At 39.3% G+C, this 226,066-nt stretch overlaps 1 protein-coding gene and 2 long non-coding RNA genes across 4 annotated transcripts; 1 reads left to right on the top strand and 2 right to left on the bottom strand.

Annotated features, from left to right (window-relative positions):
* Positions 1 to 3,087: 3,087 nt before the first annotated feature.
* On the bottom strand, positions 3,088 to 38,851 carry JAG1 (jagged canonical Notch ligand 1). 2 transcript variants are annotated; one of them, XM_015857069.2, is made up of 26 exons: positions 38,307 to 38,851; positions 37,408 to 37,713; positions 26,587 to 26,638; positions 21,063 to 21,317; positions 20,039 to 20,099; positions 16,057 to 16,187; positions 15,636 to 15,755; positions 15,096 to 15,209; positions 14,481 to 14,594; positions 13,564 to 13,677; positions 13,120 to 13,166; positions 12,403 to 12,576; positions 11,723 to 11,873; positions 11,143 to 11,307; positions 10,495 to 10,608; positions 9,774 to 9,887; positions 9,549 to 9,662; positions 9,308 to 9,424; positions 8,770 to 8,797; positions 8,578 to 8,663; positions 7,715 to 7,828; positions 7,414 to 7,523; positions 7,090 to 7,326; positions 6,428 to 6,559; positions 5,786 to 5,936; positions 3,088 to 5,075 (listed from the first exon to the last, which is right to left on the bottom strand). In XM_015857069.2, exons 1-26 carry the CDS (start codon positions 38,376 to 38,378, stop codon positions 4,618 to 4,620), a joined length of 3,651 nt encoding a protein of 1,216 aa, XP_015712555.1. In that variant the 5' UTR covers positions 38,379 to 38,851; the 3' UTR covers positions 3,088 to 4,617. The 2 variants fall into 2 exon arrangements, with proteins under 2 accessions (XP_015712555.1, XP_085397187.1); XM_085541061.1 differs by lacking the exon at positions 9,549 to 9,662.
* Positions 38,852 to 75,220: 36,369 nt separating this feature from the next.
* On the top strand, positions 75,221 to 225,844 carry LOC146761287 (uncharacterized). The gene is made up of 3 exons (XR_014944991.1): positions 75,221 to 75,520; positions 123,460 to 123,531; positions 225,710 to 225,844. It is a non-coding gene; the product is annotated as an uncharacterized LOC146761287 (long non-coding RNA).
* On the bottom strand, positions 90,037 to 105,505 carry LOC116653244 (uncharacterized). The gene is made up of 2 exons (XR_004306790.2): positions 105,344 to 105,505; positions 90,037 to 90,347 (listed from the first exon to the last, which is right to left on the bottom strand). It is a non-coding gene; the product is annotated as an uncharacterized LOC116653244 (long non-coding RNA).
* Positions 225,845 to 226,066: the final 222 nt, after the last annotated feature.

The following is a 226,066-nucleotide window of genomic DNA, read 5'->3' as shown; positions in this document are numbered from 1 at the left end:
TCGCTGGAAGCTGTGGGCTGGAGCTCTGGTCTGACGCCTGTCTGATACCGCAGCACTCCATGGCTGCCCCAGCACTTGGTAAGTCAGCCGCCAACCATCCGGTGGCCAACAGATTGCTCACAACCTTCAAGTCTTTTCTCCTCCACATTCAAAAACTGGAATTAATCACATTCAGCACAGCTCTTTTTCTGTTTGGTTTTGTTTTCCCCTTGGTTTGGGAATAATAGCTAGCCTTTAAAAACAGACTTCATAAACAGTAATCATGATGACTACTGGTGTCAATATTGTAAAAGGAGAAGCTGAAAAATTCTTGAATATCAAGCATCTGTTAGTATCTTGCTTCTTTTAGAAAGGGAGGAGGAGCTTATGCAATCACTTCCATCTTCTGGGGAGGAAAAGGCTGAATTTGGTACTTCCCTTGTCAGAACTTCTCGTCTTCTTTGCAGACACGAATATAAAAATTGCCTTTGCCTTGTGACTTGTTCCGGGGGAACTCTGCAAAGCCCAAGGGCTGCAATCCAAGCTAGAGGGTAAGGGCTGGAGCAGACACACTGCGGATAGCAGATGACAAGCTGCATCATGCAGTCTTCAAGGAACAAAGGAGAAAATAACCATGTACATTTTCCAGCTTGCCAGAGAGCTGATTAATAATATTAACTCTTGCCATGGAGAAATGTCCATTGGTGCAAGAACAAGCATCGCTACTGTAAAGAGAAAAATATTTTCATCTGTGAAAATAGCTTGAGGATTGCTAGTCTCATACTTATGCCCTGAGCTGGTTTATGTTACTTAAATGCTGGGCTTCAAATATACAAGAGCTCTCTGGCTGTCATTTGCTTGTATTAACAACACAGAAATAGCCCTTCCCAAGGCTATCTTTCACCCAGTGACATGCATTTATCGTCAGGCTGGTGTAATATGCGTGGTCAGCAGCTTTTTGCTAGTCACCTCCATGTAAGGTGGGCCCTTTCCGTGCGGAGGTGCAGTGACTTTGATGTGGCTGTGTTCAGTTCACGTTGAACCAAGCCCAGATTTGATGGGCTCAGTTAACCATAGGAATAGCAAAGCTGAAGGAGCAAAGAGGAGTAATGTATGAACTTTAAAAATAGGTTTAAATGGCAGCTCAGGAAGCACACAATTTTCATTCTTAGACAAATAGGAATCCAAAGAACAAAACACACTAACAGCAGGAGGCTTCTTGTGACTAAACATCTTCTCAGAGTAGTAAACCATGAACGGACAAGTTCCATAAATGTAAACATGTCTTGATGTTCTAATGGGAAAGCCTTAAATGTCCATGTTTCCATGTGTTTTCATCCCAATAGAAAGCACTCTGTATATCAACCCTCCACTGGGGGTAGTTCTGGGCTTTGGAAAACTGTTTTTGTTGTAAATTCTCCTGTGTGAAGTGAGTTTGAAGCTACCACTGAGATTTGAGGATGTAACATAACTTTTACCACTCTGATTTTGTAAGGCTTTATCAGATTATGATGAGTTACACAGGAAAACAATGCCATAACAAAACCTCTGCATGGGCAACAGAGTGCTTTGTTGCTCTGGAAAAAAAAAAATAAAAAAAAAATCAAAATAAATGAATGCTGTGCTCAAAGTTTTGCTCTACACTGTTTTTGAGATCTAAATAGCACTGGCACAGTGCTAGGTGATTAAGTCTAATTAGAATTTGCCTCAGCAAGCTTTGAAGTAGCATGTCACAAACACGCTCCCATGACTAGCAGAAGTCCCAGTGTTTGGGTTTCTTTAATTTTGCCTAATAGAAGGCTGTCTCAGGTTGATTCCTTCCAATTCCAGTGTGTTAAGGTGATTTAGAAGCAGTAGCTGGTTTTGTGCTATTGAAGTTGAGATCTGTGTGAAGAGTAGACTAGAGGAAGATTGTTAATTCAGTTTTATAGCACAGAAAATTCAGTTGACAGCCTCGCTGCGCCTCTAAGTCAGGTGGAGGATTCCATTAAGCTGCTTTTTTAAGATGTAAGTTCTTTGCTTTATTGCAGATTGTAAAAATTCAGGAACAGGGGAAACAAATACTTAGGAGATTTGTTTGATTCACTACTATTGAAGTGGAGAGATGAAAGTAATCCTGTCAGTTTCTCCTTTAGCAAGCAGTAAACTGATGATTCCCTGCTACTTCAGCTACATGGCAAACAACTGTCAACAGTAAGAGCAGTAGCCCTTTCAAGTTAGAAATCTCATCTTGAAATATACTTGAAAAACAAACAAACAAACAAAAAAATTACCACTGAAGAAAGAGATTTCACCTTATTTTTTTGTTTCCAAATACCGATAAAAACAGTACAGAACAGTATGTCTTGTGCTCAGGTTAATTTCAAGTGTTTATAACAATATTTGTATAAGCTATCTGCATTTATTACAAACAAATATGGAAGAAAAAGCCTTTTTCTAACTCTTGCTTTAAGATGAAGTACAAGAAGGAATCTGAACCTCCTTCATGTTATTTGTCAGCTGAGTTTGTTACTTACTTAATGTTTCCGTCAGCTTTAGCAAAGCTAAGTTACAGCTTCACTGGGAAATGAGCTAAAATAAAGAGTGAGGGCATCATTCAGCTGACCAGCACTTCCACACCCAGCTCCTCAAAGCCAGGGGGGGCTGCATTAGTTAAGCACTGAGCCATTTCAGAATATTCCAAGAGTTTACTTTATGCTTTACAAAGCATTTTGTTGCCCATTAGGCATCAGTATAATCTATGGCTCCTTTCCCATCCAGGTCAGCAGTTTGCATCTTGCCTAGCTACTTGGATTTGGTTACCATCTGTTGGTAGCTCATTGGCCCATGCAAAGTAAACTAGTTGCACAATTCCAGTCACATTATCGTTCCCTTTTCAAAAGGACGCAGAGGTACATTAGCCAGAAGACATCAAGAACAAGGGACGGGTTGCTTTTGAACCCCTTCAATTTGAATGAAAGCCAGACAGAAACGTGTAATCATCTAAGAAAAAGCTAGACTTCACCAAAACCTGTGTCAGGTCTTAGAAATATAAGCTATCACCTGCCACTCGTTTTAGCACAACTTAACCAGTTGGGAGTGCTTCCAAGCTCAATAATCTCCACGCTGTTTTATGTTTTCATACAAAAAATTTAATAAATATTACTTTTCAAGATTTATTGCCAGGAACAACACATCAAAGATGCATTTTCATATAACACTAATATCACAATACAAGGTATCTTCGTGATCTCAATGGTTAACCACCGAGATTAGTATGTTTATAAGCCTTTTGATCTTAAACATTGTAATAGCACTTTGATTTCCTCACTTGTTAAGGCGGGCAGTGTAATCTATGGCAAACCTACACAGTGATCTTACTGGACATTCTACTGTTCAAGTATTCAACGACTAGCTTATTAGAATACTCCCTAAATGCAGTAGATTACAAAAAAATTCAAATCTACAAGTGGTTCAGTATTACATATTCATGGTGAGAAAAAAAATAATCAGAATTTACAAAATAAGATTGCTGTGTTTCCAACTTCACACGCTAATTTGATATTTTAATTACATGCAACCACTCACATTTCATCTACATAAAGTAATAGCTCAGTTTTGTTCCCTTAAACTGCTTCTTAGCAGATTATCTGCCTGTCACTCGTTTTCAAGTCTAAAGCAGCAAAAAAAATTTCTAGTCTAATTATCTAAACTGCCTCAGTCAGTACTTACAAATAGTCTTAAAGTGATACTATGGGAGGTGTTTCAAACGTTTGACATTGTACAAAAACCAGCATCAAGGCATGAAAGCCCGTCCTATTAAAAATAAACTATTTTAGAACACCTTAGTTTTGGCATATAGGCAACATGTAACAAGAAAATAAATTCAAAATGAAGAAGCCACAAGCTTACAATGCTATCAAAAACCTTCAACTCTAAACACATACATATAAATAAAAAGGAATGATATTTTAAGGCTCTTGATTATTAAGTTAATAAATCAAATATACACAGTGATTAATAAAAAAGAATTATTTACATATCTATACAAACTTCTATTTTTGACACATTTTCCTCTTTAAATTCTTCATTTACCAGCAACTGCTGACAAGTTTCCCCCCGCCCTCCCCCAACAAAAATACAATAAAAAAATAAATAATAAACTTATTTGTGATAGTTGCTGTGGTTCCGAGCTGCAAAGGCACTTTCAAATACAGAACTAGTTGTACGTCACCATAAAACCAATATACAAAAAACTCAGATTCAATAAATATAAATAAAATGTATCATTCTAAAGAAACTGCATAAATTGGGGCATCTGGCAGAAACAAAAAAAGAAATTAACACTAAGGAAGAGTAATAAGGCTACATAATACCTTATGAAACGTCTCCATGATGTATCAGCTACAGCTGAATTTACATTAGGGCACTTTTGACTAGTTTTGCATAGATGTGAAATGCAGCACTTGGTATTCCAGCCAACCACAGCAACTATCATTGCCAGTGTAAGCCAGCTTGTCAAAACTTAAATTAACAGAGGGACTCTAAGTAAATAATAGCCTTAGACTCAAATATTACACAACAGTTTAAGAACTACAAGCTCTTGAGTGCCTTTATAATGATATTTAAAGGCCCTGCATGGCAGCACCCAACTGTCTGCTATACAATGTACTCCATTCTATTTAGACTTTGTGCACTTTCCAAGTCTCTGTTGTCCTGTTTATTTGTCCAGTTTGGGTGTTTTGTGGGTGTGCTGTTGGGTGGCTTTTCATCTCTGTCTACCAAAGTGTACGCTGGCTGCTTGGCAAACCGGGCCTTTTGCTGGTGTTTGTCCATGTCATCTTCCTCCACTTCTGAATTGTGCGTCCTTATTTTGGCGATTTTAGAGTTTTTGTTTTCATAGTCTTTGATTGGAACAGTATTTGCTCCGTGTTTCTCTATGGGGTTTTTTATCTGATTCAGCTGCTCCCTTACGTTGTTGGTGGTGTTGTCATCAGATGCTGTGTGAGTATGGCTGCTCTGCTTTCTGCGCTTTTGAATGCACCAATAGAAAACAGTTACCAGGCAACAGATCCAGGCTACTGTTAAGACTGAGCTCAGTAATGGCACCAAGAAATCTGGAAGAGAGATGAGACCAGTTAACCCTGCTACAGACAAAGTGATCCATCCAGTGCTTTCCACAAAGGATAATCTCAGTTTTTAAGCCTTGTTTATGCACTGGGGTCTGGACAGTAACGTGAGGAGAATCATAGCTCTTTTGGAATACGGGATGTTTTACGTGAGCTTAGTATTCTAACTACTAGCTAACAGCCCCCTCATAGAAGAGGTCATCCTCGTCATCACAGGCACCACTACTGCAGGCTGCATTACACTGCTCTGCCAGGACTCTCTTGGCCTGGAGGCAATTCCCACCAAAGTCATTTCCCTCTCCATTTGTGGCTGGCCATAAGATGTCAGTGAGTTCCTGGTGCTGTGGACACTTTTGACCTTAATATTTAATTCATCACATCTGGACAATGGAGTCACCACCCACATCAACTACACAGGAGCTCTCAGAACTAGCTAGTTATCTTCCTTGCTTCTACATGGAAGGGAGCAGCCCTTTTAAGAGGGTAAGTCCCTTGCCTAGAGCATTTTCTAAACACTTTATGTTATTATTCCAAACAGCAAGATCCTGGTGCAAAACTTTGTTGTTCCCAGTTACAGGGCCAACAGGCAGAGATTCTCATAGTTGCTATACATTCAAAAGAAAAGCTTAACCTGCTTTGAAAGTCTTCAGTAGTCATAAAAATGGATGTAAGTCATTTGGAGGCAGGGAAAAACTTACCTGTTCTGTTTTTGGCTGGTCGCCTTTGTACTCTGACTTCTGCAACTGCAGCAATTAGAGTGTTGTTTCCATCACGCTTACTGACAAGGTCAATAATCTTATCTGTGATTTCTTTGATTGGGTTTTCATCTTCCCCTATATCTTCAGCAGACTAAAGAAGATGCACAATTAATACCAGATGCCAGATCAGATGTACGGGTAATTTGCTATCTATAAACTTTCACAATAAGCTAAGGCTCTTAGTTCTTTTCATACTTCAAAAAACAACCAAACAACAAATGTAAACCAAACTAACCGACCAACCAGGAATAAAACAAAAATCCCAGTTACAGGAAGAAAGTAGCATTACAGAACTTTAGCTCCCCTTATCTTTAACATGAACCAAACAAAACAACAGCGCTCAAGAGAGTATAATAGAAAACAGTTTACTGCCCTATTACTGTTGCTGCCAGATGGTAGCTTTCAGATATGCACATGTAACCAAGATTTCTTCCCTGTCCTTAAAAGAGAACTGGGATGGAAACTGAACCATGAGAAGTGCTGACAAAGCCAGGAATTAGGATTTTTATGAAATCCACATGTTACACACATATCCAGACAATTAACTACTAAGACATTTAGAAATATTCCAGGAATACTTACAATAGCAACATGTATTTCATTATTTGCCAAGTGTGAAGGCTCACAGGTAATATAGATGGAATATTCAACAGAAACATTCTTCAGGATATTCAGATTCCTCAGTTCACTGCAAATGTGCTCCGTGGTAAGGCCCTGGAGGAGATAAAGAAAAGCTTTTTGTTTTTTAAATATATATATGCACATGAATACACACAAAAATACCTTATTTATATATGTATTATGTTTATGATCTATATATACACATCAAATACATATGCATATCTATAATTTACATATGTTATATGTATTTTCTTATATAAATTTTAGGCATAGGTTTTTATTTTACATATACATATGTTATATGCATTTATAGAATATAATTATATAGAATAAAATACACATATATGCAACTCTTACATCCAGGCAGGAGGGAGGTTTTGACCTTAAATAAAAGTTCTAAAAGGGAAGGGTGTAAAATTCCTTCCAAACCAGCTTTTATTCCCTCTGGACACAAAAACATGGAGGGTAGAAATCTGCATCAACCTTCCATATTTTCTGTTCTTTTTTGGTAATGAAGAAGCATCAGCTTTTACTGTACTTCTATCAGTTAAGTATGTCGTTTCATGCTCAGAGAGACAAATGTGTGTGTACCACAGCATATTGAGTTACGTTCTGCTACTTACTGGTGCCATCATTTCTTTATTAAAGGTGAAGGTGATGTTGGCACAGTTATCTTGGTAGTAAGAATCAGAATTGCATTTGGTCTTCACAGGTTGCTGATTAGAAGGCCAGCATTCACCCACTGCACTACAAGGGTGAGTGAAACAATGGTCTTCTTTAATGGGAACACAAGTATGTCCAGCTGGGCATTCATTATGACCTTTGGCATGTATTACACAAGGTCGAGGACCACACCAAACCTAGAAGAGAACAAATACCACTATAAGGTAACCATTGGCTACAGAAAATATGACAGTACAACAACCAAGAACACAACCAAGCTGTACCTTAGAACAGGTGACTTTTCCATTCAAACACTGACAAGTATTACAGTCATCATCCCACTTAGCACCATCTGGCATTACTCGAATACTGGTAAAGCAAGGCCTCCCTGTAACTGAAGACAGATTTAATAGAATTAAAAATTAAAGAAAAAAAAAGTTTGAAAAACATATAAGTTCCTAAACTCAGTGATAAGATACTCAATAACTTGCTTTAAAATAACTATTGCTCCCCACACATACAGCTGCCAACCCAGTAACATGCAGTTACAAGTAGTAAGACCAGCTATGATATCCCACACAATACCTTCCTGGCATCCTGGACCACTGCGACCCGGTGGACAAATGCAACGGTATCCATTAATTTCATCTACGCAAGTAGCCCCAAAGGCACAGGGTGAAGACTGACATTCGTTGATGTCTACGACAGGGGAAAACAAACAAACAAAGCATATGAGGCATTTGCCTGCTGGAGTTTTGTTTACTTTCTAGTGTCTACCCAAGGATAGATTCTTGGATCAAGTTCTTTGAAGTCTCTGCTGTGTGGCACTAACAAAGACCAAAACCTGACCCCTACAGCTACTTATGCTTTTCAAGGGCAAGGACACATTCCTTCTCACACAAGGATGCTTTGACATAACTTAGTTTTGTCCACCTACTCAATTCTTCAACCTATAACAATGTTAAACCCCTTTACAGTTGTATTGCTACTATGAAACATCTATTTCCATGGTTATTTATAAGGGTAAAAGGTGTCAGCATCCTCCTACCTGTAATTATTATTAAATTACAGGGAAGTACATACATCACCTGAGGGCATGTAGGTGGATTATTCATTGATAACATTTTTGGCTGGCACCCTTTCACGTCAAACAAACTCACGGCATGTAAACATATTCTAACTGGGAAGACCATATTGAAGGGCATTTTGCCCACTGAGCCGAACCAAGAGGTTTCGGCTTCAGCTTAATAGGCTTTAACATTTCTTTCATTTTCAGTGTAATCTCTGTCCTTCCCCTCATCTACTACTAATCTGGATATAGGTACAGGAGACACAGGAGCTCTATCAGAAATCTAATCTACCACTTAACTCAGCTGGTTGTCATGCTACAAGATTCAAGCAAGACAAAAAAAAAAATAAATCAAGCTGAATGCCATTGAAACACTTACTGATCCTACAGTCAGGACCTGCGAAGCCTGGAGCACACTCACAGCGATACCAGTTGTCTCCATCCACACAAGTACCACTGTTGTAACTGTGGAGAAAGTCAACAAGCACATTATGAATCTAGAATTTTAAGACAACAATAACAACAACAAAAAAACAAAAACAATGGATGAAAGACAAACATTAAAACTTACCAAGGATGAGGACTGCAGTCATTTGTGTCTGTAAAGTGAAGAAAGACGATGTTAAACATGCAGACTGGCTAATACAACTCTGCAGTTAGTAAAGAATAATTGAACTTCCCCTACTGCCCAAATTACATGTAGCTCAACTTTAACAAAAATATGCTGAAATTCTCTACTAAATTGATTCCAGGCTTCCACCAGAAAATTTGTTAACTACATTGTGGAACACATGTACACAGGAAGAGATTGTTGTAAAAGAATCTAATGGGGAAAAAAAAAAAGTGGAAGCAGACAGAGCTGCTGGTAGAAAAAGAATGCAGGAGAAAACAAGACAACATCTGTCTCCACTTAGCTCATTTGCAACTTTCTCATGCCCAGGTCAAGGCTCTATCACATAAAGTCATTAAAAACAAAGATTCAGGTGATGCTAAAACCTACATCAAACAAGCTTTCCCTTCTGGTTTCAATCTCAACTCCAAGAGCGACAGGATGAGCTAATATTCTCGTCATGCAACACTCTGGAAAAGTTCAAGCAGAGATGACTTACTCTGAGTACATGTGGATCCTTCCCAGCCCTCCTTGCAGACACAAGTGAAAGAATCCCCACTAACTACGCAGGTACCACCATTGTGACAGGGGTTTGGCAGGCAGCTGCTGTTCCTTGCTGTAATAGAAACAAGATTTACCACTAAGTTGTTAAAAAGCCATCAAAACTGAGCTCAGAGGAAAAACTGAGGTTGCAGACTCAGTGCTGCATCTGCTTCCTGATGATTATGCAGGGTATTTACCTATATTACAAGTGGCTCCTTCCCATCCTGCAGAACACATGCACTTGAAAGTGTCCCCCTCATCATAACATGTTCCTCCATTATTGCATGTTGCCTCATCACACTGGCTGTCACCTACAAAGAACACAAACTATTCTTAATGCCTGTGTTTTCTTAGTGCTACACGAGAAGCTGAAGCAGCCAAACAGAGCATGCCTATCACAGTTTTGGAACTGCTGAACTTACGAGAGTGGCAAGTTTTTCCTTTCCACCCATTTTTACATTCACAGAAGAAGTCGTTGACCAAGTCTCGGCAAGTTCCTCCATTGTGGCAAGGGTTTTTACTGCAGTCATTAATATCTGGATATATTAAGAAGAAGAAAAACAAGCTAAGCAATGTTTGCAGATTTGACAAACACTTAATGCCTGAAAGGTGCCCGTTCCATCTTTAGTTTTGGCCTGAGTTTCAATCATGGATTAAATGCTTAAGTCAGTATTTTAAAGATTTAAGCACTGACACGGATAGGAAGAATATTCCACCCTGTTCCACCAGTTTGTTTTCTTTTTGTTTCAGTAAACAAGAAGTGAAAACGTGTGTTATGTAAACTACCCTATCGGTCAGAGGATAGAAGGAGTGCTCACCCCTCCTCTGTTCCCAAGGCTGACAAAACAAACGTGACACAGACATGCCCTTCCTAAAACAGTATAAGCAAATGCTAAGGTCTTCCTTCAGGAAGTTGTCCAAAGCATGGAGTGAAAAACTAAACAGTAGGAGAATGTGGTGTGGTAATTTGGGTTTAGATTCAAAAGCCTGGGAATCAGCAAGGGGAAAAAAGAAGATACCTTGTCTTCTGCAGTCATTGCAGCAATGTTTATGTTAAATAGGCACTGGACACTGTCATCTTAGAGACAGTACCAGTCATGCCTCCAAGAGATCTTACTGCATGCCAAAGAACAGTTAACTTACTTGTTTCACAATATGTTCCTTCCCATCCGTCACTACAAATACATTTGTAGGAGTTTACGCCGTCAATACAAGTGCCACCATTTTTACAAGGGTTGCTCTCGCAGTCATTGATATCTGCAATAGTTTGGAAGAGGGAGAGAGAGGGAGAAGGAACAAAAAAAATAAGAGTCAAATGAAATCAAACCAGAAGTACACCCATGGGAAATTATCTGAAGGCCATTTGGTGCTACTTCCCTTTCTAAGCTCCTTATGAAAAAAAGTGTTATAAGCAAGATGAGAAATAGCTCAAAAGCAGTGCAGAGAAAACTGAACGAACCCACTGCTCTGCAATTCAGCATTAAAAAGTAAAAATAAGAAATCAGGAGTCTTTAAGATCCATGTTAAACCCCACTATTAAATACCTAAGACCTTGTATACATAAGTTTTTTTAAAAATATACAATTCAAGGCCAGAAGGTTCATTACTGTGAACTTTCCCCAAGGCCTAACAAATTCCAATCTGCCTCACCCAACCAGGATATGAAAACTTAACACAGTTCCAAGGTTCACTGTGTTAGGAAAAAGAAGCCTTCCAGCCATCCGGGAGGAAAGGATGGAACAGTTAACCCAAAGCAGAAGGGAACAGCAAAGACATCTTTTTAGTTCTTACTCTCATGACAGTAGGTGCCAGTGAATCCTTTGTTGCATTCACAGGTGAATTTTCCACCTGCTTGGCTCTTGCATTTCCCATGAGGGCCACAGACATTTGAAGAAATATAACGAACTCCTTCTGGTGTGCTGTTAGAAGCCACTGCCACTGTACAGCTATCAATTACTGCAGAAAAACAGGAGACTTGAGTGAGGGCTGCCCACTCCATCTGATTTCTTAAGCTAATTGCAACATTTTTCTTTCCAGAGATGGAAATTTAAAAGACATACATAAGCTTACAGCTTTAAAATAAAAGCCCTATTCCTAGTATTTATGCATAAAAGTCATCACAGCATCTTATCTGAAAGTTGCCAGACCTATTTCCACAGTTTGTAACATATTCAACCAAAGTGGCTTATTTAAAACATGTTTTATATTTTGCTATTTTCTAAATAGCTACTATTTATAAATATTACCCAACTTCTCATTGAAATAGAGGCTATTTATATAAAAATGATTCTGCTTGTTCTACTGTTGCAGCTATATTACTATGGCTTTGGTAGGGGACAGGAAGAAACAGTTGTCAGTCATTTCTGCTCACCTTCACAAGGAGTTGTGCGGCAGTGATCTTTCAGGTGGGAGCAGTTCTTGCCTTCGTAATCTTCAGGGCAGTTACAGAAATAGTCCATAGCAAGATTGAAGCAATGGGCACCGTTCTGGCAAGGATTTGGCTCACAGTAGTCTATATCCAGCTGTAAGCAGTGTAGAGAAAGAAAAGAGGAAGGAAAAAAAGGGGGGAGGGGGGGACATTGAGAGAAGGGAAAGACTGAGTGACACTGAAGTTTTATCATAGTTTTCCTTCAGTATGACAGGCAGACATTGTGGAATCTGACCTTTTTATCTACTGCCTCAATGACTTGTTCATAACACACAGAGACTTGCAGCTATTTCAACAGACAGCACTCTTGATATTAAACAGCCACTGAAAGTTAATAGTTAGCATGCAACAAAACCTGACGTGCAAACACTTGCGGTCTGTTTAACAAAAAAGAAGTTCAGCAGCCCATGAGGGCTTTTCTGTTGCTTTCTCCTTCCCTGCTCTTCTCCCCTCCCCCCGTCCCCAAGATATATACTAATCAGTCACTTTCCTGGCAGACTGACAATGATATCAAGTACAACTTATATTATGGTTCACTGCATGCAAGGTATTCAGTGTACAGAACCACAGCGCTGGTAGAAACACCACTGGCTGAGGGCCTGCTTTTCACCCATGCTTCTTACCTGACAGAGGTTTCCTGAGAAACCAGCAGGACACAGACATTGGAATCCATTGATTTCATCCTGGCAGTGACCCCCATTCATGCAAGGGTTACTTGCACATTCATTGATGTCTTTCTCACAGTGATCTCCTGCATAGCCAGGTGAACAGATGCACCGATAACCATTAACCAAGTCCTGGGAAGAAACAAGAAAATTTAAAGTTACGTTGCTTCCCTCTACCTTTAAATAATTTATTAAAAGGAAAAAGAATTAAAAAAAAATATATATCCTCTATGCCTTCTAATACCAACATAAGACAGTAGCTCAAATTACAACTAGGTAGTAATAATTGGAAGGGAGGGGAAGGAGAAGAGAGAGGAATTAAAACAAAGCATCTACACACAGCCCCTAAAGGCTTGTGTTTGTACTTTTGAGTCAAACACTGACCCACATTTTGCAGTGAAATTCCTACATTTTACAATAGTTAGTTTGCACAAGCATCTCATTCACTGGTGACACTGGTTGTGAAAGAGTCCTTTTACACAGTCATTTTCTGCCCTCATTGTTCTACATATATACCCCTACATGCTGTAACATGACAACCCCTCCTCCCAACTCAAAGAAACAACAATTTATGCCAGTTAATTGCTATTTTCTACACAACTTGTGTCGAGACTCAAATGTTTCAGTCACTGTTGCAAGTCTCTGGGAAACCAAAGTAAAACAAGAATGGCTTACCCGACAGGATCCTCCATTCTGACATTGTCCACGACAATCATTAATATCTGTAATAAAATTAGCATGTTAGCAAGCTAAAACCTATTCACTGTAGAAACAGAGTTCAATTCTCTTTAAAACTGCAGCTAGATAAACCTTCTGTCAAGTTTCCTGCACGCCTTCCTTAAGATAAGGTTATTATAATGGGTGGGAACCTCTTGCGATACTTCTACTAGAAGTAGGAAAACTTCACATCATTGTTTTACTCATTTTTATCACAGTATAGCTAGGTTATGGACTAATGAGCCTGATAAAATTGTGTATTTTCATTCCATACTAACTACTCCCTTTCTAAAAACATCAGCTGCTGGGACTCAGCCTGATGCTTAAGTCAGAGCTTAGAATTCAGTGGAATATATACATTTACACAGACAATTTCAGAAACCCAAGGATAGAGGCACCTACTTATATCACAGTTGTGGCCAGACCAGCCAGTAATGCAGTCACAATAGTAGCTGCCAATCAGGTTCCTGCAGGAGTTGGCATTGACACAGGGTTTGCCCTCACATTCATTCGCATCTGAAAAACAAGTGAATGGCCAAATGCAGGGCTTGTAGAGTAGGAAGAAGAAAAAAAAAAGTCTATGCTCTGTTTTCACAGCAATAATCAGCAGCTCATTCAGATCTAAGGAACTTATACAGTGTGGATTAGCGTGACTTGAACGAACAAAAGTTAATCAAACATCAGGCTTTGAAGCCTCTTTCATTTTCTCTGTAATTAGAATATACAGGCTATGCTAATTATTTGATAATTACCCAGCTACTCATTAAATGCAACTTCCCCTCCCCCCCCCTTCCCCCCATCTCAGTCCAGAATTTCGAAGGAGTGCTGCAGCCTGGTCACTGGAGTTAGTGTGTTGTGTAAAGAATGCAGACAGCTCAATCTTCGTGAGATCATCCGCATTTTGGAACCCAGCTGTGAACTTCTTGGCCTGGAGGAGTTGACATGGCTGAAGAGATAAAGCAACTTTCTCACAGGCTGAAGGAAGAAATACATGTGGGGGTGGGATTGGAATACACCCTCCCCACTTCATTTATTGTTTAAAGTACGTCTGTTTGACTTAGTCAATGATTTCCTTCAGCTGCTAGCATGCATCAGGAGCACTTACTCTATGCCCTGAATGTGTCCTGAGCCAGTCCTGCCAACATTGCAGCGTAGTTTTCTGAATATGCCAGAGTATGTCCACAGGCATCAGTGCTGTAAACATGCCTGAAGTAAAGGGCATGACTGCCCTTGCCTGCTGGACTATGATCCTTCCTGCATTTCCCTGCCACTCCCAACACCTGGAGCAATGTAAGGATAAAGAGAAAATGAGTTCTTACCTAGCTGGCATGTTTTGCCAGTCCACTGAGGTGGGCAAATACACTTAAATCCATCAACTAGATCTTGGCAAGTTCCTCCATGACCACAGGGATTTGGAGAACAATCATCAATATCTGTAACACAGAATAACAACAAGCTCAGCTCCGCTACCAAGCAGGTAATGTCAGTAAATGATAAACATGACAAATGGTTGTTGCTATGAGGATTTGCCCTGAGGAATAGAGAGACAAGAGGGTTTCTGCTTGGTATTTCTAGCTCTACTCCAATTTTGGAAAAAGCATTTTAATAATAAAATGATAATAATAAGAAAGGGGCATTCAGAACACAGGGGAAGAAATTCACACCCCTAACCACGCACAAGTAGAAATCAGAGTTTGATACAAGCCTGTATTTTACCAACCTCGCAGCATGCTACCAAAATACTGTGTATTCTGCTTCTCTCTAGAAACTGCTTTTAACAAAAACCTCAGCATCGCAATATTAAATAGCTGGTAAAGACCAATGCTAAAGCTGAGAAACATTAAGTAAGCTGTCTTATTTGTTCGTTAGGTATTAGAACAACAAACATAGACGAGGAAGCTAGCACATTTTAATACAATTTTGAAGGGACTTACTATCAGTGCAAGTTGGTCCAGCCCAGCCAGGTGCACACACACACTCAAATCCTGTAGACGTTTCTAGGCAGCTTCCTCCATTGTGGCATGGATCAGAGAGGCAGGCGTGCTCCGCTGCACCAGGGCAGGAGTACATTATGATACAGACTACGGCAGCATCACAAGAAGTCACCCCCTGTTCCTGCTACACACTTCTACATCTGGACACCCATCAGCATTTGATGTATTGTTCTACTGGGCCAACTGTGAATCAAAGCTACTGCCTACTAGGAAGTCATCTTCCACGATGCTTATCAACACCTTGACTTGCACCTGTTTGAGTCAGAGCCAAACTAGGCAACTTGTAGTGATCTCTGGTGAGCAGAAGGCTGATTTGCAGAGATACAAGCTGATGGAGCACAAACATGCAAGTCTGATCTTTATAGCCAGCCCTGACATTAAGACTAACATCAGAAATTGACTTCCCCAACCTCATAAAATCCCCAAACAGCAAAACAATTCGCCATCAGTGGCAGCTCAAGGGCTGCATCACACACTTACCAATCTCACAGTTCTGTCCTGAGTAACCCTCAGGGCAGGAACATTGGTATTTATCGGGGCCAGTGTTGCTGCAGGTACCACCATTCAGACAAGGTGGGTGGGTTCCACAGTAGTTCAGATCTGCAAAAAGGTGATGAGAGTTGGAAAGCTATGGTTTGAAAAGACAAACATCACCAACACTTATGCTTTGCTCTAGAGACTTTATAGAACACATCCACACACAGAACTAGGACTTGACAAAGAAAGCACATATGCTAACAGTGCAGTAACAGCGGAGAATGCACAGCTAAGGTGATGAAGGACAAAAACTCCCACATTTCAGGAGGCTTACTGTGGAGAGAACACACGCATGACTGAGTGAGTAAGTCTGCCAGTGTTAAAATTCAAGAGTTACCCTTGGCTATCCGTAAGATTAGCATACCTTTGTCACAGAGCTGACCACCCCAGTTGGTTTCACAGAGGCATTGCCATGGTTCAATGCAAGTGCCATGGACACATCCTGGGTGTGGAATGCACTTATCACAGTACTGGCCTTGCCATCCATACTGACACCTTCATTTAAGAATAAAAAAAATAGAATTAAAAAAAATATAAACATATACTAGAACAAAGAAACAAACTGAAATACATTAATAGCCCTCCCTTTCCCCCAGTCCTTTAGAATTACATAGATAGGACTGCAGAACTCCAAAGCATTAAGAAAGACTGGGGAGGTGCAGGAGGAGAAGGAGAAGCTATTCAACATTTGTTTGATGGTTTCTTGTAAACAAACATTTTAGTAGTTTTGCCAAGGTCTCTGTAGCTGGCCTCCTGACAAAAGAATAACTGTTCAGAGAGAATCAGCATGAGGCCATTCAGCACAATAATACTCTTTTGGAGCCTCATACAAATGTGGCAGAGAGGGTGGGTGTGCACTACAAATCAATCTCTGGGCTTTGACAGGGTGCATTATAAATTGGAAAAGGAGGGGGGGAGTCAGTGGAAACAACAGTTATCCAGAGATCCTCATAAATACAAAGTTCCAGGCATCGTAGCCATGCTGAGTTTGCAGGATGATGAACTGAACCATAAACAGCGACTCTGAGCTTTGGCAAGGCAGCAGCACAGCATTAGGAATTCTCTCCTCCATCGGAACCTAACCTTATTCTGAACTAGAACTCATACATGGAAAATATAGATTGGGCCACAGTAGGAGATTAAAGAAAACAGCACACGGCAGGATTCTACCAATGCGTTTCAGAGCTTGATTTATGCCTATTTTCAGGTAACAACTAAAATGAATCCAATTCTAAAAAGTTTGAATCTTCATGTTGTGAGAAGAATGCATTATTAAGTATTTATTGCCACTATCAGCGAGTTACTTGAATTATGTTCTTAAAAGGAAGATGCTCTTTTAAAGTAAAGCTCCCATAAAAGAAAGTTCATTTAGGCTTTTACTCAGTTCTCATTACAAGGTATACCAAGGATTCTTCACATTAAAGAATTTGATCTATAGATAGAAGCGAGGAAAACAAGTTAAAAATTAAAAGCAAAGGTTGGTTGAAGTACTGCATTTCATTAACAAGTCCTGAGAGTAATTGATCAGCAGCAATTATGCACTAAGCTGTCACTAAATTATGAAAATAAACCTCTTCTGTACAGAAGTCAGCTAATCTTTCTATTTATAATACCCCCCACCATTCTTCTACAGGCAGTTTCTTCTCATGGGAAAAAGCCAGAGGAATCTGTCTAATGGGTAATCACACGCAGCCAGTGGCGAGTCTGACTTCCCTTCTAAAAATCTCAGGTGACAAACTACATCCTAATTAAACTTTTTTTTTTTTAATAGCCATTTCAATTGCAGCCTATTCAGGGTCAGTGAGAAAATCTTAATAGCTTGTATATAAGAAAATAGCTAGTCCAACTGATGTTTCTTTGTGCACAGAGAACTTGAAAGAAAGTCAGACCAGGCAAAACAACCTCTTTCAAGTATCTCCTGGAAAATCCTTCTTGTAGAGGGAAGATTGTAATAGTGCAGAATGATAAAAGAAATTATAAACATTCCCTTTTATTGTGTATTGCTTCAAAAGCAGCTTGCCTACGAGTTTGTATGGCAGCAAAACTAATGGATCTCGCCTGCAAAAACAAGCACTCAAATCTCAAATTTGACTCCTTCATGCCAAAGTAAAAGGTTTTTTTTCCCTTATATCTCATTTCCTTTAAAGCAGATCTAAACAGAAGTTATTAAGAAAAAAAAAACAACAAAAACACACAAAAGAGCATAAGCCATGGAGCCAAAGATATGGCTTCCTTCAGTCAGATCTTCCACATCTAACAAACAAAATGGGACAAACTATGGGCATGAAAAGAAAAACGTTGGGCATCAATTCCAGAATAAGATTAATGGTAATAATTCCTGATCAATAATATGTAAGCAACACTTTGTCATGAGAAATAGAAAGCTAACTTGCTCTGCAAAACAATTCATGAGTAAATTTGGGTTTGTTGGCAGGCCTGCATTGAAGAAAGAGACTTGCACTAAATGGGAAAAGGATATTTTAAGAATGCTTGCAAGTTGTCCATCGTACCAGAACCCAGAGAAGCTTCTGCTAGGATGTTATTTTTAAACCGTGTTGCATTTGTAACATACAGCCTATATGACTCATCAAAACTTAAAAGAAAATAAAATCTTGCTTCTGCGTTCACTTTAAAGATATTGGTCTAACTTGGCAAGCAGAAGTTATCTGAAAGCACCAGAAGGACAGCATTGTTTCAAGACTATGCAAATCAAGTGTGGGAAAGTTGCACCTTAAGTAAATAAGAGCACTAGTGCATGTCTGGGCAGTGAGTGGGAGGTGACTTAGAAAGAGAAAGGGAAAAAAAAAAGATCTGGAAACAAAGCCTGTTGTTCTGACTAGGAGACAGCAACCCTACAAGGCATGTTTATTCTGATGACAGAGGCACAAAATCGCTGGTAGCCTTGACTGACGCACTCCTCTCCCCATCTGGACCCCCAGCACTTCCTGCCACTTGCTTGGCTTTTTTGTTTTTAATTGAAATATATCTATGTGGTGTTCTGGAGGTTTACCAGCCTATATCAGCACTGCTAAACATTTAAATCCCTTAGCATAACCCAGAATAAGCCTGTCCTGTGGCTTGACTTTCGCTTTGTCACATTGCTTGCAGAAGTTGAGAAGTTACTTCCTACCTTGCATTCAGAATGCTTCTCGATAAAATTGTTTTGTTTTAAAATGCAGAGTACAGAGTCGGTGCACCGTGATTATTTAGGCTGACCTTTCATATAACATAGACCGTCAGACATCTCAGATTTAATTCCTGTTTGAACTACAGCTTATCTAGAAAGAAAAGCAGCTCACTTCATGCAAACGTCTCCGGCAACGGAGAATGCATCAGTATGTTTGTCAAGCAGAAAAAAAAGACTTCTGTTCCTTCAGATGTCGGTGCTTTACTCATGAATACCCAAGCTTCACTTTTAACTTTCCCTACACAGGATCAATGTCACCGCTTTGTAGCCTCAAAAGTGCTGAGCTCCTTATTCCTTAGAAACAGGCATGAGAAAGGGTTACGTGAAAACACAACCAGTCTGCTCATAAAGAATGAGGACAGTTTAATATTTGTTAACCCCGTATTAATAATTGAGAAAGCCTTCCTGTGCCATAAATATACGCTGTATATTTTGAAGCATTCAAAATATTTAGTTGTTGGGTTATGGATAAACTCTGCTTCTCATTGTCTTCTTGCCAGGACAGAACAGACTTCAAAGCGCAGCAGCAAAACTCCACATTCATCAGAGCCTACTGACAAGATTTCATCCCAGCTATTAACCTCTCAGCACTCTGAGCCTGGCTCACAATGGTAAAGGAACAGAAAGATTTAACTAATCCTATTCTAAAGAATGCTTGACTTTTGCCTACTGATCGAAGAAAGCAGGGGTGGGAGGGAGAAAGGGGGAAATGTGAGTGAAAGAGAGAAAAGAGAAGAGAGAAAAGCCACACTGTACTTCAAGCTTGTAGTTGAAACAGCCTATTAATCAGGATAGTGGAGGGGAAAAAAACAACAACAACCAAAAATAAAAACAAACAAACAAAAAAACAAGCCACAAAACATTTGCACTATTTATGCAGCAGCAATTAGTTAGTGCTCATTAGGCAGTATTCACATGATTTATCCCACTCTGGCCCCCAGCCCTCAAAATGCCACCATTTCACAAACCAAAATTCAAATTATCAGTGCATTAAAAGCCTGCTGCACCCTTATTCTGGGCAAGTCCACATGAATAATGTGCCTTGCTCCAAAACACAGCTCCAAAAATACCCTCCCTCCACAATCCTACTGTATTTAGAGTCACTCATTTAATTGCTTGGTGGAGACAAGGAGAGAGAGAGAGATGGGGGAGCATTTACCTGCACTCTCCTGGAATTGTGCAAGAACCATGCTTGGGGCTACATCCCTGACGACAAATAGCTGTTAAAAAAAAAACAAAACGAAAGAATATCAGTGTGCAGCCTGCTCCCTGCATCCTCACACTGGTGGGAAGGTTTTAATCTCTAACCACCACTGTAATCCTACTAAATCCAAGGTTTTGACAAGTCCCCCCACATCAAGTCTATTAGAAAATAAAGTAGGTGACTCCCTGTGATATGAAATCTATCTGCTAGATTTACAGAGCACTGTTCAAAGAGTTGCTGCTATGTAAAAGCAACCATTTCACCTCTGAGCTGCAAGTCACTGAGTCTACAAGTTTATTTTCCTCTGTGGTGAACTGGCGCACTCTCCCTATCTTTACATCTAATTCAAAGCAACTTTTTAACTAGTCTTTATGTTTAGACCTATCTCTGAACAGACAGGATATTAAGATGAGCGTCTATTCAAATTGCAGTTAAACTCAGTCAGCAAGACATGCTGATACTGTTCCTATTCACAGCCCTGCTTTCTCCTCCTGAAATTACTTAGGAAGTTGCCATTCCCTAATAAACACGCTGAACACCAGCTCAGGTAGAGCAAACACCCGGGGACTTTTCAAAGACCAAAGCTTCACACTTGCCAGGTCAGCTCTAAAACAAGTCTCCCTTTCCTGCTTGTCTTGAAGTTCTGCACCAAAGGGGAAATCCTGCCATTGAAGTCAGCAGCAGAACTCCCATTGAAGTCAGTGGGCTGGGTTTTCTTCCCAAGGGCAAAGATGTGGATGCTCAGAGAAAGAACACATCTGCTAAGTAACCCAGTACTAGTGAGATCTCTCCTCAAGATTTTAAAAACAAAGCAGAAACTAGTCTTGTCCTGCCCCTGTGTAACAAGTTACTCACTGTCCCATCAGTCCTCAGCCCTACTGTCAACAGAAACTGATCACTGAATTGCAACGTGGGTACAAAGAACTCAAGTCCTGTCCAAGACTACCGGTAATCCAGGGTTCAGGCATTTGTCACAAACCTTTGTTGCATTCTGGTCCCGTCCAGCCTTCCAAGCAGGTTTTGTTGCCATTCTGGTCACAGGTATGGTGAGTGAAGAAGTCATCCCTCGGTCGACAAAATTTGTTGCATCCAAAGCCATAGTAATGTTCTGCACAAGTAACACGGATTTGATACTCAAAGTGGGCAGCTCCTGTGTTATGTTTCAATGTCTGCCACTGACGGCTTGGATTGATCATGCCAGAGTGGGATGCCTTCTCAATTATGCGATCGGGATCTAAAAGTTAGAAAAGACACCAGAGTTAAACCTTTGTTCAGGTATCATTGCCTACCATGTTTCGTATCTCTAGCTTATCAGACTAGACTCTCCAAGATAGCCAGCTGGTTTTATTAATTTTGTGTTTTAGAGAGTAAGATAAGGCTGCCTTGAAGCTACCAACAGGTCACTGAAATGCACATACAGCCTATAAAGCCAGATACAGCTGAAAGTCAGAAGGAACAGATATCTTACTGTCCATTGCTTATCCCTTTCTCATTGTGCAGACATCCCATAAGAATTAGTGATTAAAGACAATTCAGCTCCCTTTTCGCCAAGCTCCAACAGGCTGGTACATAACGCAGCTAAAAGTTGGCTCTCCCTGCTTCTCCATTACCATTACTGGTATTGGTTTCATTTTAACTGGAATGTTTACAAAGAAGAAGTCATACTACAAAACCCTAATAAAGCGATGTCCACAAACTGAACATAAGCACTACAAAATGTTTGCTGCCTTCTGGGACATTGGTGTAAACACTACTTTGAAAACTAGCAACTTTGGCATTTGGTCAACATCCATGAGTTCTGGCTGAAAAACACCACAAAGTTCTCCCTTCAGATATTAGCTGACACTAAAAACTCAAGATGGCGAGAGCTCCAAGAAGAGAACTCAAATTACGGGATGTATTTGCTACACAATCCCCTTCTCTCAATAGAGCTTTTCAAAGTTTAGACTTTGTTCTCGACATTTAGTTCCAGCAAAGGTTTTCTGGCCTTCTGAGCCCTACAACTGTCTAAATTATGGCTTGAAATAATAATATTTCACATTAGCTTGGAACATTGTATACATCTGTGGTATTTCACTTTGTAGTTCAGGTTTTGTGACTTGAATGATCTGACACTGTCTAACAACCTGCTGCTAGCAAGCACTTGACTGCCGAATGAAAGTTTATCATAAAACAGCCAAAATATCCTTGCACACATAGTTTAAAAAAAAAAAAAAACACAAAAAAACAAAATAAGTACCAGGCTACATTGTTCTGTGTATGGGACCATAATCCCAAACACAGGAAAAGTTTAGGTATAAGGGCAGTTTGCCAACACTATGTTACAAAGCAGTGCGGGAAGCACTAGCACATTCAAGTGTGAAGAATTCAAGTGTATTCACGTTCAGTTTGCTCTTCTGACAACTCCAAAAGAAAGCCTGGAGATTTTATGGAAGCGCTGAAGACTAATGAACCTGCTACAAGACGCGACATAACACATGGGCAGTGTCTGATGTAAAATACTTCTAGATTACTGCTAAAGTCTTTTGATTTTTAGCTTTAAAAAGAACATCCAAACAGGCTTTGCAGGAGTGCTACCTATTGTCAGTTCATCACAAGATCCTGCCTACTTGTCTATAGTTTTAAGAATAGTTAAGTCAAAGCACTTGCTCCACAACCTCAGAAGGGTGCCTATATATGTAAGTAAGCATTTACTGATTTTTATGAGTATTCTTGGCTCAAGTGTGCAGCACTCATTAGCTGTTTACAGTGTGAAATTTAGGGCAACAACTTCTAATGCATCTTCTGGTATTTCTCGTTTTATATTTTCCAATTAAATGCTTTTCTGTTATTTATTATTCATTGGCACTAAGTCCCCAACCTCACATCTTTGTATAAGACTTTCAAAAGCATACAGGCTTTTATTAATTTAGATACCTCAGGACTTTCCATACTGGTATATCCAGAGCAATATCATACCCTGTACTGTGCAGGTGTAAGGCTCTTAGATCTCATCAACAAGATTACTAATTCTAAGAGGTACTTAAGCAGATGCATATCTGTTTGCCTTGAATGGGGCTAGTCAAGCGATTATAGCTCTACTCATGCGTGCTGGAGATGGCTTTGCTGCACTTGCCAAGATTACACCCTGATCTACAGCATAGCTGGAAATGGAATACATTTCCCAAAATACTGAGTGTGGGCATAAAGACATCCTGTTTCTTGTGAGTAAATCAGCTCTATTCCTTTTCTCCTCTAAGTAGTAGAAGGGAATTGACGCTCAACTTAGTATTGCACACCCTCCCACTTGCTTCTCTGGTCTTTTCCTGTTCTCTGTGAGGAACCTCACACAGACAACTGTTTTAGTCCTTGGCACCAGAAAAACAATCACCTTGGAAAAGAGATCTTGCCTCTGTTCTATCATTCTTCCCCTATCTGTCAGCTCATTAGGAAGTATGTCCTTGTTGTACATCTGTGACACCAATTCCTTTGAGTTCAGTCTGTGGATAAGAGCTCAAATGGAAACACCCTTTTTAGTCCACTGGACTTCGTTTTGCTAAGGGCCCAGATGAAAGCCAGCTGCAATCTCACTTTGAATCACAGCTAAAATGCCTTTGATTTGATACATGTTATAAAGCTACTACCGCACATTTAAATTCATAGGCTGACAGACTTAAGATCCGTTTCCATTAGCCATCACCCACAGTTTTCACAATGAAGTATTGGCATGTTCCTTCTTGTATAAGAATTTCTCCACCCTTCCTTATTCCCACCTGTCAGTATGCACTTACACAAGTGTGCTGACCCAGACATCGGGGAAGGCATTGCAACAACTCTTCCATTCTTAGCCTGCACTGACAATGTTTTGAAGTTTTGAAGTGTGCAACCCCAAAGCAGTAGATTGGCTAACAAAACAAGAATTCAACAGGGCTTGAAAGAAGGGGATCTTCATAATTCCCTTGACATCATCAGAGTAAAAATCCCATGCTTTGATAGAAAGATTAGAGGAAACATTATTCAATTAGAAATTGATGAAGCAGAAGAGAGTGGCTTTCTGTACATCTTTAGCTTCCTCTCAGCACTTTGCTGTCACAGTTGCTTCCCTTAGCTTTCTGTGGCTAAACTTTAAAGCTATTAATCTGTCTGTTTATTTAGTGAACAACTGTACCCAAGCTTCAAGGCACAGCAAAATTAGCTACTTTTACTGCCTGCCTTTGCCTTTCAGTGGTCTACCTTCTGGAAATTACAGCTATCAAGCATCAAGAAACAAAATGAACTAAAGAACCAAAGAAATCCAGACTCTATCTAAGCAGTTTGGGTGGCTAAGGACAGTATAATTGATACCAGTCATTTATGATAGCTCTTTAACATAGCTTGAGAGGCAATGGCAACCCCATTGGCATTGTGTATGAAGCAACAGTACCAAGATGGAATCTAGAGAAGAGTAAGGAAACTATTTACATTGAATCTTGGCTCCAGCAAAGCATGATTCTCATCAGCTTCAACAGGGTCAGAATTTAACTGCAAGACACTCTTGGAAGTAAGACAAGAGAGAGTATGTGATTAAAGGAACGTAGGAGGAGTGGAATGTAGAGAGGGGAAGGAAGCATCCATTCCAGGATCACCTAATGACTGCATTGATCAGAAGGGTGTTGAAACTATTGCAAAATACACAAAGCCTACTATACTCAGTTTTTTGAGAGCTATCAGAGAGTACAGAAATGTAGGGTTGGAAGGGACCTCCAGAGATCGAGTTCAACCCCCCTGACAAAGCAGGTTCCCTACACCAGGTCTCACAGTACTTAGAATTCAATAGTAATTAGGGTGAAAGAAAATCCTGGGTATTAAAAAACAAAACAAAAAAAACCCACCCCTCATCACGTTATATGATGACAATTGTTTAGTTCTAATTATTTCCTTAGCTGTTCTTAAAGACATTCCTTAGCTATGGGAAAGCTGACTGTAAGTAAAGTGACTTTACAAAGAAATGGCTTTGTGCAGTACTGTGACTGAAGTGACCTACAGATGGATGCGCGACAACAAAGCCAGTGCAGAAATGCAAATCAGGAACATACATAAGAACTTGTCTGCACTTGGTCAAATGTACTGCTGAGAAATGAGGCAATTTTGTCTGAAGACATTTGTACTTCCAGAACATGAAAGCAAAGAAAGGGTTCATTGTGTAGCTTTGGAAATGCAGTTGTTTCATGAAAAAAGATGAGCTCTAATAATAGCAAAAGTGGCAGAGACCCAGTCTGAAAAAAATCTTCAGATCCTACTGTAAACAAGACCTTCATTTTGAATTCAGGCATCTTCCATTTTTAATACAACTCTGCTGCTGAAGCAATCCATTTTCTACTCCTCCATAAAACATATTTAATCAAGAGCCAAGAGGTTTCCCAGACTGCGCTGGAGTAGAACTTGAGATCACAGGTACTGCAGAAGTGTTGAACGTGGCAGGTTGTAAAGCAAATCACGGACACCACTAAGCAGATCTGTGTAGAAAGGTTCTTGGACTCAAAAAGCTGTTCCCAAACTGTCTATTCTTCACCAATTAAAATGTAAACAGAAAACCACAGCACTGTGTACATTTCTATAAGGCCTTTCTTCTGTGAAGTCCATTTCAGTCAAAGGGGTCTACAAGTGCCGTAAGATTTATGGAATATGGACCGCAATGCTGACATCTCCTTGCTGAAGGAAAAGGCTTGTCATGTCAAAGGCTTACAAGTTCATAGTTCCTCCTGTGGCCTTTACCACACATTATTAAAACCCTACATTGAAAAAAAGAGCTAATTTTGCATACCTGCTTCAGTACCAGTAGGCAGTATACAGAACAGCTCATAATGCCAGGAGACTATATAGCTTCTTCTAGCCAATGGTAAAAGCTCAGCAGAAAACAACTTCAACCAGCCAAAAGACATTCCAGGGGAAAGATTCCCACCCTTGATTTCCAGCCAGCTCTACCAGGTGTTATCAGGTAAACATTTTTTATAGTCCCTGAATACAAGTCTGTAGACATCCAACCCCCAAGGAAGAACTGATAATCATTTGCTTCTCTTCCTCTTCTACAGTCATTAAATGCATCACCTGGCCATTTATTTCTTTTTTTTTTAATGCAGTGTTCAGTTTTGAGAAGCAAACAGTTTGCAGGGAGAGGTCCCTCGTCAGCAACTAAATACCTAAACATCAATCTTAAAAAAAGCAAACAATGCACAAAAAAGAAAAACCAAACAAAATGAGAAAAACTCCTGAACCTTTATTCTCCCTGAGGAGGTGGTGAGAATTAACAGCATCTATTTTTAGGCATGAAACTGCTGGTGCCTAAGTGAGCAAGCTACTCACCCTCTACAGGAAATAAGGAGACAGGCTACTGCAGAGCCCGGAGCAGTTGCTCTGAATTGATTGTGGGAGAGCTTATCACTCTCCTCACTGTTCACAGTAAGCTGGGTAGGCTGCCAAATACCTTTCAGTAGACAGGAAATCAAGGAGCCCGAACAAATTAAACCAAGGGAACAAATACTTACTAGTAGAGTTATCATTGTAATCCCATGCCTCAACGAGCAACGTGTAGGATCTCTGCAAAAGAGAAACAAGAGTTAATTTCAAAGCCACCTGAAGGAAAAACAGTAATACAATTCAGATTCAAAAAATACCTGGTCTGCGCCCAGGAAAACATAAATAGGTAATAGGTTATACTTGAGACAAATGTGATCTCCTTGAAACCCTGTAAGCTACCTTATCCAGTCTGACTTAGGAGACCTTTCACCTTGGATACCTCATCTTTGTCATCATTAATGCATCTTATGTACTTAACCAGGAAGTCCAGCCTTTGACACTATGCTGTAGCCTCAGCTGAGCACATGTGGAATTGCATACTGCACACTGAAGAGAGAAGACACTGAACTAGCATAGCAGCAACAACAACAAAAAAAAACACCACAAAACATCACAAAAAAAAAAGCCAAAACCAAAAACCCAACCAAAAAGGAGCCACCACTCAACAACTGCTTCAAAAGAATTTTACTTTGAGAAAAGCAGTCTTAATTTCCCTGCCCCCAATCATCCTGAAAGCAAGAAGTGTTGCTAAGATTACTGTGCTCTGCCTTGACATCACAATCTCTAGGGACTTTGCTTTTCAGCACCCCCTTTGAAAGCTTTGTCTGCATGAGGGCCATCGCAGCTCCCACAAGTATCAGGTAACTGAGGGAAGAACTGATGGATGTGGGAAGGGGGTGGGCTAAGAGAGAAGCATTGTAAAACAAAGGCTAAAATCGAGCTATTTGGAAGAGCAGGGGAAAGGGAAGACGCGCTATCCACCCCGTGTCACATTTACAGACAAACTAACCTGCCAATGAGCTCCCTAGCACTCCAGTAATAATAATCATCAGCATAAACTAATCAAGAGTGACTCCATGGGTTGGACAGATGCCAGCTATTTCATCTGAGCCACCTTATCTTCAATCCTAACTTGAGAACAAGAGCCATTAAGATGTATTCCCCACCCCCTCCCTTCTCTGGGATATTATTAACTTAGCTGTATCTCTCAAAATTGCCATGTAGCCAGACACAGCCAAACTTAGAGAAGGATTCAAAAAAAAAAACCCTCAAAAATGAGAAAAAGCCAAAGAAGAATAAGACAAAAAACCCAACGCCCTCTGATTTGATAAGTATATTAAGAACTACAAATGAAGTAATAAACGCAACATCTTTCTGGTGGGAACAATAACAGAACAAATATAAACTCTCTCCACGAAGAGCTTTGATGCTTTGCCATAGAAGCTGCGTACTGTAAGGTTTATTTCTTCTTAATTACATATGCACTCAGTAGTGGCCTGCAGCCCTTAACACCTTTTCTCTACCAGAAAGCAAAATGCAGTTGCCAAAATAAACCAAAATAAAGCTGCTACAAGGTGCAGCTTTAAGGCAGACCTCAAATTCCTTAAGAGGACGAGGGGGGGGGGGAAAGAAAAAGAAGAAAGAAAAAGGGGCTGAGGCAGACTGTTTTCTCACGACTGGACACAGCATGCAGCCTCTGAATGAAAACCTAGTTTGTGATGGACACCAGCTTGGAATATAGCCTAAATATGTTTCATATTCAAAGCAGACTGGGATTCCATTTTGTTCACTGATAACTGTGGGAAAATGCTTCAAAAAGTAAGCAAAGCTGGGCAAGCCGAGACATGCATTCTGACTTTTACAGGAAGGCTGCATTGGCCACACCATTTTTGGTTAATATTTCATGAAAGTGACATATTTATTATTAGTCCAGAACAAGTCTCTCAACTTGGAAGAAGCTTCTGAAACAAAACACAAAAAGCACAATGTGATCATTTAACAGTATTGAAAGCAGACTGAAGTTCTTGCATGAATCAATCAAACAAAACTCAAATAGCGCTCCTGAGCCGTTTCAGAGATACACATTGCACTATCATGAATGCCTTCTTACTGGTTTAATTGGAAACAAAGCACAACGTGTTACTGCAGGCTTGAAGAAAAAAAGTGTTATGATATAGAGAATGAATTATGACAACTAGCGCTATTTCCAATAAAGTTAAGGATGTTTTCCTTTCGGCCTTGCATAATTGTTTTGGAAGATATTTTGTCTAAACTCATAGCAACAGTTACCGGTTGGTTCTCAGGACTGTTTACCAACACACCTAGCCCTTAAGGAAAGGAAAGGCTGAATCCTGGCTTTAAGTACTGATGTTGCTAGATACCTGCGTGACCACTTTCCAACAGGAGTTTGTTTACAGAGTAAAGAGCTTCTGCTTAACTGGATAGAAATAAAACACAGGGAGGAAAGACCTCCCCTAGCAACTCCCTTGTTTCTATGTGCCCCCTCTCACCTCATCTGACATATTTTAAATAAGGAATCCCTATCCTGAAAAGGGAAGGTATCAAGAATGGCAGTTTAATCTCTAGGCTCAGTTCCTCTCAGCACGGGGCAGAGAAAGGACAAGACTTTGCGCTCAATACAAAAAGCACAGACCCCCACGTTCCCACAACAGCAGTAAGTTGCCCCTCAGCAATACAGCCATCACATAACTCTAACCAATGCCTCCCCACCACTGCCCCAAAAAAGGGCCCTGTGCAAAGACTGAACCATTGTTATATTTTAAAAGTGCATATCATCCCCACTCTATAGATCAACAATTAAGATATCTCAGGAATGACTACTTACAGTGAGGAGGTTTAAGTTTTCCCATGCCCACAGCTGACCTCTGCCCATCTTTGAATAAATATATATATATCCAGACACAAGAATTCCACATCGTGCACCTTATTCCATCAAAGCGATGTCCTAAGCAAAGAAGCAGCGGTGAACTTTCTGGAGTCACACCCAATTAGCCACTGTAAGACTGAGCTTGACCAGAAGGCAGAGACTCTGACTTGAGAGGAAAGGCAGTTTGAAAGGAACAGCAAGCTGACACAGCATCCACAGACTGATCCACCCAGAGGGCTGAAAGGCAGCACAGTCAAATTTAAGCGTAAGTCCTATGAGTTAAGCTATGAGAGGATGGAAATGATTGAGATCACTCTCCAAATAAAATAAAGCGAGCAGCCATATGCAAGGGTTGTTTTCCTGAGTGACAAGCTACCATTTCTTAGCCTCAGCCCACTGATAATACAACTCACTGAAATCCATCAAAGAAAGTCCCTTTTAAGGGCCTGAAAGAGTAATACAGCATATTTTCTAGTTACTTAAATATCTGCAGCTCTAACTAAACAACAGGCGTTCAAAGCTCTTTTATCTGCTATTTCTTCTTCTCTTCATCCAGATATCTGTCCAATAAAGGTGTCTTTATACTCTGGCTTCTACAGACATTCTGTGTGACAGAGGAAGACCAAAACATCAGGCTTATTAGCAAAAGGACAGCCTCCTTTTGAAAGAGGCTGCAACTTGTCAAACTTCTTTCCCTTCTATCCTTGTGGTTAAACCATGCAAGAGCTTTGCTGAGCATGTGAAACCATGACTAGACAAATGCAGTGGGAAGTTTGCATTCTTAATGTTGTGCCTGCTCCTCCCTCTGCTGAACAAGGAGAGCAGGTTAAGCTCAGCCATGTTCTTCTCCTCATGCACTCCCAGCCAGGCACAGCTGCAAAGACTCATCTCAGAACAGTCCTCAGTCTCTGCCTGCCCACTAGGAAGAAGGCTAGGAGCTGGGCACACTATCATGGGGGCACAGCACATTGAGGGAGCTGCTGCAGTCTCTCTGCCCTTCAGCTAGAAGGGGCTGAGACAAAGAATGGATAAACAGTAGTAGTTCAGAGCTCCCAAAAGGCAGGAAGGAGGGCAGCTCTGAGCACATTTAAGGCTAGGCACAAAACCACTTCCCCTAAAAGTCAGCAGGGCTCTCCCTTGAATGCTCCTGCTGCCACATGGCAAGTCACAATGACGCCATGCAGTTGCATCACCACGTCATGCCACAGTCAGCCAGTGAACCCTGACAATAGAGTGCTCCTCCACAGGAGCTGAAGACAACTGGTTCCTCATCCAGAGAAATTACATTACAAAAGAGAAACGATTTCCTTGGTTCTTTCTTGAACACAGTCGGGAAGCAGTTCTATGGCCCAGTTGACACAAGGCTAAGGCAACAACTCATAAGTTGTTAGTCTCTTAATTCTGCATACATTGGCGTAGCAAGCTGTAGTGATTTTATGCATCTGAGTTCCTGACCAAGTGCTAGGCTGAGCCTCAAACAGGCATGTCTCATCAGAACATGCCCAGGTGAAAATGCAAGCACAATGTTCTTTCACTCTTCATTTTGAGCACTACCACCATCGCTGTTAGTGCTGGTAAACACTTCAGTGCCATTGAAAGAATATACAAAAACAAATTTAATTCATTGGCAACTTACAGGAATGACTTTCACCCACCATACCAGCTTGGCATAAGCCAAGCCAGTAACTGAAGATCATCACGATGCAACTCCTTCCTGCCAGATGATGAACACAAAGTACCACTATCCAAACTATGCATGTGCTTAAGCATCCAGTAAATCAGCCTGATCTCTGATCTGTCAAACTTGCTGGAATAATGAGTGTCCTGTGAATACATAATGTGCTGAAGTTGCCATTGTGCGAAGTAAGTCCATGGTTTGTCTGGGAGCCGAGCAATGCTGAGTCTACTGCTGCTTCCTGTTGCTTGTCCTGTATTAGCATTATTTTTGGATAGGCCCCATTATGTTCTGTAATCCTCCCTGCAGTCAGTATGGCCACGCTATTGTTCTGGGTTAATATTAGCAGTCAGTGTCGCTGTCTGGGTGGCCAGGCTACAATGTATTCCAATCATAAAACTAGCGTGCATTAATGAAACAATGAACTGGGTTAGAGGGGGGTGACTTTGGATCCATCCCTCCCACTGCTCTTCTTAGAACGTACGTATATTTATACTGTGTGATGTTATATGTAAAAATCTTTCCTTTTAAACTAAAGATTTTAGGTGACTGCAGCTACTGAGGTGCATCACACAATAACAGCATTTTAATCAGCACCTTATCTGGTTACAGGGTGATTTTCTCACGGAGCCCCGCTTGTTAAAGGCTGGTAGATAGGCCAAGATGTCAACAGTTGCTTTTGACCTCCCCCAACAAGCAGATTACCTGCTTTTATCAGTCCCCCTACCTGTTTAAAGCATCCCACTGATAATTAAATGCACCAGTTACAAAAGGGTGGCAAGGTTAATAGAGAGAATACCTAGTAGCCAGCCAAGCAAAACAGTCAGGTTCACATAGAGCAAGCCTGAACAAGAAGCCTTTCTACTTATTTACCTAAGTGCATAAGAACTGGGTCGAGCTGGTAAAGGACTCGGGATGTTTGACTACTTACAAACCACTTTAACCACTTCTATCCACATTTTACAGCTTTTTCTGAATACTACAACAATAATGAGTATAATTTAAGCTGTAGAAGAGTGACCACAGAGCCATGAGCACCAGAGAAACAAGAAAAGATTGTAACAACTTCTAATTTTCACATCTCTTCCCATTTAAGATGCATATGGCTCACATTTAAAATTATTATTAGAACTGAATTAAGTAACATATAAAACTTCTGTCCCTCAGCAGAAATGCTAACTTTAGTCTGATTGTTCAATGGTGATCCTGTCTTTAGTTTTATCTATATAGAAATGCTTTTAAGAAACTTAAGCTTGAGGTTATTGCAGGGCACTGGAGGTACTGAAGCTGGAATAAATGCCATAAATGCAAGCCTCTCAAACTGCACATCTCACACCATGAACTGAGGCCCAACTTTACCAGCTTCCCAACTCATTTACTTCTACTGAGGCCTTCATTCCACAACCAAGCAGTAAGTTTCCCCAGCTAGAAATTTACGCATAAAGCATCAATTTTATGCAATTCATTTTTAGACATGCAGAATTCCAGCTGCATAAACAAGCCGACAGCACTGGATATATGCAGTCTGAGAAAGTTTCAGAATAAGCTTCAACATGAGGCCCAATCCAGCTGCCACTGAAGCTAAACTGGAGCGGGCCTTCATTATGTAGCACAAGAACAAAAGTTCTGGAAGCAGGCAGGATTTATTTTTAGGCATATTATGGTAATATAATCAAATGGATTTACCAGGAAAATGAAGTCCTGAACTGACTGGAACATAAATATCTCTTTAGAACATGTAACAAGTCCAAAACCCCCAAGTAGCTGCATTGCTTCTCTGCAGTCCTGGGGAAAAAAACACAGCTTCACAGATGGTAATTACACTCCAGAGGTCAGTTAATACTCTCAGCTCCATCTTGGCTAGTCATCCCAGGCAAAACACTGCACTTTAAGTGCTGAAGATTTATTCTTATTAGTGAACAACAAATGACGGGGTGCGAGTATTACTTGATTGATATGCATTTTGTTATAGCATTTTCTTCTGATCTGCCCCTGCTCCAAGATGATTTAGCAGACATTCCTTAAGAAGAGCTTAAACAAACTGACCATGTGCTACTGCAAGTTCTCAAAAGCTCACTGCAGAGAGGGGAAAAAAACCCACAACACAGAATAAAATCAAGCTTTAGTTGTATGATTGTTACCTAATGGTTTGAAATTATATAAAAGAAATAGAACAACAACACATGCAACAAAACAAACAAAGATGAAAATAAAACAACAATAACAAGAGCAGCTGAATGATGTGATGCTTTTCTCTCAAAAGGCCACTGCATTAATTAATGAGGCACAGATAAATATTTTGGAAGCCTCTTTGTCAAGGCAAGGGGGAAAAAAGGAAATAATGAATCTTAAAAACTAGAACACAACACTAAAGCTCTTTTGTTTCCTTCTTTCTAGCCAGAAAAAGCAGTGCCTACACAGAGGACATCTTTTACATCACCAGGAACCAGAAACAGTAAGATTTGTCATTAAAAGAAGGGAAAGGCCAAATATTTTATCTTTTAAAGATGGAATTAAAACATTCAAAACACTTTTTCCATCATATTTTACACTAAAGCTATCTAGATGCTGGAGGGTTTTTTCCACCCTCAGTAGTTTCCTGGTGGGTTGGTGCAATTGGCCCCAATATTAAATAATTACAAGGATCATAATTTCAGGATAAACAAGCTGTTTCAAATTAGAGCTGTGCATACCAGAGGAACTGCCAACTTTGACCTGCTTCTTACTCACAGCCTCATCAAATCTGCAAAAAAACCCTCTCTTCACATAAAAGCAGAGTTTACTGCTAAGCTTTGCTTTGTTAATGCATGTGTGGCTCCCTCAAGGTACAGCACACATCAGACTATGAATGTCGCTTGATTCCTTAAGAAAGGCAAGAGATTTGATTTATGCCAGAGAAGAGCATGTGTCTACCCAAAAAAACTTGTTGGGACCAACTTTGACAAGTGGAACATGGAAATTCTTTTGTTCCATACTTTTTCTGCGTGGCTTCATAAGCCAAGCCTGCCCAGCAAGAAAAATCAATCAAGTCTCTAAAAGAACATATGAGTAAGGCCTAGCTGTGTGTATATATTTTAAAACTATTATTATCATTGCAAATTAGTGTAGAACTGCAAGCTACTGCAGGGGTGGCTTTCCGGATGCACTCTAGTGTGTTTTTATGTGCTGGTCTGCTGCCCTGTTCCCTAGCAACTTTGTCAAACCTCCAATCACTTAAATGAATTTACGGCCCACCATCTCCCCAGCCATTACTCACAAGGATTCATATCAAAACTGACAACAGCTAACTGCGTGAGTCTGTAATAAGTCTCCAGAGCTTCAAATCTACCTTACAACTAACAGCACATTTACATTACACATCATTTTCTTTGTTCAGAAACTCTAAAACAACGTACCTATTTTTGACAAAAGACCAGAGGGGCAGCTTGACTGGGAAGAAGTGCTTTGAGTTTCCCACCCCAACCCCCATTTTCTTGTTGCTTTTTTAAAGTCACAAAGGCAACAAGAGTTTGGAATGTTACATCCCAGACAAACCTCCCTTGAACAACAGAACACAAACAACTCATACACAGAGATGGGCATGAATTTTCAAGCACAACACCATTAACGTTTCAGTTTAGCTCCAGTTTCTTCAAATATACCAACTGAAAACTAATGGTAAACTTCCATGATTACCCACATTTGTAAATCTCAAGCTGATCTCACGCTTTGACTAATCAGTGTTAACCCATCTAAAGAAATTGTTTTAAGTGCTGAAATTTCAGCATCAGATTTGAGTTGGCTCATTAAGTTTACCAGTTTATCTTGAGAGCTTTCAGAACTACTTAAAAATGATTTCTGTACACAGTTTTAGTACAAACAAGTGCCTCGTCACATTAGATATTCTTTTGTTCCAGTGCTATTTAGAAGTCACAGTGGCTAAGCAAAAAGCCGTGTCCTGTGAAGTTAAAGCTGGGATGCAGGCTTAAGGATTAATTAAGGACAGTCATCACAAGCTCAAAAACAATATTTTTGCATGGAAAAAAAAAACAAACAAAAACATTTAGTCCAAAAATTTCCAGTTGCAGGAAACAGTTGTCAGAAGTTGATGAGCTTTACTCATTTTGCAGGCTGCACTGGAGTTACTCTGCTGCTCTGCAATCCCAATCATTCAGCAGGACAACAGACACATTTCTTCCACTAAAGAAGCAGGGGAAAAAAAAAACCTTCTTCCATGGTTCCCAGAACCTCCAAGTCCTTCTACTACACTGAAGATTTCCCTTCCTAGTGATCCTAAGGACAGAAGAGTGTTAGCAGGCCAAACTTTGCTTTTCACATCTTTCCTATATACACGTATCTTCAGATCCAAGGCATTTAAATGACTGGGAGCTGACTGGTGCAGGGGGGAGATGTCCCTAACTTTTCTGAACAAAAAACCAACCAAGAAAAAAAAGCCCTGCAGTACAAGCATTACAGCCACTGGCAGAGCTTCAAATACCTCAGATTTTTACAAAACCCTTTTCTCCCTTTGATGGCATATTTGATAACAGTTTTATCTCATTCATGTTGGAGGAGAAAAAAAAAAGAAAAAAAGAGGAAGAAAGGACAGACTTGTACTTCCAACAGAGAATACTTTTGTTAACTCTGCTATTGTACTCTGTAATATTATCTCCATAAAAACGCAGGCTTGATTTCACCCTTCTGCCTCTTCAGCCTTTGCTGCTCCAGAAGTCACAACTGACAGAGAAGGCAGGTAGGAGGCAGCACAGGACGCTTCAAGAACTCGTAGCTGCCTACAGCACTTGGCCACAGGACTGACAAAGTGGGTGTCTGCACTACAACTGGAGGAAGGAATGCTTTCGGGGCGGGCTTTCCCCCCCCCCAAAAAAAAAAAAACAACTCCACGCCCTCACAGCAACCAGACCTTATCTGACTATAGGAAGGGCCAAGCTCTGAAGAGTGCCGAAAATCTACAAATGCTTCCACCTCTCCAGCAATGATATAGTGACACAGGATAGGAAACAGGATTCACTCCTCCCCTGCTTGCACGCAAGAGCCCTCCACCCCTTGCAAAAATGACTGTAGGCATCTAGGTTAGGATGACTGGATATTCAAAACTGCTGAGCATCAACATATCCCAAGGCAGTCACTGGGAAAGTGTGTGCTCAGCACCTTTGGAGAAGGGGAGGGGGAAAAACAGTTTCGTTTCCTAGGTGATCTTTAAATACAAGTTTTAGGAACATAAATTTGGGAGTTTTCTGCTAATATACCAAAGCATCTGAGAGAGCCACCCCAAAAGGCAGACTGCCATGTGTGCACAAAAGCCCCCCCACATTGGCCATCCTCAGCTTTCACTTGTGCATTGGCAGCACTGCTGGGCACAGAGCAGTGACCCTGTAGTACTGAGACCATGGCAGTGGCAGTCTTACATACCCCCAAACCCTACTGCATGAATGGGTCACTGTCCCATGTGATGGTTGTTTTGGAAGGGTGGTCCTTAGGGTCTGTGCAACAAGTACAGGACTCCTCTGTAGGTCTAACCATATTAAGGCTCGAGCTCTCCAGAAGCAACAAGAAACTCTGAAGGGCAAGCCAGCATTCTGCACGTGACCACCAATGAGGCAGATCTCAACTAATGAAGAGGTCACCCCCACTGTTGTCCCACAAGGCTGACCGCTGTTTACTGAAATGGACAACAGTGGGAAAGTGGCTGGCAAAAGGCCTCACAAAGTTTTGCAAACTGGGAAGCCAGAATCTATGGATCACAGAGGCAGCGTGCCAGAAAAGGCGCACTGTGGGTAAGAGAGGGTGAGATGGACCAAAGCTATGGCCAGGCTCCTGCCTTAGCCTCCAGAGTCTGCACATACCTCAAGACACAGCAAGCTTCCCAGGGAAGCTGGCAACCAGCTCACCCAGAGCAGCAGCAACTCCCATCAACACCAAGCAGCACAGCGAGATTTCCCCTGGGGGAAGCAGGAAGCTCTTCCCAAACACGCTCCAGGGAAGGAGGCCAGCTATGACACACACTTTTCACACGGGATCCCTCCACAGCCCCCAACCCACCGCTCCTTTGGCTTAAGCCCAAGGCTTCACTGCTTTGGAAAAAAAAACAAAATAAAAAACAAAAAATAAATAAATGAACTCCTGACCTTCTAATTCTCAAGAGGCTTATTCATGCCGTAAAGTGCAGAGATACAGGGTTTGCTTCCCTGACCCATTTAGATCCCCCTCGCTGCACATCTGACTTTCAAATCGAACAGGCTGAGCATTGTGAGCCCCAGGGAACACAAACAAAAACAACCACCGCGTTTCACTCGTTCCTGCCGCTCTGTGCCGGCTCCCCTCGCCGAGGCGCCCGCCGCCTCCCCAGCCCAGCGCCTCCATCCCCGCACCAGGAGCCGGAGCTGACCGCAGCGAGCCGAGCTCCGGCAGCACCATCCGGCAGCGCGGAGCGGGCCGCGCACTCACCGGCCAGGCGAAGCTGAAAGGGATAACAATCCGGTTCTTCTCATTATTCCGGCCGTACTTTAAATTGAAGGTATTCCCGCCGATGACAGGGGTGGATTTGGATCCGAAGCTGCAAGGGCCGCCAGCAGTGACCCGCGATTGGTACTCCTTGAGGCAAACTTTAAAGTAGGTGTCACACTCATCTTTGGTGCACTTTTTATCTCCGGGGTTTCGAGTGCCGTCGCAGCAGTTCCCATTCTGCAGCACGCCGTTCACATTCTGCACGGATAAGATCTCCAGCTCGAACTGTCCCGATGCTGACACCACCTGCTCGTCCCGAGAAAGAACCGCAGGAAAAAACAAAAAAAAGAAAAAGAAAGAAAAAGAAAAAAAACAAGAAACGAAAAACACGGTTACCTCACCTTCCACCCCAAACAACCCTACGGCAGCTCTGCAGGCAGGGGAAAGTCATCTTAAAGGCAGCTCGCTTTAGAGAGGCACGCACAGAGCATTAAGGGGGGTAAAAAAAAAACACCAAAATCCAGCTTTTTCCCAGCAAATACCCATGAGAAAGGCTCGTCAATGATCCCAGCAGCTCGGATGCTGGAAAAGAACCCGAAGCCCCGAGTTCTCAAAGGCTCCGCGGGGCTTCGCAGCCCGTCAGGAGCGGCACGGAACCTCTCGGAGGGCGGCGGACGGGACGAGCAGCACCGCGCTCAGCCACGGTGTAAAAAGCTAAAAGTCAACAAACCAACCCAAAAACCTCACACACTGCACATAAAAACAGGAGGGAGAGGAAATAAGCCCGAAAACAAGCGATACGCGCTGACGGCACTCGGAGCCTCGCCTCGCCGCACGGACCGCTGCCCTCCCCGCCCCGCGGCTCTCGGAACCCCCGAGCAGAACCGCCCCGCACGTACCTGAGCCCGCAGCCCCAGCAGGGCCAGGAGGAGAACGAGGGAGCGCGCCGCCGCCCGCCGGGCCGCACGCATGCCGCCGCCGCGCTGCCCGCCCGCAGGCCAACGCCGCTCGCTCCGGGACGCGCCGGGGAGGGACGGAGGGAGAAGAAGAAGGAGGAGGAGACGCCGCTGCCGCCGCCGCCGCCCGCTCTATATACCGCGCCGAACAACGCCGCTTTTCAGGCGCTTTCAATAGCGCCCCGGTCTTCAATGCAAAGCAGCCCGGCCTCCTTTTATTCTCCTTATTCTCTCGCCTCCCTCTTTTTTTTTTCTTTTCTTTTTTTTTTTCCCCTCTCCTTTCTTTTCGTCGTCCGCCCTTTTTTTTTTTTTTCTTTTCCTCTTTTATTTGATTCTGGCGATTATTATCCCGATCCTTTTATTGCTTTCAGGTCGCCGGGCAGCGCGCGGCGGAGGCGCCCCCCGGGACACACACATACACACACACCCCCCCCCACGCACACATACACACACGCACATGCAGCGCACGCACCGCCCGCCGCCCGTCTGGCAGCGCCGCCGCCGCTCGCCTTCATCTACCCCACGGCGGCAGGCGGGGAGCCCGCCCGCGCGCGCATGCGTCCATCCATATGCATGAGGGGCAGGAGGAGGGAAGGCAGGTACCGACGGCACCGGGAGGCGGGGAGCGGAGTGAAGCTCCTAAGGACGGAGGCGGGCGGTGGGCTCCTCCCGCCCCGAGTCCCGGCTGGCTCGGGGTGAGCCGTCCGTTCATCCATCCGTCCATCCATCCATCCATCCCGCCCCACCTGGCGGAGCTGCGATCCCCGCTGCAGGTGGTGGCAGCTCGCGGCAGCTCGCGGCACCTGACGCCAAACGGCTCGGCACGAGCCCCTCGGGGGAGCCGGAACGCAGATCGCTCCCTCCCGGTGCCGCATGGTCCCTCCCGCTCAGCCCGGCTCGCCAGCCGGTATTTTCCGTCCATCCCGAGTGGGAAAACGGCCCCGCAGCCCCGCATGCTCCACAGTGAGTGCCGGGTTTCGCCACCGCTCGCTGCCGGCAGCGGGCTCTGCAGGACTCCGTGCCGCAATGGTTTGGTTTGCACCGTAGCAAAAAAGCGTTCGGGAGCGCTACCCGAAGAGCCGCTCGTTAAAAGGCACGGAGCAAACGAACGGGAACTTCGGTGTATCTCTGGGTCGGGCAGTTCCCCGAGCCCCGTCCAGAGCCGGTGAGTGCTGGGGGCTGCCCCGGGCCCTGCAGACACCGACCCGGTCCTGTGTCCTCTGATCCCGTCCTGATGTAACACGGCAGCGTGTGTCTGTGTTACACACCTGAGACTGTGAGAGAGGAAATAAGATTTTGGACCTCATTGTACCTCCTTTGTTTTCATGTCCTATGACAAAAGGGCTGTGCATGCCTGTCCTTAATTGGGTGAGATCTGTGCTGGCAGTGCCCGCAGCCCTGACCCCAGAGCCATGCTCACACCTCAGCCATGCACCTGTGAGCTCAAGCATAGGTTCCATACCAGCACCTGGGAAATGCAGCATTGCTTAGCACTCCTCACTCCTTTTTCAACCCAGAAGCTGTAACAGCATCAGTTGTTCCTTACTCAGAGCTGTTACCTTTCCTCAGGCTGATAAACCCTTGTATCTTCTCCACAACATGGCTGCAGTTTGGTGAGACGAGAACCAGCATCTCTCCTGTGTTTCGAATGGCTTCTCCTAAGCTTCCACAGCCAATCTGAATGTTACTCATTTACAAGTGCCACACAGCTGCTCCTCTGGGCCTTTAAATACTCTGCTGCCTGCTAGTAGGCTGTGTACCTCTAGGGCAGGTCTGGAGTTGGCCTTTCTGTGAAAGGTTACTCCACCTGTTTGACTCCAGTGCTTAGGAAACCCAAAGCGCTGGTTCCCACAGTGCTTGTGACTCAGCAGTGAAGCTGTCCTTAAACAGAATTACTTGTCCAACAACTTTAAATGCTTTGCAAGCACTTACAAATTAAGCCTCCCAGTGTCTTGAGATGCTAAGTATTACTGATAGGTAAACCAAGGCAGAGTGAGTAGTGTAGAAGTGTATTGCGAGCCCTCTGACTTGCGGCTCTAGAAGACACGGTGACCTCACAGAAGTCGAAAGCAAAATCTCAACTTATTGAGGCCCAGATTTCACCTTTGAAGTCCCATCTCCTGCTTTTCTTCACTGAACTCTCCGGGCCATTAGCCTCTGCAAAGCAGCACTGAAGATCAACTGACTGTGCAGCGTTATGCCACTTGAGGATCTTTTTGCAGATGCCCATTCCACCACGTATACAGCAAGGTACGAATCACTACATGTGTGAGTGGGACCTGAATTGTGGTTGCTTTGAGTAGCCTGAGACTGATGCATTTGAGATTCCTGGTGTAATGCCATTCTTGCACATATTCATGTCACACGAGGTGCAGAGCCAACATATCTTCCTTTGAGGCCAGTGAAGAACTGTTCAATTTCTGGCTCTCAGCTTTTTGCATTGCGTAAAGTTACTTCCTGTTAATCTTCCTATTCTGACATAATGATATTACATCCACATTAGAAGCTGTTACAAGCATCTTGTGTGCCAAGGTCCAGTCTTACAGAGAGTGCTTTGCTTTAGGCCTGAATCAGTTTCCTAATGCAGTTAGATCCTGCTTCATCAGAGCCACTGGGAGAGTGCCCAGCACTTCAATGGGACAAGGATCACAGCCTTTAGAGGGAGCGCCTGGCCTGCAAGGGTCAGGTGTCCTGAAGTCAGTGCTTTGTGTTAGGAAAGTTGTAATTTCCTTTTAAAGCTCTGTGAGTCATTAAATCATGGCTGTGAACAATCCCACAGGATTTCCTTAGATTTGCCATACCCAAAGGTAAGTTTGGAACGGCGCTCCTGAAAATTCTTCATCTGGGGAACTGATCCATCTCATTTTCAGGGCAGTGAAGCTGTTCTCTACTGTAATGCAGACCGAGGAGGGTGCGTTGTGGTGAAAGTCCAATCTTCACCAACCTTCAGTAATCCCAGCTACCGCTGGAATCTGCAGTCATAAAGAAGTCATAAACCTGATGACCTCATTCCAAAGCAAATGAAGAAGCTGGAGGAGCCCTTTGTTTCTCCACAGATTTATTTATATAAATATATATATATATACAAGTTATTTTTAGGTTACTTTTTGCTTTTCTGTATGAGCCACTGGATAAACTTGTTCATCACAGTTTCAGATATAATCATGAGCAGACTGAGTGAAAGAGGGGCAATGTCATCCACTTGGCTAATTCCTTATCTAGGAGTTAAGCATCCCTTTTGCAAGGAGAAAACCATATCGGTGCAGTTAATCATGGATGAGTGAGCTTTTAGATAAGGCTTTTCCTATAATATACCCATAACACTTTATTTTCCTCTTGTTGTACTGCAGCTGACCTCCCCACTTGGGTGAGTGTCAGGGAGGCAGAGATAGGGGCTGTACCACGCTGCTTGGCTGACACACATTTCAGAGCAACACATTCCACCAGATGAACACATTTGCACAGTTGAGTGATCTAAACTTAGAAAGCTAATTTCTCTAATTACTAAGTGAGACTGAACTCCTGTAAAGGTTTTCATCACCTGAGTGGAATGGGAATTGCACTTCCATAATCATTTAATGTTTAGAAACTAATTAGAAAGCATTTAGTTGGGGAGGCCACGCCCCGTGTTAATACTATTTCACAAATGGATCAGGAGAGAAACCTACCTGTGTTGAGAAAGTTGAGCAAGAGGCAGAAGCTCAGGCAGGAGAAAGACTGGCTTACCAGGCACTGAGCAGTGCCAGCTACTTCCAGAAAGGCTGCAGATCTTCCACGTCAGGCAAATTCTTAAAGCCGTGTCTCTAGGCAAGTTTTTCAATTGTGCTAAAAGGTTTTGGAGAAGAACGGAGACCCAACTCCATTTTGCTGCTGCAGGCGTGCGCTTTCCTGCTTCCCTGGGGTATGTTGCTCAAGACAATTACATTTTTATAGCCCCATTTTGTGCACTTTGCACGTGCCTTTGGTGTCTTTGAAATTCCCATCTTAGTTTGTCAGTTCCCAGGAACTAAAAGCTCAGAATCGAATTCAGAGGTTTCTCTGAGAATAAGAAAAAAATAAAGACTGTGAGGTGCTCAGAAATAACTGGGGTGCGAACCAGTAAAGTCCCTGACAGAGTTAAAAGCTGTAGAGCCAAAATTTGCATCTATTGTAGAGCTTTAAAGTTTTATCCATCTGTAATTAACTGAACCCATAACATTATTGCTTTCTGTCACAGCTTAAAATTGAGACCTTACTCCATCTCAGAGAATAGTACTGCTGTACTGTTTCTCCTCCGGTTTCCTTTATTTATATTCATATTACATTTTCTGTTTTCTGGTTGTTTCCCTGTTAACCCTTTGAGGATCAGGTTCCTCTGCCTTAGCTGGTGATCCCAATTTCTTTGTCATCCTGTTACCTTCCCAGTGTGGGATTCCTACACACCAGCCATTTGAACTCAAATCCCCACTTTCTGAACACAGAGAGCTCTGAGTACAGCTTTAGGTGTGAGCAGGGGGGCGGCTTATCAAGCTGGAGTAGCTTCCAGTAGGTGCAAAGACTGACACTGAGCAGTAATGGCATGTCTGCCACAGACAAGATGACACTTTCTTTTGATAAGCTGCAGCTTCAGCTATTCCTGTCTGTCATAGAAATGTCTGTGCTAAAGCCTGAGCTGAGCCCTGTCTCCAATAAGTAACTGATACCTGTAAGACAGCTCCAAGTTCCCAGCAGGGTTTTCCACACAGCTCTCTGCAAGGATGCTTCTTTTAGCTCATTGTATTAAGTCCTCAGAACAGAACAAGTTTCAATTTCTTGTGATGAAAGTATCAAAAAGTTGGAAGTTTCCCCTTCATGTAGGTTGTTTTCACTGTTAAATGCATAAGACCGTATTTGTTCAAATGTTATCAATCCCACATTATCCTAAAGGTGCAGTACTGAAGAATGCAAGGGTGTCATTTTAGCCAAGGAAAAAGCTCAAAAGAGGAGGAATGCAGTTAGTAAATTTAAATGGGGGTGAGCAGTGTAGGATTTCCTGCCCTTGCATTCAATTATTCCATGGCTGATCTGACATTCTGGGCCTTGGGTTCATCCTGCATGGGCGATGTAGGTGGAGCTGCTTCATTTGGCATGAAGAAAAATGTAGAAGACTTAGGATTACTAAATAGTGTTAAATAGGAACGTTACTTGAATGTGTATTAGTAGCTTTTGTGTCACCGATCAAGCAGGGAGGCATTTGACACATATGTATATTAGCAACAGCAACACTGGAAAGAGTGTGAGTCTGCACTCTGGGAGTTTTGGTGTATTCAATTCTTTGAACACAGTCCATGTAAACTTCAGCAGTTCATCTGAGCTCTCAGTCCTGCTCCGGCAACAGTCAGCTGTGATTAAGGTGCCTGCAGCTACTAGCAGGATGGTGGTGATAGGAGTGAATGAGAAGGAGTGTGAGCAAGACGCAGTGCTTGGTCACTCGGTCTCTCTGACTAAAGGTTTTTCCTTGTCCCTTCTGCAGTATGTGGGAGTTTTTACGTTTCTACCTCCATGTCTCACAACATTTTCAGACACAGATTATTTTCCCTTCTGTTTGCTCCTGATGTTGACCCTTAGTGAGGGACTATTCCATGTGAGATGAAGGACATGCTTGGAGAGGGCCCAAAAGAACCAGGACTTCAAACTAGTTAGTTTCTTTGAAGGCATAATCCAGTGTGCATCCACTTTGCGTCTGAAAAGGGCTTCAGACTCTTGCAGATCCAGTCTCTGTATTGCCCTGAATTGCATGTCAGGTTTTTTTGTTATTGTTGTTTCAATATATGTAATGATGATTTTTATTTACTATGACAGAGGGGAACTAATCAGTCCCTGCTACAATTTGAAGTGAAGCAGTTCCACACCTGTCCCTTTAAATGCATGTTTGTGGTTGGCTGCCTTTTATTGTCCCATCTCCTCTGGGATTATAGGGGAGTGTTCGTGTGTGTGTGTGTGTGTGTGTGTGTATGTGTGTGTGCACGTGTGTGTGCACGTGTATAAGGATTTCCCAGCCTAGTGAGTGATCCCTCATTTTGCATCCTGAAGCCTTACCTCCTTCCTTTCCAATATTTATTGGAAGCACGTGCTAAGGAATCTGTGAGCCCTCAATGCTAATCAGTGCATGGCACAGCACAGAGTGAGGCACCAGATGCAAAGGGATGGGCTCGTTTCCTAATGAGGGTGTCCAGAGACCCATCTGTTGAGTCTCGTGGGCCCTCAATGAAGTTAGCTGTGCAAGGTAGCGAGAGGAGGCTTTTTTTCTCTAATGCTTTTAGTTCTCAACAAGTGCAATCCTGTATAGAGCAGCATGTCATGGGGTTAGGCTTTGTTGTTACTAGCAGATAATGAGACTTTGGAAAGAATGCCCCCACCCCAGCTGAAAGGAGGATAACCCTTTTCTACCCCCTCCCTTCCCATCTTCCTTGCTCGGATCAATAACAGGTCCCTAGGCACAAAGCCTGCATTCTTTTATTCTCAAATTAGAGCAGCTGCAGCAGCAGCACCACAGCTCATTGAAAACCTATTAGCTTTTGAAAGACTTAATCCAGTTTGAAAATAACTAGTGTTTCTCAATCCTTCACGCACTCACTCCCCTAGAGGCAATATACTTAGGCTGCATTGAGAGTGGACTGTACTTATTATTATAATAACCTGCATCTCTCTCAGTGTCCCAAAGGGGCAACAAAGAAGGCAAAATGTCAGTTTCCCAGCTTTGCATGGCCTAACAACATCAGATTGACTCTGCTGTATCACACCCCATCACTGAGCCATGCTGCCTGCTTTCTTGCCTTCAGTAGTGACTGATATCTTGTGATACACTCTTCAGCTTCATAGCTTCAAGATCAGAAGAAACTATTACAATAATCTATTTGACCTCCTGTGCAATACAGAATTTCATTCTACATCCTAAGGAAAAAAATAGGAGAAGCTGAATTCTTTGATGTTGCTTTGCTGGGTGACAGTGGAAATGTGTGATTTCTTTCAGAAGGGTTCTATTTGTTATAAGGTTAATTTGTTCCTGTAGGATTTTGTGAATAGAAACCTTATGCATACCCAAAATGTGCCTTGCTTTTGAGTTAGATGAGCTGATTTTAGCTGAAAAGGGTTTGCTCAATCTCTTGATTTCTTAGTTAGCTTTTATATTTAATCAGCTCTTTTGTGGGTATCTCCAACAGCAGCCCAGTGAGCTGGTTAAAAGATGGACATTTATTATTTCAGAGACATTTAGAGACAAATGTCAGAGACAAATGCCTCATGAGGAGCAGAGCAGTAAGGAAACAAACCCTTTATGAACAAGGTCCTTAATCTTGTGCTTCAGGTCACATTGGAAGTCTGTAGATGATCAGGGAGAAGTTTCTTTATTTTTCTTGAACTCCAGCCTAGTCTGTTTGCTGGGACATCTTTCTCTGTTCAGTCTTTTCCTGTACTGTGCCAGTCCTAAACCATTCCTGTAAGTGCTGCTGTTATCTGTAATGATAGCGTAGATGTTTTGCCAGTAGCTGGGGTAAGACCACCAGCTACTTCCTGAAGACCACTGAATGGTAACAGCTTTTGATTTCTACTGACCTGGACCAGATTCAGTGTGGTGACCTAGAGCTCAGGGGCTCAGTATCTCATTACTAATCCCTTGAGCCAGCCAATTCCTTCCACCAAGTCAACGTTTTCTAAAGTGTTAAAAGACTTTTCCTGCCCGCCTGCCCATTAAATCCTGCTCTTCAGTCCGTGTCCTTGGATCAGCCTAATCACTGAAGTGGATCGGTTTCAAGTCTTAATGATGCAAGCTCTGGTACTGGCAGTGCAGGAGATGGCAGGCAGTGCAGCTGAGGCAATGTGCGGGCAGCAGGGCAGATGCTGCTCTTGGGGGTCGGCTTTGGGCTCGCCCAAGTGTGTTGCTTTGAAATGCTTTGCCAGCTATGTGGTGTTTCCTGTCTTTAGCTTATTTATTAGAGATTTGCAATGTATATATGTTTTTAAATCTATAAAAAAGAATCATCCACTAGAACCATTATTTAGGTGCCTTGTCCCACTTCTGTGATACTGTAAAACTGTTTCTTACTTTGTGAGACAGTGGACATAGCTTAATGGAATGAACTGCATAGAGTGCATCAATATGTTCCTCTGTATCCTTATTGTTGAAGTCCTGCATTTTAAAGATACAAGGAAATGTGCTGGAAAAGAATGAGTATGGAAGAACATAGTTTTATATTAGGATTTGCCTTGTCTATGTACACTTAATAAGAAATAACTTCATAGAACTATAGAATCCTTAGAATTGGAAGGGACCTTTATAGCTCATCTAGTCCAGCTCCCCTGCAATGAACAGGGACACCACAGCTAGGTCAGGCTGCAACAAAGCCTGACCCAGCCTTGACTTGGAAGTCTCCAGGGAGGTGGCATCACTTCCATTGTTCTCACTTTTCAGTTGGGTACAGAGCAGCTTAGAAATCTGTGTCTTCTATATATTGGCTTACTCTTCTTACTAAGCCTCTTCTTAATTCATGCAAGTGATTCAGGGTTGGCACATACATTGCTCCATGTATTTCTTTCTTTCCTCCCACTCCTCCCCCACCCCCCCAAGCAAATATGTCTGTTTGAAAAGGAGGACTATTCTTAGACAGTTTAGTTACTTATCATCGATAACTCTTTTCTTTGCATTTATTCTCGTGAAGTGGGCTTAGCTCTGTTTTTATGAGGAAGATTTTTCTCTATGCAAAGCAGAGACTCTGCTTCTCCCACTTCTTATGCAGCCGTACATGTGGCGGTGTCCCTGTGTTCGTGTACAAATTTCCTTTATCAATTCTTTTCTTTAAAAAAGCCTTTGACTGTGTGAGATATACTGGTCTATAGATGAAGAAAACACAGATCCCCCAGCTTCTGCACTTGGTCTGCTAGAAGGAGTTGCATCTTTACTAAGGGACACTACCACATTTGTGCTTATTTTCATTCAACAGACCAGGATACTCTGATTTCAGGCTGCCTCATTAACAATAAGCTTGTTAAGAACAAGATGTTAAGTCAGCTCCAAAATCGCAGGGGGTCTTTCCTACTTTCCAATACTGGTGATGTCAGTTAGTGCTGTTATCATTTGAAACTAGTTTCTTTATGTGCAGCTTGATGTGAGGGCCCAAGTCTAATAATGACACAGAAGTAAAATCTAACAGTGTCCTTCCTCTTGCTAGCACTTTGTTTATCTGAATTGTTTCCCAAGTTAACTCCTGTGGCCTAACCCCGCAGAAGAGAAGATCTAATCTATGATTGTCCTCTGGGACTGTATTCCTGCAAGGTCCTTGAAGAATATATCCTGTTTCCCAGTCAAAGAGTCATTCTGAGGATGTGTCCTGTCTTCTCATTTGAAGATTGTTTATATGTTATTTATGAACTGTGTTTTGTCTATGGACTACTCCTAGCATGTAGGCATTGTGGTGCTTACTAGAGGAGGAAGGATTAAAATGGCTCAGACTTTACATTCAATGTCACGCATTATATGCAACACTGAAAATGCACCCAAGCCCAGCCTACCCTTGGAGGCAGCAGGAGTGATGCCATCAACAAGATAGATTAGGTCTGCAATAGAGAAGTAGAGAGAATTCCTAATGACCTCTTTTGGTGATGTTTTAGTGCACAGTATGTTAACTGCTGCTGGGTGTCAGATGTGGAACAAAATGCTGACTCTTTCAGGATGGTGCTAAAATATAAGCATATCATTGATCATGTTATGCTTGAGTGTAAACATTCAAACCCGGCTGTAGCAAACAGAATGCTCTCAGTTATGCCAGCTAGGGTTACAGTTTGGCAATTTTATTAGTGTATGAAGAGGTCAGTTATTGTTCCAAAGAGATTTTTTCCTGAAAGGAAGGCAACCAGCGCTGAAGAGCTGAAAGCACCGAGTTGTGCTCGTTTGGATTAAAAATAGGTATTTTGGGCAAGCAGAGCTTCCAAATAAGCAAATTCTCAAAACAAACAGTTTTCCTTTTGGTAGCCGAAAAGGAAACCGCACATCCAGAAGGAATGTAGATCAAAGCAAACTCTGCAAATGATGCAGAAACACATAAAATAACAAACAAGGCTGGTGGGAAGAGGGGAGCTTTTGTAAGTAGATAGGTCTATTCATATTACACTGAAACCAAATCCAAGATTGCTAAAGAAGATACTTGAGAGAGGCATATAAGGCTATAGGCTTTTTCCTCAGAAGATTTTTTTTTTCAACCTGTTTTTGCAAGTCTATTGTATTTGCCAAGTGACATATAAGGGCCATACTCAGCGGTAGGAGATCTTACTGATACCAGCCTTTGCCTTTCACCACTCTCTTATCTCCTACTTTCTTTCTCCCGCTGCTTCCCTCAGCCTCTCTCCTTAAGTCTATGACAAAATATCTGGTTGTTTTTCTGCTTGTCCTTAATGTTGTTAAAACACACCATCAAGTTGTCTCTCAAAACTAAATTTCCAGTTTTTAGGTAGTTTAAATTTCCTATTTAAATGGAATAATTCTAAACTTATATGTAAGTATTAGGTGGCTAAATCAGAATGCTTTTGTTTAATGCATTATATATAGGAGTAAACATCTACCACAGAATTCTTTTTTGATAGAAAACATGAAGTTTTTGTTAAACATTTTAAAAATCATTTTATTTATGTTGGAATACAATGCAATAATACATGCTTGTACAAATTGAATTGATAGAGATTTGGTAATTGTTGTAGTGCAGTTTCTTTTTAGCTTAATGACTTGTTCAGTCCTTTCTTGTATGCAGCTTCATTAAGAGATGGATAATTCCTGAAATTCTCCTGGTTTTGAATCTTGATCAAAGAGGAAGGGCTCTGCATAACAGGGAAGAGTCCTTTGTCCAGCAGCCATGGAAAATAGTGGAATTCCTGGGCCAACTGTGTTCCTTGCGGTGGGCCCTGCAGAGCTACCCCTGTCTCTTATGTCCTGCAAGCTCCTTCCATGTTCTTCACCGGCTGAAGAAGCCGTATATATGCCACCTACCTCATGTTTGGTAGGAAAAGTCTGTTGTGCAAAAGGAAATTTATGTCATCTAGGCCAAGAAGTGAGAAGGCAACTGTCCTGAGCAACATTTCTTTACACAGAACTGAACATGTCTCTTGCCTCTCACACACTTCTGGAGCCACATACTTTTCGAAAACACCCAGGTTCGCATTGCCTAATACTGGAGCAGAGAAGGTTCCCTGAGGCACTATGTAGGTGAGGACAGGACACAAGCCAGATTTACTCCATCCTGCATAGTTGGAAAGATTCTATTTTCTGTTTCTTTTATTAATTTAACTATAGAGCAGTCTCCTTTCCTTCTGCTTTCCACAGCAGTGTCCAGTCAGGAAGGGCAGACCCCACTGCACCCATCCTGTACAGCTCATAGGATATACATCAGGCTTGGTTAGGCACCTTCCCACTTTGCCTTTGGCTGTGCACAGAGGTGCATGCTCATTGAGGGAAGGGCAGTTTATTGTAGAAAAGCCATACAGTTGAGCAGTAACATTAACTATCCCTGTGGTGAGTGGAAAGCAGTATGGTTTCACTGTCATCGTGGTAGCGTGATATTTATTTCAGATGGATCTTATCCCTTCATATTACTTGTGAATTTGGCTGAATCTGCAGAAGGCTGAAGTGCTCCATTCTACAAACTGTTCTTTCATTTCTTTTCCTGAAAGGAGGTAAACAGTTTCTCTAGTAAACAGAAACTGAGAGCGCCTCCCAGCAGTGAGCAAAGCTTTTTCAAGACTTCACTTGTCTTGAGAAACTCTTTTACAACCAGAATGTGAGTAGGAAGCTATAGCACATTGCAAGAAAAACAATAACAGTGTTGCATGGTTTTGCTAAAATATTAAGAGGAGAGGGAAGCTTGCAACCATGTTCTTAGGGGATCTGAGTCAGTGCTACTCTCCTGAAGTCTGTTATTGGAATAGCTCAGGGATAGGTTCAAGAAATGTTTTCCTGCTGTACCAACACAGTTTTCATTATTATTATTTTTATGCCATAAGATTTCCTTCAGCAAGTTTTGATTTCCACAGAAATTGTCACTTTTTTGAACATTTTTAATGTGGTCGCTTTTAGCCCTAATGGAGATAAGTGAAAGTTTGATCTCTGTATCCAGGGAGGCTCATCTCTTTATGGGTGGTGGAGCAGTCAATGGGCTCTATGTATCAGATTGTTAGACAAAGGGGCAGCCTGCAGCAAAAGGGATGTTTGTACTGCGACCAGAACAGGCTCTCTTAAAAATAATAGCCAAGAGCAAACACTATCAATTAACAAGTTAGATGCTTGTAAAAAAATGTCAGCCCATTTGCTAAACCATTAGGAGGGGAAATAAGACTTGACAGCTCACTGCACTGTGATTCTAAGCATGATATTGCCCTTTTAGAAAGAGTGCTTCTGGTGTTCTGCAAGCAGGGTGAGAGCACTGCAGTCATTGATGACAAGTGACTGGGAAGATTTGTTGCTTTGCAGAAGTTTGTGTATGCCTTAGTTTGAGGTTATTTCAATCTGTCTACATCAAGTGGAGTGAAGACTGCAGCTGACAAAATGCAAAGCTGTCAGAGTTGAACTGATGAACTAAAGCTGATGTTCCGAGAAGAGAATGTCATAAAGTCACTGCTGTTATACTAAATGTGACCCTTACTTTTGTGATTTCAGATTACTAAAGACATTGGATTTTTGTTGTTGTTTTTATTGAAAGGATTATCCCCAAGCCCACACTAGCTTTGCTGAGGGGAACTTACCTCTACATTTTTGCTAAGTCTATCCCCAAGATGATGCCTTCCTAGTACAGAATAAAATTACATCTGCAATCTCCTTCTTCTTGGTAAATATATGTCAGGGCTTAGGGGAACAACGTTAAGGGGGCACGGAAGTAAGAGCTGTTATCACTGAATGGAGGCAGGTTGTGTACAAAATAATAGTAATAATAATAATAATAATAAGAAGAAGAAAAATAAGAATAAGAATAAGAATAAGAATAAGAATAATAAGAATAAGAATAAGAATAAGAATAAGAATAAGAATAAGAATAAGAATAAGAATAAGAATAAGAATAAGAATAAGAATAAGAATAAGAATAAGGAAAGTGCATCTCTTTCTGCTTATACTGGGCTTCCCCTTCTTTGTGGAAGAAGAGGTGACTCTTCTATGACTTTACCATGTGGTTAAGTCACTTCAGCCACCCAAGGTTGAAGGGAGCTTGATGTGGAGTAGATCAGCTCCAAATAAAATTGGACAACTTCTGAGTAATTTGGTACAGAGTATTTCAAAGCGGCTAGAACATCACTAACTTAACCCAGAAGTTTTCACATTGTCCCACTGTGTTTAGCTAATGAAATACATATGGAAAGCCACATTGGAGTTGGAATTTTTTAAGGACCGCTAATCGATTGTTGAAGGCCTTGCACAGAGATGAAGAGTGAAAGGCTGACTCACACAATGTAGCTTTCAGTGTGACTGTGAAGATTGTTTGATGACTCTGTAACTGGTAAGTGGTACTAGAAATCAGCTATATTGACCAAGAGACACTGGACTGAAGTTCATAAGAAAGTCTGCTTAGGAAGAATCACTTTGCCCACATCTTTCAAATAACCAACCAAGGCAAGTGTATGCTTTTACATGAAACCAAAGACATCAATTGGCTGAGCTGCCTTAGCATAACCATTGATATAGCAATTGCTTCTATTACAGTGTAGCTCTTTCACAGTATCTTTTATGCTTATGCATGTCAGCATAAGAGATGTATTCTCTCTCTCAATAATCATTGGCTTGTTGTCAACCAGAAGTTATAATCAGAATAATTCATATTTAAGTGGCACTTACACAATGAAGGTCCTGCCTTCCTGAGATGTCTAACAACTCTGATCTAAAAAAGGACTGTTTTTAAAGAAGGAAAATGCTATTAACATCATGATGTTCTAGAGAAGTCAGTTAAGTAAGAAAGAAAACAAAGGAGAAGCATAAACATTACCGGACTAGATAAGATATCCAGTGCAATACTGTCAGTACCAGTCAGTACTAGGGGCAAAAAGTTGGAAATCAATTATTATTTGCTTAGAGGAAATAAATATCCTGAGCTGTCTTATGGTAGTTTGTATCAGAGTCACAGGGCTTTATAGCAATTTTGTTGTATCTTGGCAGAAAGTGAGTTATGATAGTCTCCGCATAAAACACTAATTCAGTTTTAAATGCAGCATGTTTTGTTTTTCAGCTATTATTCTGGCAGAGGGTCCCACAGTTCAATGATTCATATTGAGACTTTTCTTAAAGTAATTTAAAATGTTATCTTTGTAATTGGCAGGACTTCTGTCTTTTGTTATGGGAGACATTGAGAAAGACGTGACAACCTTTTTGAATGTGTGGTATGTTATGTAATTCATCTCATTTACAATCAGCACCAATAGTCTGGTGTTTCCAGCCTATTTTTTTTTTTTCCAGATGCTTCTTTAAGCTTCTGAGCATTTCACTCAACCATCTCTGGACCTCTCTGGTTTTAGTTCTCTTCACTCCTTGTGGATTCAGTATTTTAGTCAAGAAACTCATGTAGTGTCACTATTGTAGAAGTAAAGTAATGAAATTCATACTAAATGCCCATATATTATTAAAAACAAAAACCACACATAGTTAAGGCTTAACAACACTTACCTCGTCCCAGCGCTCTCATTTATTTAGGTTTTAGTTTGTCAAAGCAGAAGTATAATGAATATTATTGCTAAGAAAACCATGGCTTGTCTAACCCAGATAGGTCAACTATATTGCTACTTAAGAATCAGAGCTGACTGAAAATAATTAAATTACAGGAAAGTTGCAGCACTGAATGTGTCTTTTGAGTCTGAGCATGATTCTTCACATTGCTGGTGCAGGTACATTCGCTAATGACTCCGTCACAGTTTTGCAAGTTTGTGGAATGTGTCCAAACACTGATAGTTGCCCCGACTGTGTTACTAAGCATCAATATTATGATGTGGAATACCGATGAAAAACCATGAAACCATGACAGAACCATAGCATAGTGGCACTGAAAATCTATCAGTTCATGACCTGTGGTCTACAGGATGATTATGTTATAATTTTGATGTTTCGTGCACACTGAGGTATCTTTAATCCTGGAGTACGTGTTTAAGGAAGTTTAGCATACTCCACATTTCAGAGTGTATTGCTGCTGACATTGATCATGAAGCAGTGCAAATGGTATTGTAGCAAAAATACTAAGTCACAGCTTGAACCAGTAACTGAGAATCTGGTGGGTGCTCACCTGGGTGGCAGGGCCAACACAGGGGAGCTCAGGTGCATGCAAGGCTCCTGAGTGACTGGAAGGGCTGGAGCCAGGATCCACCCCTTCCCAGACCTCATGTAAGGGTTGGCAGTGGAGGGTTGGGAAGGATGTTTCTGGAGGTCTCTGTGTACCCAAGGTCTTCTGAAGGTAAGTGGTCCTTCTGCTATTTCTGTGCCTACAGCTGCTGTATTCAAGCAAACCCTTTCTCGCTGTAGCCCTGCTACTCTGCTGTTGTTGCTGCACTTTCCTTCATGTTACAACATGTTTCATGAAATCTTGAGCTGTGGTGAAAGGAAAAGGAACAAGTCCAGTACACAGAGAACAGCAGGCTTTTGTTTACTGAGTCAAAGCTGTAAAACCATAAAGAAAGCAAAGGCTGAAATCAAGGGAAATAGAAATAACAGAGTGGGAAGGGAAAAGGAGGATCAGTGTTTGAGGATTCTTATGTATGAAACAGCATTTCAGCAATGAGGGAATGACATGAGTCATTCTTCCAAAACTTTGCTTTATGTGGGAAGCTCTTTATTTTAGTTTGCATTTGAGGCTCTCGTAGGTGAAGGGGTTATTTGTCAGTAAAAATTCACTAACACCTTCCCAAGTTTTATACGTTCAACCTGATTCATCATAGCTACAAGTAGCGTTATGTGCTGATAAATATGCTCCAAGACTGCCAGATGAAGATAGAGAGCTCCCTCGTAAGCTGAAGGAAATGCTTTCTGAGATCTTATGCTTTAAAAAAATTCTTTCAAGTGTCCCTGGTTGAGTTTTTCTGCTCTCATTGGAAGTTACTCATTTCTTGAAAAATCTTCAGTCTCTTAAAGACTGTTAATGCAAATACACTTTAGGCAGTGTGATTGCTGTGGGGCATCTGGCTTGTAATCAGTCAGTCCTTTCAGAGCCTATCTCCTGCTTTGACATCGACCCAGAGCATGCCCGGTAGCATCCCAGGGAGCCATGTGCCTTATATGTGCATTGCAACTTGCACGAGGTCAAGTAGGGGGAAGCCAAAGGATTTGTGCAAATGGTGGAGCCAAGAAGAAGGTCAGGGATGGCATTTTGTGGCCATGGGAAAGAGACAGTTCTTTCCCCTGGGTAAGGATGAGTCTCTGTCTGTGCTGAATCTCAAAGGATTGTGGGGCTCCCATGGCTGGCACCCAGTGTTCTTAATTTTGTGGTGAATAAGAGCCCTGAATGCACATAATTTAGCTAGTCTGCCTGAAGTTAATTGTTGAAATAAATCATTCTCTAGTTTAAAGAATAAATCTTCAGTAAATTTCAAGAGCCTAAAGCACTGCTGATTTTAATCATTACATAGGGAAATGCCTATACAGTTAGTGCTTCCAAACCAGCAGTAATGTGATTAAAAATTCAAGCCTGAATTTAAAAGCAAAACAAAAGGTTTTTGGGGGATTCCTGAACTCACAGATGAAAGAGGAGAAGCCCAGTGAGCAGAATCCCCCCATTCCCTCCAACTTTAACTGACCAGTAAGCAACATTCCCACTTGATATACAATATCAATACAATGTTCTGCAACATGCAGTCCTTTTGAGGAGTAGAAGTGCTTCAAGAAAGGTGGATATTTTTGTTTCTTGGCGCTGATGGGTTGTTGCTAGTATTTGGTTTGGGTATGACAGGAAGTGTGTTGTGGTGTGTCAGACTGTACCACAGAGAGCAATTCCAGTCAATGGCGGGTGTTTTCTGTCAGTCTACTCTGTGGTCATTCAGTGGGCTCCCAAGGGCAGTATTTGTTGACTCCAATGATATTCTTGTTCAACAGCATGCCCTGCTTTGTTAGGGATTTTTTTTTTAAGGTTTGGCTCATCAACAGGGGATTTTCTGAGGCTGTGATAAGGATCAGTTTGGGTGAGATGGATTCTAGTAAAGCAGAAATTCCTCAGCTCAGCTGAGGGCTGGAGAGTCATGCTTTCCCAAAGCTCCTGTCCTTGATTTAGGAGCTGTGCTGTGGCAGAGACTGTTCACTCCAGAGGCAGGGTCTAGGCTGTAGTAGTAGCTAAGGAGATTTGTCACCAGTCATGAGCATGGTGCGTTTAAAATGGTCTAAAGCTTCTCCTTTAGGATTGATAGATGAATTGGCACTGGACAATTTGATTGCTTCTCTGGCAGTTCACTGGGTCCCCTGGTTGGTTAGCTAAAAGGCAGATCACTGTTCAGCTTTTTGACGTTTCTAATACATGGCAGAGATCTGTATAGGAATTATGAATCCATGATGGCCTGCAGGCAGGTCATTCCTACTAACTCTTTTTCATCCTGGCCACTGGTTGAAAACCCAGAGAGACCTGATGGTCTTGATATTCTCCCATGTTTTTGAATATTTCTCATTTTTCTTGGAGAGCACATGGAACTCTTTTTTCTGGAGCTTTTTTGCAGGAATGGACACTACTCTTGTCTTTTCCAGTGCAATAGGCCAATTTCTCTATGCACTTCAAAATATGAAGTACTTACTGTTCTACTCAAAGTGATTATAGTGTTTTAAAAAGATACACTTATACAGCTTCTGGCTCAGCACCATTTTAGCAATTCTAAGTGGCTGGGAATTAATTCATTGTAGCATTTATGTTACTTTGAAAAAGTGATCCAACAATTCTTTTGGTTATATTTTATATGAAATGTGTGTCACTATTGGAACCAGATACTTTAACTTTGCACTAGGCTGGTGTACACCAGTTAGTAACGTGTCCCCTGGCATACGGAATCAAAACTAAGTGTTTTCTCAGACAAAAATACCACCCAGCTCCCTTGATTCTTGGTATCCTAGTCCCCGTGTACGTTATCACGGATAACAGATATGAAAACACAGGGTCCCAGTGCTATTTTCAGTGACTCATCCATTTCAGAGATCTTAGAGTTCACTTCTGTCTGAAACAAAATGCTTGTCATATGTTATCAGAATAGACCAAGAGTCACCTCACTGTGGAATTAATCAGAAATAAATAAAAGGATTTAAAACATTGTTCAATGCATGCGAGTCCAGGACATGTTTATCTCCAAAAGTGGTTTTGGGTATAAGCAGTATGTAATGAGCCGTTTTATCCTGTCTGAGTTACAGTAACGTACTTAAATCACAGTAGTATCACATATCATCGATGCAAGTTTTCATTGGCAATCATTTCTACAAATCGTTTTCTGTAAAAAATCATGGGAATAGTTGTCTTTAAAGTTTCTTTTGAAGGTGGCTATATAGATAATAAATTCTAAAGGAAAAAGCATCAAAATAAGAGTGTGACATTTCCAGTTATCTTTAGAGGGAGATCTGTTCTACAACACATTTCAGGTGACAAAACACAAATATGATGCACTGTGCTAAATGAAAAGAATGAATAGACCCTTTGCTGCTGGGAATAAAAGACTATAGTAATGTGATTATGATAATGGTCAACAAGTCATAGTCTTGTACTTTTGTTCACTGTAATTAACTTCTTGGAATGGCGCAGTCGCTTTCTCTGTGCTCATCAGATGGTCCTGCTTTTGTATCTGCAGTCTGTTATTCCTTCTGCAGGGCTACAAGCCTCCAAATGCATTACTAAATGAATTCATTGCTGGAACAAAGATTCAGTAGTAGAATAGAGATTGATATCTTTTGTTGTCAGACATTCAATACCATATAGCAATCCAATTACTTAAGCTGTTTCTATCAGTCTTATTATGGCTCACTATTGAGGCGTGCTTTAAAGCTGGATAATTCTGTCTTGCAAGAATGTAGTGGAACAGATTAGAGCTTTAATGAGAAGGCTTTCTGTGGGTGAGGGCATTTCTATTGTACGTATTAGGATTGAGGAATCATACCTAGGCAAAGGCCTGGAGTCATTGTTGCAAAGAGCGATCAAAGGAAAGCCTGAAATCTGTACAATTGCTTGAAGAAATGTTATGGATTATAAAATAAATACTAGTGAAGTTTCAGTCTGTTACTGCCTATCTGATGAGCATCTGCAGTACACTGGAAAAAGGAAGTTGCTTGTTGGAATATAGATTGTGGGATGGATATCTCCATTTGCTTTTCTGGCAGCATAAGTTGAGTACAAATCTTATTCTGTCTACAGCTACCCAGGATGGATATGTAGAGAGCAGAGTTTCTAGAGTGCAAAAACACACCAGAAAAGAAGCATCTGATAACAGCACAGAGAAGAGGAGAGATTAGGCTATGAAATCATCCTTCCTAGATTTGCATCCTCCCTCATGCTCCCTACAGGACAAAGTAGGTTTAGGTTGGATTTCAAAAACAGCAGAAAGATGAAATCTGTAAAACCTCAAAGCTAAGGTTGAAATGTAGAAGTGAAAAATAACTACTTTTCTGTGAGGAAAATAAGCCAACAACATGAATATAAACAAAAATATTTATTTCAGTTTTTGTTTGTATTTTTGTGAGTGTATGTGGGGGGAAGTGTAAATGCGTGTATGTGTTCAATGCTCATAGCAGAGCTTATTGTGGCAAATACAAGCAGGAGAGATTTGGGAGACGCCAGTCTATATTTGTATGTCTGGCAAGACAATTTGGCTCTTTCTCAAATGTGTAATTTCTGTTGGATTTTTTAGGACGTGATGGGAGTCTCCAGCTTTCTCTTAGGTTTTGCAAAAACATCTGCACTTTGAGTCAATGCGGTGTGAACAGAAGCAACTGAGATGTTGCTGAGGATGAAATAAATTGGAAATATAGAGTGTTTTTGTATGGAATACATGTGGTTTGGTGTCATCCATGAAAGTGAGTCTTCGTAAACTTGCCTGGAATTCCATCTCACTGTCTCTAAATATTTGAGGCGTGTTTTATTTTGTGTGCTTTATTTAATTTGTTTCTTCATGTAGCATTCAAAGCTGTGTGATTTCTGCAGGACAACACTGATCTGGCAACAACTTAAGGATATGGCATGTTTTTCATAGATTCAAATGCATATGATTAATGTTCTTACTGAAAACCTGATTTTCTTTTTCTTGCACTTGCCCTACACTATTAACAACTAAATAGTTATTCAGAAAGCATGCAGTATTACAACACAGTCTCTGCAGTATTTCCAGAGAACTGTTTAGAAGCATAGTAATTATGAACACATTTTTTTTTCCAAAGGAAATTGTATTAGAACTAGGATGAGGGTGTAGGTGTGTGAACTGTGATATGTGGCATACCTGGATGTTTATCTATATGTTTTGATTTGTTTCTGAGATTTTGTTTCTCTTTGTAGACCACAAATACTGCTTTTCTTCAGCAGTAGAGGTTTGACACTGTTCTGGGCAGAAGCTAGATTTTATTCATCGCTTCTATTGCCAGTTGTGGATTGAGGTTAATGTTTCATAAAGCAAAGGACAGTATCTGCTCATTCCACCAGTAGCTACTGCTAAGTTATTTATTTTGAGTCAGAGCTAAGGTGAATTTGTGCTGAATTATCCTTTTATTTCTCACTCAGGAGTGGAGGGGGCAATTAAAGATTTAGTGTGCCCTGACCTTTATTCTTTTCGTTGCTGGCATGAGTGATGTCTACAGTACTTTCTTGTCATTTATGAACTCATTTTAGTAAATGTGGGGTTTGACTTGGGAATTTCCAAGGGGAGATTTTTTTTTATGCGTTTTCACTTTTTTTATCTAAATATATTGAAACCTTCAGGCCAGATACTCAGCTGGTGTAAATCAGCTTAATTCCATTGACGTCAGTGGAGTGGAGCCAGAGGCAGATCTGACCCACTTCTTTAATCTGATCACTTGTCCATCTTATTTATTTCAAATTACATCAGAATGAGCAGAGCCTTACCTCATTCACCATCACCTTGATGTAGGTACAGCCTTGCAAATCTTGACAGAAGACTATGGTCACTGAGAAAGATGTAGAAAGCAAGAGTAGAATCCAGGCCTCTACCATGTGGAAAATGCATGGAGCCAAGGCATCTGACAAATCCTGCTTTACTTAGTGTGTGTGTGATACAGCAAATTCTACCTTCTTCATAAATCCTGCAAAACCTTAACTTAATAGTTTGTTTTATGTGGTCAGAATATCTATTAGCTAATTATCTTAATAACATGCTACTTTTCTAATAAATCTCTGCACCTACTCTTTAAGTGGGCATGAGAAGGTCAATGGTATGCTGGGATGTGTCAAGAAGAGCATGGCCAGCAGGTCGAGGGAGGCTCTTCTACTTTACTCTGCCCTGGTGAGGCTGCATCTGGAGTTCTGTGTCTGGTTCTGGGCTCCCTAGATTGAAAAAGACAGAAGTCTCTTAGAGTCTAGTGGAGGGACACAAAGATGCTTAGGGACCTGTTGCATGTCCTGTACAAGGAAAAGGTGAGAGACCTGGGAATGGTTAGCCTGGAGAAGAGAAGGCTGATAATGTTTATAAATATCTAATGGGTGGGTTTCAAACTGATAGGGGTGGATATTTTCAGTTGTGTGTAGCAATAAAACAATGGGCAGGAACTGGAACACAAGAAATTCTGTACAGACAGAAGGAAGGACTTTTTTTTTCCTGTGAGTGACAAAGCACAGGAACAGGTGAACAAGAGGAGCAGCAGAGTCTCCTTCTCTGGAGATACTCAAGCCCTATCTGCATGCTTTCTTACACAATCTGCTGTAGGGAAGCTACTTTAGCAGAGAGGTGGACTAGATGATCTCCAGAGATCTCACCAAGCCCTAAGATTCTGTGAATGTATGTATATACATATTTTTTTTTGGTTGTGAAGAATGGATGTATCGGTAGTGGTTGAAGAAATCTATTCTTGCCATTAGTCTCACCTGGCGTTTGAACTGACTCTTGGTTGCTGTTCTTATTTTCAAATAATAATCTTATTCAAATGTTCTACAAGCTTCCAAATGTGTGAACTACTATACTTACGCTGACTGAATTTTCTGTAATTGTTAGTGCTTGCCCCTGAAAATTGAAACTAATACCTTTATTTCTTTTATGTTCTGTAACTTAGAAGGAAAATACTTCTACCATAGCAGATGCTTTTTCTTTGTAATGTAGCACAAATTTCTTTACCTACCTCAGTTGTTAGTTTATATTTCCCCATTAAAGGGAAGAGTTTCTTGTTTGTTGTCTGTTTCCTGTAATTGTTAATATTGACAAGGAAGAACTGATATTCTTCTTTCTGGGGTCCCACTGTCTTGCACATTTGCGTCCAGCCTGAACAATCCATATTCTCAGCAGTCCACTGATTCTCTGCAACATTATTTACTGTCCTACAACTCTGAAAGAGTTAGTCATGAACTGGCTGTTGATTTTGTACAGGACTTTCTCTAGTACTTCCCCTTAAGACTTTCTAAATGCCAAAATGATGTGAGCCATTGTAATTCTGGTATCTTTTTCCAAACACCAAATGTTATCTTGGCTTCTCTTACTCAAAAACTACAGCTTGTTTTTGTGGAGCCCACAAGAATTGTGTCCCTGTTTGCTGTCTTTCTATCCCTCAGAACTGTCACAGCCTGCTAAGCTTCAGTTTGGATAGAGTGGATTCCTTTTCTTGTCATTATAATTTTTAACAATATTTCTATCTTCCCCTTGATGCTATTATATCAGCTTGACACTTGCATAACATATTTTCAGCTATCAGTTAATGAAAGAATACTTCAGTATTTTTATGTACTCTTTTAGTATAGTACTACTGTACATTTACTAATATACCTTCTGAGTCTGAGTTAACTAAACTCTATGAATCTACAGCCTCAAAATCAGCTGTTACCTGAAATGAGGTTATTTTCCCGTTTGCTAGAAAGTTATTGCCTTTACTTACCTCATCTCTACTCTGTCATTCAAAATGGCTTAAACTTCAGTGGAATTTTTAAATTCTTCTTTATTCCAGACAAGATATTGTTGTTATTTGCTTTGCCTAGTAAGTCATGGCTCTCTGAAGCCACTACAAATAAAGAGGCCTAACAATAGTCTGTCTTTCCAACAGGCTATGTCTCTTACTGCTAGAACCTGTTTTGCCAATGAGTGTGTGATTGATACATATCGGAGGTTCTTTAAGGTACATTTTCCATGGGCCTTGAATCTGACACTTAGGTAATTTCCCTCTGGGATATACTATACCCGTTACCGTGTACAGTCACTGTGCTCCCTTTTGCTTTGATCTTTAGAAATAAGGATCGTTGTCTGCTGCATAAACCTGAAAAAGCCAGAGCAGAATCTCAGATCTTGTCTTCTGCCCATCTATGGCATTACCCTTTCCATAACACAAAACCCCTCTTCTTCTCCCTTATGTTTCTCTACAACAAGTTTTCTCTTCTCTGCAGTCACTGGTCCAGTCTCTACAACGTGCAGAGAAGCAAAGTTGGAGGGCAGATTTAATCACTGAACGTGTAGAATGTGAACTCATTTAAAGAAGAATTCTCAAATCTAATGGTAAACTTCAGGGAGTGTGCAGATAGCAGGAGAAAAATCTACAATTCTGAAAGTAGCTTTCAAGATTTCTGCTTTTACAGAAGGCTGTACAATTGTTGATGGGAGCACATACTTAGGAACTTTGCTGGGTGAGAACCTTTTAAAATATGAGTAAACTGAGTAATTCAAGCAAGAACAAAAATTATTTTTTACAATATGCTTGTGAGAAAATCAAGCAGGAAAGCTTTTCTCTTACTCTGAAGAAAATGGATGAGGCAGAAAAATGGAGCAAGTAACTTATCTCTTGGGAGCAAGTAGGAAATCAGACTCAAGATTCAAAAGGTTATAGTTCTGGGCTTTGTCTCTTCCTATGACATTTTAATTTTTGTAAGGTTTTTTTTTCATAGGATGCTATGCTTATTTTATTCATTTTTGTGTGTGCTTTCATAAACAGAAAGTAGAAAAATCATGATCCAAAGCTGAGACAACATTGAGTTCAAGAGGTACAGAAGAAACATAGCGAAGATGCAAATATATCTGCATCTTGTCAAAAGTTACTCCTTCATTTTCCAAGGAAACATAACTTAATTAATGGATTTTAGGTCAGACGGAGACTCAAGACTATCTAATATGGCCATATGTATTTTGCATGCCATAGAAATCCACTCAGTTATCTCTGAAAAACTATTTCCTGCCAGATAGTGGGCCAAATCATACCTCTGCTAACTTTAACTACTTCGGTTTCAAAGTAATAGTACACTCTAAAGATGTAGTCTGATTTGCCTGTTGTAGGTTTACTGTATAAAGACATAATGATTCTGAAGTCCATGAAACCTAAATAAGTGGTTTATGTATGTACTCCATTTATAATCCCACAGTTCAAGGGAAGGAATGGAAAGAGGTACAGGAAAATCAATGTTTAACTTGTCAGTTAGCAAGTCACAAGGAAGTGAATACCTTTAACACCTAGGATGGCTGGAGTAGGAATGTATGGAGTTGATAGTTATAGGGGGAGGGGATGTTTTAAAAAAATACTTTAAAAAAAAAGAAGTCTTTTTGAGCTTTGGTTCTTTTGTGTTTCTTCAGTTTAGGAAGATATTCTAAATGTATATGAACACACATTTTATAGAAGACCGACAATCCAGACCCTGAAAGCATATAAATGCATACGGAAATCCCTCTTTCTGTTGGGCAGCGTGTCACGGTGTGCATAAGGCCTTTTCTGAATAGAGATATTTTCCTAAACTGGATATAAACCTTGTGTGCTTCAACTATTTTAAGGGATTTCTGTTTTCTGGCATCTTGCTGCTTTTCTTCTTTTCTCTTTGAAAACACATCCGCTTTAACATCCTGTTGAGTTTCAAAGTATATTCCTTCACATACTTTTAGTTTCCAAGAACTGTGGAGTTTTTGGTTTTGTTTTTTAGACAAGGAAATTAACTGGAAGTCTATAGAAGTTCTGTGTATGATAAACGGAATATTTACTTCACTCTCTGGTTAAAATTCTCAGGTCTTTGTTGTACGGAAAAAAATGTAAATATCTTAATCTTTCTGAGGTGGGAGCCTCTCAGGTGTTTCCTTACTGACCATTACTGTAACACACTGATCTGTCTATGAGGCGTATCAATTTATCTTGTCTGGAGTAGCTGAAAGGACATTATGCATTGAATTTTCTCAGTAGTGCTATAAAATAACACATCTTGGTGAATGAAACTGGCTGCTTAATGTATGGATTTTCTGCCTGGAGTGATTTTGCTGAAATCAATAGCTCATTAGAACGAAAACAGTCCAATTCCCACAACTCGTATCCATATAAATAACAGATTGACTTCAGCAACAGAGCCTGACTAAGTTATAACAAATCTTCTAAAACCGATGTTATATGTTCAGATGCCCTGATTGCAGTTTCATTTTTGCTTGGTCCTTCCTTTAACCTACTATTTTAACAACATTATTCACCTATCATTTCTTGAGAGAAATGTCATATTTGGCAAAATATATAAATTATAAACATAAGGTCTGCTGGTGAATCTTTTAAGAACACGACTTCATCCCAGCAAGAAACTTACTTTCAGAGAAGAATGCAAGTGTAAAGCTTTTTTCAAAATCACAGTCTAGAAATCCTTCATGTGTATTGTGATTCCTCAAAAGAACGATCAGATAACTTGGAAAGAAGGAAGCTTTTCATTGCAAGCATGCAAAGCATTGCTGTCTGGAGTTTATTGACTGTATTGATCTGACTTTTAAAAGACTCCCCAGCTTGGCATCAGTATTCTGTTTATCAGTCATGCAGTGGATCTGTCCTTCTTCCCTGTGTACAAGTACATAATAGATGTTAAATTATGAAGATAGGCCTTGCTGGATCATTAAGTATTGTGCTTCAAGGTACGTTTGGATTAATGTTTTTTTATGCTCTGCTCTCATGTTGCTGCACTACCTGCTCAGGCTCAAGCAGTCTTGGAAACCATGTCACAAGTTTTTCAGAATGTTCTCTTGGGAAGATTTTGTTTTTGTATCTAGAGGTAATAGTTTGAAGTTGTTTTTTTTCCTCAAGTTCAGTGACAGGATATTGGGTGCTCTGTAGGATGCTTAAGTTTGGCATCTTCATAACTGTTCAATATGATTCACATCAGTTTTAAGGAGTATCTTGTTTTGTTTCCCACTTAGCATGATTTTAATGTGTGTCTCAGAATGCCTCTGAATATGTTGGTGTTTATGTAAGTGATCAGGGAATAAAAAGAAAAGGCAAGGATTGTGGAAAGGAAGGTAGCTGGATGATGAACTGGTTCCAAAGGACACCCTCTAGCAAAGATAGCAAGAGAGTAGAATTAGGTAAATTTAGCTTTAGTGTGAGAGAAAGCAAGCCTTGTGTGTCAGCTGGGTTTCATGTGGTTTAATAAATTACTGGAAGGTGAGGAGAATGAGATACACCCCCTCCACATTCCCAGATCTGAGGAAGTCCTGGTGTTGTAAGGTATTTTTCAGTCTTAAATGAAAAATGCAGCTACTAGTATGACCAAGCATTTATAAACAACTATATACAGGCTCACTAGACCTTCAAAGCTAAGGGAAGAACTGACAGTCCATCCAAGGAGTTAAGATTGGAAATTGTCATTCATTTTGTGAAAAAATATAAGGAGCTGTTCCAAGTGCAGCAGGAGCTCAGTTCCCTGTGCAGACATGTCACGTGTTTCTCATGCACCTTCATGAGACTGCAGGATTCTTCCCAGATCCCTCAATTACAAGGAGAGCACAAGACAGCTTCTGCTACATCTGTTATGGACCCACACACATACAGATTTGAAAACTAAAATTAAGCTGATTTGAACTGGTTGGAGACTTTCACCAGCTTGGAGCCCAAATTTAGGTCTCTTTCCTTTGTGCAGTGACTGATTTTCACAAGACCTATAGAAACTTAATTACCTCCTGGTTTTCTGCTTCTCCCTTGAGAGTTTGCATTTAAATGTGCCAGTGGGTTTGAAAGTTATTAAAGGGAGGCAGATGAACAGGCAGACGGCATGACTGCATAAGCCTCATTTCCTTAGGAAATCAAGTGGAAATATTTGTATATTTTATATACAACACAATATGGTTTGTGTCTGTCTATTACATTGAATGTTGTTGCTGAGCTTATATGTTCCATTATTGTGTTTCATCCAATCCCAAGTTTCCAAAAATATTTCTTTGGGGCCTTTGTGATTTCATTTCATGTATCTCATAGGAGCCTGGGACATGAAGGAGCATCCTGTGTCGTATTGTCCAGACTCCTGCTGAGGTACGTGAACTGTAAAACTTGAAAGAGAAGAGTACTGTATAATAAACTTCTGGTTGGTACAGTGGGAAAACTAATGAGACAAATGAAACCTACCATGTGGTCTTTACAAGGCTGGAAGTCACAGCATGGGGCAGTCCCCTTGCAAATTATGGATCATTAGCTTATCTTCTACAGCAGCAGCAAAGATGCTAGAGATTTCAGAGGATGAATGAATTTTCCCCTTTACAATGATGGTGTACAAAGTATTCCCACTTTCTGTAGAGAATTCTGGGGAAAAGATCACTGGACTTTTTTTCATATGTAAAAGAAGTTTTCAAATATTAAATGTGTTTACGCAGAGGAAATTATTTGGCCCAGGGAAAGGAGAGATATCCCATGGCATTTAAATGTGCTCAAATGACATGTTGATACATGTAAGATGTGTTTGGCATTCCTTTGGATTTTCCTAAAGAAAACAAGAACCCAGAAGTCTTTCAATGAAGAAAGACAATAGATGAAAACTGATGGCAGTTTCTTATTATAGACAGGGCACAAGGAAACAATAATTTAAGGTTATTTCATTATGCTAGAAAGAGAACCTGAAGATAGAATGTTAAAGTCCACAAATGTCTGTGTTTCAGGATCTGAGTTGCTTGCCTTAAGATGTTTGCTGTACTCTGATTGTTATTATTAAATATATTTCCTTAGTGTATGTAGATACTTAGAGATTGTTAAGGGCACTTCTAGAATGTTTATATTCCTAATTATCCAGACTGTTTCAAATCTCAGTGATGAGATGTCCTCTACATGGAGTTATAGGAGATACAGCTGTTTTGAAGAAGGTACCATCTGATAGAAGAAATAGAACAATAATGCACCTGTCAGTTTCTAGAAAATAAAACAACTGTTTGAAAATCTCTCTTTCGGGATTTAAATCAGCTGTGCTCAAAAATAGGAAAATCCTCTTGGAATTATTTCAAATCATTTTGCTTTTTGAAAGGAGAGTTTATATGTGCTTAAAGCATTGACAATTAAATGGTCTTGCTTTAGCATGACTGGGAAGACCATTGGCTGATTTCAGTGCTGTCTTTGGCTTGATTTGGCTGTGTTGCAGTTTTATCTTTTTATGTCTTTCCATCAGAGTTTGACTCAGACAGACAGGGAGTATTTTCAGCAAAATGATATTAAGAGTAACTTTAAGAATTTGAACAGACTCTTTGAAATCTGAAGCGTGTACTTAGATAATTCATTGGGTTATAAAGTACTCCACAACTGCACTCTGAGAATGTGTGGGACTTGACAGCGGAGATCTGAGCACCTTTGGCTTTGTGCTGTGTTCATACACCCAACAACTGCTCTGTAAGCAGTTCAGAAATAATAATTATGAAGATGGAGGTGGCAGTTTTCTTTCAGAAGAGCACATTTGCTACAAAAAATTGCATGCTTTATTTTAATTGAGAAGTTTTGAAAAGTAATTATGTGATCTAAATATTAAACTTTAGACCTTTAAATGCTTAAGCTCCTGACTGAATGAAAACTTATTTCTGGAGAGCTGTAGATATTGTTTTAAGGTGTTTGGAATGAGCCTAGTCTTGTAAACACAGTGTTAATGCTTTCAGTATGTTAATATTTAACAAAGAGATATTATTCATTAAGAACAGATTTTCTTCCCAACAGAATTTGATAAAGTTTTAATGGAAGACTTTGAGGACTACTAGATTTGACAGTGTTGCTAAAGTTGTTCAGTCAAGTCCTGCCTTTAGAAAACAGTCCTTTAACTAAAACTGTAGTAGGGAAAAGTTATTAAAAGTCCTTTTGCCCAGTGGAAGGATCCAGGCTGCTTTCCACTGCTAGGTCACCCATCAATGCTCTCAGTTGTGATGGCTTTAGGCAGATGTGACCCATTTCTATGACTCTGGCTTATGCAGCTTTGGGAAACCAATGCACCAGCTGTCTTTGAGCTTAGCACTCTGCTCTAAACATCACTAGGACTCATTTCTAAGCCTGTCTTATCCTTTTCTCATCTTAAATTGCAGATATTGTAACATGGTCAGCGTTCAGTGACTGACAATTCCAGTCTCTTGCTGCCTCTCTTTGCCCAGCCACTAGCAGCTAAATCCTTTTCCCCGGGTGCCCATGCAGTACCAGGGCTTTGTCATCTGAAGCTGAGGAAGCACATTAGAATTTTTTCCTCAGATTGCCTTTGGATAAGTGCACTACTTCCCATACTTCTGCCAGACAAGGGTCAATGTTATTTTTTCTAAAGTAATATTATAAAATACCTCAGGCCTGGTCCTATCTGTCTTGTTCACCTCACTGTTGAATTTAGTTGATTTGGGTGGAAATGAAAAATAAAGCTGTTTTCAGCTACCATTATATAAACTACACCGACTCTACTGAAGTTACTAGTTACTAGAGAAAAAACAGAATAAACAGATAATATTTACTTCTGTAATGAATGTAAAATGATCTTCATGTTCTTTTTATCAGTATGTGTATCGCAGTGCCATATAAAAGCAAATTTTCCACCATCAGCCTTAGAAGAAACTGAGTCCAGAAAGATGCCTGTGGTTCCATAGTGTCAGACCTAGAGCTGAAATTCTCATTTTCCTGAAAAAAAATGATTTTCTCTACAGGACTGTATTTCCTGAGGGAAGTACTAAAGTATAGAAGGAACTGATGAAAAAGTTATGCATACTGATCACACTTGGAGAGGACAAAATTCTTACTGAAATGCTGTCATCTGTTTAATAGAGAAATCATTTTCATTAGCAAGGGAGAGTCTTTTAAGTTTTATTCTTGCTTTATATAAGCACAGTATATGACAGCCCTTGCACCAAACTGGTGTTTAAGATAGGATGAGCTAAAAAGTATACTTGTTTGAAGTTCATTACAGTATTCACAATACTGCTTTCCCATCCTTATTATGGGGTCATTTAACTTTATCTTTAACTCCAAAAAAATGAAGGCATTGCTATTCCAGGAGTTAGATTGTCACATAATAAACATATTTCTGATAATAAAGATTGGTGTCATTTTCCTTGCAGAGACTTGCTGGGATGAAAGTTGATAAAAACTGCATGGAAAAAACTAACATCACAGGTTATTTTCTGTTGTTTTAAAATTGCATTCAGCACAATTCCATGTAGAAAAATGCATCAAGAAAAATCAGAAATGTTTTTTTTTTTCCTTAAAACCCAAAGGTGAGATTCTGTTTGTAATTCTACTACTAAGGAAGGTATCTCTCAAGGACCTTTTAAATATCTTCTAAGAGTAAAGACCTAGCTGTCCCTGCTGATGGGAAAGTCATAACGTGGCCTTTTTTCCTGATCACATTCTATTCTTTGCATGTGTGACAGATGTCAGTGAAGTTGAAAAGTGTCCATTTCCCAGCAGGATGCTGGCTGTTACTCAGAGTGCCTGGGCAGTGTACAGAGGCCCTAGTATCTCCTGATCCTGAGTGAAGGATTTGTAAAGAAAGCATCCTGCGGAGTAGAGGCCTGCTGCCTTTGAATAGAGGGCAGCTAGCAGCTCTATGGGCCTCAGCAAGAGATGCCACTGTACCATCAGGAAACTTTGATTTATTATCTGAGAAACTCACCATCCATCTGCATGACGAGGTCACAGAAGCAGCTTCCCTAATGTGAATCTGAGACCCCTATTATTTCCCACTTATTGCTACAAGCATGAAAAATTTTTCCAATTGAGAAAGTTGAGCTTTCAGGACTTGTTGCCATGGCTGAAATTATATGAATATTTAGAAGCAATGCTTATTGTGGTGTTTTGTTTTTTTTTTAAATCTCTGGACTCTGACAATTTTCACAGGTTTTTGCTAATTAATGCCACTATTGTGGAGATGGAAGCAGTTCTGCAAACAAGCTGCGACAAATGGGATTTTTATTGCCAGTGGAAAAGCCTGGGGAATAATTAGCGGGTCTGCAGAGATCTCTTGATTACAGACATCTGCATTGGTAATGTCCAGACTCAAAGATCGCTGAGGGAAATATTTAGGGATTTTCACCTTAGGGCACATTTATGTTGTCAGCTACACCCTTCAAACTGCAGTTGGACAAATGTGGGAAAATATTTTGTGAAATGTTAGACCAATGAACCTGATATTGACTAATCTGGACTAGGGAAACTGGCTTTGCATTCCAAAGTACTGTCTAGAAGCCAAGACTTGCATATGTAACATTTTGATATCTCATTAAACTTGATTTCACAGAGATATTTCTCAGCACTGCATTTGAGTTGCAGTGTGTTGCCTAAGTTGCTTTTGCAGTTGTCACTGCTTTGCTGAATAGGATGTAGAGGAAACAAGAAGTCTGCTTATTAAAAACCTACACGACTCCTTTAAAATGGAGCACTGGGAAAACAATTCATGTCAACACAGGATTTATTAGTGCAGGTTGAAGAGTAACTTGATTTGGGATTTTCCAACTCTTGCCAAAGTGATTCACGATATAAATCATGAATCTAGTTATAGAAGCAGTCAAGGTTTTGTCTTTTTAAACAGTAGGCTTTTAAAATGGCTAATATGGCATTTTATGCCTTCAAAGCAGATTTTTAAACTTAGGGGTTTTAAAAATACATTATCATATTTATTTTTATAGTGTTGGTTTCTGCTCTATTAAATGCCTTGTAAATCTCAAACAAAGGCTCATTCCTTCTCCTGAAGAGCTTACAGGGCTAAGATTTAATTGCTTTTACCAATTGACTGTATATAGGATTTAAAAATATATCAAATATATAGTCTTTGATTGTAAAGTACGCATGGCACAATGTATATCTTTCTTGCCTAGAATCTTTCTCTGCCAGGATCTTCTCTGCCCCAAGTCTGCATCAGAAAATATCCTTAAATGTGTATTTAAACCTAGCTTTAATGGAAAGCCATTAAGCAAATGATTAATTTTAGGATACATTTCAGTCCCAGTGGCATCATTTATCCTACTTGCTGGTCAGGCAGTCACTTACAACAAAATTAAGTACTGACCAGACCTAATTCTGTATCCAAGCTGCCCTATAAGATGTCATGAGAAGCTGGAGTAATTCTTCTGGCTTTTAAGTCTCCATGTACACAGTGCAAATGTAGAGCTATGCCCTGTAACACGCCAACGTGCAAGTCTTCAATCAATCACCAGCTTTGTGCTGTTGGCTCCTGAAGTCCTGAACCCATGAAATACAGAAAGTTCTCATTCAAAGTCGACTGGCACTGTGAGGATTTGCTCTATCAGTTGTGCCTATGGGTGACCTTTCTTTCCCCCTGTACCTCAAAGTAGATGCGATTTTCTGTTCTTCAGTAGAAAATTTCATTCATTTCCAAAGATCTCTCTTCATTTGACTTTTCTAGTCTTTCTGTAATGAGTGGAAGGAACAAATGGTTAGTAAATGAGAATTCAGATTTGCTAAAGATCTTCCAAGTAACTGGAATGTGTATGACAAAGGTGTGTATTCGTGAGCATTGAGTACCAGAACTGCTGCTTTGCTACTATCTGAAACAGAGCTTAGGGAAGTATGAAATAACACCAGAAGGAGGTCTTCAGTAGCCTTATTCTGACTCCTTATGGAGTCTTTCCTGAAGTCCTCAATGGCATCTGTGATGGTGTGTATGTTGTCACTGCCCTGGGCAGTTGCAAAATCCCAAGGGAAATTGTTTTGGAGTGGTGTTTTCTGGTCAGGCTGCAATAAATACTGATTTTGTGAAATATCGGTTTTTGGGGGGATGTGGGTAAGGGGACATTATAGTCTAGAATGTCCTGAAGACAGAACTTCCATTTCTTACTGAGTGATTATTATTTTTTAAGGCATGGGGTACTTACATGTATAATCCAGATGACTTTGAACCCAAATTTGGTGCACTTTTCAGCTTAATTTAAGGAAACGTTTTCCAGTGGTTAAGGTGTGATTATGTGGCATATGTATCTGCGGTTCAGAAATATGATATGAATTCCTGTAAATGAAGTATTCAAATATAAATGTGTTTGACTGTTTTCTAATGAGCCTTGTTCACAGGCCCTGCAGGGTTAATTAGGTTCCTAGATCTTATCTTTACACTATTACACAAAAGGCAAAAACCTCTACAGGAACTGAATATACTCAGAAAGAGCAAATAAACCAGCTTAAATGATCACAAACTGACCAACCTTTTCTGCTTCAGCTCCCTGTACGCCTTCAGGCAATGGGGATTTAAAAGCACTGAGATTACAGGACCATAAAAATACACATTTACATTTACATGTGGTCACATGCAAAATTTAAGACTTCGAGAAAGTCGCAAAGGGAATGCTTAACATAAGTAGTCAGGCACAAGCTGAATTAATGACACAGCAACCCCAGCAGAAACACAAGAAAAACATGTAAACCTTCATCTATTATTAGTTGCTGTAGCCCACACTCCAGAGTGCAGGGACGCGTGGTCATTAAGGTCTGCTCTTTTCCTCTAGATCTTTTAGCTGCTGTGTGAGTGGGAGCCAGGCAAGTGCTGAAGCATATGTAGTGAGTTCACATGAGAGAATTTTGTTTTGAATCTTGTTTCCTTTTTCAATGCTTAAATCTCTAGTAATATGAAGAAGAAAAAAAAGCAAGCAGAACCATCTTCCAGCCCTAAATAGGGAGATTCTGCAGGAGGGTTCTCTAAGCAGTGTGTTGGACACCCTAATCACATTGTGAGGGGCTAATAGAAGGCTGTCAGGATGTGCGCTGCTTCCTTCTTGCACTGATGGAGAGAATTTGCATTCCTGCAGCCACTGACTGTCAGGCTGACATTTAGCACCAAGGCTTGCACATCTGCTACGGGCAGTCCCTTCCCTTAAAGGTGGCACATCATCGTCCTGTAATGCAGGCATTCTTTTACCGAAAAGCTTCAGGATTAGAATTTCTTTCTTTTTGTTGTCTGTATCTTTTTTCCTTTTTCCTTTTTCCATTTTCTTTTCCTTTTTTTCTTTTTTCCCTTTTCTCCTTGTTTTCTTCAGTAGGGAATAGATGATAATTTTCTCAGTCCTTTCAGAAAATCTACACCAGAGTGGTTCAGTGTAAGGAAATGAGTTCTGGTTGTGTAACTATGGATCTGCCCATGTGCACATGCAGAAACACAGAGAGTGCAGGAGTTCCCTGGGGAGAAATGGAGTCTGTTGGTCTTGAGAAAGCTATGTTGAATTATAACAGCAAATTCTAGAAGGAGGATTTCTGAAGCAGGCCATTATTCAGCAGTTAATTTCAAATGGCAGATGAGTTTCAGGAGCTGGTTCTCTCTTTGCCAATCTTTATCCTGCAAAAATATATTTTAGTTTCTTTGTATACCACCAATTAGCGTCTTAGGCAGGGTCAGATCCTCAGCTGGTCTGGCTCAGCGTAGTAATGGAGATCAATAGTGGTGCTACTTTATATCAGCCCTGTTTTTAGAATGCTAATTGTTTAACCTTGGAAAGTGGAAAGTATAGTGTTAGTTGTGTCACAGTGAAAGGGAAGTCAAGCTATCAAGAGGGATGAGATTTTACCCCATTAGCCATTGAATAAACAAAGGGGGGGAAAAAGGTCACGCCCTTATGTACGCACTTTTTTTATTGCACTTAATTAGACTAATTGAAGTCTGTGGCATTACAGATGTGCTGAAAGCTAAGTATATAAAGAAATCCTTACAGGGCAGGGACGTGGATTGTCAGACTGGGAAGAGAAATAAAATCAGATGGTCTTGTTGTTTTGTCTCTTGCTGGAGTTTTCTCCTAGGATTTGTTATGATTTACTGTCATTACATATTATGTAAACAGTCACTGTTTCCATGAAGTGGGAGGTCCTGCTAATCTTCTTCTGAGTAGCTATTCAGCATTGTTTGTGAACTTAGCTGGAAACATACATTCTTACTGTAATGGAATGACTGAGAAGCTGTAATCCCTATAGCCTCCAGTTATGGTTCTGACCCTATAAGATATGTAGGTGGGGTTTCCCTATTAACGCTCAACTAGTAAAGCTAGAGGAAATCTGGGACGATTTCCCTGCTTCCTGCCGTTGTTTCCTCTGTAGTAGATGCTCTCAACTCACCCAGATCAGCAATTGCCTGGCCTTAGGGCACATGAAAATGCTTTGAAAGGATACTTTATTTTTGGAGTTTAGGAATTAACTGAATGGCAGGTGTTTCAAAAAATATTAAAAATAGAGGATGAAGCCTCACTTTCTTCCCAGCTGCCTTCTAAGTCCTTTAAAAAACTGCATGTTTACTTCATCTCTGTCCAGCAAAATCTTTGTTACTTAGTTATAAGGGGTGTCCATGCTTTCTTCAAGCACAAACCAATTCAAGCAAATGCATTGCTTATAATCTTGTCTGCACGCTGTTAGATCTTTTGAGGTTTCCTTAAAAGGAAAATAAGTCTATAGATTAAATGTTTTGTTCCTGAACTGTCCTGCTAGCCTATAAAGTACTGAATATTAAGTGAATCATAGAATCACAGAATCACCAAGTTTGGAAAAGTTCTACAAGATCATCCAGTCCAACCATCCACCCATCACCAATAGTTCTCATTAAACCATGCCCCTCAACACAAGGTCCAAACATTCCTTGAACACCTCCAGGGTCGGTGACTCCCCCACCTCCCTGGGCAGCCCATTCCACTGCCGGACCATTCTTTCAGAGTAGTATTTCCCAAAGTCCAGCCTGAACCTCCCCTTAGACAGCTTGAAGCCATTCCCTCTAGTCCTATCACCAGTTACAAAAGAGAAGAGGCTGACCCCAAGCTCACAACAACTTTCCTGGTCTGGCCTTGAAAGACAGACATAAAGAAGGCATTCAGAACCTCTGCCTTTTCCTTATCCTCAGTGGTCTCATTCCCAGCCTCATCCAGTAAAGAGTGGAGACTCTCCTTATTCCTCCTCTTACTGCTGATGTATTTGTAAGAGAGTTTCTTGTTCCTTTTTACCCCAGAGGCCAGGTTGACTTCAAAGGCTTTTGCCTTTCTGATTTTCTCTCTACACATCTTAACAACTTCTCTGTACTCTTTCTGCATTGCCCATCCCTTCTTCCACAGGAGGTAGATTCTCTTTTTCTCCCGGAGGCTCAAGAATAGCTCCCTACTCATCCATGCTGGTCTTCTTCCCCACCAGCTCTTTTTGCAGCTCAGAGGGAGAGCTTGCTCCTGTGCCTTTAAGACTTCCTTCTTGAAGAGTGACCAGCTGTCTTGGACCCCTTTACTCCCTAATTCCAGGGGACTCCCCTTACTAGATGTTATGTTCTCTTTCCAGCATGTCATAAGTTTTCTGTGGTAGCACTGAATTGTTTTATCATAGTTTAATGCTCCCCTCTAACTTTCTAGTACAATCAGACACTCCACGATAGTACATGTTGGGGATGTCAAGCACAAGACTTCTTGTTTTTATATGAGAGGTTGGAAGTAAGAAATCTGTTGCTAATTTGCTTAATAGAGGTGACTTTTACAAGGATTTATTTCTGTATTTTACTCAGTTTTGTGTAGCTCCATTAACTTGGAAAGGCTCAGCTGAACCTAAATCCACATGCAAAATTTCTGATTTAAGTTTGGATAGTACTACATGCAATTTCTTCTTGAAGAAAAGCCCTGTCTTTCCATATTTGTTCCCTAACCTGTGCTGATGGTCTCACTGACATCTGTGGGAGTACTCTCAGAGTGTCTGAGAGTAATATAATAATTCTTTCTTTTTCTTTTTTCTTTCTTCAGTGCTGCCATTCCAGTGGAGACTGCAGTAGAATCTCCTTCCATGTTAGCCACCACGCTGGAGTAGGTTCTCTGGTTGTGTTTCCTGCCATCAGGTGTCACCCCATCCAGATGTCTGCAAGGAGGAGGTAAGAAATACACTCTGCTACCAAACATGCACATTCTGCTGATCTCTTGAAAACACTTTCCTGCAGTGGAAATCTCAGATAACTAACGAGGTATGCCAACAGCTCTCTGACTGTCCATCTGCTGATCTGTCAGCTTAAATATTACCTTTTATGTCTCCTTGAAAGCAATTATTTTCTCCACCTATGGTTCTCAAAGAGGAGCTTTTCTTTCTTTCTTTCTTTCTTTCTTTCTTTCTTTCTTTCTTTCTTTCTTTCTTTCTTTCTTTCTTTCTTTCTTTCTTTCTTTCTTTCTTTCTTTCTTTCTTTCTTTCTTTCTTTCTTTCTTTCTTTCTTTCTTTCTTTTTGTGCACCAGGTAAATTGTCAGACAAGTGATATAGATGGGCAGGATGGGTGTCTACACATGTGACTAGCAGAAAGAAGAATCTACTGTTTTGGTTGATTTTTAATGCACTTGCTGGTAAATGAAACAAATACATGATTTCAGTGGGGTGAATACACAATTTCAAGTTGGTGAGGGAGTTTGCATCTATGTGTATGAGCAGGGTGAAGGCACCTTGGTTGTTAGCAGGTGAAATCTGTCCAGAAGACATGTATTTTACAAGCAATTACTTTCATGACAAATCTTTCAGCTCCTTAGGGCTTTAATTGCTTCTTCTGCTCTATACCAGCCATGTATTTTGTTTATAGATGATGTTATAATTTTGAGTCTCTATAGAGGAGTTTGATTTAAATAGATTTTTTTTTCCTTCCAACTAAGAGAGGAATATTTGAAATAGATTTAAGAAATAGACAGGAATTCTTAATTTGTTTCTTTATCTCCTGATGCAAAACATCATAACTCCCAACAAAGCCAAAAAATTAATAGTTCTTCACAGCAGGAAAAGCAGTGAAGTCAATGGGAGTTATTTGTATCCTGATGGGGAATATTCCTTCTGGGAAACTGTAAATCTCCTGTTTACCATAAGCAATTCATTACTGCTCTGGCAGTAATAAATCATTCAAGAGTTTGTAGTAATCCCTATAAATACTTAAGGGTACCTATGCTTTGATTATCATTTTTTTTCTAATACAAAAGTGATCAGTGTGAATTAACATATAGATTTCTACGGACATTTTGTTTATGGTTTACCCTTTTTTCTTTATACTACAGTACTTGTTTCAGATTCAGTGTTACGAGCAGGCCTGCTGCAGATCTCCTCCAAATTTCACCCGTTGCTCGTGAGAATTTCAGCTTCTCGATAAATAAATATTTTGGGTCGGGTCTTGAAAACACAGAAGTCCTTATTTGCATGTTATTTTTGGAACGTGCCCATGTCTTAGTGGAACTCACATACCACAAAAACTGATGGAAGAAATAGAGATGTATCTTCATGCCTTGGCTTTGAGTGCCAGAGGGGAGGGGAGCTGAGGAGATGGGAGAAGGAGTAGACAGATTCAGTGACTGAGCTTTCTCTGCAGAGGAGGAAAAAGGTTTTAGTCCTGACAGTAAGTAGAACAAATGTAGCATCAAAGGCATGTGTCTTCCGAAGGCAGCAAAATATCCTATCAGGCTAAAACAAACTTTGATAGCAGCACTGGCAGATTGTAGCATGCTTTGCTCTCTCTGTCCTGTTTATCCTGGCTTTTTTTTTTTTTTCTTTTCTTTTTTTTTTTTTCTTCTTCTTCTTTTTTTTTTTTTTTTTTTTTTTTCCCTGGGAACAGAGACTATTTCTCTCTTAACTTTCTTCTATTTCAAGAATGAAGAACTTGTGCCCTTATGGTTACCTTTAGGGGCATCTCTGCTCCTAGGCTGTGAGATTAACTTCATTGTTATTCTTCTAATTATCAGTCTATTCCTGAATTGCCTGTGGAAAAACAAAGAAGAGGGTTTTACTGACATTTTAGGCCCGTATTGAACCATCCCTACTGCTCAGATATCTACAGTTTCTACTTTCCAACCATGTGCAGGTAGAAAACATTTCTAGACTGGGGTATTTCTTGTTTTTGGACTAGCAGATTATGTGCTACTTTACAAACAGAAATAGTTTGAAGCCATTTTTAAATACCAGAATTGGAATTGACCTGCAAAGGAAAAAAAAGTATAGAAGATCTTTGGGATAAAATGTTTTAATTTTCCTGCCATGAAGAGTGTTATGGCTTTATTAAATATATTCATTTCAATGGGTGACTTTAACAGCACTGAAGTTCTTTTCCACACTCATGTCAGTGAACTGCATCTCAGATTACAACATTTTTCTCTAGACCCCTTAATGTAAGAAGGTAAAGAGTGACTGGTCAAATCCTCAGAATACGTTTCTAGGATTTAGGAAAAAATATGAAGGGGAAAAATCACTTGTAATGAATGCACAGGCAGAAGGTACTTCTATAGAAATGTGTTTAATGTGGGTTTATCCGTGAGTGGATACCTCTGTGAAGCCCCAGTGGGGCTAACAATGCAGGTTTGTGGTCCCAGATGCTTCAAGGTGGAGAATTTTCTAGCTAATCAATCAGCAGAGCTTCACAGAATTTTAACCAAGGCAATTAGAGTAAAATGAACATGTGAAAACCTTCTAGTTGTCTATGCAGACATCTCCACTTGATTTTCTTGGCAATTTAATAAAAAGTATAAAACAGAGCCAGGTTTTGGTCACAGAGTAAGCTTATAGTTTATACAAAGAACCAACAATTATGAAGCACCCTGCATTGCTTTAATCATGTGATTTATATACCATTAATTCTTTAAAAAAATCCTGTTTGAGAGTCAACTATTTGATCAAGTCCTTATGCAATATAAACAGCTGATTATCTTCCTATTGAAGATTTTTCATTGGCTCTCTTGTTTTCCTAATAGCAGGGGCCTGTGTAATTAAATACTTCATTGCATTGTACTGAGAGGTTAGTTTGCATATATTTTGTATAATTATTTTGTAATTTTCTTTTACAATAAAATTTTACAAGCCTTTTGACCGTTTGCTGAATGTGACTGGAATAATATGAAACCTTTCAGTGACAGATTTGACACTTTCTGCTTCCACTGTGGTATCTTCTATCAAACACTAACCTGCTCATAAGGAGACTGTAAAATATTGATAAGAGCATAGAATCATTAACACAAAATAGTTTTCCACATCCTGCTACATAGCTACTCGTGCAGTTGATGTTCAACTTTGGCAGTGTATCATTAGAGATGTGGAATTCTGTTTTAATCAAATATTACAAAACAAGAGACAGATCCTCATTTTGTGCAGCTGTCCTGGCATTTATTTTCTGCTCAGCTGCACTGATTTTTCACCCTCTGAAAAACTTTGTCTTTGGAGCATATGAATTGAGGTTACTGCTGAGCTTTCCAGTGATCTCTTGGAGGCTTGAGGTCCCCTGTCTCCACTTGGGTAATAGATTGGAGATGCTGTATGCCTCTCTACCTGATGAGCTGTCAATTTGCTGGATAGATAAGCTGTCAGAGAACTGAGGAAGTTTCAGTTTGAAATCTTTCTTGGTTTAAAAAAATAGTAAAAGTGGTTCTGTGAAATGTCTTGATTTAACCAAACCAGCATTTTCTCCAGCAATGATCAGTTCTAAGAGAAGCTAGATGTCCATGTGTTCAGCTAAATTTTGGAACACTGCTACTGTACTTCTTTTGAGTGACAACGGTTTGGGGCCTCTGTGATTAGAGATAGCATTGCACAGTCAGACTTGTTCAGTGGTGAGTCATGAGGCAAGGAAACAGGGCGAGAGTTCAGTACATAGGGTAAAGGCCTTGAGTGTAGAAAAGTTAGTGCTAGCAGGGACTCATTTTAAGATCCCCAGAATACTTGGCACTATGGGATTAGTATGTATATGGTTATGAGGTACACTACATGGAAATTAATAAATGAAGTGGCCAGCTTAAATTCAGAATGCTAGCACTAACAGGCAGGGGATGTGTATTCTGGAACTTCTATTAAGGGACCAAATGGCAGAAATGGCATATTAATTATTGTTGTAGAGGTACTCTTTTCAGTCAAACGCTTGGTTTCTGACCACTTTTATCTTGATAACAATTAGAAAGTGTTCATGTGAAGAGTCCTAAGTAATTGGAACTGGATCTTGACTCCCTAGAACTCAGTTGGAATTATGCTGTTTGTTTCATTAAGAATTAGGTTGAGCCTTTAGGAACAGAGAGTTTAATTACTACTAAAATGGAATAGATCCAGTGCACAGATTCTTTCATCAGCCTTGAAAATCTGTCTGGTAAAAGCCAAGATGTTTTAAGCAGAACAAAGTGTCCACAAAAAGCCTAAAACGTTCCATCTCTAAATCTCTTCCCTGTGTATGAAGGTGGCCCTGGTTGATACGTTGAATAGTTAGCAGCCAGGATATGTTAAGTCTCACAACCATGTTTTTGGGCCAACTGACAGCAGAAGAAAGTTCCCGTGTGAATGCTGAGCGATCTGGCTAGCTCTGTTGAGCCAAACTGTTTCTTCAAAGACCAGACAGTGCTGAACTTAGTAACATGAAAAATGTGACTTTTAAAAATTCTATTTTCAGTTCACAGCTGGATTTGCAGTCAATTAGGATGTTTCTTTTCTCGTGTTTTCTGGATAAAATATTACCTTAAGTTAACCAGCTTATGTTTTATTCTGCTCTGAAATGATGGGAAATCAAGCCTGCATTTTTATGAATTTTCAAGACCAAACTTTTCTTTCTGATTTTTATAATTAATATCTGCAAGTGATCAGGACCTAAGGTTTCTACTGCTTCCTGCTAAGGGGGAATATTCAGCCAAACACTGATTTTAAACTCAGTTGTGTCCTAGAAATCTTGAATAATTACAGGCTGTTGTTCATTTTATACACTTATCTGAAATGACCCTGACTTGAGGGAAAGAATATTAACATAATGAGAGATCTCAAGAAAATTTTGGTGTCAAAATTATTCTTGTTGTGGTTTTTGTAATTTGGTTGGCGTTGCTATTCCACATCAGAACATCATGTGGGATGATGGGAGTTAAGGAGACAATTTTTTTCTCTCCTCTCCTCTCCTCTCCTCTCCTCTCCTCTCCTCTCCTCTCCTCTCCTCTCCTCTCCTCTCCTCTCCTCTCCTCTCCTCTCCTCTCCTCTCCTCTCCTCTCCTCTCCTCTCCTCTCCTCTCCTCTCCTCTCCTCTCCTCTCCTCTCCTCTCCTCTCCTCTCCTCTCCTCTCCTCTCCTCTCCTCTCCTCTCCTCTCCTCTCCTCTCCTCTCCTCTCCTCTCCTCTCCTCTCCTCTCCTCTCCTCTCCTCTCCTCTCCTCTCCTCTCCTCTCCTCTCCTCTCCTCTCCTCTCCCTAAAACGGGCATAGGGGGAGGGAACCGGCACCGGAGGGAAGGTGGGGAAGGACCGGAAGGGCAGGGGGTTTTCACCGGGTTCCCTGCGAAGAGACAACGTGGTTGGAACCTTCCCACCTCCCACAGCCCGCCGGTGAGATTTGGACTCGTTTTTCTCCTTATTGAAACTCTCTCGTTGTTGTTTAGTGTCATTGGGTTCATTAAACTGCCCTTCGTTGTTAGATCGTTCTCCCCCCCCCTTTTTTTTTCTTCATTTTTTCCCCTCCTAGACCCCATCGCCATCTCCCTTCCCTTCCCTTCCCCTCTCTCGGAGCGCACGTGGCCGGGCTGGGCCGGGCTGGGCCGGGCCACGCCGTACCGCGTTGTTAGAGAGGGGAGGTACTTTGTAACTTCTCTCCCAGGGTTTATTCCCGCTGTCGCGGGGTGAGCTCTAGAGAGAACTCTGTGACAAATCTCTAGAAGTATATTTTTTTCTATTACAGGGCACATAGAGTTTGTTTCTTTTCCCAGCGTTTCTCTTTAGCTGCTTGCCAGCAAGCAATTTGAATTTGACTGCAACTCAACTCAGTGCCATTTCCCTAAAAAGTGCTGAATTATTTATTTATTTATTTATTTATTTTCTGCTGCAAACTAAGGATGTACCAACAGAATTCATTTCGTAAAACTCAAGTGTGAAAGGAGGATGCATATGTAACACTGGGTCCACTTTCTGATGTGACTGTCAAAGATTCTTTCCAAGCCCACACATCCAGTGTACCTCTGATAAGCAGTTGTGGGACTATGTTGAAGAATACCTCTCTTGATACATCTGAAGTAAACACCACGTACTGCTCTGTCATTACCTTCCTTCTTCATGGTTGGATGTGGTTTTTTTGGAGACAGAACCATAGTGTAATCTATAGGCCTGGGATTTCTTGATTTGGCTGACATCAGGCTTTTCTTTTAGTAGTGATTCTGAGTTGACATCAAGACTTTGGTTCTACAGATTACAGCATTTTGACAGTTTGTTTACACATCCTGTTGGGAACATTTCTTTCACTGATAACTGCAAGGTAGATGGAATAGTTGTGTGGCTTTGGACTTGGAATATGTGGGGTGTGTTCTATGGACATTTGATACAATTTGTGTGTGTACAAGGAGCATTCTAACTGGCCATTAAAAGAAAGGTCAGTAACTACCTCTATTGTGTCATTTCTTCCATTATACAATGGGAAGAATATCAAATATGGTTAGGTTATTATTCCATATAATTAATAGAAATAAAGTCTGAATATGAGTAGATTGAGATGGAGATAAGTTAGTATGGATCTAATATTTTTTAGCACCACTGTAAGTATGGAAACATGCCCATTTTAAAGTCTCTGTATTTAACAGCTATGGATTTGAGAAAGGAAGAACAGGCTTAAACTTAACAGGTGTAAGACATTTTATTTTTAGAAATAAAAAAAATAAAATAAAAAAAACCAAAAAACTGATAGAAGTAGTCAATATGGGTTCAGTAAGGGGGGAGATAATGCTTGACCAGGTAGCCTTCTGTGCTACTGTCACTCGCTGGGTAGATGAGGGGAAAGCAGTGGATGTTGTGTACCTTGACTTCTGCAAGGCTTTTGACATTGGCTCCATAAACTCCTTGTAGGTAAGCTTAGAAACTATGAGATAGATTAACAGACAATAAGGTAGACTGAGAATCGGCTGCCTGTCAGGGATCAGAGTGTTGTGATCAGTAGCACAGAGCCAAGTTGGAGGCATGTAACTAGTGGTGTTCCCCAGGGCTTGGTGTTGGGTATGATCTTGTTACATACTATCAACAATTGGGATGAAGAGAGAGAGAGTGCACTCTCAGCAAGTTTGCTGCAGATACAAAGCTGGGATGAAGTGGCGTGCACACCAGAAGGCTGTGCTGCCATTCAGCACGATCTGGACAGGCTGGAGAGCTCAGCAGAGAGGAACTAGATGTGTGACTGTTATGTGATAGCTGAGTAACATTCCACATTAACTGGTAGTAATGACAAAGGAAAGATTGGCTGTAAGCACCTGAGTGACTCCCCTTTGATCCATAAATCAAAGCGTATGTGCCCAAGCCTTATTTTGGTGGAGACAAGTCGTGTGCTTTTTGCAAGACTTTTGTGGAATAGAAGAGGGAAGTCCATACACTTTTAGCATCCCTGTTGGAGGAGGGTAAAACAGGGACTTTCCTACCATTCTTACACACAGGGTTTAAAACTTAAAGCTTTGTTGTGATGAAACCAAGACATGGAAAGAGAGCTTATTTAACAGTGAAAAGCAGTGAAATTCCTCAAGGGAAAAAAATGGCGTTATTGGCCCTGCATGCTTCCTCTGGGAATTCGCTCATTTTTTTCGCATGGGCCAGGACTCCATTTCAGCCCAGCACTGTCCAGTCACTCTCTGCCCCAGTGATGCTGTAGAATCTCTCTTACATTCCTACACAAACCTGCCTGGCCCAGCCCTAGGCCCTGCTGAACCAACCCTGACAAGCAATATGATGTCTTGCCCTCAGCCCCAGCCCTGGGCCCATGAACTTGGCTGGGGCTCAGGGCTCTGGTTTCTGGGCTGCTCCTGGCTGCTGCTGCAGGCTTGCCTTGCTTGCCTCATAGTCTGTCCGCTGGCAATGTCATCACACTCAGCAGCTGGTCCCTGAGATATTAGCTGGCCCTTGTTGCACCCTGACATGGCACTTGCCTTGCCTTGTTCTCCAGGCGTGGCTGAATTGTTTTCAGACTGTAAAGCATAGTTTCAAGGCTCTAAAATATGTAAATTATTTGGTGCCTTCTTTCTGGCACTACTTCTTTCTCTGAAGATGGTGTACATCTTCAGATGCTGTGTGTGCAGTTCATCGTGGGTATCTAAACTCCTTCTCTGTGAGTCAACTTCCAGGAAAACAAGGTAGCAGGAATTCCATGGCATGTGGGTACAATTCAAGAGAAGGTGTATTTGCTATTTCTTCAGTGTATTAATCAGAAAACTTCTCAGAAAACATTTCTTCTGTTCCAGCTTTGTTAATTGGCCTGATTATTAAACCATTGGTGTTTGTAATACTATGGGTTGCCAAACAGTGAACAAGCTTTTGGCATAGTTTTGTACTGTTTTTTACTTTACACTGGCAAGTATTTAATTGTTTGGGAATTGGTCCAACATACACTGCCCTTCCCATTATTGGTTGCTAGAACAGCCAGCATGTTTTGTAACTGCCTGTTTTAAAGACCGACAACTGCATTTGAAGTGTATAGTCTGTATTTTGTCAGCTGCAGCAGGGAAACATTATTGGAACTGGATCACATAATGCACAGACCTGATAGATGGACTCAATTAAATCAACAATAATATAGCAGTTGGCACATTCATTGTGGCCACTCTGATCCCTCTCTAAAATTTTTCCAAATCCTTTTTATTCTCCAAACCTCTGACCAAAACTTTAGGCCCTTTATAACCCTAATTCAAACATCACTTCAGAGGTTAACACATTTGAACTCCCAAAGCAGTGCTTTTAACTTCTATCCTGTGGTCAATAAGAGGCTAACTTTATCTATAAACAGTGTCAGATGGTGTCTCACACATTGCACTTAAGAAACCTTACTCCTGACAGTTCCTTGACCTTGGTGGCCTTGAAGACTGGGCAGCTTAAATGACACTGAACAGGGTACCAGTGGAGAGATCACATGCTTGATACTGTAAAGCTGACAGCAAACTGGCAATGTTAAGGGTGCGAGGAAGGAGGCAGGAGAGCATCGGAAGAAAGCAAACAATGAAGTCTGTCCCAAAACAGCACGTTAGGATAGCTATAGGATATTCTTACAGCCAGATCCCTGTGTTTTTTCTCTTGATCATAGATTAGCTACATGCACATATTCTAGGCAGGTAGAAGATTTTTTCCTGGTGATTAGTCCTTCCCTTTTATGCCTGATAAGGTTGCAAATTACAGTAATGTCAGGAAGGACATGGACCAGAAAATGTATTACTGTTGAGCAACACTCTCATTAGCTAACAGAACCTGAATCTTCAGTTAATATAAATAAAAAGCTTTGTTACATCGTGAGTGTTAATTTGGACTAGATAAGAGTCTTGTCCTAAGAAGCACAAGAGGAATTTAACATTCTGTTCTTACTGAAAACCCTCTAAAAGTAATGTGAAAACCCTCTAAAAGTAGTGTGACTACAAGAATGACAGTTGAAGACTCAGAATATCCAATTTTGGTTTGTTATTTCTTTTTCTTACTTAACAAAGCAGTTTGAAAAGTACTGTAAAAAGTAACAGTGTCCAGTATTGAAGAGAGAAGAGGCTCCATTCTGATTGCTCTGTTGAGTTTGATAGCACAAAATTTGGGACAAAATAGAGTCAAACCTTTTGCTGTTCTTCAGTAGGTACTTCCTTAGAAAGAGTTGCAGTTAATTCCACAACAGCCATCTTTCATCTGCACATCTTGTGTCAGATTTGCTCTGGGTGTTATGTATCAGTAGCAAATGCTGTGTGATCTACAGCTGATGTGTTCTTACTGTAAAGGCAACCTCATTAGTAGAGCTCTGTTGTATATCCTTTTGTCAAGAACTGAACCGGAACATGACAGTTTTACTGCTTTAAGTATGTCTGCAGAGGCAGGTTTTGAAAGCCAGCTGTGTACATCAGAATCGTTTCTCTTCATGTACCTGATGTATTTAGCTATGATGACACAAATCTGTAACACACATGTAGCCTCCAGTCTATTTCTAGACCCTTGAGCACAGAACATTATTACGCATGCCCATGCTCTGTGACAGCATGCATTTTTTCTGTTGTAGATAGTGGGAGCAACTTGAACGTGCAGTACCGAAAGGTTTACATATGCTGATCTTGTGGGAACAATGAGTCTGGAGGGGTAGTTATACTCCTGACATGCTGACATATTTCAAAGGTTCCCATTTCTTAGTACTCACAACTGCAAATTGTTTGATCACTGAGTTGTTACAATTCAAGTTTGCAGGGAATGATACAGTGGATATAATTATTTTATTCTCTCCTTCCCATGCTTTGACCACCTGGGATCTGTGACATCTTCATATTTAGATTATTGAAATTAATCAAACTATCCAGGAAGGCTACCTGATATAAAAACAGTGTTTTGTTTCCAAGTTGAAAAATACATGCAAATTGCATACAATGTCCTTCTGATTGTTCATGGATTAAGGGAATGAATGTGGGAAATCAGACACCTAGGTTTCATAAACGTCTGAACAGAGGTTACCTGGTGACAGTCAAATCTTGAATCAAGAGCTTATAGTGACAACTATTGGGCAAGACTGAAGTGTCAAGAAGAAGAGTGGTGCTTGCTATGTTTTATTTAGTATAAAATTTGAAGATGCTTAACCAAGATGAACAAGTTTTAAGTATTTTCCCCTCCTATCTGTTTCTTTATATTTATCATGTACTGAGTTACAATGGTTACCATAACTTGAATTATTCCTTCTTTGAATATAGTTGCCCCGAAATTTTCTCCACAGTTGATGCGATCAGAGGCAGGTGGACTGTTTATGCAGCTGATTCCTGTTCAGTGGGTATAAAGTTACTGTAATTTATTTTGTAGGAAAACAGTGAAGTTTTTGTTTATCTCCAAGATTATTTTCTCCGGGAAGAGATGAGCAGCTGAAAAGCTTAAATAAGAGTAAATCTCCGTTTTTGTTTTTGTTTTTTTTCCAGATATTTTACTTTTGGAAAATCTCATTCCTGTATACATTTAAAAATGTTTGCTCATGGGACATTACAAAGATGTAACATTAGGCTTTGTTGATCCACATTTCTCCTAAATTTTGACAAAATATTTTCAATATTTCTTCATTTTATTCTCCAAATAATTAAAAAAAAAAAAAAAGTAAAGGCAATATTTTCATCACCTGATTAATTTTTTCTGTGTTGTTCGTGACAAAATGACAAGTTCATTGATCAGTTCTTTTGTCTATAAACATAGTTTAAACATCGCTTTTAAATGGAAAAGATAGACCAAACAATCTGATAAGGATTCCTCATTGTGTACACTGCATGTCTCTTTGTAATTGCATAGCTCTGGACTCACTGGTTGCAGTACCTTTACTATTAATTACGTAAATTTTCTTTATTCTCTGTTTCTGTAACATATCCATTGGATTGGTTTCAGCATGGAGTTTTGTAGGTCTTTGTCTGTAACCTGCACTTACGTTATCCACATCTCCTATTCCAAATTAAATAAGAATCACAACAGTAAGCAGTGAATTTGGAGTATAGAAGTGATTTGCATTCCTTGTTGCCTGAGTGTGTTCTGTAGTTCTGGGTGTGTTCTGTAGCTCACCAGTAAGGGATATATCACAGCACAGTGCAGCAATCTCTGAGAAGATGAGAGGGCCAATGTGCAAGCTACTTTCTGATTAAATAAGAACTGCCTCTAAACACAGACAATCCAAAGAGACAAAAACGTTGGAGAAAAGTTCTCTTTTATTCTTGATGTAACATGGTGAAGAGAGCCATTTGCTTCATCTGCTTGTCAGTACGCAAAGGTCTTATATGCTGTTCAGTGGATGAAACTGGTGTCTCTGAATCCCTGACCTCAACAGATTTTGCCTTTGTTATATAAGAGTGAAAGTGCTGCCTCTAAAATAAGAAAAGGGAACTTATTGTGGTGATCTCTGAGGGGTACATGCCAGAGTTACACAGGGACCTTTGACCTTTAGTTTTCTGAGCAATGAAGAGTCTTTTACATGCTGGGCCTTCAGAGGTGCACAGTTTTCATTTGCTTATGAAAATTGGGATTTACACACTTGTGAAAAAGTAGAGTACAATTACATCAAGTATAAGCATCTAAAGTGACCAGCACTTACTTTTCCTGTCCTCTTATATAATAGTAAGTATGAGCACAGATGCACTGGAAGATGTGGCTATCCTATCACTTTAGTCTCTAAGGGAGTTGAGCTGGAGATAAATTAACTAAAACAATTCTGAAATCTGGTCCATAATTAAAGGTAGATATGAATGTACATCAATTCAGAGTCTAATTCCTGCTGCCATGAGAAGAAGAGCTTTGTGTCCACTGTGGATACCTTCAAATCCTTCAGAATTCTGGCAAAAGTCAAGAAACTGCAATTAGGGCAAGAATAATTGTTGAGAAGTTACAGAAGCAGCCACAGATGTGTGCAGCTCTAGAGATAAAACTCTTCCCTTTTTTTTTTTTTTTTTTTTTGCATAAAGTCTCTTTGTTAGTGTCCAAAGGAAGGAGCTGATTCTAAGATGCTGTGCTGTTATCCTGTGCTGTGTTCAGCAGGGATATGTGTTGAGTCCAGGACATGAGTGAGGCTTGTTGGGAATGGCTTACAGTTCTTGGTGTTTGCCTCTGGTTTTCCCTGTGAAGAATCTGGTGAAATATGGTAGCTGTATGAAGGTCTCAGCCAGACAATACTAATAGGTCCAACTAAATACAGTTCCACTTGTGGTCAGTACTTCTTTCTCCCTTTGAGATGCGGAGGTTAGGTCAGTCTTAAGTGATTCAGTGTGCAGTGAGACACAAATCCATCCGCCCTTGACCTGAGTTACTTGACAAAGCTGAACCGCCTTCAGTGAATTTGTGTGGGTTTACAGCAGCTGAAGAACTGTCCCAATAGGACGTGAAGAGCTTCCTACTGCAGATGAAGCAATTCACTACCCACTTCTATTATTAGCAGTTGAAGGCTTTTTCATTCAGGAAGAATGGCAAAATTGACTTCCTTTTTTTGGACTCTGAAGTGAAAAATGAGCTGTTGTCATGAGCAATGTTGAAAAATATCTCTTGATTTTGAGAAAACACACAGCTATTGACTTAAACTCCTGGTTTATTAAACAGCCACTAATGATGAAGGGAATCTGTGAATTGTTATTAGATATTTTGCTGAAAGATTAACCTAGGGAAATAACAACATATTTCTGAAAGAGACATTAAAGCATTGGACTGCCCTGCACTGCAACAAGACATGACCTGAGACCAAGAGTCTGAGAATCTGAACTCAGTTTGTGACTGTCACTGACACCTCGCGTGACCTCAGGGTACTTATGTAAGCTCTGTGTGCCCTGTTTCCATTCTATGAAAGGAGTTAAAAAAAAACAAAAACAAAACAACACAAAACCATTCCGTTTCTCATGTTTGTCTATTTAGATTCAAGGGCATTTGTTCTTTCTGCACCATACCAAAGAATGAGACTCAAGTCTATGTTGTCAGGGGCCCAGGGCTTTACCATAGAAGTCATTGTAAAAAGATCAAATTCTGTCATAGCTGGAATATTGAATGCCAAAGCAAAATTAGAACAAGGCAGTTCTGGGCCTGGACACACAGTGCTATTTTTTTAATTACTACTTCAATCATTCATTATTTTTAAAACTAAAAGCAATGATGTTTACAAAATAAATAACCACATATTTCCTTGTCACCAGCAAAGTGCTAAAAGGAGAATAAAGGAAATCATGTAGAACCCTTCTTCAGTGGGAGACCTCTCTGAGAGGGAGCTGCAGAACTGGGTCCAGCATTTACCCAGTACTGCTACCCTAAAGCACAGATGTTCCTTCTTTGTTCTCACGGTGGCAGGGACCAAATGCTGTCTCCCTCTGAAAGCACAAAGATACAGTTCTTCTTCCACACTTCCACAGAGTTCTAGAAGTTCTTTCCTGTTATTTCCCTTGTCTGTGCCCCATGGGTCCAGCCTCCCCTCTGTGCTTGGGAGTCACAGCTTCATGCCACTTGAAACTGCATTGCTGGTGATCCAGCAAAATGTGTATGTTCCCTTGAGGCCTGGGTGTTTAAGAGACAAATCTTCTTTCCCTTCAGAAATACAAAAATGCTGAATAGGGTGACCTAAGACCTAAGTATATCATGAGATTCCCTTGGATTGACAATCAGCCGTCTGCCTTGGATACAGATGGCATGGGATGAGTAAGTCCCTGAGGGTAAAAGCCCATATGTCCGTGTGTGTTTGCCAGTGATAGAGAGGGTCACCCACTGCAACACCTCTTTAAAAACTTATCATTAAGCCTGTCTCCTTTGTGAACTTTCTCATTATCATTTCATTGTGCTGTGCAGTTCTGGCCTGGCGCAATGAATATTGACTTCATGCTTGCTTTTCTAATTGAATTACAGTGGAACAGGCTGAGCCACTGAAGTTTCCTGCCTTCAGTCCTGCTTCCCTGGCAGCCAGCTGAATAGAGGCTGAAAGAAAAGCTGTTTGCTTGGGCATTATGGATAACAGAGACCTGTCACAAAGCTGCTACAATGATTTATTAAAAGACAGAAGAAGTGAGAGGGTCTTGCTCACTTTCAGCACCAGCTGCTCGCTGCTTATCTTCTATTCTTTTTTCTTTTTCTTGCTAGCTTTTTATTTTCTTTCACTCTTCTTTTTCTTTATCTCTCTCTCTGTCTCCCTCTGTCCCTCTGTTTCTTTCTTTTTCTTTCAATATCTACCTCGTTCTCTCTCCTCCCTCTTCTCCTCCTTCTTCCTCCCTTCCTCTTTTCCTCTCTCTTGTCTCTTTATTTCTCTCTCTTCCCCTCCTGGATGATCTTGCCTTTCCTTATTAAAAACAGAAAAATAAAGACAAAACCAAGTAATCTGAGAAAATGTTTCAAGAAAAAGGCACTGTTTTCCAGCCCTTAAATAACTGTTCCTTGCCTAAGATAGATGTGCTTATCATTGCAGTCGATTCATAGAAAAAATACCATCATATCATTGTAATCACTCCAGCAAACAACAACCCATAAATGTCTATACAGCATTAGAAGCCCTCATTTAGGAAGGCATACTCTGGGGGAAAAAAAAAATCCCTAAATTACATCATAGTTTATCTTTCCTCCCACTGAATGCAATGGTCAGACTCTTATTTGCAGGTTATTAACCAAGTGTTTAATTTCTTTTCTCTTGTCATTATTGTTATTTTTCTTTCCCAGTTCTCTGTCTTACCTACTGTGCTATACTATTAACTTTCACATTGTTTTACGGATTTTCACTTTACTTTTCAACTGAATAGAGGCTGATTCTAGCTTGTCTTTGCATGGAAAGTTGCAATAAATTACTGCAGGAAAATCTCAATTTCAGTGGCTGTCATTTTCCTTAATTCTGATTTAATTGTTCTCAGTGATTAATCAGGAATTAATCTTTGTTTGGAATAAGCTTATTGGTGACTCCTCTTTGGTAGCTATTAAGCTGTTTGCAAACAGAAATGAGTATTTTAGTGACCTTACTGAAGATTAGACATCAGGAGGATTTATTCTCAGGTTTGCATGACTTAAAAGGACAAACATGAAGCTTCAGCCAAGACTTTGAATTTCAATGAACACATCCATGGGGCTTATGTGTGTTTGTTTGTTAGGTGCACTCCACTCAGAAATGGTCTGGCTGTTGTTCAGAATTGATGGGCATTGTTACCTAATAATGAATTTCTGGCACTTACATGATTGATGTTTGTTAAGAAAGAACAGATAGCTGATAATTCTCTGATATATCTTATCCAGTTCCAGATTTTTGCAGCTCTCTGCTGTGTTGGCCATTAGTAAATCTGTGTATCTCTGTTACCTACTGTTTATTTACCTGCCTTTATTATCTTTAAACCTCATGAGGTAATGCCCTTTAAGCACTTGTCAGTCCATTATGCGTATGGTGAGGTCCCTATCATAGTTGCTGGCAGTAAAAATGGGAGCAGTTAATGCCATTGTAGTATTATTCTACTTTATGCAGTGTAACATATGTATTTTATATCTTGTATTACATTGTTACAACAGCATGAGTAGTTGTGTCATCGGACACAGGCAAGTACTCATACACAGCAACAGTAGACCTAGGCTGTGCTGAGTTTCAGGATTAAATGTCTTCCCTAGCATAAAACTAAGTACCTTTCAAGGATTCTATTTGCCAGGGAGTTATGGTCAAACAACAGAAAACTTCCTTAAGTAAGTGAGTCACTTTATCACCTCACTTTCCAGTTGGTGTTGGAATTGGTACTTAAACTGGACCTGAAATTGGTGTTGTTCCCAGAAAGGTCTCACTGTCTTGCTGGTTACAGACTGACAAATCTCCTTTTAACTTTACTGTGACTGGTAAAGTTAAAAATTTCCACTTCTTTCAGAATTTCCGAAAAGATAAGCTATTAACCAGATATCTGGGAGCAATGTATAGTTATTAGTACCTAGGACTGAAAAACGACAGCATGAGAACCATAAGCAATTGATGCACTGAGAAATGGTATTACAGTTTCTCTCAGTAGAGAAAGAATTAGAATAAACAATAACAATCTTTCACAGTGTTTTTCTTAGTTATGTCATAGACTTAAGAATTGGGTATAGTTTTTTCATGGCTAACTTGCTGGCCTGTATAACAGTTGAACCTTTGAAACAACATAAATGATTCTGACCTTTTGCTTAGATTTGGGGTCACTGTAGAAAGGAAGTTTTATAAGCCATCTACACGCTATTTCTGCCTGAATAGGAGGGAGAATTTTACTGGATTGCAGGCATTTCCAGTTTAACTTTTCAATTCATTGCATGAAGCTCAGGACAGGAACTTCTTTGTGTGGCATTCTCACATTAAGACTGGTACCCATAAATCAAGATGAATATCTTTCTGAATGACTTGCTGCCGCTCAGACACAAGATCAGGGCTTCAGGCAGTAGCCACTAAGCTGAGTGTTTTGGCCTGTGTTAGGGTCAGGTCTGAAGAGCACGATGTTTCCTTGAACGTCTGTGACTTTTTACATTGTGTGTTACTCCTTGTAATGAAAGTGTGTGGGAAACATAAGATCTTTTATTGCTAGTAATTTCTTTTTAGCAAAAGCGACCACTGTAACTTCCCAGAGCTGTGTATGTATTCTGGAGGAGATGGAAAAAAATCCTTTGAAAAGCATAATGCTTTGACCTTTCGTTCCTTATGCTGGTAGGGATCCTGTGTTAGTGTGAATTCCCTGAATGGTGACCAGATCGTCTATAAAAGATGACCATGGTGAATAACATTCCCCCCTTTTAAAAAAGCAATGTATAGTATGTGGTGCATTTTGTTTTCAATCAATTTTTACAAACTCCATTTTCAACCAAGTTTTATAGACTACAAACTGTAGTTCATCAAAATTAATCAAAGAGAGCTAAGGATACGTTATCAAGAGTCCATCTGCCTGACTCTGCTTTGCTCATTCTGACAGCAAATGGGAGACATACTCTGGATAAACCATCCCTGTGATCAGAATGGGGACGTGGGCTGGCAGGTGCTGGCCTGGGATCTGTTACTGACCTGCCAGCTGATCTCAGACATGTAACCTCTCTTGTTTGTTGCTTCCTTTTCCTTCCTGAGTTTTGTTTTCTCACACTGTCCTATCCCTGGGGCAATCTTATTTTCTATATACTCGTACTGCATTTAACAGAAGTCCTTTTCTTTCTTGCAGTTTTAAAGTATGCTCCAAAGACAATCCTCATGATGTTCTGTCCAAATCAGTACCCTACAGAGTGTACACAATATTGTATGCCTGTGTGCATAGTTTAGGTTAACACCTGGCCAGTCCCATAGGTCTTCTGCACAGCAGTCCAGAGACAGGAGAGAGAAGTGAGGTAGGGCAGCCTATGTTTGCTGCTGTAACAAAGGGCTGTGCACTATGGGATATTAGAAAATGTCCCTTCATGAGTCTCAGGGCTGTTATTTCTGGTGTCAGTGAGCCTGGTGCAGCACTTCTAAAGTTGTTTAAAGCCTTTTCCTACAGAGAGGTAGCAGGCAAATCTCCCTATCTTGCTTGCAGAAGAGAAGAGGCCCAACTTTTTCAGATCTCTGGCATGCAGAACTCCCTGGGGGTTTATTGCTCTGACACCATCCTGTGGGAAACATCTTCAGAGGCTGTGAAACACTGAAGTAACCTCTTAGATTTAAAAAATTAAAGTTATATATAATGCCATCTCAATACAAGAATGGGAATGCTTATCAATCCATTTAATTAAATACGTCTTTCTTAATTAAACAAGCTTTGCTAAGCAGGGCAGTGATAAATGCATACAATTTCACACTCCCGACAGGCATGTTTAAAAAGTAAGAAGGAAGGGAAGAAAAAAAAATGCACCAGAGCTCCCTAAATGGTAGTTCAACTTAATTTTTTAACGAGACTGTTTTGGTTTCAGAGTGATTCCATGACCTACAGCAATGATCAAAGTGATGCCATAGTGGTGAGCCTCATACAGCTAGAGTACCACTGAGTGCATAGTGGCAGGCTCTGCAGTGTTTAAACAGTCTAGCAACCAGGTGCTTTGTTTTCCTCTGTATCAGTGCTGCTGGATTGACTGGATGCTCAGGTCCTTTAGCACGGTAGTACACAGCTTAATCATGACCATGGAAAGTACGGAGGAGTGACAACAGAAAAATAAGGTGTTTGTAAGATTGCCTGGATTTCCTTTCTAGGCCACAACTACAAATACTCATAGTTGTCCTGGATAGTTCCATATTGTTTAGCTATTTGTTAGTCAAGTGGATTTGGGTTAATGTTCAATACGGGTGTTATCCGGTAATAATCAGAAGAGTTTTTCCATTTCACACTGAACGGAAGAGCTGGTTCTGCATTCTCTGTATTTTTTGGATCAAAGCAACAAGGTGAAGGACGATCTGTGGCACCAGTATTTTGGTACATATTATGAGCAATCCTCACAGTAACACTGAAGTAAAATACTCAGCAATCTTTGCTGTCATTTCTCAGAGGAGTATTCCAAGACACAAAAAATGAAGAGGTTTAGAGAAGCAAGTGTGTTTCTCAGCGTACATGCAAAGTAGTTCGATGCTGGCATCAAACTGTTCTGTGCTTAGACCATTTATTAAAGTCTAGACTCAACATAAAAGCATGTAAATTGGTTCCAGTTGTCTCTAGTAAAAACTTCAACTTGAGCTGGGAATTGATTGGTGAATCTCTTACCATAATTAAAATTGACTGTTAAAGTTTCTCCCACTTAATTGGTAACACTTTCTTTGGAAATCAGTAAGTTAAGATTCTTTCTGGATCATTTAAAGGAGTTTCTGTGTATATGATCAGAAGTCAAACGCAGTTTTATGGAGAGGTTTACAGTTATGTTCCACCCTGGTGGTCTTTCATCCTGTATCTTTCTTATTTAAGTGTTATGCTGTCATTCACCACAGCCTAATTGTGTTTTGATAAAAATGAAATGATTGCTGACGCATTTCAGGCTGAGAGCTGGTGATACTTTGAAGCTTGCAGTAAGCTGAGCTGAAAAACTGCCCTGCTCAACGCCCCTGTCTCCCTGCAAGTCTTCATTTATAATTCCAGTATTTTAGTCTGTTTTCTATGTATTCTGATAGGCATCTGTAACTATCTAAGTGCACTGCTAGTGGTGTGTTATTCGGTGTGTTTAATAGCTACTTAGTGAAAACTTTTTCATTTTTACTTAAGAAGAGGTAATATGTGCAGTGTAATCTTCAGTTTCACGTTTTGTTCTTTTTAAAGTTAAATTGCACAGGTAGCTACATTTTTTTGGTGTTAAAACTGGTTCAGTACAGCACATCTTGGCCCTTGAGAACCAGGCAGAAAAGGCTGGAGGCTTTTAGCTCTTTAAGGATTTCCTTCCAGTCTTGGGACAGACCCAGTTCTGGATGTTGGTATTATTCAGCATGGCACTTCCGGACATACTTAGCTCTCTTTAAACATAAGCTTATTCTTGTCCTGACTGGCCATGGACTTAATCACAGCATTAACTGCTCTCCTGAATCAGACACTAGAGCTACACTTAATTCTCCCTTCAGTCACTGTATTTTTAGTGCACCACAGCCAGTGCTTGTCATTACTAAGCTGTAAATGTGTCACTGGATTGTATTGTATCTGATAACTCGTGCATTGCAGAAGTATTGTCACCAACTAGACTTAAGATGGAGAGTTCTTATAACAGTGATCAATATCATACAGAAAAGGCAGGAAGGGACTCAGGAAGTTACTTGGAGGGTAATGCACTTGCATGTTTGGAAGCTACTTCAGAGGAGACTGTTAGATACTTGACAACATACAGTGATGTGTGCAGAATCCACCATGGAGAGAAAGAAAGCATTTGTTGATCCTCTTTAGCTAGCCTTCACAACCCTGAAAATTGACGCCAGTTAAAATTTTACATGACATAATATCCTTGCTGGGGCCTTCACATGTGTGTAAATACGTGCTTAAACTTTTCCTGTGCCACTGTGATAGGCTCAGCAATCTTGGGTGAATAGGAGAACTACCTCTGTGCTCTGTGCAGTTATTTGAAAGGAAGCACAGTGGCACCAGGACTGCTGAGGTCAAACCCTGAAAGTTTAAGAGGTGCTGAAGAATAAACTGATTGCAATCTCATGAAATCTCTTGGAATATTTTGTTTGTAACAGTGGATTGCAGGTGGGTGGTAAGGGTCAGTTACTATCCTTTGCTTTTAGCTAATTCTAAGCAAATTATTTCAGAGGTGAAAGCTTGGTGTTAAAAGCATGCTTAATGTTCTTGTTAATCATTTTGCCACCCTGAACCAAGGGCTGCTGGTAACAGAATTCCAGAACTGTTTAAATTAGATGTGGATTTCAGAAATGACTTCTGTGTTAAGGCTAAGCTGCCTAAATAGTCATACCTAAGCCAACTAGCTGTTGTAAAACTTGTCTTCCATAATGGTTAGTGCTTTATACCATACTTTATTACTTTAAAAGCCACAGAACCAAGTATTTTCCTCAGCTTCAAGCCACTAAACTACAAACAAAAGCAATGACTTGAATAAATAGATATGTATTATATTTTGAAGTGGACAGGCCATTTATGCTGCTTCATTACTTCTGGAAGCTTAAAAAATGCATATTTAAGTCATAATACTATCCTTATACCTCTCAGCTAAAGTAATAGTATGAAAAGGAGCCCAGGTATTACTGTAAGCAGAACCAGGACTGTGATTTTAATACTCCAGTAAAACATCTCAAGAGGGATTCCTGAATATTTGCTTCTTTTCCTCATGCTGTCACAGGGTCTCTCTCAGTAACAGGTTCATGTTTGTCTCTTCTATGTATATGTACATATATGCACTGAAATGTGCATGCACGTGTATTTACAACATTGAGCTGTTAATTTGTACTTAGAAAGAAGAATTATTTCAGGTCTGTAGAGAGATGAACAGAAAGATTTTGTGAGAATATATGACTTGTTCCATCCTTGACAATAACCTCTCGGTTACTCAGTATACTGCAAAATCCTTTTTGCTTCAGAATCTACTTGCAGTGTGTGGAAAGATGAGTTCTCCTCTGACAGGGGATCAGTGGGAAAAAGTGGTGATGAGCATGCCCAAAGAGATTGCTTTAATCAAATTTGCTTTTCTTTTCAAGTATGCAACATTATCCAACTCATTTTAAGCAGCAGGGTCATTTAAGTGTACCATGCCAGAGGTTTGCCATTTTCCTCTCATTCACTTTCTTAAATCTTACTGTCAGCCATGTTCCCTCTGACTAGCAGAACAGCTGCTTGGGGTCCACTTGTGTGATTATAATCCCATTAAAAACCCTCCATTATGTTGCTAATATATCTATAAAGAAACTATTCACCTGGGATTGACAGTTGATTCTTCTCCCTGGACATACTGTACTGGAACAAAATCATTCTCAGTACCCCAGCTTGTTAGATACAACCAGTTGCATTTGTCACAGTGCCAAATTGTCTGAAACAGATTAGCAATTAATGTAGAATATGCTTTCTTGTGTTTGTAAAGTACCTGTAATCATCACTGACAATCATATTCTCATCAGTTCTTTTTTGATAACACTGAGATGGAAGCTATTCCAGGGCTTTGGGAGCTTATGGTCTTTCATGGGAAATATGAAAGGGCACTGAAAGAATATCCTGAAAGATCAGGTGAGGAGTCTGACAAAAAGAGCCTTAAGAACTATTTCTAAATAAATAACCCTGTAGATTTTTCTCAGCCACTCCATTCAAACCTAAGGAAGGACAGTGTGATAGTTGTGGGGAGAGGATTCTGCAAAACTGCTAAATATCTCTGTGCTGACTTGCAGATAAGAGTACAGTTGTATGAACTTCTGAGGTTACTTCAGGCTGGCTTGAGTGGGGTACTGATCACAACAAAGTCAGCGCCATGCAGACTCAGCCACTTATCCTGTGATGAGGCTTGTGCTTCCACTACCCTTAAAAGGCTATTGGCACTTTATTGGGCCATTACCAGAAAAGTTGTAGTGATTCTACACTACAACTGGCTCTGGGAAGACCTCATTGTAGCCTTCCAATGCTTGAGAGAAGTTTATAAACAGGAAAGGAAGCAACATTTTACACAGTCCAGTAGTGATAGCATTAGGGGGAATGGCTTTAAAATGAAAGGCGAAATTTGTGTTTGATGTTAGGATGAAATTTCTTTGCCCTGAGGATGGTGAGGAACAGGCTGCCCAGAGAAGCTGTGGATGCCCTGTCCCTGGAACTGCTTAAGGTGACACTGGATGGAACCCTGGACAGCCTGATCTAGTGGATGGTGACCCTACCCTGACAGAGGGGTTGTAAATAGGTGATCTTTAAGGTCTCTTTCAACCTAAGCCATTCTATGGTTCGGTTATTCTCTCTTGCTTATTTCTGTTTCATAAGCTCATTCTGTTCCTGCTCTTACTTCCCGCTGTATTTATTACAGTTTTGTTGTAAAGCATTTTCAAGATGGGGGATTTTGTTTTGTTTTAAGGTATATATGTATGAGCAGATCTATTTGCATTGAACTATGTTTTGAACAGTAGGCAAAATGACCTCCTAAAAAAGGCAGTGGACTCAGTAGGTTTGTGTGCAATATGCTGCTTCATGAGAGTTCTATAACCCTTAGCAGGTTTCATTTGTACGTATACAAGGTGGTACAGTCTTATTCACTGTTTGGTTTCTGGTTATTGGGGTAGATGCTGAAATGAATTTTCCTAGTGCCTAGCATGCTGACAAGGAATACTGACCTAACCAGTGTGGATGTCTACTCCTCTGAAGGCAAGGGAACCAGAGTAGCCAGCCCTGCTCTAGGAATCATTGCAGTCCAGCTTAAGGAATGATCAGTCAGATGGGATTCCTCAGGTGACTGAGGCTAACACTGAGCTCACAAACAACACCAGTCTAAAAGTATCTTAGCCAACAATGTAGACTTCTGTGCAGACCTGCCATATGGAAGTCCATGTCTCTTGAATCTGTTTTTTGATGCCTGTTGACCATACTTTCCTAATACAGTCCTGTGATGCTCTTATAACTGCTCTACATTCTGAAATGCACCAACTGAACTAGATTGCCTGCATGAGCAGAACATCACTTCAATATGACATTTCTACTGTATTTTGAGGCCCATTGAGATGTGGAATTTTTTGACAGTGAAATACAGTTTTGGAGGACTAAACTAAAAACCATGTCTATAGCTGGAGCAGTGAATTGCAGGGGTACAGTGCACACAGAAGAACAAAGCATTCTGCAAAAAAAGCAGTCCTTCCAAAGTGCAGTCTAGCTGCTTTTAACTGCAGTGTCTAATGTATGTCTTGCCAGTGGCTTCATACTCTCTTTTCATTTCCTCTTAGAGGAGACAGTTCATTGGAACTGTTCAGGTCTCTGCACACTGCTCTGCTGGCAGTGAAACTCGCAGAGCCAGCTTCAGGATCTTCCTGCCAAAGGTGTTAGGAAAGAGCTCTTCATTAGCAAGTTGGGGTAACTCCCAGGTCCCAGAGTACAGAACAGCGTGTAGGGCTTCTGTTATCACTAGCAGTTAGAATGTTCCCAGGAGGTAGTGAATCAGGGACACAATTCTGAGTAGGTTTTGAGGAGGCTCTTAATAGTACCAGGAGGTCAAAAGACTTTCACTGTCCACCAGGACTTGAGGTCACAAAAAAGACTGTCTTTTGCCCCAGCCAGACACTGTTCAGTCATGGGCTTGAGGGCAGCTTGGTGGAAGCACGGGATCCAGCCCAAAGGTCTTTTTGAATGTTTCCATTTCATGTGGCTTGGTATCGTAACATTCTCCCGTGGTTCTACCAAGCTGTGTAAAATTGTGAAGCCAAAGCAGCATTCTTCCTTTAAAGTTTAAAAATTAAGAGAAATGGTTGTGGGGTTGGAAACTTGGGAGAGATGTGCTGTGGTTATCTATTGGTCCAAGAATAAAATTCCTATGGCTTTGTACAGAAGTACAGAGTAGTTGTGTGTTAAAAAATAAAACAAAAAAGTGAATTCGAGTCAGGACACCTTTTTAGTGGCAGCTGGACAACGTTTAGAGGATTCAAGAGGCTGCATATTTTCATCTCATATGCCTCACTGTGATTCCAGTAAACACATAAAGTGCAAGTCAGAATTTTTGCTGAGGGAACTGGACAAACAAGAGGAACAGCAAGCATATAGCTAATGCATCTTGTAGCAGAGCTTTGAAAGGAAATACATCTTCAACATGGGTAGAGCTGGCATGCAGCTGTCCAGGAGAGGGTATTGACCACACAGTGTCTTTTGGGCCAGGGCATATAAGATGATTGCCTTTGAAGTCACAGTGTATTGCAGCATACCAGGAGCCTCTCTGAGTTATACCTTTGCTCCACTGAAAGCACAGAGCTGGACAAGTTGTGGCCTCAGTGGTGGATCTGGCAGGTAGTATTCTAGAAGTGGTTAGATTTCGAGCAGGAAAGGTTAGGGGGCTTCTAGTTGCTCCACCTGGGAGATGGGGCCAGTTTCTTGCCTTTGTGGATAGAGGAGGCTACACATTGGCTACACATGAACAGGGCTACCCATTTATACGGGGGGAATCCAGGCTCTCTATGAGATTGATAAATGACTCTGAGAATGAATAAAAATAGCTGGAAAAGCTTTTAAGTTTTGTTTAAATTTAACCATCAAAAGTCAAAACATTAGAGAGTGTTTAGAGAAGTGCCTGAAACTTGGAGACCCTGAGAAGAACCAGAAAGGGAATCAAAGGGCTCAGGAAAAAAAAAAAAGAAAGAAAAGAAAAAGAAGAAGAAGAAAAAAAGTTAATAAAGAATTAAAAGAAAAGTGTATGAGTGAGATTAAGATTAAACAAGCCCATCTAAATAAAGTTGGTCAGCTGAGAACCTGCTCTATTGAGATCATCTGGATGCACTGAGGCCTCATGATATTACTGGGAAGGAGCCAAAGAAAGAGAAAATATGTATGTCTTAGGTTGGCTGGAGAAGTTTAAGCCAGGCCAGATTGGGTGATATCAGAGCAGCCTGCTGTGCTGTATAGGAAGAGGTAAAGGAGTGGGGGGAGTGGCTGCATGTGGAGGGAGGGAGAAACTATAAAGGCCCCAACCAGCTATGTTTGTTAAAACTGAATAATGAAATGGCCAACGGGAAAGAAATTCTTGGCAATGTCTGAAGTATTTATGTCAATCCAAGTATGAGTTTGGAGAATTACTATTTATTGCAGTTCTGTCAGTTGTCAGTGCAAAGAAATCTTCAGTTATATCATGACAACCTGTTTTTGTTCCAGTGGCTGTAACTCAACCTGCTGTGTGGCTTCCCTGCCTCCCCCCAGGGCTCAAGTCACATAGTGGCTGATTAACTTGTTCAGTAACAGATGCTTGGCTTCAGCCTTGCAGATCAATGGTGTTACATGGCCTCTTGCTGAATCAGTTTCTCCTTCCTCCTAGGTCTTACTAAGAGATCCCCCATGGTGCCAAAGAAAATAGTGATAATGCTAAGAAACAAAGACTTGGCTGTTAGTATATTCATTGCACTCATTTTCTTTTGGTATAAAATTGTAAAAAATGTAAGTGGTTTAGTTTAGCCTATGTTTATAATTACTGCTGTGCTTATTCCTGCTATCACCACTAACATTGACCACTGGAACCTCTGGGCAGGGATTGCTCTTTGCATTTAGAGCTGTGAGTTTTGATTTCCCTAACTCCAAGATCAAACCCTCAGGCTGAACACTAAGGAATTCCTGCAGAGGTTTGCATGTGCTTTGTTTTAAACACTGGGCCCAGCTGTCAGCCTCATGATGGCAAAGATCCCTCTTTCTCCCCTGCATGGGATTTTCAGGTTGCCAGACCCTGCACAAAGGAATAGCAGATGTGACTGGCCTGTTTCTCCTCTTTTCTTGCATGGAGCAAGGAGTGAAATGGTGCTGCAGCTCCACCCTTCATAGCATGCCAGCACAACAGAGCCAGTGAAGGGAGAGGGATGCTGTCTAATAAGAATTAAGCATTAATCCAGTATATGTAATCCCAGAAGCAAGGGAGACTTGTCCCTCTCCACTGCTTTCTGCTTCCCTTGCTTGTGGCTTGGTGCAGTGACACAGTGTGAGCATGGACTGCGTTGCAGAGTGTCTGTACTAGCTGATGCCTGGGGCCCGCTGGAACCTCAAAGGACTTCTCTTGGCTTGGAATCTTAAAGATATCCACTAGTCTTTACAGGATCAGAGTTTCGTCCATTCAGACATGTTCCATGTTGCAGGTCTCTGTTCTGTTATATTCTACAAATGCAAATTTTTGGAGAACTGAAGAGTTACGGTGCCAAGAAAACATCAGATAGTCTAAATTGTCTACATTTAGGAGAGGACCATTGCTGAACTCACAGAGGAAAGATCTCCAAAAGCAATTCCTCACTTCTCATCTAATGGCTTTTAGTTAACCTGAGCAGTTGTGCTCTTGAATTGTACATACTTCAGGGACCAGATCGATGGCACTCTTCCTACTGCTAGGAGAGTATGAGCATGACAGTTCAGTTATTGCTGTGCATTGTTAATATGGTTGATTTTGGTCCTGCTCCAAGAGAACCACTAAGAAATCATGGAAAATGAAGGGTAACACATTTTTAGAAGGATTCTGGATAATTTTGGCTATAAAACAGGCTGCATAATCTTGGCAAAAAGTATATGAATTCATTATCTGCAAATAGTGGAAAATATTATAAATGGCAGTAAATGAAATAAATGGGTGTTTCCACTGTAATATGCTATTCTCTGAGCCACCCAGAAAGAATACAGCTTGGTTTACTGGGTGGGTAGTCCTAGATGAAGTGAAAGATCATGTTCATATGCTCAAATACTTGTTTGGGAGTGAGGTATTTTATACCTTCGTTGCAGAGGGAAATCTATACGTTTTACATCTAAGAAGCTATACTTTATGGCCACATATGGATGTTGGAATTAAGCTAAAACTCTATATGTGCCATATATCTGTTTGCATTCCACAGCTAACCTCATTTTCATTTGCTCTACTACACCTTAAGAGTTTGGAGAACTCAGTGACTCACTCTAATGGAAAATCACCGACCCTTCTTATTAGAAGAAATTGATCTTCTGTATATTTTGGATTTGTTTATGAGCCAGCACTCTTGCTGTGAACACATGGAATTAAAGTCTTGGCAGTTTTTAATAGAAAAAATGCTGCCCACTAATGAATAGAATTTGGCTGGACGATCTTCACTCCCACCTCTTGGCCTTGGGATATATCCTGCTTTTTGAAATTCACTTTGTAACAAATGCCTAAGCATATATTTGTGCGTATGAGTAGTATCAGCATTGGTTGTAGGCCTGAGTTCACTCGTGTAAGAATTTTGCTATATTGCAAGCTGCAATTACTCCAAGGAAAACTCAATGCTCTATTCAGGGAAGGCAATCATAGGTCTTGCATTTTTTTCATTCAGTTTGGTAGGGTCAAGGTTTAACTGCTCATGCCGGAGCACATCCAGGTAACTCCACTGGTTTTAGTGGGAGACAGTACCAAGAATGAAATAGATGCTTGTGCTGTTTGTTTGTTGTTAACACCTGGAATCTCCATCAAATAAACTTAATCCTTTTATAATTGAGTATAAAGACATGGTGCTGGGTTTTGTTGAGTGGGGGGCTGTTTTTTCACAGCATTTGTTTGCTTTTACTTCTTAATCCATCTGATAGGAACAGTTTTAGATAATAGTTTTGCTACAGTGCCTACTTCTTTATTGAATAGAAGTTGCCTTCATGCTGCATGTTAAGAAAAACAGTTCCTCTTGTGCTTTGATAAGATCATGGACATAATCATGGCACCTATACCACTCCTTTTCCCAGCAATAAAGACTGTTACAATTTGAGGTTTCACAAATAAATGAATGTATACTGAAACAAGAAACTGTCTGCACCCACGTTCACATCCGGGTCTTTATATGTGTGCACATTTTTTATACACGTATGTATGTATGATTATATATATGCTTGTGCATATATATGAGTAAATAGATCTAATTGTTTTTAATTAGGAAAACTTAAGAAGCTCTTACCATGTTCAGATATACTACTAACTCTACTGGTATTTGTCTTCTGGGAATAGTTTAAATAGTTTAATGACCACTGCGTGTATGCATTTATGTACTACGCTAAGCATGGACAAATCTCTGTTCTCATGCCATGTCTGCTTTTGCAGCCGTCCTTCTGCATTTATAAACAGCTGCACCCATAACTCTGAGTACAAATAATTGCAACTAAAGAGGTGAGCATTTATAGCTTGGCTTTTCAAAGGAGTCTATGGGAGTTAAGTACCCAAATCTCATTGAATTTGGTTACTTAATTGCTGCGGCTTCTTTGAAAATTCCAACCATAATTAACTATTTATCTTAATTAACTGATTCAATCAACTATCTGTGAACCAACAAGTGTAGTGGAGACATAACATGCTAAACCCAGTCAGTTTTGGTTGTACAGTAGCTACGTCAGAACTTTTTGACTAAGACTAATGTTTTTATTATTAGCATCTGTTCTGAAGTATTTTGAGTGGATCAAACTGCAATATGTGACAGAAGCAATACCATCCATGCTAATTTGAGTGTGGCTCTCAGGGTCTTTCAGGTGACTCATTTCTGCTTTTAGATTTGCTAATGAGGATGGAAACTGCTTTAGGCCTCCATTAGGCTTCACCTCCACCTTTAGATGCTCCTAGGAGTTGCTGCTTGAGACTACATTTCAGATTGCTCGTGTGAAGGTTGTGAACCTTGGACAAACATTGAGACATATGAGTGTCAATTTACAGTCTGTACCTTATTGGCACCTTAATTCCAGATACACATCTGAGTTTGAGGAATTTGTTTTTCAAGGAAAAAACAAGTGGGAAAAAAATAATGAAAAGCTTCTGAGTTTTTACATTACTCTGCCCAGTGCTTATTTCTATCCCATAACAGCTTTGCTTTCTTGCATCTTCTTGTTGTAATTGTTTTAAAATTTGTGTCTCAGAAAACTTCGATGTGTTTCTTTTTTTTTTTTCTAAATTTCTCTTTTGAAGGACTGTTCTGCTAAGTATGGAAAGCCACAGTTTTAACAATTCCCCTGTTTGTTCAGAAATAGTATCATTCATATTTGGCATCAGAAGGAAGACTATACTGAAGTCCAAATTTACTCCTATTAAATTAAACCTAATTGAAAAAAGGCAAAGGCATTCATTAACTAGTTAAACAAATGGTATTAAATGTATATATATTTTTTGTATATAAAAGAAGAAAGAAAGCAGCTTTAACTAAAGAGAAGTGGTAGTGTAGCTATTAACATGTGCGATGGAAGAACTACATGTTGAAAACTTAAGAAGAAACCACAAACATGTATAACAATAAAAGAAATGTACCTTCTTGGCCATTTCTCTGTTATTCTGTCAGCTGTTTCTGATTTGAGTAAGAGCTTTCGTTCATGTCCCTGAGCTTCTCCTTCCATTTGACTTTACGTTGAAGTCATAAACTTGTTGCCGTGGAAACAATGGTGACATCACAGATGTAGCATTAACTTCACCACAGGGCAAAATAAATGACTATGATGGCCTGCGAGGAGAGAGAACTTTTGTTTGAACCAAAAGCCAAGATTATTAGAATCTTGGCTTAGAGCCCAGTACCCCTAAAGCCTTAAGTGGGTTCTCAGCCCTGTGTTGTAGGCACAGAACAAACAGCGCCTTGTAGCAGAAACCCTTTCTTGGACCTGATGGTCTCTGTAGAGAGGACATGACACATAAAAAAGGAAGCATTATCAGCTGTGTTTTAAGATTGGAAAACTGAGGAGGAGAACACATTTGAGGCAGAGCCCAGAACTGAGCTCAGATAACTGCAGGAGCTGCTGGAGACACTGAAATGCAAGAGTTAGTCTTTTAACATATCAGCTCCAGGAAGACTTTCCCAAGCTCTCTTCAAAACTGAGAAAATATGCAAAAGGCAGTAGAGCTTGGGACAAAGCAAAACAATGCTACAAGCCTTTCAGAGATTTCAAAATCTCTTTCCCCTCTAGGAAAGTTTTAGGGAGGTGTGTATCTCTGGAACCACACTGGAGTGAAATCTTTCATTACAATGTTCCCACATACTTCCCTGAGATCAGGATTCCATCCATGGCTTTTAAAGAGCGATGTCAACACCTTGAGTTCAATTTGAATGTAAAGAAGGAGCAGATCATTTGTGCATTGTGAATATAATAACTGTTTTGGCCAGCCTGACAGATTAAATGGGTCTTGGCAGTTGATGGGTTTCGCTTGTATTATGTTAATGATTTGAACAGTTAAGAGATTCATCTGAATCTTTGACTGCTCCTGCTGCCAATGGGTGGCATTGGCTGCTTGGGTTACAGTCTGTGGCTTTGTGACCAGCAGATTGATTGCAGCTGTGGTCCCATATGCGAACACATTAAGGTCACCCACAAGTATTAGCTGGCACAATATGTTATAGGTGGCCTATTTTTGAGAGTAGCTACAAAAAGCTGATTACTCCAAAACGTCCTGGGCTTCACTTGTTCTTTGCTTTCAGAGGGATATCACCACTTGGTTATTGGCCCACCAACCTGTCTAGCTGCTAGGCTGCAGCTAGCTAAGGTATCAAATCAAATTCTCCACTGAAGTCAGCATAATGGTAGTGACTCCCACTGGAGAAAGTAATTTTTACCTACTGTCTTACCCCCACAGACATGCAAAGCTTCCAGCTTTAAGAGAGTTAATGGAAGGCTGCCATACCACACCCATTGATTTGAACTTCTGGTGACTTTAATGAGTGCTGTGTAGCTAAATCCCACGCAACTCTCAAACTGTAGGGGTTAAATCCATTTTGCTATTGCCTGATAGTCTGTGGTTGAGAAAAATATCCCTTGTGTTTTAAATTGTTTTAACTGATAACTCTGGTCAGCAATTGAGAGCAAATCATGGTGTCAGTGCACACCCTCAACTTAGTCTAATATATATCTACCTTTTAAAGTGACATAAGTGAGTCATGAGAGAAGTTTTAATTAGAGGATTAGAAATGTCAGAATTGTCTTAAATCTGCTACAGAACAGACTTGCTCCTTCACTACATTTTTTTGTGAGATAATAAACTGCTAATATTTGCACGGTGTAATTTCAAACAGAATTTAGGTTTTGCACAGAGATTTTCTAATTTGAATGCTGAAATTTTATTAAGACATACTAAATACATATCTCATACTTTTCTTCCTTTAATGAACTTATTAATATAATTAATCTTTGTGACTGCAGTACTATTTTTATTAGAAGAGGCTTTTGTAAACACTGAACAGAAAAATAAAGGCAGGTCAAAAAACAGTATCAAATCACTTCAGGCTAAACCACATATTCATTTAATCAAGGAAAAGTCTTTATGAAGGTGTGTACAGAAATGTACCAGTGAAAGTCATGCTAGTTCTTGATTGAATAAAACAGAATAAAACAGTGTCTGGAATAAAATCCTATTGTTCAAGCATTAAATGAAGCCACCTTGACAAAACACAGTAGTCTGATTTCTCATGAAATGCCAAACAATGAAGCATATCAATCATTAAGACAGATAGATAAAACAAAAGCGGTGTTTTTAGGCAATCATTAAAGTAAGAGGGAAAGAAGGAGATGCTTTTTTAAAAAAAAACTTTTCACTTGTAGAGCTGTTTTTCATTTCAGTGGTATCCACTATTCACTTATGTTTGGTTTCTGACAATATTTCTGACAGGGAGAATATTTATCAATAGCTAATATTAAATTAAAATCTTTGAACAGGAATCCAACGAATATAGACAAAGAACAGCTCTAGATTTAGAGTGGATTGTGATAACTTCAGAGGGGGGATACCGAGCTTCTAGGTTCCAGACAATATCTGACTGTAAAGTCAAGGAAGAAACATCTGTGAGGAATTAAAATATTACATGTTGTTGCAACTGAGACCTTAGCAATTCCTCAGGAAGATCTTTACTGACCAATGTAAGAGACATAATATGAAACCAAGTAGATTGGGTCAAGTCTCTGAAATTTTTTTTTCTATAAAATTTTTATGGGTTGGAGCATTTATTGGTAATTTTTGTAAGAGCACAATCAAGGTGAAAAACAGAACAGTGATCTATCACATGCAGGCATTGGAAGCTGGTGGCTACACCACTATGGTTGTTATCCAGAAAGTGCATCCCAAAGGTAATAATTTTTATAGGAAAAGATGTATATTGTATCCATCACCATGCATTCTAAGCACCTTAACAGGCAGGATTGTGCCAGTTAAAGCAAAGAGTGCCACACAGTTCTTAGGCTTAACTTCAGATCTTGAATTTGCAAACATAGCCATAAGGAACCATTTATTCTTGTTTGCTGCTTTCTGAATTTGAAATAAGTACTGCCTTACCAACTTCTTGCTAGCTCTACAAATTTATCTTAGTTCACCCTGGGGTTATAAAGCCCCACCTAGAAGGCTGGCTGATAGCCAACACTAGAGGGGAACTGTAGTGCAAGCAAGAACAGTTTTGAGGTGTTTTTTTTTCTTTACGGAGATTAAAAAATGCATGGGAACCCAAAAGAACAGGTTAATGACTGGTCTGGAGGCACCAAGAATTACCTGATGTCTCAAAGGCAGCAACTTGCAAAATAAAGGTCCTGAGAGGAAATTGTGAGGTTGAGGTTCTTTGTTTTTCAACAGGAAGATGATATGGTAGAAGTCACTTGCAGGAAAAGAGTGGGAGGGCTTAATAGACTTTGAGAAGGCCATACCACATCATGGATTTCAAGGAGAGACTTTAGGTCCTGTGAATAAGCCTACCTGACATCCTAGTCCAGCCTATGTTTTTCAAAATAACAGAACTAAATGGAGGGACTAAAAGGGTTCTCAGGCCTGTAGATCATTTTAAAGAGTACTTTGACCTTGTCTTGTTTTATAAGCAAAAAAGTGGCCATTGTGAAATTCAAATGCCATTTTTAAGAAACACAGGAAAAGATATTTTTCTTAGTTTGATCCAACAAATAGCGGCATAAATAATAAAATCTATGGGAGGACTGATCTCTTATCCTCTTGTATTGTATTCTTTTTACAAGTGCACAGTTTAGTGATGGACAATGTCAGTTAGTTCTGAAATAGTTATCTGTACGGCAGTGGGAAACACCTCTTCTTAGAATTCACAGTTCAGTTTTGATTTTCCCATGAAGAAGAAGGGATTGTTGCTGATTCAGAGAGCTGAGATTTGGAGAATCAGGTGACAGTTCACTCTGTTGACAAACATCTTTGGTTATGTTGTTTATGGCCTGGACCTAACCTGGTTTGCACGAATGTAAATGAGGAATTATCTCCAATGAAACACAAGGAAGCAAGTGTTGTACAAAAAGTCAGTTTATTTCCCCCCCCCTGTATTATTTTACTATCTGTAAAATGGAGGCTTTTGTGCTGCGTTTCTTTACTGGGTTTCTAATTGCTTGTACAGAAGTGAAATGTTATGGTGATAGTCTTCAAAACAAAGCCAGAAGTCATTACCACTTCTTATTATTATCACGGTAATAGATTTATTTAATTAGCTTGTGCAATGAGAAGTTCCCCTGATTGTTTTACCCAGAATTAATCACGTTTCTGGCTTAAAAAAAACTTCCTTTATATGTTTAGCTGCTCATGATTGCCCTTTAGTTAGTTCCACACAGTGTTTTAAATTCTGAATAAGTCAATGATTTTTTGTTTAGCAAAAGGTATGCATAGACCAACGCCCTGAACTCCACAGAGACACCATCCCAAATTAATTCTTCAGGTTGCAGCTGCATGGTCTTGCTAAAGAAGTGAGTAATATTTTGACATTTAATATTAAATGAGTTATCTTTGAAAAATGCTTCCCTGCCCCTGATGTACCTCAGGCAAATGGAAACATGCTTAACGTGCATAATGAAAACTTAGTAATGGAAAAAATGGGGAATTGAGTCGGCCTATCAGCATCTGGAATTTACAGGATGTGAAAACTGATAGTAAAATCATGGTGAGATTAAGACAAACTAATCAATTTGATTGCGTTTCACTGGAACCCTCTTAACAATACAGTTGTATTTATCTTTTACTCTCCGTAAGTCTATAGACTTCTGGCAAGTGTTTGACTTCCAACACTGAAAATCAGGTGGTGAGATTTCCAGAAGCACTGAGAACAGTTGTTTTTTCATCAGCTGACTTTAGGGAGAATCCTGTATATTTCAATTACTTCTCATCCAAAGAGAACTTGTAGTTCATTAGGATTATTCCTTCTTCTTCAGGCCACCAAATTGTATCAGTATTTCTAATTTTTTTCTTTTTATTTTTAGAAAGAAAAAATCTATTATCCCTTCAGGAGTTTTTAGGAATTAGGAGTGTTCAGGAACAAATCACAAGACAGTGCTAGGAGGGTGAACGTTAACATGAAGAGTTTGAACTTCATTGCTTATCTGCCAGATAAAGTGTGCTCATGGCTTTAGAGGAAGAGGTTAAGAAGAAAGTAGATGTCTGACGTAAGAGTGTGACAATTTTTTGGAAATACACAGCATCATCACTCCTTGAGGGCATTTTGCATAATTCACTATCAGTGAGCAATTCAGATTTCTCAAACCCTTGCCAACAAAGCCTTTATACCATCGCATACTATCATTTGTCTGCAGCTATATCTAGCTTTATCTGCCTACATCAACGCTGTGTTTCCACTAGAGAACATTGTTGCTTATGCATGACTCAGAAATCTGTGGTCTTTGTTGTGTTAGTAACTCATACAGAACTGACTCATCTTTTTTTAAAAAAGGTCTCTATCAGACGATCTGTAATTGTCACAGAGATGTTAAAGAAATTAAACATCCAATTCTGTAAAAGGTTGAGTTCTGGACAGACTTCAACGGATGCAGAAGGTCTAATTCACAGTCCTTTCCTGAGGGGCTGTGGCTGTTTATCACTGTACCTCTTTGAGCCACTATTTTTCCTCTTCCGCTAATCTGTGGTAGATAATTTTCCCTCAGGTTAATTGATTGCCAATTAATTAGATGTAATTTCCTTAGTCATAATGTCTGCTCCCTAGATGCTCATTTAAAGCTACAAATATTTTCTGCTTGCTTATGCGCTGTCTTCTAATCAGAGGGAAGAACAGACTGTGTAAAAAGCTATAGATTTTCCTATAGAACAAGAGCATGATTAGTCTGTTCCATTTTTAAAGTAAATGGTTAGTGTTTATTGAGTTCTTAAGAGAAAACTGCCTAATAACTCTATTCAGAATATTCAAAAGAAATAAAGGAAAAAGTTCACAGAGAGAAAAATAAATTATAGCCCACTACAGAATATATTAGTCAGAAAATGAGGATTTACAGTGAGTACCAATTTCTGAATTGACATGTAATACATATCTGTGAAGCAGATTTCTTTGAAGTAGTTTTTCATTCTGATTGTATTTCAAAAGTCCTATAGAAATGCTAGGAATTCTTAGAGGCAGAAGTCAGTAGAGTAGGTCTTGTTTTTGCCTTGGGATTAAAACTTAATGATAATTTTAACAATTACAATTGGATACCAAACCTTGGATCCACTAGAAAAATTCAGAGTTCTTTATGTAAAAATAGCTTAACTGACCTTGGATTTGCTCTGCAATTATTGCAGCCAGTTACACTTTTGCATTGCATTAAACTTCATCCTGCCGCAGCAGTGCAGTTCAGGTGTCATCTGGAAACTGCAGACATTTCAGAGTTGAAACACAGCTGCATTAGAAACAGTGTGTTCCCTTCCCACCATAACTGGAATATTCCATCCCCCTCCTCACCCATCTCAATAATATTTTAAATTGCAGTATGAGAGTTGCAGCCCCCTGCTTGATTTAATGGCTTCACTTCCATATTGTGTCTTATGTCAATAAGATCTCTAGATGCTGCTCTGACTGAAGTCCCAGTCCCTTATTCATATGAGTAATCCATGTTCATACAAGTAGTCACATTGACGTAAGTCACAGAATCCTGTGACGCTGATTAGGTAGTTGTGTTACAGGGAAAGTTGTCTGTGGCATGGTCAAGACATGTTATGGTATGTGTAGCATTTAGTCAAAAAAATTGTGTGAGGACTGGCACTGTTTCAGATTCACCTTTTCAAAGATAAATTCCTTCCTTTTGTCCTCTCTAAGCTGCTGATGCAATATTATTTTTGGATGAGAGAGTAATAGCAGTCGTTGATTCAAAGCAGTATGAAATCAGAAGTGCAAGGTATTCATTGACAAATTGCTTTGCAAGTTACCCATACAGTTAAGTACAGCTTTTCCTTGTTTTTATCACTAAAAGAGTGTTATTTGTCTAAAAAGAGGACTTGAAGATTGATACATAAGATCTTCTTTATTAAGCTAAATTTCACCTACAATTATTGTAGAGGATTCTGAGTGGATTTGCATCCCTTGGTTACACTACACAGAATGGTACCAAAGTTACTCTTCAGTCCTTGAAATCACAAGATTTTTGCTTTTCTGTGATCACTTCCTAGGGATATGACAACTTGTAGTCATGATGTGTCACTAATATTGAAATGTTTAGAAGAGGTGGATGAATCAATGCATTTCTTCTATATATTTTCCTAACAAGACCAAATTATTAGAAAACAATTTGAGCAGAAACTCAAACCAACACTTTCTTTCTCAAGAAAATGCGAACCTCTCAGATTACCTGCATGTCTTGGCATGAAATAGAATATATAGATTTTGGAGTACACACACAAAAAAAGTAAATGGCAAAAAGTAAATGAAAAACATGAAGGCAAATTCTAAGTGAAAGTTTAGCCAGCTTTGATGAGAAAATCAGGAATATGATTTTAGCAAATGTTGTGATCTGAGCTAGATTTCATTTCAGATATGAAGGGCAGTGAAGGTAAGGGGCCTGAACTGGGCTTGGGCTTGCCTACCAGTCTAGGTTAGATCCCAAGTACTATCTAGAGCTGCTTGCACTGCCAGTTTGCTGCCAGTGTTCTCTAGAATGGCTAGTAAAGATGTGCCTTTGAATGCTGTGTGTCACCTCATTGTGCAGCAGACCTGTGTTCAAAGTGAAGGTGGAGTTTGGGTGTTGCTGAAAAAGAATCCAAGAAACTGTCACAATAAATATCAGTGAACACACTGAGAAAGGGTGCACTACAATGGATGTGTTACTGTAGTATGCAAGGTCTGAGGTATTTTTTTACCTTTCTCTCTCTCCTCTTTTCAACAAACTTAAGGCTATCTGCATTATTTCTTTCCAAACTTGATACAGAGCTACGTGTGCATGCTTACTCTGGTTGCCCCTGCTTTTGGGCTTTGACGTCTATTGGGTTTTCATGAGCTACTGCCATGTCAGTAATAACTAAACCCCTCATGATCACTGTGACCCCTTCATAGGCTTCTGGCAGTAATTCATGGACCTGATCTAATACCCAGAGATTAGAGTCATATCAGCATCACTGAATCTCAGTAACAGTAGTATTTCATGGTTTACAGACTCTGGGTATAACCCTGTTGTAGTTAGCCCTTGGCCTCTGCATGTATACTGGCATATAAGATAAATGGAACTTGGCCTATCTTCATTTAGTGATAGGTACTGGCCAAGGACTGGCATAATTTCAGAAAATTGTTAGCTATTTTGCACTTTAGGTCCATTTCAGGTGCTTGTGTAAACCTGAGAACTGGTTGTGTTCCTATCATTGGTGCATTTGCTCTTCTAATTATTCTGTGGAGAAAAAGGACCGTTATTAATTGCTATTCTGCAGAACATGAGGGACAAAAAAGTGGCATGAGATTGTAGAGAAGTTGAGCTTCAAATCCTGTCACTGATATTTCTTCACAACTATAGGCCACAATAGCTGTGCATCCAGTAGTCTTTCTTTGGACAAAACTTCTGTGCTTGTTGAAGGAATTTGTTCTTCGATGGGACCCGAGGAACTGGTGCAATGGCACTAAACCCTGAGCAAATAATAAATGTCACTGTGAGAAAAATGTTGTGAAAGCAATTACTCTACCTGCTCATTAAGAGCATATGTGTGGGAAGCCAGGGCAGGCAGCAGGGCTGGGTGTGACAGGAGGCAGGCAGGAGAGACAAGGCAGACAGTTCATCCTGAGGGCTATGCAGCCAAGCAAAGTAGAAGAGGGTGGCAGAGAAGTGCTTCATTCTCTTATTTGTCTGACCCTATCTTCCATTTCCATCCTATGCATTTTCTGCATGTTTTAAGCTGTAAACAAATTTTCCTAGGCTGGAAAAATAATAATACTATGCATATGTATTTCCAGCTTAGAATTTGATTATGTCTGTTATTATTTTTAAATAGTAGTAAGAAAGATAATGTAGTATTCAGGACCATTTGGCACAATTTATTGTTTTTAAAGCGTTTTTCATTTTTGGAAACCTTCTCCAAACTAATAAGAGCCATGTCATCCTCAAGAGATTTTCATTAACACATTTGTTGGACCACTTTATTACTTAATCATCTCTACAGAATTTTCAGATGAATTTAGGGCTCTGACCCGAAGCCAGTGAGAAGAGTCATATCAGTTCCAGGGAATAAGGTCCTCAGAGCTCTTTGCACAGAGTCCAACTCACTGAAAAGGGTATAACATATTCAGTGGTAGGAATGCCACGTTGCAACACAGGAGGCTCGAATCCCAGGGGCTGGACTCGATGATCTCTAAGGTCCCTTCCAACCCGCACGAGACCGTGATACTGTGATACTGTGTGATAACATGTGGGCTAATAAGCTATTTAAAAAAACGTAGTGTAGCAAAATTCTCCACTTTGTTACATTGGTTTTACATGTCACCAAAGCCAATGGAGTTAATGCCAGTGGAACTACACTGGTGAAGAGCCAGGGTCGGTCACAGAACTGAGATTCATACTCCACATAAGCCTTCTAAAACTGGTTTCAAAGATCAGAGGCAGCTATTGTGTATCTTATACTAATGCTTGGTCTGACCCAAAGCTTGCTGTAGTGAATTGGAGTTGTTCCATCTAGGGGGTATGTAAGTCTATGTGTGCAGATATGCATACGTCTCTGTGTCAATCTATCTATGTAATTCATCTCTTTTTACCAAGATCACCTCTGGGGTGACTTAAGAGCCTGAGCGGTTAATGTTAAGCAATATCTAGAGTCCCCAGAGACTTCATCTTCTTTATACTTGCTGATCCTGTAATATAAAAGTAAGTGTAGCTTAGTGGATGATCTGTGGGACATATACAGTCAAGCATGCAGAACATTGCAGAAAGAGCAGGGCTGTTTCCCATCCAGTTGGACAGGTTGTGCCATTGGCGGGACAGAGCAAACTGCTGCCAGAAAGGCATCACTCATTTTTCAGTTCTCAGACTCTGTTTTCATATGCTGCTTATGGGCACACGATGAATTGTTCATAGTAAATCAATAATACTTAATCTTCAGATTAATGAGAAACTAAAACTGTTTCTAATAAATGCTTAAATGCTTAGCTTTTCTTAGAAACCAAGCCTTTTATGAGAAATCATCTTATTTTTGTTGTTGTTATTTTAAGGTATAAGAACATTAGGGATAACCTTGTGAATCACTAAAAAGTAAAAGAGTAAAAGGACAAGCACGTATTCTGGCTCTTTGTTTTAAAATTTCAGCTGCACAAAAATGTGCTGAACAGACAACAGCGTCATAATGGACAGTAGGTGCAGCACTTACTTTGAAAAAATGAGTGCCCTTTGGAAGAGCAATAGTAATATTCCTGTGCTTGTAGCTACGTTGCTATTTCTCTGTTTCAGATTGCATCTGACTGAAAAAGATCTGGGCAAAGCACGTAGGGGAGAAGAGTTGTCAGCTCTTGAGGAAAAAATAAATGAGGCTAAAAGGATTGAGATTTCTGTTTTTGTTTTGTTTTGCTGCTTTGCATTTGTGTGCTAAAGAATTCTGCTCAGTAACAAGCAATGAAAGTGAGTGGTGGACTTAAGTTGAATGGGGCAAAACCAATTCATTTTTGTAATGAACAAATATTTAATCCAGCAGAAGAAATATGTGAAGTGAAATTGCACTTCAAAAGTAGCAAAGCAATACAGTGGTCAGTAAACTGCGCATTTTTGCTCTTCATCAAACAAAGAAAAGCAATGAAATGTTCTTAGAATTTCCTCTTTACTATGTGAGGAATGAAAATAGCCCAGAATAATGTAGTGGGCGAACTGTATACACCAAGCAATAAACTAAACTTCCTGTCTCTAACAAAAGGCTTCTCTTTGTAAGGTGCCAGCACTTTAAACTGCAAAACATTGATATCTAATTCTCTCTCAGCTCTTTTAGAAAGCCTTTTGAGGTATTTGGAGTTTAGCATTTAAACTTTTTATTTTTTATTTTTTTTTAAAGAAACATAAGCTGCTGATGGATGAAGAGCACAAGCTGTACTGTTTGGAGCCCCAGATTCTAAACTTTTTTGGGCAGAAATCATGTTCCTTTTTTAACCATATCATAGACCCCACTGTGTGGAAATGAATGTGTAGTTTTTACCCTTTATTGTGTTTTTCTGAGCTGATTACATGCCTACTGAAACACTATTATTCCATAGTTTGAGTTATGTAGAGTTCACTGTTCTTTTCCCCCCTTCTGGTCACACAAATAATTCGTATCTCTGTCAATTATGCACACATCATCGAGGATTCAGGTGACTCTTAGTGGGGAAAAAAGACTCTAAGTTTCTTCCATCTGTTGCCCAGCAGCTGACAAATCTATGCCCTTCACTGCAGCAGTAGATCAAGCTTTTCCTGAAGAAAAGCTGATTTTATTCTCATTCATGGATGTAGATTTGTGTACTCATGATTTTCCATATAATCTCACCTCAGATTCTGTTATTCTTTTTTCCTGGGATGGAATAGGAGGCAGATGCATACAATGCTGAATACTGAAATTTGTGTGTTCACAGACCCAGATGTACTACTAGTTTTTGTTAGCTATAGTAGGTAACAAACACTGCTAGCTATGGGGAATCCAAGGGACATTGTAGATTTCTCACATACCAGGCTTGGATATATGGAAACTTTACCACTATTGAAGTTTAGATTCAGCCTTGTGAGCAGATATGTGAAGGCTGAATACAGGTTGGTGAAATCCATATATTGCTACAGAGATACACTAGTGCAGTGTATGAGGTGATCACAGGTAAACAGCCTTGATAAGAATAGCTTAAATGTTAACAGACTACTCTCTTTAGGAGAGGTATTTGGATCTCATTGCAAAATGAAATGATAGGTAAGAAGGAATCCTTTAAGAAAAGAATTGTGTGCAGAAAAGCATGCATCTTGCAGACATGCCCTGATGAGTTCTCCAGGTGTGGTACCTCTAATTCTTGTCTTGGCAATGTAGAGGCTCTGAATGCTGCAGGCTTTTCACTAGCTTACAAATTTGGGTGTTGCTTTTGTATGCTGTGCCTGCCCTCTGAGTGTGAGTGCCAGGTTCTGCATGTGTACAAGGAGAAGGCCTGGTGCCACTGGCTCTGCTGAGAGCCACACTGTTTGTTTCCCTGTGTCTGCTAAGTCCAGTGCTTTGAAACTGTGAAGATGGCATATGCAGCTGCATGCGAAAGATGCATACTTTCTCATACGACTGTGTTTCTACAGAACCTGTTTAAGTGACCTGGTTTTTGGTTTTTCATACACCCATAGTACTTAGCTCTGCTGTTACTCTTAATTGATGCATATCAGACCAAAGTCAGTTTGCAAGCTCTTAGTTTAACAGCAAAACAAGACCATCCAGCAGTATCCTTAATTAACTGAAGTCTTCACAGAGATTCGTGTGCTTGGCTCTGCAAGCCTTGAAATTTATCTGCTGTTGGAATATCTACAGGAAAGAACATCTGAGTGACTGAAGAATGTAAGAAATCCTAGTTTGTCTGGCACAGAATAGCTCGCCAACAAAAAAGATGAAACCATAAGAGGAGGTAGGAGAAACCCTCTCATCTGTTTCAGTTTTCAAGGCACAGTCTGGAATGGCTTTCTTTTGGTGATCAGGGAAAAGTAAAACAGTGTTGCTTCTCTCTGAAACTTGAACTTTAAAGGATTCTGTAGCAACCAATCCTTGTACAAGTCCTTTGTGAAAGAAGTTAGTGTGTATTAATGATATAGAGATAGTGTTAATACAGTTGTAAAGTGTTTCATATTTACATGTGGCTCCGAGCTTGTTGTGCATAACAGAGCAAATATAAGTAAGGTGGGGCTGAGCACAAGAGCTGGATTCCAGCCTGTTTTAGGAAGCCAAAATAAACACTTAAATACTACATTACACATGGACATTATGTACAGTATCTACAGTTTCTGATGCTGGCTTTTAAAAGGGTGAGGGGAAGATGGTGAAATATCCAGGAAACACCCTGCTGGGGATATCTGTGGGCTTTATCCACAGCTCTTGCTGTGGAAATCATGCCAGATTCTTCTGCAGCTCAGGATGAGGCTTTCCCAGTCTTTTTCACCAGCATGTGCTTTGGTAGCCTCGGGCTTTTGGCAGGAGTGTCCCACCAGGAGTTAGTGAATAGGTGCTCAGGTGAGCAACTGGTGGTCAGACTTTCCCCTACTACCTGCTCTGCTGCACCCCTTGGAGCAGGACTGTGCCTCTGTTTCCCACTCGTACTTTGCCCAGCAGCTGCCAGCTCTGTACTACTTGTTTGCCTTGCGGTGCTGTCTGTGGGCATCATATCATCAAATTCACTCCACACCTGTTTTATCGCTCCCTGTTATTTGGCTTATTTCTTTCCAGCTATACATATTATGCTTTTGTGTAATGAGCTCTGTCTCTGTGTCCAGCCTTGGCATTCTTGCTTGCTTAGATCGTAAACTCTGGAGCAGACTGTTGACACTGGTTTGCTGACTACCTGTTTTATCTTATCCCTTGTGATAAATATTGATAATAATAAGGGCTTGTTACCTTAAATAACACTTTTTTTCCCTCTAACTCTGGTGCAGTTCAATACTTTACCATAGCTGATGACAGCACTTGAAGGTTCAGGATTTGCACCTTTTGGAGCTTTTTGAATGTCTTGTGTAGAGGGGCTCTTGTCTTCTTCAGAGGCTCAAGGTACTACTGTTATGCTACTAATAGAGGGAGCATTAAACAAAAATATTTACTTTCTGTTCTTGGTATGTTGTCTGTTAAAACAAACAACAAAAAAAGAAAAACCCACAACTTTCAGCTTTTTTCTTTTGTCAGTAAAACCTCAGTGATGCGTATTGAGCTCTGTAGAGAGACCCTTTAATTATGGTGCATCTGAATGTCTGTAACATCGGGAGTTAAAGATCTCTATTTCAAGGAAAGAAGTATTTTTGTTTTTAATATAAATGAATATGCTTCAGCCTTTTTACCAAATTCAAACTGCATGGAAGGGTATTTCATAATAGACTAGGAAGGCAATACAAAATTAAGTAAAGCTGGGTCTGGTGCCTAAAAATATTTGGCAGAATTCCCTAGAAAGCCACATTTGAGCATTTTTAATATATATTACAAGGCAGACAAGAATAATTATCTTCTCTTGAAGTTCCCCAAGTGAGAGAAGGGTATTGTAATGCCCTTTGAAAGAAAATAATGTAAGCTGCCAAATGATTATATTGTGGAATTCTTCCCCGCTGCCTGTTTCTTTCACCCATCTGAATGTATATAAAGTATGTTAGAGAGGATTTAGGATTAACACCTTTAAGTAGATGTGACTGTTAATGCACAGCATTTTCCTTGCTAAAATTAATTAAAGCAAGTAATTCTAAATGACTAAAGGATAGTAGCATTGAAGATGAGGCACATCCTGAAGTTTTATATTATGAGTTCTTGGGAAAATTAAAGTAACTTCAATCTGATTATTTTTCCCCTCTCTCTTCTAAATGTAGTTCAAAACCTGGAATGTGGAAGCATCTCTTGTCATCTTAACCTTCATTAAAATCGTAGAATCATTTGAGTTGGAATAGACACTTAAAGGCCATATAGTCCAACCCCGTGTGATGAACAGGGGCACCTACAGCTTGATCAGATGCTCAGAGCACTATTGAGCCTTGAATATCTCCAAGGATGAGGCTTCCATCATCTCTCAGGGCAACATATTCCAGTGCTTTTCTACCCTTCTTGTAAAAACTTTCTCCCTTATGACCAGTCTAAATCTCCTTTCTTTTAGTTTGAAACCATTTTACTTTGTTCTATCACAACAGACCCTGCTAAAGACTGAATGACATATTCTAAGGTTTGAGAGCTGAGGCATGACAGTATTAATTGTACTGTAACAATAAAGTATATTTTAAAAAGACCTTGATAAATACCCAACTCATTTTAAAATTAATTGTCTTTCTGAAATCCCATATAGAGTTGAAAAAAAGAGAAGGAAATCCTATTAGATGTGAGAGGATTTTCTATAGAATCAGTAGAAAGACTTAGTGATAGGTATTATCATGACTGTGTTTGAATTTTGAGTCTTGTGATGCTTGTCAGTAGAGAGTTGCAAGGAAGGACAGGTGTGCCAGCACCTTCCTGTGGAGGGTCTCTTGTGAGGAGTGTGAGGCTAACTAGAATAACTAACAAAGAAGGGACTCTTGGATGTTGAATTAGCTGCAAACTTCACTATTAACTTCAGTCTGTGCAGATACCGCGCTGTGTGAGGAAAGCCTGTGACCTGATATTGAATTCCGAGGTGGAAACAGGCCTAGGCTCATGAAACTAATACGGGAATGTTAGGGATTGAAGGCAAGGTCAGACTGTCTATTTTTGTAGGCTGGAATTGACATCACCTGGGTAAAAATGTTCCCTTCTGATTTACATCAGTCAAGAGGCATCTTTGCAGGATCTTGAGTGACCTGTAGATATGTGATCCTGCAAGAAAGAAGTTAAACTAGGAATATATGGAGGGATATATAACAAATGTTTTGGTAGCAAGAACAAAAGAATAAGATGGAAGGCAAAGCTGCAGTGCAAATACTGAGGCTGAGCAGCCCTATCCTGGTAATCCATCTGAGTGAGAAACTGCAAGATGCTTTCTTGACTATGTTTTCTCAGGCCAGAGGATGTGAAGTCAGACTGCTTTATTTGAAGGAGGAACTGGGAAGTGGGAAAATAAAATTGTAGAGTGGTTTGGACTGGAAGACACCTTAGGGCCCACCCAGTTCTAACACCCAGAGGTATGTAGGGCTGCCCCTATCAGTTCAGGCTTCCTAGGGCCCAGCCTGGCATGGAGCACCTTCAGGGATGGGGCACTCACAGCCATGGGCAGCAATGCCAGGGCCTCACCGTCTTCTGAGTAAAGAATTTCCTCCGCCTAACACAAATCTCCCCTCTCTTAGTTTAAAATAATTTCCTCTTGTCCTATCATTGTTAGTGCTCACTTAATTTGGTAGAATCTTTTTATAGGATATGTTCATGTGGTTTATGTACATCTATTTGAATGAAGATCATTGAATTAACTGAGTGATCACGACAGATTGTGTACCAATGTTTCCTGAGAGATCTATGCTCTTATAAGTTAGTGTCTTCAGGCCTGGCCTGCTGCAAAAAGATAGGGTACTTTGGAAACATCTGCAGAAATTTCTTGTAGAAATGCATTAATGTAAGCTGGATGGGACTAGTAAAGCTGTGGTTTTGTTTTATGGGTAACAAATTGATACTAGGAATACTTTTCTGCTGCATTCAAACATGGCGCTGTGACTGTGTAACATATCTGTCTCTGGCACTAACAGTAATGTTCATGAAACAGCATGGAACTCAGTGTAGCCCATCACCATTTACTTAATTTTCTTGGGAAAGTTTGCAGCTGACATCATGCTCGGTTTTGCAGCTTCAGTTCAGCAAGTTCCACGGTTTTATTCTGGGCACATACAGCCATATCATCTATTAACGTTTGTCTGAGATGTTGGCTATGACTTGTCAGTCTTGATTGTACGAAAGGACTAACTGCACTTAGGAAAATTACTTTGGTTGTATGTGGCATAAGATCTATAGATGCACTGCAGTTCACCAATGTTAGGCATATTCCAAAGAAGCCAAAATGCAGTGCAGGAGAGCTCAGTTGTTCAGGTGCTTTGGCTCAGCAGAGAAACAAAGGAGAAAGTGGTAATTTCATCCTCTCTTCATTGGAATGGAATGCAACTGGGCATTTTCTACTTATGCTGACTCCCTCATGTATACCTCATAGCCCTCTCTGCTCCCAGCCTTCATTTGCTTAAGGCAGTACGACAGTTTAACAGTGGATGGGTTGTTGAGCTCTGCCACGCTCTTTTCACTCTCCCTCTTCAGAGTGATGAGTAGGAAAAAAAAGCCCCCAAAAGATCATGGCTTGAAATAAGGAGCAATTGAACAATAAAAAGAATGTAAAAGCTATGCTGAAACAAGAGAAGATAACTTCTCTACCTCCTACCTCCTACCTCCCTTCTCTACCTTCTCTACCTGTTTGGTTACTTCCTAGAAAGCAAAGTCTCAACGTGTGTAGCAGTTGCTCAGAAAGACAGGCATTTTTCACCAGAATAGTCATTCCCCTTCCTCTGTCCTGCAGCTATTCTTGCTGAGCATGACATCATAGCGCATGAGAGATCCATTCTGTCAGCTAAGGCCAGCTGTCCTAGACATACCCCTTGCTCACCTGTTGCCAACAGGCCTCTGTGGGACTTGGGCAGTTGGCACATGATGTGGCTGTGCTGAGGTCCTTAGAACACCGCAGGAAGGTACTCTGCTGCCAGCTGCCTTAGCAGCTCAACTTGGTTGGCTATGTTTGTTAAGATTTTTTTTTATTTTTTTTATTTTTTCATATGACAGAGGGTTTTTTTTCAGGGTTTGAAAAATAGTGGATCTTGGAACATGAACAAATGAAAACAAGCTACTTTGAAAGTTTTAAGAACACCCCATCATTTACTACTGTCAATTGTAAACTGAGGACCAGGTGAAGCCTCTGAGGCCCTGGGTATTTATTTTACTAGAGTTGGTCACTCCTCTGAAACCAGCATTAGTCTATGTTCTCTTCACATGTGTAGTATCTTCGTTTGCTTGTATTTGACATCATTTGTTAAGAAAAATATTGGGATAAATTGTTTTGGTTTTCTTGTTTGTGTAAACTTCACATGCAAGGAATTTACTTTGCAAAGCTATCTAGTGAAGTATTGCTGTGAATGTGGAGATGTGGAGCTTTAAGTAAATAGGATGGTGCAGCTTTACAAGGGTTTTTCTTCTTGTGGTTTTTTTTTTCCCCTCCATTTGCATACATATGAGTTCTACCAACTCAGAAAGAAACGTTGCTTTGCAGTCTAACCTACTTGTTCTGTTTCTGTGAAGTAAACACACCTAGGGACTCCCTGCCTAAGACTTTAGTGGTGTGGTAGTCACTGACTCAGCACCTTTTTTTTTTTGTGGTTGTATATATGTACGTCTCTCAGTGTATTTGGTTGTCAGTCTAGAAGACAGTAGGGTTCTAATTAACTTCACATAGCTAAATGTCATTGTCTTGTAAAAATGCTGTTTTCTATAATTTGATTTTTGAGATTGAGCAGCCTTCTGGCTGTCAAAATGAATTACCTTGTAAATTTATTTTTTGTAATTTTTGTTTTCAGATCTACTTTGACCTGGACCATTTGGCTTCATCTTGAATACCTTTCTACTTCAAAGATTTAATCATGACCAAGGTAACAAGAGAACCTTCCTTTGTATCTGTGGTTGTTCACAGTATTTTGTATGGAATATGGCTTGCGGAATTTCATATGGAATCTGTCTGTCTGTGGCCTTTAAGGGAAACTACAGACATTTTACAAACTTACAGCTGAAGTCTTCATAAAGACATCATGCATTTAAAGGGCCCTATCCCCTGTACAAGTGTTGATTCAGAAGTGCTGAAGCTTTTTATTTGGACAGAGCCATTTTGCTTTTAGTACGACTTAAAAGACAAAGTCACAATTTGTTTTGGTTTATTGGATAAACATTTGGAAATAGGAAGTAAAAAAGAATAGTTCTGAAAGAAGATATTTGGTCTTCTTGATATTAAACAATCTCTATACTGCCTCCACTCTTATGGTCACGTGCTCTCTGTGGGGCTCATCAAGCATTCAGACGTGTAGGTGTTGTTGTACTGAATCCCTGAGTACCAGGAGGAGCTGTGACTGTACTCTGGAGTTAACTAGAGAATGAAAATGGTGATGGACAGCTGGATGGTATCCAGACTGGAAGGGCCCAGGGAGTGCTCTTCAGCTTCACTGCAATGATCATGCTCCAACTGTTCCTGCTGATACAGAGAGTGTGAACAAATTGCACTCGCAGGAAAAAAGCAAGCCCAGAGTGCTTGTGTGTGCTTAACATTTTTAAACAGTAAAGCTTGAGAACTGTTTTCCTTTGAATGTGTTCTGAGTAAGTTTGATGTAGTCCTTTGTAAAGAAAACAGAAGTCTGGAAACCTAAACCTCCAGGAGACTGCTCTATTAGATAATTTGAAAATCTTTAATGATCACACACATAGATCTGAGGGATCTCAGGCACACAGCTGGAGTTTCAGAGCACAGGCTGTATTTGCCAACTGTCTGTAACCAAGCAGATCTTGGCAGCAAATTCTGCTTCATATAGCTGAGTGTTATTCGTTTTGCTTCTCGTCGCTTTTAGGTTGGGCTTTCCAAGAAGACTGACAGAATCTAAGAGAAATAGCTCTTTCCCCTGTCTAAGAAACTAGTAACATCATGCTTGTTACTAACTCAGATCAAGCTGGTGGTGTTTTAGTGTTTGCATTTTCTAAAATGGGCTGAATATCCCAGTCAGCCTGAAAATGCAGAGGGGCTTTTCTGTAGCATCAGAGTTACATGTCTGTAACCTACACAAACCTTTATGCGGACTTCTCATGGGTGAAAAGACACAAATAAAAGATATATTGATAGCCTACTAGCTAATGTGGCAGTCAAGCCCCCAGTGTGGAAGCATATTGTTCAGCATTCATGTATTCTAATCAGCAGGTTTTGAAACGAAGATTTTATGATGACTATGTTTACAGTATTGGATGAAAACAGGGATAAATAGATAATGGGATGCTGAAGAAATCATAGTTTCTGCTCCCTAGAGCTGAAGTTTGTGGATGGAGGTTAATGATGTTTTGGAGTTCTTTTTGTTATTCTTTTAATGCACTGTGCTTAATTACTTAATTACCATTACAGCTGAGGAAAGGCAGAAGTTTTCAAAATCTTCCTGTTTGATGACAGCAGTGCTTTTTAACCAGGCCCTATTAGTAAGAGGCCAATAACTGCTAAGAAGGAGACAAATGCTAAAAAATATTGACTGGAAAAATAAAAAAATAAGGCATATGCTGCAGTTGATTTCTCAGATTTCAGGTGAACAATGAAGGGAAAAGATGGGTGTAGGGGAACTCTGTGAACATACTTTTGGTCTAAGAGTTCTGAAAGATGATGACAGCATGTTATACTAAGAAATATCAGTGATGTGAGCTTGTATTTTCAACAGTGAGGACAGTTGGTGGGTTTCTTTCACAACTGCACTGATGCTCTGAACAAACACTGAAACTGAGGCAGGATTTAGTTCTCACAGATGTAGTCTATCTATAGACCAAAGCTTAGTGGTGGGTGCAATATTCTTTATTTTCTGGAGATGAGACTATTGCTGACAATATATCTCTTTGGTGTTACTGACTGAAGTGTATCAAACAGTTCCTATAAAAAAATCTAAATGGGAATCCATCCATGCTCGTCAGAGACAGGGAACTCTGTTAGTCAACTAGACTGTCAGTGGCATTTCACTCTTCCGTGTAGAGGGAACCTACATAAGAGATGCTCAGGTTGTTTTATACTATCAGCAAGTAATTCCATATCAGAGCCCCTCTTTTGGTGTTGCTTTCTGTGCCTACTTTCTGCCAACCAAGGGAGAACTTGTCTGTCATTTGTAAAGAATTCAAGAAACAGAGGATGATCAGTACTTACCCTTCCCATCTTGCCTGTCCTTGTGGTTGATCTTAGCTTAAATGTAAAGTGAAACTTTAGATATGTAAAGTTATGTACTTAAAAAGCTTTCAGAATTACTTCATCAGCTTTCTGCCTGAGTAGCAAGAAGGTTCAAACTCAAGTGAGGTGACTGTCCACAGGTCAGTGTGAAATGAAGACGGATACAGTTTTGCCTCAAGGCATTCATACTTTGAAAGTGGTGAAAGAGAAGTCTTGGAGTATCTTGCACAAACACAACATGGTAAATCAATAGCTCTGTTAAATACAGATGCTGCATCTTCTGGCTTTTGGGTCCACTACATTCATGTCTGCCTATGCTGTTCTGCTGTCTCTAAAATCAGTAGAGCTGGCCTTTTAAAGCACTCAGACTACCTATTTTCCTTCCACTCCATAGTCAGTGTTGGTCAGATCATGAGTGGTGCATATTTGCTTCACTTCCCTGTGATTTTTGCTGTAATTTGTACTGAGGATTTCATTACCAGCTAACAATCCGTGAGCAAGACCATTGGCAATTGTTAGCAGTTGTGAGCAGTTACTGTACTGAATATTACCCTGTAATTAGGACAAAGTCCAAAAGCCAAAAGGTTGATTGACTGCTACTCTCTGCATAAAAACATCTTTATCCTTATTTTCCACTGCTTCAGCATTCAAGGAGTAGGATGCAAGTGCTGTTCCTTTCTCTGCTGAACAGGGACAAGAGCTTCAGAATACTGTCCTTTTGTACCTGTGAAGATGTAGGTTCCTCTTGGTAACCGCTGTGCACAACAGCAGTGACCTGTGTAAACCCAAGCTGCTCTGTGGATGGAGATCTTGTGTGCAGAAAGGAAGCAAGGGGGGTGGAGGGAGAAATAAAGATGCATTTTCTCTCTGCAGCAGTCTTTCTGGGTGGCCTTGAACACATCACTTATATCCTTTCCCTCTTTCCTGCCCCTCCTTTTCCTCCATGTGCTTCAGTTTCCCACCTGTGAAAGGAGGATGATAAAACGTCCTCTCACGCTGTTCCTCCAGCTAAACATTCCTACAGATGACCACTTCTCCACAGCAGATGCTCTTGATACTGTGCTACAGCACTGAAGTCAAGGAGGTTGAACTTGGAAGTGAGTTGCACCTGTACAAGGTGCTTCAAGAACGAGATTTTCAAAGCTTCTGAATATCCAAGTATCAGAAAGATTTATCAAATTAATCATTCTTATGCCCTAGGAAATTCAAGTTTTAAATCCACACTTACATTTCTGGATCAGTGACTTGACTCCCTAAAGCAAGGAACACCAAGCAGTTTTGCTGTGAATAAGGTTGAGAGGTTGAGAGCTTGGGTTCAGCATTTCTACAGTCAAGACTGAAGAGTTAGAGATGGTCTAGGAGAACTCAGTGTAAATGCTAGAGGACTTTCTGGGGGTCATAAGCCCGCAGAGCTGTGTGTTTTTTCTTTCTTCTTTTCCTTAAACCACTGTTCCATTTCAAAAAGGAACTTGTTCACAGGGACAAAGTATGTGTACTAAGTAGATCATCAGTTGATCTCAGACTGCCAGATGCATGTGGTGGTCTTGGTTATTGTCCAACCGAAAAAGTCACAAAGACCTGACAGTATGAGTATATATTTTCACACACAGCTATTTTGGCATTTCAGCTGACTGGCTGTATTTGCTTAGTAGAAATGTGGACTGAGCCATTGCAGGAGTGAGGGGGTGGTCCCCCCAGGTCAGAGTTGGGGTTACTGGTAGGGCAGGGTGGGGAAGTTTGGATTGCAGCTGCCTACACAAAATGTGACCTCAGATTAATCAGACAGCTTCAGTTTCCACTGCTGCTGTCTCAAAGTCTCCACGAGAAAAATTACCAAAACATAATTAAAAAAAAATAGAATTTTGGAGTTCATACAAAACACTGAAGAAAAACTTACAATGAAGAACTATCTTTTTATTTGACTACTTACTACATGCTGACAGATGAAAGCAAATGTTAGAGATTAAGAGTAGCACTGCAGAAGCGTGCACATTGTCAGTGTTAAACAGGTTAGGCAAGATCAGGTACTGATGTTAATCAGCTTGTCTCTGTTGAAGTTGTGTCAGTTTACACCAGTTAAGAATACAGTTTCTAATGTGATAATTTACCACATTACTTCCTTTAAATTATATGTATTTATACATTTTCTCACTCTGAAGGAAGAGTTGTTCTTTATTAGATAATGAGTTCATAGGAATGGTGTGTTTATATTAAATACTAAGAATTCAACATTAATTTTAACAGAAAGTCTTGTCTGTATTTAGTCCCACTTGAACCTGATAATGAAGAATATACGCTGCTCTTGACATGTCCTGATATGGTAGGGCAGCAAAGTGTTTTGCAGGTGATGGTGAGTCTCCATTCCCAGAAGTGATCTTGCTAAACACCTGTAGTCAAGGACAGACTTTCAGAGAAGGGCAAACATGGGTTGCTTTTCAGGAACTACTGAGTGTTGAGTGTAAATCTTCCTTTCAAAATGTTATTTTCTGTTTAATTCCATGAGATTCCTGGTGCAATGTGCTTCTAAAAATCGGTATTTTGTTATCATCAGAAAAATTTCCATACAAGTACATTCTGTGTACTTATATATGTGTGTAAAGTTAACTGATGGTTGGCAGCGGTGTAATAACTTTTAGTGAAAATAGAAATTACACTACAACCTCACTAATCTATTGGGATGAACTTAGCTGAACTCTGAATAATTTGAAGGAACTATTGATAGGAAAAAAAACACAGGTATTTTTCATGTTTTCTTTTTTGTTTTGTGCTGTTGAAAATGGCATTAATGTGTTGATGAAAACTTTTCCAACGTTTTGGTTTTATCAGAGGGAAGTTGCATTATACACCTTGTTAGACAATCCAGGTGTTATCAGATTTGAGCCCAGCAATATTTTGGATATGAATTTTGGAAGCTTCCAAAACTCCCCTTGTAAGATGAATGTCTGATTTTACAAGCTGCCTGTTCCAGCCCTACTGAATTCACTCATATATCTTATGGCATCTATTCTAATATTTGAAGATAATATTTTGGAATGATAAACTACTGTCCTTTTAGCATCATGTGTCAGACCTGATCTTTCCTCTTAGCTTTACTGTGGAAACACTTCAGGTGATGCTTAAACTTTATCACTTTTCAAATCACACTGTCGAACCCAGTTTGTTTTGTGCGTGTGATTGGGTTTGTCATTATTCCACCACCAAAAAAAAAAAAAAAAAAAAAAAAGTAGTAAATCAAATCATTCTTTGAGGTGTCACAAACATCTGTGTCACCAGAAGCGGAGCCATGAAGCACTTTATGTGAACAGATTCTGTTTGAGTTCTATTCTCGGAGCATTCGTTTGTATTACTATGGCTGTAGGCTTCTCCAAGGGTTATCCGCAAAATTTATCAGGAAGAATAAGAGTGAATTAAGTGCACTACCTCAGGTGAGTTTTCTGTTCTTACAAAGTAAAATGACCCCCCAGGTAGCATAGTTCTCTGCTGCGGTAGATCTGGGACTCTCTGTGACTGGAGGTACAAGTTGCAATTGCATTCTTCCCTGTTCTTGTTCCACGTACTAGGAATGGTCAATACATGAAAATGCAATTAATGCACAGAAGTTCAGCTTTTCAGGTGCTCAGTTCTATAGAATCATTTAGAATCCAAAGTAGGGTGAGTCAGCAGTTCTAGATTGTTGGGGAGATGGATTTTGGAACACATATTAAATGGATGTCTCCAATTCTTATTGAATTGTTGGATTACAGGCCTAGACACAGGTTTTCAAAACAAATTTGCACTCAGTTTTGATCCCTTTTGAAACCTGTAGTATAGCTCAATCAAACTTATTTTGGCCAGTGTTTAATATCTTTTGATATTCAATATTTTCTAGTTTTGTCAAGTGACGAAAAAACCCAACAACAGCAACAAAATACCCTTCTATTAATTTTTTAAACTATTTTATGCAAATATAACTTGAGATTAAACATACAATTACAATTAATCAAGACATAGTAGCAGAGATAGGGTTTATTTGTAAGCGGAAGAATTTGTTTTTACTTCCCTTTCACCTTTTTAGTCTATATGTGATTATGTACAACCAGTGTTTTGGGGGATGGAGAGGGAAAGGAGGCATCAGTGTACTTTTCTACAGTTGACAATGCAGAAATAAAGACTTTGCGTTTTTGTTGACATGTCAGAAAGCATTGCCTCTTATACTGTATACAAAAAGAACAAAAAGTACTCTTGTACTTTATACAAAAATTGAGCAGCTTCTTAATGCAGAAAATCTGCACATTTTTGAAGAACTGTAACGTTGAAGTGCTAAGATTTTTGTATTGGCTGAGATGAAACTAGGAAAATCCTGGGTGGAAAAATCCCCAATCTGAATAAATTACTCATCCTTACATCTTGATGTGATGACATAAACAGAGTATCTTTAACAAAGCAAATCATTTTGCTGCTTTCTCCCACACTGATCCTAATTCAGTAACATCTTCCTTCCAGTGTATTGGGTTTTTTCCCACTACCTTCAATGTGACAAATTCAGCATGTATTTTGTCCCTTCGACATAAGCAAAAAGGATTAAATCTGCTTCCAGTAAATTATTTCAGTACGCTAGAAGTGAACTCTTTCTCTTTATGTCTTTCCCCACACCTCTTGTGTATTTGATGCAGTTGCTGTAACAGCCCAGTCTCTGCAAAGCATCCCAGGGCTCACTGGGTGCTGAGCATCTGGACGCACCTGGGGTGTATGCTCAGTGCTCAGCAGTGTGAGCAGGTACCGAGTGTTTATGGCATTTTGCTTTTTCCTTCTTCCTCTCATGAATGAGATCTGAACAACAAACTTCCAAGCTGAGGGCCCAGACCCACTCACTACTCATGTTAATTCAGAAGTACCGTGTTACAGAAGTTGTTACCTGTAACATGTCCAGAAGGTGAGATACCAGATGTCTGTAGACCCTCGTCTTGACTTTACCCTCTGAAGTTAACTTTGTAGCGCTAGGTAACTATCTGACAGCATATATCAAGATTTAAATTACTTCTAAAATCTACATTCACTGCTTGTATGCATGTGCGTGCAGGAGATAAATATTTTGAGAGAGTCATATAAGCTTTAAAGTTCACCTACAACTTAGAAACTGCATTTTTTCATGGGTATGTTATTTCAGACAAACATAACGCCTCAGTGAGGGAATAGTAGTTATTAATAGGCTTTCACTATTGTCTTCTTTGTCTTTGTTTAATGCTCTTGAATGTTGAATCATGCTAAATTATGTACATGTTAAGTGATAAATTATGCAGTGCTCCAGTATGGTGGGAATTAATAGGGGAACTGCCTTAATTTTCTCCTTTGTTTTTTTGCCATAAAACCCATTAAATCTTTCTGTTATGTATATGGCTTTTTCAAATTGTGTTCATAAGAAAGGAGGGTGGGAGAAGGGGAGGTGGGGGACCCAAACCAAACAGATCCTTGCTCCATTTGGACAGATGGTGAGGGCTGAACCTTCATGAATTTGTTATTGACCTAATTGGAATCACATTCACGTATTGTTCTCAAACTATGCAAGGGATGGGGCTGGTAGAGGCAAGGGAGAAGCAATGCACTGCAGAAATGCAGGGCTGTAGAAATCCTCCGGAAGGATAAGGGGAATTCCTGTGCCTCCCAGCCCACTGCTGCTGCACAGCCTGCTGCTGACCACAGGCAACACCTCACAGTGCATCCCTTCTCCTGCTCCCTGTGGAAATTACTGCAGCGAACAGATTGCTTCAGTGCAGCTGAAGCTTGGGAAACATGCACTGCTTCTGAGCAACTTACAGTTCAGTAAATTAGAGGCAGGTCTCATAGTCACAGTAACAATTAAACAAATCAGCAACAAGTTTGTTCAGTATTTTAGTGTAAGGGTTGTCCTGTTACACTAGTTGATTATGCTGGGTGAGATAAAGTGCAGCTTTGATTTTTAGGGCAGGCTGTGGAGGTGATACTCTGGGATGCTCTCTTAATAGCACATCTGTATACGGTATGGAAATGTGGCTTAAATCCAGCATACTGGTAAGAAAATAAAAAAACGTGTATATCTATGCCCATCTGTTGCTTGAATGTTACAAGAACATTTTTTACAGATGAGACAGTACTCTACATTTTCTTTCTGATTTAATAGCATTTAGTTGTGATATCTGTGGGTTTTAGCCTTGTCCTGAAAAGAGACCTTTCAGAAATGTCAGTGTTGAATATTATTTAACCCAGATTCTGGTGTACATCTGAAGTCAGAAGTCAAAGTGGAGATAGAAAGGATATAATAAAAAGGACATTCCAAAAACTGGAAGTTAAATTTTCTACTTCTGTGAAAACTTTCCTCAAGGAAGTTGAACTTAAATGTTGTTCATGCTCTCATTGGCATGAACAACTGTATGTACCTACAAATTCATAAAGCTATGATATACATAAGAGCAATATGTTTACTTTGAGTTATGTATTTAAAACAAAAAGGCTTGTGTAGGGATCCAATTAATATATAAATGGAATTTAGGGCTAAGAATGGAGAACAAATTCAGGGATTACCAGTTAATGGACGTACATCTTTTAGGAGTGTTTTGAAGATCAGATCACTTGCTGGGTGATGTCCACATATAAAGTTCTTTCTTTGTCCTTTGACGGACAGACCTTATAAAAAATTTCTGGATGCTTTTTGTAGTCAAAAAAATATATAATCCTTTGAACCCATCTGTAATGGGATGACACACTCATCTTGAGTCAGAACAGTGCCACTTCTCAAAGCAAACACGCCAGTGGGTGCCAACAGGTTCATGGTCTCTGAGGCTCTACTGTTTTTTTTTGTTTTCTTCAAGACAAGAAACAAAATCTCTGCATAACCCAGTGGTACGAGACACTCAAAACCTCAGTGAGACCAAACGTATTTCTACTCTGGTTATGTTCTTGCAGCACGTTTTGTATCCTTTAATTTTTTGTTGTTTCTAATTTGTATTGGTGACTAAAGTCTGCCACTAAATCCTGTCAGTCCTTAAGGCATCTCTGAATATTCTGCAATCTTCCGAGAATGTTGAGATCTGCTTGTATTTTATTTTTTTAGTCTTTACCACAGTCCTTCTGTCAGGAGTCTACAGGTTCTCCTTGTGCCCTCTGATGCCTAACAATGTTAACTGGACCTGTTCTCCCTTCTAAAAACTTAAAGCTAGATACATTCAGCTATACTCAGGAGATGCCATCTTTCCTGTGACCTGAAGGACCCCACCTGACCCCCAGAGTATCAAGGAGTACAATGTGAGCACATTGACTTCCCAGCCTGTTTCAGAACAGATACAATGCATAGCATTGCTACAACAAACTGAGAACAAATTAAGCCCTTTTTCCCCCATCTGCTGCATAATCTGAAAACCTTTCAGGCAACAGATGAGACTTTGCATTTGGATGGTGGCTTGGAAAGGAGGCAATGAATTGGTCTGATGTATGTGAAAACATGAATAGGTGCAAAGAGGTGAGAATAAGGGGCTGAGGAAGCTGTGGTGCTCTGTAGTCTTTTGTCCAGAAAGGATTGTAGAGGGCTTCTGAACTGAGAAAGCTGCTGAATTTGCCTGCTGAGAGTTGAGATGGTGGCTTTGGAAAGGGGGCCGTTGGTATAAGATATGGCACACTCAAGCAGGAGTCTAAATGATCATCTGCACAACTGGTTGTAGGCTCTAGCTAGAAATGAGGGGACTGCTCTCCTGAATTTCCTGGCGGTTCAGCAAAAGCCAGAAAGATGAGGTGGTGATATTGAGGTAGATTGCTGGCTAAATTAACATGTGCTTACTTTGATGTTATTGTGAAAAATATGAAACTTAATTTAGTGTGCTGCTTGTCAAAGTGGCAAGCTCAGGAGGGTTGATAGGACTTAACAGTGTATGTGCTTCTGCAGTGGCACACTGCCCAGTGGATGCTGGTGTTACCAGGCACTGTGTGGGTTATTGGTGGATGTTTCTGACTGGAGCTATCTTCTGACTCACTGTTAAGTGCCTGGATGCTGCTTGTTCAGTATCACGCAAAAAGCATGCCCTAGGTTCTGGAGGTGAGGTGGTTCACACGACTCTTGGAGATAGGTTAATTTGTTTTTGAGTGGAAAATGTCAGTTCAGAAATACTCATGGGGAAATAATTTATTTACAGGCCCTGTCATCTGGTTTTGTTATTAGTTCTTGGATTTTCAGTGTTATTTTCTACCTATATGTACGTTCACAAAGAATAATGAACTCCTTAGCTCTGTATTAGTAATATCTTCAGTGATGCTTCATCTGGGAAACTACTGTTTTATAGGAGTTATGCACTGCAGTGATTCAAATGTTGGCAGGAACAGCTTAATGTATAAAGAACTGCCTCAGCATTAGCTAACAGGATTTTTGAGTTTGAATTCCAGCTCTCGTGAATGTTTTCTTTTTTAACTTTCGTCAGTTGATGCCTATTCCTTCCTTTTCCCCTACCTTCTCTCTGCTCTGCATGAAGTAGAGTTGTTTTTGTTCTGTGCTCTTACCTTTTTGAATGATAATCCAGTTTTTAGTATCTACCAGACTGGTGTTATGGAATGTAGGTATGAATACTTAGTGCCACTTGCTCTTTTACACCACAAAATACCCTTATTGTATCACAGGGACTTAGTAGGGTTTTTCTGCAAGACTGATATGTCTCTTACCCAGTCAGCAAGAAGCCTGTGCAGATGCTGGCAGCTGAGAGAATTCTTCCTTGCTGCTTGCAGCAGCCCTTCCCATTGGAATCATCTTAAATAATGACAATGCAGATTTCTTAAAAGCTTGACTCATTCTTGCATCTTGTTGGGACTATTTATAACTCTGTCCAGTGGTTTCTGCTACAATCTGCATACAGACCTTAGCTCTCAAGGGCTCAAGATCCCTGGGGCTGGAAGAGTTTGCTTAAATAAACATGATGTGACAGTTAGCACCCTGCGAAGGATGCATGATTAATTTAAATGTGAAAGATGTAGTTTATATTCTGTGGTTAGTTGTGTAGAATTGCTCTTTTTTTTTTTTTTTTTTATACTTCTAATATTAAACGACTTCCGTCTCTCGCCATCCAATAAAAGATCACCCCTCCCATGACTGGAACAGAAATGGTGTGCTATGAAGATGTACGGAGTGCTTACATACAGTGCATTTTTGCAAGGAGAGAATTACCCAGGTGAATTTGCTCACGCAGAAAAGCGGTCTCATTTCTAAAATTCAAGACAGAGAGATAGAATTACTCGTGGGTTTGTGATGGCATTTTCAAATAAAAAGTGACATTTTCTTTATCCTAAGTTTTGACTGGGAAAATCTGAACTCTAATTTCAAGACCTAATTTCTCTGTTCCCTTTTAAACTCACATTATTTCAATCAGGTTAGTTTTTATTTTTGAGATCTCATCTTTTATGGAAATGATGCAAGGAAGTAGATTTTCGGGTTGAGAAAATTTGGGATTTCAATTTTTCTTTCCCATTCAGTGTCATGGGGAAAAAGCTTTCAAAATCTCAAAGTTCTCATGGGTCAGGAAAAACGTTTCCCACACATCTCCAGTCAATGGGAGTGTTACTATAAACTTCACTGGGTCTTGGATCAGGCCCTGAGAGCATATTGGAGATTTTGTCAGCCTCATTGATTGCACAAACCAGCCTTGTTATGAGGAAACATTCCTGGGCCAGACAGCATTCTGACATTTGTCTGTAGTTTTCACATTTAGGAGAGATTATTGTCTCCAGGGAGTCATTCTTAATGATTTAAATCTGAGGTAGATCGTTTTTTCTGGCAGCGTGTTTGTAATCTAATCCATATATTGTTGAAAATAATTGGAATGAGCATTGAGCTGCTATATGGATGTGGTCAGTTTGTATTGACTGCATTGAAACTTGCTGAGTAGGTGGTATAAATTATAAGAGAACCTGGAAAACTGAAACAAAAAAGGAGCATATTCAAAGCATGGCAATGTGGAAGTAGAAATGCTTCTTACAGGGATTATTCTGGGAGCAAACAGTCTGAGCATTAGAAAATCTTCTCTTGTTAATTACACGTTGGATATTTTTACCTAGACCGTATGACCAAGCGTATGTAAAGTTATTGTTTGTTCCCTTCACAAAGCACTTGACAATGACTTTAGGCATATCCTCTGAGGGAGGAATGGTGTGTAAACTGTACCACCCAAGGAGCAGCCTTGGGAGGCAGGATGACTCACAGACATGCTGCTGAGACAAAATTCCCTCCCTACTTTCCCTTGGCTTTTAAGGCAGCGAAACACAAAGATTAGGTTGTTTTTCTACCATGACAAATTTTGCCTGCAGTAGCACAGCTATCTGGATTAGTAGATGGTGGGACCTGGAGGAAGATGCTTCCTGACTCCTCTCCAAGAAGGGGATGTGTGGGCAACTTGAGTTTGTATGGTAGCCTAATGTCTGTGTAGCTCCTGGAAGTGAGTTATGTCTTGAGCCTGGTTTGGTAAAGTATTTCAACACTCTACAATTTCTTAATGCTCATTAATTTAAATGTGTGTTTAAAAGTCCTCCAATGCTTCACAAGAGAAAAATGTTGCTAGGAGATTATAATCCTTTGCAAGTCCGTGCTCCGAGTTACAGATCAATGTGTTACACCTACCTTCTCTGAATGACCACTCTCTGATTAATAACAATGTTTTGCTGGCTTCTGTTTTGGACACCACACTTTTTGTTAATCAGAATCATATTTTACAATTCATTTATTAAAACCTGACACTATCTGTAGCCTTATTTCTGTGCACTAGTGCCATTTTCCCTTTCAAATCAATCAAATAAAAAAAGCCCAGGAATATGGAATGTTATTGGTAGTCTCTACATAAAAATGGAAATCTGAACTCTTGTTTTCCTCAGATGTGCAAAGTCCAATTTGATATATACCTAAAATGTTGAACTGATTAGGGAGGTATTTTTAATAGGAAAAGAGCCAAATTCTGGACAACAGGTTGAATTTTATTTTAACCCCTACAAGTTAATTTTGCAAAAGAAATCAATCCTCCCGTTTCCTATCTCTTGGTACTCGTCTTTCCTCCTCTTTTTTCTGTGGTTGTTAATTGTCAACTGAAAGAGGAATTCAGCCCTCAGAATAATTTTTATCAGTATGATTACTTTTAAGATTCTGTTCTTTAAATATTTATCTTACAGCAGGTTTGGCATTAAATCTGTGCAAAATAAAGTAGTTTTAGGAGGCTATTTGAGATTAGTCATAAATATTTTGCTTAAATGTAGATTGAAGCTGGTCAACTTCCTGATAAGTTTTTAATAACTTATAACTTTCAATGGACAGATTGTAACACTTTATCACCATTAGTATGGTGAAGATTAACTTTCTCCTGTACTTTGTGATGGTGTTTTCTTTCTATGTTTTTTTTTTTTTTTTCCCCCTACATATTGATTCTACTCATCATTTCTGTGGATTGAGTAACATCTGGATACAGAACTGGGTAGTTCAGAGTACAGTTCAGTCCTGGCATTTATGTATGCACACAGCTCCTGTTCATAAGAGTGGAAACCCTTTGCTGTTGTTTTGTGCATGACTGTATGAGCTGTGCAAAGGGTTTTCAAAATCTAGAAAACACTAAAATTGTGCTTTAGTTACTTTGGTGAAGATTTACATTTTAACTTCAGGCTTTTCCTCTCCAAAGAACAGTAAATGATGTCACTGCTGCTTAACTAGACAGTGGAGAAAATACTGTTCTACAGAACCCCGTGTTTGTGGGGATTTTCCCCAAACCTGTCCAATGGCTCATTTGCTCCTGCATAAAATTGTTTCTTACTCTAGCCCCATCTATAAATTGCAGCTGACTTAGTGTTAGCACAACAGTGCACAGGTTGTGGAGGGCTGCCTTCTCGCAGTTAGAGTGGCGACCCTCCAATGGAACTCTTCAGTGCTGGCAGAATGAAGGGAGGCCCCTGTGATTCTTAATTGATTGAAAACAATCTCTTTTATGTTGGTTCTCCTAAAATTCTAGATGTTCACTGTCGATGTTCCATAGCATGCCAAGAGGGCATAACTGATTTATCTACATGATTAGAGTATGTTATAAAGTCTTAAAACTGCGGGGATGACACTACTGCTGACATGCATATCTCTAATTGTGTCTGGGACTGTGGGATGCTGTAATGGTTAATAGTGTTAAGTCAATTTTATATGGCATAAACTGGTCCTAAAGCAGACTGAAGGCCTCGTTCAGTCATCTGTTAGAGTGCTGCTTGTGTTAAATTCCCAAGGGTCTATGTCCAAACAATGCTTATTGATTCTAAATGGTGAAAGAAAAGGATGTTCTCTACTCCTCTTCTCATGGAGTAGCTTACAATGTTTGAATGGTAAAATATATGATTGATTTAGCTGAATTAAAAACTATTACTGCATGGAAAAGTCTAGGAAACTCTGGAACCCTGGGAAAAGGAGTTCTTCAGCTAAACAAATATAGCAATTTTCCTGCCTGACATAGGTGCGGGCTTAGTTAATGCATTCCACCTGTGAGAGTCATAAGGGGAACTCCAGAGAGAACCTTCAGGCCGCTCCTAAAAGTCTTACAATAATGAACCTACTGAATCAACAAACAGCAAAGTTATGTGCAAGACTAGATTATTGATTTTTGTCATCTATCTCAATGGAAGCTTGTTTAGGAAACAGAAGCAGTGTTCATACTTAACAGAACACTTCCTATTTTCTGATATTACGTTGAACCTCTAAGCCATGAATGTTCAGAATGTTCTGAACTTCTAGAGCTAGTTAAATGCAAAAATATTTTACTTTCATGGAAACCACTTTAAAAAGATAGATCTTCTTCATGCATACTACTTTGCAGAAGCATGTAGCATGATGAGCGTTATAGTCTGGGCAGTAAGTTTCTACTGCTTGCATGCTTGTGTATAAAATCTCCCTTTCCCAACCCAAAGTATAAAACCTTTCCTCTAGGGTTCACATCAGTATTGGGCATAGCCATGTAACGTTATGAGCCTTAAACTGTAACAAAAGTGACAAGGCTGCTGTAAGGACCAAAGAGGAATGGAAAGAATTAAGCTTGTGTAGATTATATCCTGGGTGTCTTAGCGTGAGGTAACAGTACAGAACTATGTTTATTCATTATGATACAATTGCTTGGAGCTAGATGTATTTCTGCCTTCCATGCTGGTTTTCTTTGCATGCCTTCTGTTTAGACTTTTCGTTCTCATTGCTGTAATTTGCCATGCTCTGATGGGGATGAATGTCATCAAAGTTCTGAAGCTTTTGATGTTTCTAACATAAGATGCAAATGTTTAACAGATGAAAATTATTTGCTAATAAGATAATATATATCAAAAGCAGAAGTACAAATAATAATGAAAAAGTCCTGGTGTAATGGTTGCTAGAAATTCAAGAGACATTGTTTAAACAGTGGGCATGCCGCTCTTTGATGTATATAAATATTTTCAGACAAGCATCCTTGTGTTGTTGATGTAACTGCTATTTTCATTCATTTTTAAATTTCTCTTTAAGTTACAGGAATGTTCTGTGGAGGTGTTGAAATAGAAAATCTTCTGAGATGTATAAGAACTGGGCAATAGAGAAAGGAAGGAGCCTCTCAGCTGTTGGTGTTTCCCATCCACTTGTCTGTTTAGATCAGGGCACTGTTCTAACTTGCAAATCTAACAAACTGCTTTCTCTGCATAGGCTTCTGCAACTTGTTCATGCTCAATATTGTGCAGAATGGGTTCTCATATGCACTTCTGAAGCTTTTGCAGACTGCTATAGCAAATACTAGGCAGCTTAAAAGTGTCTAAAATAGGCTTTCTAATGTAAAGATGGATTTGTCTGGACAAAGTCTCTAGAATACTCACCTTGCTAATTATTGCAGCCACTACAGAGTGAGCCAGGAGTGCTGTTGGATCATCTTTTATCTTGGCAACCTGCATCTCTGTAGAACTATGGCTGAAATCTGGGTAAGGATGTTGGGCAGGACATGATATACCCTGACTTTTTTTCCTGTCTGGTTGACTGTTAGGGGTCAAGGTGCTTTGGCCTTTGGATTTATTCACTTCTAATTTGGAATGGTTGAAGTATTAAAACCCTTAAGTGCATTTCTTCTCAAGGGCATCTTAAATAAAATACAGCTTAAACGAGTTATTGAAAAGAAACAGTTTCCACTTCTTCTTTAATCTGTCTCCCATGCTTAGTAATTGATGTCTAGTTTCATGACTCACATTTAACTAGCCTCAGGTTAAATCTCTTACAGCCTAATCCTGTACATCCTTCCGTAGTTAATGTCTGTACTGGGAGTTGGTGGAGATTTTGCATGAGTAAAAGACTGCTAGATGGGGCTCTGCAGAAGCTTGCCCTTTTTCTGTCTAGAAGGGGAGGAAGCTTCAGGAAAAATTGGCATCTGGAGTTTTCTCCTCTCAAGCAATTCAGGGAGGCTCCCCGTGTGATTGGCTTGGGGTCTTCCAGAGTGCTCTGGGAATTCCTAAGGAGCAAAGTGTTCTGCCATATATAAGATATGGAAGCTATCAAGATCTGATGTTTATCTTGTAGGAAGACAGCCAAAAGAAAATTTGGTGGTAGTATCCCAAGCAGAGATTTCAACAAGATTTGGAGGAGAAAAAATATTGTATGTCAGCCAGAACTTGCTGTTCTCTTCAAGTGCATGTAGTCTGCCCTGTGTAAGACAGAGATGGGAACAAACTGGCGACTTTATTTTGATTCCTGTCATTACTGAGATATCTCCTGAGCTGTGACAGTTATGCTCAGAATCTGGTTCTCAAGACTTGCTGACTATTCCGTGCCCTGGTTTCCTCTCCTCTGACATTTTGTTGAGGAAAAGGAATTAAAAACAAGAGAAGAAGGGCATCTAGAAATGGGAACCTGTGGTTGCTTGTTGCAAAGAGAAACATGAATGTAGTGCCAGTTTGCATTGGAAACATAATTTCATAATAAAAAGTCATTCAATAATAGCCATCCTCTTTTCTGCTGAAGAAACAGATTATATTGAAAGATAAAACAGCAAAAATCTCTTAACTGCTGTCAATCACTCAACTAAAAGAGGACGAAAGTTGTGCCCATCTCTCTTTCCTTGGTTTGTTGTCTCAGTGCTATAAATACAAAAGAGCCTTTAAGTGTCTTGCCACTTCTGTTTGTTTGTTTTTCTCTGTTGTTCCTTCAACTGTTTTTGTTCATAATCAGACCAATTAGCATGTCAACAGAAGTGAATCACTTGCGGATTTTTATTTCCCTCTGAGTCTGGCGAGGGTTTTAGCAGATAAATATACTTGCCTCTAATGAAAGAGGGGAAATTGCAAATGAGAATTTCACTAGATACATGTCATTAGTTACTCCCACATCTTACAGATGTGACATCAATCAGATTGTGGACCATATTCTTGAAGTCTCAGAGGGACCTGACACCATCTGCATGGCTCCTACGTTCAGGGTCACTAACTGAGTATGCAGAAAAAGATCACTTCCTGAGGTGTATCTGCCTTTGAACAGTCCTCTTCCACTCCATGACAAATACCTCAAATGGCCAACACCTGAAGGGCATCACTTTTCTGGTACTGACACTGATGAATGTACCCAAAGCTAAATTAGCACTTCCTCCTTACCTCAAATCCTGGCTGACTCATCCATATACAGACTCTGCTTTTGGAGTGGTGAATTAGTACTGCCAAATCCAAGGGAAATGAGCAGGATGCAGAAATCATACAGGGAGCTCCCATTATTTTTTCCTTCTTTCTTAGATCACACACAAGGCATCAAACGTTCTTGGAGACTTGATCCCCAAATATTTTGCATCTCAGCAAGACTTGTAACAAATCCCTTTAAAAATGGTGTTGCTTTTCTTGTTTGTGAAGGTGTTTGTCTGCATTCTCTATCTGTGACAGCTGAGTCAAGAAAACGCAGAAAGTATGTTTTGGGTTTTTTTCCCCTCTTATCTTCCCTGTCACAGTTTTTCCACACAGGAGAGAAGTAATAAATTATTTTCTCTCTCTTCCTTGCATATAACCATGTAATCATTGTTTTCCTCAAATCTAGCTGTCCACTTACGTGGTGGTTTTAAATCCAGTACTGCAGACCAGACACATGCTACTTTATATGGAGGTACGCAGTGGGTCCATCTTTATTTCCATGACTCCTACCAGCTCTGACACAGTGAGATTTCTTTGGGAGCTGTGCACATCCAGCTCCAGACTGCACGGAAGAAAGAAAGCTATCCTGGAGTTGGTTATCTTGGTCTTTTAATTCAAGTAAATGCTGGATTTCTTCCCTTGGGAAAATGTCCTCTGATATAGATTTGGTTCCAGTTAGGCCTTGCACTTTCTGTATCTAACAGAGCGACTTAGTTTCCTTCAGGCTTCTGAGTCTAACAACTTGGGAATGGTTTCTCCCCCTCCCTTTCCCCCCAAGAGATCATGCTTGCTAGACGGGCTTTCCCAAATTCTCACAGCTCTAATCTGGATACCATTTAGTGTGACAGCCTTCTTCCCGGGTTCCCACAGCTGGTTAGTGTTTTGAATTCCAGCCTCATGAACTCATATCAGGCTACATGGGCTAATGCTCTGAGCGCAACCTAGAGCAGATATCTCTGATGACAGAGTAATGGAGAAATCTGTGGTACTTTCTGCATGTTTATAAATGCAATGTCACTTGTAGCGTTCTTCGATTTCTGAAGAGACGGTTACCAACTGTAATGACTCACAGAAGCATTTAAATATTAACAGCATCAGAATAAAACCATTAAGGCGTGCTTAGTGAAAGACAAGTAAAGCTACTTGCTGCAATGCAAAATGTCTACTGAATCCCAGGGCTCACAATTATGGGTAAAAGTACCATATAAATATTATTGCTGCTATCTTCCACTGAAAAAATGTTCAGAAGAAGTATATCCCTTCTCCCACGTAGCATTCAAATTTTACCTTGAATACTGTTAGCTATCTACATGTAATGGACGTAACACCATCCCCTTTTTTGAGTTAGATATGGGTAATAGCTTTGAATTCAGTGCCTTGGATTTGTTTAAGTCTGACTTTGGAAGCAGCCTCTTGTTCAGTGCTGTTCTGCTTATCCTCCATGCTAATTTCTGGGAGCAACAACATTTGATATTGTTTAGGGAGGTATTTAGAACCTCAAACTTCTATTCACCCTGTGAGAATACAGCACATCTATTGATTAGACCTCTAAGTCTCTATATGTCCAGTATTCAAAATACTTCCAAAGTAATGTTCTCTTTGAAAACATAACTTTTGATACTTCATGTACCTACTCAGTTATATAAGAAACAAAACAGAGCTGAGTAATTGCTCATAACAGAGCCACAGTAGCTCTGCTGAGTCGCTGGAGAGGTTGGCAGTTTGTACCAGCACAGGACCCAGCAAACCTCCTCCTTACTTTGAGTCTCATTGCTTTTTCATTAAAATAAACCATGAAGAACTATCATTTATAATATATATCACATGTTGAGAGCATGGAGAAGCAGTTGAAGCTGAATATTTTGTCTGTGATTGTGCCACTCGGAGTACTGTTAGGGATCTATTTTACCTAAAAATTTATGAGGGTGAAGCTATGCTCAGGGCGCATGAGAAACAGGATTTCACTTGAAACGTTTCCAAAACACTTGAGTGTTTGTTTTCCTTTGTTGACACAACTGCATCCCATGACTTGCCTATCCTTATTCAGAGAATAACATTTGGGAGTTTTGAGGACAGAGTGGATGGGAGGCAGCTCTGTTTTGTGAAGAGGAAATAAGGAAGATGGTCTGCTAGATCTATGCAGAGAATTCTCTTTTTTTAATATTCTGAGGTCAGATACTTAGGATGTTCAACAAGCAAGTAGATCTTTGTGCCCTTAAAGACAGTATGCTTATTTCTCTTTGTTTTAACAGGAAAGGAAAGGGTTTTTTGAGTGGTTTTTAATGTACCCTTTTTCACAATCAGGTGATTCATTTTGGATGTTTCTGCTTGTGAGAAATCTGACTTAAATATGAAATTTGGATGTAGGGCTGTAAGGAATTAGTTACCTAATCAAAAAATGGTTACCTGCAAGCAGTTTACAACCCCATTTGTAATTTGATCAAGTTTAAATGTATGTATTTTCTAAATAATAAAGAACAGTTTCTGGATCTTGTTCCTCCGATGCTTCAAAAACTTTCTCATTTCCCTTGTAAGTGTAGCAGTGCTCACCTTTTTCCAAGTGATATGATCGTTACATTAAATCAGGACTTCTTAACCCGGATGTCCTCTAGAATGTGATATATCTCTTCAGCACTTTCTTCAGAAAGGAAGACGGTAACTGGTTCCACTAGAGATTTCTAACCAGGAATTAGTCAGACCTTGAGGAAACATGGAAGAGCAAATGTTTACTGACCGTGTAATTAGCACGATGATTTGCTCTGTCTATTGGCCCTTAGCACCATATTTCCTGTCTGAATAGTGGAGAGCAAAAATATTAGTTGCTGTTTTACTAGAGGAGCAAGTGTCTTCCAAATGAACAAATGATCTATTACTAGTCTTGCAGACTCTTCCCATGGGAATATTCATTTTGCTTCTTTTTCTACAGCTAATTTCTTTCATACAGCAGGTTCCCAGACACATCAAATGCCTCACATGTTAAGCTGTTAGTTAAGATTTATAGTCTCTGTGTTATCAGAGTGAATTGCACTATGGATGGCAGTCAGACTTCTTCTCATGGACATGTGTAAAACTGAATAAAGAAATTGTTTTTTTGTTATGTCTTTGTAAACACAACGCACTTCTAAGTCTTCTCTTCTGTTCAGAAGCTTGTTGTAGCCAAGGATCAAGTAGTGGATGATATTTCTTTGCTTGTTGAAGCACTGAAATATGTGCTGTGTTGGTGGGCTTCCACAGAGTGGCAAAGGCAATTGGAAAAGGTTGGAGTTAAATTCAGTGGTTGAGCATTGCAGCAGCCGTAGCAGAGCTCAGATAACTCATGCGAGGAAAATGAAGACTCAGCAGATTGAAGAAAAGTAATTTTTTCTTAAGGCCTTCAGAATCAAGCTACAGAATAAGAATAATAGTAGTTTGATACTAAGCTAGGCCATGTGGTGATCATGTTCTTAGCCTTTACTCACTGCACTCTCTTTTTCACCATAAACGTGTGATGGAAACTGCTTTCTTTGCAGTAGCCCAACAAAGATAAGAGAACAATTTGGTATTTGAGAAGTTAGATTATTTTTGGAAACACCAAATAAAATGTTTAATTTTAGTGGGGGGACAATTTCTTTAACAAAATTGAATTCATAACTTATGTTTAATGTTATAAGATAGCTTGGAATGTAGTGGAGTAGTGTTTCTTAGTGTCAGAATCAAAACATGAGTATGAAAGTATAAGTACATTTTTATTTTAGGGCTGGAAATGAAATCCATGAGACTTTGCAGCCCTTTTTCATCTGCATAACAGGACACAGAAAAAACTTTTAAAAAAATAATAGAGTGAATTCTGTTGCTTCCTCACCTGTCTTGCTTCACTCTTCGAATAAATGCTGAATTATTTAAGCTTTAGTTAAACACACCCCAAATTTATTGCCAAAATTAGAACAATCACGACAATCTTTTTAGTATCTGAGACCCATAATATTTTATTCTGCAAACTTTGTCAAGCACTAATGGGAATTAGTGCATTTCTGAGCTGTCAGTTTAGTCTTCTTTTTGTATGTTTGAAGCAAAGGAACCAATATTTCTTTCTAGTGTGTGCTGTTTTGTCTGCAGCTCTGATGCTGTGTCATTGTGCCGCTGCTTTGAGACACATCTGATCTGATCTGTGAAATGAAACCACAAGTTCTATCAGACCTAATAGTTAACTTTAAACTGGGTTTGAGCTGATCCGTAACAACAAAACTGAAGTGCTGATTCTTTGGCCACTCACACGCACAACCTCAAATCTTACTGCTGTTCTTATGCTCAGGGGAGACTTCACTTTGTCTTCATTTCCAAGACTTGTGCTGTTCTTGTAGCTCATGGCTATGTGAACTGCATGAGCAAGTATGTTCTGCATATTTGTCTTTTAGTTACAGTAAGACATCTGCAATAGTTAAAATATTTCAGATTGTAGTGCAATTACTCAGTCATCCTGACAGCTATTTCTGGTGTTTTTATTGTGGTGATAATTGCCTGATTTTTATGAAGAAGACTCTTTTTTTTTTTAGAAATGCATGGTTTAGAGGGAACCTTTTTTTCACTTGATCACTGAGCAGAATAGCAGAGTCTGTTTCTCGTGTTCCTAGTTATGTTTTTCTGTAGTATAAAGAGAGGTACAAGGCTCTTTTACTGTACAATGGTATAGTTCAGTTACTTTTCGTCTTGGAGACCTGATACTGATTTAAGACACATGTCAAAATGGGTCTGTCTCATTCTAGTCTTTAATAGACCTGAATCTGCATCGCAAACCTCATTCCCTGCATGCACTTCATCCAGTTAATGAATTTTAGCACAGAAGGGAGCTGGAGGTTGTAGGTAAGAATGTTGGGAGAGCCATTCAATAATTCTGCCTTATGCTCACTTGTGCACTTGCACAACAGTTTGAGATCCTGATGGGATAAAGCAGGCACATACCTGTGCAATTTTGATATTCTGGGTAGTTGAACTGGAAGTCAGACTGTCACCAGTGATGTAGCAGATGATGTAATGCTGCTGTGAGGGATGGAGCAGCACAATTTTACTTCTTAAAATCCAGGATCAGAACACTAGCTTGAATTTGTTGTGTAAGAGGTTTAGCTGCTTTCTTTAAAATGAAAATATCTTGCTAATTGCAAAAAATGAAGAAAACAGAAAAATTCCTACCTCAAACATGAATATAATAAGATATTCAAAAATAAAATAATAATAATTAAAAGAAATATACTGGAGATGGTTTTAAAAATTGCTTCATTCTTACTGTAATTGTTCTGTGGTTAATATAAAGGCGGAGATATTTTATTTTATTATTATTTTCTTTTAATCAGAGATTAAAACATACTCAGAGCTCATATTTGGGTAGATAACATGTTCTGGGATATCTGTTTAATAGGAGATTTGTGTTAACCTGTAGTAAGCATAATTTTACAGAGTGGATCTCCAAAAGACAATTTCACCCAGATACCGAAATTCAAGCTTCTGTTTTATAATTATATATATAGATTATTCCTATAGTAGCTGTTACTTGTTAAAATAATATGAATGCTGTCAGGAATTTAGCAGTTTAATACATCATAATTTCTTATTAAAAAAAAGAATCATTATTCCTCTTTGCTTTGATAGATGAAAACCAACCAACCAGACAAGGAGCCAGCATTTATTTGTTGAAAACTCCCCAAAGTAATGGTTTGAAAATGAAGTAGAAAATAATTTTGCCTTACAATATTCTTCTGAGATTAGATTTCAGGATTTTAAGGAGGACAGAAATGGAAGGACAAAAATATCTGCAGAACTGTACAGAAGGTGCATTAGTACTCCATAGTACTCCAGTTTGGAATTTCAATCCAATGTTTAGGCATTTATTGCTGCAAAGTTTTGAAAAATAAAGAAGTATTTTTACCCACATTTACGAAGTTACAATTCAGATGAAAGGCCAGGTTTTCAGAGGTGAAAATCCAGGGGTAAGTTTCTTTGTTAACAAAACTGGAAACAAAGTTTTGAAGAAAAAGTGGGCTAGATTTTTAAGTATCAAAATGGGATTTTCAGTGAGAACTATCTTTGTCTTCCTTGAGCAGTTCTGCTGTATTTCACAAAGAATGAAGCTTGACACACTTTACACTGGCAAGGAGGAGTGTCTTGTGGTGCGATGAGTTAGGTAATCCCATTGGTACCCATCAGCTCTCCTGGAGATAACACTCCAAGACCAATGCTTCATCTTGAGACATTGTGGGGTATCAAGCACTTCTTAATGTGAGAGTAACTAGGAATGGTAAGGATCCAGTCACCATCTGGAGAAATATATCAACAAAAGTTGTCTTTCTATATCATCTGAGGAGAATGATAACGGCAATATAAAGAGAGAGTTTTTTACCTTCCTCTGCTGTAAATGTGATAGGTGAATCTCTGGAAGCAGTTCTTCCTGCAACCTTTGCTTTGCAGTAATTAGTTGCTGGTGTAGGAAAATGGGAACATTAATATGATTTTTCTTTACCTTAGAAATAATTACTGTCAGCCCCTCAAGCAAGGCAAGGTGTGATGGGGGTTATTTTCCAGTTTACGTCAGCCTGTACTGAGTTTAACTAATTGTTAGAGGAGATAAACCCAGAGAGAGAAAGCAAGGTGTGGGCCACTTGGACTTGTCAGACAGCTTTTCCAACATGTTCACTGGAGTGGGGTTCTTGCTCTGCAATAAACCTACACGTCATGTGTCAGGCTCTTTCCAGATGGTGGGAACCTTTCTGCCCCCACTCCTTTGTGGTTCTCAAAAATCTCAGATATCCAGCAAGCACTTGTACACATGTAGTTAGTTGGTGGTCTGCCCGCTGGCTTGCACATTGGGCTCTTTGCAGGAGGGTTTGCTAGCATGTGGTTTCCATCTCAGAAGCTCTCAAAGCCTTCTTACAGTGCCACATGCTTCAGCAACTTGGTAAGAGCATTGTGTCAGCCAGATACCTGTGCTTTGGTAGCCCTCCACTTGCTTAGCTACCCCCTTGAACATAAACATTTGGAAAAGAAGTACAAAGCATTTTATTTCTCCTTTTGAATGCTTATTCCTCAGCTGTGACTGGTTGGTGGTTTGTCTCTGGTCTGTGGTGCTCCTGAGTTTGCTCCCACTCTGTTGGCCCTGCGGCAAGGGCTGCTCAGCTGCCCTCATCACATCTACATCTGCTGAGCTCCCCATCTCCTACCAATGGGAAATGTTTTACCCTATATTTTTACTTGAGAAAATCACTTTCCTTCTGCCCCTATTCACCTCTGCCTGTATGTGGACTGGAAACTCTGCTTATCCAAATATGAACAAAATATGAATTAAGTAGTCATTAGGAGGCATCTTCTTATCCTTCTAATATGTAGTAAAATATATGATAAACTATATTTCTTAAGCTTTAATTCAGGAACTGGGACCTGGCTGAGGATGACAGGAGCTAGGAGGAAGGCATGAGGTTGCAAGACTTCAGAGTTCAGTTAACAACCCTGCTGTAGATGGCCAGTCTTCCAGGTGAATCTCTGATCTAGTTACTCAGCCGTAACAAATGAATAATGTTTCTTCTTTTTGCTCATCTGTAGTCACTTATGACTGTTATTTGTTTATATGTGCAGTGCTTATCACTGTCTTGTAATCTGGTTAATTACTCTGATATAAATAGTATTTTTATGGAGAGTGCTTCTTGATATGAGAAATCACAGCCCTATAAAGCTCAGGCTTTCAGAAAACCTTCATGCGTTGTCTGGAAGACAGATTTTTTTGCTGTTAGCAGATTCCTCTGACTTTTTGCCATACTCTGAATTTGATTTATCTTTCAGTCTTGCTGCTACATCACGTTGTCTCTCTGGTTTTGTGAATGGAATGTCGTGTTCTGTGTCTGCAAAAAGGTCCTTTCATTAGATGCTCCCTTTGCTCTTAAGACTTTTAAAGAGGTTAATTTGGGGAAAAAATTCTTCGCAATACATGACGTTTTCCTTCCATTGTTCTTCAACTGTCCCAGATTTATGTGGAAAGATTGCACATAACATCTTGTTTGTAAGAATATGTACACTCACCATTCATACAGAAAAAAACATTACAATGTATTCTTTCTGTAGGGAAAGAACCCTGACCAGTCAGGGCAAATTACATCATGGGACTAAACAGTTTTATCACAATCCTGAATTGACATAACTAATTTGCAACACTTTTTATATCCTTTCCAAATCAACATGACCAGCAGAGCAGATGCGCAGCTCGAATAATTGCTGACTTTGCCACTGCCTTTTGCCCTTACCTCTCTTACAGAGTTTCTGGTAACATAAACAATTGTGACCCAAACCTAGAAAGACATGTGGGAAATTGAACCAGCGTTTTTATTTGTGTTTCAGCAGCAGTTTGCTCATCTTTTTCTTTTTTCTTTCTCTTTTTTTTTTTGTTCCCAACATACTAACAGATGTAAATATGAATCATATTTCATTCTCAGACTCCTTATAAAAATACACTCACAACCAAAGATTCTGAGTAATAAAGAATTTTGGATGCATCTCCAAACCACAATGAAACACCCTATCCCCAAACGAGTCAAGGCTTGGCTTGCACACCTCTGTCTGAAAATGAGGGGAAATCTTTTGAATAGCATTGCTGTTTATTTGCGTGTTTCTTACTTTACAGACAAGCAGCACTGATAAACCTGTGCATGAGCACAGATGCATGCTTCTAGAAGGTATGTTTAGGTGTTTGGTTTCCTGTCTTTCTTATCTTCCCTGTCTGTTCTTTATGACTGATCTACACTAGACATTTTTGTGGTTTTAATGGCTAAAACAAGCTGATACTCATTGTTTTCAGTCAGCCTCCTTCTCCCTCCTCCTCCCTTCAAACACCGAGCACTTCAAACAAGTTTCTGGATTAGGCTTTCTGAACTTGCTCCTACACCAGCCAAACCAGGATAGGGCACAGTCTGGTATAACTTAGCATATCAGTCGGTACTCAGGGGTTGGTGCTGTGGATTGGGTGTGAGGTTTTTTGGAGTTACTGGAAGGCATCTCAATGGCTTCAGGCCTGCTATAGTGACTTATAAGACAGTACCCTTCATTTAAGGTCAAAATAATTTGTTTGCTTCAGTTAATAATCATAGAACACATAGGCTGCGTACCGTCCTAATGAAATAAAAATCTTGGGATGCAAGTCTGAGTATGGACAGGCTCATCCTGCATGCTCGTGTTACTGAATTGTTACCAGAACGCCTGGTACAGTTCTGGCATGTGCTAAGTAACAATTACCTATGAGTCTTCTGACCATGTTTTAGGAATAGGCCAGGGCAGGACCTGTTCCCAGTAGGTATTGTCAGTGTAAATTCCATTCTGGGAGAGGAAAACACACTCAGCTCATGAATGTGAACTGTGCTGTGTGATCATTTGGCCTGGAGGCCAGAGAGAAGAAATCTGGCCCATTTTATTTGGTAATGTAGATATAACTGTTGGTGTTTTCAATTGGAGCCTTGTATTCCTAATATTCTAGTTTGGGATTCTACATCCCCTTTTCCATGTCAGCAATGCACACAGTGTAGACACTCAAGTTTCAGTCATTAGATGCTATAAGCCAGCAGGCCTTAGTCTCACCTGCTGAAAATATCAGCTGCTTTGAACAGAGGACACTTGGATTGGACTTAATTAAGCATGTACTATTTGACTCAACTGGGTTTTGATGGTAATGGATTATTTTCCTGGCAAGGAGCCAACATGGCAGAGGCTGTTTATTAAGTGTATGCATTCATTTTATTCCTCCTTCACCAATTCACAAGCATCTTACTATTGCAGGTGATCTTGTGGCACTGACAGGTTCTAGTTTCTCTGTGGACCTTGCAGAGTGTGTGTCAGGTGTCCCCAGTGCTAAAGGAATCAAAATCATTATGGGGATCAGCAGCAGGAATGGGAAACTGGGGTGTACAGAAGCGTTTCTGAGGTGAAGAGAAGGACATTCCTTTGTAGAACTTTCCACATCCTCTGCCTACAGCCTTTGAGTAGAAATAAACCTTTAATAGCAGTGGGATTTAATGAAAACTTGAAAACTCTTTCAGGAAGAAAAGAGTGTAGGTATCACTTGACTGTAAATGCTCTTGAGGTATTTCTTGTATGCACATCTTGGGATATGGGCCTTCTCCAAATCTTACACAGAAAGGAATGTTTAAAAATGGCTTCTGCTTTGTTATGCTCCTTGTGCACCCAAGACAAAACTGTACATGCTGTCTCCACCCTCTGGATAAAATATTTAAAAAAAAAACAACAACAAAGAGAGGAGGCAGCAACGATGAGCTTCTGTGGGAAACATGCATCTGTCTTTGCCCATTTAGAGGCTTAATATTACCTTAAAATGTGTTACTGCATGAAGAACTGAGGAGGTAGAGAGGTTCTGCTCTTCTGAACTTGGTTTTCAAGACCCAGGACACAGATGGGAAGAGTAGCGATGTGTCATGCCTGCTTACATAGCAAACTGCAGCACAGCAGATGTGTCCTGCTGGCTTCTTTTCACACCAAATCATGGTATTCTGGGAATGCTGAGGACACCCCAGGTTATGTCATGGACTGAGTCATTTGAGGATTTTTCTGCTGTAACTAGAGAAGATTCATATAGAATCTTGTTAGTGTTTACCAAGAACAAACAAGCCAGAGGAATATGTGGTCAGAGTGATTATGAGGAGTTGAAATAAAGAGAAAAGCCAAAATGAGTGTAGACGTGATCAAAGGCTTACTCTAACATACATGCTAAAAGTACTTTCCCAGATTTTATGGGAAATCTATTTAGGAATCTATGTTACCAGGAAAAGTTATGAGTTTCATATGAGCAATGTCATATATGCTCCTGTTAAATAAGAAGCTGGAAGCAAGGCTATCATTGCTATCTTTCTTTCCCTTAGATTATTTTGAAGTGTAGATTGTTGCAAAACTGTTGTGGCTTCCTTTCTACTGATTTGATTTGATTTTTAATTACTGCATATAACACCTTATAAGTGAGAGCAGGGAAGATAGGCAGGGAAGAAGGGAGAGTCTTGGAGGCTTCTCTCTGCAAACACTATCTGTCTGAACTGAGCAGACTCGGAAGCAACCACAAGACTTTTTTATAGGGAAACAGCAATTACTTTTTTGACAATGAATTGTAAGACATATAGTAACTCAACAATATGATTCTCAGTCATTCTATGCTGTGAAACTGTTATTATGGGGCTTTTGGAACAACCTGATTTACAGCCCAAACTAAATAATTATACTGTTTTTAGTTTTACCCATGAATGACTTAATGTAAGGATGTGTTGCCTATCTTCCTGTAAGGAACAGCTTTCTGTTTTGTTTCCCCACTTGTGACTTCAAAATAAGTTGTCTTCCTAGCTGCGTAGTTTATGTTTTCTCTGTGATACGTGATGCTGCAGAAAATTCCAAACAGTCAGAAGGAAAACAAAGTTCAGAAGACAGAAATGTACAGTGATATATTATAGCAACAGTGGAGTACTGAATCTGTTGAGAAGTAAACAGTGATTTAGAAAATGCTTTAAAAAAGATTAGTTGATTTGTTATTTAACATACTGTCTAGAATGAAAAAAAAAACAAAAAACACCTCCAGCGATTTAATTTCCATTATGAATTTTCATAGACACTGTTAGGGTAACTAAATGAGAAAGCAGCTTAAATTGATTATAATCAAAACCACCTATTCTGGAACAACCTCCTGTATTGCACTAACTGAAGGATACACCTTATTCTTTAAAAGAGATTTGGGCTTAGTTTTTACACTCTCCTATCTGAACTGAAACAGTTGAGGTTGGTTACTTCTTTGGCTGTTTGTTTTTTAATCTAGTCTGCAATTTGTAAAAAAATAAATTAAAAATAAATAATAAAAATAATAGTAATAAAAAAATAATTTAAAAAAATAGCAGCAGAGATGACTTAAAAATATCTTTTTCTGTGAAATTTAGTTCTTTGGACTTGTCACTATAAACATTTGAAAAGTCAGAAATTACTGGCTTCTTACACATATGGGCTTTGAGTCCATGAAGATTTTCATTAAGACTGATTTGAAAGAGATTCTGTGAAAATCAGGGATGAAGCTTTTCCTCCTTCCTCTGCAAGCTGTATGAGAAATGAAAAGCATGAAGTAAAGTGAACTGTGCTACCCCATCACTTCAAGTGTTGGGGGTTCCTGCATCTGAGGATCTGACTTTTTGATTTAATTGGTCAATAGAAATAAGTTGTTATGAGCACAAAGTATTATTACTTTGACCCCTTGGATACTATTAGAGCTGTGTAAATAAATGTTTGATCTGTAAGATCTCACAGCACCCCTATCTCACAACCATCTCATTTTAACTGTGCTTGGCAGGGCAAGTTTTGAAGGCTTTGTCATCATGCAAAATTTCAGGTTCCAGGCAACAAAGGGTACCTAACATCTATTGGAACTCAATGCCCTTTTGGGGGTCTATGTACTGGGAGATGGCTGAATAGAACAAGCATTTTTCATGTATGTTCAGGGTTAGCATGTATATATGTATGTATATGTGTATAAATATAATGGTAAGACTTTGAAAAGGAAGTAAGAAAGATGATTAATACTCAGACACTTGCATCCTCTTGAATGTCCAAGCACTGACAGCATCTGTTCCTGTTCTTACACAAGTTAGATACGATGGACAAGGGAGAACATTCTGCTGTAGAAGAAATGATTGCAAATGTTGAGATTACTATGAAAAAGCCGTGAGTATTCCTGGGAGACAGCTGGGTTCATGATCTGATCTGGGGTCACTGCAGGCAGGGGAAACAAGAGTCAAAATTTCTCACCCCACAGACACAGACAGTGGCAGCTGAGCACAGTCTGCTATTAAATATGCCCAGGGACACATGGAGGGGATGTGCAAACCCCGTGGATCTTAAGGTTTTCTACAGCATGGTGTAATGTTGATCAGAAATGTAAAACCAGTTTGATCTCAGAGCTTTTTTGTTTTTTCTTCTTATAATTGAAACCTACCCTTGGTTTGATTTTCCTTTCCTTGTTCCTGAAAGTGATTTATTTTCAAAACAAAAGCACAGTTTTCCAGAGTCTTTGCAGAGTTAAGGCTAGGAAGTTACTCACTGAAGGTAGGTTAGGAATGTGACAGTAAATATATATACACCTACTTATCCATAGTTATATTTTTCCACTGAGCTGCTTGTGTGTCTCCTGTTGCTCATTTTTTCTAGCTATGCTTTTTCTTCTCTTCCCACACAGTTCTATTTTTAATCAATCTATGTGTGGCTTAGACTTGGAATGAAAATCTGACTGATGTAAGATGAACCTTTGAACCATGAGATGTATTACAAAATTAGTGTAAGAAGCACCACTTGATGAGTGATCCTTAGCTATCCTGCAGGTACCTTTCTTCATTCTTAAAAGCAGCTGTCACCATAACTGCTCTCCTGCGTGCATGTATACAAAAGGGTTCATTACCCCCTTGGCTGTTTATTTTCCTCAGAAGACTGTTTTGAGAGACAGCATTAATGGGAGATGTAAGTAAATGATAATTAAAAGTTCTTCCATATTTACTTTCATATAAACTTTTTAAAGAGAACTTTAACACATTAGAAAACAATGGCTTGCCAAATTTCTGCTAGCTATGAAATTAATACTGTTCAGTTCTGTTCATGGCAAAAATTCAGGTTAGCTTTACTAAACTAATGGAAGGCTTGCAAGGAATAAGTATTTACAATGGTCTTTTTTTTCCTACTTAACTTTTTTAGAGGAACTTTCTACTCTTCAACAAGACCAGCGCTTTTCAGTTCAATTTGCATATTATTTAGTTGTTTGAAAGTCCTTAGAGGAACGTGTCACAGAAGTATACATTTTTAATATTACCCACGATTTCTTAAAGGCCACTTTTCTCTTCACTAAAATAGAATCTTTGTTGAGTCTCTTAGAGAAAAATTCTCAGTGGAATAGTACTCCTCTTTTTTCTCAAAAAGATGTTATTGAAATATCAGTATTAAAAGTTGTAACCAATCTGCTTATTGGTTGGCTTTCAAAACCAATTATTTGGAGTTTCAAAAGAAACAGAGTTTGTCTGGAAAACCAGAAGTGGCCTCTTTGCTTCTTGTCACATTAAAATTTTTGTGCCATCTGTTTTGGTATCTTGGGACAGTTGTTCTTCAGGTTCTTTGAAGCATCTGGCCACCTTTTGTACTTCTCATTTCCCATGAACTCAGCAATATTTGAGTCGCATGCTACTTAAACTTTTCAGGCATGACTGCCATTTTGTATTTAGACGTGAATGCATTTGTGTTCTTTATCAGCCAGCCAGATTGGGTTTATTTTTTCAGTCTCTCCTTTGTGGTAAGGGTTGGGGATGTCTGGGAGAAGGGCAAGGGATTATTAATGCCCCACATTTTAGAAAATGAAGGCACCTAACTTCCAGACACCCAATGCAGTTTCTGCAGTTGTAAGTACAGAAGAACTTGGAGATTTATATATACATATATGTATAAATGTAATATAAAACTATTATGTAAATATTGAAGAAGATTATTTTTTTATTTTAAATTATTGTTGCTGAGACCAGTGTGTTTACCTGTCCATGTTCCTGTTCTCTGAAAGCCATGTGTGACTTGTTAGCTCACTGGCTGGAACATAACTACAGGTCTGGTCACGAATAATTAATCTGAATTCAAAGATGAGGAGCCCTTGAGGCTCAAATGCAGAATGGTTGACAGGCCTTTAGGTTCTCATATTAGTAAGATTGGTTAACTAATTTCGTGTTAAGCTGTGTTGGATCACAGCAGCTGCCTGCCATTCACTGATGGCTTTCTAGTGATGACACTGATAATACACGTAACTTGCTGTCTATTGCTATTTGACATTGACTGTCAGTATTAATATCTTGGTTGTTACCCACTGCACGATGGAATGTCCTCTCTAAGATTTAAAATATTTTACATACCCATAAAATACGAATAGATACTATCTGTTGTTTATTCTGTCAGTATAACTTTTTGTAAATTTCATCTACTTTCTTCCTCAACTGTTTCTTTGTTTCACAGCCTCTATATTTGATAAATAGGGAAGACAGCAGGTTGAATAAATCCTGGGTCATTGTGAATAGTTATGCACTACCTTGGAAAACATTCCACTTATCTTTCATCCTAACCTCCAATAATATCTGAAGATCCATGTCCCAGTTTCCCTTTGGCATGAACTTCACTAAGATAATCCACATAAAAATCTTTCTTGCCTTGTGATCCGGCCCCAGACTATTGCCTTGCCAGTCTCCTTTTCTTCCAGCCATATCCTAACAATTTATTTTGGTAATTGCTAGCACAACACCGTATTGTTAGCCAGAATTTGTAACACTTGCTAGGCTGACAGAACCTCCGAACTTTGCAAAACAGGCCTACTAATAGTAGTAGATGAGGAGAGCCATTGAAGAGATCTGTTTTAGAAAACTGTTCAGTAACCTGTAAAGGTGCCAAGATTTGCCTGAGTAAAAAAACAAAATGTCTTTTGAATTTCAGGAGACTTTAGTGCACACCCTATGAAAGACTATATCCTTAAAGGAATTCGGTTTTAGGGCACTATGTGCATAACATGGAATTTAATTGTGTTTTTTTGATCATAATATAACATATAGTCTGCATTTGATTCAGCTGGAAGGAATTTGTCCTTCATATTTTCTACATATCACTTTAACTTTGGACTCCACTTCTAGAAGCTTGGCACATAACACACAGTAAGTGTGCTTAAAGTTTAAGCAAACTGGCTATGTCCAAGTACTGCTGATTTATAATTCATAATTCTTTCAATCTTGTCTCCAGCTGGTGTCTATCATCTGATATACTGAATTCAATCAGGGGTGCAATGTTTCAAAAACTGTGGCAATACTGCAAAAAACAAACATCTCTCAAATGACAGTTTCTTTGCTTCACCAACCCTTCTGCCACCAGCAGTTTGTCTCCCAGAAGCAAAATCTAAAAATAAGTGAAGAAACATGCAAATTTTGAACAATACTATTTATTTAGAGCTATGCTAATGCAGCGTGACTTAAGAATTTCATGCAAGATTACAAACTCTTCTAAAAGATAATGAAACTTCCTCCTTTCCTGTTAAATTTTTGCTATACGTCTGCATTGGAGAAGTGTTCAGTGAAATTAAACATGTTAATGTGTTTCTAAATGATTTTCCTTTAAATATGTAAGTGTATATATATATATATGAGTCTTTGCTTAGGAAGTACAAGGTGATAATGAAAACATTTTAAAAGTTTTATTGTTTACGTATCTGTGAAGTGATTCTAGTAGGGTCAAGGATAGACTCTCACCTCAGCCACTGAGGCTGATATCAGCCGTAGTTAAAACCATGTCTTAATACTTAAACCATAGATTCTTAGTGTGTGAGATAAATATAGGCTGGCCTACTAATCTATCAGACTAGCAAAACCATGTTTTCTCTACCCTCCTCCCCACTCATCTGATCACATTCTGCTCATATCCTCATTACCCAGGCTGATAGGAAGTTTAGCTACAGATCTCCTCAGAGCAGCCAGCAGTCGTATTTCACAGTTTACCCTTAATTGTGGTAGTTCTAGAATAACCATATTTTATTTATTTTCATTTTTCACTGTAAAAAATACAATAACATGCTTCTCTTGCATGACATTTTAAAATTAATTTCCTATTTATTATTGATACTGCAGATGGATGCATTAGTATGTCAACAGAACTACTTCTGGTATGATTAGTCATGTTTTTCTCCTTACTACTGTAGCACAATAAGGTACTTTCAGGTTGATCAAGTAGTATCTTTACCGTGTGAATATTCACGGACCTGACAAACTTAATTTTTCGGTGACATGGAGATATTTATGACTTTTACCATGGAGAAAGCTCAACAGACAGAGAAGTTCCACCAAAATGAGAACTTCAACTCTCTGGATGTCTGTAGTACAGGTAGCAATTTTGCCCTGCCATCTGTGAAGTCTACCTACTAGAAGATCTCTTTTGTCTGCTTCAGTCACCAGTGTGTCACAAATATATGTCTGGGTTATTCTTTCTCATTCTTGGTGGTAATTTCTAGTACATGTCCCAAAATACTTTTCTTATTTCTGGAAGCTGTGCTTTTAGAGTCTGATCCAGTACTAGTTTAAGTCAGTAAAATTTCCCCACTGGTTTCAGTTGACTTCAGGTTAGATCCTTGCTTAGGGGCTATAAATACATCACTGGAGGGGAAAATCTCCTCTCAGACTTCTTGACAGACTTTTCATTTTTTCTTCTTTTCTCCCTTATGTTTTTGTCAAATTAAATCTGTCAAGTTCCACTGCATTTTTTAATCTTCACCCTTATGATGGACTTCAGGTCAGCAGAAAGACGAGATTTAAAACCATGGAACTGAAGTAATTTTTTTTTTTTTTTTCATTTTGCTGCCTAAGATGTTTTCAATAAAGTGGAGAGAAAGATTACTTTGCCAAATCGGTGTCATGATGTTCCAGAGGTTTTGGCTAGTTAGCAGACTTCCAGTAAAAATACGCCTTGCTCTTCAGACCTCTTGCGGGTGATCCACACCTCTCTTGGAGCCTCCTCCTATTATCTTGTGGCTTCAGATGGAAGAAAGAATAAATTGTTTTGGACCTCTAGTAATAGTTCTCACTATTATTTATAGCACACAGAGTTCATTATGCAAAATGCCCTGATTACTCCTTACTTGTTCTATATTCTGAGTTCTTAGCAAACAAACAATAGCAAGAAAACATGACTTGCTTTTACAGCTTTTTAAGGAGCCACAAAGTAGGTGAATATCTAAGAGGAGGGCTTTTATCTGAAGAATGAAAACTATATGGTAAAGAGATTGAAGCCACTTCCAAACCAACATGAGAATTGGATTAATGCTAGACATAGCTGTCCAGCTGATTCTTGTTCTTTTTCAGAGAAAGTCAATTGTGTGTTCTTTTGCTTTCCACCTTACTGAGATAAGGTTTTTCTGATTGTATCCATTTCACTTTTATATTCTTATAATTTGGAAATTAGTCACTAGAAAGTGCAAGCAGCAAATTACTTCTGCCATGTCTTGGTGTCTGTTGACAGAGACAGTAATTATACCCCAACATACCTGTCAGGATTTCTTTTTAAAGTTCTTAACGTGAGTGCTATTGTGTATCTATTTATTATGAAAAACAGGTACCAGTAGGTGTAAAAAACCTCACAATTTTTATACGTGTGTCTACGTCATGTGATTTTGATACACATGACTTTAGAAAAGTGGAGGTAAAAGTAAAGGAATGTAATTGTCAGAATTTAAAAACAACACAGAGTAAAAACCCGCACATTCCTGTGTCTAAATGTCGTATTGGATGGATTTAAAACAGAATTTTCCACCATTAGCCAGAGAAAAGAATCTGAAATGCAATAATACTTCTGGCACCACCTTTCACAAATAAGGCAACTGCATTCAGTTAGTAAGCATTTAAAATTCTGCAATAGGATACTCGTAGCACACTTCAGAGACTGTAGCGGACTTCAGAGACGTCCTCAGTGGAGTCTGGGAAGTAGCCAGTATCACTGGAAAACATTTACAAGGAAAGCAGCAATATTACTGTGACTTGCTGAAAAAGCTCAGCAGCCAAAGCAAAGTACTCAGCCCTTTGCTGCCTTCTCTGTAAGTGCCCAGAAGTTCAGCCAGGCCCTGTGTGGCCTGGACCGCCTTCAGTGTGTCAGACTGAAGTTGGCATCAAGAAATTGGAACAAAATCTCAGCTTCTCCATGTTGAAGGCTTGCTTTTACCTTGGGCAACACTCATTCTGAAGTGTTTCTACGTATGCTGTATGAATGATAAACTGTAAGCTGGAGGGTTTCTGTGAAGATGTACCCTATTTCAGCGCATGTCGTGATTCAGAATGATCACTGTACAGGCATGGAACAGATATAGAGCATCTGTTTAACTGAAGGGACGTGATAGCATTGAAAATTGTGCAGAAAGGGGTTGTTGACAGTTCTTGGAATCCCAAATTTTGTTTTTGCATAAACAGTTTGGGCAACAGTTTGGAAAACTAAAACATTTGAGTGAGTGCAAGTCTGTCTGCTATCAGGAAAACAAATGTTATCAACATAGATTATTGTAGAAAATGTTAGCCAGTGCTGAACATCATTGTATAAACTACCTAGACAAATTCTCAAGGTTCTGCAGCTTATTCAGAGCTCAATGAACCCAATTTAGATTACTGAGGCCAAGCAAAGTTTGAGAAAAGCCAAACAAGCAGAGCTGAATCTTAGATAAGCGTTCATTTTTGAAACTAACGTTCAAGTGCTTGCTAAAAGCCCAACAGCAACTGCTTAGTGTGGCTGTTTGATGAATAAACAGAACTCTTGAGTGCCTAAGTATAGCCAGCCTCAGCCATTTCTGCTATGCGGTGTTCTGCTAATAGAGCACAGTAGTTACTGAGGTCAGGAGATATGGATGTGAACTTCAGTTTGACTTCACTCTGATTTCAGTGTGTTCGCTGCAGTTCAATCACTTTATTTGAGTGGTGACTGAATTAGAACTATTTTTTTTCTCTTGAAAATGTGAAAGGAAATAGTTTTTTGACAAGTGGATGGAAAATTCAAGTGAAAAATAACTTCAACTCATGAGAAACCTTTTTTAAGTAAAAAAAAAGTTTAGATCTTTCGGTTACAAAATAAATGAACGGGCTATTTACAATGAATTATTTTAAAACATTTTCATGGGGAAGTAAAATTTTAACACTCATTCTGACTTTATTTCCTCTAAGTCTCTTTTTAGAGATTTAGTTTGTTATTCCTTTGTAAATTTCTTCATATCTCTTTAGTATACAGAGAAGTACATTTGATATGTCAATATATATAAAACATGTTCTGTTTTCATTTCCCACTGCCAAATTGCCCCTAAATTCTGAGTTACTAGATGTTGAAATTAGCAGTGGATTTTGTGATTTGTAAGAACTAACTCTTTGAAGCAGTAATTTGCTCTAATAGACATATCTAGTTTCTTCCCTTGGGAGGCTGTTGGCAGAAATAAGTTTGTCAAAAATGACAGTAGCGTACCTGAAAATTGCCTAAAGTGGAAAATGTGTTGAAACCAGGTTTTCTTTTCTTATTTAAAATTGATGAAATTTACTATACTGTAGATAAGGTCCCTGGGATTCCCAGGGATTATTTTACGGTAGTCAAACATGGGTATACATAGTAACTGGCATGCTAACGCTTTTGTTCTATCTTGTAATCTCTGTTTTTATCAATCATAGTATTGGAAGATTGCAACCTCAGTTCCCCTTCTGGATGTTACTTGGTAGCTGTATTTGATAAAACAAAGGTTTAATTATTGTTTTGCAGACATAGCTTATGCATTTTTGTTATCAGCTGCTTAGTAGTTAGCATACAAAGCCACATTCACAGAAGAAGGTCTCAGCAATATCTCATATGCTTGTGACATCAGCAAATCTGGAGTGAATTGCAGTCTTTCTCTACACTGAAGAAGCAGACACCACTGTATGCAGTCTTTGGTATGAGAGAATGTTTTACTGTTAGCTTGAAGTGGAAAAAGACTTTAAATTGGGCTCTGTGAATCATCACCTTGTTGTTTTCCACCATAACTGATTGTGGAAGAGCAAGCCACAGGTAGCATTTTCCTGGGCTTCTGTGATATTGAAGGGTCTTTGAAGGACCATATAGTGAACTTCTGTGGATGAAATGTACTTCTCAGCAATTGTGTAATTCATATATTGTTGTATGAAAGTCCTGTAAGTATTTGCCACTTCCTAATGATTATTTTTATGAAGTATATACAAGAGATGATAAGAGAAGCACGTTAATTGTTTATTGAAGGGTAAGAAAAACAATAAGGAATTCTTTAAGACAGAATATTTCAAGAGAAAAAGCACAACTTATGTTCATCATTGATCACTCTGTAAACTGCCCAGCATTCAGAGAACAGTGTGCTCTTAACAGAGAAATACTTAAGCACATTAGGAAATCTGGAACATGTTCTGAACATCTGGGGAAAGTGATGGCAGCACAAACAGAATTGTGAACAGTATTTTGAGTAAGTGCATGCTGCTTCTTTGTAGACACCTTCAAGGGTCTCTCTTGCATTAGAATGTCTTTTTTTTTTTCCTGTAATGCTCATGTTACACATTTTTCATACATTCAGTGTATTGTGTTCCAGGAAATTCTGACTCAAGAATGTGTTCTGAAGTACGTAGCCTTTTTAGATGTTTAGATTTTATGAATGTTCCTCTAAAAGTATTTATCATTAAGTGGAAATCAGTATGAAAAAATGTGTCAACCAGAGAAAAATACAAAATGCTTAAAAATTAATCTTTTTAATTTATTTACAGTTAATTGCCACCTCCATCAAAGTAACGAATGATGTTATTACTGCAACTGCTACTACTAATTGATTTATAGATCACCTTCCATGTGTCTCAAGGCGTTTTAAAATATAGCCGTAAAAATGACACACAATCCCAAAGGCATAATAAAATATAATTAGAACAATGAATAAATCAAAAAGTGGCTAGAATAGTCACAAGGGAAATAACTCTAGTTTTGGGAACTACGTTTAATCAATGAAGGGGCAGAAGGAACTGATTTTACTCATTTTAATTTCTTCATTTTTAGTGATTCCAACCATCTTATGCTTTTAGTGCTATTGAGCAACCCTACAGTCTGGGTTGTCTGGGTTTCACTGTTATTAAGTCTGAGGTGCAAACAAATTTAAAAGCATCTCAGATATATGACTTCTTATTTTCACATAATACAGATAGTTGCTAATTTCTAAATATTTTCCCTGAAATCAGGTTTTTCATTTCCATTGCTCAAGGTCACGGAAAGTGCATCTGTGGTTTGGGCTTAATGTGCAGTACAGGTTCCTTATTGTCTTAATAACTCACAGTACATAAACAGACAACAGGTTCTATTTTCTGTGTCTCTCTCACTTCTGTCTCTTATGTTCGTTATTTTCTACTCTAACAGAATTTACAGTGATAGATCTGCAAAGGAAATTTTCCTCTACTTTCTATGAGTATGTTGATATTTTAGCGAGAACTATTATCTTCTTGTTTAATCAAAGCTTTATTTGGGGATTAAAAATAAACAAAATAGAAATGTTGCCAATTCTAGAAGGTAAAATTTATTTTTCTTCTGCTGTTGTTGCTGTTGTTGTTTTCCCCTTACATCTGGCCCATTGGGAAGAAAAAGTCCCAAGAGAAGTGACTGGATATCTGACAAGATAAGATGCAGGAAGATACTGGAACCCCAGTTTTTCTGTGTCTTCTGTAGAACCTGATTCCGAAGCTGGTGTTAGTATATACAGTACATGTAAGAGTAACTAGATACTTTGATATGAATACCATTAACTTACTACTGGCAGTTTACCTCAGGAACATAAGGAAGTCCTCAAGTGCTTAAAGACTACCATAAACTTCCTTCCAGTACAATTGCAAAGAACTCTTTATTTTCACTTCTACATTCTCCAGAATAGAATTTCATAGTATATGCCCTCAAAATAAAACCATTGCACAGAGAGTGCTGCAACAATACTTTATTAGGCCCACAATTCTCCCCATTAATTAAAAACATAAAATAAAATAGTTGTTGCATAATGACTCTTCAGTTATTTTGGGAAGGCCCTCAGAAGCAATAGTGTAAGAACCCGAACAGACTAAAATGCTGTCTGTCTAAAATGCTGATGTAGCAAATAGTCGATGCCTTCAAAACAGCAGTTCTCTTCAAAGTCATTTCCAAGTACTGTGTAAAGACAAAAACGTCTATTGGATTCACTCTGCTGGTGCTAATAAAATTCAAATTTTTAAACTATGTTTGAAAAAATGCAGACATGGCAAAACTCAGGGAAGGTTATTATCTCCTATACTATATTCGTCCAGTGTGTTGGAAAAATGTTGGCTTAATAAAGCTTTATGATTCGAGTCAAACAAATGACAGCAAGTGTAGCATTATTGCAGAGTGCCCTGTTTTGCATCGTCTTTGCACTCAGATATTCTATATAAACAGATAAAAATCTGCCGCATGTATATGCCAGAGCAACACTTCTCAGGGCAAACCCAAAAAACCTGAAACTTACAGAAACATTCCTATCTGCTTTCATGAGCTTTAGACAAATTCTAAGTCTTCTGTGCTTTCTTTTGTCACCTGCCTAATTTTCCCACTTCTATCTAGGGAGCTATAGCAAAATGCTTAAAAGAAGCAATTAAGTACTTGCCACGGTTACTGAAATAATCCTTCTGCTGAGGGTGATGCTATGGTCCTTGGGTTCCTGATGTGAGCTGGTGTTCTTTTCTTGATGATTAACAGGTCAGTCCTGGAAGTCAGGCAATTGTAAGAGCATATTATTGACCAGTAATTGACCTTGATACCTGGTAACAAAATTTGAAGCTGCCTTCTTATCTTGTCTTAAAGAGTGCCTCATCTTATTGAGTGATTTTCTAATAGTGGACAAAAAACTTGTCTTAGTTGTTGAAAAATAAACCCCTTTGGCAGGGCATTATCCAAAAGATTTTAAAAAAAATTTAAGAGGTATGAATACTGCACAGTGAGAGGTAAATGCTGATGGATCTCTGTCAACCAGAGGTGAAGGAAGAGACTTATACTAATCTATCATGATGTAATAGCAGGATGCAATAGCAGGAAGAATAAAGTGGTCCTCTATGGTAAAAGCATTCCCTGAATCCATAGAAGTAGATGAAAAACATCTGAACTCTATTCTCTGCAGTGAACTGTTGGAGTTGTGTTTTCTGGTTACCTCCATCATCAAGTCTGTGGAGAACATAGTGGCTGAACTCAGCTGTGGTAGGCTGTGTAAGTTTTCTGAACCCTGGGGTAAAGATCTCACTCATTTTCCATTCTGAACTAATATGTAGAACTTGGGGTTTTCTGTTTTTCACTCTTTGACATGGACAGGGATTTTTTTTCTTTATTTCAAAAGCTCTGTATGTATTATGGTCCTGTAAAATGCTAAGTAGAAATCTATTCCTTAATTTAGAACTAAACTGTGCTTGCCTATAAGCCTTTACTGAAGGGCTTGCCAAGGACTGATGGGATTGTGCTATATAGACATGCTGAAATACTCCTAAAGCCAGGGCTGGAGGAGGGTACGGAGGAGCACAAAGGGGTGAAATCACTGCATCTTTCTGTAATATTATCAGTTGCAAATGTGTGTTAAGATAATTTTATCATCAGTTTTGTTGCCAAAAGTGTAAAAAATACACTTTCATATCACTTCACATTTATAATTTCCATTTGGGCTATTCGTTGACATTTTAGATCCTGCAATAATGTTACTTCAGCATCCTGTCAATTTCCTGATCAGTTCTATATCCTTGTGTTTCTTAGTTGTACAAAAAGCATGCTTGTTATTTCTTTTAAAATATTCCAATGTTGGACAGGCAATAGATTAAATTGGGATCAGTGACTTTAGGTGAGTAGCTTCTAGCACAATGTAGAAGAATGTTTGGGTCTAGATATTTTTGAAACAACATCCATTTTTCCAGCCCAAGATCTTGCATTCATGTCATGCTTAAATCACTGGATTTTCTATTAGCTGTAAAGGGAAAACATGCCCAAATGTCTTTGTATAGCCATATGTGTCTAGAACTAGAATCAGATGTTATGCTTTCACTCCGAACTTGTACATAGTACCCTTGCAACATAATACTGTGCCCCTTTTATGTCAAGATGTCAAATCTCTCTCTATTTTTACTTCCACCTATATGAAAATGTCATCAGGGCTAAAACTGAGCTGTTTTTCACACCCTGTGCCCTATAAAACATAGAAACATTACACTCATTAAATTTTATGAAAGGAATTCTTCTTTCTTAGTGTGCCGCAAGTAACATTTTGTGGTGTGTGTTTCACGGTTAAAAGGCAACAGCAATTTGAGGACTAACACCCCATTCCTCCGTTACTACATCAGGGATATTCCACTTGTTTAAAATTACAACTTTGTTTTATGCTCCAAGAGTGCCTTGGAGAATACTTGTCTCAAGAAACGTGGAGAATGCATGTACGGGTGTATATATATGCATTTAACAGTAACCAGAGCATAATGAAACAACTGGGACGTAATTAAATTAAAAGTACAGGACATATAGTTTGTTTTTACAGTCTGAATAATATAGAGGAAACTAAACAAGTTTGGATAACTGAGATTTAAGATGCTTGAAGAAATACTTAATATACTTCATGAAGAAAGCAAAAAGATATCACTGGTACCATGCAGCCACTAATCGGAATGCAGCTTTTTTAGCGTTCCTCCATGTGGAAGGGTAGGAAATGTTGAACTGCTATGGCTTCTATGCCTGATAGAACACTGCTGTTTTTACCATCTGAAAAATATTGCGTAATATCAGAATTATGTATCAGTGAAGTAGCTCATGTTATTAGTACTTCACTCATTCTTGCTGTCAGGCTTGAGAAAATAGGAAACAAAATGGCTGCATTTCTGTACATGTTTTGGAACAATAAGCTTCAAGAGGAAGCTTTAGCCAATGTACTCTTTTCAGTCCAGAAATAAGGAAAAAAGTGCCTTCCTAGACCTCAAAGTATAAATTCACCTTTTTCTCAAATGAAGTATCAGTTACATCAGTGCAATAGTCCACACTCTGCACTCTAACTCTTAGGAAGTGTCTGGCTGTTGTTACTGGTACCGCAAAATCTGTATTTATTTGAAGTTCTAGATGCTGGAATTTCAAGTCCCAGAGCTAGGTTATGAATTAAAACAAAGATGTTGCTTCTCAGAGCAGGTTGGGAAATATGACATAAGTGAATCCAAGAGATCTGAAAATTCAGAGGTTAAAAAGAGTCCATCACACTTCACTTATTTGCAGGATGTACCTGGATGCAGTTCACACAGTTCCAACACTTGATTTCAGCCATTCCAGTTGTGGTCTTTTGTTAGGATGTGTAAATAATTTCCTAGTATTAGAGGCCTTGAATATCACTCTCAGAGGAGTCAATTCTCACCCAACTGTATGAATTTAAAAATCAGTCATATAATTTAAGACAATTATCTCAACTTTCTTTACAGTCCCTTGGTAGGGGTGACAACCTTCGTGTCCTTTTGAAGATACCTATTTTTCTTTTCTGAATACAGAAGAGCTTGATTATCTAGCACAGACTGGGCAGAAGCTTTCTGGATGTGGTGAGTAAAAATAGATATTTGGGCCAACTAACATGGCAAAATGCTGAAACGAGCAGTAAAATGTTTTGTAATCTGTGATAACATTTCCAGTGGCTCTGGAAGCAGCCTGCAGATGTGCAGACAGGCAGATCCTTGCCCAGTGTCCCGACAAGCCCAAGCAGTGTGGGATGAAGGTGCTGCAGATGGATGCTCCTTGAACAGGGAGGGCCTGATTGCTTGGTTCTTGAGCTGCTGGAGGAGCTGCTGGATTTCTATTCTCTGCAGCTATGTTATTAGAGAAAAAGGAACAGTAAGCTACTGCATAGCTTTGTTGCATTTGGCTGTGAATCTTCTCATTTAAGAATTTTTTGTTGGGGACTTTAAAAAGTTACTGTTAATACTAGATTCTTTAAAATTAACTCAGCAATGAGGGCACTTTTAAAAGCCATTGGAATCTATTGTATATAGAGCCTGTTACTTATTTTGGAGTGCTCTAAATTGCATATTACTGACCTGAGAGACTATATTGGGCGCCACTGTAATGCTTTTTATTACCTCATCAATCTCTTTTCATATAGTTAAAAAGTTATTTGCTCACAGCTAAATACCAGAAGCTTGCCGACACGGCAATGGAGAACACTGCAGAAACCAACTGTTGGCTTTCCTTTGCATTGCTGACAAGGACTTTAATTTATTTATTTAAGGGGGGTTGAACTTGATGATCTCTAGAGGTCCCTTCCAACCCCTACAATTCTGTGATTCTGTGATTCTGTGATCTTAATGTGTGAGACTAGCAAATGGCCAAGAATGCTGAGATGTTCCTGTGTATGTTTAGGACATACCATCCTCAGGTGCTTCATATCGATGCTCTGTCTGCTGAAGGTCTGTCCCAGATATAGACTGTACATAAGCAGAGTGGAATTATCACTTGAAGCTGGACTGAGACATAAAGTTTCATGGAGGAAAGGGGTCGATGACAAAATTCTGTGCAGCCAAGTATACTTTCTTCTTTCTATGATATATGGAGACATTTTATAAGACCAGGCTATAAATATTCTGAAAATACAGGCACTCCTTAATTTGGAGAGCTCCTCATCTTTGGTTTTGTTTGTTTTGGGGACTGAAATTGATTTAGATGAAGCTTCAAAAAGCAAATGTGTTGCAGTTTTCAAAGATCGCTGTGTATGAAAGCAGAAATACGAGCTGGACATATGTTAACATAATGAAAATAATGTGCATATGTTTCCAATTCACCACTGTGGATTTGTCTCTTGGTGATAAAATAATGTCACAATTTCTGCACAAGATAAGAGCAGCACTGATAATGGTGGGAGAAGGACTGCAGACAGGATACTCTCAGCTCAGAAATTAATTCATTGATTTAGTCCACTTGACTAAGCCTGAGACATTTAATGTTTTGTCCTCTTACTGGTATTTGACTGAAGATTTAGTGAAAGTTCCTCAACTGACTTCAGTTCTCTGCGGTTCACTGCAGCTTTACGTAATGCTAATTTATGCAGTGTGAGAAGAACTTGTTGCCAAGAAGTAGGCTCCTTTCTAACCTGCAGTCATTGGATTTTGTTTGGAGTATCACAAAAAACACCAGACTGTCTGATAACAGACCTGGAACTCTGTGAATATTCAAGAATAAAGTATAACAAAGCTTAGTTTCCTACAGTAAGAATTCTTTAAAGCAAATAGGAGCACATCTGTTTGATAGCCTTCTAAATGATACTATCTTGAGTTCTGCTTTCAGATGTTTATTTAAAAACTTCTGCTGCTTAAATGATTTTCAACCTGCATTGGTACACTATTGCTGTATCTTCATGGCTTATGCAGCTGTCAGATACCTGCGGAGGGTCCCTTATAAATCAGCTCCCCAGCAGTAACATGCAATTGGCCTGAAGGGAGGCTCAGGTCACATAATCTGAGAGATGCAAAGAGTCATATATTGTTTTGTTTTATTTGGTTTTGCAGAGCCTGGGAGTGCTTCAGGATTTGGCAGTTTTAGTCTGAAGGAAATAATGTGAGCTGTCACTAAACCATTTTGCATTTTCTCAAAACATACCTTTCTTTAAGTTCTCCACTTTACTCTGGTCACATGCCTCTGCCAGCTGCTTGAGTCAAGCCTGGGAAAACGATCTGCATCATGACTGGGTTCCTCTCAGTACTCTGCTGTTTTTGAGGAAGCAGATGCAGAAAATGTAAGGAGAGTCACTTTTCTTATAATGTCTGGAAAACAAGCAGATCTGACCTCTCTTTTTCTAACTCATTTATTTTGTGTGTCTATATATGAACATGTGTGGAAATAAAAGGCACTGGAAAGAGAACAGTTGGAAAAAATAACTTGAAAACTAAAGGCACAACTTCCTGGTATTAGCTTTTCTTTTTATGGTATCATGTTTTCTTTTATTTTTGGTATTTATTTGAGATGCATTTTTTTTTTTTTTTTTAGTGATGACCTGTGTGTATGACTATTTTCAGATGGGAAAGAGGATATTCAGGGAGATAAAGACCTGTGCAGGGTCTTGCAGTGATTTAATGACATAGCTGGAATTAGGACTTAGCTATCCTTTTGATTCCTACTACTGCTTAGACTTCATCTCATTGTCTCAAGCTTGTCTGGTCAGCAGATTTTAAAGTAAGGAATAAAGGTGTAGTTTTAAAGAATGCAATCAGACCTCTATCTAAACTTGTCAAATGCACTGTGTCATCACACGCTTGAGCAAATCACATGTCTTGTGTTGAAAATAATACTTCAGAGCCTGCTTCAAAGCTCAGTGAGGTAGTGAGAATCTTCACATGGGCTTCTCTGGGAGTTGGATCAGACTCATGAGTCATACATAAAAATTTATTTCAAAGAGAGACTGTGTGATGGAAACAAAACATTTCATATTCATGTTTCACAGGAACTTCAATATCTGTTGTTCAAACATCTCAATATTTCCATTTGTTTCTTTGTACTCCCACTCCTAACGTTTAAGTGACAATGTGGATGAGATGTATATATTTTAGGAATATAAATGCTAGCTGAAGACTAAAACTTGCATTATTTTGGTGCCACAAATGTCTTCCGAATATGTTAAAAGAACCTATAAAACAAAAACAAAGATATATAGCCCAAATTAACAGTACTTGAGACATACAAAGACATAGCATCCATTCACATACACTTCATAGAGTATTGTTATTAAAGATTTACTTTAGGAGTACTAAATCCAACAGTGATGAAAAGAGGTTCCAAAGTCCTTGTAATAAATTAGCTCACGTACACTGACATGAGAATAACTTTCTGCTTTGTGACAGGAGAGGGCTTAGCCCTTGACATTTAAGTTCAATTGACTTTTTACTACACCGTCAAGTAAGACCAGTTCTTTTTTTTCTGTTTGTTGAAATGTGTAAGACTGAGCTGATTGATACCAGATAATAGTAAGGAGAGAAATAAGTTTTTCCATCTTTTAGTTACAAACGGATGACTCATTGTCCACCTCAGTCACCTTCATTTCTAAATAGTGCTATAGGTATATACTATAGTACTCACTTAAATGTGCAATCATATTTTAATACCCATTAGCTTACATGCGGCATTAGTTCTGTGGTATTTATTACATGAATTAATGAAATATCTGAACTGAGCTTTAATATGTGGAGTCTATGACACTAAACACACATCTGAGCCCACGTGTCAAATTACATTTCTAATTCATCAAGACACAAGTGGGCAGATCTCGAGTTTGAATCAACTTTTCCCTGACTACTTTTGCAGAACATCTAATATCTGCCCCCACTTTTCTTGAGGTCTCTTGCGTGTACTGTGCTGCTGCATTTGGCTTTAGCTTCTGCAAGCTCTTGGGAAAAACATAGGGCTGGTATGTGAGGACACCAGTCTTGGAGTGCTCAGTATATGAAGTCAAAAGGAGGCAGGCCAGTGTTGGCGATGTGGACTTCTTACTGTTGAGTAAATTACCCAGAAATGTAGATCTAAGATTGTTTCAAATAAGAGTAGATGAAACAAAAAATAGGAAGAAATCAGAGCTGTTTCCAAAAGTTTTTTTTGGTTCTCAGCTGAAACCACTTCCATAATTCCCTGGTCAAGGTCTATGTTTTTCAGCTGACTTATTGTTTTGTTTCTAGGTATTTCAAATACTCCAAAAATATTACAGTAAACTAATTCTTTCTGACCTCTGGGGAAGAAATAGGGATGATAAATTCCACACTGTCCTTCGGTAGTGAGTCAGCAAGTTCTTACTCATCGGTTTTCATGTATGTTTTTTGTTTTATTTTGTTCTTGTTTAAGCCAATGGGAATTTCCTCCTTACTCCCTTCTCACACCTAAAGCAAAATCCTGCAGCTGGGCAGCAATTCATGGAGTTGCTGGACCACTCCTAGGGAAAAAAAACAAACAACACAAAAAACAAACAAATAAAAAAACCCAACCAAAGACTTTTTCTAGCTGAACTGCCTAATCCCTAATTGTCTAATCCTGAATTTTCTAAGGAAAATCAAAACGTACATAATGCAAGTTGACAGATGCTGAGATTACAGCTCTTTTGACCTTAGTTTCTTATCACTTGTGTTGCATCCAAGACAAATGGTAATCATAGAATTACTTTGGTTGAAAAGGACCCTCAAGTTCCTCAGGTCTACTGTACCCTGGCTTGCAGAGGTTTGCATTTATTATTTCCTAATGTGTTTGTTGTGAGTGAATAAATACCTACCTTTAAAACTCATAGCTTTTCTTTTGTTCTCTAAAGACAAAAAGAAGATAAATGCATAGTAGAATTTGTTATTTTTGTTACATGTGTACTGAAAATGTCACGTTAGGGGAAGTATTTCTTAAATCAATTAACTGCTGTAAATTGTCCTTGAATACATCTGATTAGAGTAAGTTCTAGAATTAAGACAACTCATGGGATTTTAGGAAAAGAAAAAAAAAATCAATTTCATAAAAAGATCATTTTTATGGAAAACTCATGATGAAAAGCTACCTGCCTAATTAGAAAAGTTACGTAAATGGCATGTTGCATGTACTATAAAGGATAAAAGTGAATAGGAAAAATAGTGAAATTCCCACAGATTATTGTATCATGCTGAGGGACAGTGTGTAAGTGTCTTTGGCCTCATGCTATCTGAGAGCTTGTGAAAATCAACCTTGTGGCCCATTATTGTTGCCTGCAGCCAATTCAGATCTACAAGAACATCAGAGAGGAAAATAAAGTGTTTTGGCAACTTCTGGCCTCATCTCCTCCAGATGACATCTTGAGTTGGGGAAAATATGGGATAAACAAGGAACCCAAATAAAAATAAAACAAATCAAGGGCAACAAAGAATCTTTGCATCTACATATGCCAGTATTTCCTTCAAGGAAACTGTGAAATGTATGCTATTACGTATCTTGAAAAATGCCATGGAGTGATTATATTTAGTAATCAAAGTCCTAATGTTTTATTCTGCCTTAATAATGAAATATTAGACACTTGTAATCCAATGTAAGCCAAGCAACATAAGAGTTTGGGTTTATTAATCAAGATATTTAGTCTGTTGTGAGGGTATTTTTTTTCAGACTCATACAACTAAGTCCCCTCCCGCTTCTTAGTGTTAATGAAGTTATATTGAGCACTTTATTGAGTGGTGTGGTTGTGAGTATATGGGCATTTTTGAGCTGGTAGGATGGTATGGATGTGGCAGTTCATTCTGGCATGCATAGGAAAGGAGTTTAGATGATTCTTATCTTTCCAAATGAGCAACAGTGGTGGAAGGTTTGTGTAAATTCAATAAAACCACACTGTAACCTTTGTTTAAACCAAGGAAGTACCCTTGATTGGCAGTGATCAGTGAGGGAAAGAGGGCTGGAATGTGTCTTGTACTAGCTTCTGGGCTGAAGCCACACTATCTGAGGGGGAGATCAGATGGGCAAGTGAAGCTTTTTCCAGAATGTGGGCAATAGATAGATCAATAAACATCTTAATATGTGCTTTGCAGCAGTTTGACTGATAAGCACCTGTCTGTACTGTCAAATCCCACTGAGACTTGAATGTTTGCTTCTCTTCTGAGTATCATGGTGAAAATACAAGATAAGCCTCTTCAACAGAGATATGTTTGGATTTAAATTAAAAGTAGTGAATTTAAAAAGTAGCCTATATGACTTCATTTTTATCTTCCTGATAAGAAACTTCTTTCAAAACAAACAAATAAACAAAGACTTGACTGTGGTACAAAAGCAAACTGCAATAGTTTTCTTTAGGAGGCTGGCTCAGTTGCTGCTCGTTGAGCCTCTTATCAGCCAGCACAGCCTCTACATTCTTTTCAGACACTTCCACTTTTACAGAAGTTTCCTCGCTCCCCTTTATCAGGAAAAGGTCTTGGCTTGAAACCAAGTGGGCCATTTGGATTTAAAATCTGACAGGCTTCAAAAATCTCTGTTCAAAATCCATAAATAAAAGATTACGCTGCATTTTGAATAGTGATTTTCCTCTAAGTGAAGTAAGGAAGCAAGGGCAGAGCGTCGTGCTGCATACATTATATAGCTTAGGGGATGGAATTAATAAAATGCCCTGGAAAGAACAACAGTCAGGCATTAAAATTAAAAGGATTGGCAGATACTTGTGCCTCCAGAGGCAAAGAACTAATGTGAAATGCTGGTACCATGAGAAGTTCCCTTACCATTAAGAAGCTTTTTTTTCAGACATTGGTGTCAGCCTACGGATATCAGAAAATAGTTGCATTCTCTACTCTGTGCATCAGCAGCTCTAGTTTAGTCAGACCTGAGAGATCACAGAAATTCAGGTTCAACAAGTGGTCTTAAAAGGAAAAGGAAAAGGCAGCTCTGGGTAGGTCTGACAACTGCTAGAAGGTGGGAGAGAATCATGTGCAAACAGTGATCTGGCCCATGATGCCAGGGTGAACAGAGCTGAAAGGCAGACAGGCTGCCACTCAGAAATGAGGGTTTGCCCTCTAGGGTTAGAAAACTGGACAGATACAGTAGCTTCTTTTTGATATGAAAAAGACTGGGCAAAAAAGTTGCTATTTTAGGCATTGAACAGGTGGTAACTACAGACAAAAAAGGTGGCCAAGAAAGCACATAGTCATAGGATGTTATGGTTTTCCCCTGGGTTTTCTTCATGATTCAGTTTAAAGGTTTTTCTTTTTTTTTTAAAAAAAGAAATTTTAATCATATAATGAGGATGAGGGAATATCACAGTGACAAAGCTGCTTAACCAACACGTTTGTTTAGAGTTACCTTTTTAACATTCCATGTGTAAATAGATTTAAATTATGCTAATTCTAAGTGTTTTCTTTGTTAATCTGAGTAGAACTGATGCATGAAATTCAGAACTTCCAGCCAAATACTCTTAAGGGAAAGGACCATGGTCCATGAATAATAAATTTTAGGCAAGACTAAAGAAATAAAATTCCATTCTATCACGGGCCAAAAGATTTCTCTATTCTGAACAACAGCTGTAAACATAATGTGGCCTCACTCACAGACTTAGGAGATTTAAATTACACGATTTATGCCTGGGAATATTGGAGCCACGGCATTTGTATCCATCTTCCCCATCCCCCTCAGCAAAATCTTGCCTTTTATCTTTGGAATTTAAAAATTATGACTTCCTAATAATGCATAGAATTCAAATAACAAAGTCTTGACATTGCAGAGCAGCTATCTGGGAAAAAGAATATGAAGACTATCTTAAAGAACTAATTATTCTGTGAGTGCCTTGTCCTACCTTCATTTTCTTAAGTGCTTTTCACAGTACGTTATTAAAGCCCTCTGCTTTTGCTAATGCCTGTGACAGAAAGCATTCAGTGTATCTCTAGGCTAGTATAGAGGCATCAACAATAATTGGTCAAGTTTTCAGATAAAATGGATGAAGAATCAGAGAATGATGTAAGTTGGAGGGGATCTCCAGGATCTAGGGATGAGGTACCATCTGAGCAGCAGTGCCAGGGCTTCTCCAACCTCTGAGTAAATAATTTTTGCCTAACATCTAACTTAAATATCCCATCTTTTAGTTTAAAGCCATCTCCCCTTGACCTATTGCTATCAGAACATGCATAATGTTGGTCTCCCTCCTGCTTGTAAGCTCCCCTCAAGTACTAGAAGGCCACAATGAGATCTCCCCAGAGCCTTCTCTTCTCCAGGCTGAACAAGTCCAGAAATGTTGTTTGTTGTTGCTTTTTTCTTTCTGTTTGTTTGTTTGTATTTTTCCAGTAAGGTCTCTTTGGGAGTTTCTGGGTGCTGTACTCTGTTCAGCCCTTGTTTCAGATTGTCAGCCAGCTCTTCTGTTGACATGACTCTGGCTATGAGGCTTGAGCATGTGAATTCTCTAAATACTGCTGGATTGAGCCCAGAAGAAGGTCCCTTGTGTGCATGAATCATCCTTCTTTCACGAAGCACTTGGGCTGCCAGTTTGGTGCTGACCTCCCTTCTCCAAACTCATGGAGAACTACCGTGACACAGCCCCACATATGTAGGGCTGGGAGATGACCAGTGAAGTGACCAGCAAAGGGGACAGTGGATCGCTGAGGCTGAGAGGAAACTGGGGAGCAGGGAGCGTGGGAGGGGAGCAGCTGGCCACCCAGGGTGGGTACCTCACAAGGGTCATGTTCCCCCCAGATCCCTCCTGTGTGGCTCATGCTGTGGGGGAGTCCAGTAACCATGAGCTGATGTGTGTTACATTAGCAAAGTTGCCTGCCCTAGGGATAGCCATAGTGTTTGCCAGACTAATAACCTTCTATCATAAGTATGAGGAGGGAATGTTTTGATTCTCTATTCTGCTCTTCCTAATTTGATGTTCCTTAGTGCTGAACATATACAGACTTAAAAACTGTATCATATTAACACTTCCTTATCTACAGAGTTTGTACACATTTTGTGTTCCTTTCCATTTTCTTTTCATGTTGTGTATACACAAATAATCCCATTTAACATCCAATTAGATTGCATTTTGTGGTCCTTTCAAGTTTTTCTTTTTCAGCATGCCCATGAGAAAAGGTACCATTCCCTTTTCTAAATTCTTCAAATAAGAATTTCTAAATCCTTTCTGTAGTGGTTTATTAGAGTCTCTGTGGGTTTGGTTAATTGTCACAGACCCGTATACCGCAGGCGGAGGAATTTTAATGTACAGAGCAAGATGGTTTATTCATTCAAAAATATTTTATGGGAAGTTGCTCTGAGCTGAAGTCATGTAAAATGCACTCTTGGGGGCCCAGCCTTCTTACGGTCTCATGTCTGAAACAAAGGAAGAACATCCATAAACTAAGAGCAGAAAACTCTGGGTCACAGACCAGCATTTCCCCTTGTTTTGAGTGTTGCTCATGTCCCAGAATGACTGATTTTTCAGCTTTCCTTTGAGAGCAATATCGAGCTGCAACTGATCATTCCCATGTGGTGCATAGAGCATTACTGAATTGCCCTGTCAGTTTGAAGGTGGCATTCAACTCCAGCCAGCAGGAAGGCACCAAAGGTTTTTCAGTCACTGTGATGGGAAGCAATCTGTATTAGTCTATCTTGCCTTTTTGTTGTTGTTTGGAAGGAAGGAGGAATATAATTCATCTTCAATTTTGTGTTTAAATTAAGGCTGTCAGGTGGGTCTAACAGAGTGGGGAATTCCCCATGGTAGGTGCACAGGGTCCCACATGACTCATTTTTCCTAATCCACTTGAAACAAGGTTGCAATTGCTTTTAATGCGTACCCTCAGAATAAAGGAAAACTGAGTTTTCTTGTGACAACTCAATAACCTAAGTGCCGTCTTCTGCAGAGAGGAGCTTTCAAAGCAGTGTGGGTCAACCTTACATCTCCAGGCAAAGCAGTCTGCTGTTTTTCATTTCTAAAGGGATAATTCTTCCTGACTACCCATGTGTCTACACATTTTGTCTCAAACTGTTTTTGCTTTGTTGTAAATATCTGGATATTTACACAGCCTTCATCACTGTAGACTGTGAACACCTCAGAGCCAGTGTTCAGTTTCATCCTGGAGGCTTTCTATGAAACAAGAAAAAGTCGCAGTTTCCATATTTGCTGAAGGTCATATGGGAAATCTACATTCGCCCTTGGTAGTAAGTGCTGTCCTCTGATCACAGCCTAGTTCCTGACACAGTGAAGTATCTTTCTGTTCCTGCGAACATCATTTCTTCTGGATGTTTTCCTTCTTAGTAGCTGATGTCATCTGCTTTTTCCCTTCAATTATGCTTCTAGCATAAGAAATAATTGCAGGGAACAAGAGAGAGATTGCTTCTCAGCATTCCCATGGATTGTCTTCTACTTGAGGCAAGTAAAGCTCCCTCTGGCATTACTGGAATTTTCTTGTCTGCTGCCATTGAAGAGTCCAGAGGATCGTGCGCAAAGAAATAGAAAGGCTGCATTTTAGTCCTGGGAGTTTTAACAGCGCGGTCTGACTCAGAAGTCAGAGACACTGTCTCATTTGGGGCCCAATCCTGCTATCACTGAAATTTGCAAGACTTAGATCGAGCCTGTAGTTGGTGATTCAGTGACAACAGCCCTTACACAAAACCTTTAAAGGGTCTCATTGTTCAATAGGCCCTGGCAAATTGATTGTGATTGTAAGTACAGAGGGAAAGTAAAAGTGGTAAAGCTGGCAGTGCTTGTAGTATACCCAATTAGGTAACATGGCAACTTGCATGAAAATCTACGGTACAGTACAGAAGAAAAACTATGTTTATGTGTTGGAGATAGTGTTTTCTCTACATGAAAGCTTGCATTTCTCACAGCTCTAGGATAAATAAAGCTATTGTGGTAGAATGAGCTGACCAGGGAAGTAGAACCAAACTATGATGATTGTTATTTGAAGATAGGATCAATCACTTCAATCACTCATTGGCACAAACTAAGTGAGTGCTTTTTGTTGTTCTTGTCGTTTTGTTGTTGTTCTCCATGTTTTATTTCTCTTCTCCTTTATCTTTGGGTTAGTATGTATCTTCAGATGGCTTTGAAAGCTTCTCATTTTAACAACAGAACTTCAGATCATTCTAATAAAAAAGAAAAAGCAAAAACCTTTAAATCATCACAAAATTTACAACAAAGAAATTATTATTTACAGGTTGGATGTTTCATGCTGGAAGGCCACATGTGAAATTGTTTACTCTTTCTAGGTTTTACTTTTTATATTTTTAATCTTGCAAACTTCTTTAGGAAGAATAGGAAACTTGCCTATTAAAATATATGTTTAAAAGCAAGCACACAAAATAATACAATGACAGCAACAACAAAAAACTTGAATTCAGGCAATTAAAAATATACACATAGGTCTGGATAATTACTTCATTTGTAAACAGTATTCAGTAGTAAGGTCCACTAAATCAGTTTAAGAATTTGGGCCCTGTATAACACAGAGGCGTGTCAAAACGAGAGCTTGCACAAATATCAGTCAGGCTTCTGGGACACACAGCAACCAGGGTTCCATCCTCCTCTGGAGGTGGCAAACTTTATGCTAAACATTTATGCAAATTTTGCTTGAATTGTTAATCAGATAAGATACTCACCAGCTGCTGTTTTTCATGGTATAATCAGAAGCTTTTAAAGGGAATTCCATAAAAGAGAAAGGCCAAAACTGTAATTATCTTGTAGAAGCAGAAATTTTCTCTCACGAGAACAGATTTTTTTTTTTTTTTTTCCATTGAGAAAAGAATACATTTGCAAACATAATGATTGTTATTCCCACAATGAAGGGATGTATTTACAGTTACGTACTCAGCTATACCTGTCACAGCTCTTTTATTCTCTTTCCATGTCTCTAATGAGGCTGGAGATGCATCTGACGTGAAAAAAAGCTTCTCAACATAGATGAGAAATTCCAAATTACACATCAGACTTAAGCATCAAACATCCATTTAAAGTTCCACAGAACTTTCCTCTGGTTCTCTTAGAAATAAGGCTTCCAATTACAACTGCAAATAGCCAAGGTAAAATTACAAAACAGAGGAGTGGAGGGCACATTTTTAGAAACAGATGGCTATTTCTCTGTTATTTTGATCTCTGTGAATGAGTGTTTATTTATTAATATGTGAAACTGTCCACTCGTGAAAACCATGTGAATATGTTATTCTCATTGTACACTCACATATGGTAGTTAAACACCTCAGAGTTCAATGTGTTTAGAGGGCTAATGAGAAGGACCTCTCCTCTCCTCTCCTCTCCTCTCCTCTCCTCTCCTCTCCTCTCCTCTCCTCTCCTCTCCTCTCCTCTCCTCTCCTCTCCTCTCCTCTCCTCTCCTCTCCTCTCCTCTCCTCTCCTCTCCTCTCCTCTCCTCTCCTCTCCTCTCCTCTCCTCTCCTCTCCTCTCCTCTCCTCTCCTCTCCTCTCCTCTCCTTTTTTCTTTATACTTGCTGGCACAGTTTATAAGATCCTTACACTGGTCTTCTTACCTTTAATCTTTTTTTACAGAAAAGGTAAAAATCCTCTGGTCTTGGCAAAGAGTATTTTAAAAACGTACTTCCTACTGTATCTTGCTGAAAAACTAATCTTCCCTTAAAAAAAAAAACAAATGTTTGCAGTAGCGGTAGTTTAATCCAATTTCCCAGGGTGTTGTTTTGATATACACTTCTTTTAAGCAGCCCCATCAATAAGTATTTCAGACTAAATTCTTGAAGGAATGACTTTTAAAAATTGTAAGAGCAATTAAAGTATGAGGAATTTTTCTCCTCTTTTTTGGAAACACTTATTGGTATTGTCAAAGAAGTTTATTTTTCCTGAATCTAATGATTAACAATAAACCTATAGAAAATGCAAGGCCTGACTAAGAAGTTGACCATTAGTGAACTGCTCATAGGTTTTGACAGATGGAAGCAGTTACAGCTGAACCGTGGGGCAGGAAAAACCCAACTAAATGACTATGTTTCCAAAAAGACTGTTAGATATAAAGTGCTCCACCTATAAAATATGTAATAAAATATTTACAGAATTCCACAAGATCATTCAAAACTTAATATAAAAAGAAATCTAAGCTGCCTCTTGCCAAGTTTACTGTTGATGCCAAAGAAGGGAGCTCCATTTTGCAAGGAAGCAAATTCACTCTGTGATAGTTGGAGGACAGACCTCTTTCTGGAAGAGAGGCTGGGGTCTTTCCTGACCCAAATGAGAAAGACTGCCAAAGAAAGGCTACATAAAATCTGGAAGTTCCCCACCTGGCTCCATTGTATACAAGAGTGGTGAAGAAACTTTCATGCATTAACACACTATTAGAAAATACCAGGTCTAAGAAGAGAAAATTGTGTCTTAAATTCTGTGGAAATATAACCAGTGAGCTAATGTCAAGTAATCCAGGTCCCTAAATAATCTTTCCCTGACTGATAGGGGGTAAATTCTAAGAGGTAAATGATAAATATTAATATTCCTTTTGTCTGGAGAACTATGAATATCAGACACTGATTTGAATTAAACACCCACCAGTTATCTGCTCTTACCTGCAAAGGCATATTTTTCAAAGCCAGGTGTTCTGGGACAGCATGTTGTAGGACCACAGTTCTCTTCTGACTTTGTAAGTTACTCAAATTCCCTTGTGCAAATACTGCTGTTTCATCCCATTCATAGGATACAGAGCTTGCACTGTGTGGGTCATATTGCTGGAGGTGTATTATAGTATAGTATCTGTGGACCATGTTTGATGTGAGCTGAAGTATTAAGGATGAAAAACATGCACAGATAGGATAGTTAACAGAGGAATGCAGCTATTCTGCTACCTTGTTCTCTGAGAAGTGCAGCACTACAAAAACAGTTCCCTGAAATATGACAGTGACTATGTCTCTAAGGTACTGCTTTATACAAGCTGTGCTGCTGCTCCTCTAAACAGGAAATCAGCAGTGCCACACAGATCAATTTGCCATTCAGCTGACCAGGGAAGCCTCTCATGCACCAAATGGTTGACTCTGCACTGATCTGAGCAGCATGGTGCCATAGGGCAGCCAACTTTAAGACCTGATCCTGCAGTCAATGGGAGTGTTGTCTGTGTGTAAGTACTGCAGAATCTGGCCACTAGCCAAGTTTTTACAGGTCAAATAACATAAGGGAATATTTTAGTCTGAACCACTTCCTGAATTCCCAATGAAGAATGCAGAGTCAAAATATAATGAATGGTGACTGCATTCTACTGTAAACAATAGCTGCTATTTACCAAACAGAGAGTAGTGTGTTAATTAAATGCAAGATTTCCCCCTGGTCTTTTGACTTCTTAGAAACTTTTCCTTCTTAATGCCCAGAGTTTGGACTGACTATAGAATTTCCTAGAAATAAGTATGGATGCAGTACTGAATGATTTCAGCAATGCAAAACTTCCTTGCAAGCCAAGTTTTTGTTATAATTTGACTAATGGATGTATAGAGAATAGGTTGACATTAGCCATTCTTTTACTCAAAATTAGTCCTTTTTTGCTTAAGCGAAAAAAATAAAACACTCCATAATTGTTTAAAAATCATTAAAGCTCTCACAATCATTGCTTAACTAGTGATTTATTTACTTATTTATTTTACCCACTGAAAAATCAAGTGGTTTTAAAGGATAGTTCTTTTGTTTATGAGAACATCACTTACAACACCATAGCATGGAATAGACATTTATAGGCTTTTGGTTTAACAGTGTCGTGTTTTACAGCATCATATTAATTTTATGGAAGTAACGAGGGGATGCTCAAAGTATCGTACAGAAAGAAAGCTTTCATGTGACTTCCTTCACTCCTGAGGTCCTTGCTTTCCTATTGAATAAGGTGAGAGCACAGTTCAACAGTTTGTCTGCTCCGAATCCAGCCTGGAAACACAGCTTTGGATTCTGGGATGTGGCCTGAAGTATATTTCATTTGTTTCATGCAGAAATCTTTACCACTTTGGGCTAAACTAATAGTTCTACATGTGCTATAGAAAATGGGCAACATGTATGTAGATTTAACAGCCGGGTGCACCACTGCACACTGATGTAGTTTTAAGAACTAATGAAAATGGGTATACAAGCTTCCTAAGGAGTCAATAGGAAGAGCTTTAGACCAGCTTTGCACAAGTCATGGAAAAAGGATTAAGTGAATATGTGTTTGTGTGTGTACAAAACGTTACACAAAATTATGCAAGTCCTGCTTTAATAATTGCTTTCTTTCAAAAAATGGATAACTTCATTAAATTAATAGGGTACTTGAATACTTAAAGATGAACATGTGCTTAAGTACCTTTCTGGCTCAAAAGCATACCCATTAATTTTAACTGCCAAATGATTCATGTGGTTTTGGACTGCAAAAAAGAATACCCAAAGAGATCAGATATTGGGATCCCACGGGAGCAAATGAATACATAAGAATATCAGTGCTGTCTTGGACTTTACGTGGCGGAAATTCTAGCTGTAGATCCAATATCTTAGATCACTGTAAAGGGATTTGGAATAAAAAACAGTGAACACATGCTCTGCCTGTAATGGTATAAAGCTGTCACCATCCATAACCTTTTTGCAACAACTTCAGTTCAATCAGTATAAACTAAATTATAAATCTAAGGTGGGCCAGTTTGTATTAATTTTCCTCTCATCGTGTTATTCTCAGTAGCAATGCATGCATGTCGCTAAACCTTCAGTATTTGTCATCAGTTCAGGAGGTGCAAGTTTGCTATAGAAGGCTGGAATCTGTCTCTGCTAATTCTGTTCAATATCTGTTTATTTGCCTGCTGGCTATCCAATGGGTCGTGTGTTATAATCCAGCCCTCTTTCCATGTAGCCATTACTCACATGAGCAATCCCACCGGTTTCAGTGGAGCTGATTAGAGAAAGAAACACTGCAACATGTGAAAGTGTCCGTGACTAATTGCAGCCATCGGTACTATTCACAAAAGGTTGAATAGAACAGATTTTAGTCTACTTAAAAGTTTTTGTGTGCTTCTGTATTTTCTGTATGGAGGCAGTGAGCTCTCCATCACCACTGCAGTATAGAGAATATTATCCTAAGGGGTTTTGCGGGCTATCTCATCTGACCTGCACCACCTTCTGCTAGAAGGTCTGGATGCAGTCAATTCTGTATAGGCATGAGGCTTCTGTCATGTGTAGGCTATGGGAAATGTCAGTAAAAGAGCTACTACAGGTTAAGAGGAAAGCTAGTTTTTCTCTTCGTGAATCTAAAAGGTCTCACCATTACTCAGCTGTTTAAATGACACTGTTTGAATTATGAAGCTGAAATACCTGTTTCTGAACAGACATCTATTCTGGCCAAGCCAATCTTTGCATACGTCCATGAGGAACAACTTGGAGCTTTGCACCAGTCTTTCCTGTTATATGCAAGAGTGTCATTTCATGTGTAAAGTCTCTTAAAAAGACATGTGTCTACTGACAGACTGAAGCACAGTTTCTTCAGTATAGAATCACAGAACATCTCAAGTTGGAAGGGACCCATAAAGGCCATCATGTCCAACTTTTGGCTCCACAATGACCACCCAACAATTAGGCCATGTGTTCGAGAGCTTTGTCCAGACACTTCTTGAAAACTGGCAAGCTCAGTGCCACAACCACTTCCCTGCGGAGGCTGTTCCAGTGCCTGATCACCCTCTGGTGAAGAACCTTTTCCTGATATCCTGATATCCAGCCTGAACCTTTCCTGTCCCATCTTCACGTTGTTCCCTTAGGCTTGGCTTTGAACTGTAATTTGAACTTGTAGGGCAGGCAGGCTTCCAGTTGTAACAGACATCTAGAAAAGTCCGCTGCATTATGGCTGAGCTGCTCAGAAAATACTTCGATTTCTGTATTAGGATGTAAAATGTCAAATTAAAAGAACAAATTTAATCAGAAAACCAAAAATCAGAACTGTTGTTTCAGTTTGTAGCAACTAGGTGCATTTTCAGGTGAGAAGTGCCAAAACCAAAAAAATGTTTAGAGGAAAACCACTTTAAGCAAAAACAGAAATCTAACAATAGCAAACATTTTTGAACAGAAGATTAATAATTTCTTGGGAAGGAAATCAGGCTCCTTCTGCAACACACATGAAAAGAAAAAAAAAAGCCTATTGAAAACCTGATTTTCTGACAAAAGAAAGTAAGTTTAGAAAGAGTTTCCAAGCAGCCTAGTAACAATTGCAAATACTGCTGCTCCCCAGACACTCGCAAAGGCAGTTTGGGCTGGACAGCATGCAGAGTAATTAAAGAGCGGTTATATGATGTCTGGGCATCCCAACTTTATAGAGCTGCCAAAATGCATTGGCAAAGAGACAAATCCTCTCCCATCCCTTTTGATCTTCCATCCCTTTTTCCTTGATGATAAATAGAGGTAGAAGGACCTGAATGTTTCCCTCAAACACCTCAGTTTCAGATCATCACAACTAGGTCAGTCTTTTATTAACATTTGATGTGATATGAGAAGTGGGACCTAGTCACAAAGTGGTGTCCAAGAAGGTCCCATGCTTCTTTCTGAGAACTTTGCATAAAATGCATCCAGAATAACAACTGTGATAAATCCAACTGTTGGCTTACAAAACCTAACATTTTGGTGGCAAGTGTAGTACCTCTCAAGGTACTCTCTGAAATATTCTCAAGGTGGCTTTCTTCCTCCCATTTGAGTTCTTCAGGGTGGGATTGGTTTGTAAATGGATCTCCTTTCTAATATTTTGAGCACAGATTGTAGCTTTAGTCTGAAAACTTTTGTGAGAGCATTCAGCAAACAATATAATATATAATATAAAGGGGTGCAGAAGATGTGTGTTCTAAGCAAACCCATGAACCTCTTGTTCACTAGTAATCTTCATTAGCCATATGAATATGATTATGGAGCTCTTTAAATGTCACACTATAGATCTGGATATAGGCATCTATAAATTTGGTAGGAAACTTTGAGATACAATGTTGATGCATGGGCAAGCAAATGTACACATGGATTTGTCTTATATGATGGACTTAGTAGATGATTTGTCTAACATAACTGAGTTATACAGAACAGGATCTTCATTCCTGTCTTGTTTGAGTCTCTTTTCATATAGTCAGCTGTAATTAAATATTGAACTTGGAAAGACTGCTTTTTCTTTCTTCTTTTCCTCATAGTATTGGTCTTCATCTGCTTATATAGCTAATTCTTTTGGAAGGATCCAGCTCCCACTAAATTTTTCAGGCCATTTGTTGCATACTGCTACCTCAGAGACATATAACAACTTATAAAGACATTGGTATCTTTTAACTGTTTTCTTACTTTGAGGTATGTGTTTCAGTTTCTTCTTGTGCAGCAGATTACAGAGAATTGCTTCTTTATATTCTAAAGTGTGGCAGATCAGCTGTGGTATAATTTCTGTACTGATTTGCTGTCTGCAGATCTCAGCTAAATTTTCTGAAGTGTCTGTCAAACAATTTACCCAAAGAAGAGAGTATTGCGTATGTGCAACATTACTTAAGATTTTAATGCCTGATGAGCACAAGTAGTCTTAAACCACTTTTACAACTTTGCCTCCTAAGCTCCTAATTCCTTGCTAGCAGTGGTTTCAATTAATCTGAAGTTATCCATTAATGTGTCATGTGTCTCTGATTAAATATAAACTTGGTTTTCTTTTCTCAGGACTGTAGTTTATTGTGCTGTCCCCACAACTGGTATAAGTGGGTTATGGTATGTAAGCAGTGGTTGATTCTCAGCATTTGCTCTTGAATTTGGTGTAGTTAGATGAAGATTTTGCTTGAGTGTTTTTCTCAGCCTTTTCAGTAAACAAAATCAGTGGTGGTGCTAGCTTTTAGAGGCAGTAGAGGCATTGAAATGGGGTCTTGATGTCCCTGGGTCTCCAGTGTTGCAGTGGTGCAAGCCAAAAGCACTTAATTGCTGTAGTGCTCCATGATCTTCAACTAGTTCTGACCAGTATGGCTTTACAAAGAAGGTCTAGTCTTCCCTCCTTCACAGGGGACAGAAAAAAACAACCTTCATAGCAGATGATTTGATGGCACAACAAAAGCAATGAGACATGCTTTCTTGATATCCTAAGAAATGTACAGGACAGCATCCACAAAAAATGCAGTGATCAGCTGAGTATGTTTGCTCATAGAACTACGTGCTTCCAGGTGCTTCATTTTCTATTATTCTGCAGCAAAGGTATACTACACCTTCAGTTACTTCAACTTTTCTATTCAATCTGTCTTTCTATGGTTACTTGTAATTTACTCTAACTTGGAGTCTTTTCTCCGTTGAATGTACATGAAGTCTGAAGACTTCATATAGCTTTTTAGTGAAACATCTCCAGAATACTGCTCTAGCTTTAGGTAGTTCTACTGAGGATTTCCATTAATGCTTTTATTTGAGTTTGTTCATTTTGATGTGTTAGCAAGAGACTACTGTTCCATAAAGCGGCAGAGATTTCATTACTGGAGTAATAATGGCAACATATTTTCTCCTTCCACAGAACACCATTCAATAAAGGAAACACCCCTCAGCAAGAGAAATAGATATTTGAAAAGTTGCCCCTAGTTCTTCTACTTTCCTGTTATCTTCTTTGTTATAGTTGGTGCTGGGCATTAGATTCACCGAGTCTCTCTAATACAGATAGATGGCCAACAGAGAGACAGGTTAGATCCGGAGTGCTTTGGTGTGCCTGAAATACAATTGTGATGTAGTAGTATCACTGATTACATCTACTCCCAGCAGATCAGAGAAAGGAAAATTATTTGAGACACAGTTTGCTTCCCAGTATCTTCAGTAAGCAGACAGCAAACAGTCACAAATATGGACATGTTCCTGTGTGACCTAATTTAGGTGTTCCTGCTCTGGCAGGGGGATTGGAAGAGATGATCTTTTGAGGTCTCTTCCAATCCCTGACATCCTGTGATCCGTGATTTGGTGTCTGGACACAAGCTTTTGGACATGAGCATCAGGGTAGCTGTATATGTTGTATGTTTCATAACATGACGAATCTTGTTATCTTGTTGAACCTTGTTGGTGTTATCTTGTTTGGAAATCTTGTTGAATTTCCAAATGTATAATCCATTTTTATATAATATCCATTTCGGTAGGCTTGAATATGTCTGTCTACTGTACATGCACCACTCCACACAGCAACCATTCTTGTTTGGGAATGACCTTTTATGCTGACTGAAGTTCTTTAGTTAATGAGCATTGACTTTGAGGTGAAAGAGCAAAATGGGCTTTAAACAAAGGGTTTGAGCGGACCCAAACACTTGGCTTTCTGTGCCTGCATATTTTTAAAAATGAAGAACCCTGCTTTATAATCACAATGGAATTTGAAGTGCGGTTAACTGGAAACCCTACAGTATTTTCAGATCCTTGGACAGCAGCCATTGCAGTTACATAAATGCAAAGTATTATTGGAATAGGTAGTAGGTGTCCTTCCTTCCTTAGGAATTGCCCCTACTTAAAATCTCAGTTCCTGTAACTTCCCAAAAGCACTTCTAAATCTTTTTATTATTATTATTATTATTTTCAAAGCTATGACTCAGTTCCCCTGCCATCTCCTCTCCTAGGTTGAACCCAAGGTTTCCCATTTATTTTCCCTACATGGCTTGAAACAGTGGATATGATGTATTCTCGTTTGCAGTATGCTAAAGCAGAATATTTCTGCAATGTTTACAGGTACTTCCTGCCCCACAGGAAGAATATAGGATTTCCATCCTCCTCAGAGGCAGTGCTTTGGCTTAATTGGAGCCAAGGAACTCAAGCTGTGTGATCTTTCCCTTCCTGTTTCTTTTGCTTGACGCAACATGGTAGAGCTGTTTGATGTCTAGAGTGAAGGATGCAGAAACTCCAGCTTGCTAAATTCATCACATTTCCTTTATTATGTTCCGTATTAGGAAGTTGTGAGAATGAGCATTATTCTTTTTTCTTTTGCAAGTTAGCTGAGGTACAAGAAATGTTTGAAATCCTTAGCTTTTTCTCTTTCAAAATAAATAAATAAATAAATAAAATGACCTTTGAAAGACTTTTTTTCCACCTTAGATAATTTATTTTATTATTTTTATTATTAGGTAGTTTGAGATAACTATTTTCAAATATCTTTGCAAATATTCATCTCTATGCCCTTTCCTCAAACTCTTCAACATGTTCAGCTTATGTGGAAAAGGCAACTGAAAAATACTCAAATACTCCATTTGGAATTGTATTTTATGTGTTTATTTTTTGCTTAACTTACTGCCTTACTTCTGCCACAAGGCAGAAGGAGAATTTTCTAGAGTTTCTTTCAGTCCTTCTCAGATTTGAATTCTTCTGTCTCTATCTGCCATCACTGCTTAGTATTCTGTGGCTGATACTCATCACTACCTAGTTCTGAACACTGGTGAATTCTGCATTTGGCTGATCTTACTGCACCTGTCCAAGTCAGCTTCTCATTCCACAGATGAATCTATGAAATCAAGCCTCCTTTCTTCACGATGTTTTTTTTTTTTTTTTTTTTACGTTCTTATGCGTGTAACAAAAATACTGTCACATGTTCCTCCCTTTGGTACTGCAGTGCTCATGTCTTCAGGTTTAGTACCTCCCAGGGATGCTTCTTCAAACCTACGTTGCAGAAAAAGCATTTCTGTATCAGCAAACTTCAGGTCATATCCTTGTATCGATATCAACATTAGCTTTAGGAATGGGATGATTCAGATTAGCATTGCTGATATGAATGAATATTGCACATTCATGAATTATGAGTAGATGCAATGTAGAAACAGCCTATATGACATAACTTGTGGAAGAAGTGTTGGCTTGTTGTACTCCTACAACATTTTCATGGCATAACATCTTCTATTGCAAGAGTAACATAATATCTAACTTGCTTGCTTGACTGACTGCCTCAACAGTATCTTAACGGTAAGTTCAGGGCAAGCCTTTAAATAATATTTTATTATGCTTAAGAAGTCTAAATAGTGTTCTGAAACATTTTGTGCAGCATGTTTTCTGGTTATTTTTTTCTTATCTCAAGTGTAAAATGTATTGGTTTGACATTTCCAGAAAGTGTTTTTAAAGCCAGACAGAAAAATAATAAAGAATATTTGATCCTTTTTCTTGGATGGAGATCTACTGCATGAGCTTGCATACTTGTATGGGTGTGATTTTGGTCCAGATTCCTTTGGTCCTAAGACTGAAATCATTTGGATTGTTCTTCTTAAATATTCTAAACGATGTATCCTTTCCTTCAAATCTGAGTGCCTCATGCCATTAGATCAGCTCTTCCATCCAGGCAAGATCAAATTCCATCTTGATAATGGAGGAGACATTTTGTGCATATTTTACCTGCTACTAGTAACACATTAATAGTAATTATAGCTGATTTAACAAAATCAATTAGGCTTCTATCTTACTACCTGCAATTTCATATTACTGTTAGCTATTCAACATTGCAAGACAGTTTCTATTGTAAATTGTTTAATTGACTTTCAATGTTCAGCTGTTTGGTTTTTTTTTTTCCATCAGCATTTAAGTGAACTGCAGTGTTCTGTAAGACTTTGGTGCATCTCCCATTCTGGTTGTTTGAGGAGAAAACAGCACTGACATAACGTAAATATATTGTCTATGCAGAGTAAAAGATGGAGAATGTGAAGAAAATCCCTATTATAGGAGGTTTATGACACCAAAAGAAAAGAAGATCCAGAAAGCAACCTACAGGATCTTTTTTGGACTGTTTTGGCATGTATGGAGGGGAGGGTCCTGAATGCAGCATGGAGTAGAAATATCAGTACAGTGTGAGAGATCTGAATACTCCTAAATCTGTCAGCTCAGTGCTAAGGGCCTGTCTACAAGAAGACCAATACATGCCAGGACTGAGTGTCATCGTAACTTAAGTAAAGAGCCATAGCCATGAAGCTAACATAATATCTGTAAGAAAAAATTATTGCCTTCTATGATTCTTCTCCATTGTGAACTGGAATGTGATTTGTCAAAGTGATAATCAACCACACACCACAAAGAGACAGTCCATGCATAGAAGATAATGTAATATCAAGATAAAGCCAGTAGAAACAGCAGGCATTAAGGAGATCCTTACATACCAGCAAAGGATGTAATCTCTTTTGCGTTACAGATAATCTTTTCTATACATATATATATATATATATATATATATTCATGTATCCTGTGTCCAGAAAACATTTTAGGATGGACACTATGGGAAAGATATCCTTACTGCATGAATGGCCACAAAAATCTATTTCGTAACACTAATTAGAAAATACCTTATAAACCTAGTCAATCCTTAAGTTAAAATTGGAGGGATTTTATACTGTTGTTCACATTAATTTCTTACAAAGTGGGTAAGCTCTTGGCACTGTAACTCTCCATCTGTTTCTTACATGCAAATACAGTGGTTTCAAAATCCGTGACATGCTGGACCTGCTTTACATTCTGCTCACGAATGTCTGAGTAATGTCATAAAAACGATGTGGAAAAAATTGGTTTCTTTTCATGCACTGTAAGTCAAAGCATTTGGGTAGATTCTGAGGTCAGAAAAGACCATTACAGTCACGGTGCCAGACCTAAGGGCCACAGCATTTCACCTAGTAGTTTCCATATGGAGCATATGATGTGGGAAATATGAGCATGTTTTAAAAGGAAAATCCTTCTCTAGTTTGAAAGGTACATAGTTGCTCTAAAAAAGATCTTTTGAGCACATTTCTATCAAAAAGTAGAAAATGAAGAATTGTTGTCTCCTCATGTTAATTTTAATATAAAATGTTGAATTACTTGTTAGATGCTTTTATTCCATGTAACAAGGTGTTGAAAGAAAAAAAAAGCAAACAGAATGGAGAAAGACTGAAAACTGGAAATCTCTTAGATTCATAAGAGATCATACATCATAATCTTGAAGTAAGAATGACAGGAAACTGGAAGTAATAGGCACCCACTTTGTTGGGGTACAAATTGCTCTGAAGTAAGAGAGGTAACAAGGCAGTTGACATATGGTTAAAAATTCAGAAATGCAATGCTTTGTTAAGTAACGTAACTAGGATCCAGCTGTGGGAATATTTTTGCCAAAAGTCCTCAGGATATTGGCGTCAATAGTATTATGTCAGATTATTTTTGGGCTCATATTTTGGAGGCATAATGCCAAATAATGTAAATTGCTGAAAGATTTTTGGATTACCTGCGAACTGTCAGACCCATAGTCTTGGTGTGTTCTGATCAGGTCTGAGGATGGCATTTTCCATGAGACTAGCTCTAATTACATAAATGTTCATCTTGCCATTCTTTCAGATTGTGAATCAAAACAACACACTCCTTCCACAAACATCAGTGCCACCTATGAATGTATGAGGTTCATACTGAACGATACTGAAACTACATCCACAAAACCATAGAGAGAGTTTGGCTGTGAATGTTGTCTTATTTTATCAGCCACTGTTTGACATTCAGCCTTTTCCGGCTTAGGATGAGGCATTCAGTTCCTCTAACTGCACAACAAAGTATATTAGGAGGAAAACGGAAGCAGACAGGCAGTAATCCACTCATGAGTGTCTTCCAGCTGAAGGTTAACCCATCTGATTTTCTCATGGTTTCTTTGGGTGAATCAGCATAGGAAATGAGAGAAAATGTGCATCAGAAGACATAGTCCAATGTGATCTTTTATGAAATTGTCTTATTTTACTGTATATACCACTTGATTTTGAGTGTCTTTGGATTTGAAAGCAGCACAGCAAGTACTATCTACTGTCCTGTAACAATATTATCAGATGTGATTGGTGATTATCAAGCAAAAAATCCAAGACATTCAGGCTCTATGGCTTGTAGATGTGTAGATGTGAAGAGTCCTTTTTGAAATGCAAACCTACTATTGATTTTCCAAAATATTTTATTTGAAAATCATACATAAGTATATTGGTAGATACTGTTAGAGGATAGTGTGTTTTACTCCGAAAGATTAATAATGCTACAACTATGTATTTTCAATGAAATTCAGTAGGGAATATAGCAAAATATAGGTGTGTTTCAGAAAAACAGAAAATGCTTCTTTTCCTTGGAAGGATGTGCACATTTCTGAGAAAACCTGAAGAATTCTAGCTTTTGTGAAATCTTTCGTGACCTATCCATAATGCTTTTTGAATGAGTGTTCAATTTCTGTTGAGATTTCTTCCAGGTAGACACCATTATTTTCTATCAGTCTCTCCACTGCATAGTCTACTTTAGCATGATTCTCCTTGTGTTTCATCCAGAAGTAAAATGAACTTCTCTTCACAGTCAATGTAAGACAATTTAATACTACTTAAAAATGACTGAGAGACTGAGTGGGGTAACTTCCTACTGGCAAACTAACACAATTGTATATTACGGCTTTTAACTCTGCTCATTATTTTCCATCCTTATCCATCGTGGGCAAAAGTAGGGTGTGGCCTTTGCTTAGGATGTCACAGAACTGTCGGGAGAGAGAGCAGAAGATTCCAGCACAGCAGTAATTATCTTAGCATGCAACAGTTAGAGGGGATTTTTTTGGCCATTTTTGCTAAGCACAGAGAGTGACACCCTGAATGATAAAGCCTGGCAGAAACTTTTCCTCTCCTTTTGCTAAGTACAATGTCACTGTTCTTCGAGGACAGCTATGAATCTTATTAAGCTCTTTACCACTATAATTGTTTCTGAAGAAATTCCACAGCCTAAGTATAAGTTGCTTAAATACATGTTGTGTAATTGCACATTGTTTTAGGAAAGAGGAAAGACTTATTTTCTGACCTCCTCATTTTAAATTCTGTTATGCCTTTTTTGGATTTCCTGGGAAGATATTTTTCTTTGCTTGGAGAGTTGGTGTGTCCTGGTTTGGATTTTGGGATCTGGATGTCCTTTTTATTATTAAAGAGGTTTCTTCCTCTTTAGTCTCCTTGGGAATTGTGAATTATTTACTCACAGATTATAATTAAAAAAAAAAAAAAAAGGAAAAAATGAGAAAAAAAAAAGCTGTCTTTTCTGTTGCTTCATCCACAATCACAAGTTGCAACATCATTTTATTGCCTGAAAAACTGCTTGAAGGACATGACAAGATCAGAAATCCCCATTCTGTCAGGCTTGCCCCAGGAAAAAGCCCTTTGTAAGCTAAATTCTACAGAATAATTTAAAATGTAAAAATTCTGTCAGAGATCCACCCTTTTAAATAGAACTCACACACTGTCCTTTCTTTGGAAATAAATGTCATTCCCTAATATATTCTCTTTTACTTGTAAACACACTTGGTTAGCCCTCTAACCTACATATACTCATCTTTCTTCAGTTGGTAGCAAACTTTTTACAGTTCTGTAGGAGGCAAATTTAATCTGATACTAAGGTTTTCCCAAAGAATATTGGGCCGAGACTATTAGATCCCAATTCCCCCATGCTATGTGATTGTTAAATGAGAAATATCAGTAGCAGACAAATCCTTGTGTGAGACTCAAAACCCATTTCTTGTCATAGCAACACATAGAAGATGATTCATGAACTCTCCATTTCCAATATTTAGCTGTTCTCAAGCCATCACTTTATAACTCATTGCTTGCCTCAGGTGCTCAATTAGAGGTTCAGGCTGTGATCAACAGTTCCCATGCACTGGACATCTAGTATGGGCTACTGGAGCTGCACAGTGGAAAGAATCAAGGTGACAATCTGAAGGACAGAAGTTCCTATTGATAGGGAAAGGAATAGGTGGTTGTGATGGTACTTCAATTGTTTTCGTAGACAAAGAAATGGAAAAAGCCTGACAAAACAGACTGTTTATATAAAAAACAGACCTATCAATCTACTTCATTAGACTAGATTAACAAAACCAGTTTGATTATTCTGCAATCACATGTACCTACTGTGTCTGCTAAGATCAGACTCTGGCCCAGAGATCTATGACTTGACGTCATCTGCATCTTTGCAGAGCTGTCACCGGCCTGTAAAGTATTGGAAGAACAGAGAAGACATCATCATGAAGTGAGAAAGATTCCAGGAATGGTAGAGAGCAAGCTTTTGGATAAATTTTCTTCCAGTTTTCCCTCAGTTCATTAGGTGTACTTGTCTGTCAGTGGCACATCACATTTAGACTTCACTGACAGAAACTAAAGGAAACCAGGCAGAAAAAAATCTTCACTGGCATATAGAGTTAAGGTAAGAGGTAAGAATAGTCTACACAATTGGGAAAAATAATAGATACATCCTATCTACACAGAAAATTTTTGAGCTGTGAAAAAGGTGGACGGCATTATCACCACTTGCTCTCTTCTGGGCTATGACCATAAACTCTTTGGGATTGATATTTGCAAGGAGTTTAACATAAATCTCTTGTACAACAGTCCACAGAGGGTTGGCCTGAACATGCTGGTTTCAGCATATTATCAGTTAATTGTTTCCTCACAGCAGTTATTACTGTCCAGTCAATCATGTGAGGTCTTTCAACTGCAACATGGACATAGGTAGATCTTTTAAGCTTTTTCTATAAGCTTTTTCAGGATTCTCCTTATCTGTAGCCTGCAATTTATCATCAGTTTCAATATCTGCAAGATAAAATCACACAAAATGCATCTCTTTTCACATTGACTTGGATCTTATTTTCCCTCTTAGTTACTTTCCTATTGGTTGCCTGTTTTCCATTATTCATGTAATGGCAAAAGAAGTGGGAGCAGCTATTGATGCTTTTACACAAAGTAAGAGTCAAGTTACAAGGACAGAGGAGGAGGAGGAGGGAGACGATAGTGCTGAAATGCAAAAAAAGTGCTTTGATACAGTGATAGTACATCTGTGGTCATTGTTCCTGCGATATACTCCAGAGGCCCTAGATTTAGCAAGATTCTATTTCTGAGACTACAGAATACACAGAATTACAAAAGCAAGGATAAAAGAAAATCATGTGTATAAAGTCAAGGCACAAGCCAAACAGTTTTTGGTACAGTGTAATTAGGAATGGCTCTGTCTCAACATTTTCTTCAGAGATTGTCTCTTCTGGAATATCTGCACCTTCCTCTGAAGTGCTCCTGTTGGTCATGCTGTGATCCTGCCAGCCAGATCACTGGTCCTCTCTGCGTTCCTGAACTGTGTATTAATACCAACCACTATTTTGGCTTTGGTTTCGGTTTAAATGATTTGGAACAGAGCTGTCATTTTGGTTTGAGGAATGAAGAATATGAATAAATTAATTTGCTCTGTCTGCTTAACCTAATCTGTTGGACTGCCCATAACTAGGCAGCTTGGAAAGCAGAGAAATACCCGTGCTGTTACCTACGCTCTGGACAGAAGCCCGTTTAGATTCATAACTTAATATTAGGCAGACAGACCAATTTATCGAGGGAAGGAGAGCATTCTGGATCCCTTTAGCACACAGTTCATTTGACTACATGCACACTTCACATCCATCCAGGAAACAATTGTGGAACCTGGAACTGTCCTAAGGAAACCAGGAGATCTGGTCATGTTAAATTCTAATACTTAAATTTTCCACTGTAACTTAATTCCCCTTCTGCTTGCCAGAAGTTTCAATTATTGGTTGATTGTTTTCATGTATTTATTCTTCAGTGCTCTTGACCATATTAAAGAGTAATTTGAAAATGCATAAGTATGAAAGAGTGGAGGATTATAAACTGAGGTATTATTTGTTCAAAAATTGCATGTTGTGTCCAGGGATTTCAAGTCATTTTACAACTATTACTGAGTTCTGCTTGACAACAAATTGATAGGGTGGGTTAATAATTATTCTAAAGAACTGCTGCAGTGATCATCTGCAGTGTGAAAATAAGTGGCTTTTTATGCTGCAATAAAGACAGATTAATGAATTAAGTTTTTATATCTGCAGGATAATTTTAAAAATTCCTCTGCCCAATAGCCCTTGTGAGGTCAAAATCAGATTTCCCTTTGCTAATGCTTGGTCGAAGAAGTGCAGGGTGTTAATTTAGCTCAAAGAAGTCTGGGTAAATCTGTAGGAAGGAAGTCTGCAGACAGGAAGGAGGGGTGTGGATGGGAAAGGCTTGCCCCGTGCTGCGCTGCATTGAATACAGTTTCAAATCACAGTACGTGGATAAGAAAGGATTTATAAATTAATGTCCAATCTTGAGAATTAAATTCTCTATCAAGCGACCTTAAAGTCTGGCAGCTCTATTGAAGTTGATAAGGAGGGGACCAGCTGAATGGTTCCCATGGAATCTCTTCGCTGGCTGGCACTGGAGTGCGTTACAGAGCATGAATCAGAAGCTAATTCTGTCAGCCAGCGATGGGGCCTGAGAGGCACTGGCCTATGCCTTAACTGAGCAGTATGTTCTGTTGTTAAGTTATGGGAATTGCAGAGCCCCGTTTTCTTTTCTTCACTGCAGCCAATTTTTCCCACACTGCCTCCTGTATTTTTCATTCCAAAGCATGCAGTGGATAAATACATATGTGCATTAGCTCATGTGTATAGTATATCAAAGTGCATTTTAAAATGACTTAGCATAACAGTGTTATCATACAAAGTAGGAGCAGCCCAACACCGCATAACATATTGACTGTGTTTTTGACAGTCAAGCTCCAAGCATAACAAAGTCATGTGTCTTGTCTTATGGGTGGGCAAATCTTCAAGATCTCAGCTTGCAAAAGGGGTGAGTTGAAAGTGATTCTCCTCCTTCCCCTTAATTTTTTCAGTTGACTCAGGTTTGATGTCATCATGCAATCTCGCCTTTTATCGTGTGTGACAAAGTAAACATCAGTGCGGTGGCAGTGAGTAAAAATGTTGTAGGAGAAATCGTTTGGTTTACTTTAACCTCACTGAAACTAAACTGTATGAAATTGAAAATGTTCAATTTACTTTGCTTGAAGCCAAGTGCCAGAGACACATTAAAACATCTGTTTGCATTTACAACGTGATTGACTTTGCCAATGATAAAATGGATTTTAATATGATAATTTGAATGCCCAAAGAGGTGATATTAAATAGTTAGCTATTTTTGCCTCGGGTCACTAATCATTTTAGTCCTAATCTGAAGCTCCCTGAAGTCAAAGGGTATCAACTTGCTGTCAGGCTCTGGGTGAGGTATGTATCTTCCTTGGGGCTGTATGAATGTGCTCGAATGCATTGTGTTGACACAGCAGTTCTGCTGGTAAGGATGCACACTGAACTGAATTTCTGGGGAGGTTTCAACACTCATGTCTTACTCTGTTTAAATGAATCAAAATACACAAAGCAAAAGTCATGACATATTATCTTATTCCAGATGAAACTGTAAATTTGGGAAAATGTAATTGAAATTTAATTTTAGAGTGTTCAAAGCTGGGTGAGGCTCAGTAATACATTTCAGAATATCAGTAAACTTGTTCGAAATCAAATCTGTACTCAGACATCAGTGGCTTCTGCTGCTCAAAATTTTTGTACCAATGCTACAGATAACTATTAACGTAAGTTCTCTAAATGTACAAGGACTTAATAAAAGAGTTGCAATCTAAGTATGTTCTGTTTTTAAACATCCCTGTTTGTTCTGTAGCTGCAGTTACAACCAGCTGAAAATGTAATCATCTTTCATTTGAAAACTCCTTGGCACAGAGATCATATCCATGTTTTCGCCTGTTACAAAGAAGAGATAAGGTTTTACATCCTTTCACAAGTCTCTAGATGTAGTCCTTGGTCTGTGCGCTGCACTTTACTTTTGCTGGTCTCTTACTTACGAAGTTTCTGAGGGTTCAATGTGATGCATACATGGTCTTTGGTGTAGGTCTGTTTTGTAGCCCCTCTCTCAATCGCAACTGCTATTTTGGGTCTCATTCTTCTACCTACCTACAGGCTTTATACTAAATGTCTTCCACAGCCCTATGTTAAATGGTATTGAAACTGAGCAGAATGTTCAAAACTTAATGGGAGAATAGAAGGCTCTTGCCAATTATCTAAACCTACCTTTCCTTTAGAAACCAGGCAGAAAATCCCATTGTAAAGGCCTTCCCTAAAATCAGCTTGCTTCAACTTGTTCTCTTCTGCCTGAAAGATGAATGGATTTTATCACATCTTGTGCCTAATTTTGAAAGCATTTTGGATTAGCAGTGAATCATCATGCTATAATGGAAATGTATGGCTTAATTCTATGTTCTCAAGTCAGGTATTTGGACAGCAGTATCTTGTACAGATACTGTTCTGTAATGGGAATCTAATTGCTGCCTCAGTAGTAATAATAAATCTTTAGCCACTGATGAGCATGCCAAGATCCTTTTGTGAAAGGAAAACTTTTCATACACTTCCAGTAGGCAGTTTCTTATGCAATCATTTCTCTTCACCCAAGATTTTGCCTCATCCAATTATTTGCAGTTAGCAGTGTTCTATTAGCAGAAACCACATAGAGATGAGTACCTTACGGAGATGACTCTAGTGACAAACAATCGGATGACATCTGTTGCCTTCAAAGGAGATGTGGTTCATTCATCTCACTTTCCATCTCTTTACTTTGCGTGCTCTACGATCTGGAAGTCACAACTTTCTTTCCTTTCATCAGCCCTCCCTATTTTTGCTTAAGTAAGGTTTAATTTACTGGACTACTGGACTACTTTGCTGGCATATGTCAGCCTAGTGTCTTTCACCACAGCACCCTGATTTTGGGTGCCTCTCAAATACCATCAGAACAAAAACACTAAAAAAAGAAGTATTTCCTGAATAGTTTGGACAATTTAATTTGCATGAGTAATTTGCAAACTCCATGCATTCTGGTTTTTATGGCACCATTTCCAAAGGTTCAAGCCCTTTATTTTATTGATGTTTTAATATTCAATTGCTACAAAATGAAATAAAAATAAATAATAATTACTTTGAAAAGGAAAAATGAGTTTTGATGTGAGTGGGTGGTTAGAGGATGACTAACTGTCTATGAGGTCATATGAGTACAAATATATAAAAGGATGCCTGTAAGACAAGAAAATGTAAAACCAAATGAAATCAAGGCCAGCCACTCCACAGACCTCAGAAAATTCAATGCAGAATAATGAATAATGAGACACAAACAAAATCCAATAGATTCACTGTCCCTACAGATTAACATGTTTGTATATAGAATCATAGAATTACTTACATTGGAAGAGACATTAAAGCCCACCCAGCTCCAACCTGCAGCCATGGGCAAGGCTGCTTCCTACCAGCTCAGGCTGCCTGGGGTCCATCCAGGTCAGGAGGGGACAATCCTCTCCTTCTTCCCACTGGCCACCCCTGTGTTGATGCTGTTCAGGATACTGTTGGCTTTCTGGACTGCAAGCACACACTGCTGGTTCATGTCCAGCTTTTTTTCCCTGGAAATCCCAGGTCCTTCTCTGCAGGGCTGTTCTCAGTAAGTTCTTCTCCCAGTCTTTACTCATATCTGGGATTGCCTCAAATCCAGTGCAGTGCCCTGCATTTGGCCTTGTCAAACCTTAATAGGTTTTCACGTGTTCCACTTTTCAAGCTTGTCCAGGTCTCTCTGGATGGTATCCCTTCCTTATCTGTGGGACTACTTTTCTATCTGGTATCTCTGGCAGTTTTGTGTGTGTAAAACCATCACTGCAGGCCATCTTTCAGCCCCTTAATGTAGATAAGCTGTTTTTTTAGCTGGAGGATGCTAGTGAAGCCAGAGTCAGTGCCAAGCACTTCTTCTATGTGAATATAAACTGATTTTTTTTTACAGGAGCAGAGCTGGGGAAGCCCTGTGCAATCTCCGTAGCAAAAACCACGGAAATCAAATTTTCATCAGACTAAAACTTTAAAAGAGAATGATCTGGACACAAATTGCTCTCATTTTCCTTCCCCTCCCCCCTTTTTAACATGAAACTTCTTTATTCCCCACATACTTTCAGAGGGAAATATCTCAGTAAGCAATTACAGGATTTTCTCCAGCATACAGGGATCTTGTAGTGTGATGTTTTTCATCTGGCATGTCTTTGTTACTTTCATCGTGGGCTGTTCTACTGAATAGAAGGCAGACATTACTCAGAATGAGAACGGAGACTGTCTGTTTTTGAGTATTGAAGCTTTATTTAAAATGCATGCTTTCCCAGTGAAGTTTGTGTGTGCCTCTTTTATGCTGCAACTCCAAGCCTCTCAGATGTGTGTTACAAGGCTGTAATACTGCACAGATCCTTTGCCTTCCAACAGTCACTAGCATTACATTTTGTACTAACTGCACATGAACAAATGAAAGAGAGTGAGGCACAACTGAAACAATTTACCTGCTGCTCTTGCAGTGCAAAAATGTCATGTTTCTGGCAAACAAGAGGTACACACTTTTTTTCCTTTTAAGTGTTTCTTCATGTTCCAGTGGAAAGATATAAGTGGAAAAGCATTAACTATACAAACCTTGGCACACTTTCATAGTACTTCTCCACACCTCTTGACCTGGAGAGGGTTTGGCCTTAGCAGCATGGCTGTGTTTGCAAAGACACCACTAAGGAGAACGGAGGTAACTTGTCATCAAGGTACAGTCACATCTGGTGTCTGATTTTCTGCTCTGAATGGAATGAAGATGTGCCATTCAGAAGGTAGCTGTCCTTGTAAGGAGAAAGGATGTGCTACGGCAGTAATCTGATTTTTGGTACTGATTTCAGTATTTGCCAGTCTGGCTACATGAAATAGCCGGGATGTGGATAGGCATTATGTGTGCAGAATAATTAATGAGATTCAAAGAGAAAACAAGCTACATAAATAGCTTTTGGAAAGAAAAAACAAAACAAAAAAAAATACACAGTAGCTTTTGAGCCTGATTTTCAGCCATGCTGAGAACATGCTGGACCATTCAACAGCATAACAGTAGTATAAATGCAAATATATCCATTTTTGTTTCTTTTTATTGACAGAACAGCAAGAAGGAGACTTCCTATGCATGCATAACTTTCTTTGTCAACTTCACAGTTGATCTGGGCGAACTTCGTTTCATTATGTTTACAGCAGTACTGGGGATGAGAAACATTACGGTGATGGGCACACTGGTTTGTCTGACTGCTTAGTGCTTCGACTCTTTCACAAGAGTGTCAAACACAGCAATGGATGAGGCTTGTGAAGTCTTTTGTTTTTTTTTCCCATATACCACTAGGCTTAGTTACGTCACTGAAAAACGTCATATTTCTAGTGAATCAGTTGTTAATTGCCATCGTAGACTGCATTCTGATTTGAATTTCTTTGAAACTGACCAAAACACACTCACATAACATTGCATGAATTTTTGGATATTTTATTCTAAACTCAGAAACTTGTATCAATTACAGCATTTGAGAAGGTGGTTGCGTCATTTATGCACCTAAGCCGTCTGTACCCTTTTTAGGATATCAGGCTTCAATCAACATTTTGGCCTGTTCCAGATGTCAGATAAGTCACTTCACCTCTGTGTCACTCATTTTGCTCATGTGCACATGAGGAGCCTAATCTTTTTCATAAAATACTCTGAGACCTTTCACAAAATAGTGTTTCAAGGAGATAGGTTTTAAAGCTGCCTAAGATAACACTTAAGGCTGAATTCACTGGGAAGAGGATATGTCTAATCCTTGTAGAGGCTGACGAAGCAGGCAATGTCCTATAAAATCACGAGTTACAGAACTTGGATTTAGCTCAGGCTATAGTGAATCACAGTTTAAGGTTCCTGGCTCAGTCTGTGGTGTTAGCCATGATGATAGACTTCATGCTGTTTAATAATACTACACTGAGCTTTCTTTTGCCTGGCAAAATACAGTGCCTCGCAGACAGTTTTATGTACTCACCTTACTACCAAGAAGACAGATAAAGGTTAAGAGTTTTAAAAATTATATTTGGCAATGTCAGACCGTTAGAGATAAAATGTAACGCTAATAATAACCCTATATTCCTGTGTGTGCTGAGATGCAAGGAAGTATTTTGTATGCTAAACTGGAGAATATGAAGGGCTAGCAGGAAGTAATGTTTGTAGGATGCAAATGGGTGTGGGTTGCTATTGAGTTTTACTGCAGTTCAGTAAGAATGACCACATTACTCCCAAGTGGCAGCCTTGCGTATGCAGAAGAGATTTTGCTGTTGTAAGCAGCAGTGAAAATCACTGCTTTACAAACATGTCAGGTAATTTATCCCTGCCTTGCATTTGTTGTATCTCATTGTGTTGTCATTGGGAGCTTTTCTGAATAACTTCTTTTGCTTTTCATGTATTACGGAAACATTATTACTGGCATGAGTATAGTTAGTGCAGCAGGAATTCAATTTATTTTAGGGTTTCTTTTGACATTTATGCACTGGCTATTCTCATCTCACATGTAGTTTGAATACAGCCCCATTTATAGTAAAAACAGTGAAGACAGATATCTACAAACTTATATTTTTAACCTCCATGACGTCATTTTTAGAACTGACTCGTGTCTTCATTTGAAAAGCTTCAGAAGTCTATTGAATGACTTTTTTTGTGAAACCAACTTAATGTGATGTCCACACATCGCTCTCCCCAGTGAAGACATTGTAGTTGGGTCTGTGCTATCTACACGGTACAATTTAGCATGACCACAGCCTGCAAATTGCAGCAAATCAGTCTGTCTCCAGTTTTTAGTACTTCTTCCTCCTGCTCAGCTACCCCTTTGCCAGAAAACCATCTGTCTTCAGCCTGCTCGGTGACCCAGGACCCTTCCCTGCAGAGGAAGCTTTGGAAAACCAAGTCTGTTATTTTCCAACACCAGTTTTCTTCTCTGCTAATGGAACACAGAATAACAGTATGCTGTATTTCATAAACTTGATTTTGGCTGTTGGAAAACTTTCATTTTGATTTGGCTGAAACCTTCCCTTTCTCCAAGTAACAAACACAAGGCTTGTCCTGGGATGTCTCTCTCCCATCTCAGTAGGAGTATCTTGGGTCCAGTGTTACTCACCAGTGTAGGACAGAGGAAAGCTATACACTGCAGTTCTCTTTCCATTACAGACTTGAAGGGTGTGATTTGTTCCTTCCTTCTTTCTTGGAAAATAAAATGCTAATCTTGCTTTTCACTGAAGGAAAGTGTCTTATAGTAAATACTTCAGAGTTGTTTCAGTGGAAGTTTTCAAACCTGGGTATGTTAAACTTTCTTCAGGTTTCTCACTCATGCTTGACATCACTCAGGCAATAAAAACACATTGGCCGGCCTCTGAGAGTCTATAGACATTTCCTGCTAGAATATTATGTTACTCTGCTCTCTAGCTTCTGATTCTTCCCAGTATATCTGGGTGTTTTATCTTCTCCTGTACTTTAAAAATAATGGCATGTGGATTTACCTCATGTCCTCTTTATTTAGTTTAGGTCTTCCACACCTCCTGGCTTATAATAAAATCTAAAAATGAATATGGGGGAGAAGGGGAAAGAAAGATTAGAAATAGAAAGATTGTTAGAACATCTCAGCTTTTATCAGATATTACAGTTCTTGAAGCCCCAATTTCCTTAATCTTGCATGTCCTGCTTTCATCGGTTTATTTTAATTTTGGGCAAAAGCTGCTAACATACAGAAAAGGAATGAAAATATGTTCATAACTGTTTAACTGAGGGATTCTGAGTCTTAGATTTCTGAGATCTGTAAGGTCAGTATCACATGAATCATGATCTCTAACACTGACAGTTTTTTAAGCTCTGAAGTAAGCTTGTCTGCAGACTTTCTCAGAATATTAGAAAATGAACATTCTTTGCAAACTGGTGGTTTTACCCATAATTTTACAGCCATACCATCTTGGATAGCATCTAAAAGGCCCAAAAGCTTAATAGCAATGGATCTGAATATTCGATGTAGTAGTGGTGATTGCTGAAGGCAGAAATATCTTGCAAGAGTACAAATGAGGTAATCTGTCCTTTTTATCCTTTTCCATGATTTAATGCAACTTTGAGTCTACTTCAGTAGAATATATTTTATCTGTTTGGTAAGCTGAAAGAAGAATTTATTCTCTTGGGGAAAAATAGATTTTCTGGCACTCTTTTCAAAAAGACTATAGACAGTGTGCCAGCCAAGAACTAGCATAGCAATGATCACTGCCTGTCTCAAGTGAATATTTTTCTCAGGCTGAGTTTCCAAGGCAGTTAGCTACTTGATCTTTAATATGATTTTCCAATCTGTCCATAGAGTACTGGAGATCAAGAGGAGCTGGTTGCCCAACTCTGGATGTTTGTAAGAGCCTTTGCTGATTCTTTCAGATGCTCTAGACACGTTTAGTAATCCAGTCATTTATTGTTATAAACTGATGAGAAGTTTGTGCATCTATTCCAAAATTGTTGATGCGTGCTGCAAAATAGGTGCCATGATTTATCTAGGAGACTGCTCGATTTCCGTGGGGGGGCTAAGTGATGCTTAAATAAATAGTCTGTCAATTTGTTAAGCATGAGGGATCCATAAAAATGAAGGTTATTATTGCAGCAGGAACTTTCCCACAGGGAAAACAAAACAGAACCGAGTTTCATCCATAAAAATATTGCAAGTGAACCACTAGTTTCCTCCTTACCTCTGCTAGCTTGTTTTGTATAAACCAGCGTTTGACTTCTCTTTTATGAGGAGTTAAAGGAGTAGCACAGACATGTCGATCCTTGCATCTACAGAAGAATTATATGAGCTAAACACATGTTCTGCCATTGGCACATTACTGTTATCCTGCCCAAACCCTTCCCTGCACTTGGCTTCCGCAGCAATGAGCATGGGTGGAGGAAGGAAGGAACAGCTGGGAGGTGATTATGGTTTCCTGATGCCCTGCCCCACCCATGGCACAGGTTAGATCGGTTCTGAGTCGCAGGCAGCTGGTAGAAATCCCTGGGGAGACTATCCATTCAGCCTTGCATCGACTCCACCCAGTACCTGGCATGTGTTCTTGGCAGCAGGTTCTGCCAACTCAATGCTCCCTCCTGGGGCACTTTCCCTCTGTGGGATGTTGTTCAGAAGAAGGGCAGAACTCCATTCTGTTTTCCAGTGTTCAGAACAAGGCTGGATTTTAATAGGACTCGTGTACATGTAGTTTTGTCTGAAAGCGTGGGGGGCCTCAAATGATTTATTGTAGTTATTTGAAGGGTGTGTTCCTGGAGCTATTGCCAATAAAAAGGTTGAGCTCCAAGAAGAGCAGAGGACTGTTCATTGAGTGGGAAAAGTTCTGGCAGAAGCAAAAGGAGTTCTTAAAGGCTTCCTACCTCCCTGTACTGTTGGAATGTTCACCTTTCTCAATAGGTAGACTTGGGCATTGAGTGGTGGATATAGTTCATGTTGTATCAAATATTCTCTGTATTACCCTGTCAGTAACACAAGCTGCTGTAACAGTGTCAGCTGGTAACAAGGCCTAGTTCGTAATCCACTTTTTAACAGGCTGTAATGTCCATTTTGCAAAAGGGTAAGATGAATTTCGTGAACTAACATCTTACAGCCAAGCAGAAAGCAAAGTGACTTGTGAAAAGAAGGGCATCCATGGCTAAAGTCATAACTGTGAGCTCTATTGTCTGACGTCTTGGTAAAGAGGAAGCCACGAAAAACAGTTAGCTGACACCTCTGGAAAGCAATAGTAATAATAAACATCTGGATGACATATTCATGGTTGCCAGTAAATAATTCCTGGCTCCTAAGCAATTGTTGTTAGAGAAGCAGCTTGAGACACAGAAAAATTAAAAATAATTGTCTAATGGAATAGTTTCCTGAGAAATCAGGGCTGCTTATGTGTCAGTATGAATAACAATTAAGAAGAGAAAGGGAAATAAGCCCTGATCAGATTGTGCCATTCAGGAAAAGAAGTCAGCCACAGAGGGAGGGTGGGTTATGGAGGCGAGCAAGCAAAAGGGAGCATGTTTGCTCCTGAGAACATAAGGGAAAAATGCAGCTCTTGGTTCTAAAAGGGACCAACAGCAAAATCTCTGGACTGGACTTAGGCAACCAGAAGAAAAAAATACGTTTGTATTCAAATAGGATTTGATTGAAATTTGGGTTCAGTAGAAATCTTCCAGGAACTGCAAAGAGCCTTGGATCTGACCTGCAGAGGTTGTCAGTTCATTTCTCAGCCTGCAAACATGAGTCCACATGCCCAAAGGAGCACTTCTCACCTTGATCTGTTTGATTTACATGTTTACTGCCATTTGTTCTTTCACACAGAAGTTTCATCTGGTGAACGTCCCAGCTATAAGTTTGCTGCAGATGTCACTCACTTTCTGTGTCTGCCTTGTCTACATATATATGAGGAGTATGCCAGAAGTACAGTAGTCATGTCACTATGGCCTGCTTTTGTTCTTTTCTTTCTCCTTTCAATCACATTTCAGTCAATCAGTTCATTTGTGTAGATTAAATCAGTCTTGATTTCTCTCATACACACATTCACACATCAGTTTTGAACATTATAACTTAATTACTCAGGTATTTATAATGCAGTTGTGGCTGGTGGGCAGTGTGGCTGTGCAAACTAGTGGTGCTGCTTCCTTCCAGGTAAACCCTGTTGACAGGCAGAAGGTTACTGCTTGTAGAGGCAAGTTCATTGTTCTGGTGCACATAGCACTATGGATACATCATCAGATTAGTCAAATGTCTGTGAAAAGGGTTCTGTTCCAGTTTCTCCTTCTGTGCCTTTGATATTTCAGTGGTTGCACAAGGTCTGACCGTGTTAGCATTACACAGTTCTCTTTCATAGAGAACTCATTGTCTGCATCCTTCCCGAGCAAAGGACTAAGGTATGGAGTTTAAGTACATGCGTGGGTTGTATTTCCCATTAAAGTAATTAACCAAAACATGTTTACTGCTTTTTATCTACAGTGTCCATAAATTGATAACAGCTTTTATGGAAAAGGAAAGCTACTGCAGAAAACACTTGGTGTTTGAGGAGGTAGCAATTTAAAGTTATAGGGCCAATTCCAAGCTAGTGCAGATCATTACAGCCATAGAGATTTCCAGTAAGGGATCCCATATGAATACCTACCTAAGAATGCATTAAATGCCATGGAAGAATAAAATGGCTTGATTACCCTGTGGGTGTTTTCCCAGAAGAAATGCCAAAGAACCAACCCGTCTTCATTATTACAAGAAGCAGTTATGTTCCTACAGTGCTCTACCTAATCTCAGTTAACGTCAGTGACACATTCTGACTTTCTTCCACATAGAATTTTGCTTCATTTTTTCCCCAGTTTCTTTCAATTTTGATGTTGCAGTGTTTAATATAAAATGGTATTGAGATTGAATATTCATTTGTCATTCAATATTCTTTGTCAAGAGCACAAAAAACATTTTGGAGTCTTGGAATTTCACATGGGACGGAGATGCTGTTTTCCAACCAAATGTTAGGAAACAAATTTTAGGAACACCTTCTGATTGCCCAAAAATGAGTTGGTTCATAATTACTTATGAAGTTTACTGTAGGGCAAAAATGATGTGTACAATGAAATCTCTCACTCTCTTTCTCTCTCTCTTCTTTTTTTTTTTCCCCAAAAGACCAAAATTGAAACCATTAAAGTGTCTAATGGTGTATCACCCACCACAATTTCTAATCCAAATGCTCCACATTCCTTGCCAGCTTCTTGCTAGGAAGGTGGGAGGAGAAGAATGTAAGGATTAAAAATACAATACATTTTAAAGAGAAAAAGAGAAGGTATAAAGTTGAATTTTATTTGTACCAATCATGATTTGATGTGAAGTGGAACAAAATAATGCGTCTTTATTATCTATATGAGTCATGTATTCCTAATCTTAGGACAAAATGTGCCTGTTTTGGCATATTAATAGCACTGTACAACAATTATTTCCTCATAGCTTTGGGAAACTTTCCATTTCACTATATTGTGGGAAACTTGTGCACATACTTATGTGTCTTCCATCACTCAATTAACAGAGGACACACTAATGAACGTATCTTTGCAGTACCCTTCTTGAGTAGTAGTATGTTATCTCCACTTCATGAATGAAAATCTAGAGACAGAGGGATTTTTATGGTCTCAGCCACAGCCTATAAGCATTAATGAGTCTTTTTCTTGATTTCAGTGGTCATGTATCATGTCTTTAATAACTTGCCCAATAGAGCTGCAATGAATATTAGATCAAACTGATTATATAGCCTTTGATTTATTTATTTCTTCTGAGTACCTAAATCCCAGAGCTTACTTTTTTTATGTATAACACAATTGTAACTTAAGTTCTTTTCTTTCAGTCTTCTGTGACCATCATACACTGTCTGAGAGAATTGCTGAAAAACTTCAAAAATGACTAGTTTTTTTTTGTTTTGGGTTTTTTTTTGTTTGTTTGTTTGTTTTTGGTTTTTTTTGCTTTCTGTTTTCTCAGAGCTATAGATGTGTTAGGTCAACTCATGGTTTAGTTGAAAATCAATCCTGTTCTGTACTTTTCTTTTGAATATTGTAAAAGTAAGTACTTGATCAAGGCATTTATGTGAATATTAATAAATACTGGAAAGTTAAATGACTTTATATGATATGCTGCTGTTACAGCCTACAATCGAGTCTACAACAAAGTCTACAGTATGGTTCCTTGATGGGAGCCTGAGAACTATCAGTTTTTCCATATATTACTGAGTTTTGGTGTGTTTAGATCATTGTTGGGAATGAACCATAATATGAATGCTAAATGATGTACAAGTGAGCTGCCCACAAATAATAACAGAATGTATGCACCACAGAGTGAAAGTAATTGACCTGATAAATAGGAGTTTTAACTTGAACTAATGGGCTAAGCTGAAGAAAAATGCATATTTAGACTGTGCATCAGGAAGAATGTTTCTAATGATAAAACATATTGGTATGTTCTCCCAAAGAAAGCAGTAGTAACAGTGGGGTCAATAACAACTTTTTCACAGTCTTCATCAGACTTAATAAGCTTGACAACATAGTTTCTTATTTGTTCCAGCGTATTGTATATACAGTGTTTACTGAGGTAATGTGTTCCTGTGTAACTTTTTTGCATGACATTCAATCTTCTAATTGTACTTATTCATAAAAAAGAACAAATTCTTCTGTTGCCGTTGACTTTGTAGTGAGTGTTTAATATCAAGGACTTGACCAAACAGAAAGCAGTGTCTAATTCTAGTTGATAGGAATTGTGGTAGGAGGTCACCTTTAAAATGCTGACCTCACAGCATCTAAGCAATACAGTTTAGAAGAATGATGTAACTGGTGAAGAGTGGGCTGGAATTAACCAATAGTACCTAAGTAGTGCTGTCAGCATTGACCAGTTTTATTCTTTCATATTATAGATGCCTGAGGAATGGTGTAAATGTGGATCTAATGTGACTAATGATTACTGTCTCTGAGGTAAAAATAAACGGTATACAGATTTTCTAAAGTTGTGTTGTGAATGCTTGGCAAAGTCTGTGAAGGAAATTCTTTCAGTGAAGAAAAAAAAAAAACACCCCACAAAGAATGTAAGTGCTAAAGATCTCTTCATTAAGAATTTAAATTAATGACTTTCTTTTAAAGAGGAGCATCTCATATTAATTTCTCTTTCACCATGCAATTCTGTGTGGAAGTTAGAGCTGTTCCAGCTGGAGCTAAGAGATGGCATCGTGCACAGGGTATCGAACCAATTCATTTCCATCAAATTGCTGATTCAAGGGACAGCAGCCTTCTGTTGCTCAGGAAAGCTCAAGTGAGAACAAGTTCAATACTAGCTAGCACGACTTGAAATGAATATGCTGAGTCTGCAACTTGCCTGTCAGTGAGTTTCTACAGATGCATTAGGTTTGCCAGGGACAGAGAATGGATTGCCACAATTAAGAAATGGGGAAGAAAAAAAAGGTTTTATTCTTTTATTTATTATATGTAGACATAGCCACTCCTCAGGAAAGAGTAATAAGTACTCATTTGTCATCTGCCTTCCTGCAGAGAAGTTCGATAAGTGTATTTATTTTCTCCCAGAATATGACACGGTATTTGATTTGTCCGTCTACTTCCTGCTTGTTGATCAACTCAGTAGGAAAACAAGTTATTGTGGGTAAAATGTGGTTGTTGCCTTGGAGCTGAGTCTTCATTTCTAAATTTCTGATAGAAAACGCTTTATAGAAAGCAAAACCTTTTGTTTGGGAATGTGACATAAAGAGCTGTTTTTGTCTGTTGCAACTTTTACGCCATTAGCTTTATGCTTTCTTTCTGATAGGAGTTTATCAACTAATTTTTCCCTTCAGTAGCACATCATTTTTTCTCCTCCTGCACAAAGGGCAGTCACTTCAGTAGCTTTAGTTGGCCTATGAAACAGATGTACTATATAAATTAATGAATACTAGTAATTGTACTGATTGTATTAAATATTTCACTTTTGCATATACTTTTGCATTGCCATTTTAGAGCACTGCTAATTGCTGTTAGGATGGTACTTTCTTCCCTCTTCTACCATCACCACCTGAAAGAGCTTTGCTGTTGCATGAGAAGCGTATAAAGAGAAAACCTCTGAATGCTGTGATCCAGTTTGCAGTTGTCCAGATTTGCAGAGGCATATGGGAACCTATACTGCGTACTCTGGAACTGAATGTCCTTGTAACTTTACCCCAGGGGCCAGTAGTCAGACTCCTGTCCATGCTGCAAGTCACAATCTACAGAGCAAAACACTGGATTTTTTTTCTTAGCATTTTTTAAAGGAACAACATTTTAATGATATGTGCTATTGGCATAATCCTTCTAAAATGGACAATGATTTATATATTTCATGTGAGGACAGGATTCCTTAGAGGATGACTCATTGGTTTAGTCTGGAATAATTCCAGTGGGAACCTTTTTCAGAACTGGTTGATACATACCTTACATGGTCTTAGTTTTGGACTTTTTTTTTCCGCTTTCACTTTGTCTGATAATATGTGTACTTTGCCTCTTAAAATTGAACTCGCTTTCCATTCTGAGTTAAATCAAGCTCGTATTTACCAAGACCTTATATGGAAAGGGAACATGTGTGTATTTATATAAGTGTATGTATACATATATATATTAATGTACATATACAAGGGAGAAAAAAGAATTGGATCTATTGCAAAGGGAGAGTTTATTCTTTAATAAGAGGTGAACTGTGCATCAAACACATCTTCTCATATGTTTGTTTGAACTCAAAGTCAACAAATGCCAGAATAACTACTTCCTTTTATAGAAACTATTACAGTACTGTAGACTGTGAAACTATAGCAATACTACAGTCTTGGTTGTACATTTTGTCCCCTTTTAAAATGAATATCACCACTGTTATGATTTGCTGCATTCAAGAGACATCTATAGCGTGGTTGATAAAGATCAACAGGGAGCACAGTCCAGTAAAGTGTTCTAGTTAAGGGTCTTCTGCATTAAGGATTTAAGGCAATCTCCTGTTAGTTAAACTTTCTGAAGAGGGGTAAAACATTCTCCTACCTAATGGTGTAGAAGCCATTTTGTGCTTTATCCTAATTCTTACCTGCTGTTGCTAAGAGTCATACCCTTCGGCAGTGGGCTTGGTTTGCTGTTTTGTTTTGTTTTGTTTGTTTGTTTCCTTATGTATGCCTTTCTGAACTAGAATTATGTCATGATTTTCTATTTTAGACATGGTACCTCACTGATATGTCTAATTGTTTCCCATAGCATGAGGTGGAGATCCACCCATGTAAGAGTTCTTGCTTTTCAGAGCTGATGTCCTCAAGATGCCAAAACAACAGGTTACAAGATTTCAGGTTATATGATTCAAGCTTAGGAGGTTTCATCATCATTGGATCTGTATGAGAATCCTAGCTCTGGTTTGGTCATGAAAACAAACCCCCGACCACTAGTGGAGCCTAATTTAGATCTGAATCTAAGTGCCCACTTCCTGTTCCTCATTTCAAATCAAAACAGGTTTCAGTTGGTTAAAGTTCTGGGTGAAATCTCTTGTTGGTTATTGTTAACTGTTTCTCCTATCCCTATCTGTGACCTTAAAAAACAAAAGCAAAACAAAACAAAAGAACAACAAAAAAACCACCCCTTTACACACCACATGCTTCACGTAACCAAAACCACTGTCAACAAATGAAAGTAAGGAAGAGCAGTGGTGGTTTCCTTTCACTCGCTTTTATGGTTATTAATTATATTTGGTTTTGGTCCTAAAACAAGATGTAAATATTTCATAAATCAGGTGAATTTATTTTTCATAATTATATTTTATTGGATAAATGACAAAGTACATTTAAGTGGGTGTAGAGTCTGCCCAAATATTTTTTTGTGGTTGTTTTAGCAGTTTGTTACACATGTGTTCATTAGATCTGGCACACAGTTAAAGATTAAGAAGTCATTCTTCCCTCCAAGTATTTTGACTTAAAAAGCAAATCTTGGATCAACCAGTGCTCATCAAACTTAAGGCTCAGCATTGGGCAAGGCCAAGAGCATGTAAGTTCCAGTGATTGACTTTTAATGAATAGAAGAATATGACAGTCATTATGGAATTAGATTTATCTATCTTGTTCAGATTTATTTTTCCTGATACCGTAATGGAATTCTTCACTTTTTCACTGTATTAATAAAATAAATCAAAAGTGTTCTTTTTGAGCTTCGGGCTAAATTAGTCCCTAGTTCTAATATTCCATGATGACCTTGAATGTAAGAAGGTTTCTACTTATTTTCATAATTTAGTTTCAGAGCTAATATTATATTGATGAAAAACAAATCTGCATTAAAATGGTCCTTGGTAGATACCCTGTATGTTGTAACTTACACGTGTGGTAATCCAGACTGTCAGTTCATCTGTAAACCAGCTAAGCAGATCTGGATCCTGCCTCTTCCCTTCCCAACGCAGTTACAGGAAGTAGGCAAGACATGGATAAACTCTTCCCTTGCTCTGGTGACTAGATCATTGTGAGGGATGGACTACGGTTTCTTATAGGACTACAGCAAAATATTTGTCTGTAAGACTATAAAGTGGGAAAGAAATAATGGTTTAGGGATCTGAGGAAGTGTCTGAAAGTCCTGATGATTCTAATTGTGTGCAGCTTAAACACCATCCTTTACCTACTAACAATGCAAGCCAACTATCATACAGCTGTGTATGTAATATAGAATTTTCTTTATTTAGGACAGAGGAAGCAGCTGTTCTTTTGGGCTCTGTTCTGATTTGAATGACCCATCCTTTAGCTTGCTGGAATTCAATGAGCAAAAGCAGAGCACACACAAGATTGCATATATATTCTGCTCAGATGGAGGCACTAAACACAGGAAGCCCAGGATTTGTTTTACATGACAAATTCATAAGAACTATAAAGCATTTTTTCTAAATTATGATTTTTAGAGGGTCACACAGTGTTTACATACACAATGCTAGTCTGTATGCAGACAGAGGATGGCATCAAGCCAGATGCCGACACACTGAGAGCCCCATCCTCAGCTGGTACATATCACTGTAGCTCCATTGACTTCAATGAACTGGCGCCAGTTTACATTAACTGAGGAGCTGTTGCATTATGTGGAACAATTTCTTTTTTATCCTTCCTTCTCTTTCTTTCTTTGAAAAACACGGAAATGTCATTCTTGTCAGCTCAGAGAAAGGAGTTTTATTTGGTAGATCTACCTTTTCTTCCTTGTTTCTATCCAACTAATGACATATTCACTCTAGTTTTCTAAAGGTTAAGGATGCCTTATGCATCTTGACGTAAGATGGACTCATGTAGAATTTTGTAGGTTAAAATCTCAGAACTGTAAGGTAAAAATTCCCTGCCAAGTGACTAAAATATGTATGTTTTAGCACTGACGTGGTATCCCTTTTGGATTTCTGGGATACATAAACATATCCCACAAAAGAGTAGTCAAATGAGTATTTTTGGTCTTTTCCCAGGAGCTTTTGGAAGCAGTGGCTGAAGGCAGACTGCTGATTAAAACCAGTCAAAAAAGATTCTTCTAAATTTATGTTCTCTCAAGATTATATCTAAGAAAACAAAGGCTGCCTCAGGCTACGGTGCTGTTATCTGAAATAGGTAATGAGGTCCAAAATCACACAATTGACTTTTCTAACATGCTTCCTGAATTGATATTGTATTTTCTCTTGTCCTTGACAAGAGGGATTTTTTTGGGTGCCTTCTGCTCTATATGTACAAATTCTGTCTCATCTTTATCTTCACCATAATCATTTTGCACATTTCCCAATTTTAAATGGACTTTTAAACAAGCAATGGGTGTTTGAAGATGAACTTCGTGTCTAATGTTAAACGAGTGCCTGAATTTTTGTGCATAATCTTTTGTTACTCGCTTACCTACATTACGTTTTCTCATGTAGTCATCTTGAGTCACATACCACAGTCTGGCCAGATGTTCAGAAGAGCTCTGGTTCCATTTTGACATGTTAATAGATAGTCAGTTTTTAAGTTCTCACTGTGTATCTGAAATGGGAGTTTCTGTGTAATAGAAACGGTGAAAATTACTGTCAGTTACATGCCTAAGCTGAAGGTGAATTCTTTTGAAAATCTGGTCTATCCTAGGATTTTATAAGTGACTGAAAATACAAGTCAGCATGGTTCAGTTGTGTAATTTTGTGGTATATCTGTAGCAGTTTCCGAAGTGTTATGTTCCTCTTAAAACTAGAGACATGGAAACAAATTCCTAGATATAAGGGGGCGTGGAAAAAAGTAGCTGTTGACAACACAACAATTCATTCATTTCCTAGCATCAGAGGTCATATACTGTATTTTAACTTAAACAATAAGGCCATTGTTTGTACGGGAAAACAAGCACAGTTTATGTAAAGGTTAAAAGATTGAAAAGGTTAAGGGCTGGCTTGTTTCTGGCAAGCTGTGATTTGCTTCTCTCAGGTGAAATGTGGAGGTTTCATGGTCTGGCAATTTGCTGAGCTCTTCGCTGGAATGCCTACAGAAGAGATGAGAGGCAGCTGATTTACTGTGGCTCTGTTCTTCATGATGGCCAATCTCTCCGTACTGTTTCCTTGTGATATATCAGGCTCTGCTATTTTCATTTAGGTTGTAAACTTTGCAGGGGAGAAACTGCCTCCTTCTTGTATGTTTATTCAGTATCTTATTCCATGCAAGCCATGTAGCTTCCAAAGGCCCAGTTTTCCTTCATAACTTTTTAATAGAGACAAAGCTCTCTTGGTGGGCTTTTTGTTGTTGTTGCTGTTTGTTTTTTTTTTTTTGTTTTTGTTTTTCTTTTTTTCTTTTTCTCTTTCCAATGTATTAGAGAGGATGCAAGGAGCAAAATCTTTTCAAGTTCAGTGGGACAGACTGCTTAACTGCCCTCCAGAGTCTCTCTTCCCTGCTCTTTCAGCTGCCAGACAGCTTGCAGTGGAAGTTTTTATTAAGTCACCCACTAAAGATGGTTTCTTTAAAGGACTTTGGATCAGGAATTAATTTCTCCATCCACTCTTGATTTATCAGCATCAGAGATAAACTGAGGATTCCTCCATGACAGAAGTTGCTTCACTACAGATAGAGCAATATTAAAAGTTGCAGTGGTCCCCCTTCCAATCAGTTCATGTTCTCTCCAGTCTGCAAATTATATTTTATAGCATGTCTGAAAAACATTTCACAAAATATTGTTTTTTTGCTCTACATTGAAATTCCAGAGAAGAATTCAGTGGTCCTTAGAAGTGGGGTATTAAACCATTATTCAGTTATTAGAACAGATGAACTTCAATGCAATAATATTTATGTTTATGCAAGAGATCATTAATCATTTAATCATTTGAATTTCATATAGGTCAAATAAGTTTAAAGGAAACTGTAAGCAACTGAATTTAAAATTTAGTGCTGAAATTATTTATGCAGAGATTTATCCAGTAGTGTAAAAGTTGCAATCCTGTCATTAAGTTTGTAAAGACAAGTGCTTACATTTTGGCACTGCACAGCAGATTTCCTTTAGTTATTTAAATGTCAAACTCTGCAGATACGTGGCTTTCAGTAGTTACTTACACAGCCGAGCTATTATTGACACTGCATTTTTGCTCCACTGGGAACTGAGAGTTCCCAGCATTTCTGAAGGACAATCTGGACTGCTCTGGATCCTCAAATAGACATGTAGGAACTTGGGTGGCTTTCCAGACTTGGCTTAGCAAGCAGATATATCCAGTGTGCTACATGCTTGTACAAAGTATATTATAAAAGTAAAAAAAAATCACCATTTAATAAAAATCTGGTTTGGATTTACATTGTTTCTCATATCATGAAGAAAAGCAGAAGTATGGGATGCATTCTATCTGTATTTCCAGGCCAGCATTGTCCCATACCAGGTAAAAGCAGAGAGCCAGAGCTGTGGAGGCAGCTGTGTGAGGATGATGTGAAATTTCAGTCTAAGCGCACTGTAAAGTCTCCTGTTTACACAGCCATAGTGTCCTGGGACAGTCGCACGGACTGCAAGCATTCTTGCTACGAGGAATCTGGGTCTGCCAGGAAAGGCCGATTCCCAAAGCTCAGCTCTGTTTGGAAAACTGGCTCTATTATCAGAGATTATGGAAGAGAGCAAACACTCCTTGAGTTTACCATAACATTGCCATCAAAAGAAGCTTCTTTTTAGGGGTCTGAATTACCAAACAGCACATTTTCCTGGGAATGGGTGTTTGCTTCAAAGATGACGGGTAGGATAGTTAAGAACACAACAGTCCAGTGTGTGAGTTGGTTTTGCTTGAAACAACCACAGAGCAGCAAGCAGTGCAGCATGTGGCATGGGGACATCTCCCCTGACCAGATAAGCTTTCTTGCACAGGGAAGCAGGCTGGCTGTGTGCCTTTACAGCTCCATCCAGGTTAATAATCTCTGCTGAGAGGAGCCTTCTGCCTCACAGAAATGTTTACACTATTGCTTTGGTGCTGGGCTGTATCTCCACTGTCAGCTGTGAGCCAAACCCACACGTGGATGTACCCACCACACCATCTGCTACCACAGTGCCATAGGGGCTGTGATACCACACAAGTCACTGGAAAACTGCTGACTTTCAAAAATATCTTTTGTTGCGAAGAATCCTCTTTCAAAACAGAAAACTTCTGTTGTTTATATAGAAGAGCAGTTTGCTGTGCTGGGGGAGACTTCTGTATATCCACACGTTCTGCTTTTGAAGCATTGCCCTTCAGCCATGTTTCTGTTGGGGAGTGAGCACTCTGTTGCAATCAAAGTTCAATGAAAAATATGGTTCCTCTTAGCAGATGCTTAACCCCTGCATAGTAATTGCTGTCTACTGTTTATTTTGCAGTGGTTACTGAGAGCTGTTGAGTCACTAACATCTTTGTTGAGAGTGCCGTTTTCATACAGTACCATCTGATGAAGCCAAAACCTGGTTCTCAATGTCTGCTGTTTTCCACGGGCTTTTAGAAAACTCTGCTAAAAGGGCTGGCTATTGTGGCAGAACAGAAACACCAGCAATGTGCCGTTCTGAGTGTCTTGATGCACAGAATCTGGCACAGCATATGCAGAGAGCAAGCCTAAAATAAGTGTATTTGTAGTGTGTAACACTGGTCATTTTCAAAAGTTGTTAAGTGAACCGAGTCCCTACACTCCATTGTTTTAATGCGATGTTATGCCAGTATCCTTTGAAAAGGTGGCTTACAATCCAAATTCATTTATGAGTTTCTGAACATCTTAGCCACCATGCTCAGTCAATAATACTTCTGAGGTTGATTGAAGCCATCTGGATATAATCTTCAGTTTTCACAAGGACTGCCTTAAACTTGTCATGAAGAGACTTTTGATTGTTGCCCCTATTCAACATCAGATTTTTGTAACTCCCCTTTGTCACTGAAGTCCAAAGTTGTCACTATTCCTGCTCATGGCTTCCCCATGGTAAGTAACTGGATATCTGATCACGGCCAACACTGCTTAGCTCTCAACACTGCCACCAGCCCAAGGACTCCTGTCTCAGGTCCGCTTGCTGATGCTGGGTCTGGCTCCCACACTTGCTCCCTGATTGGCCCAGGGTTCCCCACAGAGGTAGGAGCTAGACGGCTGTTCCCATTCATCAGAGCATTTCTCTAATGGGAACAAATTGTAAGTAAACAACATAACGGGTATGAGATGGTTACTCATAGGGTTCTTTCCATTTCCTATTCTCGAGTCCCTAATGTACATTCTTGTGTCAAGAATTATTGTTGATGCATCACCACAAAACCACATACTTAAAAAAAAAAGAGGAAATAAGAAGGAAAAAGGATCAATTAGATGTAATTATAACTAAAGCTTACTGAATGCAAGTTTGCTCTGGTTGATTAGACCAGCTGAATGAGAATTCTCCTGATCGCAAAGTTATGTATCATATCACCGTGTGTACAGTCCTTTGTTTACACAGTAGCCTCCATATTATCCTTTTGTTTATTTTAAAATTCAAGTTCTATTTTTAAATACAAAGATGTGACAGTAAAAAAAAACAAAACACAACAAATCACACACACAAAAGGAGCATTGGCACGTTCATTCACTGGCAGTCTCCTTTTGTTACCATCTTTTGCCCTGGCAAATAAAATAGAAAATGATGCCCTCTAATGTATTCATTTGTAAACTCAGCGGATGTGGGCAAATAAGGGGCAAGTGAGGCAGCTGCATGACCAGGATTCCTGACGTGTGAAAGCAGCTTTTGGCAGTGATGACCAAGTCATTGGTTTGTTTTGCTTTGGCTGGTCTGTAATAAGGCCCCCAATTTCCTCCTCGTTCTGGCTGCTGCTGAACTGCAGATGAGTCTGCAAGGGCATCTTGGGGTCATCTGGCTGGGTTTGTGGGATTTGGGGCTGTTCAAAGTTGTTGATTTCTTTTTTTTTACCTGATTCCCTCGCACTGTTCCAGGCATGATAATCTGACAGTGTAATTCTCCAATATCTCTTGGACATTTTTATGAAACTTGCAAACGAAATCCACTGCTCGATTTCCCACTGTGGTTTCACCCGTTCTGTATTCCAGTCAAGCTGTGGTGTCTTTCTCAAATGGGCACTTGGCAGAGCTGGGAGTTGTGGGGCTGATGTCTGAGTCACTGCATGAAACTGTATCATGATTCTCTTCCACAGTGGTATGATTTAGGCTCCTTCAGTGCCAAGTATAAGAAGGCTTGGTGATATTATTTTTAAGAATTGCTGGAGACTCGACTATTTAAGTAGTCTATGCGTGATCCTCCAGTAAACCTCTAACAGGGCCATCTCAATGACTAGCAGCACAAGCCTGGAGCAGTCTGTGCTTTGCTGTGATTGCAAGGATCGTCTTTTAAAAGCTATTACTCAACAAGTCACTGCTTGTGTGTTTGTCTTTTTCTTTCTCTCTTTCTTTTTTAAACAGTCAGAGTTTCTCTGTTAGGCTGAAGTAATTGTGTGCTTGCCCAGCTCCAGGTGGTGTGGGCATGTGCCTTGTGAGACAAGCACACATTTCTGAGGTTGGCACAATGGTTGCTGTATTCAGCAGCCCGGGCTTCTTGGAGTTGCAAAGGACTGTCCATTGAAAAGTAACAAGAGATCATGAGAAAGTTTGTGGGTGTTTACAGGAATTTGCAAGTTTCCCATTCATTTTCTCTGAGACTCACAAGGGCTGGCATTTCCTGACCAAAAAAAGAAGTGTGTGGGGGGGTTGGGGGGAGGACAAGGGATGGAAAAAAGCACTTGTCTCCATCTTATTGCTTTATTGCTAACTGTGGATTCACAGTTGCAGGAGGTACAGAAATAAACAAAACTGGTCCTTATGGATAATGAGAGAGATAATCGTAAGTCTGCACATAAGTCAGTCTGAGAACTGTGAGATGTTGTGGCATGGGGAGGGATTGTAGTTGCTGCAGGCGATAGCTCCAACTCGAACTTTTCAGAGATTAGGTGGTCTGTGGTGTTGGCTCTTTCTGCACATTACTAGTTTTGGATGTCAAGATTACATTCACAGTTCCCAAGTTCAAACCTCAGCATACTCCACACCCACAGATTCCCACAGTTTTTTTCCTACAAAATGTCTCCTCTAACAGAAATCTCCCAGTGCTTTTATGTTTTCATGTTGTTTTTTTTCCCCCCTTAGTTGCAGTGAATGGCTTTGTTCAGCACAGAGGAACAAGGCATGTTTTCCACCTACAACCACTTGTATCAAACAAGCGAAACCTGAAGAAAACAAGTATCTCTATGTCATTCACTTGTCTTTTATTGCAGCAGGACATTTACTGCAACTTCACTTCTCAGTTTCTCAGCAAATGTTTCAGCCTCGTTTCCTGTCTCAGTCGTTCTTGTGTAAAATGGATGCAGGAGGATTTGCTCACACTGCTTCTGGAGGAGTATCCTCACATGATTAATGCTATCAGTACATGGAAAAAAGTTCTCTAACACCAGTTCTCGCTTCCTTACTCACTGCTTGCTACTCAGTCATAAAGGGAGTAGGTATTCAGTGAACAGGCACAAACCACCAAGAGTAATGTGCAGTTTGGGAACCCCCCACTTAATTAGGTTATGGCACATCAAGGCTCCTTTGTGGTAGATGAAGTACAGATGCAAGAAGCAGACCGCATTGCTCTAAAGAGCTGTAAATCTTAGTAAATAAAGTGGGAAAAATATGTGATGGGAAGGGAAACAAAGTCACAGAGCAGCAGCCAGAACTACAGACAACTGACAGTAGACACTCAGGATTGCTTGTGAAACTGCTGTCTCTGCATGTTTTTCACATCTTCTTTGCTTGGGTGTTTAGTCAGTGGATCTCGTTCTTTGTGAAGCATAACCTTCTGCTCAATCTAAGTGTGTCTGTAGTCCCACTGAGGCTGGAGAGCCTCCTCATGTGGCTGTAGTTAAGAACCATATGTATATGCTTTGTTGGACTGGGGCTTGTAATACATGTTACAACAGTAATTAGACTTGTTCAAAATCAAAATCAGGAAAGAATCCTTAGATAGTTCATCCACAGCAAATAACTCAGCAAGTCTGTCACCAGAATACTTCTGGTCTGTACAGATATTGCACACAGTAATTCATCTCCATAGAAAGGACCCATCAACAAAGGCCACCAATTCTTTTGAGCTGAAGACCACCAATCCTTCAGTTGTCATGACTTCTCTAAGCCCATTGTTTCTCACTTCCTTTCTCATATAATAATTCTGACTTCCATGACCTTTCTGTCTGCTCCTCCAACATGGATTTCAGAGTACCTACCACAGAAACAAAGCTGAATCCCAATGATTATTGGTCCTCATTCCTTTCACCCTAGATGGAGCTGTATTTTCCTTTCACTCCGTTTCCGTTTAGACTTTCTTTTCCAATTCTTTGAACTGTCTGTTTCAGTTGCCTGGTTTGCAAAAGCTTCTTGTGCTGTGTTGCTGTGTTTTTCTCACACCCCTGTGAAAGCCACAAGGTCAAAACAATGCTTCTAATCTCATTTGAAATCCCTTGTGTACTTTGTTTAGTTATGGTTTTGTGCCAGTTTTCTTGACAGATTTTGCTTTCAAATTGGAGTTGCAGTTTCTTCTCAGGAGCTGAAATTCTGACTTCATAGAAATCAATAAAAGCTTTCTGTTACCTTCAGACAGGCTGGGATTTTATTCAGAGTCCTGAAAGCAAGTTTGCTTTTGCTGCGTTCCCTCATCTCGGGAATTTCAGCGCACTGTATGCATCTTTTAAGAATGGGATAACAGATAAGAACACAGGTAAAAGCAACATTTCTTTTAGCTTTTTTCAGAATGATGGTTTTAATTTTGATTTGACAGAGAGAAGCACAGTGGGTGTTTTCTTACCTTTAGGCAGTACCTTTGCATGTTTTGTGCCCTTCTCTCTCTATTGACGCTGAGTGTGCCCCAGACCCCTCTGAAACTAATGGGAGCATTCACGTTGAACTTCGTGAACTTGTATAAAAAACACGAGGGTTTCCCTTCCCCATTTGAAGTTGGAAGGAAGATAGAAAGTCTACCTGTGGTGTTACGTGCTGTCCATAGCCAGAGACAGAATCCTTCCTTTATTCTGTTCTCACTACTCTGTGAGCTCTCCCTTGTTTGTTGCACTATCTGTGCTCTGGGGGTTTACTGACCAGTTAGGAGGATCAACAGAAGAAACATTAAAGCACTTTTATTAGTCTTGAAGTCAGAGCAGTGGGAATTTTTCAGAGAAGGGCCTACCCTACATGTTTTTCATAAACTAACTTCCTCCAAACTATTTGATAACGAGAAATAAAAACAATCAGAACAAGAGGGGAAAAAAGACAAACCTACCATTTGTTAATTACACAGCCAGATGTTTTGGAAATGTCAAAATGTGGCAGCTCCATACCATTGTTATCGACATTTGGGTATAATTGACTGCAGACGTTGTCTTTGTGATGAAATTCTAAGAGCAGGATGAAGTCTGTAGGCATGCAAAAACATCACTGTCATTTGGACCTAAACTGTGTTTTGTCAATGGCTTGCAGTCTCATTCTCTTTCATGACTGTTGTGTTCTGGGGCCTTTGATGAAACAAAGGTGCTGTGCAAATGTGATCTGAGAGACTGGGATCTCAGCTGGAGAAATGCTTTCAGTCAGCACTTGCCCGTGATGTTCTCAGTGGCGGTGCTCTAAGTGCTGTTGTCATGTCAAATCACTTTTTCTGTTTCTCCTACTGCCAGGAACACCACAGTAATGGAGCTAAGGGATGCCTGCCCTTAGCTTAGTTTGCTGCCCTCTGGGTCAAGTCACAAATATTTTAATTTGACAAAAATAATGATTGGTGTTCTCAAAGAGTAGCACAGTTGGCTGTTAGGTAACAGTACTTCTAGAATCCAGACCTTTTGAGATAAGCTTTATTTTTTTTCCCACACTAATGATTTTCTTTGACCTAAATAATCAGTGATATAAAAGATAGATAAAAGCACAGATTTCAGTGAGAAAGAGACACATAAATACTTGCAAAGATTTGATTTAAAGTGATGTCTAACTTGTACCAGAGTGAATAGCTTTTGCTGTGGATTGACCGTAGAGCATAGGTTCAGATTCTCTTACAAGAATTTATCAGCTGAAACTTTGAAGGTAGCTGAAATGTGTTTCTAAAACAGGCTTCCTAGGAAGTATCACCTGATTTGCAGTGTTGTCTTAGCTTTCTTGAACTCAAGAGAACTGAAAGCTGGTTGTTTTTTTTGTATGTGTGTGCGGAGTTTTGTTTTATTGTTTTTGTTTTTTTATGATGCAAGACACTTAAGCATAGCATTAGTGGGCTCAATGACACTGAGACTTGTTGCAATAATTGATGTGCTTGGATTCAGATTTATATATATTTTTTGTGTGTATTTATCTTACCTTATAGACACCTCTATATAATTTCCTGAATTTTATTTTGGGAGTTGCCTTTCAGGATTCCAAAGCAATAAAGTTGATCTAACAGTATACCACTATTCTCAGCAAAGTCCTTGCACACTTAAAATAGACTAACGTTATTTCTCACTGAACATGCTAGTCAAAAACCTGGAAATACCACAGAACTGATGAACTGGTGACAGCTTATGTTTTTTCTTGTGATTACCAGTCATTGATTTCCTTTTTGTCAAGTTCACAAGAAAGCTATGGAAAACTTTATCCCCAGATGCTAGGATTACTGGCATTTCGTTCTATTTCTTGAAGAAAAAATGTAAAAAACGTGAAGAACTTGGAGAGTCTCTGCCCTTAAGTCTCTTTACAAGAAACTATTTTTTATTATTAGATACTAGACCAAGCTGCTCTGCAATTTTTCCACTGCTATTAACTGTAAATAACTTCCAGCTTGTATTAACCCTCTTCAAGATGAGCAAAACCTTTTTGTATCTGCTGGGCATAATGAGAGAAACAGATGAGCTGAGAACTTGAGGCAGGGTCTGAAGCTGAGCTCTCTTGTGTTTGGACTGTGTTTATGAACTCCACTGACTTTCTCATTTCTGACTCCCCTTTGAGAGCTGAAATATTTTTATCGGGTAGAACATGTTGGGAAATACTTCCATGATAATGCTGGATTTGATCTTGTGCCCGCTGAAGTAAATGACAGCATTCTTGTTCGCCTTTGGGAAATGGCTGTACTCAGCAAAGATTGTCCCCAGAAGACATAAGTATCTATCTGATACATCCAAACTGGAATTCTATAGCACTATGTTCAGTTCCTATATCTCTCTGTCCAAAGGCAGTAAGCTGTAAGACCTCAGATATGATTGCAGCTTGTAGATACCATCTAACCAAAATTATAGTAGAAAAAAATATCAATATATACTGAGTTAAGGAGGAAAGCAGCTATTTTTGGGCAGCTCTTGAGAGGGAAATTCTCTGGTCCCATGCGCTTCTTCTGGTCAGCCCATGTCATTCCAAGACTGTGCCCTGGTCCTGAACCCCCAGTCCTCCACTGTGTTTTTGGTACGGAACAGAGCACTTTGGTTGAGAAATTCCTAGTGCCTTAATGGATACAAAAGGTGTGGGAACATAGGCAAGCAAAGTGTTTGATGATTTGGAATATAAGGTTCCTGCTGAGGTACCTGGTACAAATCCTATGTTCCTATGGGGCCACAGCTTATCTCAATTTTCAGTGCCTCCATCAAATACATATAAATCTTTGATCAAATTATAAAGAAAGATGTGGACTTCCATTTAAATAGCATGTTCTTACTTGTTTTTCTTTATATATAATGTAAAGGATCTGAAATATGAAAATTTGTCATTTATTATTATTTTTTTTCCCCATTGGTTTTCACCAAATCCCCTTTGCAGTATTTCTCTGATAGTTCTTAATCTTGTCCACTGTGATACTTTATGCTCTGGATGAAGAAAGTTTCATACCTACTCCCACTGCGTCACAAGAGACAAAAAGAGAAAATATTATGACTGTTTAAAAATTCTTGTGCTGAAAAGATTCCCAGGTACTATTGCATTTTATTTATGGGAATTAGGACTCGAAGGCACTGGTCTATAAAGTTCATTAGGTGTTTAAAATATATTTGAGCTTCTTGGCCAGAGAAAATTAAGAGTTGGCAGGAGGTTACTCAGAAACCTTTTGGTAGAGCTGCAAATTAGTTCCAGCCTCCCTTTGCTCCCTGGAGGAGGATTCTGACTTTTCTTACTTCACTTTCTCTTCTGGGTGTTAAACAAAGTTCTCCAATTCAACATCAACTGAAGTGATGAGAGTCTTCCCATTGGGTTGAACAAAAGTTAGGTTACGTGTCAAAAGGATGAGTAGCTGTATTATCACAAAAGCTATCTGAACCATAGCTAATTGTCCTGGCAATAGAAGTGGCCCTGAAGAGTAAGTTTTAGTGAGCGACTGAGTTTGTATCCTAGTTCAGGTTAAAAGTATTCTTGCCAGAATTTCTTCTGATTTCTATTGTAACCAAATTAACTTCCTGTGATGCATTTTTCCTCTAATAAATGTGTCAGTATGCTTTTAATCTCCCCCATGAGAAAAGAATTTTTATGCTGTCTTCAGTGCCTCTGAAAGCTATCCTCCTCCTATGCTATTCCAGCTCTCAAAAATAATCAAGATAAGCAAAATAATTAGTCTCTGCTGGAAATTGTTATCAAAAAGAAATGTTCAATCACTATTTTTATTGTTTGCTTTTTTCAGGTCTTTATGCCATGGGCTTAAAATCACTAGCAGGGAGACTGCTACAATTTCAACTGGAATATTTGATGGACAAATCCCTTATCCCATCTGTTTGCTTAATCCAGGATTCTGAAACACGTTCAGTGAACAGGAAAGGTAAGTATAAGGTTCTTTGTGTTTTATCCAGCTTTTAACTTGGCTGTGCTGCCAATAAGAATGAGGCTACAACATTTTGGGGCCCATTCAGGCTCATGGTTTTCTGAAATGGATGTTGCTGTTTGATGCTGCTGAGCTTGGTGCACCAGAACAGATCTCATTTCAAGTTTGGGGCCCAGGTTACAAGAGAAAACAACAGATGGATGAAATGCACATAAAGAG

Source organism: Coturnix japonica, chromosome 3 (genome assembly GCF_054131305.1).
Source record: "Coturnix japonica strain WE chromosome 3, WE-NBRP24, whole genome shotgun sequence".
Classification (NCBI taxonomy): Eukaryota; Metazoa; Chordata; class Aves; order Galliformes; family Phasianidae; genus Coturnix; species Coturnix japonica.
The sequence above is the reverse complement of the archived record's forward strand: the minus strand, read 5'-3'. Positions and strand labels throughout refer to the sequence as shown.

Excerpts from the sequence above, each read along its gene's own strand:
- JAG1 (XM_015857069.2), bottom strand. The coding sequence starts at position 38,378 with ATGCGTGCGGCCCGGCGGGCGGCGGCGCGCTCCCTCGTTCTCCTCCTG. Across the intron at positions 26,639-37,407 it reads CTTTCAGCTTCGCCTGGCCG|AGATCCTACACGTTGCTCGT; the intron begins GTGAGTGCGCGG and ends TCTCTTTTGCAG. Across the intron at positions 21,318-26,586 it reads TTACAATGATAACTCTACTA|ATCCCGATCGCATAATTGAG; the intron begins GTAAGTATTTGT and ends TCTAACTTTTAG.